This window comes from Sander vitreus, chromosome 8 (assembly GCF_031162955.1).
Source record: "Sander vitreus isolate 19-12246 chromosome 8, sanVit1, whole genome shotgun sequence".
In the NCBI taxonomy this organism is placed as follows: Eukaryota; Metazoa; Chordata; class Actinopteri; order Perciformes; family Percidae; genus Sander; species Sander vitreus.
The window spans coordinates 5651110-5890664 of record NC_135862.1 but is presented as its reverse complement, the minus strand read 5'-3'; the positions used below and the strand labels follow the sequence as shown (position 1 = coordinate 5890664).

The 239555-nt window shown below is 41.4% G+C and overlaps 4 protein-coding genes and 1 long non-coding RNA gene across 6 annotated transcripts; 4 read left to right on the top strand and 1 right to left on the bottom strand.

The window, feature by feature from the left end:
* The first annotated feature begins 64868 nt into the window (after positions 1 to 64868).
* cav2 (caveolin 2) lies at positions 64869 to 71694 on the top strand. The gene is made up of 3 exons (XM_078256503.1): positions 64869 to 65178; positions 65512 to 65699; positions 68631 to 71694. Exons 1-3 carry the CDS (start codon positions 65029 to 65031, stop codon positions 68779 to 68781), a joined length of 489 nt encoding a protein of 162 aa, XP_078112629.1. The 5' UTR covers positions 64869 to 65028; the 3' UTR covers positions 68782 to 71694.
* Positions 71695 to 76607: 4913 nt separating this feature from the next.
* cav1 (caveolin 1) lies at positions 76608 to 89605 on the top strand. The gene is made up of 3 exons (XM_078256502.1): positions 76608 to 76964; positions 77925 to 78092; positions 87439 to 89605. Exons 1-3 carry the CDS (start codon positions 76929 to 76931, stop codon positions 87778 to 87780), a joined length of 546 nt encoding a protein of 181 aa, XP_078112628.1. The 5' UTR covers positions 76608 to 76928; the 3' UTR covers positions 87781 to 89605.
* A 16680-nt stretch (positions 89606 to 106285) lies between these two features.
* On the top strand, positions 106286 to 196536 carry met (MET proto-oncogene, receptor tyrosine kinase). 2 transcript variants are annotated; one of them, XM_078256499.1, is made up of 21 exons: positions 106286 to 106598; positions 108050 to 109250; positions 137752 to 137955; positions 144447 to 144575; positions 145405 to 145581; positions 149449 to 149606; positions 150421 to 150535; positions 150705 to 150841; positions 151842 to 152006; positions 153690 to 153789; positions 167825 to 168034; positions 172251 to 172400; positions 176911 to 177064; positions 178436 to 178570; positions 179753 to 180019; positions 184115 to 184195; positions 187445 to 187626; positions 187892 to 188001; positions 188270 to 188435; positions 189247 to 189383; positions 192167 to 196536. In XM_078256499.1, exons 2-21 carry the CDS (start codon positions 108051 to 108053, stop codon positions 192471 to 192473), a joined length of 4284 nt encoding a protein of 1427 aa, XP_078112625.1. In that variant the 5' UTR covers positions 106286 to 106598; position 108050; the 3' UTR covers positions 192474 to 196536. The 2 variants fall into 2 exon arrangements, with proteins under 2 accessions (XP_078112625.1, XP_078112626.1); XM_078256500.1 differs by lacking the exon at positions 178436 to 178570.
* On the bottom strand, positions 112445 to 121801 carry LOC144521864 (uncharacterized). The gene is made up of 2 exons (XR_013502363.1): positions 121310 to 121801; positions 112445 to 113174 (listed from the first exon to the last, which is right to left on the bottom strand). It is a non-coding gene; the product is annotated as an uncharacterized LOC144521864 (long non-coding RNA).
* Positions 196537 to 210793: 14257 nt separating the features above from the next.
* LOC144521861 (F-actin-capping protein subunit alpha-2) lies at positions 210794 to 238835 on the top strand. The gene is made up of 10 exons (XM_078256498.1): positions 210794 to 210902; positions 224428 to 224491; positions 226738 to 226789; positions 227246 to 227309; positions 228654 to 228860; positions 229925 to 230004; positions 232288 to 232366; positions 236113 to 236184; positions 236455 to 236517; positions 237682 to 238835. The coding sequence occupies exons 1-10, from the start codon at positions 210864 to 210866 to the stop codon at positions 237820 to 237822; spliced, it is 861 nt and encodes a 286-aa protein (XP_078112624.1). The 5' UTR covers positions 210794 to 210863; the 3' UTR covers positions 237823 to 238835.
* The last annotated feature ends 720 nt before the right edge of the window (positions 238836 to 239555 follow it).

Below are 239555 nucleotides of genomic sequence, written 5' to 3'. Positions count from 1 at the left end.
CAATCGATTAAAACAAGTATTCTAATTAATTACATACTCTGTGATTAATTAATCTAAATTAATCGCATAAATAATTTTTTCCCGGTGCCTTAACCGATACTTTTTAAGAAAGTTAAAAAGAAAAAAAAAGAAGGGTACTAAACAACAGTCGGCAACATTAAAGAAGGCTTGTTTATTGCTAAGGCCATATGGTCAAAATTAAATGATTTAATAATAATGTAATAACTATAAAAATAACTTATTTCACTAGTAAATTGCTGTTGAACGAGAAAAACAACTACCAGATGGGAAAAGGGCCTACTTTGAATGCACCAAGAGGCTGTAGGTTACCAGTTTCATTGAACGCACCGTCTGTGTTTTTCCAACAACGGCAGCTGCACATTACATACCGGTGTTGAATCCTCTACAGTAAAATACAGTCACACTTTACACCGTTTAGCGTTAGCTGTCAGCATTGTAACCGTGTTTAATCCAAGGGGGTAAGCTTCGCTTCAGAACTCTAACCTCCTACGGCGCCATTTTGATGCTACAAAACGATCACCTCCCGTTAGCATTCCATTGACTGCCATTCATTTTGACGTAACTTTGACAGCGAATAACTTTACATCTGAAGCGTCTAAAGACTCTTTATTTGTCCATTGTTTATTTCTAAAGAAATACGACAATGTATAAAAGGCTCCATTACCTTGTACCTCACGTTATGGCTCCGTAGTAGACGTTTTTGTAAAAATAGGCTAACGATTGTGTCATAACCACGCGACTTACTGTTGCATAGTAGAGGAATTACTGTATAGTACAGGAGAAGCTCGCAGGCAGTTTCGACTTACATTAGCTGTTTAAGTTTAATTACTAATGTTAACTAGCATTTTAGTTAGCAATAGTTAGCCTGTGCCTATGTTATCTCCTTACATATACCTACGCTCTCCGTCTCTGCAACATTGGGAATGATTGAGATTTCTCTTGGCACAGCTACCAGAAGACTTCCAACTTTCAGAAAGGTTGCTCACGTCACATTTACATCATCTCTCTCAGTTGGAGGCTGCGCAGTAACGCTCAGCCATCACCGGAAAAGTGCTTCTAATATCCTTCACTGGTCTCCGTCCAGAGCAACGGGAACTGTTCGTCCATTTTATATACAGTCTATGGTTTAATCCAGCTACTAGCTAGCGGTAGGCTAACGTTAGCTGCTGCGATGTTTCTGTTGCCTGTAACGTTTGTTTCAGAGCATCCAAGAGAAGCGCAGACATATCAGTGGCACCGGAATGAGGCGCCGAAATCCGCGTTGCTATTCGGTCTGGTAGATGCAGGTCATGAAGGCACCTGTGCCATATTAGCACCGGATTTCGGTACCCAACCCTATTCAGGACGAAGATTTTTGTAAGTAAATGTTCCAATTAATGATCCAGGCAGCACATTCTCGTCTCCCTCCTTCATTTTACAGTCGAATGGTGGCTGGAACGGCTCCGGGTCAAAGTTCAATATGGAATGGATTAATCTGCGTTATTTTTTTTTAACGCTTTATTTTTTCTCAGATTAATTAATCTAAATGAATGTGTTATTTTGACAGCCCTACTTTTAATTATCAGTACAGCTCAAGGTGAGCTCTCCCTGATGTATCAGCTGTTACACTCTGATGGGAACTAAAGTATGTAGCAGGCCGGCCATGACGGAAAAACCACCTCCGAGGGGCTCGCATTTTCATTCACTGTGTGGAAAAACTGCACAATTCAAGGAAGCTCCATCTCTGAGAAGCCCTATTGTCTTAAATGGCAGTCAGCCCAAAGCTGTGCTGCTATTTCCTTTCTGTCAACCACAACTCTACCAGACCTGATGTGGCCTAATCGCCTGGCCAGCTCCAGGATCACCCAATCGTTACCCCTCTCCAACATCCTCCGCTGTCCTTTCTCTAAATTCTTGCTTTTCCAGTTCTTCCGTCACAGGAAGTCAGGGCATTTTTTTGGCATTCGACTTGCAGTGTTAATCTAAGAATTAGAGCCTTTGTTTTCTGAAGACATATACTGTTCCCCTGTTATCTTACATGAGAAAATAGTTCAAAACACTGAAAACAGTGTAGAGAGGGGTGAGGTCTTCTTCCTGTAATGTTGTGCGCTTGTTGGAATTTGCATGTGATTTGCGCTGCAACTTAACACAGGACTTCGCATTGTGGTTTATTTCTCACAAATTTGCATTGTGTTAAAGTTTTACTTAAGTCCCGCCTTGACACCATCGCACATACCGCTGTCTCCTCGGTGGAGTGGATTTTGTTGTTGCTCTTCAGCTCCATGCTTGCTCGTGGAAAAATGGAGCTGAAGGATGTGGATGTGTCACAGAGATTTGATAGGCCTGGATTACAGACAAGAGCAGCTTTTTACTGCCTACCATGTAACTAATTGTATTAGACATGGGTAACTTCGGCGCCTGGGCAGCTCACCTGGTAGAGCAGGCAGCCATAATTAGAGGTCTACTCCTCAATGCAGAGGCCGCAGGTTCGACTCCGCAGGTTCGACTCCGCAGGTTCAACTCCGCCCTGCAGCCCTTTGCTACATGTCATTCCCCACTCCTGCTCCCCTTTCATGTCTTCAGCTGTCCTATATAAATTAAGCACTAAAAAATGCCCAAAAAAGAATCTTAATAAATAAATAAAAATAAAGACATGGGTAACTCCACTATTTAAGTTCTTGGAAAGAAAGTTAGAAGACAGTCAGGAGAGTTGGTGAGGTCAACAGCCCCGATGTAGTAAACTCCACCTACCTGGCACTGCTTGGGTAAAAGCAAATGCCAAGAATGATGATTTCAGTGGAATTTAAAAAGCTAGGCCATGTGTCAAAGAAGAACTGAACAGTGTTTGGTGCAGACAGTGCTGCCATGTGGCTATTTGAAGCACTTTAAAGGAAATGTTTTTAGCAAAAATGTCCTCGGATATGGACTATAACTTAGTGATTGTCAGTGTACTTTCTTCACATTTTGTACAAATCATTTGTATTACAAAATCCCAATGTTCCTGGATGGAACGGTATCATGATGTGTATGTTGATTCAAATCATCATCTAGTTTGGAAAAGCTTATGAACCCATTCCACTCTGCTTTCCACTTAGCTATTCTTGCAATAAGTTTCACAACACCTGTGCCATCGCAGTAGCATGATGACAGTTGTATGTTGTATGTTCCCTATATGTTCAAACTTTGTTCAACTCAGAGTAGTCGCCTAAGAAAAAGTCTACTTTTCAGACTGTCAGACTGTCAGACTCTCCCCAGTGGAGTCTGTACAAGGGCTGATCTTCATAAACCATACTCAGAGAATCCATGTCATTAATTCCCGTCATTGTCAAACTGTCAAATGTGTAAGTAGTGAGTCAGAGTCACACGAAGAGACATAAGAGGTTTCTACAGCCTTCAGCTATAGTAGGGCACAGTGAAGACACCACATCACACACAGACGTCTGTATTTAATGGTTGCATGCTTGGATAACAACACCATGTACTGTTGATCAGCACTTGGGGCACAAACAGGTTTTGGACTTTGAATCATAAGCCAATCTTTATATTATAGGATATTGTCTTAGTGCTGTAAGAAAGACCACTGAGGCTGCAGGGCGAGGATTATGTGAAATCATATCTGAATTTGCTCATCACGACAGTCTACGGCTGGCGTCAGAGTGTAAAGAGCAGCGGCGCTTCACTGAGCATTTCTGTGGGGAACCGTCCACGACAAGGTTCAAACACCTGAAGATCATCTCAACTCACATTCTTCAGTTCCTGCCTCGCATACTTAATTTAAGAAGATGCCCCAGCTACTTCAAGGAACAAAAAGGACAGAGACAAAGAGTCAGAGCACCCTGATGACATACCTAGAAACATAAGAGAGCAGTTCAGGCATGCAAAGAGAAAAGTGGTCTATGATAACAGACCAGATCAGAGAAGTTGAGGAAGATATGAAAGGATGCAGGAAAAAGAGACTGATATACAGTAAAACAGCTTTCAGTTGGGCTGTGATGCAAAATGTGAACTGTAACCCAGATTTCACAAATGTCAGGATCATGTGAGGGCTTCATTTCTAGGTTATAAGTACATGCAGTTCTGGCTCTTCAGGCTCCATCATCCCAGGTTAAAAACAGCCATACTGTACGATGGAATCCTAAAAGCTTTCCCAACCTAAAGACGAGAAGCAACATCAGCCGCGCCTGCCGCGACTTAACACAACTGGTATAAACAACAAGTCCCTCAACCAAACAGTCTCGGTATGAATGCCATCTCTCTGAAAATGCGATAACTCACCACCCACATTCCTGCAGAGAGGGAGTGAACAGTAGCAATTCATATTTATGGAATGACATTATGGAGAAGGCCTGGTATTAAAGTCTGTGATCCAGCCAACAGGAGCGATCATGTTCAATGGTGTGTGTGTGTGTGTGTGTGTGTGTGTGTGTGTGTGTGTGTGTGTGTCTGTGCGTGTGTGTGTGTGTGTGTGTGTTTGTATGTGTGTGGCATGCAAATTGAGTCTGACTCTTCATCTCAACCGGTTTTAAGTGCTCATATTATGCTTTTTGGCTTTTTCCCTTTCCTTTATTGTGTTATATATCTTTTTGTGCACGTTAAAGGTTTACAAAGTGAAAAAGCCCAAAGTCCACCCCAAAGAGACTTACCATCTCCAACAGAAAACACTGTTCACAAACTGCTCCAAACAGCTCTATTGTAGTTCAGCCTTTACTTCCTTGACGAACGTGCGTCACTTTGTAGCACACGTTATAATGGTCGCCTAGCTGCTAGCATGGCACGCCCTCATACTCTGCTTCTGACTGGCTAGTAGTCCTTACCTAGGTACTGTCAGGGCACGCCCTCATACTCTGCTTCTGACTGGCTAGTAGTCCTTACCTAGCTACTGCACATGTGTGACTCCCAACAAAGATGGAACAGAAGTGAGATGCCTCACTCTGAAGCTAAAACAGAGAGCTCAACACACAACAGAAATGTGGTGTTTTTTTTAAAATCAAATCACGTAAACCTATTCTGATATAACCTCTAAATACAATTATGAACCTGAAAATGAGCATAATATGAGCACTTTAACCATTGTACTTTTCCAGTACGGCGGCGGGCGACTGCCAGTCCTTTTAACGCATTAAAGAGTCAGCTCACCCAAAAAATGTCAAATAGTGTTGCTTACATCTAGTGGGATTTAGTCGTTTTGGTTTTAAGATGTTTTTTATGCAATGGTTAACGTGGATAACCAACAGACCTCACTGTCTTCATTGAAACTACTTTCCATTCAACAGAACTGCAGGAATCCTGGAAAGAAATGTTGCTGTTGATTTTTTTAGCAACACACACACACACACACCAAAAAATCTGTTCAATTCCTGTTTACCTCCATTATGGGTTGAGACAGAAACCTCAGAGACAAATATCTCAAATGAAGTGCTACTAAAACCAAAGCATAATTGCATCCCGTAGAGTTGGGAGACATGTAGAATCTCTCCTAATGCTGCAGCTGTTCTGAGGGCCTGTGGCTCTGGACCAGCACTTTGCCGAGACTTGACAAAAGAACTGCCAATCGAGCAAATTCAGTATCTTACTAAAGTGGCAAAATGTCCTCTCTCTTTTTAAAAGTGCAGCCACTGTACTTAATTTACATCAGGCATGACTCGAAGCAGGATGTTACTGTAAAGCGCAGCATTGTTCAACCGCAAGAACTGGTTTCAAAGAGCTGCTACATTTTAATTACTGAAATGCTGCGTTTGATCGTTACCTAGATGGTTTCAGACAGGAGTCAGTTCAGTTGACTGGGGAGGACTGCTGAGTCTGTTTTGTGGTTCATTTTAACTGCAGAACTTTGTGTAAAAAAACAGCAAAAATTGATGTAGTTCTATTATCGTCATTGTTACTAAGGCGCATCATGCCAACTGCTATAATTATTATGAATCATATTTCTGTATATCTGTATCAGTGTCTCTGTGTCCCAATCGGCAGATGGCCGCCCACCTAGAGCCTGGGTCTGTCTGAGGTTTCTGCCTGTAAAGAGGAAGTTGTTTCTCGCCACTGTCATACCAAATGCTTGCTCGTGGGAAATTGTTGGGTCTTTGTAAATTATAGAAATTATAGTGTGGTCTGGACTTACAGTCTGTAAAGTGTCCTGAGATAACTCCTGCTCCTCATCTTTCCTCTTCTTCTCTCTGGGTCATCTTCATCCAACCTCCAAATCTCCTTTAGCCCATTATCCTTCTCTCCATTTTCCTCCTCCCGTTCCCTACCATGGGTCTACTCTTCCTCCGACTGTCAGAGACGCACTTCTTTCATCTTTATCTGCTCTTCACTCTCCCCTTTGAGATCCTTGATCATCCTCCCCCTAGTCTATATCCTCCACGTTCCACTTCCGGGATTGCTCCGTTGCCGACGGAAATTCTGCCGGATTTCACTCATTTTGGCCAGATGTCTGTTGCCTTGGACTTCCTTTGTGTTGGCATTCTAAACTCTGGTGGATTTCTGAGGACTATGGTTAACTGCTCCTCAGATCTCTGCAGGGTAAATCCAGACAGCTAGCTAGACTATCTGTCCAATCTGAGTTTTCCTTTCCTGATGTTCCTTCCCGAGGCTATTTCGCAGCGCCACCGCTGCTTTTCCCGGTGCTTAGCGCCGCCCATTATGATTGTGATTGGTTTAAAGAAATGTCAATAAACCAGAGCACGTTTTTCTCCCATTCCGGAATGCTGTGTGGACTAGCCATCAGGACATTGTTATACCGGATTTTACATCATAATCCATACCTGTTTACCAGGCATGCAAAAGTGTGATACATAAATGCAATGCTAGATATAATGAGACTGCAGTTGCAATACTGCTTAAAACCTGAATGGGAAGCATATTTTCACATAGTTTGACTTAATATTATTGTGTCATTATTATCTTATTCTACAGGAATTTATATCCTATATATGTGTTGGCTGAGCACGTCCATGATTTCATGAAGGAGTAACTTTAACCCAAAATTCTTTAAAAGTAAGCTGTCATGAAGTAAGAAAATAATTGAAGACAAAAGGATAAAAGAACATGAAATAGAGAACGAAAAAGAAAAATAATTGAAGAAGTAAGGGAAACATAAAACAGGGAAGGAAACAAAGATGGGAATGAAGATAGGAAGGTGAAGAAAAAGGTAATAAATATAAGAAGAACCAGTACCTGTATAGGGAAATATTCTAAGGACAGAACTTACATACTTAATTTGATCGCATCTCTGCTCACCCATATCATGTGACCCTGCGTAGTGTTATATCTGAAATCAAACATCTCTGGGGCTTCTACATGCAATGTTTTAGTAAATAAGTTTGTGGAATCTACTTAAGGGTCCATAACATGAAAACTTTGGGCCTTTTTTTAATGTATCCAGTAGGAGTCACTCGTCCATGTGCTTCATGAATTAGAGCTTGGGTGTCAGACTAAATGGGCTTTTAAAAGTCTGCAGGAAGGTTTTGAGGATTTAAAAACGGCTGCCTCACAGTGTCGCCAAAAGCAGTTTCCTGTACTGACTGCAGGCTTTCATGGTGTCCATTTTGAGAATAAGATTTATTTTTTTCCATAGCTCACATTTCAAAAAGATGGCGTTTGAAACCTTACAAAATACAAGTTAGCACGCTCAGTTTTCCTTCCACTTTTTACTTTGTCAAACTGTTCATATAGTGATGTCTCACATGTTAACAATGTAGACTAGAACGTGACAGGCTCCAGTGTTTTTTCATATTTTTTGTAAACACGGGTCAGTATTTTGTTTGCATTCATCTGTTAGTCAGCACTCTTGATTGAGGTATCCAAATCGGTTGCCAAGAAGCTGATGTTGCCATAGCAGCCCAGACAGGCCCAGGCATCTTGATTGTGTTTACTTCTGGAAGGGCTGATTACTGGTTCGACAACAATCAGTCACTGAAGGATCTTGTTCGGTCCCTGCAGCAGCTAATGTCAAGTCTTGTTTGTCTATAACCCAATATCAAATACAATGTCTCTTTGGGCCTTAGGGATCATGTCAACAGTGACTCCCAGCACAGCCACAATCCTGCTCAATGCTCCAACGGTGCCTTCCAGGCAGCTAACCCTAACCTTAACCCTAAACATAACCTACAGCGGCCAGCGGGGCGAAGAGGCAGAGGGACCACAGCGTTCACTAACGTTAGCTTTTTTTCTCATCTGGGGTCTGATAAACAGTAAATTCATCAAAGTCAGTGTGCCCAACGCTATTTTCCGATAAACTGTAGCTGTCATATTTCACGGGACCCGCGTGAGTGCGGTTTTCATGTTCCAGTTTTTCAGCCTCAGAGGGGAGAGAGAGCAGCTGACTGTTCGCCTGAGATCAGTAGAGCAGACGGCTCTGCCTAGCCGTGTATAATTATGAGTTTATGACATTTCATAAACAGCAGATTGAGCGGCAGTGCGCCGCTGCTACATGCATATAGCGGAAACCCTGCATGTGTACGTGTGGTGCTGATGTTGCACGATGTAAGTCATGCAGCGCCCGAGTGAATTTGACCGGCATAAAATCGGCATATGTCACTGAACGGCAGGTCGTGAAATAAGTCTACTTGTGCTACATTGGGGGGTTAAAGAACACAACAGGACGTCACACAAATGGGCTGTTTCATTGATACTCCTCCCGCCGAATCGCCGGCTCGCTTTTTTTGGTGTGAATGCCCACTTAGTGTTGTGGTGGATGGGTCAAACAAACACAGGACTTTTACCCAGGAGACTGGGGTTCGTGTCCTGTTTGAAAATAAAAGTAAACAAAGCTTATTTTTTTTTACTTTACGGAACAAACGGAATTGCGTCACGTTCTGCTGTCACGTGCGTAACCAGAAGTAATACAAAGTAAAATAACAGATGTTCTTATTTTAACCCAAACCACAATCGTTTTCTAAACCTAATCAAGTACTTTTGTGCCTAAACGTAACCAAAATGCGGCCGTTTCGTTTCACAACGTTAACGACGCATTTAAAGGCATACTATATAACCTCAAAGTTACATAGTATGGAAAACACTCCTGTGTTGTATTTCCTGCCACCGCTAGGGGCGCTATTTTATGAAACGCTCCTATGGGTTGTATTAGAGGGTAGGAATAAACAACCTATATTGTTGTATAGTTTGGAGGACTTGTTACGTACACAGGGAGAGCGAGAGGGGCGGTAAATCTGGCACATGCTAAAGTTCTGGAGGAGCAAATATATCAACAATCGCAGACTCCACCTTTTCAAGTGAGTGACATCAACTCAATGTATTCTCTATATGACATGGCAAAGAGACATACAATGGGAACAACTTTTATTGGAATGAATGGAAACCGTCTTGCAGTCCAGAATACAGTTCTACATCTGCAGGTTAAACCCTTTTAATTTAGGTAACGCCATGGTTTGTCTTCTGACACCCTCAGGCCAATTCTGTTTTTTTTTATTGAAGAAAAGCAAAGTTGTCTTCAGTTTTCATCCATCCAGTAATTTTGTTTCAGGTGCAATGGGCATTGTAATAAGTATTTGCAGGGCCACAAATGTGGCAGTAGACTGTTTGTTTCTGAGCTTCATGGCACCCTTGAACTTTGAGCCAAAAGTAATGACTGATTCTTGTCTAGAACTATTTAAATAGAGCTTTATGTTGACAATAACAGATCCTCACTGAACCGTAGCAGTATTTTATTGCCCTAATCCTGCTTCATATTGACTTTGGGTCTCTTGGTTACTGTTTGCATTTCATGGTAAGTTCACCAGTAAATTACTCTGTCTTTCAGTTGGCAATGCTTGTTTCAGTTAAACATGCTGGCAGTGCTACAGGATGTGTTTAGAGTCATCATCTGAAACCTGAATGCAAACCTCTTTTGCATTGTTTTTACTACTTGTGTCTAGTGCTTAATTTGTAAAGTGGGAGGTCCTGGAGCGCAGAGGGGGGGGGTGGATCCAGCGACTCAAAACCATAGACAGTATATAAACTGGACCAACAGATCCCGTTGCTCTGGACGGAGACCAGTGAAGGATATTAGAAGCACTTTTCCGGTGAGGGCTGAGCGTTACTACACAGCCTCCAAATGAGAGAGACGACGTAGATGTGACGTGAGCAACCTGTCTGGAAGTTGGAAGTCTTCTGGTAGCTGTGCCAAGAGAAATCTCAATCATTTCCAATGTTGCAGAGACGGAGAGCGTAGGTATATGTAAGGAGATAACATGGACACAGGCTAATGATTGCTAACTAAAATGCTAGTTAACATTAGTAATTAAACTTAAACAGCTAATGTAAGTCGAAACTGCCTGCGAGCTTCTCCTGTACTATACAGTAATTCCTCTACTATGCGACAGAAAGTCGCGTGGTTATGACAAAATCGTTAGCCTATTTTTACAAAAACGTCTACTACGGAGCCATAACGTGAGATACAAGGTAATGGAGCCTTTTATACATTGTCGTGTTTCTTTAGATATAAACAATGGACAAATAAAGTCTTTAAACGCTTCAGGTGTAAAGTTATTCGCTGTCAAAGTGATGTCAAAATGAATGGCAGTCAATGGAATGCTAACTGCGGGTGAGTGCTTGTTAGCATCAAAATGGCACCATAGGAGGTATGGTTTGTTGACAGACGCTTACCCCCTTGCTCAAAACGAGGGTTGGAGGTAACGGAACAACAAAAAAAAAATTACACTGCCTACTGACTTCTCTGAAAAGCTAAACACCGCTGTGTGTACATCAGGGCAATGTTTATTTTAATTTCAGAACATACACTGCATGGGTACGAAATGTAATGTCTCCACATTGATCGGCGGAAACGGTTTTTGCTTGTTTGGGATCCGACTGCCAGCGTATTTGAACAAGTTAAACAAACTTTGTTGTCTTGTTGTTGTCTTTTTTCGTATTTATCAAGCTTCTCAAAGTGCTGAGAATTCATGACATTTACTCCTACTTTCAAAATTAAGTATAAAAGCAAGTTATCAAATGTCTTAAAACTAAGAACTAGTCTTACTCTCCCAGTTATTTAAGACAGCTCCGGAGGTCTCTCAGGTGGTTGAGAGTTGCCAGCAGGGGCTTGTGATGGCATTGAGGAGACCTGCGCAAATCTTTCAGGAGAGGAAGAATGTTTTTGAAATGTTTGATGACGAGCAGTTAATCAAACAGGCATAAAATATCCTAAAATCTAGGCTATATATAGGCAGGTAAGTTAACAGCACACTGGTTTCAAATTTGGAATTAAGACATGGTGGAAAGCGTGTTTATATTTCATTTCCAATGTGTATATCATAATGTATTCTCTTGAAAATTCTTTATTATCAAATGTGTGTTGACGGTTAACTCCTCTTAGGAATTATTTATCTGAGAATATTCTTAAATAAGGAAATCTATTCAGGGATTGGTCCATGCCTATGTCGTCATCCAAAATCCCGTTTGTGGCACAGCAAAGTGTCGTGAAATGTCTCTTAGACTGACACTTAAGATTTAGTCCTACACTTCACTTAAATTACGACTGAGATGCTTGATAACTAACTTTTGAGCGCAGCTTTTAGTCAAGAATTATTTTATTTAATTTTTTTTATTTTATCACCAGAACCATAGTACAAATTTAAAAAAAAGCTACAGTTACAGTATGTTTGGATCATATTCAAATGATTTATGTTGTCAAGAATGAGCTGCACTGTTTATATGTGCAAAAATGTGCAAATTATTTCCCTACTACCACTGAACTCTCCTCACCGCTAATGTCGTAGTTACAGCCAAACTTCCCTTTACAAGTTTCCCTTTCCTGCCATTGTCGACCACACTCTTCCTCTTTTCATTGCTGCAAGCTGGAAAAAGCTGCAGCCGGATTCTCACAGAGGTAATTAGTACTCCGCTCAAGGTTTAAGTATGAAATGATGATATGATGATGGTGATACTCTGCTGTGTCTGGATTAGAGGTTTAAAGGATTAAAGGTTTCACTTTAGAACATTATAATGTATAGAGTTTCCACAACAACAGTATAACAATGTATCCACGTGGGTTTGACTTGGGTTTGATCTACGCACCCATTTTGCCTGAGTAAATATTAAATATCATTGAGGAATTTTTTTATTTACTGTTGGATAACAACAGCAGTATTCTGAGAACAAAGGGGGTACTATCTGGCCATGAATGCATCATTACTTGATGTGCATGACTCATTCTAACCATTTACACATTCAGTGTCCTTTTTTCCACCGACACTGAATTCAGTTCAAAGTAGCAGTTTGCTTAAAATGAAAAGCAGTTGACGATAAAATCTGTGATGCTTATTAAAGCATTTCTTTTATGGGGTATTGCTTAAGTTTTAGTTTCGTAAGTATCTACTATTTACAAGTGCACATTTATTGTGGCACCTACCAATAAGTAAACTGAGTGATTGGAAGGAATCCATGAATATTACATTTCACAAGCAAGGACCAAAAACATCACTTATTAAGTCATGTATTGACTTCAAGCTTTAAGCATTGACAAAACGTACTTGTATTCACTACGATTCAACATTGAGGTTTTGTGAGCTTGTCTTTAACTTGTGCTCTGACTTGAGTAATTAAAGTAGCAGAACTTGAGATCAGAATCGCGACTTTTTCCACCTGTGCTTAGACGGCCCATAATTAACTGGAGTCACATATGCTTGACACATCAGAGTTGGACAGTTCAGTGCTTCTGTTAGTGATTCAAGAACACCATGTGATTATAATTCTGACTGGCAGAGGAAAAACTACGGTGTTTGGTGTTTTAAGACCCCAACGTCGTCTTCTGCCTGGAAGGCACTAGGATTAGGCAAGGGTTAGGGTTAGGGTTAGGGTTAAGGTTAGGGTTAGGCAAGGGGGTAAGCCTCTCTCCACAACGCATACCTCCTATGGCGCCTTTTTGATGCTACCTAGCTCTCACCCGCCGTTAGCATTCCATTGACTGCCATTCATTTTGACGTCACTTTGACAGCAAATAACTTTACATCTGAAGCGTTTAAAGACTTTATTTGTCCATTTTTTATTTCTAAAGAAACACGACAATGTATAAAAGGATCCATTACCTTGTATCTCACGTTATGGCTCCGTAGTAGACGTTTTTGTAAAAATAGGCTAACGATTGTGTCATAACCACGCGACTTTCTGTCGCGTAGTAGAGGAATTACCGTATAGTACAGGAGAAGCTCGCAGGCAGTTTCGACTTACATTAGCTGTTTAAGTTTAATTACTAATTTAATGTTAACTAGCATTTTAGTTAGCAATAATTAGCCTGTGCCTATGTTATCTCCTTACATACACCTCCGTCTCTGCAAGATTCAGAATGATTGAGATTTCTCTTGGCACAGCTACCAGAAGACTTCCAACTTCCAGACAGGTTGCTCACGTCACATTTACGTTTGCAAGCTCAGTTTGCAGTTGCACAGTAATGCTCAGCCATCACCGGAAAAGTGCTTCGAATATCCTTCACTGGTCTCCGTCCAGAGCAACGGGATCTGTTGGTCCATGTATTTAACTGTCTATTGGGTTAGGTGCCTTGAAGTCGACGCTGGGGGCTTAAAACACCATCGAGCAAAAACTACATATCCCCAAAAACTACATTTCTTTCTTCCTCTACCCAGATCACAGTGCCGCCAACGTGATACAAGTCATTGGAAGTTCATTAATTTCCCATAGAGCAGAATGATCATTGAGCTTGTCGGCTGAGAAAATCTGGCCATGGTTAAACATGATGTGGTCATCGGCCTTCCAACATCCAATCAGATATCCGTGCTTCCTTATTTCCTCTACGATGTGATTTCCCTTTTCCTGAACAATACTTTTGTTTCAGTCAAGGTTTTACCCATTTATTGCAACAGTAAAATGTCGGTGTTGTCTTCATAACTTATTTCTGCTGCCTGCAAGTGGCCAAAAAAAATCTATTATTGCAGGTTTAACAACATGTTGGCAAAGAATTGCCTATTCATACATCCAACAGACACAGAGCGACATTAGAGATTATTTGGAGTTGTGTTTCTGACCACTTGACCAATGGAAGTGCAATATTCACTGTCCTTTAAGGACTAGTTTTATCTCCCAACTCTTTAAAAAATATCTGACTCCTTAGCTGCTAGATTTTTCCTTTTCTTTACCGGCTAGTCACCAACTGTAATTCTGCTGTTTCTGTGTTGGGAAATAATATACACAAACAAAATATTGATTAAGTGTTGAGAGAAACACGTATTCTAGATACACCTAAATGCTTGTACAAGTATCTGGGGAAATGGAATCAGTCAAAATTTCCTGGGAAGCGGACAGTGGTGTAACATCAATGAATAAGCATTGATGTTTTTAGTTATTCTGGCTGATTAGATCTCTGGTCAAGTTGAAGTTGGGCAGACCTCGGCTGGCTATTACATAAGGTCACAGAACTCAACAAACTACAAAGAATGACAAAGATGTAAAGTGTATTCCCTTAACAGGTGCAACAGGAGAGTAAGAGAGATGTCAACCAAACACAGGCTGTACACACGCACACAATCCTGAGAAGAGGTCTAATCAGACATTTATGGTCAGCAGTAAGAACGTTTGTGACTGTGTGTGCTTGCATGGATACATGTGAGTGTGTGTGTTTCATCAAACTTACTGTAGGCGCATACTAGCTACATGCTCCACACGTAAATGCTTTTGTGTGTGTGTGTGTGTGTGTGTGTGTGTGTGTGTGTGTGTGTATAAACGCCTGTTGGATTTGTCTTTTTTTACATCTGGTTTTAACGAGGGGATTCCACTGCTGTGCCAGGCAGAGAAGAACAGTGGAAAATCAGCCCCCCCCACCCCTCACACACACACACACACACACACACACACACACAGAAGAGACTCTTAACTCATGACATGGAACAGCACTCTGATACTGAAGATGTGTATGTGAAGATGTGTATGTGAGTGTGTGTGTGGGAGTTTAAGCTGACATACCAATGTCTCTCTCTAAACTAACATGGATTAACCTACTGACCTGCATAAATGAAATCATGACCTTTTTGACATCGTTAAAAAAAGCCACAACTAACAAGTGTGTGAGCCCAGAAGAATTTGGAACCTGTACATTAAAAATATATATATATATATATATATATATATATATATATATATATATATATATATTCATGGGAAAGAATGAAAATAAGCATGCTGACTTTAAATATGGGAAATGAAGATGCTTTGATCGGGAAACATCTTAACCTAACTCCAGAAATCCAGTCTAAATCACTCTTTATGCCAAATTCCTCGGTGTGGATGCGTTGCCTATAGTTGTTCTGGGCAGACTGCAGACATATGAGGCAATCCTACTCCAAACCCAAATTCATCTACACATGAAGCATGTTTTCATCCTAATCAGTAGACCTTTAAGAGGAAACTTCTCATTCCAGACTTACACTCCCATACGTCTGTTTGACCTCATTTTCTCTCCACCGTTATTTGTTCCCATTAGCCTTTTACATTCACTCATCCCTCCACCACTCATCATGCTCCCATAACTCCCTCCTTAGAGTAAAAAAAAAAAGTATAATAAATGGCATAAATCAATGCCTCCTGTACTGTAGCTAGATAAGAATCCCTCCCCAGAGTTTTGGCAAGCACCAGGAACAGAGTTTAAGAGCCTGTAAATGTCCGAGGCAGGAATGTGAGGCTGCCTTGTATGGTCATAAGAATTGACTGCTGCTTCTTTTTTTATACTCACTCATGTCGTTTCCCCCCTGTGAGGATCTAGGCTGTTTTTGATACACTTTCACAGAGGAGTACAGAAGGAGGGTAGAGGCAGGGAGGTGGAGGAGGTGATCAAAACAAATTGGTAAATAATTCTTTGTGTGAATGATGTACAGCCAAATCCTTTTTTTTTCCTGTACTGTATAGACATGTGTACTCTTAGCGAAATATATTATCTGATTCAACTTTTTTTCTTTAAAAAAATAATAAAATGTAACTTACATTTTTCCTTTTTCATGTTTTATGCCATTATAACTGTGTTATACTGCTCAAAAGACATTTAGGAGCTACTTCTGGCCATGGTTCTGCTTGTTAATTTGAGATGCAAGACTTGCAGAAAGAGTGACAAATGAGCCCACGGTGAGTAATAAAAGCAGTGACGTGGGTAACCACAGTAAGCTTATCAATAAGGTTATGAATAATGTGCATGCTAGCACTAGCTGAGTCAGCAGTAGCTGTGCTAAGTTTGGAAGTAACGGCACAGGAGCTAAGCAATGTTACGCTAGTGGATGCCACGTTAGGCAGCGGTAACGTTAGACCAGCAACTCTCGTCTTATGCAAGGTGAAATGACGTTGGACGAAGGAATGTGGTGGATTTGAAAAAAGTGATATAATCGGCTCAGTTTCCTTTCCAAAAAAGGCTGTCTGATGGCAAGGTAATTCTGGGAAAATATTCTTAATATAGCGTAAATTTAAACTGATTTTGATTTTTTTAGGTGGTCTGTTTTGCTGGTATCCCCGTCCACAGCATTGCATATCGTTCTTTCCAAAGCCACCAGACACCTTTGACAAAAACAGTAATTTTACTTTGCAGAACATAGGAGATGCTTTCGCTGCCTCGATCAGTTCGTAGGGCCCTTTTATCATCAGTGTCACCCCAGCATTTATATCAGCAGAATTTCTAAACAACATTAAAGGTGCTCTAAGCGATGTTGGGTGACGTCACTTCTTGCTGACGTTCGAAGTATTGTCAAACAAAACGGAGGCTAGCTCGCCCCTCCCTCCTCCTCATCCCGTCCCCTCCCCCTCCCTTCCGCGCACTAACCCCGGCCCCCCCACCCCCAACCCCCACCCCCAAATCCTTGTCGGTTATTGGCTGGAACACTGTTTATGTTTCGTGGTGCAGGTTGTGGAGCCTGGGCTGTCTACAGAGACCGCTTTTTTTTACAGTGTGTTCAGGGGACAGGCAGCTAGCGGATAGTGAGGAGATGTTTGCTGTATGTGACAAAAAATGTTGTAGCCTAAAAAATGTGTGACATCACTCAGAGCACCTTTATTTAGCTTCAATGGAATCGTCGCATTCAGTGAATTTGATTGTTGGGACGAATCCACTACAATTGTGAGGAATAAACTTCCAGCATCTCTCAAACTCATTGAAACAATGATACATTTAAAGCAGGCTATGAGGAAATGGCTCACAAACAGTCTCTCAGAATATAGGGACCTTACAGAAATGAACTCAGTGTTGTCCTTTTATGTTGTTTAATTTTTTTATGTGATTAAATTAGTATTTACATTCGAAATTTGAACTTGCCAGACTTGGCATCTCACAATGGAAATAAGAATGTGGGCTTTATATTAATCCCTTAACAAGTCTGTAGGTGACAACTGTCTTCAGGTGAAGCAGTATTATGTTTATTTTATGATTGTCAAATAAATCCATCTTTCTGTCTGTTGCAGTTAACTGTGGAACTGTTTGTGTGCAGTCCGTACACATTCCAAACTCCCACAGGAATAAAGAACGCCATGTGTTCATGTCATGACAACATCATTAGTGGCATTCCGGCATTGTTCAAACGAGAGCTAAAATGCCTCACAGGTGTATGAGCAGAAAATAAAATGTAACTAGATTCAACAGGACATTTTTTTCCACTGATGGTAGTGGAAGAAGATAGCTTGTTGTGTACTTCTTTGCGGCCTGTACGGACAGCCCTTTCAGCTTCTTTCAATCTTACTCACCTGGCTCCACCCACGTGTATGGTTGTTTTGCCAATGCTTGAAAGAATGGGCGCCACCATCATTTCCAGGCAACAGTAGTAAACACTTATAAGTATGTTTATAAGTTTGATAAGGAAGCAAACGCACCACGAATGGAAACTGTAGTAAACACATGTGAAAGCAGACCAGAGTGGTTAGAGAGATGTCAATCTCTGGTTTGGACTCAAACAGACAAACTCAGTGTAGAGCTCGGCTATACACCATACTGTAGACAAATGCAGGAACACACACATACAGTATACACACATGCACTCTTTCTCTCTTGGTCTTTACATGCCTTGTCAAACCTCCCACAGATCTGTGTGTGTGTGTGTGTGTGTGTGTGTGCGTGCGTGCGTGCGTGCGTGCGTGCGTGTGTGTGTGTGTGTGTGTGTGTGCGTGGTTGCTAATATGTGTGTTTGTGTGTGTGCGTTTGTGCGTGTGTGTGCGTGTGTGTGTGTGTGTGTGTGTGTGTGTGTGTGTGTGTGTGTGTGTGTGTGTGTGTGTGTGTGTGTGTGTGTGTGTGTGTGTGTGTGTGTGTGTGTGTGTGCGAGCGCAGCAGCCCGAGTGGTAAGGAGAGTGCGATGTTTACAGATCTGTCCAAGATCATTGCTCTGTAACTCTCATCCTTCTCTGCTTTCTCTCTTTCTGTATCTCCTCACTGCACCACACACACAAACACACACAGTCGTCTTGCTGTCTTTATGGGGACATACATTATTTGACATACATTATATAAATACGAATGCAGTTAGGAAACACTTTGTACAGTATGAGAGTCCCATGTCGAAGTGTCCTTGGTCCCACTGAAGCTCAAATTGCTCCCGATGCTGCGCCATCGTTGTGAATGTGTGTGAATGTTTATCTGATGCACAGGTGCGCCTTGTATGGCAGCCTTGGCCACAGTGTGTGAATGGTGAATGGTGCCTGGTTCCTGTACTATGTAAAAACGCTTTGAGTAGTCGCTAAGACTAGAAAAGCGCTATATAAATGCAGTCCATTATTCTCTGCCAAGGAGGTTATGTTTTCGGCTCGGTTTATTTGTCAGCAGGATTACAGAAAAACTACCAGTCCGATTTTTAGTGGTGGAAGAAGTATTCAGATGCTTTACTTAAAGGAGAATTCCGGTCGATTTTAACACGTAGCTCTGTTGTTTGTAAATTTGGAGTGCTGTCAGTGGCGAGAAAAATGAAAACAATCGGTGCTGCCTACACCGTGTTATCCTCCTGCTAGCGTTAGCACCCAACAGGCTTAAACAGGGCAAGTTTAAACGTGTTTTTAGCCTCTAAACATGCTCGGAATGTCATTCCAAGTGCCTACCCATGTGACGGGATTCCTTCTGAGTGAACACAGTGAATCTGACTGCAGTAGATGTGAAAGAAATGCATAAATGTGCTAATTCATCTATGTTTAGTTCCGGTGTTGAGACAGCAAGAGTGCTTCGGGACCGTCTACAAACTACAACACTGAAAAGAGATGAATAGGCATATGCTTATTTATTTTTTAAAGTGCTGTAGTACAACTGGCAGGAGATAAGTTATAATTGAGGTAAGTTTGGAGACACTACCTTATTTAATCATTAAATTAATAAATGTTTTTGTATCTCTTTTCTGTGTTGTAGTTTGTAGACGGTCCCTAAGCATTCTTGCTGTCTCAACACCGGAACTGTGTTGACTGTGTTCACTCAGAAGGAATCCCTTGACATGGGTAGGCACTTGGAATGACATGTTGAACATGTTAAGAGGCTAAAAGCACGTTTCAAACTTGCCCTGTTTCAGCCTCCTGGGTGCTAACGCTAGCAGGAGGATAACACAGTGTAGGCAGCACCGATTGTTTTACTTTTTCTTGCTACTGACACTTTTTTTTTTCCTACAATAGCCTTAGAACGCTTAGAACTTGCATTTGCCAACATCAAGCTGACAAGAAACTCTGTGGCAGATGAAGTTTCTGATCTTTCTGGAGTGGTTTACTGGTCTGGCCCACTTGAGATCAAATTAGGGGTATGTGGCCCATGAACTAGAATGAGTTTGACACCCCTGCTCTTTTTGTTTAATTCATCTTCTGACAGCACAAAATGGAGCAAAAAACGGAAGAGAGGAAGATGAAAGACAAACTTTCTTTCATGCTTCCACACTCTCTCACAAATTCCATGAGCGAACACAAAGGTTTGGTGTCAGCCCTGGCCCGGCTCTCCCCTTGTGACCTTTGACCCTTGACCACACCCACCCTCATAGCCGCCGATCAGTGCCAAAATCCACACTTCTCCTGTTTAAGTGAGAGGCCATTTCAATGGACAGCCCTGCGTCGCTGCCTTTGATGCATAGCTGCAGGAAACTCACATACGCTTACACTGAGTCAAAGAAAACAAATGCACAATACCTCATTCATTTATCAATGATTTGTTAGCATATGGGGAGAAAGGTAGACACGGATCAGAAGACACAGAGTAAACTCTATCTCACTCAACCCTTGCAGGAAACTCTTAGCGCTGTAATTACTTCACACATCCCTGTGGGGCGGCTCGTTTTCCTGGCATGAGTTCAGGGTCTAAATTAACATCTGTGGAAGAGATTCATTTTTCCTAATTACATGACTGCTCGCTGAACATTTCGAGGATGTAATCCTGAGACATTATGCCATCAAAATGATTGACTTGTTACAACACTGCTTATCTTCGTGACTTCCTGCATACACCAGCGTCTGGGTCTGACTTGTTCTGTGTTCCTTGGTGTGCCGGTCGATACTTGTTGAGAGAATGTGATCATAGGGAATGTTGTTATTGCACACTCTGGCCTTTCCTTTCATAGAAAATATCAGGAAAACAAAAACCCGAAGCAAGAAAAAATGAATGATGAACGAGGATCCTTGAACTCTGACCTACAATAAGCACTGTAGAAGTGGGTGTCGTAGTTATCTTTTCATGACAGGAGTAAAAGTCAGTGAGGCTTTTAAATGGACGCTCTTATCTGCTGTACTGTATGTGATGTAAATTCAGGATGGTAAAGCAGTGGGAATGCAAACTAATGCGTCATATGTGGGCAAAACCTGACCCTTTGAGATGTAAACTGTAAATAAGCAGAGGGAAATCTTCTGGCATTAAGGTCACTCCAAAACATTTAAATTAGATTTCATATCTCCCTCGTCCATATCAACATGTTCACCATACTCACTTCACCAAAAGGAGAAAGAGGAGGATGACTGTGACACAAACAAGTGTGAAAAGGAGAATCAACCAAAGGATGCACAGCTTGTGGCTATTTTATACAAATCATTTTACTGAAGTCTTCTTTGAAAATATACACATTTCTTATATATATATATATACATATATATATATATATATATATATATATATATATATATAAATATATATAAAAATAAATATATATATTTTTTGTTACCCGAAAGCTGTTTGATCCACCCATGTCCGTCAGACCTTCCTCCACAGCGCTGCGGAGGAAGGTCTGGCTAGTCCACACAGAATCCCAGGATGGGAGGAAAACGGGCTCTGGTTTATTGGCATTTCTTTAAACCAATCACAATCGTCTTGGGCGGTGCTAAGCCCCGGAGACAATGATGGTGCCTCTGTAAAATAGCCTCAAGAAGGAACTTGTTTTGGTGGAACGTGTGTACGTTCAAAAGTTATTTTAGTCATGCAACAGGAAACTCAGATTGGACAGATAGTCTAGCTAGCTGTCTGGATTTACCCTGCAGAGATCTGAGGAGCAGTTAACCATAGTCCTCAGAAATCCACCAGAGTTTAGAATTCCAACACAAAGAAAGCGGAAGGTGACGGGCATTCGACCAAAATGAGGGTCAGTTTGAATTTCTGTATTTCAACATTGTTTTACTTTGCATAGTTACAATCAAACACCTTTACCTGAGGGAGACAATTCGTGCTCGAAACGTTGTCATGTCCATGTACAAGATGGAACGTAGAGCTTGCCCCCCCCCCTCTAACTTGCAATCAAAGAATACTTTAACAAAACAAAGAAGATTTCATTCTATCATTTTCGGCAGTGTGAACATGTTTCAAACTCTAAATCTTTGCTGAACGGCTCTAACGCTCCCATCGACTGCTTGACTGCATGTTTTCTGTGAAACTCATCAAAAATATGTACTGAAGTAAAAGTGGAAGTAGGAGAAAAAAATAACACTCCAGTAGAGTACAGATACAGCCTTTTAGTACTTAAGTACAGTAGTGAAGTAGTTCTACTTCGTTACTATACATCTCTGCTCGCAGTGTTGACTTGAAATATGCAAAGGTTTATTTGTACATATGCATAATCTGAAATGTACAGAGTCTTTGGAGATTAGACTCCATCGTTTATAAAAATAATTTTAAAGGGGTAGAGAATCCAAGGATCCCCCCCCCCCCCGATGGAGTCTAGACACTGATGGTGGTGAAGGAGCCCGAAGACCGGACCCAAGGAGTCGACGGGAGCGGTCTACCGGAGGAGGACCAAGGGTGCCGATGACTGGAGGTGGAAGGGGAGGAGGAGGGTTGCACACTTTGCCTGAAATGACAACTGACAGCCACAGAGAGAAGAACAGAATTAAAGCAGGGATGCCATGCTGTGATTGGCTCGTGGATTTCATGGCCAATTCTGGTCGGTTTAACTGAAAAGTTAACGTCTAGAAATAGCTGATCAGTTTTTGGAAGAGAGAGAGGTGATGAAGTTTAGAACTCTTCCTGAAAGAGCTTTATGCCTCTCATGTTTACAAGGCGTCTCATATGTGACGTGAAGAGCTCTGGCTGTCAGTAGTCCTGGACCAACCTGCTCTGCATCATCTGTCAGTGCTGGAATGCCAAACGCTTCCTCTTGCATAGCTCTCATAATCAAGAGGTGAAGAAGTGCGTTAGAGCTCTCTAGAGTGACAGCAGGGTTTTGAGTGCTGATGTAAAGCTGAGTTTAACCTCTGACTGTCCCATAAAAAGGCATTAAGACACATTAGGAAAAGTACATTTTAGTTTGAGTACATCAAAAACAAAAAAACAGTGATGTCAGGGTATAGTATCCCAGGCCAGAGCTCTGAGACAATAGAGGGTTATTCCTTGAGGCTCTGCTGAGACTTGACCAGCTGTAATCTTTCTCACAGTGTCTTGTTATTTTTCTGATAAAAGGTGAGCCGTATCAAAAGCTTTCTTTTGGCAGCGCTTTTTCTCCTACCTCCCGTTCTTTGTGAGTTAGGTAATCGTCTGGAAATTCAGGCTTGATGGGCAGAATTGAGCTTGTCTCTTCTTCTCTACAGTTTTCTCTGCTGCATAACTTCCTCAAGGCATCAGGAGTGCACGGACTATTCACAAATGTTGCTGTTGCAGAGACAAGGGGAACAGATCATACTTAAAGACCTCATATTATGCTCATTTTCAGGTTCATAATTGTACCTAGGTAAGGACTGCTAGCTAGTCAGTTGCAGAGTATGAGGGCGTGCCACGCTAGCAGCTAGGCGAGCATTATAACGTGCTACAAAGTGACGCACGATTGCCACGGAAGTAGAGGCTGGACTACAGTAGAGCTGTTTGGAGCAGTTTGTGAACAGTGTTTTCTGTTGGAGATGGTAAGTCCCTTTGGGGTGGACTTTGGGCTTTTTCACTTTGTAAACTTATAACGTGCACAAAAAGATATATAACACAATAAAGGAAAGGGGAAACGCCAAAAAGCATAATATGAACACTTTAAAGTCTACTTAGGTTTGGTGTAGTGCAATCTTCTCTTGTGAAATCCCCAAAATCTAAACCGATAATGCTTCCGGGCGGCGAGGCAGCAACCCAGGCAGCACTGGCCGCTGTCACGTTAGCCTGCGGAGCTCCTGAACTCCGACACACAGTCGGACAAAATTTGCAATTAGCCATAAATTTTCGTAAAACGGCCCATATTTGACCTCTACATAGTTGATTTCTCGCATAAAAAAGTCTCAGAAGTGCATTTAGTAATGAAATAGCAGAAGAACAATGTATAAAAGTTCTGTGCAGTGTGTGTGTGTGTGTGTGTGTGTGTGTGTGTGTGTGTGTGTGTGTGTGTGTAAATATTCATGCATACCATATAAGGCAGAAAACCATGTCATTTCAATCAGTGTTGCATTAGGGCCCATAGAACAGCACCCGGGCCATTTTCAGCCCAACCAATGTTACATACCCGATTAGGAGACCTTAAGGAACAGTGTGAAATACCGTATATAATCACTATATCACCCCTTTAAAAATGCTGTTTTTTTTAGTACTTTTGTTTTAGTAGTTTTGCACATTATTACAATCAGTTATGATAAATATGAACAGTCAGACAGGCAAAGTCCTCCAGTTTTAATGTCTAACCTGAAGCACTTAAACTATCTCCTATAGGCAAAAATGTAATTTAAGAACAACTTTATGAATAACTGTACCTGCTCTAGTTGTGTTCTCATGCAGTTTTATATCGCAATGGATGATTTTAATGGCCCATTTATGAACTCCCTGTGTTTTCACTTTCATGTGAGAGTGGTTAAGATAATTGGTTTCAACTGGAAATTTGTTTAAAAATGTAATGGCTAGGATTATAATTTGATATGAAATCAAAATAAAGTCCAGGACTACAAAAATAAGACCCAAGTTGTAAAAAAAAAAAAAAAACTTCTCCTTAATAATGTTTTTGCACTGCTTTAGTATTTATGTCCTTGATTGCTAAAGCACTTTTACAAAAATAAAAATATTTCCACTTTCTAAATAGATCTCAGTCAACTTGACAAATTGCTTCACATGTTGATCTGGATAAAGGAGAGCGACCCTGGCAGACTCCTGCACTGACTGGGTCATGTGTTTCCCAACCAGCCATCTAGACGGACAGACAGCTCTCTGAGGCCCCCCTGAAAACAGGCGTCTATTGAGCCAACCAACACACTTTCCACAATGTCATGGTCTAATTCATGTCGAAGTGGGGCTCTCCTTACATGATTGGACTCAATTAAAGCCACTGAGGCGTGAAAGCACAGCAGGAGAATGGGAATTGCACATGTACACCTATGGTAGAATGTGTTGAGCCATTACACACACACACACACACACACACACACACACACACACACACACACCTAAGCACAGACACATGCAGTCATTGTAGAATTCCCACCCTTTGCAGTATGCTTGGTGAATCACTGCCGTACTATGGCTCCATCCCCAAGAGATATTGTTTAGGAAATATCTTTTTTTTTTCTCCTCTGATTGTACAATACCCACATTGATCTTGCCAATTAGGCAGAGATAACTCGTGTTTTGGGCTGGAATGTGCTCAATTAGTTAAACACATATATCACTGGAAAAATCCTCTGTAATCCCTAAATCCTCTGTAGTCTTTTTTATAAAAGATATTCCCCAGATGTAGGCTACTCATGGATTTAAAACCATGCAAAACATAATCTATACACACAGAATATCATGGAATTTAACACCTCCACCCTGCTTTTGGGTTGCCCTTTCCCTCCTCCCGCTGTCTCCAGATGGTACTGTATGTTAACTTCCAGGTTCAGAGATGGTGTGGGCAGATTAGGAACGTACTAACATATCACTATCAGTAGGTGGACAGCTGTGGTAGTGAAAAGATGCAGCTGTTGTTTGACAGTGTGAACTATTGAGCAGATTGCTCTGGTACTTTTGTTATGAGTATATGCTATGCAGAGTTTGAATTACACTGTGCTGGGGGGGGTATCCCGCTGTACACGTGCACACCTATCTATATGTGCAAAAATGTATTATCAAGCCATTTCAATGCATCAGACATAGAAAACATATTCACTGTTGCATTGTTTTTTTTAATCGCCAGGAGACATTTACTCGAAAGACAACGTAAGGTGTGTTGAGTGCCTCCCTTCGCTGCTACAGCAGGAATAGACAGGATTGTGTTTACTAGACAACAATTATATATCAGGACCCTTAATATACAGGAAAATACAAATGTATACAGAAAAAAATCAGGGGCGCCAAAAAGTACGATATTTTAGAGCTCCACCTAGATTTTTCAATTGAGGCTTTCTGGGAAGCTTATGTCTCATTCAGGGGAAATGAGAAACTTGTAGCTCCCCCTTATTTTGAACACTGGTTACATGTGAAGGATGGATTTTAAAGTGCCCATATTATGAAATAAATCACTTTTTCTGGGATTTGGGGTGTTATTTTGTGTCTCTGGTGCTTCCACACACATACAAACTTTGAAAAAAAAACAAACATCCATGCTGTTTTGAGTGAGATACGGTTTCTGAATGTGTCCTGCCTTCAGTCTCCGGGTGAGCTGTTCAAAATCTGCACGGCTTTCTACGTCACTAGCCGAGACGAGGGGCCTAGGGGGCTAACCGTTAGCATGCTAGCTCATTCTCAATGGCAAAACACTGCTACAACACACACAAATTCACCCTAATCTACAAAATAAATTGTATAGAACTATTTGTTCCTGTTCTGCAGGTATTCCACGCAAAGTTGGAAGTGCGCCCTCGTTTAGAAGAAGTCTCCCGGCTAATCCTGCCTTGTACTGACTGAAGTTGGAGAAACAGCTAGCTAGCTCATGTAGTCCATTATATATATATATATATATATATATATATATATATATATATATATATAACTGTCTCAGTAAGGACATTCACATTTATTGTACAGTATTGTGTCCTGTTACGTGTTTTACATTTTAGATGTAAGTGTAGGTTGTGTGTTTCTCTTTGTCCTAACCATACAGGATACTGTAGAAAAACTCTGGCAGTATGGCAGTAGGCATCGCTAAACCTGAATTTGGGTTGATACGGCCATACCTGCGCCTTTTTGAAAGGTATCAATTTCCCCAAGAGTAGTATCAATGTTGCTTTCCACTTGATGGGACAAATTTGTTCAAACATATCAGAGATTATTGGTGAAAAAAGCATGTAGAGCTACAACTGCAATGTAGGTGTGTAGCAATCAAACAAACACACCAACATATCCTCATTTAAAGGCCCTGAAAACAGCAGAGTAACTGCAAACATGCACACAGGTGTTTTCATTTATTCTGCTTAACTAGACTTCGGCTCAAGATGGGCAAAGCTATGCTGGAAAATAAAAGAAGTAACCACCAAGAATTTTCCACTCAGGTGAAAAAAAAACAACAGGAGAGTGAAGGGCATGTTGAGCAAGCACAAGCTGCACATTCCCGCACAGTCGTGAGACGAGGTCTAATCAGGCAAAATAAGTGACACCTGTATGTGTGTGCACCATGGTTGTGTAGAGCCTGATATCAATCATCTTCAAAACCACCACACTTACTTAGAAGTAACATTCTGTGTTAAACAGTCTTCGTCTTTCTTTCTTCTTCTTGTTGAAAAAAAACATAGAGAGATGTTAGGGGTTTTAGCATTGACTTCAGTACAGCCAGAGCTAGTGTCTATAGTCGTTCATGAGGGCTGCCACTTTGTCTGATTAGCACCACCTGCAGAAACTTGTCAAACAGCAGACCAAAGGGGATGTTTGACTAATTGGACACACTGCTTGAAAGACAGATTAGTTTGACATATTTTTAGTGGGAAACTGATGAATAGTAATCATAATGTTAACCTGGACCTAACCTACCCTTACCCTGGCCGCTTATTAGCAACACCGGAGGATCTTTAATGGAAAAATGGACATAACTAGTTGCCACTCTTTGTGCTATGGTCCCTCTGACCCTGTTTTTTTCCCACGATGTACTGTGTGTGTGTGTGTGTGTGTGTGTGTGTGTGTGTAGGAGACGGGATAGTTATTATCTCCACTGTAAAGCTCCTACCATTTCTCTTCTAACAGGACACATGAACAGGAGCCTCACTGTTTCTGTGTGCCTGTTTGAGAATACACTCGGCCCCTCTCGCTGCAATAAATCGCATCTGCTCACAATGCGCAGCACCATGGAGCCGTGGAAGGAATTAACGCTCGGTGCTCTTCCAGCGATCGCTGAGGCCATGCATGCTTCTGACTGTGGTGCTCAGGCTGTGAACACTCTCAATCTGTGATTGTGTGTGTGTGTGTGTGTGTGTGTGGACCTGCATGCAAAGGTGGTGAATAGTGTTTGTATGGGTCTTTGTTCCTGTTTATGCATCCTGAAAGTGTGCATAAATGTGTGTATATGCTTGTACCCATTGTGTGTGTATGAATGAGTATTTGTGCCACACCCACCACGCCAACCTTTCCAGATGAGCCCAGCAGACTGAAGCTTGTACATGTCTTCCATAATATTATCGCCACTCTATTTTTTTTCAGCTGTTTATACTTCTGTCAGTTGAGACCATTCTCTGCATTCCACCGCACAAGGTTTGTGTCAGCTACATTTGCTCATTTAACATGGAAAGTGTCCACAGTCTCCACTGTCCCCCACCAATGAACCTACAGGGGACTCCTCCTGTGTTCAACAGTGTCATAACATATCATAGACTTGTATTATTGATATAAATGTTTTTATTTTACTATATTTTATTTCTGTATTGTCTTTAATTTGTACTCAAGTTAAATGTAGTTAGTACGATTGTAGTCTGAGTTTGGTAGCTAGGTATACTTTATGTTTAGTTGCAGTTCTTCTGTTAGTGGTTTTGGAAGGATTAAGGTTTGAATTTGTATATATTGTATATTGTATAAGATGTAGAAAAAAATCATTTATTTTTTCAGAGATAATCTGCCAGTCTGTCCCGGTGGTCCTGCTTCGCGCCCTGCTATGCCCTGTTACACCCCGCTACGCTTTGCAGTGCTCTGCAGTGCCCTGCTACGTCCTGCTATGCTCTGCTGTGCCCTGCTACGTCTTGTAATGCCTTGCAGTGCCCTGCTATGTCATGAACTACAACTACTATTTCTGGTCATTGTTCTAGTATCTTTATTATGACTATTATTGCCATTGTTCATCACACCCACAACCAGCACTGTCAGACACCGCCTACCAAGAGCCTGAGTTCTTCCTAAAAGGAGTTTTTCCTCGCCACTGTCGCACTAAATGCTTGCTCTTGGGGGAATTACTGGAATTGTTGGGTTTTTGTAAATTATAGAGTGTGGTCTAGACCTACTCTATCTGTAAAGTGTCCTGAGATAACTCTTGTTATGATTTGATACTATAAATAAAATTGAATTGAATTAATACAGAAATCCTTATTTAAGGGAATGTGAGTTTCTAGTCGGTCAAAATCATATTATGTTTGTCAGCTCATTATAACTCTAACTCAAGAAGTTCAATTCAACACTTTTATTGTCCAAATTGAGAGTGTGGGAGGAAACCGGAGTACCCGGAGTAAACCCACACTGACACAAGGAGAAACCACACACAGCAACAAGAGTCATTGTTGGTCTGTGAGATCCTGACCTTCGAGGCCAGTGTTGTGCCACTAGCTGTGTTTTCATTTACGTATTGTATTTGTATGCACATTTTAGAAGAAGAATAGAATAGAATGCCTTTTATTGTCACTATACACATGTACAATAAAATTAAAAGCAACTCCTTTTCCAGTGCCAATATGTACGTAAAATAAATATAACAACATAGAATAAAATAAATAATGCAAAAAAACGGGGGTGATCATATTCAATGAGTAATAGATTTTGGACAATGAGAGACAATTTTGAAGTATTGCATAAGAATAGCTGAATGAAAATGGCAAAATGTTCGGGGACAATGTCCCAAGGACTTCCTCAATTGGGCAAAGAAGTTTTTAAGTGCCTTTGAGGTGGTTTTTGCCTTTGTTGAACAAGACTTGATGCGCTAAATAGGATATGGAAACAAATTTGCTGAATAAGTTCTGACGTAGCAAACATTTAACTCACAGGACTGATCAGCTGTTTCTGCGGTCGCCGGTCGCACGTTTCTTCATCTCCAGACCACATGAAACATGGCCAATACTCGCTGACATGAAAGAACAATTAAGACTTGCAATTAAGACCTCTGTCCATTTTTCTCTCATAGATTGATTAGATGGCCAAGGCGACTTGCTTATTTTCCAGTTAGTAGTCCATAACCACGACGTTCCACTTCTGGGATTGCTCCAGTGCCGCCAGAAATTCCGCCAGATGTCCCTCTTTTCGGCAGGATGTCCTTTACCTTCCCCTTTCTTTGTGTTGGAATTTTAAACTCTGGTCGATTTATGAAGACTATGGTTAACTGCTCCTCAGATCTCAGTTGGGTAAATCCAGACAGCTGGCTAGACTTAGTTGAATCTGAGTTTTCTTTTGCACGACTAAAACAACTTTTGAACGTACACACGTTCCACCAAAACAAGTTCCTTCCCGAGGCTATTTTGCAGCGGCACCGTGGCTCTGTCCGGTGCTTAGCGGCGCCCAAGACGATTGTGATTGGTTTAAAGAAATGCCAATAAACCAGAGCATGTTTTTCTTTCATCCTGGAATGCTGTGTGGACTAGCCAGACCCTCCTCTGCAGCACTGATGGTTCTTCGGTTTACTGGCAGATTACAGCCATATGAAATGCACCTATTCCTATTTCTTTTTTGTAACATTTAAAAGTTTGCTTATAATTCCAATGACAGTTGAATGGAAACACTGCTACTGTGCAGCCCTACAAAACTCTTAGCTGTCTTAATTACATTGCTGCACACTTTCTCCATGCAGCTGCTGGTGTGCTGCTTTATGGGATGAGTGTGATTAAAAAAAATTAAAATGAAGCCAGTATACATGCAGAGAAACCCATGACCTGGAGCACGTCTTTCCACCAACAGCGGTGGGCAGCCTTCTTTGCTAGCCGATCAGACAGCTCTTTGACGTGGGCTTGCAAAGACTTTACGATGGTTGTGTCCACAACTTGATCCTCTAGCAACATTACAGTCTCCAGCAGGCGCCTGCTGCAAAATTTATTTTGCAGGTCTTTCAGCACAGCATCACACACTTTCTTGATGCTCTTCACATCCGGGCAGAAGCCTTTGGTGACAGTTAGCCCCTTCATCGTCTGGTTAATGAGTCTCTTAATGTGGGAGATCCAGTCCTCCTGGCTGCGGTCCTGGAGAGCATGACACTTGGTCATCACTCTTACTGTCAGCAGCGTAACAAACAACCTGAGCCGGTCCTCACTCTCCACCTCGGTTGTAGACTCACAACCTGCAGAGACAGAAGGATCAGCAGACTCTGTAGATGTTTGAGGTTGGTCCATTGTTGACGTCGGAGTTGTTCTCTCTCCCTTCCTTCTCGATTGTCTCTGATGTATGTTCAACCAGGTGCTGCACTTGTTTGCATTAGTATGCGTACTAATCTTCAGTAGGCCGGTAGTCTCTGGTGTGAGATCTAATCCTCAATCTGGGATACTTTGTTCCTTTGATGTGTCATAGATTCTAGAATCCCAATATGATGTCACAAAAACTCATGATGTCACACTAACACATTTTCTTCCAAACAAAATGGAGCTCAACAGTGTGGTTCCGGAACTAAGAATCCCATTCATTTTCTCCATAAAGATTTTGATTATTAGCCATAATGTCTAAACCATTCAAGATAGACTTACTACGTTTGATATCAACCTTGTTTTAAGAAAAACATGTTTTATTCGCGATCTTATGAAAACAGTACTACACTACACACAATCCAAAGCGTAACAGCGACATCTCTGATTGATGGAGCTGTTACCATGGTAATTGTGATGGTTGGGGTTGGCTGGCTGTGAGTTTCTGTTTTGTTTTCTATTTTCTATTTTGTTTTCCATTATGCTCTCCTGTCAGTTTCTCTGTTGGCCCTGCCTCTCTGTGTCTCCTTGTTTTCCTTCTTCCCCTCCTGCCTGCGCCAGCCAGCTGACTACGCACACCTGCTCATCATCCCACCATTCCTTCTCCCGCCGTACACACCTGCCAGTGATCAGCTATAACCAAGCCCAGTGCTTAAACCCCGGATCTGCTCACCATCTTCGCTTGATCGTTGTTTCAGCCACCCTGGTGACGCACGTTACAAGCTCTCAGAAACCTTTTGTACTCACCTGTGTCCTCCAGTGTTGTCTCACCCTTTTCTCTGTGTTTATTCCTTGCAGTCATCACCTTCACCGTTTCCCTGTCTCCAGTCAGCTGGCTTCACCATCCAGTCCCCTCCTCGCGGCTCCCTGCTCCATCCTGCCTCCGCTCCCGCTTCCAGCCTTCCCTCCTCATCGTCTCTGCCTCCCCGAACTCCAGTGCCTCCTCCTCGGACTTCTTGTCCCCAGTTTCCCCGCTCCCCCGGAGCTCCCTCTCCTTCCCTATCCCAGCCCTCGCTCCTGTCTCTGGCGTCCACCTCCCCACATCCCCGCTCCTGCTCCCCTGTGCATTATTCTGGTCCCCTGTGCATTATCCCAATAAACCTATTTTCCCTGAGCCTTGCATTTGGGTCCGTTCTGTCCTGTCTGTAACAGAAATGTGTACCGCACCCGTGAATGGCTATAGCGAGCTGCTACCACTGAAGTCTATGATCGTTTCTGTACAGTCTTGTGTCTTTGCCTTTTTTGCAGACCAGAAAATACACATCTTAACTTATGGTCTAACTATGGTAGCAGAAAGGCAAAGCATTTAATTTCCCTGCACATATGCAAAAGAAAAAAGCAGACATTATCCAGGATTGTAAACTATTGCAAATTATCTCCAGATTGTTAGCTGTGGAGGAACATTTGGTGAATGAGCAGGTCAACTGGGGACAATAGGCCACACTTTGATCATAAGCAGAACAGATTATCCCAGTAAGTGAATTAATTAGAAACCAAGACCAATCTGGGCCTGAGGCCAGCTACCCCACTAACAGGAGAGAGAGAGAGAGAGAGAGAGAGAGAGAGAGAGGACTGAGACCACATGTGGGTACACCCACATCTGATCCTGCTATATCACGGAGTGCCCAACTCCGTTTAACCTTTGTTTATCCAATTCACTGAGTAGGCCTACCATAAGCTCTTATAGCTACATCCTTCTTGATAGTCATACAATTTTAAAGTGTAACTCTCGCCAAAATGCAACCTAGGGTCTTTTTGTGAATATACCAGAGTCAAACTTTCATTTAAAGCATAATTAGGATGGAAACACCACTTTTAAGATTTACAGTATTTTCGTTTTCGGTCAAATGGCCTTTTGAATGGGAGTGCTAGCGGCATTACTATGATAGCATCAAAATTGCTATTTTTAAAACACTAAGAAGGCTCGACACAACATGAAACTTTGCTCGAAGTATCACCAGGGGCTCTACACATGAACTCGAGCATTGAGAACATTGTTTGTGTACACAGAGTTTACTAAAAAGAAAGGTTTTAACAACTCACTGTAGCTGTTGGTTTTTCCGGTTTGACTCGGGTACATTCACAAAAAGACTCTAGGTTGCATTTGGGCCGTGATACTGATAAGGGTCCAGCTATAGGTTTTAGCTGTAGATGTTAAAGAAAAGTTGGGGGTAATTCTCTTATTTGGGGTTTTGGTCATTATTCCAATCAATTATAAAAACATTTTACTCAATAACTTCATTGACGAGATCTGGGAAATGGTGACACTTTAAGAGACACGAGCAGACAGGTTGTACAAAAACTTTTTTATGAGAAGAAAACAATGGCAAACATTAAAAATCTTTTTTGCAGATTGACCTCCTGGTTCAACTTTCACCTACTTTACTTACTGCATTACAGTTTTTCCATGCAACGAGCAACCAAGATTTCAGTTGTGCTAACTTTCTGTTGCACTTCCAGATTGGTTAAGGTTAGGAGATAGCTACTCAGGAAGTAGGAGGAACCATAAGGTGTCAGTATACTTCAAAAGAGGTTGAAACAACTTCCACCACACCTTTCTGTCGCAAATGGGAGCACTCTCCGAAACCGACATTTTAACAAGCACGGCCACTTCAATCAGCGATTGGCCAGGTGTGTGAGAAAGCATTTTAGACTTCACACCAATTTTCTGTGCTTACGGGCTTCTTAAGGTTTTTGAATCCTGATTATTTTCCTTTTTTTGGGAAATCAACAAAAACTAAAAATTATTAACCTTACCGCAGGTATGGAGCCCAAACCAAAAGGTCCATCTAACTGTCTACAGAAGCATTCAGAAGAAAACCCTGGAAGGCTATGTCATTAGGACACAGATTGTTCTGTGATGACTGTTTTCAAGCACAAGGAAAGCCTGTCCAATCACATCAAACCTTTTTTTCATAATCCATGACACAGCTTCCCCTGTCAGCTCAAAGGAAAACGTACACAGTGTAGTTTACGCCCTCTGGGATCATTTCCCCTACCATGTTTTTATATTTTCCCTCCTGATAAAGTCGTTGAAGAGAATCCACTGGGCGAGTCAATGCCAAGCCTCTCTTCTGTACCCCCCAAAACCCACCCCCCCCCCCCACGCCGTGACAATACACGGAAGCAGCCAGCTGAGGCCTATTTGGGTAACAAGAGAACACTCTGGGGTATCATTTTCACATCCAGAGCTCCAAAACATGCCGTCATATCCTCTCGGCTACCAGGCAGCATACAATACTCTGACACGGGACAATGTGAGCCAGAGGATGAGGGTGTGTTCCTGCATAACCGGGCTCATGGACAGATTTACACACATCAACTGAAGCCCCATTAGCACAGTAGGTTTCCACGAACAGGCTGAGGAAATCCCTGCCACCAACCCATATGTGTCCAGCCACACACAACACTCCATCACGCAGCTCACTCGCCCATCTGGACTGCACCACGTGGCCATAGGGGTGTCCTCAGACATGCAGGGATCATGACGTTCCCATTCGCTAATCGCTAAATGTTTTCCATGGGTGGTTTTCCCTCCTTCTATTGTGTGTACGTGTGAGTGCGTGAGTATGTGAGAGTGTATGCGTGCAAGGCCTCCTGAATGCAAATGTTTGTACATTTCAGTGTGTGTGTGTGTGTGTGTGTGTGTGTGTGTGTGTGTGTGTGTGTGTGTGTGTGGTGAGAGGCTTTGGAAGGAATTTCATGGGATGATAGGGTTTCCCTGTCAGGCTTTTGACAAACTCTCCTACATCCTACGGAATTCCCACACATGTGGCAGACGACATCGCTAGTCTTTCATGCCTCTTGCCTTTTTCCTGTTGAGTTCTTGATATACAAGCCTCCTGAATTCTTTCCTTAAGTGTCCTTCAGAGGACCTGATCTGATCACTTGTGGACAAAATATTTCTTCCATGAAAACTAATTAATAATAAAAATATTCTCATGCCAAATTCTTTTAGCCTTTTAGTTCCGTTTAAATCTTAATAGCTGGTCTGATTATTTTTCAGACCAAGATTCCAAGATTTTAGAGTTGTGAGGCCCTTAATTAAGTTGAAATTGAAGTTGTTGTCCAGCTGCTGATTCTCAATGGAGTTTTTATCTCATCATATAATGTCAGAGATGGCAAAATTTAGACTTTATCTGCAAAGCAAACATGAAGCTGTATTAACTTAAACTGTGTACAAAACCAGTCCCTCATTCACCCATTCACTTCTCCCTATAGCATAGACACTATAACTTAGTGAGCAGTTAATTGAGATTTCTGACACTTATCATTTTTGCGTAATCCCTGACAGCTGTTGAGTCAGTGTTTCTCACTTCTAGAAAATGCAGAGCATTGCATTGTGGTATTGGCAGAACGTATTGTCCATACCATGGGCTGTTTTACTTGTTTAGTTCCATTGTTGAATCTTTGAAGCCACTATATTATGGCTACATGTTACTACAGAATAGAGAGCCTCTAAAATCCACTCCAGAACCCCTGGAAGTATCTTTTTGGTTTACAACTGTCACACCATTTTTCCATCCAGCTCATAACGACCGTCAATTATGTTTTGCGAGAGCATACGAGGAAGTAAGGTGACAAAGTATGAGAGCGCTAAATTCCACATATAGAGGTAGGTTGGGGCAAGGTACGAGTCAAACAATCACAGGGCATTCACTCAGGGGATCAGGGTTTGTGTTCCGTGTGAAGTCCACTATCATTTTGAAATTAACAGAAGTTTTATGGACTTTAGTCTATGACACAATGGCGTCCGTTAAGAAAACGTGCCGCATAATGAAGGATTTTTGCCCGCAACAATCACAAAAAAACTCTGCATTGTTCTGGAAGGACTGACTAGTCGTGTTACCAACAACATTAATTACTTGTTTAAAACTGCACCCGTTATGTTAAATACAACAGTCACATGACTAATCTGCCACCATGCAGCAGTATTGGTCTTATGTGTCGTTTTCTTTGGAAATCCAATTATAATGTTGTTTAGGTATGAGGATGTGTTGATCAAACATATTTCTCAATTTTGAATCATTCTCTGTTAGGAAATACCATTCAGGCCTGTAAACTATAAAGAAGCTTGTCATTTACTCTCTCTGTGGAACCTTTTTTTCCTCTGATGTCTTATTTTGGGTTAGAACTCGCCCCGTCTGGCGTGAGTCAGCCATGTTGTCCCAGTGCCCAGTACAGTATCCAAAGCCACAGAACCTGGAGGAGGTGGTGGGGGAGTCATCCCTAAGTTATGCAACTTCCTTACCACGGTTTCCTTGGTAACCTAATGTTGTCATAGCAACTTGCTGCCAACAACTTACAACTGAAGGAAAAAGGGGAGATGCCAGTGTTGACAGAAAAGGAGCTCGGAGGTGTATTTGTGGCAGGGCAAAACGCACGTCATCTGCAGAGTATTCTGGCTCGCTGCATTGTGATTTTACAGTGATTGTGTCAGAGTGTGTGTGTGTGTGTGTGTGTGTGTGAGGCAAGTGTGTACTGGCTTCACACACACACACACACACACACACACACACACACACACACACACACACACACAAGTGAATTAGCAAACTTTTTTTGTGTCAGTATACATGTTTGTGTGTGTTGTGGCTATAGTTTAGTGTGTATATCAGAGAGAAGTACAGTACATGCTCATACAGACTTGCTTCACATTGGTTGTCCTTGTGTCTGCATGTGTGTAAGAGTTTTTAGAGGCGGAGTGTGGACCAAGGCCTTGTGGTTTCCTGGCATGGGGAGTGAGGAAGCCCAGTTGGCATCAAAGAGACGAGAGATGAGGACCAAGAGCTAAAGATGGACGCTGCTGGATGCCTGGTTGACGGACACTTACAGTAACAGCCTCACCAAAGCCCTCTGTGTTCATACAAAAATAATAGTAATTCTGTGTTTCTACCTCTTGCTCCAGCATTTTAATTCCGTTCAGTATGCCAGTATTTCTTTTTGCCTTGGTTTGAGTCTATGGGATATTTGCTGTCATGGTTTGAAGTAGTAGCACCTGCTAGAGAACCAAAGTGGAAGAAATTATTTTCAGATATCAAGGGTTCCAGAAAGCAAAAAGTTCATTTAGATGAGAGATTGTAAGTATTTGATTGATTTGGAGTTTGGGTGCGCATGAAACTCTCTAAGATCAAATCATTAGTACAAAGATGAGCATTGACAAGAATAAGGTTTATTTGATCAAATGACCAAGTTGCAATTCCTAAAAAAACATTATGGAAAAGAACATCCAATCATAAATCTATATACATTGCAGAACACTGTTTTTTAGACAGTTTAAAGTAAAGACTTTGTCACAAACTGGCCTTTGTGTTTCTCTCTTTGTTGAAGGGATCTGGGGTTAGTGTGTGCAAACACTAAGAAAACACATATTTTTCTCACATATAAGAAGGGAATTCTGTTGTTCGAAGGCAAGACTGAGTCACCGGAACTGAGGAACACCAGAGAGGAAAATAATTAGTGGTGAAAAGAAGTAATTCTTCTTTCACCACTGAGGACCACAGGATGTTGAAGGAAATGTTAGGGAGAGAGGGGAGAGGAGAGACAGAGAAACTATTAACAAAGAGAGACATGAGAGCAAAGTGACATGACAAGCAGGTGTGAGTAGAAGAGGAAGAAGGGAGAGAGGGATGGAAGCATCACATTAATGATATGTGAGAGGACTGCGACCACTCCCGTTGACTCCTGATATTGTTGCTTTCTAACTAACCCCTGTACTCCAACAGTGCTACTGTTCCCTCTCACGCACCAGGTACCAAATATTGCATTAGCATTGTATACGGCTGTATATCCGTAGCTTTCCAGTCAGTTTGAATGGAGCCGTTGTGGAACATTTACGTCTATGTTGTAATGCCAAAAAGCCATTTCTATAACAGGAAGCTGAGCAACAACATTACAGAATTCATGTCTGAAAAGGGCTAGTGAGGAGTGTGATAAAGGGAAGAAGAGCAACATTTAGAGAAGCAAGTAAGAATAGGGCAACGCAGAGTAAAGAAGACAGAAAAAGAGAGAAACAGCTCCAAAATGTTGCCTCTCCTTTCCTTGTTCATTTGAGCATCTTCATTTTCCCACACTATGTCCTGATAAAAAAGACATCCAGACACTTTGCCTAATTACAAAGACAGACAGTGTGTACATCCTCTTTCTCTCTCGTAATGTGTGTGTGTGTGTGTGTGTGTGTGTGTGTGTGTGTGTGTGTGTGTGTGTGTGTGTGTGTGTGTGTTTTATTATTGTATCCAAGGCGAAGCAGCCGTCTCTAAGTTTCCATCCTCCTCCTTCTTTGGAGCGGCAATTTCCTGAACCAAGGCCAGGAAACTCTGTGTCGGTCGGGTGGGCTGAGAGGCACAGAGGATTGTGGGAAGAAAGGGAGGAGGGGGTTGAGGGAGACTTTATATAGACACTTCTATGCAACGACACTGCGGTGTGCTTATGTTACTGGCTAAGGGTTAATGGGGCATGTAATGACAAAGAGAGCGATATTTTTAAAAACAGGAGGGGGAAAAAAGGGAAAAGAAGACGAACAAAAGACGAATGTGCAAGAGAGAGTGTGTGACAAGAAACAAGTGAGTGAGAAATGGTGTGAAAGGGCGATGGAGAGATAGACATGGAGAGGTGAGAGGTGAGGTGAGAAAAGCAACGAGGCTTAAAAATGACAGAAGAACAAAAAAACTTCAGGCTGCACAAAGATAAACATGGAGGGCCATTACTGTCCTTATGCCACTCATGGGTGAATGTGACCATCTGACCCACCAGCACCCACGGCCACAGCGCAGTGAGGAGGGGTGCTTGATTTGACCACCCACGCCATTGTAGAACCACATTGTTTTTAAGGGATATTTTGCACTGATATTATATTTTTCAAAAACATTTGCATTTGTGTTGTCATTAAAAGCAGTCCCTCCAGAAAAAAACGTGATTATGCGATCGCATAATTCAATGCATAATCAGCCAAAGTCAAATTTTCAAATATATGCCGCATATATGCAGGGCTTGCATGATTTCATAATCCCCGCATTTTCTTTCCCGCCACATATATCTTAGCAGAAAGTTGAAAAATGTTGTGTTTACTTCACACAAGAGCAGCCATTTTCCCTTGTTGCCATGGGAACGTTATGAAGTGACGTAATTACGCGACGTGAACATCATCGAAAAGCTGCAAACACCGCGATGAAGCATTTTTTAAGAAAACATGCCGCATAATCAATCACAAAAAAACTCTTGCATTACACTGTAATAAGGATGGACATTTCTAATACAATTTTCTGTAAAATATGAATATAGGAAAATGTATTATTTAAATCTGCATTAATAAATTTTTGCCACTTCAGGGCAAACAAATGTTAAAGGTCCCATATTATGCTAATTTTCAGGTTTATACTTTTACATCTGTCTGTCTGATATATACTGTAATATACTCATAATATACCTGTATTCACCCTCTGTCTGAAACGATCTGTTTTTGCGGTTTTGCTCTTATTGGTTAGCGTTTTCGGGTCTTCCGCATCTGCACTCTCAACGTCTCTTTATTGCAGTCATTGCAGCCGGGAATGTAACGTCACTTTCTACCCATATAATGTATAGTTGTGACATCACAACCATACGGCTATTTAGCTGCTAGGAGTTCCACTTCCTTTACCAGCTAGTCACTAACTTTGTCTGAGCTGCTAAGAATTGTTGCTATTCAGCCTTTCAAAGTCAACCTTAAAAAACCTGTACAGCTTTATCATTCTTCACTGTGGTTGTCACAATTTTTGTGGCCATTTTCGGTAGGACTTCTTCATGGATGTGGCTAGGTAGCTAGCTAGCTAGCTAGCTAAGTAGGAAGATGACATCCCCATTCTCCTGCCTACAAAGCTGTAATTGGTCTGACCTCATTGAATTGCTGAACAAATCTGAGGTTGTGGGCAGCGACTCATCCAACGGCAAAACAACACTCCTCTACCCTACTGAAGTGGCCTTCATCAAAACCTCTGACAGCTCCACAGCTGTTGTTTCCATAGCCTGACCTGTGGCCTGACTTTTTCAACAGGGATCAATTCAAAAATGGCAACCGGAGGCCTGAGGGCCGAGATAACGGCTCTAATTTCATGTTCAGCTGCACAAAGAAAACAAACCTCACGCTTCCTGGTCGCTCTTAATTAGCCTTAGCCACTTGTGTTGCTTATTCAAGATTTTATGGCTGATGTGCACAAAGACACAAATACATGCACACTCAACTACACACTGCCCCTCCCCCTCTCCCCTTCCCATTTGCTTCTTATCTTCCTTACACCACTTCCTGAGTGGAATGTTGAGGAAGGCTTGTCTCACTCTGGCATCCCTGGCACAGTGAGATTCTGTGCTGTCTGTGTGTGTGTGTGTGTGTGTGTGTGTGTGTGTGTGTGTGTGTGTGTGTGTGTGTGTGTGTGAGGTGAGATTCCTTAAGAGTGAGCTCATCGAAGGCTCAGCATGTTTTAAACTGAACTACCTAACTGAAGTGTAGCAAATGGACTGTGTGCTATTCATTGTGTAGTGGTGATGCTGATTTGCAGCTGTTACTGAGCCCCAAACTGACATTGGTTTAACATGATATCAGAATGAACCTATGAGAAAGAACTTCAAAAGTCTCTTTATGTTTTGTGACCACCGGGTGTTTGTTTTAAACTTCAACTGTGGATGGTCATGTTATACTTAATTTAGTTACATAATATCCACGGAAAATATTTCCTTCCGATTGGATGACAACTGAATGTTACAAATGCAACTAATGCAAACCTGTTTTACAGTTTTAACCTCAGACAAAGCTGTAACTAACCCTAGCAACAGTGCTTCTGCTTAATGCTGACTTGCGTGATACAATTTACAAGCTGCAACGATGGAAGTTGAATGTTCAGTAGAATAGTGAAACATACAACTTAGAGGGCATTATCTGCAATGATCTTATATCTGCAATGCGATTTAGCAAATAGGCTTCATGTAATCAAATTTAAAATGTCGTTCATTTACTAAAATGGAAGGAGTCTGTACGTATAATGTTCATCCAGGCTGCTTTACACTTGGCGGGTGTATTACTGAGGACCCAAGAAAGTGCAGTGTTGAGTGTGAGCTCTTGAGGCAGCAGGGTAGTCTTGTGTTGAAAGAGTATATCTTGTAACTAAAATGTCTAATGTTCAATCCCTACAATCACAAACAGTTCTGCCTGTGATTTCATAACTAACACAGCTCTATAATCTGTCTGTTGGGATCAATTAAGTCCAAAGCTCCATGAGAAAACCTGAAAAAATTTGATATTTTCCAAAAGTTTTAAAGTTGCAGAGTTTAAATTGCAGGAGAAACATTCACATTTAGACAAAAACCTGGCTAACAAATAAATGCAGAATAGGTCTTCATTAATGTTACGTGTCAAGTCTGTGGATACTTACAACAGATAAAAAGCTCAAAATGTACAGCGAAATACTTATAGAAAACACTCCCAGCGGTGGTTATCATTTGGTCTGAAATGCCTGAACTGTGGAGGAAAATCATCAATTTACATGATGAATTCAGGTTGGACGGTCTTCTAAATGTATTAGAGGTCTCTGGATGTGAACCAGTGGGTTTGTTTCTCGTCTGCCCAGAAAATGACAGATTATGTTTCAACTCCCAGCTCCGCCTGATCCCATGAGGAGCCCAGATTTCTTTTCTCGCTCTCTTTTAATTTGAGGCAAGTGCAGACATTTGCTCTAAAAATAGCTGACACTCAAAATAAACTCTCTCACACACAATTTAAAGTAGAATGTCAGTGTCCATGTGTAACCTGTCTGCTGGAGTTCATTTTCGTTATGACAAATGCATAAAGAATGTATTCTATAAAAAGGAGCTGAGTGTTTGAGTTTGCTGCCATTTGACATCTGCTCCTTAGAATGCGCTGATCCTTTTGAATCATGACTCACCAACTGTTGTCTTAGAAGTGGATAGATAATGTGCTTACGATGGGTGTTTATGTAGATGCATGATAAAATGCAAGTATAGCTTTTCATTGTGTCACGTTGCCATTTTTGGAAAAATGTAATTTGGCTCATGCACTTTTATTCCACTATTAACAAAGTTTTGAAGAAAATCTGAGGAGATTGTCTCAATAAAAGCTGAACGATTGGCTTCTGGTTTGGATGCGCAGAAATTCACACATGTAAGCTTGCACTATCGCTTGCATGTACAAACAGCAGCAAGGTGCTACTCATGTCAAGACAAATAGCTGCATCTAATCAGCTTGGCAGTCTCCAGGCGTCAGCGACGTTACACAGTGGGGGGCTGGTGTTTTTTTGATCATGCAAAACAAAACATGCAAGAATTAAAGCTTTAGTGGGTAACTTTTTGATATTAATGAACGTCCGTTACATTCAAGCCATTGCCAAATGAGTTGCTACAAAGCTAATTAAAACTATCAGCTCCACACAACTCTCTGTATTTCTCAGTATGGCTGTGTTCAGAAGATTGTGGCGTCCGGCGACTTTCGCCCGCAGAAAGTCAAATGAAGATAATTACCTCTTCTGAAGAGTCTGTCATGTTTTTTTTAATCCTCTGTGTCTTCTTTGGCTACTAGCCACTGCGTGAAGGAGGGGTGGGGGCTGTGTGCAATCACAGAAGGCTTGCATCAAACACTGACAGTGTTGTCGTCATTATTTAGAATTCTTCATGGGGGGGGGGGGGGCGCGACAGAAACTACGCACTATAGCTTTAAATCCCCCTTTTAATACCATGGATGAGTGCCACTTGGCCAGCCATGCCAAAACACCTATTTATGCACTTCAATACTCAATGGAAAATAATCTCAAAATGAAATAGCCAAACGCGGTGTCAACATAAAACACACTCGATGGTGTTTTTTGCCTCCAACGGCGCCTTCCAGGCAGTTAACCCTAACCTTAACCCTAAACCATTGCCGCGCTGCCTGGGAGGAGACGTTGGGGGCAAAAAAACACCAAAGACCATAAAACACAGCGCTTTCAAGCCAGAGAGCAGAGTTTACTTTTGTCACGGAGGAAAATAGCGAGGCTTGGACCCAAATAAGGATAGAAGGAATTTATTAAAGGTAGGCAAAAACCTACTCGGAAAAGTATCCACACGGCAAGAAAACCAGGAAGCAAGACAACTGGAGCATGACACGGAAGACAAGCCACGGCACGAAAGTACACGGCAGGGAACACACAGAGAAACTAACAAACCACAATCCAAGACAGCACAGAACAGAACAACGATCCGACAAGACATAAAGAAAACAGAAACTAAATACACAGGATAACGAGGTAAAACAAGGGACAGGTGACACAAGGGATGGGAACAGGTGTAACAAATCAGGGCGGGGCAGACAATAACAAAGGCGGGAATACACAAGGCAGGATGTAAAAGAAAACAAGGAAGAAGAAAACAGTGTTTCTCAGGAGATGTTTTAACTCAACCCACAATCTTTTTTGCCTTGCTGCCCACTACAGCATAAAGTTCGGCGAGATAGTCTTTTTCCTAAACTTAACTAGTCGTTTTGTTGCCTGTCATCGCCGCATGACGTTCACTTTTTCTGGCTAAACTCCACTACCTTGGCCCATGAATGGACCAGTATCTGGCAGTGCCTGTAGCCGGCTCACAGTCACCTATTGGCGGCTAAACTACTGCCGCTGGTAGCCGGCGTCCCGGAGCTCTGTAGCGGCTAAATACAACCAGCAACTGTTGCTCGGATTGTATCGTTCTATCGCACTATATACTGTTCACGTGACAGCGCTTTACTTAGTTTAAAATACTTTTAGGTATATATATATATATCTCCCGGCAAATCGCACCCTGGATGTATTATAACAACTGGAAATGCAACGTAATGTCATGTTCTAAACATGTATTTAGAAAGATTACTATGAACAAACTTTAGGAGATGTTATTGAGTGTGACTGGTTGAACACAGTAGTGCTGCTAGCTGGAGGCCTACTTGACAGTATATATTTAAATAACAAACCCACCAAGGTGCTAATAATAATTATATAAAGTAACTGATGGATGTTTGTCATTATTTTAAACATTTCAGGTAGTGCTTCAACATATTTAAACATATTTTTTATGAAATTCCCGGAACTGCAATTATCCACATATTCTGTTGACAAGCATTAAACAATATCAGCCTGTTGTTGTGCTCTTTGAAAAGGCTCTATGTAAATGACCCCACCCTGTCTGCCATACCCAAATATAGTTCCCTCCCTTCCTTGAGTTTGTCAGCACTTCTCTTCCGACTTGTCAGCACAGCTGTGCAAAATTGCCCATGTCCTTAGGCAGTGATTTCTCCACTTCTAAAGCTCAACCACTGTGTCATTCCTTCATTCAAAACCTATGAAACGTGCCGACACGACAAAGCGGTGTGCCACAGCTTCCAGCCTGGCTTTTGTGAGACAGAAACACAGGAAAAAAATATAAACATTACTCTTACCTGACTATACCAGGAGTTACTGTCTGCCATGACCACTTACTGGTTTCAATGTTGATGATCTACAAGATGAAGCCTATTCTTAAGTTCCTCTGCTATCTGACTATTCCAGAAATATAACCAAATGCATACGGCATGTTCCTAAAAAATATTTTTGATTTGAAGATTGGTAACTTACTAAAAACAGACCACAAAGATTGAGCGGTTTACTGTGGAATGAGGTCAAGTCTGAAAACTCTTTGGGTAATTTGATTTGAAGAAAATATCAACTCTCGAAAGGGTGTGATCATCAAACCAGAACCTCTCACCAATGGGACATGCTTCAAAAGAGCCAGAAATTGTTATTTCTGGCTCTTTTGGAGAAAAGGAAAAAATGATGGGGTAACAATAGGTCAAATTTATTAAATAAGTCAAAATATTGACATAAATATCTCATCAATTTCACTTGGGACTTTTCTGACTTCTGTCATTTTTAACATTTGAACACTTCTTATTTTTCTTCCACACTTTGTGAGAGGTAGATGTGTCATTTTGGAGCAACTCCTAGTCTGTCTTGTCCTTGTCTTTGTCTTTGTCATTTCCTTATCTCCAGCTTCTGCCTCCAGACACCTTGCACACCCCTGACCGGCCGCTCCTCCACAGCAACGGCTCCCTCTCCTCCCTCTCCTCCCCCTTATTTTCCTCCTGCGAGGAGTCACCAGATTTGGCCTGTGAACTCTGGGCCGAGCCCATCCTCCCACCAGCGCTGCAGGTTGCGTTTCAGAACAGAGGAAATGTGTGGTCCGATATCTGCTGCTCTCTCTCTCTTACTGTACACTCCTTTTTTTCCCCAAGAATGTTCCTTGTCTACATACACGAAACAATGAGACACGCCCTCAAACACAAAGGTTGGATGAGGTGGAGCAGTGTGCAAAGTAGTTTAACCCAGCTATGCTGTGTGTGAATTGTAGGCAATGTGGCCTGTGCATTGCAGGCAACTCTAAAGTTTTTACCGGGGCAACACAGTTGAAGCTTTAGCACAGCGACAGTAAGAAACACAAAACCTGCAGGGGCCGATGCATGAACTGAAACATTGAGCTCCTCCTGATTTTTTTTTTCTCTTAGATCTCTTAGATGAGAGAAATATTTAGTTGAAATTCAGATTCTAATATTTTGCAAATATTAAGTCTCAAGGCACAGTCACTTTACATCAATGCAGAACTAGGCTGCATGCATGCAAGTAGCATGCACGGTCCTTGATTAATACCATGCTGTACCAAAGAAAGTGTGCATGCGACCAAATCATGTGCTGGTGCAACCACCTGAGAAATTTGGTAGCACCAAAGTGTTAAGTGTCTATATGTAAGTGTGGTAAAGTGTCTATTCTGTTAAAATCTCCTATCAAGACATTGCAGGTTGACCTTTGCACTTCTCATGTCTTGTTGTGTAAATTCATGCTTTATCCCATTCTTTACTGACTCTCAAGTCACTCTCAGAAAGAGCATCATCCTAAAGGTTAGATGCAAATTCAGTCCAAATGGCAGCGGATTCTCTTTAAACATGGCGCCACGCTGCTCTGATCTGGTCTTCACCTTGCCGTCTGTTGACTGAGAAGGCAAAACAAACAGCCGCACTTGGTCAGCGGGCTGAACTATGCATGCCAGATGAGGCCGTAATGAGGGAGCGAATTGAGTTTTCCTCCTCCAGAAAAGGAGTGTTTGTGGAAAAAGGTGGGAAGAAAAATAGGAGGGGGCGGGCGACCCCTAAAAATATCGTCCAGGAGCTGTTTTGTCAAAACCTGCCTGAAAGTGCATGAGTGAAGGGAACTGGAAAAGGCCGAGAGAAGAAAGTAACAGAGTGGGCAGTGTCTGGGCTTGGATGGTGTGGTTGAAGAGAGAGTGAGAGAAAAGTAGAGAGAGAAGGATAAGAGGGGAACTGAAAGTGAGCGAGTGAGAAATCAGGCATGATTACAGACTTGTCAAACGGCAAGTCAGGACGATTTTAGTGAGGGAATTCCGTGGACTGGCGAGAGGAGGAGGGGGAGGGAGGGGCGAGGCAGCCCGTGACTCAGAGAAGGGATGTTTGTTTGACTGGCCCTGTGGCTGCTTCCCAACATGGCAACCGCCTGTTCGCAGCATAGCAACCACTCCTTCCACTTGTACACCACTGGGAGATTCCTCAGCACAACGTATCATTTAGATTAAATGGGAACCAGATACTTTACCTTAGCAAGAGCGTATCCAGGGCAACTGGCCGGGCCTCCCAGGCCATTCAAATGTACAACACGTAGAAGATCTACTCATACACGATTATAACCAAAGTATAACCTGTAGAGTCAAATTTCTATTTGTATGAAGGAAAGTCAGAGGTGAAATAAACCCTGGTGATAAAGTTTGTTTCTAAAGTTTCAAGCACCCTCATTCATTTTTATTTTTGTAATTTTTCCACACATCCACAAACTGTACAAAACCGGAAAGATATGTAAAAGACCAGATTATAGAACAAGCAGTATAACATGCAAATCGTGTTCACACTACAGGGGTGTACATAGTGTCACAAACATTTGAGTTGCCAAAAAATTTTGGCAACTCAAATATAGCATATTTTGACACAACAACATATTTAAAGTGGCTTAATGTAACTTTCATTTTGTGTTGATTCTAGTAGCTGCTTTTTACAAAAGCAGTAGTGTTTTTACCACACCTGCTGTCGTAAAGGTCTTTCTTTCTCTGTATTTTCCACTGTATATTACCAAGTTAGCGTTACCGGGAGGTCATATAGTCGCGATGAATGTTTTGCTCAGACAGAAAATCATTCATTTACAATAAAAGAATACGTTACAGATGCATTGTTGCATTTCAAGTGTTGCATACGGTAACTTAGCCTACTTTGGATGTCTCGTGAGCTAAACCGGGTACCACTGTCACTGTGTCACCAGCCAAAGCATTAAGAGATTGTTGAAGCAACCAACCTAGTAATAACTTAGATTAATATAGCGTATTTCATGAAACCCACAGACGCTTTACACAAGTAACGTTACAGGGGGACAAGGGGAAAGAAAATAGTAAGCTAACACAAACACGGACTAAAAGGAATTAAACGTCCTCGCTAAATGGAAGGGGGACCTAATTTAATGTCGGCTACTGACGTACAACCACATTGCGCATTGTAAAGTTACTTTATGAATAAAAATAGACATTTTACATACCTGAGGGCCAATTCGAGGTGGGTTTTGAATCATTTACAATACCATAATTGTCTCCATCTGTTGATAGCTCGATCGAGTGTGACTCACGTTATCGTTGTCTTTCACTTTCTTTTTCCCTTTTATCTTTTTGTTGTTCTTTGTTTAATTTCCTTCTTTCTTGTGATTGTCCTGCCCCAGTATCAGCCATAACTATTACAGACAACTTCTAAAATAATAATAAAATACAATTAGGCCTATACAGTATAAAGACATCTCCTGCTTCTTTTTTCCTGGCTCCGCTGACATACGCTAACACCGGCTTTTCCGAAGAAATCTGTGACCCATCAGAATGTGTTACTGTAGCGCCGTCTACCTGCCGCAAATCATTCTGTGACTTCGCGGGAAAAATCGGACCCGGGCAGATGCCTTACGAAAATCTATATGAAAGCGTTATTTTCACTGTTCACTGTCTCATTTGCTGTTACAGGTCATTTAAGATCATTGCATGAAAAATGACAGAGCTTCAGAAACATTAAAAAGTTACACAGTTTCTTTAACGCAATCTCATTAACGGGTTTGTATGATACCGTATGAAAACTTATGCACAACAATTCGAATAATATCCTACGAAATGTTTTTAGGTTTTCCCCTTAACTTCTTCCAGAATGTTTTAGGACTCTACCATCCACCCTGACCTCTTTGCGCTCTTATACAGTGGCAGTGAATGTGGGACATAGAGTAATAAATACATGGAATACTTACGAATTACAGTACATTACTTTTTTCGTAGCTTTACGTACGAATGGTTCATTAGAACGGCCTAAAATATTTCCCCCCATGAAATCTTAATGAATGCTTTATTTTCAAACTGCTGCTGTATCAACTCAAACCTGCTTCAGAGTGTTTTTCTCAGGATATGAAGTGTGGTAGTTGAATGAAGAGAAGTCATGAGTGAGGCGTATGATATAAATCTGGGTGCTGAAGTAATTGAAAGTAATCACAGATTCAAGGCAAAGAGTTTTTTTTCTCCCACATCCACAAACTGTTCAGACTTTTCAAGGTATGTAGGAACACTCAGCATACCATTCATGTATTGAAAGCTCTGTGAAGTGTGTCTTTGGATCAATGCCGCCAAGACAAACTCCTGCACATGGATTGACTGGATGAGTATCAAAACAAACGTCTCCGAATTGATCTACCAGTAAAAGACAGAGAGAATGTGTGCAGACAGCTGCAGACAATGCAGTGCTGTATTTGTGAAAGTGGACTGGTCCGCATGCTCTGTCTTGAGGGGGAAACCCTGCTACAAAGTAGCATCGTTAAAATAGGACGATTTCCCCAGCCGTGTTAAAAGAAAGCTTTGTGGTGTGTTGAAAGCCGTCCAGCGGTGGCCATTTTGTGTGAAAGCATCATTCACGTCCCAGGCTTAGATTTCTGTGGAAAACTACCGGCGAGGCACTGTGTGTGTGTGTGTGTGTGTGTGTTTGTCAGCAAACCAACGTATCTATTGGCTCGTGGCTCCTCAGTTCGCCACACCCTCCATGTGTGTGTCAGGTGTGGAAGTACCTCAGGGATGAGAATACCTCAGCACACTGAGAGCAGGGAAACTTACACACTCAATAAAGAATGTGTTTTGAAAGGTTTTATCTGCAGCATTACTGACCCAGTAAGACACTCCATTTCTTCATTTGCCTGGTTGTTATCAGCAGCATTAGGCACAGAAAAAACTCTAAAAATATACATTTGTTGAATTTATATCTTCTTTACGTTGCACAAGAGTAATGTTGCTTACAAAGACCGCACGGTCAGCATTTGTAATAGTTTATCTGCAAATGTATTGACCCAGTGAGGCACTCGTTTCTGTGCTTTATTATCACCATGGCAACAATGTTTGTCACATTGGCAACACAGACAATTAGTAACTAAAAACATTTGTCACATTTAGGGTACTTAAAGGCAACAGAGAACCGTATTCAGTCGGTCAAACTACTAGCCCGGGAGACAGTTCTGTAGCTCAAAAGAAAACGTCATAAGGACTCCACTACATATTGACAATTCATTCTTAAATTTGGCCAGCAAATTTTCTCCAGTTTTCTGCTTATTTTATTTCAGAGTAATCATTTAAGTTTTTTAGCGCAGCTTTCAAATGGGAGAATAAAAATGGGATCTTTATTTCACATTGAACTTTTAGCAAGCCAGTCCAGTACCCCGAGGAATTATGTCCATAATAGGCAATAGTTCACCTTACGATTTACATTTAATGCCAATGTTCAGATCCAACAGAGGAAGGAGCGTGGCTCGTATGTAGCAAGATATAGCAAGGTAAGGTGTGGATGTGTAACATGTAGTGTGACAGCCCCTGCTAGCTGTGTGTGTCTGCTTGCTCTAATAGTGTGTTCCATTTGTACTCGGAAGTCGGATTTTCCGAGTTCAAAGTCGTGCACATGCCCCCTGACCTCGGATTTCTGACATCGGAACTCGGACAACCACCGAGTACCCCGAGCTTTAAATCCAACATGGCTGCTCCGTGCAGCGACAGTTGTGAAAGCTGTAGTAACATGCAGTTATTAGCACTTCTGTCTTATTTGTGTCTCACTAAATCAGTCGAACACACAGTGCTGTCCACTTTCTATCTGTGGACATGTTGTTATGCTGTTTGTATGCACAAAAAACTGCATACTGTCTTGTTATAAACTGGTATTGCTAACAATGGCTAACCTGGCTAGAGCTAATGAAAACAATGAAAATCTGACTTGTAAATGGAATGCATTCAACTCGGGTGTGACGTCATTTCCAGCTTTGGCTTCCGAATTCCGAGGTAAATGGAATGCACTATCACAATAAACATAACTGTTTCCAAGGTGTCAGCTGATGCAGCCTGATTTGGAGCACCTGGGCCCGGTGATTCCAGGCACCAGCCTTCCATGACCCTTAACAGGAGAACCATCAAGGGAGAGATGTTGTGTTCAGTTGTATTAAAAACAATTCTAGTCTTTGCTCTTCTTTTCTGCCCTACTATCATATTATGTTACGGCTATTGCATCCAAAGTAAACAACCACATGCCTCACATAAATGAGCAGAATGACAACACATCTGTCAGGAAAATATCCGTCAGTTGCATAGTTTCAAAAATCTTGTTTTTGCCAAGTACAAGCCAAGCCCTCACATTCCGCTGCCTGGTGGAGGGTGATGGAGCATACAGGGCTAAAAAAGAAAGAAAGAAAAAAGCAGACATCTTTAAACAGTTATTCAGAGCTTCCAGTCAGAGCTGCTGTGGTTTGGGGTGTGTGTGTGTGTGTGTGTGTGTGTGTGTGTGTGTGTGTGTGTGTGTGTGTGTGTGTACGTCTTGCAGAGGATGTGCTGATTCTCATGGAGGAACTGGGTGTGTCAAACCCAGCCCATATTTGTGTCAGCGTTAAAAGCTTGAGTAAGGCTTTATAGTTAGCAGGAACCTCCTGAGCGACGGCGCGCATATAATCCTTATTCCTGGAAAATCTACACCGTGACACATTATGTATTATAAATGTTATAGATTTAATGTGATGTGATTTCTTTTCCTTTTTATTCAAGCTGGATATGTCTGTGCCCGGATGGTTCATGCATTATTTCAGCCCTGTTAATACATGAGATAGGTACTTCAGTAGCTTGAGTGTGCTCCAAGTGTCCCTCTGGTCAGCCCATGTGTCATTGCTACAGTCAGACTATAATGTGCCCTAAAGTCACAACAATAATCCTAAAGCCATGCTCAATCACACACAAACAAACAACCCAAGTCAATGTTAGATTATTTTGTTTATTATAACACAGTTTAGGCCTTTAATCAGATCTTTGGATCCTTGCTTATCACCCCTGATAAGCAACATTTGTGTTTGTTTTTGACTCATCTTAGTTACCTAATTTAAAGGAAACAGCAGATCAAGTAGCTAAATGACTGATGATGAACTGCTTACCTTGAAAACTTACAGTATATATGTTTTTTCAGTATCAATATTATGTTGCAGTTGGGAACAACTTGGTTAGACCATGTCCAACAATACCAGCTCTGCTGTAGGTGCAGTGGAAATGGCTTTACCTGACTTATTTTTCCCAAAGAAATAGGAACACCTGAACAAACACCAAATAAGCCAAGAAAGATAGATAGAACATGAGTGAGGTTTTAACTGTGATAAATGGTGCCTTCCAGTTAAACTAGGAAGTCGGAATGTCCAAGTTCCCAGTTGGAAGTGTAAAATGGAACGCCCCGTGAAGTCACATTTCCGACTCGGAAAGTCAGAAGGGCCTCACCAACCCCAACATCACAGTCCAACATGGCTGCTCCATGCAACAACAGCAGTGAAAGCTGTATGAACATTCTGTTTATTAGCACTTCTGTTTTATTTGTGTCTCATTAAATCACACACAGCACTTTCCGTCTTCTATCTGTGGACATGTTGCTACGACGTTTGTATGCGCAAAATACTGCATAATGCGTTGTTACCAACTGGTATTGCTCACAATGGTTGACCTGACTAGAGTCGTCCCCCCCCCGCCCTTCCCTTGAATTAACATACCCTCCAAATCGCATATTATTGTTTTGTTAAGGACATACTAGGGGCACGAGACCTTGTGCAGTGTATCATTTGGCAACAGTGGAGTAAATAAGTGATATGGAACAAGAGTGAAGAAACTTGGCACCATTTAAGTCCCTGGCATTGTGAAAATCTGCAGCTGCAACATTGAATGATTTCAAAAACAGTTTCACCTTTGGCTCCTTTTTGCAAAAAGGTTTGACTGTGCTGTTGATGTCTGGAGATGAAGTCTGACATCTACACGTAACCGGCCTTTTATTTATTAGAAAACAAGTTAGATCAGAGTAGGAAGCATGATGAGATTATCTGATAACACTTGATTTGATAAATATGAGCAACACTGTCTGACAGAGCTGGACCTCTGTGGGTAAAGAATTGGGAAAAAGCGTGTATCATTGCTCATAAGTTCAATGTAATTGTGTTGTTAGCCTTTCACAATTTACAGAAAAACGGTTACATTTTAATTACATTATGCTTACAATACCTTTACTTACCTTAAATACAATTTTGAATGAGCGTTGTTTACTTTTACATTATGGTACTTTTTACTTAAATAGGCCATTTTAATTTAGATTATACCTCTATTTTTTATTTTTTAGTACTTCTTGGTTATCTGATAACACCAAACGATCTATATCTCAGGTTTGCTGGAATGAAAGATGACAGGCTTTCCTATAACTATAATGTTTTTGTATTCATGCCTAAATGTTTTTCTCCATAACAGCAAAGAAAAGAAAAAAAGGTTGCCAGTGGTTCAGTGACTCAACACTAGAAACATTGTACCAGTGGGCTATACTGTGCATGATCCAGCAGCTGCTCTGCATATTTTCCAGTGCTGTCATCCTTCACGTTCATGTGATCCAATATCACTTTCAAGGAGGGAGAAAAGCATCAGTGTCTCCCACCTGGTTGGAGCCAACACTCATCACTTAAGAGAGTAATTCTTTGTCTGCCATCCGTGAGTGGAAATTACAACCCCTTGGCATAAGGCGTGAAATCTCTATCAGTCCTGGGATGACAGGGTGTTACCAAAAGATTAGAGGGGGGTGCAGCACAATTTATGTTGTTGCTATTTTCCCTTTGAGATAAGTGCTGCATTAGTGACTTTGTAGTTTCACTAAATCCATAATAACCCGTAAAACCAAAGACATTAGTGATAATTCTTCCCCTTGGGTCTCTATATTCTGGGTGTTTATATTTCAGCAAAGGAGACAAAGCACTTACAGGTGCACACAGTTCTCCTGCTTAGCTTGAGGTCATATTTTCCATTTTTATGTTCTGAACGCAACACATGAGGCAGTTTTATGGGTGATGCTCCCAACAAAAGGGTGGCATGTTGAAAGGGGATCAAAAAGCTTCCTGGAAACAATAGTTTTCTATGTGATCAAAGCTACAATAGCTGACTTTTCTATAGTGCTGTTTGGTAGATGGTTTCATTCACAGCTCCACACAATACTCAATACAACAATGTATAAGTTGTCAGTGTGGATGCCGTAAGAGAAAAGTTAACCCTTAATCATCACATGTTGAACTACAGTTCTACAACTGCATTTCATAAATTTCTTTCTAATACAAGTCCAATTCTTTCCATTCCACAATTCATATCTTCTTACTTTTCTGTGTCGGCCTCTGCTCCTTAACATTATCAGTGACATGGTTCAAGAAGAACTTTAAAAGACTGTGTATGTTGCTTTAAACAATGGGCAAAGTTTGTTCCCGTGGCTCAAACTTGCTGAGAAGAAATGGATCAGGTGTGGCGACTACATCCCATTCATAAAACACATCACTTTTAAAGTGGAAGACACTCACCTATGGTCATGAAGGCTGGGTCATGACCGAAAGAACGAGATCCAGGGTACAAGCGGCCAAAATGGGTTTCCTCAGGAGGGTGGCTGGCGTCTCCCTTAGAGATAGGGTGAGAAGCACACTCATCCGTGAGGAACTCGGAGTAGAGCCGCTGCTCCTTTGCGTCGAAAGGAGCCAGTTGAGGTGGTTCGGGCATCTGGTAAGGAAGCCCCCTGGGCGCCTCCCTAGGGAGGTGTTCCAGGCACGTCCAGCTGGGAGGAGGCCTCGGGGAAGACCCAGGACTAGGTGGAGGGATTATATATCCACCCTGGCCTGGGAATGCCTCGGGATCCCCCAGTCGGAGCTGGTTAATGTGGCTCGGGAAAGGGAAGTTTGGGGTCCCCTGCTGGAGCTGCTGCCACCGCGACCCAACCTCGGATAAGCGGACGAAGATGGATGGATGGATGGATGGAGACACTCATTATGTTATTGCTCTTACTGTGATCTTGGTACCGTAGAAAATGAAATGAAAAGCATTGACACCTGGTTTTGTGACATGTCATCATGTAGCAGCATCTTTAAATGAGGTGCACTTCTGACAAAGCTCTCATCAGACATTTCTGCTGTCATCTCAGTGCAGCATTCACACTGTAAAATGACAATAATTAGTCTTATCAAAGCATGTTTTGATTATGATCATTATATTTTAATATGAATACATTCTGTATTCGTAATATACAAATTGACAGATGACACCAATATTTCAAATTCAACTAGCTGACTCCAGGTAACCGTTGTGTCGAGTTGGACCAGAGGGGTTTTCTGGGCTGCATCCAAGTTCTCCAACAGCTTCAACAAACATATGAAACTCTCAGGGACAAAAGCCTTGGGTTTGGATTAAAAAAAAACTCTACAATCAGTCAAAGTGTGAATATGTCACAGTCTCTGGCTCAGGAGAAAGTGTCTTCTCTACAAACAAAATGCACTTGAACAAACTCGGAGACACATGATCGAGGCCTGAGGTTGACGGCTTGTCAACATGTGGCACACTGATGGTTATACATGAATCAGCTCTGGTTTACTTGGGCTACCTGCACTACAACTATTAACAAACCACTCGCTCTGAGGGCAGAGCAATTTCAGCAGCTTCACACTTACTTCCTGTGTGACAGACAGGCACACACATGCAGGTTTATCAAAATATAATGCAACCGAAAACTGCACCCATCACCTTTTATGATGTTTGTTTTGTACTCGTCATGGCAGCAGATGGTGCCTTCCCACTTCCCACAAAACAACAGGAAATGATGTCACTGAGAGAGCGGATGGGCACCGAGGCGACCTGTGTGGAAGCAGCTGACAGTAGGGTAACTGATACGTGGTCGTTTACATGGTCGATACAGGAATACCTTTATTTTATAGAATCTCTTACTGACAGCAGGTCAGGTTTAAGAGTGAACTTTCAACAATATTTGATTTTCAGTTTTTTATATTGTCTAGAAAAGTCTAATCATTATTGGTATATGAATTAAGTCTCTCCCAAGTCTCTGTTTTAACTTAATTTCCATAATATCTGTAAATGAAAATGTGAATTAATAAACATTTCCATCTGTTTCTGTTATGGAAACGATTTTTCATCTCTCCACTGACTGAGTGACATTTAAAGATATATTATGTAACTTTCCTGCATTAAAATGTCCAAAAATCAACGATACCTATGCTAGGCCTATATGTTTTGTTGAGTTGTCTACTAACATTATCCCAAATGTTTCCAACAATGTTCAAGAGAAATCCCAGAGAAATCATTCATTATTCAAGGTTACGGTACGTTACATTTGGTCGCCTGTCAATATATATATGCACTTTTAAGCCGCAGGCATTTACTTTGTAAAATATGTTATTTTCTATAATTGGACACCTCAGACTCTTGGAAGCAAACATCGCTTCATGTTGTGGCTTTCTTGGTCTCCCCTTCGCCCAATATCTTTTGCATTAGGACACCTCAGACTGTGTTTAAGTCATAATCCATTTTATAACGTTTGTTTGTATCGCAAATGTGAAAAAATAATTATTTGGGTTTAAATGAGTCAAAGAAGCCAGACCAATCTTTTATTGGCCGGCAGATTGACAGCAGGTGACAGTTTACAGATGGCGTCCAACATATTGCGAGACAGATCTGGGCTATTTTGGAAAATGGTTTGAGGGGCTTTCAAGCGTGTTGATTTTTTTCCACTGCCTAGAACAAATGTGACAGTCAGTGCCTCAGTATGTCGGGGCCTGTCAGGACATTCCTTCCTCCAAAACCGACATCCTCCTTCTCCCCCTCTCATCTCTCCATCCATCCACCACATCTGAAGGCTGAGCAGGAAGAGATGTGCAGAGACAACGGGTATAAATACTACATGTACTGTACGTGTTTGAGTCTGGGGAGCTCTGTGTGTACTTTTACCACTGAAGGATGTGCATTCACTTTTATTTAAGTATGTTATTTCTTAAAGCATCAATGACAGGGTACAATGCTGTGTGTGAATGTGATGTTGACAAGCAGTTATAGCTTTTGTTCATGAGAGATTAGTCTCGACATTCCTCCACAGCGCTGCGGAGGAGGGTCTGGCTAGTCCACACAGTATTCTGAGATGAGAGAAAAATGTGTTCTGGTTTTTTGGTATTTCTTTAAACCAATCACAATCGTCATGGGTGGCACTAAGCGCCAGACGGAGCCACGGTGCTGCTGCAAAATAGCCTCAGGAAGGAACGTGTTTTGGTGGAACATGTATGTTCAAAAGTTGTTTTAGTCGTGTGAGAGAAAACTCAGATTGGACAGACACCGGAGCAATCCCGGAAGTGGAACATCGTGGATAAAGACTAATGAGAGATCTATTTAACGTGAACCAAAAACCTGCTTTCCATTTCTTAGGCTGTGGTTCAGTTCATTTGTCATCTAGCTAATATCTGACTGCTGCTGAGTAGTCAAACACATTACTGAGCTAATGATGTTCGAGTTTAATTAATTGTTTTGGTAACCTCAGACTAAATAATGTCAAGATCACAAACCCAAATCTTTCAAACTTTCTTTGTAGTTTAGAAAACTTGGTCAAAATATTCTTGTTCTTGCTGTGTTGTATGGAAAAATCAGTGTCTGCATCTTATTTTATTGAGCAACTCAGTCACATTTCAACATGCACACACAGCAGTGTTGCATATCTGTTGAAATATCGTGCAAATTTTGATTTACAGTGCACCTCTTATGCTACATGAGTTTGTGTACGTGCCAAAAAAACAGCACTTTGGTTACAATTATCAGATTCTAAAACAGAATTTGACCCAGAAAGTAAGATTTTAAAAGCAAGAAATGTCAGCAAGAAGTCCCTGTTGCTGATCAATAATCTTATCATGTTGTGCTTTTCTGTCAAAATGACAAAATATCAGCGAAGTGAACATTTTAAAAGGGTATATCCACAATGATGTTTTTCTGCACATTCAGTATTTACTCTATCTGCCTGATGAAAGATGAGTGTCCTCTTTTCTCAGGTTACCTTGCCCGGGGTGATGAAGGGTGTTGTCTCGCTGCATTACTGACTGAGAACAGCCATGTGAGATATAGATATAGACAAATAGATTAAATAAATAGGTTTACAGTTTTAGCTATTGCTTGTTAACTTGCCAGGAAAAACAGGAGACGCAAGTAAAGATGATACTAAATGCATCTGTCTATTTCTTCAACAGTAGGAAACTGACCTCATATCCAATGCATGCCATTAGAGATATAACAGGCCTGTGCATGTTATGTCTTTTGCATAAGTCTGTGCTTTTGAGACTATCCTCTTCCGAAAAACGCCCACATAAGTTGTATATTCAAGCAGCAATTACGACTTATAGAGGCCGCTTTCTCTAGTGGCCATAGTAATTATGACAGGAGCAAAGCAGGAAGTAAGCTGAGGAAGTATAAGAGCGCCAATTTCTGCGTAAAGAGGGAGGGATGGTAGCCTGGTTGACACCAGACCCTTCTCAGTTGTAACCATAGACTGTTACAGTCAATGGTTGTAACTGAAAGTGGGTCTGGGGAAGGTTCATTCACAGCCCATTTCCAAAGGGGCATCACCAACGGACGCCGCTCAAATGCCTCTGGGCACAATTGGATAGACCGAAAACCAATCAGAGCGACGAAGGAGATCACGTATGCAGAGCGACGGAAAAACATCTCAACCAGCGAGCATGTTGCATCGTGTAAAGCCCGCCTCAATGGTTGTGATTGGTGCCTCGATTTGGAAAAATTGGAAATGGGCTTAAATGGGCTCTTGGCCAGACGGACTTGCAGAGCAAATCTCAAATTTCGTCAGGAAGTTCGTCGGGGTTTTCCCAGGCTAGAGGGATGGGTCAAACAAACACACTTTCACCCAGGAGACTGAGGTTCGTGTCCTGTTAATAATAAAGGCTTTTTAAGTTTTTTTTTTACTTTACAGAACAAACGAAGCTACGTCACGTTTTGTGTCACGTTCGAACATCTGACTTTAACCCAAAACACAATATTTTTCTAAACCTAACCAAGTAATTTCAGTGCCCAAACATAAACAAACTGCGACGGTTTCACAACATTTACGACGTGTTTAAAACTGCGACCGTTACGTTTTCTGTTTTAGATATGACGGAAAACACTCTTGTGAGTCGTATTTCCTACTGCCGCTAGGAGTGCTAATTAAGGAATAAGGAACTTGTTGGTGCTTTTATTCCCTTTTATTTATCACAGCTGTATTGATTCTTCTGTATATTTCCCAGCTATTTAAATAACATTTATAAGTCAGGGGTGCTTGATTCCATTTTAATGTTACCTCTCGCTGTGGCAGACTGACACATACAAAACCTTGGTTTGATGTAGCTAGGGTCATTTTCTTTGTTTACCAGGCCCAATTCTTTACCAGCTGCTCTGTGCCAGAAAGCAATATTCATTGTTACTGGAAAGAATTTGCATGAGTCACTCGCAGAGACGGCAGCATCAGAGAGAAAATGGCCAGTATGGCCTGGTATGCTAGGCGGCAAGTCTGGTTCATACCGCCTCTTCTGCCCTAAACCCCAAAACATTTTAGATAATAATCTGATGCACTTAACCAAAAGATTATGACTTCAGGTGGGATCAAACTTGTGATCCACAGGGTACAGGACAGTCAGCAACTTCTGGCTTTCCATAACAGACGCTTGTGTCCATGTGTAAGCCCAGAAGAGCCGGCACAAGCCTGAAGCAACAGAAATAAATACATACAGAACACATGCGGGTGTTCATAAACAGAATCATGGCAGAATGTAAACAGATAACCTCACACAAGCACTACATGGATAAAGATAAATATACCACAGAACATCACACAAGCGCTGCTTTTACAGTATACTGTATGTTTGTATCTGTATTGCTCCTCTGTAAGACTAACTTGCTCCATTAGATAAAGCTTCCCATAAATAAATTTGAACTGACATACATTCATTTTTTCACAGTGGTGGAAATTCAGAGTCTAAGCCAGTCTGGGTCTCATTTATCACATCTTTCACACATTTATGTTTCTGGTTTGGCTCAAATCTGAGCCAAATCCATGATTTATTGCCCACCAAATTATCATGATGCAAATTTCTAAATGATTTACGTTGATTTTCTACAATAAATTAAAAAAAAGAAGAAGCTAGAAGTCATTTCCTTCATTATCTGGGGAATACATTCTTTATATTAAACGTGTCCTAGCTTAGCAAGTTTCGAAGACGTGATCTACGGTTTTCTGTGACAGATTTGCTTCTATTCTGCGTTGCACAGTTCTTTTCTGTCTTTGTCTTGATTCCTTTGAAACTATTGTATGATGAAATCTGAGATTAAGTCAGAACATTTTTAATTCATTTGAGTGTTGGAATGCAAAAACATGTCCTGAGATGAAGAGTGAAGGAAAGTTTGGGTGTTTCCTTTGAACTCACGTACAGTGAGTACAAACACCTGCACACATACATCTTCACACACCTGCACACACATAAATACATGTTTGAATGCAAGCACACGCAGTGTTTACACAAGGAAAGACACAAACACGACCTTAAGGAGATGTGTGTTTCAGACCTTAGAGATGAGGATCCTTTGGGTGTAACGCACGCACAGGAAATCCCTGTGCACTGTGGGTGCGCTGATATCATTGTTCCCCCTGGAAACTTTTGGACAAATATGCATTTGTTCCCCATGAAATAAGGAAACGTTCCACGCCGCTCCTCAAGGGAATGCTGGCCGGGATGTCCTGGAATGTGACTGTTTGGTGAATTCATTACCTGCAGGATCGAGAGGGCTCGCAGGCCAGAAGAAGGTCAGCCGGTGATGCCTGTACTGTAGTCGAGCTGTAGCAACACTCAACACCTGTTGACAAATACAAATACTGCACTTTAAACTGAAACTTAAGCTAAATTGGGAACAAAATAAAGTTAGCAGTCTATTTATTGTATACAAGAATGTGTCTTTTTTGACATATTTGAATCCCTGATTTCACCTTTTGTTCTTTGTGAACAATGAATATGAACTGAATATGTAATTCGCATTTGTGTTTTGTGTAGTTTTGCATGCCAGACCCTCCTCCACAGCGCTGCGGAGGAGGGTCTGGCTAGTCCACACAGCATTCCGGGATGAGAGAAAAAAGTGATCTGGTTTATCGGCATTTCTTTAAACCAATCACAATCGTCATGGGTGGCACTAAGCGCCAGAAGGAGCCAAGGTGTTGCTGCAAAATAGCCTCTGGAAGGAACTTGTTTTGGTGGAACGTGTGTACGTTCAAAGATTGTTTTAGTCGTGCAACAGAAAACTCAGATTGGACAGATAGTCTAGTTAGCTGTCTGGATTTACCCTGCAGAGATCTGAGGAGCAGTTAACCATAGTCCTTATCAATTCACCTGAGTTTAGAATGCCAACACAAAAAAGGCGGACGGTGACGGACATCCGGCCGAAAAGAGGGACATCCTGCAGAATTTTCGGCGGCACCGGAGCAATCTCGGAAGTGGCACGTCGTGGATATAGACTAGAGGAAAGTTAAATGTGCTCTAAGCGATGTCACGCGTTTTTTTAGGCTACAACATTTTTTTGTCACATACAGCAAACATCTCCTCACTGCGGAAGCACAGAAGGGAGGGGGAGGGGATGGGATGAGGAGGAGGGAGGGGCGAGCTAGCCTTGTTTTGTTTGACAATACTTTGAACGTCAACAAGAAGTGCCGTCACCCAACATCACTTAGAGCACCTTTAAGTGAATGGCTAAATTGCTATTGTTATAATTCATGGCAATCTGCATATTTTATTATAATATTTCTTGAGTCTAGATGGTCATTTTGTTCTGATTACAGAAGATCAGAGGCCCACCAAAACTTAAGAAAACATCCTCTGGGGACCATAACTATGGGCCAAAGAGAAATTTTGACTTGTGGGGACTTCTACTTCCAAATTTCTAGTCATCATTATTTGTTGAAATATGCCCAACCTTTTGGGCAGACTGAGTGACCAATATCTGCATCCTTATTAGGCCCTGCCACTGGCTGAGCAAACATCTTGTTAAAATCCCATCACACCATTGGTGTCCAAACTGTAACACAAACCAAAGGCAATAACTTCCTCTGCCGCTCTCTCGTTTACACACTCACATACTCTCATCCCCTCTCGTCTCTCCCCCACCTCACCCTCAGGCCAGCCAGCCAGGTCTACCCCCCTCACTGAATGCTTGTCTGTCAGAATCATTCTCTGTGTATTAATCCAGGAGTTTTGTGGCGTTGTATTGCCGCTGTGCTCGGAGCCAGGGATCACCTCGATCACTCTGAATGCCCAGCATGCCTCTGTTCCGCCTGCTGTGTTTCTGCTTTGCTGTCACTCACCATCCTGGCCTACTTTTTTTTTGCCTCTGTGCGTAATGTCCAGGCCCTGGTGTTTAAACAAAAGAGGGTGTTGTTTACAGATTGCTCATCAATAGGCAGGATGCTGGACCTGCCGCATCAACAAATGAGATGCAAAGTGCAGAGGACTGCAGCAGGGTTGGCCTTTTAGTGAGACAAACAACAGACCTTCCTCCATAGCGCTGCAGAGGAGGGTCTGGCTAATCCACACATACATTCCAGGATGGGAGAAAAATGTGCTCTGGTTTATTGGCATTTCTTTAAGCCAATCACAATCGTCTTGGGCCGCGATAAGCGCCGGACAAAGCAACGGTGCCTCTGCAAAATAGCCTCGGGAAGGACCTTGTTTTGGTGGAAACATTGTCGATATAGACTAATCACATAAGACAGGTGCGTAAAAGAGGGACAAAGAAAAACTCCTGCACACTGTCTAACTTGCAGAGATAAATTTAATGGCAACCTTTCAGTACTAAACCTTCATCACGCAAGAGCTGCACTGACATTTTTTTTACTGGACGTGAATAAATAAAACTTTTATTAATTATTGAAATTCTTTTTTTACAAGAATTTTTGTCATTGAAGCTTAGCAGCTACTACTTCATATATGAATGTAGTGGGGGTCTTCTCTGTAGACAAAACATCCTGGCCCACCACTTCATCACTTTGTCTTTAGCTAATCGTTTTAGAGGTGAACACCCTGCTCACTGTCATTGGCTGGGGTTACAAACCCACGTGGGGCCCAAAGGCTTTTGTTACCGCCCAGAAGCGTCACGCACACATGAAAATAAAAATAAATGAGACAATACAGGCAGAGGGCACGTTCTCTGCAGATACAGACACCAAAACACACTTCTAGTGGGTCATAAGTGATGATTAAGAGGGATTACTTTTGTATTAGTCTATACATTGTTTTTAGAGGAAATCTCTATATCTTTAAAATGTTCAACTATCCACTTCTCTCTTTTCTTGCGATTGCGACTTGTCAATATCACGTCCCACTCTCTGTGCCCCCTAATGGTTGAAGAGCGATTTACCTACATCCAACAGAAAATGAATAGGTGTGGTCTTCTCTGTTCCTTAAAGGTGCAGTAGATAAGACTTATAAAACTAACTTTCTGTCATATTTGCTGAAACTGACCCTATGTTCCAGTAGAACTACATGAAGCAGGTCATTTAAAAAGAAAATCCAGCTCCTCTGGTACCACCTACAGCCTGTAGTGAGATTTGCAAAAATCCACAGCTCCCTGTTCAGATGCACCAATCAGGGCCAGGGGGGGTGTCTAACTGCGTGTCAATCACTGCTCATGCACACGCATTTATTCTCCCTTGTGGGGGGAGGGGCTTAGGAGACCGTTTGGGGCTTTAGCGGAAAGGAGGGAGGGACTGAGAAGTTGAAGATGTTCACATTTTTTGGTTAAGTCCTGGATCTTCACAATCCTACCTACAGCACCTTTAAGTACAGTACTTCCTGTAAATACAAATCTTAGCTTACAGGTACTTGAGTAATTTCCTTTTGGAAGACTTTAGTCTCACCAAGTATTCATTTCAGAGGGAAATGTTGCACTTTTTACTCCAGTAAGTTTACCTGACAGCCTCAGGTATGAGTCATCTTGTTTTTTCAACATAAGATACACTCAAAATTGGTTGTAGAGTAAAAATTCCAAAATATTATCTTTTCAGGAACTCTGAAAACGCAGTTTGATGTCACAGCGACATTTTGCGGAATACCAACGGCAAGCACAAACACGAAAACAAAAATCTTAGTATCATGACTCTATAAGCTAACACAGTCTCAACCCTCGTATTGTCTTTACGTCGACCGTGCACTTAGTCTGGTTTGCCTGTTTATAACGCATAAAGTTTAAATGATCACCCAGAAACCGCAACAGGAAGACATTTTCCTCAGGAAGCCGATGTTTCACATGGAGCTCAACTGTCTGAGGACAGAGGTCCAATCTGCTAAGATTTGTATTTACAGGAAGTACTGTACTTAAAGGTGCTGTAGGTAGGGTTGTGAAGATCCAGGACTTAACCAAAAAATGTGAACATCGACAACTTCTCAGTTCCTCCCCCCCTTTCTGCTAAAGCCCCAATTCTGTGTTACATCTTCCTAGCCAAACTTTTTAATTAATGGTCAATAAACCTCATTTATGTGAAATTATACCTATGTTTTTTAGTTAGAAAAGCAGAAATGATGAATTATTTTGACTAATTGTTAAGATTAGAGGATCACATTTGATGGATGATCACACATGGGTATATGTCAAAGTTTAGTCAGGATACTGTTTTGAAACCATTTAAAACAAATGTAAGGGCAGCACATAATCACAATTGTCATACAATTGAATAAACCACCAAAACTTCTATGAACGTAATCATTAATTGTACTTGCGAAGAGCATTGTATGGAACCATCCATGTTATTTTTGGGCAATTTGGTTGAAAGAAACCCATGTTTCTGATATAGAAACTTTACAAAATGGGTCAAATTGGATCCGAGGACAACGGGAGGGTTAATTAATACAACATGACCATACATGTCGACAAACATCATAAGGATATGTTGCTGAGGGGTCATGGGGTCAGATTGGACCTCTGTCCTCAGACAGTTGAGCTCCATGTGAAACACCGGCTGCCTGAGGAAAATGTCTTCCTGTCACGGTTTCTGTTTAGGCATCTGAGGACCTGCAGTTATTCTAACAATGTTGGCCGGCCTGTTCAGAGCACAAAACAGCCATCCACGCAGACTAAAACAGAACATTTGTGGTAAATTTACTCAACGGGTAGAACAGTGTGTTCAGCTATACGGCAACAATAACAACCAGGCTTTTATGGCTATAAGATGTTGTGAGGGTGTTTCTTTCCAAAAGGAAAGGAATGCAGGGGGGAAATCTGATGTTTTCTGCAACACAATCACAATCACAAAAGTGCAGGTTTGTTACATTTTCCAAAACATCACTATTTACTGTAGCCTATGTAAAAGAAAAAAAAGAAATGTCTCCACTTAGCTAACCACTTCTTTAAAATATTAGTCCTTTAGTTTTAAAAAGAGAAAAATGCCTGCAGGTTCTGCTGCTGTTTAATCACATGAAGAGGGTTGGTGTGTTCAGCTGAGGTCTCCATGGCTCATGACTGTCTGGAGGCCAGTACAATGAACAGTAGTGTCAGTCATCACTGAGCTCTTGAAACGACCCCGGGGATGTGACTTTGAGCTTGTTGTGTCTCCTCGGCCCCACGCTGCGTTGCTTTCCATACGGGGCGGGGTGGCGCTCAGTCCGGCTCACAGTGCACAGCGCACCGTCACCAGCGGCTCTCCCTGCACCGTCTGTCCTCTGACTCGACAACATGGGTCTAGAAAAGGAAAAATCGGACTGCAGTATAATTATGGACGAAGATGAGTTTAACAGATCGATAGAACCCATTCTGTCGAAGAAGGGGAAAGTTTATACAGCGGAGCCGGACCGAGATCCAAACGATATCAACGCGCATTTGAAGGTAAAGTCTGTAGCCTACATCGTGCGGAATCTCTCTTTGAAAGTGAAACCATAAAGAAGCGGTTGTCAAGTTGAATTATCTACAGTTACGAAGTATCGTGACCTTATTGTTTCCATGTAATAAACTATGAGATTGGTAATCTGCATTTTGAATACCTGGAAGTCGCTGCCTGCGCGTCAATCCATCATCTCCAAAATCCGAAATACTTTCTGCCAGTGTTGAATGTTTATATATATATATATATATATATATATATATATATATATATATATATATATATATATATAACGCTCACTGTGTGTGTGTGTGCCACTGACTTGTGTGATCTGACAGGTTGGTTTTGGAGATGTCATCGCAGAGCCAATCTCTACACACAGCTTCGACAAAGTGTGGATTGGAAGCCACGCTGCGTTTGAGCTGGTCAAATTCATCTTTTACCGCCTGCTGACCACACTGCTGGCCGTGCCCATGGCTTTCATCCTCGGACTGGTCTTCGGGGTGCTCAGCTGCATCCACATCTGGTAGGGAGAAGTTCCTCTCAACTTTCATGTCTCTGTTTGGTGCTGTGTTTAGCCTGGCTCATCTGGCACAGTGCCATAAATTGCCATCACAAGAAACTATTATATGGTTTTCGACAGACAGTAGTACACAAAAATATCATAGCGATGCCATGACACATAGAATACTCAGCAAGGAAATCTATAATAGGTACTCCAAAGAGATTAAAAGTTCCAATAAACATATTATATGATAGTGATATGAAAGATTTAAGAAAGAATATACAAAAGGTCGTCATACAACTTGTACTGAGTGACGCAAAACTCCCAATATAAAGAGGATATGAATATTATAGTTATACATTCATGTGTAAAATACAATTAAAGTATGATAATATCACTTATAACCTTGTTTTGAGCACCAAAAATGCAGTTTAAATGTCTGTGGAAACATTATGTGACTTTCCCTCAGGGGCCACATTGCTACTTTCCAGCATACTTGTTCTGGCTCTTTAGGCAAACATTGAGAGAAGTTATTTTTTTAACCTCACATGGAGTATGACGATGAAACATTTTCTCAGCGTTTTGTTTTTGATACTTTTATTTGGATAATGATGTCATGCTTATGTCGGCTATATGTGTCTGCATCAAGTTAAACCAGATGCCTTCAGGTTTCCGAACAAATCATGCAACACACGCATACGTTCCCAACCACAACCCAAAGAGTCCATTTATTAACACTTGATGAAACAACATGCCCAAGAGCTCCCATTATGTACTATGGAAAGTTGGGAGGAATGTTGAGGTCCACTGGCAGTGCTGGGGAAAAAAACGCCCCATGCCCTTTGCTGGGATAGCTGGCATTCTAGCAGCAATACACACAGGCCTATTTGCTGACCAGAGTGGGACATGCAGTTACTTTCACATAACCTTTCACCTGAGGTAGGTCACAAGCTCAGGATGATGCCTTCAAATGCTGTGTTTGAAGGAGGAATCCACCGCAGGTATTCATCAATGGAGGACTGAGTGGTGACGCTGAGCTGGTCAATACTGTATGCGTGGAATGTCAAGAAGGGACGTCACACAGAGGGCTGCTGCTTCAATCAATCAATCAATCAATCAAACAAACTTTATTTAGAGCACTTTAAAACAACCAAAGTTGACCAAAGTGCTGTATAAGGCCCAAACGCCCTGAAAGCGATAACTGACGCGCCTCAATTGATTCTTCTATGGCGCACTGCAGGCATCAGATTTGAAGCTCCAACACCACAGAACCAGCAGTATTTTAGAGACGGTCGCTATTTAGCCAAAGGTTTTGTATGTTGCAGATCCCCGTATCGGTGCTGGATTTGATTTTCTCTCTTGACGGACAGGCTGGTAAAACTTCCGTAGGGACTTCACACAGGGGGCTGCTGCTTCAAGAGAGAACACAGCTTCAATCAATCAATCAAACTTTATTTATTTATACTTTATATATTACTTTAGTAATAACCAGGGGCACACAGAATCTACAGCCGCACAGTCCCGTAGAATTTTAAACAAATTAATCCTACAGTGGTGTAGTATATTTTATACGCAGGTATACGCAGTATACCCACTAAGAAAGCTCCAGGATTTCCATATACCCACTTAAAAATGCCCACTGACACGCAACAACATACTTTCCATTATATTTTTGATATATTTTGAATTGTCATCAGTGTTTTTCTTCTTCACATAGGCTAAATAAAGGTATTTCCACCGTAAATTGGTGCATAAAAGTGTATCCGAATACAGGAAATGAAGTCATTGATGCTTAAAACTTCCCTGGGGGAGGACACCCAGACCCCCCACTATGATATGCCCCCCCTCCCCCTCCCCCAAAGGCAGATTCTGGCCAATATACAGTACAGTACACCCACTACAATACGTTAGACTACACCACTGATATCCTAAGAAATTACATCCATGTTAAGTTTAGCGGTCTTTACAGTTAAATATAAATTTAAGTTTAAGTCAGTTTATATATAATATATAGCTGAGAAAAGGTGACTGTAAGCCGGGTGCAGGTGTCGGCCATTTCAGAGGCTGTTGCAGTTGAGTTTAGCCGACAAATGGAGACTGTGAGCTGGGTACAGCAATAAATACGTGGCATACATACGAATTACAATGCATAACTTTTCGTAGCTATATGTACAAATGTAACAGCCTGCCCTAGAATGATAATGGAGGAAAGAAAAGATCTACTCTTAAATAAATTGTAGCGTCATAGATCGTACAAACATTCAAATGGCACTGGAAGAGTAAAAATAAATCGCTATTTTATACCACTAACAAGGCTCAAAATATCACCACACTTCAACGGTAGCTTAATGAGGGTCCTTACACGAAGCATTGAGAACTTTGTAAGTGTACAGACAGTTTATTAAAAAGATAGTTTATAAAGACATTACCTCCGGGTTTACAGGCAATCACCATCTTGGGAAAACAGACACGATCAGTCGAACGACGAACGCCCTGCCTGAGCTATGTTACTGGTTACTGGTTGCACGGCGTTCGGGGTTCGACTGGTCGAGACTGTTTTCTTAAGATGGTGATTGCCTGTATACCCGAAGTGTGGTGCTATTTTGAGCCTTGTTAGTGGTATTTATTTTTACTCTACCAGTGCCCCAAATGCCTAGCTTTAAGCTAATCAGCGATTCGCGCTAGCTTGTTTCAAGCTACAGAAACATTTGATTTGGTACGACTCGGTACACGTGTTAATAACCCCTAGGTTCATTTTGCACCGGAATTGTCCTTTAATAAAAACCTGAAAATCTGCAATCCTCCTCCAAGAGACATAATTAGGAGTGACAATGTTATTTAGGCAAACATAAGCAAGATAAAATAAAATAGTAGCCTCATTTATGGCACTTTCGGAAAGCATCGTTTCTCAGCATCTGTTCTGAGTTGACCTTTTTGATCTCGTCCTTCCAGGTTGGTGATGCCGGTGATCCAGAGCCTCATGATGCTCCTACCATCAGTCCAAGTAGTGTGGAGGAGTCTGACAGACATGTTCATAACACCGCTCTTCCACAGTATGGGAAAGAGCCTGTCCTCCATTCAAATGAAATCCACAGAGTACTGATGCTGCAGACACCTCCCTGTTCCCCGCAGAGACAGAAATGTAGGACAGATTGCAGTCAAAGAGAGTGAATGATGCTTGTAGTGTAATACATGAGCTCTTTATAAAGTTAAATGTGAAATCCTGAAGAGTCCTGCATAAAGTACTATAAATTACCAAAACAACAAATCAAAACAATTGGGCTTAGTAATGGATCATTTGCAGGGAAAAGACCTCTTCAAAGCTGGGCTTAATCTACTGTATGTTACATATAATTAAATAAATATGTTCAGTGTTTAGTAAGAACTTAATACATATTGAATATAGTCATTGAAGGCTGTTAAAACAACAGTTATCTATCTAGAAATCTTTAAAGAAAAAGGACTTTTTCATCAAATGTACCCCAGTTTTAGCTTACCTGCTGTGATGTCATTTAACCTGCAAATCAACAAAACCATGCACTTGGTCCTTTAGGGTTTACTAGTCACCTCACTTGAGGGAAGTATATGACCGTGATACTTTTGGGGATTTTATGAAAAGCTCATGTGTTCCACCCAAAATGGAGTTGTTTTGCTGATTGTGACCAAAAAAAAAAAGATTCTTGTCATTCCATTACTTTGTGGCTGAGAGAGCCGTGGAATCAGTTGGAGGAGTGTAACATTGTTGTTAAGTCAAACATACTTGCTGAGAGATGTAATATTTCTGCTTTTTCATATATTGTATATATTGCAAGTAATTCAGCTAGAAGTTGAATATAATAACGTTAATTAGAGTCGCAGAGGAGTTCACATGAATATTAAATGCTAAGATGCAGCTTGTTTTCAGGCTTATTGTACTGTCTGCTGTGTTGATTTCACAGTGCATTGGCAATAATATTGGGCATTTGCTTTTTTATGGATGAAAGCTATACATAATAGAGTTGTTTTAACATGTTATTTTAACTGTCAAAAAACAGGATTGGATATCTTTGAAAGGGTGGCTTTCTAATTTATTATTTATGCGACGACCAATTCTCAACATTTGGCGGTATCTGACATAAGAGGACTTCAGTTGAGTAGCTGTAGTGTGTTGAAGGCGTCCCACATGTCGTACTGTGTTTGGTTGAGCTGAGAGTCCTGTACATGCATATTTAATTTAGAGGTTGTTGTTTGCTTCGGCACTGGGAGTTAGTATCTGGGTTTTGGAATATTTCTACAGCCAGAAAGGATCAACCATTATTTTTACCTCTTTGCAGGGGACTTGATAAAGTTGAGTTTCAGGTACAAGCCTGTGCAGTTCCCACTTGCTATGAGCTGTACAATCTAAACATTAGGGTTAGGTTGGGGTTAGTCTATATCCTTGACGTACCACTTCCGGGATTGCTCCAGTGCAGCTGGAAATTCCGCCAGATGCGTGTATTTTCGCCAATGTCCGTTTCCTTCCTCTTTCTTTGTGTTGTAATTTTAAACTCTGGTGGCTTTATGAGGACTATGGTTAACTGCTCCTCAGATCTCTGCAGGGTAAATTGAGACAGCTAGCTAGACTATCTGTCCAATCTGAGTTTTCTCTTGCACGACTATTTTACAGCGGCTCGGTGCAGAGCTTAGCGCCGCCCATGACGATTGTGGTTGGTTTAAAGAAATGCCAATAAACCAGAGCAGGTTTTTCTCCCATCCAGGAATGCTATGTGGACTAGCCAGACCACTCAGACTCATCCACTTAAAATGCAGGGTTGGGGTTTAGGGTTAGGGTTGGGGTTAGAAGTTGACATAGAGAGAATCAGTGTATGGAGCTGAGTGTCAGGTATATATTTATACTTATTTGTCATAAGTGCAAACCAACGTCAGATAAACAGACACATACAACACAGTGTTTTTGTGATCCTTTTTTCTCTTGAGAAACATCTGGTTGTTCAGATTCTAGATGTGCCACTTTCATTAGTAGCTCGTTGCTAACTTTGTCTGCCATTTGGTGCTGGACAGGCAGTGTCAAAACAGCTGCCTGCTGCTTCTTGAAACAGGGTTGCTGAGGTCACAGAGAGTGAATCATTCAGCAAAAGTGCTGTTAAAACCAAATTAATGAACTAAAAGCAGCTATAAAGTTCAGTAGCGCTGCAGGCTTGGCTGATAAATCTCTGTGGGTTCCTCACTGCAAGCGACAGCTTTTACATTACAGTATATGAACCCATAGTAAGGCATGACTGGTCATGGCTAAATGTATTGTTCCAGACAATCTTCCCAGAAAACAGAATAAGCTGCCATGGTAAAGTGCTATTCCAACATACGATTTCAGGAAATAAAGGTGAATTATCATTGTACTGAAATACAGATTGTCACAAAGTGAGCATATGAACCAATAATCCTGTTACAGTTACAGTAAAGTATGCAGTTTGTGGTGATCATGCAGATTTTCCAGGAAAAAGGGAGACACATTTACATTTGCCTTTTCAACCAATCCAACTTGTTAGTCAACATTGCAGTGCGAGGTCCGAGCTAACCTCCTGAACTTCTAAACTAAAACACTGACAGATTTGCCTTCTGACACAATGAAAGATAGACACTGTATGACGAGATGTTTTGTTTCCAGCTGACAACTGAAGGTAGCAGTTCTGTCAGAGCTTTTTAATCTTTTCACAGATGTTAGACTGCTGACAAGCTGCATGCCAATTAGCTGTGTTTAGTTTTTCAACTCTGAGAGGAGATTCAAGGTACGGTTGTGCAATAGTGGAAGATGCAGGTGTGTAGCTAAAGCCTTTTCTCTCCTCTGGAACACCATGCAGCACTAATCAACCCCACATAAATAAATCATAATGTGACATGCATCTGCCAGTAAAAAACAATACTTTTATTTTCTCAATCTTTTTTATCTGTTGCTTCGTAATACTCGTTTTGGAGCTTTTGCTTTAACATGCTCAAATGTGTACTTCACGACCAAAATAAAGACATTTATTTTCCTCAAGATGCATTTTTCTGTGTGTGGTTTCTTATTTTGTGACAGGAGATGAGTGTGGTTGGGCTTTGCAGCTGAGTGCCAGAATGGTCTCGTAAATCACTTTGCTGGGATTGCATAAGACACTTTCCTATACAAAGATGAGCTGTGGGTCGATGGAACATGACCTGAGGCTTCGCTGTTAGACCTGCAGGCCTGCACAGCATCTCTGCCTGTTACCCTCACTTTTCTTCACAGAATAGTCATTCATCAACAGTAGGGTTTTATACATTTGAGTGTAATTGTGATGTTCTGTACCCCTGCTGTGATGCTACTACCACTTATACTACTATTTACTACAACTATTTCCCTTCTGCAATGTCCTTAGTACTAAAAACCTACTATTATCTTAAGTGGTGTTCAGTTCTGAAGTCATGGAAGTCTTTTGTTATCTGACTTGAGCATCTCAGGCACACATCCTTTTTATCCTTTTTTTTTAAATAAACAGACGTAGCAACAGTTCTCACCTCAACTTTGACTTCATCTACAGCTATAAACTACGCTGGCTGGTAGGATGTGCTGCCTGAGAGGGTCAACTGTCTTTCCTGAATATGAACTTCTGCCATCAGGGAGAAGATTCCGAGTGCCAAGATGTAAAACAAATGAACTTAAGTCATTGTTTATCCAAACGTCTATCAAGCTGCTGACCTCCAGTAGTAAATCTTAGCAAAGATCAACAGAGCAAAGTGCAGTAAATGCACCAGCAGCACATAGCACTTTAATTCTTACAGTCACTTTTTAAAAGGTAGTATTGTCTGTACAGTCATGTGTCCTTCCTTCACGTTCTTAGATGTCTTATGTTGATCTCATGTTGACTTTATGTTGATTTCATGTCGATTTTAGAATGGTTTCTCTGTTACATGTTTGTTCACTATGCCCAAGACAAATTTCCCTCATGGAACAATAAAGTGTATTCTATTCTATTCTATTCAACTGACCCCAATCTATGTCAAAACTGCATAGACACTTTAGTGTTAAACTAAAAAATTCTTGTGTTTATCTTTTCCCTGTGAAACTCAGTTGCTTTGACTTGCATTGCTGCTGGCGACTGGTATATCAGATTCAGCAATACAACAAGCCAATCACCATGACATAAAGCTGTGTGATGTTTTAAAATACAAGCGTTATAATGCTGTCTTCTGGTGTGTTGCTGCCACAAATGTCTGGCTAAAGCATTTGGAAGGGAACCCTGACCTTTGGCCTTTAGCCATAGACTGATAACGCACACCATTCACACACATTCATACACTGGTAGCCGTTCGTACAAGCTGCCACCTGCTCATCAGATAATAACACTGAAACACATTCACACACCGATGGCACAGCATCGTTCAGTGTCTCGATCAAAGGACACTTCGACATGGGACTGCAGGGCCTGGGATCGAACCTCAGACCTTCCAATTGGCAGAGGCTGTTCGTGCTTTGATGTCAAGGGGTGCAAACAGACTGTGATATACATCCATCCATATATTTAAGAATAACAGCTTCTTCTTGTTTGCTATCACTACTACTCCAAAATGACTTCTATTGCTGCCACTCCTGCTATTGCACTGCACTGCTATACTTTACTCACTGTTGCCTTTGTTGCTATATAACTGCTGTGAATGCAGACACTCCCTCTGTGATAGTCAGGGGTTCCTATCAGTCTCATGTCCACTGAGCTAAACAGAGCACGTGTGATAGTTCTATCATTCTACTGTGAGTTTGGTATGTAGGCATCTGACAAGAAACCGCAGGCCTTCTACTGTGTGCAACTTATCGGCTCTTGCTTTGTTTCTGTTTTGTTTGATGTAGTCAGTGAATTATCTACATTTACCTTTAGTTAACCACCTTAATAAAACCTGTGATGAATCCAGTCCAAGCTTTCATCATGCTGACTCATTGTTAGCGTGTTAAAGCGTATTAGCAGTTTATTTCCCTTTAGAGCTACGGAGTTGTTTTTTTTAAACAGGAGTTTATTTCACTCATTAAATTGCTCTAAACCAGTGGTTCCCAACCTTTTTTCCTTGGCGCCCCCCCTATTTATGTCTAAGAAAAGCTGAGCCCCCCCTCCGAAACCGAAGTGGAGGTAACTCTCGAGATAGAGCCTTACTTTCTTTTTTGATACAGAGGAGTTATCAGCACTTTTACGTTTCTCCGCCATGTTTCATTCATAAATTAGTGATGCCGTGGCGGCAGGGAAAACGAGGATGATAGCAGCCAGCAGCTGACCTGATGACAGCAAGGGTCCCAGGTTAAGAGGTCCCGGAGGTTTGGCCTACTAAGTAGCCTGACTACAATTTTAAGCGAGAACAAAAATATTTAGTTTTTATACAGACTTTTGTATACATTATATATTCTAGTGTATTATCATAATTTGTTTAACATGTGCAAATCTTTTTTTTTTACCTCAACCTCAAACCAGATAAAGACTTGTGCACCCCCTGTGATCTTTTCCGCCCCCCTGAGGTTGGGAACCACTGCTCTAAACGATGTTGAGTGACGTCACTTCTTGTTGATGTTCGAAGTATTGTCAAACAAAACGGAGGCTAGCTCGCCCCTCCCTCCTCCTCATCCCGTCCCCTCCCCCTCCCTTCCGCGCACACCCCCACCCCCAAATCCTTCTTGTCGGTTATTGGCTGGAACACTGTTTATGTTTGGTGGTGCAGGTCGGCGCAGTTTGTTTTGTTGCCGTTTGTGGAGCCTGGGCTGTCTACAGAGACCGCGTTTTTTTTTTCATTGTGTTCAGGGGACAGGCAGCTAACGGATAGTGAGGAGGTGTTTGCTATATGTGACAAAACACACGTTCCACCAAAACAAGTTGCTTCCTGAGGCTATTTTGCAGCAGCACCACGGCTTTTCTCCGGTGCTTAGCACCGCCCATGACAATTGTGATTGGTTCAAAGAAATGTCAATAAACCACAACACGTTTTCCTCCCATCCCCGAATGCTATGTGGAGTAGACAGACTTTCCTCCAGCGCACTTTGGAGGAGGGTCTGGCAAAGCGAGACTAACAGCAACATAACGTCTCTCTTTGAAACAGGTTTTCATTTAGTTATTATGATCTGTGTTCAGTGTCTCACCTGATAAAGTAAAGAATAGTGACTAAGGATGTTTATGTATATAGCACCTTTCCAGGAAAGATGTTCCAAAGTGCTGCACAATAAAAGACAACAACAAAAATGAAGATTCACTGCAGCTCTTTCTTCTTTAATTGCTGCAACAACAACAACAAAACAGCAGAATGAGTGATGTCACAACAGAGTCAAACTGGCTCACAAAGAAAAATAAGTTGAATGCCAATAATAACATATTTCAAAAGTTGAAGGGTTCTCAGTTTCTGTGTGTTGACTTATAGACAGGAGAAGAATAACAAGCACAAATGTTTAGGGTAATGTCTTCCTTTACGTGTTCAGGTTCAGTGGCTGATTACAGTTCAACCTCTTTATAGAATGTTGACAATTTAAAACAAAAACTGTCGTAGCAATGGGAAAGGTAACACATATTTCCAAAAAGAAGTAGTAACACACAGACTCAAAGATATAGCAGGTCAGTATCACCACATGTCAGAAATATGAATTCTAGTTATAAAAAAGGCCTACGGTTTAAAAAAAATCTTTTTAGCGGATGTTCAGCATTACACTTCTTTTTTTTTGCCACAATCAGTTTAACTACCAATGTATTGACATTAACAGCTTCCAGGCTTCTTTTTGTGTCTTTTTAAATGGCTTACAGAATTACCATTTGTGACTGCTTATTAGAAATTGAAAACCCCATGAACGACCAAATTACCTTCCAGTAATGGCTTATAGTTAGTTAGTTAGTTAGTTAGTTAGTTAGTTAGTTAGTTAGTTAGTTAGTTAGTTAATTAGTTATGTTTTATTTCTTTGTCATGCCAAACATTTTGGCCCATCCCACATGGGATTACAAGACACCACAAATTTACTTATTTAACAAACATCTTCCTACATACATGAATACAAATATATACATATACACACACATACATATATGTATATACACGAACACACATACACATACACACACACACACACACAAACAACAAATTCTCATCTACAATTCATCTCGATAAAGAGCTTTTTTCCTCTTCTCCCAAGCTTTATCTAGATAATTGGCTAATTTATATGTTTCATATGTGACTATATAAGCCATCTTATAACTGATATATAAAGCATTAGTAAAGTATTAATCAATCATTCATAAAAACCATAACTTACTTTTTGTAAACTTAATATCAAGACAGCCTTATTGGAAAGTGGAGTAGCCTACTGTAGTCTTTTAGCTATCACAGGACACCTAAAGTTAACAAAAAAAATGTTCCACAAAAAATGAAAAATCACTACCTCTGAGCATGTGTCCTTAACAAAAAGTGTATGGAACTCCAAAACTAATGCGAAAACAACCTATTATTTCAGTGCCACTCCTTTCAGACACACCCAAAAGAAGCGCTTGTATCATATCAACTGCTGGCTGAAAACAGCTGAGTGTGCCAGCTGGTGTACAAGAATGTAAACAAACCCGAGTGACCAGCATGGTTCCCAACTTTGTAAAGCTGAGAACAACAGCTGGATTGTCAGTTCACCAAATTTGGGTTCATCAAAGCTGTAAATAATTAGTATAAACTCATTTTGAGGGATGAAGCAAGTGATGAAAGATTAGGTTTTATAGTTGGTGAAATAGATAAATAAATGTTTTAACTTTTCTATTTTTGATTTAAAGTATATATTTCTTGCTCTCTTCCATCCATTCCTGTATAAACAAACTAAGGTATGGCAAATATCCACACCTTGCCATAGCCAATTAACGCCCACATTTCACTGAACAAAAAGGTTAGTATACTCTTCCTTGATCCTCAAATAAAGTAATTCCACGCCAGTCACAACACCACTTTAGTTTGAGATCACGTCAGTCTCTCCTCCAGTCTGGCAGATTGCAGGGTGGCTCTTCTGTCTCTGCTCACAGGTGACTCCCCGGGCTCCGAGGACGCGCTCTGCGGGATCCGAAGAAACGCCGGAGGTTTCCCCTCATAGCTCTGGCATTCAATTCTAGTCACGTTCAGCGAAAAGGGCAGGAATTACATGACTATACAGGTCCCTGAGAAGAGCCCCATTCCTCTCAGTTTGCCTTTACGCCTCCCACTCGGCTTCCTATATTGTCTTCTTGTCTGTTTCACCGCGCTAATCTGTGCGAAGTTGAGGGAAGCATGACAGGAGGACTGAAGGACGGCGAAAAAGAAGAGGTACAGTATGGTTCTCATGCAGCTGGCACATTTTTTGTTGAAAGTTTTTAGCTGACATGGATTTTTCTGCATCGAGGAGCTGATTATTCTCGCTCATAATTTGCATTTATAAAGAAAAATTTGGATGTGTGTTTGTTTTTTATACTTCAGAGCACGTCTCAGTCTTATCTTCTTTTTTTGGCACCTAGTCATGAACGCTTCTCCCACACACGCTGGGGGAATGTGAAGAATCATTGAGTGTACATTAGCACGTGTGTGTGAGATTTGTACCTGCTAAAACCTTTATTAACCCTCAGAACAACCGATGGTTGTTTTTACGCATCAACCATGAATGTTTAGATGTTCGTGCGTAAAAGCACCAAGGAGAGTAACACCTTGTTCTAAATCAGGAACATGCTTAAACACTAAATAATGAAGCAATACGGTTGTGGGTATAAATGAGAATGTGCTTCAAAGATTCACGAAGGACAGAGTAGTACTGTGGGCACCAATGACGTCTTTACGCACTCCGTTTTTGAGGCAATGGACACGGAAACCCAACCTGTTTTCAAACATTTTCCTCAAATCTGTCCATATTTTCACAAGTAAGATAATTGATATTCCCTATTTGTTGAATAACATTTTCAAAATAATTTCAAAAAACCCTAATCAAGAGAGAATTATTTAATATTTGGAATATGCGCTTTTACGCATTTCTTTAAAAAGTTTGCTATGCTCCCATGTACATGTTGAATCAACTGTATGTCAGTTCAGGATATTAGATTTCTCTCCGGGTGGCGAGGACACCTTGTGGCTGGATCGAGGGGTGTGGTGCTTCACTTTCTATTCATTTAAACCCATCCCTGTTTGTGGGGCAGGCTGGTTACTCACAGCTCCAGTCTCTCTCCCTCTCAGCGCACTCCACACTATCCCTCCTCCTGTTCACTCTCTTCTTTTTCTGCCTCCTCCGGATCCTGACAGGAGTTTCTGCATTCTCCGTTCATCCGAAAACAAGGGAACATATACAAACCTAACAACAAAGACATGGACAACGACAGTCTGAACGAGAAGACGATGGAGGATGTCCACACCAAAGAGATCGACCTGGTCAACCGGGACCCGAAGCGCATAAACGACGATGTTGTCAAGGTGAGTCAAAACTGGAGGGCTGTTAACTTCTGAGCTTTGTATTTGGGGTTAAACGTGCAGCTGCTGTGTACTTTTCTCTATTATCGTGGCAACTGAAACCATAACGTCACCAGAATACCTGTTGCAGAGTTTGCACCTAACTTCTGCTCAATGGAACCGCCTGACAATCACTGTAAACTGAGCCGAAATGTAGGAGCTGTCAAACTGGCGTTATATGCGGGTGTGCGCGTCAGAGGCGCACGGCAGTTCTTTTGCGCACTGTATTGGGCGCTGTGGATCCTGCAGTGTTCCCCCTCAGTGACTTTCCCCTATTAGGAAAAAAGGCTTTGGAAAGGTATTACAGCCCATTGAGGCGATACAATAGCAAGCTATGCGCGTGTAAATATCTGCGCGTCTGCACAAGCAGCAGACTTCCTAACTTGAACATCCTCGCTCCAACAAAGGAAACATTGCCAATTTCCTGTTGTTGGAACACACATTTCCCACAGTCCTTGTTGCACACGGCTTGCTGTTGGGAAAGTAGAATTCTTTCCATAAGAGAGAGCAGCCTGCTCGCATAAATACGGAGTGTTTATTTTGTTTAAAGGAGTTAGCAGAGGGAGAGAGGTTGTCAGGAGCAGAGGAGTGGTGCGCTGGAAGCCACCTGACGCGTCTGCATGGTGGCGGGGAGCAGCAGCTGTATGTGCCCGGCCGCCCCTTCTCTCCAGCTGGGGCAGTCTTTTTCATAAGAGTGGGGTCAAACAGCTCGCTGCATGGAACATGAGGGGTCAGCTCTTTGAAATGCCTGAACTCTGCCTTGTTAAAACAGGGAAACACCCAAGTAGCCGAGTAGTAGTCTGATGGGATATCCCTCACCACTCCCATCTCTCCTCCCTTTTTTCCTCCCATTCTACTCCTCTCCTCCCTCTCTCCCTTCTTCCATACATGCCTGTAGTTCAGATGAGCAAATGTCCATGTGTTGATCTTTATTGGCTGCTGCTAGCTTCCAAATGATTAGCACAGTCTGACATTATTGACTAAGTTATTTGGAAAGATGATCCTTAGTAGATAACCCTTTACTGTTGGGGGACTGTCATTGAAATGTCATTTGATCTAGCTACTGATGACGCTGAAATATTCAGAGTGAGTAGAAAAGCACATGTGAGATTCATTGTGTGAAATGATGACATGTGTCTAAATGTGACTTCCCCACATGTGAAATGCTGATTCACATGAGATGTCTTTCATTTCACATGTGAATGTGATTTTTTTTTTGTCTGAAAACCACATGTGCCAACAAGTACATTTTCCTCATGTGACAAATATGTGAAATGTATGGAAATGTGTTTCATATGGGATGAATTCCCATTTGCAAGGGGAAAGAAGACACATTTAGTGCATTGGAGTATGAACAAAGGAGATACAGTGCTACACAGTCTTGCTTATGATCAGCAGCTATACAGTATATCCTTCTTCCAGTTCTGCCACATGAACAGCTTCAAGCGACTTTGCCTGTTTCCCTGCGTCTGTCTCCACTTCTTCCACCAGTCTCTGCTTTCTCTCCCTCCCAATTCTCCTCCATTGTGACAGTGAGTCAGACTCTCCTTCCAGTCTCAGAATAGAATGCAGCTCTATGATTTATCCCGCCCCTCTCTAATCAACTCAACAGACCGCTGGTAAAATTATCTGAAATCACATGTGTGCATACACTGTAAAAATTAAAACTGCTGTAGGGAACTGTTGAGAGCCTGAGACTTCAAGTAAGTCCATTTACTCAAGTACTGAACTTACAGTTCTGATGTACCTTTAGTTTATTTAAGTATTCTGATGTTATGTTATACATCTTCAGTCCAAGGATTTACAGCTTCAGTAACTAGCTACAGATTACTTTTTTTTTTAAGTATAATGAGCACGTGAAATACAACACATTCTTATACTCAAAGTTAAACCACCCAACAGAATGTTAAACTGCACCTTGGCCAACTACAATTTTGAATGCAGGACTTTTACTTTTAACAGAGTATTTTTACATTGCGCTATTGTTACTTTTACTTAAGTAAGACTCTTAATACTTCATCCACCATTGCTCTGAACTATTTCGAAAAACGGAATTTCCTTCATACAGACTTAACAAACTCAAACATTATTTCGAAAAAACCTCTGACACATGTAGAGAAATAACTTGCTACCGCGAGGAACCCAAAGGTGCTCACTGCCTCCGTCTGGATTTCAGAATGAAACTCTGATCAGCCTGTAGGTCTTACAGTGTGCTGTACACAGCTTCACTGAGGTGCTTTGAGGTCAATGAAACAGTCCTGCCAAGTGGAAGCGTGTGTTCGGTGTGCCCCAATGAAAAGCACAAGCAGGGAATCCCTTCCAGCAACCCTCATTCTGCAATCCGCCGTGAACCCCCGTCCCCCACCCCCATCCCTAACCACACACAGCACTCACACGTAAATGTGTGTACTGTGCATGCAGACGTGCTGTATGTGGTGTGCGCACGCACACACACACTGCATTCTTGTAAAAAAAGGAATATAAGCCAGCCTCCTGTAGCTGCTGCAGCTGGCCTCAATCACCTGGCCACATCAAACAAGTTCCATTACTAACATGCATGTGGAGTTTGCCTTTTCGAAGAGAGCCTTTTTCCCCTCGAGAATTTGTGGGTCTTTATATAGCAGAGAGGAGGGGTCAGTGGAGTGAAAATGTCCCCACTGGAGACATTATTTTAGAGGGCATTGTGAGAAGTTTGATCCAAAGTCCTGATGGTCAATTTGAAAAGTGTAACACCACTCCCTCTGGGACTGCAAAGTCCATGATTGGTTGACTCTTGATCATATTTTTACTTGACCACCTCATTCTGGGATGTTTATCTAATTATAAGTTTATAGTCATCATTGTGTGATAATCTGTTACCTCCAGTTTTAACGATGTCTGGGCTTTTGTCACAACTACGCGACTACACACTCCTCTGTGGGTTGAGACACTTCATGCTTATGAAACTCTTTTCAGACCCAGTGCAGGGGGATTTGTTTCCAGCCAAATGTCATGCAAATCTAACAGAATTATGAATACATCACAAAAATATACGCAAAAGAGGGGTTGCGTCGCACAAATAAACTTCCAAAAAATGTTTTTCACAGATTGATTGAAATCGATTAGGTATTTTTGCAAGTGGTTATTGCTAAAAGTTTGGATTGGGATACATTTTTATGGAGGGATTAAAAAAAAGTGGTTTTGTTATTGCGGAAGAATTTGCAAAACGCAGAAAAAACCTTTTATTGTCAGAGCTTTAATATGAGATACATAAACTTGTGTTCACTTTCTAATTTTTGGTAGATGCTTTCTGAATCAAAAGTACACTGTAATGAAACAATTTAAAATGCAAGTCATTGGTGAAATGAGCCGGCTGTCTGTCTGTCCGTTGGTCGCATACTGTGTCTCTCCGCTGCCAATCATCCTAATCTCTCTCCTGAAGCAAATCAAACATTTCCTCTGACTACTAAAGCCCTCAAACCAACAAAAGAGTCCATTAATGTGCTACAGTCTGACCTTCTCCTCCAGCGACCCACTGTCTATTCAAGCATAGTTGACAGCCTGAAGATAGAGCTCTGGAAATAGCACATCGCCTTATTTACTCAATAATACAGTCGCCTTGCCAACTGGTCACATGCTGACCCTGAGACTCTGTCATATCAAACTCTGATTGGACCACAGAGGCCCATGCTTTGACCCAGCATAACTGGACTGCTGCAGTAAAAGTAGACAACGTTTTGGTGTTTTTAATGCTGTTTATACTGTAGATGTTTACATTATTGCATTTCTTCATTCAATAACTGCTAAATGTTGAGGACTCCAGGAAACTGTGGACTTTTGGGATCTTCAAAAACATCCTTACTTTGATCAAAAAGTAGTGGATTCCAGTTTCCTTTGGACAAAACTCTTCATATACCATTAGAGTAAATGGACATTTCTCGATGATATTAGTCACATTGTAGACAAAATCCAAACCTCATATTTGAATACAACAAAATAAAACGCAACAAGCCCTCTTTAGAGCCAGTGATTGGTTTGTCCGTTCTGGGCTACTGTAGAAACATGGCGGGCTCCGTGGAGGTATATGCTGCAATGTAGTTACTGAGCATACTGCTCAAGCGTCAACACACTATGAAAACATATACATATAACGCGACATTATAGTGAATAAATATTAGGTTAAATGCAGCAATACTTAAAATTCATCATACATGAAGACGTGACTCACCTTATAAGCAACGAGATGTAACCCTAACCTTAACCTTAACCCTTCACAGCTACCTAGCTGCTAGCTGCTTAAGTGTTGTTGCTTGCACGGTATGCCAGTTACATTCAGTAACCACAGGACATTCCAGCATTTACCCTCCGTGGAAGAGGACCGCTCCTTTTGTACTGTTGATATGAAGGGCTCACTTTAAGCTAACAAAAAAAAATTCTTAGTTTTGTGTGACAAATGAAAACATAGTTATTATTCTATTCTAGGGCTGGGTATCGCCAATGAGTTTCCAAATCGGTTCGAATCCGATTCACAAGGTCCCGATTCTATTACATGTTCAATTTGACTCAATATCAATTATGTTAGGGAAATTGAAGTTATTATACCAATCTTGCTTGGATATAAAAGAAACTCTAAGAGAACTCATGTCGTAATTTGTACAAGCAAGAAGCAACTCCTTAATTTAAAGTCAATTGAACATAGTGGCCAAACAGTGGAATTGCAACTCCTGGCCCTCCTGGCCCGTCACGGAATGCCCTACTACATACAGTACATGATGGAAAATGGCACATATTGAAAGATCGAGTTCGAGATTTTATTAATCGATATAAGATCACACGAAGATCTATTTTAATTGGAGAATCAATTATTTTAACCCAACCATATTCTATTTCTGCCAATAGATCCCCCTAAATCCTACACACTGGTCCTTTACGTAGCAAAAAAACCTCACATCTAACCAATTCTGAAACTGTTGAACCTAAAGGGGATTTGTTTATAGACATTAAAGTGCCAAACTTAAGGTAATGATGATAATTTTCCTCATGATGTTACAAAGAGAACAGTATTTAGAAAACTAAAAGCATGGAAAGAAAAATGCACCAAACAGCTTGACTTTATGAAGTCAAACCTCTCCACCATCCTGCTGTGGTTGTGTTTGTGCCTCTCTGCAGAAGGCCCTCATTTAGTCTCAATCAAAGTTCTGGAAACTGGAGTAGAGTGGGTCCACTTTAAAATTTGTAGCTGTGGAAAAATTAAATGGACGGCGCGCTGGTTTTGTGGCTGCAGTCAGATTTATATTATAAGGCTTTCGTGAGCTCTGCTGTGAGAAACGTTTTATGCTGCTGCTGAGTAAAATAATTGGACTTCTCTCTATGTTCTTACTGCCCTGGCAGATTCTTTTCACGTAGTTAAAGGAATTGTTTGTTTTTGGGGAAATGCAGTTATTTTGCCAAGTTAGGTCAGAAGATCGATGTTGCTCTCATATCCATCAGATATTAAAGGGACAGTCAGACAGTTCTATATGTATTCTATATATTTGAGAAAAGACAGACATATCTATGGTCAATATCTACAACACTGGGCAACTCACATCAAAACAATCTAAATTGATAATTAGCACTACAAGGTAGGAGAAAATATGTGCATTTTGTTTTGGGAACTGTCCCCTTAAGCTGGAACAGAAACGGGGGTGTGTTGAACACCCTTTTGTGTGCGCAAGCGCTCTGCCTTTTTATTACCACAAGTTTACAGACACGTCTCTGCTGATTGGGTATCACCTGTGACACAACCAATAAACGAGAGACGCACCCACCAAACGAGAGAAAACGTATCTGAAAGCCCGTTGCACAACGTTGCACACCGTTTCACACAGTTCCGAGGAAACATGCCGTTAAACCAGGAAACCGTAGCAACACGGTGCACACTGTTTCGAGGTTGAACGTGCCCCTGGAAACAGTGGAAACAGGAAGCAAGAAGAATTGGTCTACCAGCGCCTCTAAAGATCACTTATTAATTTGTTTAATCTAAAGTGTGGTTTTATGGCTGGAAATGTGCCGTAGTAGTAGTACGTAGTAGCTTTGATTCGCATAACCCCTTTGACGTACAAGTTGTACGCACAACTTGGTGTTTCTACACTCTGGTTTGCCCGCTTTAACCATTACAATGAGTAAGTTAATTAGTGAGCTTCAGAGGTGCTGGTTACCTTTGGACTGAACCAAGCTAGCTGTATCCAAGGGGGTAAGCCTACGGCGCCATTTTGATGCTACCAAGCCATCACCTCCCGTTAGCATTCCATTGACTGCCATTCATTTTGACGTCACTTTGACAGAGAATAACTTTACATCTGAAGCGTTTCAAGACTCTATTTGTCCATTGTTTATTTCTAAAGAAACACAACAATGTATAAAAGGCTCCATTACCTTGTACCTCACGTTATGATGATTTTTGTAAAAATAGGCTAACGATTGTGTCATAACCGAGACTTACCGTATAGTACAGGAGAAGCTCACAGGCAGTTACGACTTACATTCGCTGTTTAATTACTAATGTTAACTAGCATTTTAGTTAGCAATAATTAGCCTGTGTCCATGTTATCTCCTAACATATACCTACGCTCTCCGTCTCTGCAAGATACAGAATGATTGAGATTTCTCTTGGCACAGCTACCAGAAGACTTCCAACTTTCAGAAAGGTTGCTCACGTCACATTTACGTCGTCTCTCTCAGTTGGAGGCTGCGCAGTAACGCTCAGCCCTCACCGGAAAAGTGCTTCTAATATCCTTCACTGGTCTCCAGCCAGAGCAACGGAATCTGTTGGTCCATTTTATATACAGTCTATGGCTGTATCTCCTTGCTTACGGTTGTTAAGCTAAGCTAACTGGCTGCTGGAGCCTGCTTAACATTTTATATTAGCAGACAGATATGAGAGTGGTATCGGTCTTCTCTTCTAATTTTGGACAATAAAGCAAATAAGCGCACTTCCCAGAATGTCTAACTAGAATTTGATTCCATTTTTAAAATAGTAAAAGTAAACCATAATGTGCTTTTAACAGTCAGCTTGTGTAAGTATCATTCTGTTTGAATGATGTTGATAGTACCTCACTTGGGAATGAAACACTTTTCCATTTCACTGTCAGTTTGACACTGTATAATATCTGTGTGACTTATTGATATTACAGCCATTAGCCCTCAGTAGCCCAACTCTAGTCTGTTAGACGAGACACAGTTTCCAGGTAACTGTAAAATAAATATTGACATTGACGTGGAGAGGATGAGAGAGAGAGGGAGAGTCTGTATTGTGTTTACAGTGTGCGAGTTGCCACTTTTCCGTCCGTTCCTTAAATAGTTGCACTGGTGGGGTCACGGACACTTGCAGAAATTGTTACATTTAAAGGCCTGAGAGCACTATGTTTTTGTTCATCTTAATGGGAGGTAGACGAGGGGCCCAACAGATCAGTGTTTGAGAATCAAGGCCATGTCTTCGTCTTTGGATTTTCTGCAGAGGAACTTTGAGTTTCTGTGAGGTTGCATTGTGTCTGTCGTTTGACCATCACTGGTCACACTAACTGTGCAGTTATCCATCTGTGTATTCCACACAAAAAACAGAAATGTGAAACCCACCACATCCTGTGCACTACAGAATTTATCCTAACAAAGACAAACCACACGCTGAATGTTTACGACGGCAGCTTCTCAATTTAGCCTGATAATTATTTGGATATCAAACAGTGACATGGTGTCTTTAAACCGCCAAGCAGACAAAGTCCTGACACTGTTTATTGGCTGCATCTGGTCCATCTGTGGCCATCATTTAACATAAGAATAGCTGAAAATGTAACTTCTCGGGCGCCCGGATAGCTCAGTTGGTAGAGCACGCACCCATAGAGGTTTACTCCTCAATGCAGTGGGCCCGGGTTTGACTCCGACCTGCGACCCTTTGCTGCATGGCATACCCCCTTTGCTCTCTCCCCCTTTCATGTCTTCAGCTGTCCTATCAAAATAAAAGCTGAAAAATGGCCCCCCAAAACATAATTACTTTAAAAAGAAAATGTAACTGCTTACTTTGTTCAAATTTAGCCTCAGAATGATATTTGTTTTAGTCATTACGGTCATCTATCAATCTATCTATCTATCTATTTATCTATCTATCTACATATCTATCTATCCATCTATCTATCTACATATCTATCTATCTATCTATCTATCTATCTAACTATCTATCTATCTAACTATCTATCTATCTACATATCTATCTATCTATCTATCTATCTATCTATCTATCTATCTAACTATCTATCTATCTATCTATGCGATGATGATCAAGATGGAGACAAAAATCCTTTGCAGAAAGCAAAGCAGATGCCAGAGATAGTGTGTAGAAATCAGTATTTTGGGTGGGGCAGTGTGTTGGTGAGTGGTGTGCCAGTCACCACGAGGAGAGATGTGAATCCTGCCAGGAATCCTACCCTCCATCTCAACAAACTGACATAGACACAGGGAGTGAAGCAGCTGATTTATGAGGAAATAATGAAGGATTATAAAGTATATGTGATAGTTTAATTTGCACCATATTAGGGCTCTTGTGAAATACTGTTGGCGGTGGATGAAGGTATTTGCCAAATCATAGCGATGAGTCTACTGTGAGTGAAGGTCTCTGTATACAGGACAGTACACGTTAGTGTGTGATGGTTACTTGTATTTTCTTTTCACTTTACAATACTGAAAACATATGTGGTACGTACCTCTAGTGTTATAAACCTATGGCAGTTTCAGTTTTATTTACCAAGGTGTTAAGATAACCATTGATGAGATTCCTGCTGCCAAAACAAGACATTTCAAAACATCCTCTTGGTCTTTGAGAAATTGGGATAAACACTTTTCACTATTTTCTGACACATTTCATAACGTTTAATCGAGAACATAATCAGCAGATTAATTGATAATGAAATGAATCGTTAGTTGCAGGCCTAGTGGAGGCATTTGATAATGAAACTATATCTTTTAATATGGATCACAGGAAGAGTAGTTGCTGCCAACGTAACAGCCAAAGGGATCCAACTTGACAAGAAACTAGAAGTGCACGCGGAGAGCTTCGATCTCCGCCAAGGCCATGCCCTATCTCGCAATGTCAACAAAAGTGAAAAAGAATGTGTGTATCTGCCCCGTGATTGGGATCCGCTCTAAAATTCAATGGCTTCTTCCTTGTCCATGCTACACCCTTCCACCAAGCTTCATGAAAATCTGGCCAGTCGTTGTTATGTAGATAACAATGATTTTAGATGCCAGAAGTGTTTTTGCCAACAGTGTCTTACTCTTCCACTTCTTCCTTTTTTAGGTAGACTTTGAGGACGTGATCGCCGAGCCTGCAGGGACCTACAGCTTTGACGGCGTGTGGAAAGCTAGCTTCACCACCTTCACTGTCACCAAGTACTGGTGCTACCGGCTGCTGACGGCGCTGGTCGGAATCCCCTTGGCGCTGATCTGGGGTATCTTCTTCGCCATCCTGTCCTTCATTCACATCTGGGCCGTGGTGCCGTGCGTCAAGAGCTACCTGATCGAGATCCACTGCGTCAGCCGCGTCTACTCCATCTGCGTGCACACCTTCTGCGACCCGCTGTTCGAGGCCATGGGCAAATGCTTCAGCAGCATCCGAATCCGCACAACCAAGGAGGTGTAGCATCCACAAAGACGAGGAGGAGGATTAACGGAAAGAGGGGAGGGAAGATGGGAGGGCTAGAGCAACACAGATGGAGGGAAAAGTCAGAGCAGTAAAGAAGAAGAAGAAAAACAGACCTCTGGAAAACGAGAGGTGAGACTTTTCCAGAGCTGGGCGGGGTTGTATGGAAGGGAAGGGGCGTGGTCACATGGCATCTGACCCCGCCTTTTTTCCACCAGCTGTTTTTTCTCTCCAGTGTTGGTGTTACCAAACGGGTGGGCACAGGAAATCAAAGGGTCGATCTCCGGGGTTTTTGTTTGTTGTTATGTTTGTGTTTTAGTTTTTTTTTTTAATATTCCTCACTATTAACTTTGTCAAGAAAGCAACCAAGCTCCGTATCTGTTTTCTGTTAGTTTTGCCACATGATGTAAATTCTTCCATTCTTACCGTTTCAGTGGATTGCTTATCACTTCGATTGATTCATGTGAAGAGGGGATGTCAGGGTGTATCACCATCTTCTCTCGCGATTATCGTGTTTGTTTTATGGAGCCATTGTGCAGGGCAGGATGGGTTGGTGTCGGGGTCAGGAAGGTCAAAGCAGAGAGAAAATGAGCGATGCCAAACTCAGCAAAAACAAAACAACCCCACAAGCCAAACAGCACAGCAACACCCCTCCCTCTGCCCCCCATGACCTCCATAACCACACACCCACCCCCTCCCTCCCTGCGCCCGGCCTCCCAGCAGTCTGACACACTGAACCTGCCCTCGTTCCTGCATGCACCTGCGTCGCCTTAGCCAGCAACTCGCCGTCCGCCACCGCCCCGCCACACAGCCTTACAATGCAGAAAAGATCTGCAGCTCAGCTCACTCGCTCTGTGCCTCAGCTTCTTACTTCTCCTCCAACCTCAAACAAAAACAAAATTCCAGTGTGACAGAGAATGTTAGCATTTGAATTTAGCAAAAACTATTCTTTCTGACCAATTTAGCCTTTCATCTTTCAGTGAAGCTAAATGCTTTTAAATGCACATCACCATAGTTCCATAGTGAATGTTTTTTGTTTCTACAGTATGAATATGAAGAACTTTGAGGGTTTACCTTCATTATCATTGTTTTAATACCCTGTATGTACTGTATAAGTGTTGATGCAGAAAATGAGACTTTACAAGCTATGGCCTCATTCCAGTGCACTAATCTATGGGAAATTATTGTTAGTGAATAGCACTAATGAAGATCGCCTGTCTTTATTTGCAAAGGTAGTAGAGTACTAGCAGTTACTGTTGCACACACTGCACTTAAGATGTGCAGTTACAAGCTTGTGTGGAGTTTTATTTTTTACGCGCTGTGGTACTTACACAGGTTAATGCATTGGAATTAAGATAATGTGAGATGGAACGTGTGATTTTGAATGCATTTTAATGTGTTATTTGGTCATAAGTTTGCTCCATCCCCCTTTTTTGTCTTCCTAATTGTTCTTGTTGTTGTTCTTTTTAATTCCCCCTACTTGTTGGTTCTGCTGCCCTGCTTCTTGACTGTGGACACGATGCTGAAAAGCATCAAACTGATGCCTCCCAACCCAGAGATGGGTAAAGAGAGGGACGGTTGGGTGGGGTTTATCCAATGGGGTGGGTGGGGTTATGTTTTATTGAGACACTAAGCTCGCTTTGACTCCGTCACCTTCAGTCTACCTGCTGTCTTCTCACAGAGATGGTAATATCATAGCACCTGTTCCTTGAATTGAGTGTTTTTAAGCTCCAAAGGTGATATTTTTATAAGAAAATATGTTTTTCCTTCCTTGCTTTTAATGTACATTATCACGCTGTGCACATTAAAATTTAATATAATCCAGTGTGCATTTGTTGTTGTTTTTTATAATTTGTTTTACCAAGATGGATAAAGTGATTAACAGCATGTGACTCTTATTAATGGCAGATATTCACAGTAGATTTTTAGTTCTTTTTTACTTGTGATATTGAGTCATAGCAAATCTAATTGTGTAACGATTCACAGTAGATACTTGGTGACTGGTTTCATTCATCTGTACTGCAGGAACCAGCCAGTTAAAGCTGCTCGTGGAAAAAAAATACATAAGAAGTTAAAGCAAGAGCAGCTGAACAAAAAATTCCAGCAGCAGCCCCCTCCAAACCCTCCGTAGTATTTGTATCTGAGTCTGTGTAAGTAAAGCCTTTAGCGTTGCTCATGGGCTTCTTTTTTTTCCATAGCCTGGCACAACATTTCCATGGTTACTCGATAAACAAATGAAAGTGTTGGGCAATGATCATGAGACTGGAGTCAAGTCTCTTGGCTGCATTCAAGTTCATTTCTAGCAAAGGCAGGCACATAATTATGCCGCCTGAGGCAAGCCTGGACTCTCGCTGAAAACTGTTGTTCAATGGTAACATGTTCAAGGATGATGTCAAGTCGACATAACAGTGGTTCATTGTTTGAACCTTTCAAGGCTGATTTAAGGATACAATAGAAAAGAGGAACAACGTGAGCTGTTAAATGCCGCCTCTAGGTTGTTGTTTTTAGGCCTTCATTGACAGGACACCTGAAGAAATGAAGGGGGAGAGAAATGACATGCAGTGGAGGGCTGCAGGTCGGAGTTGAACACTGGCCCTGTGCGTTGAGAAGTAAACCTCTACACGTGGGTGCCTGCTCTACCAACTGAGCTATCCGGGCACCCATGCCTCCTGGTTTTTGTTTCAGTTCATGGATACATTAGTAGTAGCTAGTCCTCTCACATTTGAGTCACAGAGCTACATTAACTAGCCAAAAGTAAGTGAGCAGACAAACATCACAATCATGTGTGCAGGGTTCAAAATTAGCACCATCTACCAGCCAACGCTGGTAAAATTTGAACGTTAACTCACTAGCCATTTAGCTGGTGGACAAAAAAGTTCATTTTGAACCCTGCATGTGTGACTGTTGAACATTTTCAAACCATTTATTCAACCATTAAGCTGCTGCTGCTACAACATCATCATCCACTCTTCTGCGAAAACTTTCCACAAGATTTTGCAACTAGTCAGGTACCAGTGTTGACTGACCGGTGATTAGTCCTGGAGCGTCCACATACTTTGGTTCTCAAAGACTCTTTGGATGAAAACTAAAATTCCATTAGCTGCACAATAAAAACATGTTTTTAACCGGTCTCCTAAACTGTGACTGTTAATTCAAGCAAAGATGGTAGTCCAAAGTGCTCAGTTTGCATCAACAAAATGAAAAAGTTGATCATCATCATCATCATCATCATCATGTATGTTGATATGTTGATGAAGTTGATGTAATAACACGTTTGTATTTTTCTTGCATCGTCTAAAACGAGAGATACAACACTTATACTCATTATAATCTTTCACAACTAAGGAAACAGGGTATAAATCTGTTTTATTGTGCAGCTGACGAAATAGTTTCTTTAAGAAATACCTTCAGAACTGCAATAAACAACCTTTTTTTAAATATCAAGTATCTTCAAGAAAACCTGATGGTTAGCTGTATGATGCACAGTACATGAGAAGCACAAACTGGGGCTAGAGGTTGAATTTAAGTCACTAATAAGCCGATAAAAAAAGGAAAGCATGCAAAAGGAAGATATTGAAAATAGAAGAAATAAACTGTGTAAAAAAAACTAAACGACTAAACGAGACATTTGCATGGACAGAAACAGTCTCAGTGGACTCGGACACTCAAGCATCATTGCAGTAACACATCCAAGCTGTGTCACAACAGAAAACTCCTGAGCAGGGTGCAAAAGGTCTTGGTTAGAGTAAAACCTGCACGGAAATTTACAGTGATTCGCAGTGCTGGACCAAAGCAGACATGACAGGAGGATGAGAGAACACAGAGACTCTGTTACCTCCATGCAGACGACAGGATTGGACAGTGGCACTTATGAGCTAATGGCAATGACCTGATACAACCAGGGTGAGAAGTTACCACCAGCTGCTCAATGCTCCTCTGTGTGGTGGAGCTACTTTAACATTGCCTGTTCTAGGGGTCCCTAATCTTTACTATAAACCTACCTGTCTGGTGAAATAGTGAAGAATGAAAGGACTATAGGGCTTTTGTATGTTTTTACCAATTTATCTACAAGTCATGTCAAATGTATGTAATTTTCCTAGCCTTTCAGGCGGCTATTGGCTTCCATTCATTTATATACATTGGTGAAAAGACTTTACACACAGTTTGATAAATAAAAAAAATAAAAACACGTTTCAAGAGTGCAAATTGATTTTCAAACTGTACAGAATTTAAGGCAAATTCCTGGAATCAGAGACAAAAAAAACACCCAAAGCCCTATTTGCACGGGATTATTATTACCTGGTGACCTCTAGTTATTTGTAATAATTACGGAGGTTGTCTGTGATCTTCATCCCGTGCAATTCGGCCATGTCTGTAATTTGTGAAGTAAAAATTCCCTTGAAAATGACCTACCATATTGTAGTTAGGGAGCAAAAGTTTGCAGAAACACTAATATTGTGTTTTTACTAGATATTGTGGCTCGTTGGTGGTTCAGCTGTCTGTACTGTCCCCTCCTAAAAAAGAAATCTCTCGGCCTGATCCTGTTCTCTACTATGTGTGCATGTTCTCTCCAGCGGTTAAGGTGGATTAAAGACTCTAAACTACCAATAAATAAGAATATGAGTGTGTGGATATCTGTGCTGAGCCTGAGCCTGGGGTGGAAACCTATCCTGGGTGTTATTTCTCCAAATGCATGCTGGGAAAGGCTCCATCATCATGTGACTATGAATACAAATGATAAGGTTGACAAAATAAATGCATGATCCCTGTGAATCAAAGTATAAAATCATTTTTGGGGTATTTTGTTATGTCTCTTGACTCTCCTCAGCTTTTACAATGCAACAGTTCCCTCTAGTGGGATAAATTGAAAAATGCAACTATATAATATATGGCCAAAAGTATGTGGACACCCATACTTTACGTGCATGTGTGATTGTTGAATATATCATTCCAAAACCATTATAGCCTTTAATACAATTTTAGCTAGTTAGCTAGACTATCTGTCCAATCTGAGTTTCTGTTGAATATATCAATTTTTTCATGCTTCTTATATTACACGCTTTTCACGCGTTTGTACTTATATAACCGGTGTGACAATAAACATCTTGAATCTTGTTTCTTGCCAGAAGGTTGGAAGCACACTGTTGTCTAAAATATAAATGTGTGCTGTGGCATTTAGGTTTCCCTTCATTAAAACTGAGGAGCTCTGCCCAAACCATGAAAAACAGCCTCTGATCAAAAGTACACAGTGTAAAAGTAGACAGTGGTGTCTATAATCATCTATGATTAATTATTTAATTTTCATGCTTCTATTTTAATATTTTGATGCCAACATGTCTTTCCACTTTAATCAGTCATGGAAGGGACAAGAAGTCCTAATAATATTGTCAACACCACTAAACAAAGTAGTAAAATTATGCAAAGTAATTATTTGAATTGCTCTGGTTGTTCCGTGTTGTATCACATAATGCTGTGAGTGGCGGGAGGTTTGCATATTTAACATAAATAAATCAACACTGATTTTTTCTATGAGAGAAGTGTTGAATGCTTTATCTGCCCTCTTCAGATGATTTATTACATGTTTGGCATAAAACTCCTCTCCAAAGTGTGGCCGCAGTAGATTACGCCTAAATTCTGTGGTTGTCAACTGAACAAGCATCCTGTGTTTAAAAAGTGAGATACTGTAGCAGCCAGATAACAGATGTAACAAACGTAAGGTAGACATGATGTTCGGTCTCTTCTGTCGATGACTGAAAGGTGACACACACATGGGAGGACCAGCAGCTGTTTCCTCTCCCTGCAGACACAGCAGTGATTAGAGAGAGTTCTCGGTGATTCTGTGTGATTTGTTGCTGTCAAAATACATCAAGTCGAGACATTCACCTTCCCTGAAGATGGTGATTAAGAGTAGGGGCGGGGCTAGAAGGGGGACACGGGGACCCCCCCTCATACCATGGAACCAACACTGGAATTGTTTTGTTTAAAAAGTGGCAGACTGAGCCAATAGAAAATATGATATGCAACGTGTTTAAAATAAAAACGAGTGAAACTAATAATGAATGTGATGTTTTATTTAGCAGAATTACATTGTGTTGTTCTATCCTATCCAATATTTCCTATATTTCTAAGCAGATTTCCTATGCCTCTGCCCCCCTCACTAATTATAGTGCGCAGTTTCTGTCGCCGAGAGTTGTGTGGAGCTGATAGTCCTAATTAGCTTTGTCAATGGCTTGAATGTAACGGACGTTCAATAATATCAAAAAGTTATGCACTAAAGCTTTCCACACTAGATGTGTGATTCAGAGAAACCTCTTGTGTGTTGCATCCTCCTGGTGGGCAGCATGGAACGAGACAATATGTCATTTTACTGTATGTGACAATATCAATATATACTGTACCGTGATATACAACATGTTCTGGAAAATCATTATGGATAATAATAACCATACAGAAATGATGTAAATACCTGACAAATGAAGGTACTTTAGATTGTTGAAAAAAAATAATATAAAAATCCAATATTGCTATGAAGCAGCTCATTGATTTGCAACATTAGTTGTGTTAGCCTTTATCTTTATTTACTGAAGTTTCTTTTAGAGTTTAGTGGTTAGACTATTGTGCTGGTTTTACGAAAACCTTTTATATATATATATATATATATATATATATATATATATATATATATATATATATATATATGCGCCAACAAACAATGTGGGGGAAAAAGTTATACTTTCAGATTGGGAATCCTGAAATTGTTTTTGAAAAATGATTAAACGAGATCTGTTTTATCATTTAAATGAGGCAGCTACACTCCGTTAATTCTGAAACGCAGACTTTTTTTTTGGTATTTTGTTCTTTTTTTCATACTTTGATAGAAAAAAAGACAGTGTCACAATCCACTGCAATCCACTTTACAGACTTTGGTTTTGACCCAGATGTTCTTCTTTTCCCCCCTTCTCTTGATTGGTGAAATGGGAAGACTGAAAATATGATTTATATTGTACAACTTGTTCAATACCTTCACATTTTCTCTGGATTACACAAGCTTTCTTTTTTTTTTTGCAGAAGTGGATTCTTTTGCAGCCAGTTGCTGGTGACTCACAACCATCAGTGGGCGCTGATTGCACATTCATCAGCAGTGCAGAGGAGCTGCAGCCTTCCTGATCTGTTAACAGACATCTGCGGCTAAAACACATTTCTGACAGTTTTTACAAAGCCAGCTTCTCGGGTCAAATCGCACACACTGCCCTCTGTGTTCTCCAGCATGTCCTCTTTATTTGGTTTCAACAAACAAACCCTCAGGGAAGCTGCTGCCCTGGTTTTCATTCACTCTCACTCTCTCTCTCACACACACACACACACACACACACACACACACACACACACACACACACACACACACATCTGGACATTGAGTCTGAACTCACACAGAAATCAATATAATTCATAATCTTCTGTTTTATCTTGTGTTTGTTGAATTTATTTTTGTTAAATTTGATTTTTCAGGTTCTAAAAAGGGGAAAAATGGGTGAAATGTATCCTTACTGATTGAACATGTATTGTGTCTTGATAACCCAATAAAGATATGTATGAAAAAAAAAAAAATTAGATTTTTCAGGTATACCAACGGCAATTCCATCTGCATTTCTAATTTTTTTTGGAACTTCTTAGAAATTAACCTTAAGCCAAATATAATATACTGTAAGTACACATGAATACATAAAAAGGCCGCAAAAAAAAAACAGGAGTCATATACTGACAAATATGAACCATAACTTTATACAAAGGCATCTTTGATGATTTTTTTTTTTGCACACACATTTTACTTTGTATTGGCTTGTACCAAAGTCTCTTTTCTCTCCAGTCTCTTAAATTTGCTCCTGTCATGATTTGATATATTTACAGAAGCTCCTAATGAAAACATGACTTGACGCATGACACACACGCACACACACACACACACACACACACACACACACACACACACACACACACACACACGGAAATTCCCACATGCAATATTTTCAGAGAAACAATCTAAATCATTTTCACGCTCTGCCAGCTGTTACGGCAGTGAATGTTGAAAAATGATGAAGCGTGCTATGACATCAAGTAAGAGGAAGGCTGGCGCAGATCCATCCCATCAGGCTCAGCGTTCCCCCCCCCCCAGCACACCTGGTTCTCTCTAAGTCAGTGCACTCTTTGATATCATAGGTCACTTTTACCACATCTGTTTGAGGACGTAATATCTTCCTTTGTTGATTCTGTCTCGAGTTTTGTTTCTGCACTGCATTTCCCAGAGATCACCCGTCAATCAACCAAGGTTATTATAGTTTTGCATTTTTCATTAGTTTTTATTTTTATTTCGTTTTGAATTCAGTTTAGTTTTAATTAGTTTTTAAAGCGGGTTTGCTAGTTTAGTTTAGTTTTTATTTTTTTTAAATTTTGTAATATGGGTTATTTGTCGGGGGATTCAGAAAGATCAGAAAAAGTATTGTGTAATAATAACTCAACAAAAACATACATACAATTTTAGAAATATGTATTCACAATGTATTCAACAATAACACTAGTACATACAATGTAGCCTACATATGGTCATAAATATGTAAACAGTTTACACAAGATGCTGCATTATGTGCAAAATGTGTAAGTGACGTGTTCCAGGAAAAAACCTAAATTGCCAACAGACTAAAGAAGACATACATGAACAGGTGTTTTCAACTTTGGTTCGAGAAAAGTGGTGAACTTTTTGAAGTCAATCGACTCACACAGTTGTGTAGACATCCCAGTATCAATCCACATATTAACCCACGCTTCCTCCCGCTTTTGGTGTTCCTGCGTATGTACTAACCAGCAGCTGGCACATACGGTGAAAGCTCACCTGTAGTGTTCTCTGTCCTGCGGTTGTCTCCGTCATGCTGCCTGGCCCTTTATCCATACATCCCTGCCCTGTATCCATACATCCATGCCCTGTACCGGGGTTAGCTTCTGTTTCAGGGAAATTGTATAGATAGAAGAATTCCGGCCAATTTTTACGTTAATCTTGATCGCTATAGCTACGCGAGTACTTTCGATAGAAAAAACCCCGACCCGAATCAGTGCAGGTAACACGGAGAAGCTGCAGCTACATGTACAAGCGTCCCCTGAGCTAAAACAGCAGTGGTCGGGGCAAGTTTTAGAGTGCCTTTGTGCCTCTTAACAGACACAAAATACAATTAATATGTCTGTGCCACATGAACAGGGCCCTTACGTGTCAACAAGATGCGTTTTCAACTCAGACAGTGTTTGAGTGTTTGTTTCAATTCACCTACCCTGGTCCCTGTCTCGATCCTGCCGGTAGCTAGCTTGCCCTGCTAGCTGATAGCCGTTAGCCGTTAGCTGCCAGCTGCCGTCCGGTGAGTGTATTCAGACAGGCTTCTGTGATAATCATCCCAATAACAATACTTGGGATGTAGCTGTTAGCTGCTGGCTGCCCTCCAGTGAGTGTGTACAGCCAGATAGCCGTTAGCTGCTAGCTGCCGTCCGGTGAGTGTATTCAGCCAGGCTTCTGTGATAATCATCCCAATAACAATCCATGGAGCGGCGGTGGTCTGGTGGATGTCCTGCATAGGACAGGTCATGCCTTCGCAGCGAAAAGTTTAGATTATTTCCCCCTCAAAATAGGTAATTTAGCACTGTAGTGGTTATGACCATATCAGTGACTATGTAACTACATGGAAACGGGATAAACGTTGTCTGTGGCTTGCACAGTAATAGCATTACTGAAGCTTAGCTGTAGCATTGTGCTGTCTCCTGGGAATTCAGTTGTAGCAGGAAAAGGTAAACAGTAGTGTGAGAAGAGGGAAGAGTGAAGAGCAGAGTTGTTCACAATGGAAGAAGCTTGGAGTAACGTAACTATGGAGAACATAGCAGATATACAACACACAGAAGAGCCTTTTGAGTTTGATGGTTGTCCTTATTTATTCGAACCCGAGTATACAGACGAAGAACTAGCCTCACAAGAGTTGGAAAGAACGAGACAGACAGAGGGACAACAGGCAGATGAACTTGCTGCTCCAAGCGCAAGCTAAAGCTAGCCTTCAGTAACTGGAGGACATAGCAACACCATCGCCGCTCTGTGGATTGTTATTGGGATGATTATCACAGAAGCCTGGCTGAATACACTCACCGGACGGCAACTAGCAGCTAACGGCTATTTGGCTGTACACACTCACTGGAGGGCAGCTAGCAGCTAACAGCTAACGGCTATCTGGCTGTACACACTCACCGGAGGGCAGCTAGCAGCTAACAGCTACTACCGCACTACTGTTTTTTTTAGGGGGGAATAAACTTCAAGACGTGACATGACCTGTCCTCTGTCCTCTGGAGGACACATCTTTGTTGACACGTAAGGATTGTTATTGGGATGATTATCACAGAAGCCTGTCTGAATACACTCACCGGACGGCAGCTAGCAGCTAACGGCTAACGGCTATCAGCTAGCAGGGTAAGCTAGCTACCGGCAGGATCGAGACAGGGACCAGGGTAGGTGAATTTAAACAATGTCTGAGTTGAAAACGCATTATTGACACGTAAGGGCAAAGTTTATGTGGCACAGACATATTAGTTGCATTTTGTGTGTGTTAAGAGGCACAAAGGCACTCTAAAACTGCCGTTTTAGCTCAGGGGATGCTTGTACATGTAGCTGCAGCTTCTCCGTGTTATCTGCACTGATTCGGGTCGGGGTTTTTTCTATCGTAAGTACTCGCGTAGCTATAGCGATCAAGATTAACGTAAAAATTGGCCGGAATTCTCCTTTAAGGTAAGCTAGGTTAGCCTCCTATCTTGTGTGCGCTTCTCAAATGTACTTTCAAATTCGTGGGATTTTCCCCTGTAATAAATTGACCACATATTTGACCACCTTCCACTGCAAGGCACTTTATCTGACACAGTCATCAAATAGGACTTCCGCTTTCTTCCGACTTTCGGTACCGCTATGATGCCAGGCGAGAGGCACGGAGCCACGGACATGTTGTGTTCAATTTGACGTGGAATGTCGGAATTTCTGGGTTCCCAGTCGGAAATTATACATGTCTACGGGAAATGTCATGGTCGGAGAGATATAACGTTATTTGCTCTATGAAAGATCGACAAAGACGAAAACTAAGGAAATTTACTCGATAATTTTATTTTATTTGAGTTAGTTTTGCAAACAGACATTACAGTTTTAGTTGAGTTATCGTTTTTTTTGTAATGCCTCGTTTTTATTTTTATTTCAGTTAACGAAAATGTTTTTTCCCACCTAGTTTTCGTTATTTCGTTCGTTTTCGTTAACGATTATAACCTTGCAATTAACCTTTGTGACGACGTCTTTTCCTCGGATAATGTCTTTATGACTTTTGCTTTTCTCCATCACTGCTCCTCTGTTTATTCAAAACAAACACACCACATCACTTTCATCACACAGGAGATTTTTTTTCCCAGTGACAAAAAGCCCATTGTGTGCTGAACCGCTCAAAACAGCTTGTGTTGTAATTTTTAGTCTAATTGCCCTTTAATAGTTTCTATTTTTGTTTTTGTTATTATTTGTTCTAATTATTTTGTTATTGTGTTTCAAAGTCAACAGAAACAAAATAAATAACAAAAAAAATAACTATGAAAAGCTGTTTTGGGTTGAAATAGACATAGTTTACCAATTTACATGTGAAAATATGTTGGCTCTAACACGCTAAAAGTATTGCTTTTTTAAATGGAGTCTGGTGGGTTTATCGCTAGCTGTTTCTGGTTAAACAGAAAGGTCTCAAAGAGGTTGTAAAGTTCTATCTCTGAAGGGATCCTTTCCATAATGTTGTCAGACACTTAGACTATTAATCTGAGCCTGTCAGCGGCAAAACAAACACTTTTGTGAAGGTAAATAACAAGCTGGACAATTGCCCGATTAACCTACATTAATAGCTTGATTCACCGCTGCTGACAGCAGCGATCTCGCTTAATACTGGACCAATGTCAAAGATTGTCTGTGTGTGTGTGTGTGTGTGTGTGTGTGTGTGTGTGTGTGTGTGTGTGTGTGTGTGTGTGTTTGCGGGTGTACTGCATTTGTATGTATGTATGTGGGAGTGGATAAGTGTATTGCATATTGTGATGTGATTTTTACACATATTCTTGTAATGGAATGTCTGTGATGTAATGGGTATGTATTGTGTATCTAATGTGGACGAGTAGCTGACTGCTACGGTATCAGCTAATGGCAATCCTTTTAATAAACAACAACAATAACAGTATGTGTCCACAACTGCCACGTCAAATAAATAATTTCATACTTACAGCAGATTACTATTTGCATTTAATCCTTGTGTTGTCCTCACGGGTCAAAATTGGTCCAGTCTGTTTTGCCTGTTAAAGGCGTTTTCAGTTACCCTGGCTGATTAGACCTCTTCCCAGGACTGTGTGGGTGTGTCGAGACTGATTGATTGACATCTTCTCTTTTAGCTTTGTTGCTCCTGTTAGGACAGGACAAATGACAGCTTTATATTTGTTATTGGTAGAAAATATTTGTGATCTAATAAATTCCCATCCAAGCTTCAGCCCACTTTTAACCTGTGCAGAGCCTAATCAGCCAGATCAACTGAAATAACATGTGTGGGTGTTCAGAGCCTTTAATAAAGCATAACGTATAAATTATCATTGTCATTACAATTTTGTGTTACATCCTCTAAGCCAACTTCATTCCAACTTATCACCTCTCAGGTCGTCTGGGACAGTTCTGCTTGTTGTCCCCAGAGTCAGAACTAAACATGGAGAAGCAGCGTTTAGTTTTTCTGCTCCACATATCTGGAACAACCTCCCAGAAAACTCTCAGTTCTTTCAAATCAAGGCTGAAGACCTATCTTTTTGATGCTGCCTTTCTTTAAATAATTGTTCATTTCTTATACTGCACTATAACCTTTTATCTGTTTTTTATGGTTATTTTTAACAGCTCTTTGGTGTTTCATGTAAAGCACTTTGAATTGCCCTGTTGCTGAAATATGCAATAGAAATAAAGCTGCCTTGCATTGCCTTGCCTTATTACCATTAGTTTTACACTTATTTTTAGATTTCATGGTCAATAAATCAAATTCATATTAAATTATACCTAATTTTTTAGTTAAAAAAGGTTTTTTGACTAATAGTTAAATAAGAGGAACGTATGTTGATTGATTATCACAGCCTGTACTATACTTTTGGGCAATTTGGTTAAAAGAAACCCATATTTTTTATATAGAAACTTGGAAAACGGGTCAAATTTGACCCGAGGACAACATGAGGGTTAATTAAGGAGAATGAGAAAGAAGAGGAAAATCAGTATACAGTATATACAGTATGGCGGGTAAGGGCAAATGAATAAGCAGGATACAGCCCAGACTGTGATTACAGTGGTACTTAACTGTGGTTTATTTCAGTCAAAGCTTCCACAGATAAACAACCAGGACGGGAGAGTTTAAGAGCTCTTAAAGGCTTCCTATAAACTGAAAAAGACGAGGCAACATAGCCGCGGGAAGTGGAAATAAAGCAATCTGGCACACTGAATAAGGTCAAGACTTGAATCCATTTGTATCATATTGAATTTGCGTACATTACAGAAACAGAGACTGATTTCACAGTAACTAATGTCAAAGAGCAAGTAAATTTGGAGTTTCTTGACAAAACTTATTACAGCACATCAAAGTTGATCTGCTTTGCACAGATGTTTTTTAAATTGATTTTGAAACAAATGTCTACCAGTTTCTGAAATCCATGTTGTCATTCTCAGTCACTTTGAGACTCGTGTAAATGTGTATCATGTCTTAAGGGCTGTCTAATAAACTGAAACATATCCACATTAATTCCACTGAGCTATATAATAATAATAATTATTAATTAATAATACCTTTTAGTTATATCACACCTTTCATCAAACCCAAGGACACTTTACAGAATGACTGTGGCTAAACTAAAGGAGGTTGTAGGCTGTGGTAAGCAGGTGGTGTTTCAGGAGTTTTTTAAATATGTCCAGGGATGTAGCATTTCGGATATTTACAGGGAGGGTGTTCCAGAGGGATGGGGCTGCAACACTAAAGGCCCTGTCTCTGAAGGTACAGTCTGGTGTGGGGAATGGAGAGCAGGCCATTGTCTGAGGACTGCAGGTTTCGGGGTGGGGTGTATGGATGGAGGAGGTTGGAGAGGTACAGTGGGGCCAGGGCATGGAGGGATTTGTAGGTGAGGAGGAGGATTTTATATGTGATGCGGGACTTAATTGGGAGCCAGTGAAGGTGGATGAGGGTTTATATCTCTTGTAAAACACCGCAGGGATACAGGGATATGAATGGACTATGTGATCTAAAAACTATGAGTGAGCTTTTCTGAACTGATGCTGCTGCTATATCATATTTGTGCATATACTGATGGCTTTCGCTGAGTGTTGATACGCAACGTGACTCCATCCATCCCTGGACAGATTGGCAGATACAGACGCAACTTATTGACTGACAGTTTTTTTGCCTGTCTGCTGCAGTAACCATTTCCTGTAATGTATGAGATTGTAATCTTTTGATTTCCTTTTTCATTCGGAGGGACTTTATCTGACACACAGGGAGTGGAAGAGGGGAGCACAATCTTTTTCTCCAGACGTAAAAATATGGAGGCTAGCCTTCCATCGTGGTGCTCTGATGGCTGCATGGCAAGCAGTAACCAAAAGGTGACAAAAGGTTCAATCTACAATATGAACATCAGTGAGCATGGCATGCGTCAAAAAATAACAATGTTAAAAAGCAACATAGCACAAAATCTTCTATTTCTAATAAAAAATAAAATTCTTGGTCATTTTTGGCTGATATTCAACTTTCAATTTTGTCAACAAAACATGCAGAGATGCCAGTTTCTACTCCCACCGTAGAAGAAAATCAACCATAATGCAATGCAGCTGCAGGGCAGGTAAAAATGTAATAAACAGGTGCAACTTTTCCACAACAAGAAAATATCATTGTGGTATTATTTAGCTATCTTAGACACACTGCAGAGCCCAGACATGAAGTGAAATAGCCATGTACACTTACTATTTGTCAGCAGTCTTCTTTAACAGCCTCGACTCCTTGATAGTAGATACTAAACTGCCATCTCGTTGAGAGTTACTGCAGTATAGACAAGTGCATCAGCAAAAAAAAAACTCCATTGACCTATGTTTCATGTAACCTTTTATGAAGCGCTCTGTCGTTATCTCCCATGAACCGTAGTGATCCCGCTGAAGAAGCCTGTCTATGGAGATACACAGCTGAGTGATGAAGGCAGCGCACACTTAATCACCACGCCGCCCATGAGCTAAAAGAAGGTAAAGAGTCCATCCACAGAATGAACTCTTGATGGGTCATGAGCATCAATCAGAGTTTACTGTTCCGGTCAGCAGTTAACCAGGGTTTATATTGACCCTGCAGGTGATAAATAACCTCTGTTGGACTAGTTTTAGGGTTGACAGAAATGGGAAAATCAAGACTGAGTGCAGCCCTGCTCCTCGCTGATAATACCTGGAAATTAGCCTGACCTGAAGCTCCCCTCATGTCTCCATAGACCAAAGAAATGCCTGTTCGCCTAGTGCACCAGCAGATGGTGCCACAATGAGTCAGATTCCTATTGTTGTGGTAGGATTTAAAGGGTCAGTTCAGCCAAATTATGAAAAAGACATTGGTATTTAGTAATGCAGATAGTTTCGGTTTTACTTGCCCAGGTTTGGAGATACACTACATGGCCAAAAGTATGTGGACACTGAACCTTACCAACCCCTATGCGATTGTTGTATATCTCATTCCAAAGCCATAGACACCTCTGCTATCCGCTCTTCTTATTTCAGGCTTTCCAGCAGATTTTGGAACATGGCTGCAGGGATTTGGATGTCGGCGACAGATAACTCCCGGCTCGCAGTCATTGTTCCAGTTCATTCATTTAAAAAATAAAATAAAATCAACAAGAACATTCATTTCCAGTAACAGTGTCCCTGATTGTAATTTGGGTGCACTGACAATTTAATGCCACTTCACACTCACACAAATTACTTCTTGATGTTTTTTATGTCAGCTTTGTGCAAAACATGCACAGGAAATAGACATATTTACTTATTGTACTGCAGGTGTTGTGGTTGCAGGATGCAGATCATTCCTGCAGCGCATGTCATAATTTTAGGGTTGAGTGAGGTTCACAACCCAACCAACCTTTTCCTTTTTTCTTCTTCTTCTTCTTCTTCTTCTTCTTCTTCTTCTTCTTCTTCTTCTTCTTCTTCTTCTTCTCCTCCCTGCCAAGACATGGGGCCTGAGCCAAAATTGAGTTTACCACAACAGGAGCCACACAGACACACCCGTCGGGTATACAGTTAGACACACACACACACACACACACACACACACACACCCTGTGTCAGACACACCCCTTGGCAACTGCGTCAGAACTGCCCCGAGGTAAGGCAAAACACAGTTCCTCTGGAAAAAAACTGAGACGAGTGAAGGAGTGTGTTGTGTTGCTTCTTGCTCATCTCTAAGAAGTAAAAGAAGATTGAGCTTCAGGTGAAAGAGAAATACAGCAGAGGTTTTGTGTTATTTTTAGACAAAGTGGTGGCATAAAACAGCATCTACAATTTCTGAGCTTCTGTTTGATCATAATTATTAGCTTAGTTAGTCCGTGAACCTAAAGGAATTATTCAACATTTTGGGAACATATGCGTATGCCTGGAGTCTCCACTGATTGCCTGGCAAACATCACGTTAACAACAAGACTCTACAACGTCACTGCATCGTGGAAACACATTTGTCCTGCACGTAGCCCCCTAGAAAACCATGAGTTGTTGTTTGACACTTCAGTTTTTGTGCAGATTAAACATACAAGATACAGCTATGTTAAAAGGTGCTGGTGGGTTGTTTTGACCTGTTTTCAGTCTTTACACTAAGCTTAACTAATCTAACTTTTAAGAAAGTGAATAAATGTCCAACTATTTCTTCTGTAAGAACTTATTTACAGTCTTTCTGGTTTATTTATTCAAAGTTTTACCGTCATCGTATTTTTTTTATTGCTCACCACCGTTGTCAATAAATGGAGCTTCTTCTCCAATGGTGCTTTGAGATGAAGAAAAAAAAGGTTGATGACGTACAGTGACAGTTTGAGGGCTCTCTGGTGTTTTGTCAGAGGTTACAGTGTTTTCCTCTGGGAAATCAGGGAGTTGACAGTAGAACAGGTTGATGAATTTGGGGGGGGGGGGTTGTTCATCTCTATGTTTCAATTCTATGAATGAATGTGACAGACATGTAAAACCAGTTGAGCTGTTCTATCATTAAAAACAGGGAAAAAAAGGGAAGAAGAGAGGAAACTGCCACTCTGTAATGACATTTTAGCTCGCTGAAACACTTATTTCATCCACATACAGAGTGATCTGTCTAGTTTTACAAAGAAGATGTGACCGATTCCATCACATCACTCATTACCCCACTTGAACACTCTCGTCCCCTGACTGTCTGTCTCATTAAACCCTCACATGTCACCGCGTCTGTCAGAAAGTGGGTGCAAACAGCCGTTGTGCTGCTCCTCGGCTGCTCTCTACCTATTAATTCTCCGTCCACACTCTGTTATCAGAGTTTCCAGTCTTCATTCCTATTGCCCTCCTTTTCAGGAAGTGGGACAAAGGAATTTTTTGTGCCGGCCACTGTTGATTCATGAGCTGAGACACACACACACACACACAACCACACACACACACACACACACACAGTTTCACACACACACACACACACACACACACACACACACACACACACACACACACACACACGCACACACACACTGAGTTGGTTAAGTCTTTATAACTTAGCTCATTATATATGGCTGAGTGAGCCGTTTTAACATGACAACCAGTAGTCTGACTCATAGGGCTGCTGGAAGAGAGTCAGGTGGAAGTTGGAGAAGAAAGAAAGTCCTTCCTTTGTGTAGCCTATGCAACTGATTATGGGGATTTTTGAACATTTATGAAGTTTAAATGGTCAGCCAGGGCGTGTTGTGCTGTAAAAGATGCTTTATTAATGGTTTAAAGCCCCTTCTTCAGAGTCTAGTTCAGGAATATTCAGATCTTGTGAATAACTCCCTCCAAACCAAGTTGTTTTTTGAGGTAATTAGGAATTTACACCTAAAATATAGTACTTTAGTACATAGCATGTGATATCAAACTACAGAAAAGAGATACATCAAAGTCATTTGAGTTCTTTGAGGGCGTTATACACAAACTTTTTGGCATTAAGTGATACATTAAAAAGCAGTACCTGGGACGTCTTTGAAAAACTGGTTTTGTTGTAATTGGTGTTTCTGTGCCACATGATTACTACTAACTAGAGCTCATAATTTACTGTTTGCTCTGTGTGGGTCTGTTTGGTCTCACCTGAACTCCACAGAGCGAGGAGCCGCAGCAGCACCTGGACGCGTCACAGAGTTTTGGAGAGAAAGAGGCGGAGCTTTTACGCGCCACGAGAGGAGCTGATGTGAGAGCGGCAGCAGCAGCAGCAGCAGCAGCGTGTTTCTGCTGGATGCAGTCAGTCAGTGTTGAGACTCGCAGGTTTCAGCTGGCGATCAACGAACTAGAGTTGAACTACTTGGAAAACGGCCAAGGTCAGATTGAGGGAGTTAAAAAGCATCGGACTATTTTTGGTAGTTTTATTTACGGAGAAGCGAAGGAAGATTCCACAGCGATCAGTTTGGACTTGATGAGAAAGTCAAAAGAAGTCCCACTCTTGAATTCACCAGCGGAAATGATTTAAATCAAGGGAACGTACAACACTGTTGCTCGCTAACAGGTGAGTTTATTATCTGCAAATAATAATAATCTCTTTTTTCATTTCACTCAAACTGTAGTTCCATGCGTAAAAACGCAGAGACCCTGAAACTCCCAACCCTATCCTTCAACCTCCTCTCCGTCTTTGAAATGTTTTTTTCTGGCTCCTAACACAATTTCACCAGCTTCCCATTTGTGTTTTCTGAGACCTTTCGCCATGAGTCACTTTCCTCTCGAACTGAAAACATTTTCACTGTTTCCCACCGCCTTTTGTCTTTTGAAAACATGTATTGTGTTTGGTGCAGGTGCGCAATAATATGCCCACTATTACTTATAATTTTAGACCAAAACAAGGAGATACTCACCTCACCATATCCTTCATAATAAAAAACGGACTTATTTTCGTCTATATCCCCTTTGTCCTCCTACCGTGTTGCCTCAGTCTCTTATATTATGTCTTTGGCACTTGTCAGTAATGGTATTTGCTTTAGACTTCCATAGGAGTTTGCCTATAAGCACCTGTTAGGCGTGTCTGTCTCTACATAACACAGTGAGAATATATAACTGAGCCTTCTCCCTCAGACTCGCTCTAAATACAAATGAGTTGCTAACAGTGAGACATCAGTCATAAATCAGTCCAAAATGTGCACACAGGCGATCTCAGTGAGTTTATGCAACACTGCAGATATACTTGCAAAAGCCAAACCCACTGTGCTGGAAGTTGTTTTGGTTTACATCTGTTAAAACCACATGCAGATGTAGGGAGCATGCAAATTCTCTGGAGTTGCTCACCTACCCTACTCCCTCCCTCCCTCCCTCCCTCCACTAAAAGCATCTCCCAGTGGATTACCATTTAGTTGCTGGGGTTATTTATCATTTTGCAGGATTGGTCCCCCTTTGCCTTCTCCCTCCAGCCTCTTTTGTTTTAATTGAGTTTATGTCCACTCCCTCGGGCCCTTGCTGTCTAAACTTAGGCCCGTGGTTGCGTCGCCCTGCAGAGCGGGCTGCTCTCAGGGTGATTCACTGCTTTGCCTCTCGCTGTGGTCACTTGGGAACGGAGCTGAGCACCGCAGAAGTGCTCACCCAGGTCCCGCTGCTGATTTGCCTAGGGTCAGTGGAGTCAGACGTAGAAGCACCGAGGATTAGGAGGCTGGTATTGAAGCATTGTGTCACCATAAAGCCTTCAGTCACTTCAGTATGAATGGTTTCACTGCTTGTGGTGAAGTGAGTAAACCCTGGTTTTATACCCTGACACAGTTCCATTTATGAGTCTCAAAAGGGATTTCGATGTCCCTCTATATTCTCCTCAGCGGTCCCTATTCAGCACAGACTGCGCCCTTTTTCCACACATTCACACTCCGGACAATTGAGGCCACCTATTCAGAGATATTTATGATTGATGTTTTGAGTTCTCTGTTTTCCAGCAGGGATGTTTCACCAACTCATTTCTCATGTCTCTTATTTCTGGAACAGGATGAATCTCCGCTCGCTTCATGCTGTCATGCTGCTGTGGGCCTTGTGCCCCAGTGTGCAGTTCCAGTGTGATAAATCACCCGAGACCAACAAACTGAACCTCTCTGTCAACTACGAGCTCCCAACGTTCACTGCAGACTTCCCCATCCAGAACATGGTGATGCTTGATGGGATCATCTATGTCGGAGCTGTAAACAGAATCTACGCCCTGTCTCCGAACCTCACAAAGTTGTCAGAGTACCGCACGGGGCCACTGCTTGCCAACGAGACCTGCGGTCAGAAATTGTCCAGCGCAAGCAGCGGCGGCAGGGTGGACAACCACAACATTGCTTTGGTGGTGGAGAACATTTACGACAAGGGGTTGTACAGCTGCGGCTCGGCAGACAATGGTGTTTGCCGCCGCCACGTCTTGGATGACGACACTAGCCCGAAAACCGTAGACGAACAGGTCTACTGCTTTGCTGACAGGGTGAGACAACACAAGGGTCAACCCAGCGACTCGGATGTTGTGGTCAGCCCTTCTGGCTCTCAGGTGCTCAATGTGGAAAGCAACGTCATCAAGTTTTTTGTTGGGAACTCTGAGATCCCAGGCATAGGAAACATATCGGGCAGTGCGACACAGCCTCATACCATTTCCCTGCGGAAGATGAAGACGAGCCAGAACGGCTTTACTTTCTTCTCCAACCGCTCGTACATGGACTTAATTCCGTCTCTACGTGGAAACTACTACCTGCGATACGTTTACTCCTTCCACAGTGGACCTTTCACTTACTTCCTCACAGTGCAGCGGGTGAACAGGGACTCCCAAGCCTACCACACCCGCATAGTCCGTATGTGCTCCTCGGACCTCATGATCCGTCGTTACGTGGAGATGCCCCTTGAATGCATCAGCACCGATAAAAGGCGACGCCGCTCTGCGGAAGATGTGAAGGTATTCAACATCCTCCAGGCTGCCCACGTCACCAAAGTGGGCAATGACGTTGAGCTGCAGAAGCAGCTGAAAGTGGAGGAAGGTGATGACGTCCTGTTCGCCGCTTTTGCCCGGGGGAAGCCGAACTCTCCGGAGCCGACCCCTAACTCAGCCGTCTGCGTCATATCCCTGAAACACATCAACAACATGTTTAAGATGTACATGCAGAAATGCAACACAGTAGACCCGTATCACTTCACTGGATCAGAGAAGAAGTCCTGCTACAATGTGGTAAGAACCGGGAAGGGGCGGGGCTTACTGTGCATGGGTAGCAATTGTAGAACTCCTACTTTGCATTTGTATTTTCTGAAAGGGAAAATGGAAATGTTGGTCTTTCCTCAACTGTCAGAAAAACACAATGAATATTTAAATCCAAAGCAAGATGGAAAGAAGACATTTGTCTTGTTTCCTCAAGTTTTAGAAGAAATTGGAGCGGCTGCAGTTATGTGTTATGGCAACCTCAACAATGGCTACTTCTATATAAATATGCATATATATGTGTGTATGTATATGTGTATATATATATATATATATATATATATATATATATATATATATATATATATATATATATATAATATAGTAACACTTTTTATGACTGATTTCTCCTTACGTTAGTTATAAGTTTGCAGACTGCACAAACTTGGTAGGTTACATTTTGTTTTATTTGTTAGTTAGTTATAGTGCATTTGGTACGGTCTATCTCGAGGTCCAAGTCCTTGCTGTACATTGCTAAATGCTTTGCTCAACAACTGTATATCAGACATTTACGTCGTTGCCTTTGCAGGTGAGCAGAGCATCATGAGGATGCGGTTTTACGATGTCTTTCAGACACATAAAATAAGCCTCTATCAGTCATCTGTTGTAAATGCATGGCTTGGTTTTTATCTTTGAGAGTTATAGGCCCTGGCTGTTTATTCCCTGCAGGCAGGTTGTCCTGCTGGCTGGAGAGAGTGTCTCAGTAACTGGGTGGTCTCAGGTTCAGGCAGCCAGTTTACTGAAGTCTACTGGACCTCTGTCCTTGTGTTCAAGTGTCCTTAAGCAAGACACTGAAGCATGACCTACTCCTGACTTGTCCCCTGACCTCTGACCCCTCTGGTTAAGAGCATACATGCAGGTCTGCATAAAAGCGACATGTGGAGAAAGAAATCTCTGACAATAGTGTGTTGAATCTGTTTTAAAAATCCTTATATGCCTGTTGATTGATTACCAGAAAGTGGAAAATGTTTTGAAGTTTTGGCTCTGTACAGCAGCACATTGGATTTTAAATGAATGATGATGGGGTTAAAGGGCAGACTCTCTGTTTTAATTTGAGGCTTTTTACAACCATATTTGAAGAACAGTGTAGGACTCTTAGCCAGGTATCAGGACAATGATCCCAAACGTACAGAAAAGACCAGTGGAAACATCATGACTGATAACTGGTTGGGTCAAAAGCCAGTTAAACGTGCAAAAAGACGATTAATTCCAGGTCTGGCAGAGCATCACAAGGGGAGATACCAAGTGTCTGCTGATGTATTTGGGTTGGAGACTTCAGACAATTATTTTAAAAGGATTTGAAAATCTGATGATGAAATATGATGGTTTCATTTAAAGCGCCCATATTATCATTTTCAGGTTCATAATTGTATTTTAAGGTTGTACCAGAATAGGTTTACATGGTTTAATTTTCAAAAAACACCATATTTTTGTTGTACTGCACAGCTCTCTCTCACTGCTGCAGATCCTCTTTTCACCTGGTCTCTGTTTTAGCTACAGAGTGAGACCTCTTTTCTTCTTCTTCTTCTTCTTCTGTACTATCTTTGATTGAACTCCCACATGCACAGTAGCTCAGATGTAGATCATGTCAGCTAGCTAGCTCCATAGACGGTAAAAGAGAGGCTGTTTCTACAACTTCAGTCAGTTACAAGGCAGGATTAGCTGGGAGACTTCTAAATGAGGGCGCACATGTAAGTAGTTCTTTTGTAGATTATGGTGAACTTGTGTGTGTTGTAGCAGTGCTTTGCTATTGAGAACGAGGTAGCATGCTAGCGTTAGCATTAGCATGCTACGAGCTAATGGTTGCGGTTAGCCAGCTCGTTTCGGCTTGTGACGTCACAAGCTGTGCCGATTTTGAACAGCTCACCCGGAGACTGAAGGCAGGACACATTCAGAAACCGTATCTCACTCAAAACAGCATGGATGGATTTTTTTCAAAGTTTTTATGCGTGTGGAAGCACCAGAGACACGAAAGAACACCCCAAATCCCAGAAAAAGTGTTTTTTTTTTTTCATAATATGGGCACTTTAAGTTTATTTAAATTTGTCCCATACATTTTGGCCTGTAAAACTGGATAACTATGTATAAATATGGCAACAGTTCCTTAACTTGTCATCTGATGTGGATGTTATCACCATCAAATTAAAGCTGAAAGTCAGCACTTTACCTCCTGGTCAATGCTTCAATTCATGTGCATTTTAATGAAGTAGAGCTGCAAAGGTTAATCGATTTAGTTGTCAACCATTGAAATTATTTGATCGATTAATCAGTTTGAGAAATTCTTTTACGGAAAAAGGTCTACGTTTTCTGATTATAGCTTCTTAAATGTGAATATTTTCTAGTTTTTGTACCTCTCTATAACAGTAAACTGGATATCTTTGAGTTGTGGACAAAAACAGACCTCATCTTCTGGGCTGAATCGAGAAAATAATCAACACATTAATCAACAATGAAAATAATCTTGAGTTGTAGCCCTACACTGAAGGAAACGTCCCCCCTTCCTGTGCTGCTGCAAGCCAGTTTTTACCTTGCCTGTAGTCACTCAGCTCCAATCCATCAACATTGACTCAATCAATCGGTTGAATCACCTGATCAATAATGACATGAAGTTAACTGCTGACCACCCGGCCAAAGACTCAATTGTCAATGTCAATATGTTTACCGGAGCTGAAACCCTCTCTGACTTCGTCTTTACTGAACCTCAGCATCAGTCAGGCAGTGGATTACCTTAGTCTCCTGGATATGTTTTATGATATATATATATATCTCCTATGTTGTCAAAGGGCAAGCACATACAAGAGTTGCCAGTGTTTTGTTTTTCATGTTTTATACTTTTTATTAAAAATGACATACACTTTACATCACAGCTTATCATTTTGAAAACAAGGCTTCTTTGTGTTTATGTTCATTTTGTATGATATGAAAATCAACAGACTATTGGAACTTTAAGTTGCATGATGAACAGCAAGACTACATTAAATGTATCCTATGTTTTCTTTTGTAACACACTTGTGTTTACATTCAGTCCTAATCCCCATTGTGTGTATCCTTGAAGCCTAACAAATGGTGAATGCATTTCTGCACTCATGAAACATTTGCAGAGCCATTTTTTAAAACCCTTATTGTTTATATACCTGTCTATATTGGCTAGTTGTCTTCTTCTTCCCTTCTTTTTTCCTGGTGCATTGCTTCATTTCTTGGCGATTTACCTCCACTACATGTCCATAAGTGGAATGGCATGACCGGTCTTCTAATGTAGGCACTGGTGCATCTACCTGGATGTACTACTAGAGCGCCACACACACAAAATAAACTGAATGGATTATACAACTCAAGTAAATTTGAAGATCCCACAAATTGATTTTCATACTACACAAAACAAAATGGAAACCAATGGCTATGTGGAAAGATAATATAAATCTAAAACTTTTGCATTGCAATTTGGTTGGCAAAAGTGTAAAGTATACATGATTTGTAGCTAGGGAGCTATACCTTGCAACACACACTCCTTTTAAGTTCAGCGCTGTATGTAGTGATCTGAAAGACACAGGCTGCAGTGAAGAGATCAGACAGACAGACATGACTAGTGACATGTTCTTAAAACGGATTCAAACCAGCTTTGCAAATACATGGTGGGTGGGTGTTTGGGTACATCAGTACAGTCCGTGACAGCTATCAGTGGCGGAGATCCACAGGGGAAAGTGAGGAATGCTGGGAGCAGGGGGGGGGGGTTCGGGGGCAGCGCATATCTGACTCTCGGCGATCCGTGATGAATGGCTCGGGGATAACAGGGCATCAGCAGCTGGGCGGAAGATGATCCCCTGACCCGCTGGGGCAGCCGGCCACACTGGCGAAGCCTCTTCCCCGCTCCCCTCGACCCCCACCTGTTACCAGCACCTGTGGGAAAGTGGAAGTCTCATCAGAAACACCAAAGAGCCTTTTTATCTGGGTTGATGTTTTCATGGGCAATCATGTCCTATGATCTTTCATTGACTTTCTAAGGCATCGCATCTTGTGAGTATTCACTCAGTGACACAGCTCAAGAGAAACCTTTTTTAACTCAACATATTTCAATTAGAGATGTCCTGATCAACTTTTTTTGGCCCCAGATCCCGATCCCTTTTTTTTATTTTTATTTTTTAAATATTGAATATCTGCAGATACCGAGTCCCAAGCATGCTTTATGCTTATTGGCTTACTGACGCTGATGAGATTTACTCCTTTAGGTATTGAAATTTGGTATTGAATGACGAGGCGTTTTTAGATACTGGATACTAAGGAGGAAAAGCAGTTGGTGCCTAAAAAGTATTGAATTGGGCACCCAGCCCTAATGGTGGGGCAGCTGGAGTGCTGCAATTTGGGCACTTTTGTCAGGTAGCATGATTTGGAAAACAAGTTGGAAATAGTTCAACATTTTGACAACTTCCAGGCAGATTGTCTGTCTCCTGGCGTCTTTGGTGAACAGATGTGAAAGGTTTTGTGTGATGTAATGCTGAACAGCGAATGTCCAAAAGTCAGAAACAGCTTTCGGCTGTGAACTGATTACTCACAGAGCCTGTTGTTGGGCTCCTGTTCACAGGATCAAAGCAAAAAAAATCCTGTTACAAATCAAACGACTAACACTTTGTGGCCGGGTTGGTTCAGTGGGTAGAGCAGGCGCACATGTACTGAGAGATTTATGCCTAGACGCAGAGGTCCAGGGGTCGAATCCGACCTGTGACGATTTCCTGCATGTCTCCCCCCCCCCCTCCCCTTTCTCACCTAGCTGTCCTGTAAAAAAATTAATGGTGGAAAAGCCCAAAAAAACTTCTTTAAAAAACTAACACTTCAAACTGCTCCAGCTTCAAACTATTTAACAAGAGTTGTACACAGTGACAAATGCTGGGAAAATCTGAAAACCCCTGAAAACCCCAAACAGTGATTGTCTGCTGCCACCTCTTTGACAGTGACTGGCGGTATGAAAACTGTTGTTTTGATCACTCAGAGAGAGATTGTGCTATTCCATTATTAGACATTCTTTCCTCTTGACTCACTTGATTACTGGGTTGGCGTGAGGTATGACATAAGTTTTGCAAGAGAGCATCTCTGTGCTGTATAATTATCAGAGAATCCTTCCGTTTCTAATTCTGACTCTGCGTAGCTTTAATATGTCTGCAAAAAACTTTAATTTAAACTATGCTGACATTATTTGTTTTTGCAGCTGTGCTGTCCTGTACCAATGATACATTTTACAATGATACATACCCCCAAACCAAAAACTAGAACAGTCATGTTTTTTTTTTTTTTCTCTGCAGGACTCATCAGAGACAAATGGCAAAAAAATCTGCTTTTTCAAATTTTGTTTGAGTGCAGACTTCCAAAAGCGCAGACGCAGCAGGTCAAGTGCTGAATCGTGAAGCCAAAAGAGCTTTTATCTTAGTGCTAAGCCGTTTTCCAAGTTCTCTTTTATTGCTGAAAGTCTTACGTGTATCCTCTTGTCTTCAGCTGCCAGGTTAAGAAACAAGCTGTAATGACAAAAGCCCATTGAACAACTGCCCATTTGATGCTCGTGTTGTAAGCCTGAAGTGAAATGATCTAATCATAGCACTGCATAATAGATTTATGACTTGTGTATATAGTGGCATATGGTAGGTAGACTTTCTGTTATCATGAGGATTGGGAGAGATGCGCGCGGCCATAAATTCATAAAAGGTGTAAACGCTTGGAGGAGGCATACTTATAGTAAGCACACAGGAGGTTATTTTTGTCGTTTGCTCCACCAAACTGTGTATTTGTGGTGGAAATCTCCCAATAAGGATCTGGATGAGGACGAAAGCCCAGCGTAAGAGCATGTTTGAAGTTTTTAAGTGGTGGTTGTCAGCTAAGACGTGCCTCTTAACTCCAGTTTAGGCAGCAAGATATGATAAATGTTGTCATGATGAGTGGCTCTCTATGGCTGTCTCGTGATGGATCAAATCTGCTGTTCTTATTGTTTCTGCTGGGCCATTTCTGTCTTCACTTTCATGAAGAAACTGGAGACTCAATTGCTATTCTTAGCATGAGACGTTAAGTATGACTACTGATTCCTGTGCTTTAGTACAAAGGTCTTCAAAAGGGGGTCCAGGACTCCTAGGGGGTCCTCAGAGTCATGCAGGGGGGCCACCAAAGTATTGTTCATATTTTGAAAGTAAAAAAAATAAAGGAAAATGTCTTAACATGAATCCAACATATTATTAGCAAATATAAATCAGCCAATTTGTGAAAAAAACACATTAATGATAGGCTTACTAGCCTATAGGTAAGGTAGTCACTAAGATCCAGATACAGGTCATTCTATTCACTGTGCCACATGTATGTTTAACATTAAAACATGATTCATAAAATCATGGCAACAATTATTTAATAACTTAGTATTCTGTACACTATAAAGGTACGGCATGTATAAAGGCTTTAGGCCGCCATACACATTATTGTAGGCCCAGTCTAATATGAAACTCAGTTTTATACAACATATGTAGTAGGGGGTCCCTAAAAAACGTTGAAGACCCCTGCTTTAGTAAAAATGTAATTATGCTACATTTCTAGGTGCAGTTTATTTTTCAAATCTTCTCAATTATATCTATTTGTAGAGGCAGAGGCACATACTCAAGAGTTCCTATCAAAAAGGCCTCAGTTGTTAGACTTAGAGTCCATTCTATTATTAACAAAGGCCACATGGAAATGAATAATCACTAATCTTGGTAAACACACTAACAAATTTGAGTACTTAATGAGGCAGTTTGATACTTTTAACTTATTATTTCCCAAGCATGAATGCCAAAACTTGAGTCAAGTAACAATTTAATGTGATTCACCGATTTATTCTTGAACAAATATTCTTATTTTTTAGTAGCTTTCCACCTCTCATGCCAAAAGCACTCTTTAAACTATTGATCCGACCCCCAGAATGAGCTGTTGCCTGACAGTATCGAGTGTAAGATACTTTTTGCTGGGTAATGTAGTGTGCAGAGCCATGGCAGGGATCTGGAGTGTCCCCAACACGCGTCGCCTGGCACCCGTTCCCATAAGTCTATTGAGGGAGCAGGAACATTTGAGACTAAAAATAAAGATCAGCCACGGGTCAAAATTATCATCGGATTACCATTGATTCCAGAAAAACCCACCAAATGCTGATTGCTTTTAAATTGAATCTTCGGCCTGATTGATTATAGTGTGTGTAATATAATTCCAGCTGGGAGACGCTTTTGACCGACAGTCATTTTAATTAGCCCGCCTGTTTTAATGAACAAGCTTTAGACAAGCAGCCACAGATGCCCATTGATTTTATGTTATTCTGTTAAGGAATATACTAATAATTTCTGATTATGAAATACAATAAAGATGCAGTTATGGGACTTCCAAGATATATTTGGCTTTGCCAGTCAGTTGTTTGGTCACTAGATAAGATGGGATTTCATTTTATTTGCACATAAGAAATTAGCACTTAGCACTGAGTAACAGAATGTAGGAGGAGCATGCAGCAGAGTTTTTGCCTGTTGCTTTATACAGCATTAATGACAAGATGCACTGCATGCATATGCAACTCTTAATCAGCTTATGGAGTTTAGTTGTGTTAAACATCTGTAAAAGCCACAGCTGGGATCTTGATGGAGGTCTAGTGGAGTATTAAGTATGTGCAAATACTGTCTACTTTTGACTTTGATTTGTTCTTATGTGTCTTCATCCTGTGTGATGTGGCCACTGTCCACTCTGTATGTATGGTACACATTGTGTTTTCCTGAGGTTGCTCCAGTTTTCCCACAATTGATGCTTTTGTGGAGTTGACATTATTCAAATTAAGGGTCTTAAAGATAGTGGGTATCTTATGTATATAGGGCAATGTTAATACAATTGACTTGACTAGAAAAACAGAAATGGAGAAATTATTGACTTGAGAGTTAAACATTTAAAAAAATTAAAAAAAAGAAATCTCTCAAGTCAGAGTTAAGTCACAAAATGGCAGTCTATATCCACGTAGTTCCACTTCCGGGATTGTTCAGGTGCCGCCGGAAATTCTGCCGGATGTGCCTCTTTTCGGCTGGATGTCCCTCACCTCTGCTTTTCTTTGTGTTGTAATTTTAAACTGTGGTGGATTTGTGAGGACTATGGTTAACTGCTCCTCAGATCTCTGCAGGGTAAATCCAGACAGATAGCTAGACTATCTGTCCAATCTGAGTTTTCTCAAGACGATTGTGATTGGTTTGAAGAAATGCCAATAAACCAGAGCACGTTTTTCTCCCATCCCGGGATGCTGTGTGGACTAGCCAGACCCTCCTCTACAGCGCTGTGGAGGAAGGTCTGGCAATGCTAGACTACAAAAATGGTGACTTGAGAGACATGAAAGAAAGGGAAAAAGGCTCCAGTTTTGACTCGGTTAAATCCCAAACAATAATAGATAAATAAGACAGTACCAGGTAGGCCTTGCATAACTATCGACTGTACAGGATGCATTGAAAGGACGTGCAGCTTTTTTAAAAGCTATTAACACAGATGCTGTCTTCTTTTAATGGTCTGCATATTTCAGGTGCGTGCAAGACATGCATCCTGACTTGCAATTTGACTTGACTTCTCTTAAAACTTGACTTGGACTTGCCCTAAAAAGCATCAAAAGCACCTGTGAAAATAGTTGCTTTTGTTTCCAAATTTCTATTTCTGTGACATACTGGGTAAGTAAACAAAAGTTACAGTTGCCTTTCAGCTAAGACACTGCAAACTGCATATATCAAAGCCTTAAACATCTACATGTTATAGGAGACGTGCCGTAATAACTGAATTTACGGATTAATCAATCATCCGTTTAAGTGGCCCTAATATTTCATGCATTCGTTGTAGTTTTCCAGTGACAGATGATGAGACCTGCAGCAGCCTGACAATAGATAGACTTAATACGGTGAATCTCTCAGTAATGCTGCTGATTCAATGGGTTCTGCTGTGGATTTTGGCCCCACATGCCCGAGCCTGCTCATGCCATCACTAAACTGGTATTTGTTCGCTTGAACTCTCCCTCTGCATGAAACACAAGTTCAACAGTAGACTCTCATGGGGCTGGTACACATAACATCAACATTACCGCCATCTAGAAGTAATATTCTGAAGTAATGAAGTAAGTAATATTCTTTTTTAGATGCTGCACAGCAGATATTACACCCCAGAAAACATAAGTAGAAAAAAGATAAGTTGAATAATCATTTTTTATGTTGGTGTAGTCCTATGATTTTTGACATTTTGTCCTAAAAGACTGTACTACAAGACAAGACAGTTGGAACTTGCATGATAAAATACAGAATAAACATGTTCTACTGTTGGCAGCCAGAAAATGCATTTCTGGAAAGCTTCTGTTTTTTATAAGTCACCACAGTGGATTAAGATCTCAAACTGTTTTTCATTTCACTTCCAGGACATAAAGACATGCAGGCGGTGCTCCATGTACAGAGACGTAGATTTACAGTATGGAGAAACATGATTACAAAATGCAGTAATTAAAGTAGATAATTTAACAAAGTGTGAATCAGAGAGAAAACTCCAAGATTTCTACAAAATTTGTCCCGTAACTTTTCAAAAACATTTAGAAACCCAGAAAATATGAATCATGTTTTTCAGTTGTGTGTTCAGGGCTGCCCCCTCTTAGCCGATTAGTTGATTAATCGGGCATTGTGGTCTTAAGCTTTCTTATTAGTGATCTGATTAGTCATTTTTTGTAATGCTTTTTAATGCAGTATGACTTATTTCCAAGAAACCTATGAGCAAATCTTTGGTAAATGCGAGATTTAAAGCTATAGTGTGTTTCTGTCGCCCCCATGAGGAATTCTAAGTAATGACAACAACACTGTCGCCGCGTCCACATGATGCAAGCCTTCTGTGACCGCGCACAGCCCCCACCCCTCCTCCAAGCTGTTGCTAGTAGCCGAGGAGGACACGGAGGATTAAAAAAACATGATGGACTCTTCAGAAGAGGTCATTATCAACCCTTGTTGGGTTTTTTTTTCTAACATTTGTGACGCCTTTTTTTCACAATTTGTCTTTGCTTTTTCCAACGTTTTACATTTTAAAATGTTTCTTCTACACATTTTCAGTGCTTATTTCTACGTCCAATATTTTCTAAACAAAAATTTAAAACGGGCCAATGTGACCCGAAGTCAACACAAGGGTTAATTTTCTGCGTGCAAAAGTCAACGGAGGACACCATGTTCTGAACATAGCCATGCTGCGAAATCCAGAGAGAGTTATGTGGAGCTGATAGTCTTAATTAGCTTTGTAGCAACTCATTTGGCAATGGCTTGAATGGAAAGGAAAGCTTTAAATGGGGTGTTTTCGCATGATTCTTTGTGCAGTTTTACAGATCTGTCAATTAAATCAACTAATCGATTAGTCGACAAAATCATGCGTTAGTCGACTTAGAGTTTCTTTAGGCGAAGACAGCCCTATTGGACAGTAAGAGTTGCTGATTTCCTGATTTGGAATCTACCAGGCACAGTTGTTGATGGATGCAAAATGTATTCTTTCTTATGTTTTATATCTGATTGCGCATAATAAGAGAAAATTATCTCTCAGATTTGATGTCTGTGGTATGCCACACCAGAAGCTAATTCTTCCAGGATGAGCACAAACATAAAAACGATGAAAATTAGCACTGAGGCATCACTGTCCATCCCGAGGTTTTTCACCCCAGTTGCTCCAGAGATTGTGTCCCACATGCCCGAGCCTGTCCATTCCATCACTAAGCCGGGTGCAGAACCCATCGGTGCTCTCAGTAGGTGGTGGTGGGGGGGTGGGGGTGGGGGGGATACGGGAACCAACAAAAGAATGAAAATACTACGTTCCTGTCCTGTCCTGTCTTTTTTACTCCTCGTAAGCCTTCATTTTGATAAAGAAGACCAATATGTGTGTGTAATGAGATTGGATCGTCTGGGTTTCAGTAGCTTGCTTCTATCTCATAACACACACTTTTACAAAGATCTATGTACACAAACACAGCAGAGTTAGACAATTTGTGGATGGATCAAGCTATATTTTTGGTGCTTTTATTTCTATACCACTTTTCTTAACAAGTTTACAAAGTACTTTCCATAAAACGGCATATAAAAACCAAGAACACAACCAACAACAATGAAGTAAAATACAAAAAACAGAGGTATCATAAACTATAAAACTCCTAAGAAAATAAGAAATATATATTGTATGTATACATACTGTACATACATGCATCTGTACATACATACCTACTGTACATACATACATCCACACATACATATAGACCTACATGAACATATACATATACACAGATATATTAAGTCAAAAATATATATTAAGTGTCAGATTAGCTGACATTAAATCTGTAAAAGCAGCAAATAATAGTAAATGTAATGCTTGGATAGTTTTTAAATATTTTAGAGCTGAAACAATTAGAAAATTAATGTATAAGTCCATCGACTGACTGAAAATGATATCGTAAAATTCCAGCTCAAATGTGAATATTTGCTGACTTTCTTAATCTTCCATTTATTTAGCTAAACATATTTATTTTTCTTAACCCCTAACCCTTTCAATCTTTATTGATCTGACAATTGACAGAACAAGTGATTAATCAATTATTAGAGAAAATAATCAACCAATAATGAAACTAATCGTTAGTTGCAGCCCTAAAATATAAATTTCTGTGTTGATTTCAGGTTTCAGTAAAGACTTTTAGCAACAAAAGGAGTAAATAAAATAAGTCAGGAATACAAATACAGTAGTTGGCAGCTTCAGTGCAACAATTAGCCGTATCAGAACACAGTTCAGTCTGTTGTGAGATCCGGTTTATTTGTAATAGCCTCATGGAAAACAGCCTTTGACCCGGCACACTCTCATTGGTCATATGGTGATATGTTTTCAGTGAAAGCTGGCAGCTGTGTGCCCTCTGTCCCTCCACCCTCTTGTGGGTGGCTGCGTCACCTTGCAGCCGTGTCTAGACAGGTACCTGTGCGTGAGCACCCACATCCAGCTGCACAGCACATCAGGAAAAAAACACTTACTTTATTCAGTAGGGGTGTTGAAATAATTCATTGTTTCGATGCATGGCGATGCAGTGACGGACCATAGTCGATGATTGCTTAGTCTATATCCTTCGCGTTCCACTTCTGGGATTGCTGCGGTGCTGCAGGAAATTCCGCCGGATGCATGTATTTTCTGTTTCCTTCTGCTTTCTTTGTGTTATGCTCCTCATATCTGTGCATTGTAAATTGAGACAGCTAGCTGGACTATCTGTCCAATCTGAGTTTTCTCTCGCACGACTATTTTACAGCAGCTCTGTGCGGAGTTTAGCGCCGCCTTTGACGATTGTGATTGGTTTAAAGAAATGCCATTAACCAGAGCACGTTTTCCTCCCATCCCGGAATGCTTTGTGGAGTAGCCAGACCCTCCTTCAGCGCTCTTTGGAGGAGGGTTTGGCAAAGCGAGACTAATGATTGCCTAATGATGGTACTTGTTGATCATGCCTGCTTCAGTGTTCAGACTCCGCTACATTCAGGAAGTGTCTTTTTTTTTTTTTTTTTTTAAGAGCAAATACAGTAAAAAGGGAAGTTCCTATATATCTGACTGCTTGAATTTGTTGATGAAAACCATGTATAGCAATATATGACAATACTGAGGAGGTGACCCATTGTGATGCATCGTGATATATTGAATCGATTCGAATCGTTGACAGGACAATCGTAATCGAACAGTGAGACCAGTGAAGATTCACTCCCTCCACATTATTCAGTTTAAGGCTGTGTTCCGTGCTGCAGGGGGGGGGACACTCAAAAAAACGCCGTGTGCATTCCGCGGTGGCCAATCATGTAACCGGCGATCAGACTTGTCAGTGTGTTTTGAGCTATATGGTTAGAGGCGGTGTGAGATTCCCATACAGTAAACAGGAAACATCACTGGCTCTATCGCTGCCGCGAGAAGGTTTTACAACACTATGAGGGTAAAAAAACGAAACGCAAGCCCTGATCTGCCCGGGAGTTTGTGTAATAGCTGAATGTTTCCTGCAACAACAAAACACTCACTGTGTCTCACTCGTCTCTTTTTTTCCCCTCTCCCCCTGTGAAATAAGCTGCCTTCAAGTGCGGTCGGAAACGTTGAAATATGAAGTCTAATTGTGCTTTGTTAGTGAGGTTTAAGAACACAACAGGATGTCGCCGCAACATCCTGCGGAAAATCGGCGGATCGCTTTTCTTGGTGTGAATGCTAGAGCTGGGCGATATGGAGAAAATCAAATATCACGATATTTTCCACAAAACACCTCGATATCGATACTGTAGGGTTGACTATTGGTGCTTTCACAAAATATTTTCACAATGATATTTTTTAGCTAGAATAGTCTGGTAAATTCAGAAAATGACATCACTTTACTGTAATGCAGCCTTTAAAAACAGGAAAAGACAACACTTATACCATATTACGATATCCAAATTCTAAGACGATATCTAGTCTTGTATCACAATATCGATATAATATCGATATATTGCCCAGACCCAGTGAATGCCCACTAATGGTGTGATGCTAAAGGTCACCGTTGAAAAGCTGTGCCAACCGTGACAAACCAGTTTGATTTGTGCTTTAACGGATCATTAATCTTTCTATCAAGGTTTTACCAATGATCACCATTCAGAGTAACAGATTTCACAATGCTTTCGTACAAGATAAAAACTGTCACACATGGATTGCAGCAACTTTATTACAACATTCTGTCCTCCTCAGTAGGATCGCGTCAATGTGAGCTTGTTCATGTCTGCAGGCATTTTCCTGGATGGTTTTCTACATGATTTCACAGCCACTCAATGTGGATGTTTAGTTTCGAATCCACAGAGTTAATGATTAGCCCAGGAGTTCGTTTTTTTTGTTTTGCTGGAAAGCTGAACGTGTGTGTAAATCCTTTTGCACAGGCTTTTGTATGCACATCTTATCTGTGTTCCCTAGATAAAGACTAGAGTAGTAAATGTGCAAACCGCCAGTGCCCGCAAGATGTCTTCCAATAAACAGAGTGGGAAACTACCACCAGCCGACATCAGCCAACTACTGTTCAATTTAGGCCACAGCTGATAAGATGTTTAGTGCTAACTACCACTCTTTTTGGATAAACACCTATCACTTGTGGGTTTTTCTTCTCATTTGTCACTTTTCAAATGGGTGATTTTGCTGCTTTTCTCTGTTTCATATAAGTGTTTATTGAATATTGTGGGGGGTTTTGAGTGTTAATGCAACAACACTAGCAGTTAAACAATGTCAATTTGGCCTCTTGGAAGTTATTTTCCATATTTATTTCCCATTTTTTCGCTATTTTGTTACAATTTTATAGACAAAAGGATTAATCCTTCGTCAAAAACATCATCAGTTGCAACTCGAAACTTTCAAACATCTTTCGCTGTGGTTGGCTGATGGATAAAATACTTTGTGTCCGGCCAATTACATGAATTGCCTTGGTGATTATTGTTGCCTAGTCATCTTTCTGTTTTGAAACAAATGCAAGGTAAATGAGATATCTATCTCAAATTCCATCGTGCTGACATACTCATCTCTGACTTGATGTTTGAAATGCTTTCCTTAGCAGCACGGAGGCGTTTGCCAGCAGTGCGAGAAGACATTCATGATGCACTGTTTAGTGTCAAATATGGAGGAGCTTTGCTCTGCTGAGCATATGAGTCAAGGCCTCCGAGCTATTTCCTAATCAGCGGCATGCCTCCTTCTCTTCTATTTCACCACATGGTGATATCCTGCTCTGTATTGAAATGAGGCGTGTGGATGCTTATCTGTCATCCCCCGCGCTCTAAATGACGGACCAAAAGCAATCTCCTTTTCTCCTGCTGCTGTCCCGAGCAGCGGCCTCACCTCGACCCCGGATCGCTCTCATTTCCTTGGCTCTGGATCCTTCATCTTTTGTCGTAAGTTCTCAGTCTGGCCCTGTGAAACGCTCATAATCACAAAGTTCACTAGAGCAGCAAATGGTCCCGGCAGGACTGCGGCTACAGGGGAGACAGAAATGAAATCTTACCTCATCTCCATTTTTTTCAATCTTTAGTTTATGCAGTAAGGAGTACATAAAAAAAAAAAGGCGAGGTGTAGATTGTTTATGTGTATAGTCTGGTTGATGACTTGGTCGATACCACAAAAGAAACATGGACAGAAACTTTTGGCCAGTTCATCCTGTAGAACTCAGTGTAACCCTTGTGTTGTCTTCCTGTCGACCATGAAAGCAGAAATCAGGAATTATTATTGACTAACAGTTAAGATCAGATAATGTTGAGTGGATCACAGACTGGTATGTCAAAGTTTAGTCAATATACGATAGACAATTTTTTCCTATTGCTATGCAATTGAATAAAACACCCAAAATGCAATGAAAGTAATCCTTCATTTTACCTGTGAAGAATGTTGTATGGGTTCTATACAAAGCACATGTTATTTTTGGGCAATTTGGTTTGAAATAAACCCATTTTTCTGATATAAAAACTTTGAAAAACACAAGGGTTAAGCAGAAGTCTCAGAGATGGATACCTCAAATAAAGCACAAATAAAACCAAAACCACCTATCATGTCTAGGTAGCATCGAGTAAAAAAAAACAGTGACCACCTACATTTTCCTAACCAAATGGAAGTGGACAATGATGTCATTCCAGAGGAAGGTCTCACCTCAGATCTGGACTAATCCACCCTATTCCATTTAACCAGTAATCCCCACACAATGCCAGCAAAGGATTATGTGGGAATGTGTTCTTAAGTAATGGAGGCAAAGAGAGAATAAACCCGCCTCCTCATCTCTCTATACGCACACTTGTATGACTTTATCAGTCTGCTGCGCTCCCAAACAATGCACCACAAGCTATCTAGTCAATCCCTAGCACACTAATGTCTCTCCAGGCTTTGATCTTATCCTCTTCATCGGCTTGAATCATATTACAGGAGGAAGGCAAGCTCACACCTGAGAGGGCTGAGTAACTTTTCTGGGAACTGGATGCTGGATTTTACGGTTAAAACCCTAATTTGTCAGCAGCTGGACTCTGCCTAGATTATATTGGTTTAACAAGTGAGAAGAAAGTCTTAAAAAATAACTCAAAAGTTGCTTTCGCAAAACAGCTATTGGCTATTTTTAGTTTTATGGGAATACAGAATCAGTTTTTGTTAGGTTTGCAAACCTGACTAAATTGCTGTTTTTGTTGTTTTGGAGGATACATGACTACCAGTTTGCTTTCAGGTCAAGAAACCATTGTTATAGTTAGGTTGGTTGCATCACACACCTTCAAGTCTGCACATTTTTCAAAGTTAAACATGGAACCGTGCCCTCATCATGAAGTCAGTGTACTGACCTTCTCTAGTCCTGCGCATTAGATATTCTGGCTACAGGCCTGGTGGCTCAGTAAGTGAGCGCAAGCAGATGCAGCAAAATTATTCCTAACCCGATCCCTGAAGATCTCAGATATACAGTATGTGTACGAGAGTGTTAGAAGGAGGTTGAGCAACACTGCAAAGCCAGATGCCTACTTCCAGGGGTTTTACAAGTGTGAAAAAGTAAAACAATGATGCATTGTTGCACTCCTGGTCAGCTCTCTGAGGACAGTGGCAATGCCAATTTGTTTGCTTAGTCAGGCAGTATGGAGACTCTGAAACACATGACAGGCTGCTACCTGCAAGCTGTCACGACATGCAGTGAAATATTGACAATGACTTCATAAAGATCTGCATCTTTTAAAACCCTGTTTGTTTTCTGTTTTGTTGTGTTTTGATGATGTTTGGGCTGTTTGTGTGTCCATGGGATTTCACTGTTATATTTAGCTCTGTTGGTTTCCGTGCAAAGCTGCTGGAATATTACATTTACTTTTCTGTGTCACTTGGTGAAAAGGGGTCAAATATGAAAGGCCGTGACACTGAGCAATAAAAAACATTCCCTCTAAAGGACATATATCTATATTTTAGATTCCCCACTCTTGCGCTGTCGCTCTGCAGTCATTTGTTTTGCTTTCTTCATCTGGTTCTGAGATCTACGAGTACGAACACAGTTTTTTTGCCAGAGCGCCTGCCAGAGATCTCATCTCATCCAGTACTGTGCTGAGATGAGGAGGCCCGGGTGTCCAGACCTTATGCTGACCCTGGCTTGATAAGCTGTCTTGCTCCTGAAGCGCAGGCCAGTGCTGTTTACAACCTGAGGTTATCTGGCTGTTCCTCAACGGCTGCTGTTGGGCTGCGGCTCTCCAGCTGCTGTTTCCCTGCCTTACCTCATGTATGAACAAGGCCCCCGCAGTTTAAGCAGTCTCCAAGACAGAAAATTGCCCCTCAGATCTGACATAAAACAAGAAGCAGAGAGAGACACTTATAGTCATGAAGGCTGTATGCTTTAAATGGTAGTGATAAGGCCAGAGGAGCTGTTTTTGGCAATTTCTGCTCACAGTGAAATCTTCAATGTGCAGTGAAATCTTCACCGTGTAGACTCTGCCAAGTGTCTGCACCGGTGGGTGGATTTGATTATTCCAGACTGCTAGGAAGCAGGAATTCTGGAACAAAAAGAGATTTGGCTGAATAACATTGAAAAATGCCAGTTTTGTGCATATCACTGCTTCAAATTGAATGTAGCATAAAGGGACCATTATTTTGAGATTTTCCGTGAAGCTGTTATGGCTGTGCACGGCAGAGCAGCTGTACGTTTAAACTCCACTCTGAATGTAGCAATCAATGGGGGTAACGCTAATGCTAATAAAGTCATGCGTATACAGTAGATGATTGGTGCTAAATGTCCGAAGCAGCCTCAACATTAAATCACTCCCCACCCCTTTACGTTCATGTCTTTCTATAATAAAGAGCACATGTAGGAAAGGCAGCTGCTTTAGTAAATACGACTGATCGCTCTGCTTAGCTGCCAGATTGTTGATTGATCTGACCTCAGAAAGACATTAATGCTCTAAAATAATATCCTGAGTGAGTAATATCCAGGCTGAAAAAGCAAAGCAAGACATGCCGCTCATTTGCACCCTAAAATTACCCAGCTTCATAGCTCATTTAGTTACAGAGCAGTCTGAAAGCATTAAGACAGGGTGGTTGGGGCTGTTTGCATCCATATTCATCCACAATATGCTTGTCGACCTTTTTACCCTCGGGAGCTATATATAAAAAGCACTGCAATACCTACACCATTTATCTGATGTGAAGTGTTTCCCTAATTTATTGTGGTGAAGGCAGAGATATCAGAGACAGATATCTGAAAACCTGTACAAATTAAAGCCAAACTATCTGCATGGCTAGATACCACTATCATAGCTTTTCTGGGTGTACTGACCATTCAAAAGCTGAAAGCCAGCACCTAAACCTCAAAGTCATTGTTTCATGTCAAAAGTTAGAGCAGTGGTTCCCAATCCCCGATAATTCAAAATAACAATACATTTTGGAACTTTATGAACAATTTTAGACTGTATTTATGCCGTAATTAACTACAACTTGGAGCAGTCTTTGTGCTGCATCTTTCATCATCTCTCTCTGTCACTCCCACAACAACATGATACTGATTTTATTTTAAACTACGAGTCAAGTCAGTGGTCCACACACACACACACACACACACACACACACACACACACACACACACACACACGTTTCGAGGCAGATATCTGCCTATGAGATCTGCCTCAATACAGGTAAACAACATTGAAGAAATAGAAGGTGCATAGCGAACATTAATACTAAATGTAATCCAAAACAACTGACATGATAAAACCAAAGTCAAAGTAATGAAATATGAAGTTAAGAGAAAAGGAATAAGATCAATAATAGTTTAAAAAGCAGTGGGAGAGAGGTCATTACTGCACAAGGTTAGTGTGATTAGCCAATCATCACTGTGTGCTCATTCTTTTAGACAACAAGGGGGAGGGGGGGAGTTGAAGAAGAAAATAAATCCTGACAGAATATAGAGTCTAATAATACAAATACAAAGATTTCAATTGGTGCTGGTACATATTTGTTCTCTTACAGTTTGTACCCTTTGGGAGCAAATGTGTACCCCATTGGACAATATTGGACATGAATGCTCTTGGGCTAAAATGTATCCTTCGAAATGGTACAGGTTTGGCCTTCAGAGCCGGGGTTCTCAAACCTATCCCTTAAAGCTGCGCATCTGAATTTCTTTTAAGGTTAGTGGTCCGGAACGATGGGCAATAAATAATAAAAAAAAACTGTTACATGGAATTTACCTTTTTTCCAACTTCTAGCAGTAAAAGTAAGGGCGTTTTTTTTGTTGATTTAACATTTCTTTCTGCTCACTTTGAACGGGATTTTTTTTTTTTTACTTTTTTCAGCTTTTTTTCACCTTTTTTCAACGTTTTTTTTTTTTATTTTACTTTTTCGGGATGTTTATATTTCCTTCCTGTACATTCAACGTCCCTAATAATTTATTGATCAATAGAAAATGTATTTCAAAATGGAAAACACTTCATAATGTCGAGGGCTGGGTCCGGATTGACTTGCCGTTTGGTCCGGATGCAGACCTTGGTCCGGACTTTGAGAACCCCTGCTTTACAGGCTACTGCCCCAGTGACAAGCACGTTGTACCCTGTGATGGCAAATTTGTACTCAGTACAACGTGAGAAGCAGTCAAAAATAAAGGTTCATTAACCTTTTTTTTTTTTCTGTAGTAGAATACGCTTCCTGCCTCACTTAGCCAGTAATAACCATCATGAGGGCTCCTGCCACAGCATCCTCACAGCAGATGTCACAACTGTCGATGTGACCTCTGTATTTAAACAAATAAATGTCTTGGAGAAACGTGCAAGTCCGGTGGGAATGTTTTACTGTATGTCTGATGCGGAAAATGCAAGCCAAGCATGACAAGCCTGGGTTTATATGGTGTAATGTATCTCATATGTCAGGAGCTTTTATGAAACACCTAGGATAAGAGCTGCATGGATGTAACCTAATATCAGTCGTCAACGGAAAAAATCTGTTTTGTAAATACCATGGAAATTGGCCTTATTGATTTCATTTCTAGAAACTCATAGAGAAATATCTCATCTTTATCTGAAGGTAAGAATGTATTAAGGAGTTGACCTGGTCTAATTCTCTTTGATCAGCGGACTGTAACTTTAGCTACTGTGTCAGTCTGACCGAAATGATTTGCAAGGCAACTCTGGAAAGCTCATCTGAAGAATGTCCTGTTGCCGTTAAGTAGAAGACGTGGAATCAAAGAAGTTCCCAGACAGAGCAGAAATAGTGTCTTCTGCCCCCCCCACATCAGCCAACTCAGCAGTTCATCATTCTTCCCCTTTGAATCATATAAATCCCAGATCTCCGTGAAGAAGAGGAGGAAAATATGTTGACACATGCAGGAAAAGAAGTCGCTGTGTCAAGCAGCGATGAAAAATCCTCCCTAACTGTGTTCTCAGAGATGATATTTTAGTCTCAGAGGCAGAGGAGACAGAGGATGCAGAATCATCATTCACTCAGCCAGGTTTCATACAGTTGGTGATTTAGTGGCACATTGTTCCTGTGTGGGAGAAGCCTGGAGAACACACAACTAGATTATTTAGCTGTTATAATGGGCTGTGCATTGATGTGTGTGCAAAGAGGTAAAGGAAATAGAAAAAAAGAGAGGAAGGTGGTCAGTCAAGAGAAGAATTGACGTGGGGGTTGGGAGGTTAGGTGGGCGAAAGGGCAAAATTGAACTCAGGACCGGCCCGGAGGAAAGGGGGAGAAACACAGAGAGGCTGTTTAGACAACATTTTCATGAAGAAACAAGATCTTATTTTCAGTATCTGGGCTGAACAACGGAATATCTTTCTGTCAGTGATGTTTGAGGATTCTTGCTTTGGCGAGGGAGAGATTTTGCACAGTAAGTGATTTTGTTTTAAAAGAAATAAAGAGTTACGCAAAGATCTGTGAGCTATTTTGGATGGTTGCAGTTCGTGGGCAGTGCATCATCGTGGGCAACAAATAAAACGCAATTAGGCAATTATCCTTTGTGTGAAAAGGTCAGCTAATGGGTTAAAGCTATGGTGCGTAGTTTCTGAACTACGCACCACTACGCTGTCTCTAACAGCACTGTCGGCACGTCCACATGATGCAAGCCTTCCGTGATCGCGCAAGCTTTAAGGATCGGCAACTTGAAGATCTTTGGTTCAGTTCAGTCACTTTATTATCCCAAATGGGACACTTGATATGCAGTCAGGAGTGAAAGATAAAAAGAAACGCATTCAGACAACATACAAATAGACAGGACAACAATACAAAGACATGAGTACAAAAAAGGTTTCCTGTATGTAATACACACAACACCATTTATCACCACTGGAGCAATCTCTAAAAACATAAAAAAAAAAAAAAAGCAAAAAAAAAAAGCACTACATTACATATGCAAATTAAGCCGAGTTATTGCACATGGAACAAAGGAGTTTTTACTCCTATTGCTCTTGCACCGAGATACTCTAAATCTGTGACCTGAGGGGAGTGTTTCGAACTCAGAGTGAAGGGGGTGGTTTGTTCAGTCTAATATAGACCGGGCCTTGCGAAGTACTTGCTCGTCTGGTTGGTTTAAGGAAGACTCAAGGCAAGGCAGCTTTATTTGTATAGCACATTTCAGCAGCAAGGCAATTCAAAGTGCTTTACATAAAACATTAAAGAGCAGTCAAAAACAATTAAAACATTTTGCGAAATAGAATATAAAAACAGCTGAAATAGAATAAGTCAGCTATGAAATACAAGAAGGGCAGCACGGTGGCTCGGTGGTTAGCACTTCTGCCTCACAGCAAGAGCCACTGCAGAGTTTGACCCCCGGTCCGGGCAGGGACCCGGTGTGTTCTGTGTGGAGTTTGCATGTTCTCCCGTGTTTGTGTAGGGTTTTCTCCGGGTGCTCCGGTTTCCTCCTACCGTAAAGACATGCATGCTAGGCAACTACAGTTGAAAATTAGCCATGGTGGGGCATTTACAGAAATGTTGATTAATGTGCATTGTCCTAATCAAATAAATAAATCTTACAATAATAAAAGTTACAGTGCAGTGTAAGAAATGAAAAATGACTTTAAAAAGGCAGCATCAAACAGAAAAGTCTTCAGCCTTGATTGAGAGTTGATTCAAGCAATGTAGTATCGCACTTTATAAAGTTGGGGGACTCAGATGGATGTAGCAGAGGCTGACTGGTTTTTACTTTTAGTCCTGGTATGGTCGATAATCCAAAAACACTGGATCTGGAAAGTGAACAGTGTGAAAATCAGCATACAAAGCATGTGAAGGAAAAAGCCATTTCTTCACATGGGTGTTTATCTGACGATGACCTTGTTGGTTAAAGTGTCCCATCATTACATTTAGGATTGGGCATCGAGAACCGATTCCTACTTGGAGTCGTTTCAAAAAGTACGATTCCAGTAGAATCATTTCTTTATTGGAATCGTTTGGAGGATTTGGTTTCAAATCCGATCAGCGCTTCCAAATTTAACATGCGCAAGTTTTGGTTTCCGAAGCGGCCAGGCGCTTGTTGTGTTGCAGCCTTGGAGCACAGTAAGCAGCGCTCTAGTGTGGTTTATTTTACATTGAAAAAGCCCTGTAAAACTGCAAACCACCACTGAATCAAACTAAAACTAGGCTTGACCCGTTTCAACTCCACCCCTCAAAGAATCGGAATCGAGAATCGATGAGAACCGGAAGTGAAAGGAAGAATCGGAATTGGAATCAGAATCATTAAAATCCAAACAATGCCCAACCCTAATTACATTTCGGGTTGCTTGCAAAACTGCTATCACATTGCTTTACATGTGTTTATCTCAACATTCATACATTCAGAGCTAAAAGACCTTTCAGTAGTTGCTACTCGCAGCCTCAAATGCTGGAAAATGAGAGTGGTGGAATTTTACATGAAGGATGTTTTTTGGAAACCAGTGATTTTAGAAACCTCCAGCTTACTGCCCCGCTGCATCAAGACGGCCACAGTGAGTGACACTATGAAGACTGTCATTTCTAAAACTGTGTCTGTTTTGGAAAATATTCATACATGCTAAATTAATCCAAGATCCCAGCAAAAGCTGTCCAGTTCGGAATCAGATGTGTCAAAGGGGTTTAAAATTGTGTCTGTGGAAAGTTCCCACTGCAATCTTTAGCTATTAGACTAAACACTGCACAATGATTACAACATACCGGTTATATATTAGTAATATTATCAGTACTACATCACCACTGTTTCTTCAAAACAGCAAAGTCCAGATGTCATGAAATGATAATATGTCCCTACAGTTGTGTTTTCACATTTCTGAAAAACTGGTGAAGTCTAATTTTACTATAATCTCCACATATTATTCTCCCTGTCTTCTGTTGGACCTGTTTATGTACGAGGCCCCATTATAAACAAAGCTGCAGTCCTGCCTGGCGTCTGGGGGGCCACTCGAGGGCGAGGCCAGCTGCACTGTGAGCGCCAGAGTCTGTCCTCACCCTATTGTCAGCTTCTCTCTCTCCCTTAACTGTCCCTAACACCCTCACAGTCCCCTGCAGCAACACACACACACACACACACATAAACACACATTAACACATGACTCCATGCACATGGTGCGACCAGCCACCTGCGTACTTAAACACACACACACACACACACACACTTCACGGTAATTACAGCAACTGAGAATCAGGTTGCAGAGTAACGTGCACCGTAAGTCCAGGTGGTGTACTGTAATGCGTGCCCCAACATTACAACAATGCACATACACGCACACAGACCTATTTGTGCACTCAACATTCCTTTGCATTTCACTTTCTCTAAAAAATGCATTTCCACACACCCCAACGATAACCAAACCTCTCCGCTGTCTGGAGTGCACAATTGCACATGCACTCCGTCGGTCAAAGGTCTGTTATTCCAGTGAGAGAGCCAGCTGAGCGTCAGACAGACTTTGTCCATGTGTGCAAGTCTGCTCACTCGGGCTAAGCCTTCGCAACACGATGTGTATTTTTGTACATTAGCAGGAGAGCCTTTACCCTATTTTCGCACAGCAGTGACAGTGTTTGTATGAAACCCTCTCCTTCCATTAACCCAGCTCATGGTTTACAATTCAGGCATTAGTGTGTCTATTCACATGAGACCCAGGGGCCACAGTAAGAGCATGAAAACGACATTAGGCCACGCAGATCACCTTTCACCCCCTTCTTGACTCTTCTGAGCAGTGCCGCAGGGTTAAGGAGCCCCACGACACCGAAACCCTATCGCCATGCCGTTGTTTTGGGGACAATGGCTGCTGGTTAAGTATGGGGCAAAAGGTGTACAATATTTCACGGATCTGCCCGAAGGTGCCTGTTCTACGGCAAGAAGACACATTCGCAAAATGGCCTGAGAGATGTACAACATCAGGAGCACTTGCCAACACCGTAAATCTTCCAAAAGATGAATGTAAGAGAAAGGTGAAAAATGTGTTTTAAACTTAACTTCAAATGGAATCAGTTCCCCCCCATTAGGGCCGGGTAATAAACCTTAATACTGTCCTGATACGAACCAAAATGTTTCTGTAGCACCGACAGTGCCCTTACACTGTGTTCCTTTATTTTTTAATAAAGCATCCAATGCCAGCAAAGCCTAGTGCATGTTGTTTTAGTTACCTGCAGGTTAAAAGATATCTTGCTAGCTGTCAAAACTGGACTGCATTTTGTTAAAGTTGACAAGATTCTAACCTCTATTTCAATGGCATTTTGATGACTATGTAACAGGTTCTACAGGATCTCCTATCTTTTTAAAGCTCTTAAAATGTGGCTTGTTTGCTTGCAATTCGTAGCCCTGAACCTCCCTGTAAGACCAGCATGCCCATGGGCGCGTTTGCTTTTTAAAACGACGTGGGCGCTGGACGGGAAATTGACAACTGCGCGTCGGTCTTAAACTAGCAAAGACACTTGCGTCGGTCTTTGATAGGGCCCTAACTTGTTTTTGTTTTAAAGTTCGTCTGTAGTCATCATTCTTTTCTTTCTTTGTTTGGCCGTAGTAACCATTTACCAGCAACCAGGGTGGGATTTTCCGTTGCTGGTTGTATTTAGGCGCTACAGAGCTCTGTGACTCCGGCTACAGAGCTCAGACGTATAAGCGGCAGCTGGTAGATGTGTTTAGCCGCCAACAGATGACTGTGAGCCTTTCAGGAGCAATGGCAGTGGAGTTTAGCCAGAAAAGGTGAGCGTCATGCCGTGACAACAGTTAAAGGTCCCATGGCATGAAAATTTCACTTTATGAAGTTTTTTTAACATTAATATGCGTTCCCCCAGCCTGCCTATGGTCCCCCAGTGGCTAGAAATGGTGATAGGTGTAAACCGAGCCCTGGGTATCCTGCTCTGCCTTTGAGAAAATGAAAGCTCAGATGGGCCGATCTGGAATCTTCTCTTTATGACATCATAAGGGGAAAGGTTACCTCCCCTTTCTCTGATTTGCCCGCCCAGAGAATTTGGCCCACCCATGAGAAAGAGAGAGACATCCTGGCTTTCAAACGAGCAAAGTGGCAGTTGGTCAAGGCCACACCCCCACTCTCCACCTTGAGTTTAGGAAAAAGATTGTGGTTTGGATTAAGACATTCCCGAGGAACGAACCGAGTTTCCTGGGTGAAAGTCTTTTGTTTTCGCCGGGAAGTGAACTCTGCTCCCCGCGTTGTTTTATGTTGACACCACGTTGTGCTATTTAATTTTTTGATTATTTTCCATTGAATATTGAAGTTCATAAATAAGTCTTTCGGCATGGCTGGCCTGGTGGCACTTATCCATGGTATTGGAAGGGGGATTTAATTCTTGTACATTTTGTTTTGTTGTGCATGATCAAAAAACATCACCCTGCTCGCAACGCTAGAAGAGACCGTAAAAAACAATATGCCTCTTCACACACAAGTAAAGTGAAGAGTAAGTCTGTAGCGTTAGCTCCGCCTACCCTCTCTTGTGGACCAACCACTGCTGGGTGATAAAATCCATCAGGAACTTTGCGCCGCTTGGGATTTTTCCCGGTAATGTCACCACAGACACCCAGGGCTTTCATCAGTGGGCTATAGAATCAATCACCATTGTGTTACCTCAATAGATAGCGACTTAACAGACATTTATTATACATGTAAATCTTTGAGATTATTCCTTGAAATTCTCTTTTGAACTTTGTGTAAGACTTTATTTATGGAGGAACCTGTTTGCCTCTGTTTAACGCCCTCTAAAGGTCTCTCTCCGTGCCAAGAATAAGCCATGGACAACAGCAGCGGAGCTTCAAACGAAGATTGTCTAAACAGCCTTTCCACTGTCCAATTTCATTTGCCTTGATCCTCAGGAATACCTTAGCAGAGGCAGAGGAATGCCTCCAAGACCTTTCCAGTTCTCCCTCCCATCGTCCTGCTCCACTTCAACAAACAACCCAAAGTCCTGTTTGTTTGCTCTGAAAATAATCAGCCCAGGGGACTGTTTTTTGAGCCGCGTGGCATAATCTCCACAGTGATGACGTCTCTATCTGTTGTAGTTTTGAGAAGTGGGAAGAGTTTTGGCCGATTCCCGTATTTTTCTTATGTGCTCAGTGCTAGTCTGTTCTGAAAGTGCAATTGAATCATATTTTACACTAAATGTCTGGGTGAAAGTAGACACGCACAGATCCACAGATCAAAGGCAACCTGTTCATCATGTTTGAAGAAGAGATATTTATTCTGCTTTTATCAACCTCTCGTCCATGTCTTTATCCAATTTCAAATCAATTTCCGTCACAAACTGTCATTTCTTATACGGTTTGCGCTCCTTCAGTAATTCAGTGCAGATCAGCTGGCTGCACCACCTCACAGCTGTGCGTTTGGCATAAAAACATTCAACCTTTCAGCCAGCTTTCAATTTCATCCACATTTTCCCTGGGTTTGACTTCACCATTGTCTCTCTAACTGCTGCCATTGGCCTTGAGGACATTTCATTTGACCAAGGTTTGCTCTGCTGCGCGCTTGTCAGTTAGCCAGCTTTCTCTGTTTTCCTCGGCTTCCCTCTTCATGTGGCCCCGTTCGTCTCGGCTATGCAATGTCACCAAGAAAGAAACTTTCCTGATTTATTTCTCCCACCATTGTTCTCTTCATCTTCAAAGCTCGCCTTTGAGATCTACACTAAACAAATGATGTTGCATGTTTCACACAAACCACAAATAACGGCCTAATGACCCAGACAGTGCTTTAGGTAGAGGCAGAAAGAGATAATGAGTCTGTTTGTGATTAAAACTCACTTCTTCTGATGCAACAAGATCAGTTTTTACACTTTAAGTCCAAAAAAAACAAAACGGTAGAAACCAAGGTCACAACATCTCTGTGAGGAGAGCAAATCAGTCAGGAGTTTCCTGCTAAAACTGAATGCATTACTGGCTCTGTGAGGCACTTTGAAAGAAGCCGTCCACAGGTCCTCATAATCATTCTACCTGTGCTCCCTCCCCCCCCCCACTTGTGATTCCAGTGAAGAGGTCATGATCCACTGAAGCTGAGAAAACAACAGAAAGCTGCGGACTGGTCAGGCAGTCAGGTCAAGGACCTTAAGAGCCATAAGAGGCCCGCCACCCTCTGGGTCATTAATAATTAATGAAACCTGAGGCTGGGACAGGACGCCATGACTAAACACAAAAAGAGCCGGAGCAATGAGAGAGCAGTAAGGGGAGAGGGGGGGGGGGGGGGGGGGTGTACTGATAGAGAAAAGGCCCAGAATCCAGCTCTGTCTACAGTCTGTCCTTTCACTGTATGCTCCAAAGGGTCCAGACACAACAATCTGCACAACCCAGCGACATTTAAAAACCAAAAAGTGGAGCGGGAGGGACAGATTTTGGTTATACACTCAAGTGGGGAAAGAGAAGAGAAAGAAGGGGACGAGAAAGAGAGAAAATAAAGTGTTTTTTTTTTTTTTTTTTATGGAATGAAAAACAGCATGAAAGTCTTCTTGCTGTTTCCCATGAAATCCTGCCATCCTTAAACTTCTATTCAACAAAGCGTGTACTTGCCCTAGAGGTACTATCGCGCCGAGACCTCCATTACGAGCACGGCCTGATGAAAGAGTAGCTAAGGGGGGCTTAGGAGGTTTGGTTCTTAACCCTCCCCCATCGGGCCAGATATGAAAGAAGATAGTTTGACATGATATTATATAACCAGTAGTTTTTAGGAGGGCCTATGTGTTTGGATAAGGCCATCTAACCTTGCTGACGATTCACAGAATATATGGTTTACAGTGCATTATCTTATATTTGTGGCAATCGGCTTCAGTCTTTACTGCTTGCTCCAGCTTTTCATTCTTATGCAAGTTTACTACTTAGAAGTGGATGTTTGTTTAATGTTAAACATGACCACACTGATGTTGCCAACATTTCTTCATTCTTGGCTGCACCTAATGTCATATCAATATCATGCCTGTGCCTGTACAATAAGAAACACTCTCTCCACTGTTATTATTACTGTATATCTTGTTATTCTTAGAGCACACCACGGGGAAAAATGATGCATTTTATTTTTTATTTTTTTTGCAGAGTTCATCGGACGACTGCGACCCACATGAGGGAATCCATGAAGGGAAAGAGGGCAAGTACCGCCTGCAGGTGACCCAGTTTGTCCAAAGGCTGGAGTACTGGCACAAAGATCTGACCAACACCTTGGTTACCTCTATCACTGTGATGCTGGTCCATGGCCGTGCAGTGGCATACCTGGGTACCGCCGACGGACGCCACATACAGGTAAAGAAATCACGTTGTTTGTTTCTTTAGTGATTTTTTTTTTTTAGACTGGCAGGGACCTCATTTGCATGTAATATACCAGCAGTTAGGCGTAAACAGAGAGCCTGATGCTACAGCAGCCAGTGTGGTTTCCACCTCTCGTTGTTCATGTAAATTCGGCAGGATGTTGGTACATGAGGAGTGTAAGCGCCCTGCTGGAGACACAACACACATCAGCTCCTGGTGCCTCTGCTCGAGGCATGTTGGGGGAAACTATGACCAAGCACCCAGGACCTTTTCGTTTGCACAATTTGCTTACCTTTGACCTGTGGTCAGTGAGCCTCCAAAAAAGCCCACGTTCCAGTTTACCATCTGAGCAAACAGTCCCATTTTGCCTGTCGTTGTACAAACCAACAGTGGATTACAACCTCCATACATGACCTGTCAATACTGCTTTAGGGGATTTAAGTCATGGGACATGGTTTTAATCATGGGATAACTTAAATTAAGGCGGGAAAGTCCATATGTTATGTGTCTTGTTTAAGGACAGAGAGAATACATACAATCATTTTTTACTTTAACAGCACAGATAACATGGGCTGACACAGTTCAACTGCTCAAAGGAGGGGTTTAGTTTTGTGAGTTTGACTCATGTGGAGCAATAATTTAGATTCCGTTTTGAGCAATTTTTCTCTTGGATTTGCATGTCAACCTATCATAAAGACTCAGACTCCCCTCTACCATAATTAATATGCCGTCGTTTGTCTTGGTGACACTGGTGGAGTGAAAGCGCTGGTACACAGGGTCAAGGCCTCACATAATGGACAAAATAATGGAAACTCCTAAAAAGGTCTGACTATTAAATACCACATACACCGAAGTGGCCTTAGCCCTCTTGCTTTCCTCCACTTCTCTTCCTTTTTTGTTAAAGGTTACTGCATGTGCTCTTTACATCAATATATGGATCCTTGAGCCCTGGCCTTGATTGCAAGTTATCTCTTAACTGCAGCACTGACATTTAAACACACTTTCAGAAGCTTTAATTAGCAGTTTTTGCTGAGACTGTCGGAGAGATTTAAAGTGTCTATATAGTCTTGTCAGAGACGGAGATCACTCTTCCATTTAGCAGGTATTTGGCTTCAAAGTTAGCACTGATTTTGTAATTTGCAGGTCGAAAGATGTTGAGGTTAAAATAAGGTTTTCTTAGACTATTTATATACAACTGTCTCTTCAAATATAGTCATTCAAATACATTTGTAACAGTGGCTGTATGTAACTTAGATGTCTAAAAAAAAACTTTCCCTTCTCAAACAAAGCCCTGTTTTAGGCACAACAAATCACTCAATCAGTGTTAAGTGAGAATATGTTTTCATGACTGTCCAGACTAATACCTGGCAGTAATAGATTTGTAGCTGTTAGTGCCCGTTCAAATGTGGATTTGGCTTGTTGGAGGTCTGCTAGTTGCATTGTTTTGTTTTGAAGAGTCCTACAAACTGCTGATCATCAGGGTAAAATATAGCATTTTAGCATCTAGCATTAATTAAGTCAATATGACTAGCCTGTGTAGCTGCATGCCAGACTGTGACTCACTGTACTCACTTTCCCTTCCTTTTCATGTGGTCACTTATTTTGCCCATCCACTCTAACTGTACACTGCATGCATGCAATGGTTACAGCTGCAAAGTACAGCGAGTGACGTATTTGTGCATCGGTCCCGTGCTGGACCAAAAAACAACAAGGAATGGAATAACGTGCATGAAGTGAAAGCTGAATTACCTCACGTGTTTTTGAAACACAAGAATGAAAAGACATGCATGGAGAAGAGAAAAAAAACAGGCGAGAGAGCCGTGGAAAAAAGGGGCCGACAGCTGCACGGAATGGGATGGAGGGGTAGAGGCGGTGGTAGCGGGGCGCGAGGGGGCTTACAAGCCGAACGGCACGTTAATGCTGAACGACGGGCTTCGCTGACACGTTCCCTCGCACGGCATTTTCTGCTCACTGAGCTTCCCGTGCAGCTGTTGCTGTGTTTCTCTACCGTCGACCCCCCTCCCAGACCCTCCTTACGTTTTCTGTGATAGGCTGAATTGGCTGAAGTTCATTGTTTTAGCTGAAGGGGTTTAGAAGGTCTGAAGAGGAGAGCAGCTGCCCTGCACTGCAAAACTTTCCATTTTATCAAATGTGTTCTGCCTCATCATCTGAGACACAAAGGGAGGGAGACAAAAAGTTGTGACAGAATGAACCCAACACTGATATTTCTTAACTCTTCTAGCTATTAGTCCTACATAAACGTTGGTAAAATTATCGCTAACGGTGATAACATTGATTGATTGAGCAATACAGATTTATGTCTGATCGTGCAGGTGAAACAGACTACAAACTGAATAGATTTGATTCGAGGTGAGTTATAAGATATAGAGGGAGAAAGACCAAGGAAAGAAGGTGGAGGCAGAAAAAGAGACCTCAAAAGCGAAAAGTTGGGGAGAAAGAGACAGTAGGAAAGAAACCTAAGATAAAAAAAAAGGGATGGAGGATGGATTACAAGGGATGATGAAATGGTAGAAGGCCTACAGAACCTGAAGAGGAAAATAACTGAGGGAGAAACAGAACAGTGATTTTTGTTTTTAATCTTCCGGCTCATTTTCGCTGACATCCTCCATCTCATTCATATATTTACATTTTCAAACTGCCCCAGTCTTATTTTCATGGCTTTTCATGGCTTTTTTTCTGGTAATTTGGCGAAATCGGAAGACGATAGTACAGGTTTTAAACATACCCACAGGTTGGCCAAACTTGTTCCAAGATAAAAGGAAGACAAACAGTAAGATTGTTACCCAAACATCCATCACAGACCGACTTCCTGTTTTAACTCTCACCTACAGTACTGTACTGTACAATAGCCGAAGATGTGTGAGCACAGTTTTCCTCTGAAATGAGGGATTATTACCCATATGTCTGTCTCATCACACTTTTGGTTAGTGGCTTAGCTATTCTGGCTAAACTTATGGAGTCTGAACATTTGTGGGGTTTTTTGCCCTGTACAGTACTTCCATGTCGCCTTGTTCCCAGATAGCAGCACTTACTTTGTTGAGTAAAATGTTTTTTTATAACATGGTAGAAATGATAACAATGATAACGGAAATGATAGATAGAAATGATAACAAAAGACCCAAAGTTGTAATTACCTAGGCTTATTACATCAAGCCAAACCTAGTTGCTCAAAGGTGTCCGGGTGTGACTGCAGTGTCTAATTCACTTTCCCTGTTGCTGATTTTCCAAGGCTTGCATTTAAACTGACGACCCTGCGGCCATAAGCTACAGTAAGAATCTGTGAGAGGACGTCATTTCATTGTTTGTACGATAAAAAGAACCTGTCAACTTTGCACGTATTTCAGTTTCCTGGTCGCTCCCAGCGGACTAGACAAGAGGGAATATGGAGTTGAGGCAGTGAAAGAAAAAGAGTGTTGTCCCCCCCCAATGAACTCCATTCTGGCTCAGGAAGTGTTTCCCTCGGCTCTAGTTGGGCCACTGTGGGAATAACACAGTGGCCGTGTTTAGATGCCAAACCCCCCCCCCCCCCCCCCTCCCTCTCCCTTGCTTAATACAATAAGCTGTAATTTACACCGCTATTACCTCCAGAGAGATGCCTGTTGTATGGCTTCGTCCCCAGCGGAAAACCACCCATTATACTCACTGTTGCAAAGCTAACGTTGATCATGAGGCTCAAACAGTGGAAGGAATGACTCTGGAAAACAAGGCATTTCTGAGGGTGAGGCGAGGGCCAGCGGTGTATCAGCCTACCAACAAAAATCACATTTAAAGTTTACAATGCAGAGTGTTATTAGTATTTACTGGAATCACACACACATTCCACTACTCCCATCCCTGCAGTTTCTCATCAGTGCTTTGTTTTTGGAGGATATATGGCATTGCTGCTCCATCCTGACAGGACAGAAAGATGATGTGTGCCCATGCACTGTATCTATTTGTGTGTGTATAAATATTTGCGTGTGCATTGGGGGGAATGGTTAATTTATAGGGCATCATGTAACTGGAGCAACCACACACCCCATTAGAGATCCTGTTCTGTTCTGTTTGCTCCCAGGCCTGTAATTGCAGCGTAACCGCAAATGATAAATGCTGTTCCAGGTGTGTGTGTGTGTGTGTGTGTGTGTGTGTGTGTGTGTGTGTGTGTGTGTGATACTTCCCAACATGTCTCAGAGGACACAATGTTTCCGCCGGTTGCTGCATCCTCTTCGTTCTGTGCCCCCAAACCAGTTGTCTCACATCTCTTTCAACCCCCTCAACTATGGTAGAAGTTACCAGCTAGATTTAGAGCCTCTTTTACAAGTTATTTCTTTAAATTTAAAGAAGACTGAACTCCGTATTACTGCTTATCAGGAAACAGACAGTGATGTTTTCTTGTAAAGGCTGAAGCTGACTGATATTGTTCTTTCCATCCAACTCTCAAAAAGATAACAAAACTGGAATTTCCCCAAATATCAAGTGTAAAGGTGTTTACTTTGTTATACTTTACTATTCAGAACGTTTTCACACCTAGAGTTCGTTTTGGTCTGGTCCAAATCAGTTGATGAGTTTGTAAACTTGGAGTGATTTCCTTTAGGTTCAGTTTCATTTCACACCTGGAAAAATCCAACTGTACCAAAATGCGTCGCTACAAACCACGCAAGAACATTCGCTCTGCTTTTTGGTCAGATGTGTCACTTGGTCTGGGGGGAGCAAGAAAGTAAATACAGGAAGAAGGTCCTGTGTTCTGGACTTGTGCATATTCCTTGCATGGTCCATGGTCAAACCAGCTCATTTCATTGAAATAGTCAGACATTGTCACCGAGACTTCGCGCTGCTCCAACTTTAGCGGCGACTGGTTTGACCACGGAAATGCTGCTCGGCCGCGTCGCAGATTGCAAAGCACACCTGACTCCAGGAACCATTTAGCTCTGACTTGTGGAGTACACATACAGTAGTTGGTGCGGTTTGAGGTCGGATCACTCTAGTGCGATTGAACCGAACTAAATGAAGCAGGTGTGAAAGCCCCCTTAAAATAATTTAATGGTAATTGCTTTGGCGACATACGATATATGATGAAAAGTTTTACTTTTCCAAGCTGCTGTAAAGTGTGACCAAAACTTCCTGTCAAATGGCGTATAATCAGGGTTGTTTCTTAACCAACCCCACACCTTTGACAGGGTGGACATTTTTACTTGCCAAACATATTTAACTAATTGATTCATCAATCCATAATGGCTGCATTCCAATTCGGTGAACTAGGGCAAGGGCCCTGATATTGTACAGTGTATGCAGTCTGACTGACACACCTTAATGGAACAGACAGATCATTAGTTACGCCTGTGCTTTTTCTGCTGTAAGGAGAGAAAGGTAAGACATTTCTTTTCTCGACCATGACACTGGACTAAGAGGAAATATCGTAATGAAATGACTTCAATGCAACTCTGCTTAAAGCCAAACTCCAGTGAAGGTAATGCCCAGGAAAAGATGACACAGTGTGGATCGTACTCCTTCAACCAACTCCCTGTCAAGGTGTGCTGGCGCAGCACCAAAAAACTTGTTGATGTCTTCTACTTTTTCATCCCCGAGCCTTGATTTGTCCTCAGGAGATTCTGTGGATCTATTGTTGTGTATGCCAGACTCCGTATAATCTTTCCTTCTTCTTTAATTCATGGTGTGTATCAGTGTACAGCGTTGTGAAGCGTTTAAAATAAACACAGCAACGTTGGAAAAACAGCGGTGACGACACTGATGAGTGAACAAAATCACACATCCTAACCAGGTGTCCTCAGCTGACCTGTGATGATGTTGGCTGTTTTTAAAAAAAGACTCCTTCATTGGCAACAAACACCAAATATCTTGCAAACCTCTTGGCTTACAGTACTTCTCTTTGACTTGATTTGATTATACTCCATCTTTAGTAACAGATGTAGCCAGTGTATAAGCCCTGCATGTTATGCCTTTTGGCAAAGTACTAGCTGGTGGAGAGAAAAATATTGGTTATTTGTTGAGAAATATAAAGGACTGACTGCAGCAGGCCACACAAGCCACCAATAATTTGTTCATCGGTGAGTTAAGTGTCTTAGAAGGTTCTTACTAAAGCTGTGCCAGAGTCATGACAGTGTTGTTGACTGCTCCTCAGATCTCTGCAGGGTAAATCCAGACAGCTAGCTAGACTATCTGTCCAATCTGAGTTTTCTGTTGCACGACTAAAACAATTTTTAAACGTACACGTTCCACCAAAACAAGTTCCTTCCTGAGGCTGTTTTGCAGCGGCACCGTGGCTCTGTCCGCCCATGACGATTGCGATTAGTTTAAATAAATGCCAATAAACCAGAGCACGTTTTTCTCCCATCCCAGAATGCTGTGTGGACTAGCCAGACCCTCCTCCGCAGCGCTGTGGAGGAAGGTCTGGCAAAGCGAGACTACCGTTACATTTACAAATGCCCCTTTGAGATGATTGCAATGACGCGTCCTCTTTCTTTCAGGTGCTGTTCTCCCGATTTGCCTCTCCTCACGTCAACATCCGCCTGGACTCGAGACCCGTCTCCGCCAGTGTAGCGCTGCTGGACGCTGACGGCTCAAACGGAACCCTGCTAATGGCCACAGGGAACAAGGTGCAGTGTTGTAATGTAACAAAGTACAAATACTTCACTTCTGTACTTTACTTCGTTATTCCTATTTCTGAAAACTTTTACTTTTACTCCACTACATTTCCTAAATAAAAGCTATACTCCTCTACATTTCCCCTAAGCATCTTAGTTACTCGTTACTACAAAATAAAATCGGAAGAAATGTGTTACACTGGACTACATAAAGTTCATAATCAAAGTTTTTGTTTTTTTTACTTCTTAATATCAGAACATTACTTTTGATACTTAAGGACAGTAAATATCAGATACTTGTAAGACTTTTACTCAAGTACTATTCTAAAAGGAGACTTTAACTTCTACCAAAGTCATTTTCTGGTGAGATACTTGTACTTTATTTAAGTATTGCTTTCAAGTACTTTATAGAAGACTGACAAAGTGGGATTAGAACTACAAAGATTAAAAATAATTTGCCCTTTGGTGCTTTCCTCAGCGAAATGGGGAGAGGTTTGAGAACGACGTTGTGCCTTGTAGAGACATATTCGCTATCCTACACATTCGGGAGTTTAAGACAGTCCTGTGTTCATCTCTGAACCATAACAAGAACACAATAAAAACGTACAAATTTCATACATTATTGAGAAAAAAAACACTCCTTCACCGAAAGCAAAAACAACTGTGAACACGGAGTAGAGACACCAGATAAAAGAGAATAATGTTCCTAGGGGCTTACCGCAAGGGTTCTGCTACCAAACACTTCTTGTAATCCATTTGTGGCTGAGGGGAAATACTTTTGTTTGTGTGTTGGGACAGAAATGAAGACACACAACTGACTCTTACATCTTCCTCTTCCTAGATCACTATGGTCCCTCTGATTGGCCCCGGCTGTGGTCAGCTGACCACCTGTACCTCCTGTTTGTTGTCGTCGCGGGTGACAGAATGTGGCTGGTGTGATGGACGCTGCACCAGAGCTAACCAGTGTCCCTCCTCCTCCCTCTGGACCCAGGACTACTGCGCACCCGTCATCACTAAGGTAACCATGGCGACTTGTCAACGTGGTGATAATCGGGGCAGGAGACTCACTTTTGTACTAATTCATCACTGGCCGCTTTCACTATTTTGTCAGCAAACTATATTTTTGGAATACAAAACATGTATTTGAACACTGACCGTCCCACTTTTAAACGCCTTTTTGAGTGTATAAACTTATCATCGTTCACTTCACGGCTGTTTCCAAAACCTGAACCTAAAAGTAAACCTGAGTAACTTTGGTTTGCCGGGACACACACACACTCTCTCTCTCTCTCTCTCTCTCTCTCCTCTCCCTCTCCTCTCCTCTCCTCTCCTCTCCTCTCCTTCCAAAAACCGCTCATATAACTGAGTCTGTTGAAGCTGAGCTCTGTATGTTTGCACTGTATTTGTCTCTACAGTGTTGTGTTTGTGAAGGCCACGGTGATTCCTGAAATACCAGCCCTTTTACAGCACCACTGTCCTATTGTATTTAACACTGTTCTGACATTGTGAGGCTTTACTGAGCTTAGTGTGGATGGTGTTCATTCCCTAGTGAGTCTCCATGTCAAACAAAAACAACACCAAGATACCTCCGCTGCCCTAAACGCAACAAAATGTTTAATGGGACGAGAACCTGTAAAAAACACCTCTTTCTCTGGGACTATTTTAACAGATCTGTAACTGACTGCAGAAAGGTCGCTTGGATGTTTCTTATACAACGCTACTAAATGTTATTTCCCAGGTGTCCTAGTTTACTTTTCTTAAATCTCAAGTCAGGATACTCATCTGTATCACTTACTTGCAGAGTTGTTGACACTAATGTGAAATAAAACCCCTTAATTTAAGTAGATATTGGAAATAAATAGGATGACAGTGGTTCAACACACAATGATTAACGAACTGCACAACACTGCTTTACTTTCTAGGTCTCAGAACATCATTTTATAAGGAGACAGGCCTTTTTTAGAAACAAAATCCAACTCCACCCAAAAGCTGATCGATCAAATACTGTATATTGATTATATCAGCTGTCAATGCACTCTAAGGAAATCATTTAGCTTTAAGGGAAGACATTCTATCAGACTCTGCAATGTAATTATGAAAATGTGTGAATAATATGATTACATTTGGTCATTTTAGGTTGATTTACACAGGGTTTCCGCGGGGTCTTATGAAAAGTCTAAAATATCCAAATCAAAATGTAAAGGTCCAATGTGTGGGAATTTCTCCCATCTAGCGTTGAGTTCATATATCGCAATCAACTCTCTCGCACCACGCAGTTCAGAGTACGTATTACAGCTACGGTAGCCTTCACGCTTCCATATCCTTTTTCTTTTTCTGGGCGAAGAAGAAGACTCTTGTCCCTGAAATTTGGATTTTGAATACGTGTGGTTCTCAATGTTTCCTTCTTCAAACTTTCCGGGGCCGGGAAGCTACGATACCCATTAGCAGCATTAGCAGCAGCTGTGAGTTTATCATGTGACAGAGAAAACATGAAAGGCGGAGCAGTATGTCCTGTATGTCCCTTACCGGCTAACATATTTCAAGATGGCGCATGAATATGGAGCATCTACCCCAGTTCATGTGCATGTGAATGTAAATGTAACATTTCAAGCCAATAGGAATACTTGGAATTGATGGTGGTGGTAAATAGTCATGAAAAAGTTTGTGAACAGGCAACACAGATTTTGATAATGAACAACTAAACACGTAACACACTGGACCTTTAACCCTCATGTTGTCCTCGGGTCAACTTTGACCCATTTTCATAAAGTTTCTATATCAGAAATGTTGGGTTTGTTTCAACCAAATTGTCAAAAGAAATAACATGGATGGTTCCATACAACGCTCTTCACAAGTAAAATAAATGATCAGTTCACTACTTTCATTGAATTTGGGTGTTTTATTCAATGTTGTAGCATTTGAAAATAAATTCATAAAAGAATGTTGAAAAAGGTGACAAAAATGTCAGAAAAAGCTTCAAAAACGTGGGAAAAAAACAACGAAAACATAAAAAATAAACGCCTAAAGTATCGACAAAAAACATCGAGAAAAGTGACAAAAACATTAAGAAAAGTGACAAAAGTGTCGTAAAGTCGACCAAAACGTTAAAAATAAGTTTTAATTAAAAATTTTGACCCAGAAAAACAAACCGTTGCATGGTCGACGGGAAGACAACACAAGGGTTAAGGCCTTTAAAAAGTCTTACATTTGCAAAAGTATTGTGTTCTAGGTCTTAAATCATTTTAAATGTCCCTACATCCATGTAACACTACCTCTAATGCTCACTGAAAGGTTGTTTTTTTTCCGCTCGTAAAATAATTTGCTGTAAATGTACAGATCAATATTACGCCGTGTGGCTTTTATTACATTTTAATAATTTTATTTACTTTGCAAGTACTTGGTGACCCTGCATTTCGTTGCACTTTTATGTCATTATATACGTCTTAAATTTCATTCATAAAGGTCTTAAAAAGTCTTAAATTTGACTCGTTAAAACCTGCAGAAACCCTGCTTTACAGCAAAGATACATTGGTTAACAGCACAGAACAGACGGAGAGCACTGTAGTTTCAGATCAAACAGGTTCAAAGATCCTTGTGATGGTAGAAGTGGAAAACTAAAGGGATGAAGTCACATTTGTAATGTCTAACACATGACAAATACACTTGGAACAACACCAGGGTGCAGAGGGGGCAGCAACAACATCCTCTTTGAAACAGGAAGCAAATAATGTATTCCAAAAGTCATATTCATTTGGAGAAACATTAGTTCTACTCCACGCTATGTGTCCTTTTCTCGATTCATTGATTAATTTGGTCTATATGTCCAGATGTCAGAAAATGATGAAAAATGTCGATGAGTGTTTTCCAAAGCCCAGAATGACGTCCTCAAATGCTTTATTTTGTCCAAGGTATTCAGTTTACTGTCACAGAAGAGTGAAGAAACCAGAAAATATTCACATTTAAGAAGCTGGAATCAGATCATTTTTACTCCTTTTTTTTTTTTTAAAGAAATGACTCCAACCTAGGATCAGACCTTTAGGGGGGGCTCAGCCCCTAATGAGACTGTGACACGGATACAGTCCCTTGCAAAAAAAAAAAAAAACTGCTAAATCAGTAATTTCATTAGCCGATAATCTCTGAGCTAGCTACTGAACAACAACTTCAGCTAACATTTTTTGACACTATTAACACTATGATGGAACTAAACCTGACACGTCACAGTGATAACGACCAATTTGACACAATGTTCTAACATTCAGCAATTTTAGTTGCTTACGTTTCAATTTGGGTTCTAATCTGCACCATGAAATGACCAACTTCTTCTCTGAGGACTACCAACGTTAAACTTCACAACCGTCTCCTGCTCTCCCTCTGACAGATCAGATAGAGACTCAGCCAAAGGCGGTAGTCTGGCACAACCACCTCCGATTGGCCAACACTATGTTTCTGTTAACCCTTTCCTTGACTGGGTTACAGGTGCATAGCATCGGTGACAGACACACAGGATATTAAACCAGTTTCAAGCCCTTTTAACCTCTAATTGTTTGTCATATGTCACTAACAGACAAGTTCACAAACTCTCACTTGAAGCACCAAAATTGATAAAAAAAAAAAAAAAACGTTTAGTTTTTTATTATTATAATTTTTAGGGGGGCTGAGATGAAATTTAGGGCCCTAAAAAGGGTCTAAAATCGCCAATGACTCCAACCGATTAATCGATTATGAAAATAGTTGGCGATTAATGTAATAGTTGACAACTAATCGATTCGTCTTTGCAGCTCTACATATAATAATTGTTCTATGGTACTGAGGAGCATTTTATTATGATGATCTCAAACTGATGAGTAAATGTTTAAAATGCAAATGTTCCTTGTGTGTGCATTAGATTTTTCCGACCTCTGGACCAATACGAGGCTCTACAGCGGTGACAATGTGCGGCAGCAACTTCGGCTTCGACAAGACGGAGAGCTTCAAGGCTTCTCTGGTAACAGTGGAGGTGGCAGGAGCTCCCTGCAAACTGCCCAGACAAGACAACATCAACAGGTGTGTGTGTGTGTGTGTGTGTGTGTGTGTGTGTGTGTGTGTGTGTGTGTGTGTGAAGTGAACCTTTTAGATATAATATTTAGATCTCATTCACAGTTAACTGGTATCAGTGCAGCATATTCGTCATCATTCTTTCATCTTTATTAGGATCCTCCATAGCTTCCACTAAGTTGTTGCTAGTCTTTCAGAGTTACACATAAAAAATGAAAAATAAAACTGGACCGCAATTTAAAATTCACATGAATTGGACAAGTGTGTGTGTGTTTTTGCAAAGTTATTGATTATTGCACTAGTTTTTGTATGCCATTGTGCATACTTTGTCTTTGCATTTTGAAATGAGCACTGCGCAGTATCTGAAAAGCCACCTTAGAGAGGCAGGTAGAGACAGAGTGTGGGTGTTTACCAGATAAAGGGACCCATACACTGGTGTCTTATAGGGGCAGAGCAGGAGTTTAATAGCAGTTATTGTGTTGAAGGAAGAATGTTAAGAACCCCCTCTCTCTCCCGCAGTCTGCCGCATTCAACACATGACTCCCCTAACTGAAAAATTGCTGGGAAAAATCGCTGCATCCAGACTTTCCACTCACCCAAATCCACTGGGACCATGTCCCATTCAAAAGCCCCTTTTGCTACAAACAATCTCATTACAAATTGGGGGGAAAAAAACACCACCAACCCAATCCCAAGATGAAGATCGCCTCTTTGTGCATTACTGCTGGGCAGTAGATCATCATTGAATTAGGATAAATGCTTGGTGGCTGCAGCAGGGTATAATGCCTGGTCTGTGTGTTGTCTGTGGGGGGGTTGTGTTTAGGTGGACTGAGATGCAGTGTTCCCCGATGTTCAGTGGGAACTTCACCCCATCAGGACACACAGTGAGGGTCACCAGTGGCCACAAGGTAGCCACCATGGAGGGCTTCACCTTCGTGGTAAGTATGCCATTTTTACTTCTATTGTGTGAAGTGGTTTATGAATTGATTTGTCTGACAAGATTTACAGTGAGTCAGCATTTACACTTTATGAGAAGTGAAAGCAAAGTGCTAGGATCTAAACATTAGACAGAGTTATTTAAAAGGGTCTGGTGGTCTCTGCGTCCAGGACCCTGTGATCCACGAAATCTTCCCGACATTCGGGCCGAAGTCCGGAAACACCATGCTGACTATCAGGGGAGCCTTCCTGGATACTGGGAACAAGCGAGAGGTGACAGTAGGGAAAGTAGCCTGTAAGATCCAGAGGTCAGTTCACGGTCCCTTTTTATTTATTTTTTTTTTATTTTATTTTATTATCATTTCTTTTCTTTTTCTTTTTCTTTCTGTTTCTCATTCTCTTTGCCTCCCGCACCGAATAACAGCAACAGCTCTTTAAAATCAAGTTTGCATGTCAAATGGCTGTTCTATTTTCTCTGCCTTTTCTCTTTCTTTCTTAGAAAGGATTTAGGGAGGTTGTACAGTTCAGTACATATGTACTGCAGAGGGATTGTGTTTGTTACACATACTGAAATGTGTCTTGACATTGCTGTAAGTTTACTGGGAACATTTTGCCTGTGAACTGGAGGACCGGTCAAAGGTCTTTCTGTCTTTCTGTTTCTCTTGCTTTTCCTGCTCTTGTCCTCATTCTGTCTCCTGTCCTGCTCAATCAGCAATTATCTGCAGGACTAATGCAAGATAAATGCATGAATGGGATCCCTGTACACTAAACAGCTACAGCGGATAACCGATTCCATGTTAAATGACAGCTTGCACCCTTTGCACAATGAGTTTCAGCTTCTCCCTTCTGGAAAAAGGGTTTTTTAGTTTAAAAAAAAAAAGTGTGTATAAAACCAAACAACCTAAAAAAAAGCTTTGTTCCAGCGGCAATCACACCGATAAACAAGCTGTAAGAAAAATTGCACAATTTGCACAGCCTGTATTTGTGTAGGCCTATATGTTGTTTATTTATGCATTCATTGGTTTTTAGATGTTATGGTGGTCAGCTTTAAGTCATTTCATTGGTATTTATAAGATGTTCTTGATTAGCACTGGATCATTTTAATCGTTTTATTTATTTTCCCATTATATGTTGTCTGTGGTGTCTAATACTGTGTGTTATTTTCACTGCGCAACAAATTTACCTACCAATACAAATAAATTAACCTGAACCTGAGTAGTGGACAATGGCTATACCACTGTTACATACTACCACCACAATATATCCTGTGTGTTTACTCATTCCCCTCATCCTAACCTCCACCATCAGCTTGTCGTCCACCATGCTTACCTGTAAGACGCCTCCACACGCAGTTCCCTCCAAGCTACCCGTGAAGCTGACGGTGGATTCGGTGGAGCTCCACGCGCCCGTGCAGTTCACCTACAACCAGGACCCCATCATCAACAGCATCCAGCCCTCGCGCTCCTTCATCAGGTCAGAGTTCTAGTCATTCAGTGGGGGGTTTTCTTATTGTTGTGTTCTCCATTTCTTACAGGGTTTTCCCCAGAAAAGTTGTTAGGCCCGTTGGCAAGTGTCTTTTTTTTTTTTTGACGAGAGCCCTGCTGGGACCAGTCGCAGATTGATGGCAGCGTTACTGTAGGGCTAAATAGTTTCTGTGATAACAGAATCATGGACGGAATCGCGAAATTGAGAATTTAAAAAAGCTATAAGACAGATTCTATAGAGCTCTACATTAAGTCAATGCTACCAGCTAACTGGAAAATTTGAAAATATGACTACGTCTAAGTTTCCAACCGAGCCGCCCCACTGTAACTAGTATTAAACTTTTTTTCCCCAGTGGCTAAGGCCTGATGGGGGGAAACTTAGGCCCGGTGGGCCACCAGACTTGCAATACACTTGGGGAAAACCCTGCCTTAGTCTGTATCGACGACGATTAATTTAGGGCACACGTGTCAAACTCAAGGCCCGCGGGCCAAATCCGGCTCCTTGCTAATTTTGATCCGGCCCCTATATACATTTAGGTTCACAATACATTTTGGCCCACCTACTTTTTGTCACTTTTCACAAAGTTTTTTTTTTTTCTTAATATTTGATGCTTTTTCCAAACGTTTTTGGCATTTTCTTCGACATTTTTGTCGACCAAACTGTAAGTGAGAAGCCAATATGAGACATGCAATAATACAGTCAAAGATATTTGACTTTTCCCATGACATAAAAGCAATAAACTCTATGTCTGGCCCTTGATGTGATTCTCATTTTCTAGTGTGGCCCTTAGGGAAGCTGAGTTTGACACCCCTGATTTAGGGGATTGCTCCGGTGCTGCCGGAAGATCCGCCGTATGTTCCTTCCTCTTTCTGCAGGGTAAATCCAAACAGCTAGCTAGACTGCTATTTGTCCAATCAAAATTTTCTGTTGCATGACTAAAACAACTTTTGAACACACATGTTCCGCCAAAACAAGTTCCTTCCCCAGGCTTTTTTGCAGAGGTACCGTCATTGCGTCTGGCGCTGAGCTCCGTCCAAGACGATTGTGGCAATGCGAGACTATGTCCTCCACATCTGTGTGGTGGCCAGCACTGACCTGCTGACACTTTGGGATTGTCAGAAATGGTTTGGATATCAGTATTTGTCATCGTCAATTGGATACATTTCCTCCAAAATTTGAGCTCTTGCATGTTTCTTTACCTCAGGGAGTAACAGAGAGAAAGCGAGGGCGAATGTGACTGAGAACGTCTGCGGAGGAGGCAACGTGAAACCGATTGATGCTTTAGTTTTACAGCAGGAGGAAACTGTTTTCAGTCTTAGCGTTGTGTCCTCCACATCTGTGTGACACTTTGGGATTGTCAGAAATGGTTTGGATATCAGTATTTGTCAATGTCAACTTGATTCATTTCCTCCAAATGTAAGCTCTTGCTCTTTCTTCACTTAACACCAAAAGGAGGCACAAGAGGGAAAAAGCGAGGGCGAAATGTGACTGAGAATGTCTGCAGATGAGACGAGACAGATTACTGCTTTTAGTTTTACAGCAGGAGGAAACGAGTGGGAGGTGACGAGTGGCTAAACTGCTAACGCTAACAGCAGGTCCCTCCCAGTGGGGATCTACTGTGTCTCTGTCTGATGCTCATGCTAACTTGAGCATCCCCCCATCTCACTGTAGCGGAGGCTGCACGGTGTCGGCTCACGGCTTCTTCCTCCAGTCCGGCCTCCAGCCCCAGATGGTCCTCACCACCGGTCAGGATGCTGAGGTCTTCCATGTGGTGAGTACAAATAAAAAGGTATCATATCCTAAAATGAGATATCTATCATTTGGATTACAAAGTTTGCACAATCTGAGTTCAGGTTAAGCCTTGGTGGAGCAAAGAAAGACCAATCTACAGTGTAGATCCTCGCTGAGAAACATTTCCCTCGTGGCTATTTTGAGAAAAAAGGACCTTTTCCTGGAATTCAAGAATATGTATTTTTTTTATTCAACCAGGAATTTCCTTGAGATTAAAATCTCTTTTTCAAGAGAGACCAGGTTTTAGCTCCTGCCTCCCAAAAAGTCCCTGCTCTTGAGGTAATACTTCTTAGGGTGGCAACCGATCTTGCAGTACAGTGCAAGGCTAATATGTCAACCATTAGCCTCAATAACTAGTCATTAACCCTTTGAGGACAAAAGACGCACTGGTGAGTCCAAGCGATGTTTGACAAAAAAAAAAAGCGATATTACACAATTTAATTTTAGACATTTATTTACTATTTTATTCATATATTATGCTACTTTGTGAACCCACGACGTTTGTAAACTCATTTCAAGCACCAAGACAAGTAAGTGTAGCTTTATACATTGCTCTCGAACAATTTTGTACAGAAAGCTGAGTTTGGTCTGAACATTTTGAAATGAAACACATGGGGATGAGGTTATATGCAAATGCCCTTAAAAGGAGAATTCAAGAAGATAACTAAAAATGCCCAAGACCTCAGAGGGTTAATATCCAAATTAGCAATTGCAATGGGATTTTCTTTTAATGCTACCAACATTTAAACTATATTTGTGTGCATAGAGAAATAAGAGCTAGAGAAATGAACAAGCAGGAGATCATTGCTGCTTTGGAGACAGGCTTCTTTGCTTTCTGGCGTGGCAATCTCCCAGTTTGCATCTCTCAACGTCTCCTATACAGCACGTTCAACCATCACATCAACATCATGCGCTTTTCTGGAGATGAAGTGGAAACGCAAACGTGAATAAATGACTTAGTTCCTGAGTTCAGTTCCTCTGGCTCCTTGTATGGTTTTATGAGATCCTTTAGAAATATAAAATGAAACAACAGGCAAAATGGGAAAATAAACATTTCGAATACCTTGCTGCCGCACGCATGGTATTGTGATTATACATACTAACGCCCCCGAAAACCATCTAGAAGAAGAAAAAAAAAATAGTTCTTGACAATGGAAAAGAGCTCGGCAAACACGAGAAGAAGGGAAATGGAAAATCCACAGTCTGATCTGTAGGATCCAGCTGTCACCTCTGACTCACGCACAGTAGCAGAGCGAGGCCTTTAGGATGCTCTGGCTCTCCTTGCCTCCGTCAGACGCTATTCTACTTATCGCAGGAAAATGATATTGCATGCTTGAAGCACGTCATTGCTCTCTTAGACTGGCTGGCCTTTACAGCGACCAGGCCTAGAGGTGTTTTAAATTATCCGACCCTGACACTCGCCAGGCTTTCACTGTGCTGTCTGCAGGCTGTTAAAAAGGTCTGGAATTGATGTAGCTTAATTATTAGAGCCTTAAAATGTGTAAAATGTATATAAAATGTCATCCAGGCCATAAGTCAAAGGAAACATTTTGGACATTTTAAGGTTTCATCAGTGCCAAGTGACCTACAGCTTATATATTGTATCATAGGATCATAGATGGACAGGGGGGGATGCACATTGTCATCTTTTAGGTTAAATGTACTTGTTCCCACCTGTCCACGTCAAAAAATCTCCCTCCTATCAACTCATTTTGGCTTTATTGAAGTTTTAAAGACAGATTTTTACTGCAAAATGACATGTTTCAAGTAGTATTTCAGTAGTAGTATTTACTTTTAAGTAGTAGTATTAAGTTCCATTTTTACTTGATTCTAGTGCAGAGATCTCCCGTATTCTTTCATGTTTCAAGATACTGCTTTCAGCATCCTGACTCTTTATTTTTGTATTTTGTTGTTCACACAAGTAGAGCTGCAAAGATGAATTGAATAATTGATTAGTTGTCAACTATTCGCTAATCGCTAACTATTTTTTGATAAGCGATTAACAGTTTGAGTTATTTTTTACGAATTAAAAGTCAAACTTCTCTGATTCCAGCTTCTTAAAGGTCAATTCCGGCGCAAAATGAACCTAGGGGTTAATAACACTTGTTTACCGAGTCAGCCGTTCTCTGGGATATGTTTTCATGCTAATCGAATGTGACCAGTTTTAGCAGCAAACCGCTAATTAGCTTATAACGCTAGTTGTCGGGGCACTGGTAAAGTAAAAAGAAAAAGAGAAAAAGAAATCTCTATTCGCACGATCAGTCGAATGACGAACGCCGTGCTTGAGCTATGTTACTGGTTACACGGCATTTGGCGTTCGACTGATCGTGCGATTAGCATGAAAACAGATCCCAGAGAACGGTCGACTCGGTACACGTGTTTAACCCCTAGGTTTATTTTGCGCTGGAATTGTCCTTTAAATGTAAATATTTTCTAGTTTATTTACTCCTCTATGACAGTACATTGAATATCTTTGAGTGGACAAAACAAGACATTTTTAGACGTCATTTTGGGCTTTTGGAAAACGCTGATCCAACATTTTTCACAATTTTCGGACATTTTATAGATTAAATAGCTAATCGATTTATCATGAAACTAATCGTGGGCTATACGTGACACTTAAGCATGATTTATGGTTCTGCGTAGGCTCCACGTAGAGCTTTCACCGTAGCCTACTTAAGTGGCCTGATGTTTATACTTGTGCGTTGGTGTGTGCGTCGAGCCGGCGTGTGTGTGTGTGTGTGTGCGCGGAGTGTGTGGTAGAGCGAGGGATCAGTGAGAGAGTGACGGCGATTAGCTTCGGCGCGAGTAGCGACTCTAGAGTCATAGTGAGAGAAACAAAGTGTCTCCTCTGTGTTTTCTGACCACGGTGGGAAATCTGGAGCAGGAGAAGTTAACCCTCTCCTTGATTTTATGTTATGGAGAAGGAGAACCAGGAAATGAGTCGGGGGGAATGCAACGCTACCAAGCCACGGCCGAGCAACGTGCGTCGCTGCGACGTGTAGTTACATTTTCCGAGAAGTGCACGTCAGGCTACAGCGTAGGGTCCGGCGTAGGTTTGTGTCTCCATGTACCTACTGTACGTACGTAGCAACGGCGTCGATTTTACGCAGAAGTATAAATCACGCTTTACGCGCCTGGTGTGTTTTCGCTGTTACAGTGCGCTTGGAAAACAGTCTCTCAGCTTGGGTGTCATTGCAGTTGCTATTGAAATGATACCACATCCTTTGAAAGAAAAGCGAGAAATGGAGCACCTTTTTTTATGGATTGAACTGTACAAAATTCTCCATGTAAAGAAGTAATTTAACCTTTTATCAATTCCTACTTTACATTAACTAATTAACTAATTCATTGATTAATTGAAGTGAAACAGAAAATACTGTATCTGGCTACAGGCAAAGTTGGACCTTGTTTTGAAGCAACTCGAGAATGTTTTTCTCTATCAACGTGGTCAAATTTCAGAAGTTGTTCCTCCAATTTCAAGACACTGAAAAACATCTTGAGGACTTTGAACAACTTGTAACCAGAGGTGGAAAGTAACAAATTACAATTACTCACGTTACTGTAATTGAGTAGTATTTTTGTGTACAGTAGTTTTTAAAATCTGGAATTTTACTTTTACTTAAGTATGTTTTGTTTTAAAGTGTGGTACTTTGCTACATTTTAAAGCACATCCTTTACGGAGTAAAAAAAAAAAAGTAAATAAAAAAAGGTCTCCAACGTTGTTTTGCGCCATTGCTCTGGCATGTAGTATCTGTCAACAAACTAAAACCGAAAGCAGCTTTGTGCCCTTATCAAAATGCAAAAGACTGTGATTTAATTCAATAAGTATAATAACTATAGAAAAGATAGTAAATAAGTATAAATATAAAAAGTATACCTCCCCCAGCTGTTAAAAAGTTACTTAAAGCTTACTTAAAGATTTTTATACCGGTAATTTTAGTTGTAAAGTAACAGTACTTTTACTTAAGTAGAATTTTTTTTTTGGTACTCTTTCCGCTTCTGCTTGTAGCTTATTAGAAGCTTCGTAAGAGTATATATATTCTTTCAGAGTGACGGTGACTTATTTTTTTATTGAGTCATAACAAACAAGCAGCTTTTTTTCAGAGCGGAGGTGTGTTGTTCTCTGAGGCGGTGTGTGATGTTTGCCTTAGGGAGGCGGTTTGAGGACAAGCAGTGCTTTGTAATGATGTTATCTGTCATCCTGAAGCACACGCTGCTGCAGGCTCAGTCAGGAGATAATAATACGCTCAGTATACACACACACAAACACACACACACACACTGACACAGAACACGTTCTCTTATGGAATTATGAAATGAGACTTCCATCTTAAATCTTAGCGTCACAATATCCCTTTATCTCCAATCTGTCTTACTTCTCTTGTTGCCTCTCTCTTTTTTCTCACACACACACATACATACACACACACACACACACACCCACACACTCCCAGCAGTGTCTCATCTTTCAGTTTCCCTTGCCCTGGTCATTGACCTGTGTTCAGGTCAGCGGTTGATGGGTCTCTGGAGAGCTCGGGCTTCGTTACACACAAACAGCGTGAAAAAACTAAAATCATGTTTATGATGCTGAAATTGCTGCTTTGAATCCCTGATTCACCTGGTACGTATCTGGACTTGCATCTGCCCCTTCCCTCAAAAGTTGCTATCAATGATCTTTGAGCTCCAGTGGACATGCTCTGAGGGTCGACAGTAGACCATTGTTGTTGCGCGTGTGATCTTGTGCATCTGTGTGAGGCGAAGCAGTTTGTTTGGTCACCTCTCTGGATGAATAAAGGTTAAAAAAACAAAGTTGACAGGTCAAAAAACAGGTCAGGCAAACTGGACATTTTAAGGCTGTACATAATTGTTTACATTACATACAGTATGTAAGTGATAGTATGCAACAAAGTGTGTTGAAATAGAAAAAATATATATATTCTTTTTATATATTTCTCAACACTGGCAGAAGGTGAAGCTGAGAGACTATTTTTTTTATACTTTGTTTTAAAGAGCTTTGAAAATGGACCATTGCTTGTATATCTATTTATGTTTCATGTGGATGTATTAACAATGCATTTTGAAAGGAGAAAAAGGTTAAAAGGATGAAATAGTGCAAGAAAAAACAAGTTTGTTTGCAGTTTGTTTGACTCATAGTTAGGTCTGTTTGGCCAGTGAGTAACATAGGACAAAGCAGAACCTGCAGTTTATCATACCTTGCTCACTGATTTAGAACACAAGTTGACTAACTGGAACAGTGTTCAGGTGCCAGCCAGTCACGTAGTTTCTGTTACCAGGGTCTAAACAGACACTTGTTTTTAGGATACATTGAAAGGGGGTAAGTGAGCGTCTAAAAAGCATACCTCCTATGGAGAGGTTCATAGGCTAACAAGCCATCACCTGGCGTTAGCATCCCATTGACTGCCATTCATTTTGGCGCAACTTTGACTTTTGCGAATAACTTTACATCTGAAGCATTTAAAGACTCTTATTTGTCCATTGTTTATTTCTAAAGAAACACGACAATGTATATAAGGCTCCATTACCTTGTATCTCACGTTACGGCCCCGTAGCAGACGTTTTTGTAAAAATACGCTAACGATTGTGTCATAACTAGAGATGGTCCGATACCATTTTTTGCTTCCCGATACTGATTCTGATACCCTGAACTTGCGTATCGGCCGATACCGAGTACCGATCCGATACCAGTGTGTCATATATTTTATTATGTTTTAACAACTGTATTCTACTATCCCTGTATGGATGTGATATTATTTCTATCTTTGTTGTCGGTCTGGCTCAGGTTAAACTATTTGTGAAACATGAATGCCACAGAACGTTCTTTTATTATGCAGTTTGACAGTCAGTTCTAACGGAAAAAGAACATAAATAAACTACTTAACGTAGATTTTCTTTAGGGCTTTATTACATGGGATCGGATCGGTGCATAAACTCCAGTACTTCCCGATACCAATACCAGCGTTTTACGCAGTATTGGAGCTGATACCGATACTGGTATCGGTATCGGAACATCTCTAGTCATAACCACGGGACTTACTGTCGCATAGTAGAGGAATTACCGTATAGTACAGGAGAAGCTCGCAGGCAGTTTCGACTTACATTAGCTGTTTAAGTTTAATTACTAATGTTAACTAGCATTTTAGTGATCAATAATTAGCCTGTGTCCATGTTATCTCCTTACATATACCTACGCTCTCCGTCTCTGTAAGATTGGGAATGATTGAGATTTCTCTTGGCACAGCTACCAGAAGACTTCCAACTTTCAGACAGGTTGCTCACGTCACATTTACGTCGTCTCTCTCAGTTGGAGGCTGCGCAGTAACGCTCGGCCATCACCAGAAAAGTGCTTCTAATAGACTTCACTCGTCTACGTGGAAGTCTACGCCGTGGCTTTGTCCATTTCTTTAACTGTCTATGGAAAGTTCCAGCCAAGTTTCCTGATTGTAATTTCAGCTGTAATCTTAGATGAGTAGGGTCATTCACTGTGTTCAAATGTTCTTTATGTGTCACCTGGTGAAGCTGCGTTGCAAGTTTACACCGGGGTAGTCAGAGTTCAGTTCACTTTCAAGTCAAAACGTGCTGTGACTCTTTAAAACCATGCAAACTACCAAACTTTGAAAATGCTTTTTAAATCCCCTCTGTTAAGATGTGAATGACAAACGGCTCTCGGATGACTGACAGGTGGTGTGTTGAAGCGAACCCTCTCCCCAATAGTTTATTGTTCATTTTGAGCTGGAAAAACAAACCAGAGAGGAATAGCAAAAACAAATTTCTAGCTTCCTAGAGAGAAAGAGAGTGAGAGCATGCAAGCGAGCAGCCTGTATAAAATAAGGCTATCATTACTAATGATTTAGGATGGGATCATGCCCCGTAGGGCCACAGCTGTCGCCTGTTAAATTCCTTCCAGTAAACGGGATGAGTTCAGGCTCAGCCTGGGAAGGGACAGTATAAGTGTCTTATTGTCTTAACCCCTCAAAATAGAGGCAAGGATCTTTCACAAACTGACATCCCAGAGGTTTCTATCGCCAGCGGAACGGCACCATGGGTAATGTGAGCCAGCCTCTCATGCCTCCAGAGCTGCGTACGTAAACCTAAACGACGGCCCGTGCGACCACAGCAGCAGAATGATGTTCAGTTCTGTTGGCGAAATCTGTTCTCCAGTTGGACACCAAAGCAGATTGGAGAGAGGAAGAAACCAAGACTTGCTTAAAGCCCACAGCAGAGTTCCAGGGGTCTAAGTTGTAGTATGAAAAAATAAAACCACCCAGTGTTGACTTGATATCTGCCTCTCAGATCTCCAGTAAAGCCTGGTCTCAGCCAATCTCGGATTTCCCACAAACATGAAAGAGTTTTTACAATCGTAAAGATCGTCGTGAAAAGCTGGCATGGTCACAAAGCCAAAGGGGGCTGCACATACACAAAAAAACAGCAAAAGAAAAGTGATCTCTGAATTTCCATAGATCACTCACAAAGCTGAGGGAGTGGAGTTTTTCATACCAGCTTTGCTTTGCACCATCACAGATAGTTTTGGTTTAACTAGAGGCTTCACTGTAGCCAGACACCTGTCGCCTGCATTCACAAACTGACTTGTTTCGTGTCAGATGCCTCTTCCTATCTCATCCCAGCAGGCTCAACCCTTCCAGCTGACACCTGAATGCCTCATGGAGCCTCCCTTTCTTTCAGTTGATGGATTACTCATCGCTCTGTTGTTTAAGACGTTTCTACCAGGTTTTTAACCCCGTTAAATAGATATTGAATAGTGGCATTAACATGGAAAACAAGTTGTATTTAACAGCGTTCTTTAAGCTTGTTACACACAACAGTTACAGCAAAACAAAGGGCATTAATTTAGTTCTTGTGTGGGACAAAATGTATTCATTTACGTCTACTGCAACAGCACACATTTTATATAGGGACATTCCATTAAAAATGCTGCTCAAGGGTGCCGAGATAGCTCAGTTGGTAGAGCGGGCGCCCATATATAGAGGTTTACTCCTCAACGCAGAGGGCCCGGGTTCGACTCTGAGCTGCGGCCCTTTGCTGCATGTCATTCCCCCTCTCTCTCGCCTTTCATTTCTTCAGCTGTCCTGTCAAATAAAGGCCTAAAAATGGCCAAAAAATAATCCCAAAAAAGAAAATACTACTCAAAACTAACTCATTTAACCCTTGTGTTGTCTTCCCATCAACCATGCAACTTTGTGTTTTTTCTGGGTCGAAATTTCAACATTTTGTCGATTTTATTCAAATTATTTTTGTCACTTTTTTGACATTTTTTTCGATGTTTTTTTTTTCCCGTTTTTTGTCACTTTTGTAACAAGTTTTTGTCACCTTTGGCGATGTTTTTTTTTTTTTGGTCACTTTTTCAGATTTTTTTTTTTTTTGTCACTTTTTTCAGCGTTTTTAAAACAAATGTTTTTGTCTATTTTTTTCCTGAGTTTTTGATATATAGTATATAGTATAGTATAGTTCTGATATAGAAAGTTTTTGTAAACAGGACAACAGGAGGGTTAATCTGGAAACCTTTTAGGTGTATTAGTAGTTATATAACTTTATACTGGGCCCAATAGGGCCCGTCTATGTGTGTTGCGAAACATCCTTGGAATCCAGTACTGGCAGAAATCAATCCTAGTAACTGATTTGCAATGTTGCTTGCTAAGGCAAAATGGCAAAGAAAGAGAGCCACCTCGGTATAAACATCATAGCAAAACTAACAGTTGACGACCGTCATGTACCATGTGGTTTCTTGTGCATAGCATGAGAAGTCCTAATAGGACATTATTCTGTATATAACGTTTGGTTTTGGAACAATTAGGCACTGCACAGAGAGTGTATGTGGGCTTTCCAACTTACTTAAATGAGTTTAAAAAAGGCTAAATAATTTACATCTTGAAGATTTTGGATTAACACCTGTCAATATGTAACTCAGAAAGTATCAATAAGTCATTTAATGATTGTAGTTTTAGTGTTAGTCATTTGCACAATGGTAAAACATTAGAGAGAGTAAGGTCTAGAAAACTAACAGAGATAGCACTAAAGACCATCTTGCAATGGGATCACACTAGCCGCGACGCCAACATTGGGCCAAGGACGGAAAGTTGGGGGGCCTTTCCCTACTTCCACTGCCCTTGCTTGGACCACACCCATTATCGAACTCTGCCTTTATTTTGATCTCAACTACACCCTGGTAAAGTTTAATGACAAAATCTGGGCACAGACAGAGAGACAGTGACTGACTGACTGACTGACTGACTGACTGACTCAAAACCGCCTCTGTGGTAGTTCCCGCAACAGTAGGTGTCTCCATGCCCACATCACACACAGACTCGCAAGGTGAAAACAATACCAGCGTCGCTGTCTCGGCTTGTAATAAAGTTACAAGATGCAGAACACATTATGTGCAGTTACAAAAATATCTGCTGCAGAAGAAGGGAGAGTGAAATTTACACTTACAAATCAAGATAATGAAGCTGAACTGGAGACCTTAAATCCAAAATAAATGAAAACACAGCACAGTAGGAAAGAGCGGAAAACTGCACTGGTATAAATCACTCTAGATTTGACAGGCACTTTTGTACGTGGGAGCTCCGTTATGACTTTGCTTTTTCGCAGGCTGTTACGCTAATGATCCTTCAGGGACGGCGGAGGTTTTGGGATCGCTGGTTCTCTCATCACCCCCACAGTAAAGCTCTCGGCCCGCTCTCTGAGCGATTGTATTTACAGCTGCTGCCGACCTACAGCCCTTCACCTCCTCTCCTTTAAATAAGAGGAGACATCAACTGAACAATGGAACTGACTGAGGTTTCCACTAATTCACAGGATATTTTTCCTTTCGCCGCACCCCTGGGAGGAGGGGTGGAATGGGGGGGGGGGGTTTACCCTAGAGTCCTGCTCTACTCGCTCTTTATTGGTGTGTGGAGGTTAATTGGATTGCTTTTGTTAGGCGACCCCAGTGCTCCCCTCACACACACATGGACGCATTCAATATGTATGGGTGTGTTTTCAATGCGTGGGTCTTTCAATTATAGTGTGGTCTAGACACACAGTAAAGTGTCCTGAGATAACTTCTGCTATGATTTGACACTATGAATAAAATTGTATTGATTTTGTTGAATGCTTGTGTTCAAGCGCTTGCGGATGCACGTAACTTCCAGTGTGTGTTTGTGTGCATCCACCTGGGATTGAGAAGTGCATAGGGACATTTTAGCAATACCTCCACATAGCTGCTGCAGTCAAAGTGACTTTCTATGGAGTCAGATAGCAATCAGAGTGTTGGAAGTCAGATTTGAATCATCAGTTTGTTGAGCTTTTTTTAAGTATTACAAACGTTACAGATCACAGTTCATAGGCTTCTAGGTTCCCAACTGGTCTAGCCTTGGGGTCCACATAGGCTGCCATTGTGTCTGTTTTGTTTCACAAAATGAAGCTATAGTGCTGTTGTCAGTATCAGTATTGCAACGAGAAAGTGCAACCAGCCATTATTAAACCACTGAGCCTCCATGCCCCATGTCCTCATGTAATGTCAATTCAAGGACACATCTACCTTTGTAGCCCAAAAGATAAACACACACTATCATTGGCCACCACAGCGCAAATATCAGCATCGATCTGTTGGTGCTAAGCCAAACAAGTCTGGTTTGTTCTGAGTGCACCTGTGTAGAGGAATAACATGCCATATTGATATTTGCTTTGCATAACTAATAAACCACTACTAACGAACGTGTCTGCTGTGATCCTGAAGAGTGAAACAGCATATTGACAGGCGCTAAATGGGATAAAAGATCATTTTATAAACACTTTTGGCCTCTTAAATGCTCCTTTTACTGATGCTTGTCAAGTCCTATCAACAACAGCTTTCAGATAAGTGTACCCATTTTTTTTATTTATAGTCTGTCTATTGATTTCTTGTTTCTGGGAAAGTTGCCCAAGATCCGGATCCCAGTAATACCCCCATTTGGATGCTGTTCCCTTCCACGACAAGACTCCCTCCCCAAATTCTCTCCCAATTTCCGTTTGTAAAACTGTGACAGCTCAGTGACTCTCCTATTTACTACATTTTGTAAGAGTGTGAGATAACGCTGATGATGAAAATGAGTTGCACTAAAGTCAACTAGATTCACCGTAGTAATAAACTATGAGGAGACTAAACATTTCAAGCTATAGTACGTAGTTTCTGTCGCCCCCATGAGGAATTCTAAGTAATGACAACAAAACTGTTGTGGTGCGTCCACATACAAGCCTTCCATGTTCGCACACAGCCCCCCACCCCTCCACCACGCAGTTACTAGTAGCCAAGGAGGACACGGAAGATTAAAAAAACAAATGGACTTGGGAATCTTCACTTGAGTTTCTGCGCGGGAATGTCGCCGGATGCCACAATCTTCCAAACGTAGCCATACTGAGAAATACAGACAGAGTTGTGTGGAGCTGATAGTCTTAATTAGCTTTGTAGCAACTCATTTGGCAACAGCTTGAACGTTCGTTAATATCAAAAAATTATGCACTAAAGCTTTAAAGGGTAATATTGGTATTTTTCAACCTGGAACCCATTTCCCCTTATGCATTGATGTCTAAGAGCGCTATAACCAGCAGCCGCGAACCGCGCTGCAATGTAATCCTATAGGGCAAATGTGCATCAATTTCCGTCAGTGCTGTTTTTGCCACTGACACAGGGTCCAAAATTACCTTTTTTGTCCACTAGCCAAATGGCTAGTTAATGTTCAAATTTTACCAGCCACAAAATAGACTCATTGTGTTTTTTGGGTGGTAAGTGAAGCAAATCTACCAGCCACTTGCATATTTATTTGGCTAGTAAATGGTGCTAATTTTGGACCCTGCACTGGCATGCTCAGATTGTTATTCTAAGTGTCTGACAACATCCTGAAACCAGAAACGGCTCCGACATCACCATCGCCAAACTCACCAGACTCCATTGCCCAATAACGTAACATTGCAGCGGTCTTGCTTAATACTGGACCAATTTCTAAGATTGTTGTTCCCATCAGTCTCTTACACCTACAGTGTTGTATATTTCACCTATATCATACTTTCTTCTGCACAACTTCATTTACCTCATGTGAGCTTCTTGCTTTGTGTCATACATACATACATACATACAGTGAATGCTGTAATTCAACAATGTTACACAGACATGAAGTCCAGCTCTCAAGTACATTTTCCTCTTGAACAACTGATACAAGGCCAATTCAAACCTTAGAGCAGTCACTGAAGGTTTAGATTGTTGCCATGTAAACGCAAGGGACGTCCGACCTCAGAGTCTTTTTTTTCCCGTTCGATACCTGTGTTCTCTTGAGACAAACATGAAACATCTCAATAAAAAATGACTAAGGTTGTTTCTGTCTCTCACTGGGGGGTTCTTAATGAGCACAAAAGCTGGTAATTCTATGTGGGCTGAATCCAACACGGGATAGAAACTCTATTGTGCCCTCGGGCCATGCGTGTAAACACTGCAGTAGCTGAAACAGGCAGTGCCTCATTTAGTTTGTATTGAGTATAAAAGAAGCTGCCAAACTGAGGATTACTGCATGGTTGTTCTACTGTGTGACTGAGTGAAGACCTGGAGGGAGCGTTCTTTAGTCTGAGTATTCTGAGTACTCTTTATGCATGTATATACAGTGTATGGTACAGTTTTGGTCTTCACTTCTTCCAGGGACTATTTTAGCTGTTGGATCAGGTTAATATAAGACTTCAGTTGACTGTGACAGAGGAGCTAAAAAACTAGAAAATATGAAATTATATTAAATTAATATAATTTAAGAAGCTGGAATCAGAGAATTTTTCATAGTTGCAGATTTATTTAATAGTTGACAACTAATCGATTAATCTTTGCAGTGCTAGTGTTTTCAGATGCAGACCAAGAAGTAAAATCCACCTAAAAAAATGTGGTCTGAGATCAGTTGTATACGGTTTGTAATAAAAAAAAACATACTCCATCAAGAAGAAAATGTGTGTACATATACTATAACATTATAAGTGGTATTTCTGTTTTGTTAGCAAGAAAACAAGGAAGATACAATGCCCTTAATGAGGTGCAACTTCCCTGCATACATTAAAACGTCTGGCAACATTGTTTCCTAAAAAGGGCTGTAAACTCGCCGTAAGATTCCCAACTAAAGCCAACAAAAGTGTGCATATGCATTCCTTTTGTCAGATTTATAAAGCTGCCCGTACACCTGGTTCTGTTCTGGTCGCGCAAGCCTTATTTCTTCTCCAACAGTTCGCAATAAATGGATGTTTGCATATCGACACCACTCCTCAGACACACAGACATGAACAATACCAAACAAGTGTGACAGTAGACCAGTGGACAATTATACAAACAAATCCAGCAACATTTACTCAACCCTAATGCAGGTCTCATTTTTTAAAGTGGAACTATTATGCTTTTGTGTATTTCCTGTCATGTGATTTTCATGTTAAACATGGCCAAAACGTCAGCGTATTTTAGAGAAATCCCCTTGAGCTAATCTCTTTAGATTTCCCACTGTTCTGAACGCGCCGTTTTCAACAGTTTTTTCTTCTCTCGACTAAGTGTTACGCAACTCCAAGCCCGCTTTCTATGATTGGTCATCTGCTCCAGCCGGAAGTAAAAGATGTGATCTTGGCTGCCGATGTTTTTAAATTATCCCCAATTTCAAGTCATATAACTCCTGAAACATTTGCAGTTATGTAGTATTTGGTTCAGAAGCTACTACTTTATTGGTGATTTTTCACAGTAGAAAGTCAGGCAGTCTTAAAGAGACAGGCGCTCCAACAGGGCGTCTCACACAGGTGCAACAGCCATGGGCAGTATGAGAAAAATGTGTTTTTTCAACATTAAAGCATGTAGACATGTTCCAGTAAAATCACAAAATACAAGTATGAACCTGAAAATGCTATATAATAGGTCCACTTTAAAACCTTCATTTGTACATTACAGTTTTTCTAACATGCGTGTTTTTGTCTGTCTGTGTTTCCCGACTGCCTGCCTCCTCTAGAGCTGTGTGTACGCTGAGAACCGGACGTCCATCCAGTGCACCACGCCCTCTCTGGCCAAACTGGCTCTGCAGCCGCCCGTGGTCACCAAGGTGGCGTTCGTCCTGGACGGCTACTCCACAGATCAGTGGGACCTGATCTACGTGGAGGACCCCCACTTCCAAGACCCCAAGCTCACATCCAAGGACAACAAGAGCATCGTGGAACTCAAGGTAAGACACCATCCCCAGTCTACAGCTCCATTATAACGATAAAAAAGGCTCAGTTGTCAATTGTACCAAGATCGGTTGTTTTTAAAAAAGAAGACTTTGACTTGTTTACTTTCAATGTCTTTCATTTACTCTATATTGACAACGTTTATTTCTGGGACCCTAAATTCCGCCGGATGTACCTCATTTTGGCCGGATGTCCATAACCTTCTGCTTTCTTTGTGTTGGAATTTTTAACTCGGGTCGATTTCTGAAGACTATGGTTAACTGCTCCTCAGATCTCTGCAGGGTAAATCCAGACAGCTAGCTAGACTATCTGTCCAATCTGAGTTTCCTGTTGCACGACTAAAATAACTTTTAAACGTACACGTTCCACCAAAACAAGTTCCTTCCCGAGGCTATTTTGCAGCGGCACCGTGGCTCCGTCCAGCGCATAGTGCCACCCAAGACGATTGTGATTGGTTTAAAGAAATGCCGATAAACCAGATCACTTTTTTCTCCCATCCCGGAATGCTGTGTGGACTAGCCAGACCCTCCTCCGCAGCTCTGTGGAGGAAAGTCTGGCAGTGTGAGACTACTCTAATGTTAGAAAAAATATCACGAGGGTTAGATGCAGAACTGCATCCTTTGGTAAAAGATTAAAGGTCTTGCTCATGAGATCTCCAGCAGGCCAGACACTTCCAGAAACAGGTGCAGAAACTCAAGACACATAAAGAAACTCTAATCTCTGACTTTAAGGTTGTTAAGTAAGAAAGTCTCCATGTGTTAAAAGCTTAAGAAGTGCTTCACAGAATAGCAAGAGCAAGACACCTCTGCACCACTCTGCCAACCCTGATAAATATACAACACTGCTTCAGGGCCGCAGAGTTGTGCTTATGGTGTTTAATCAACTCCACAGATTTGTTAGATTTTAACTTTCATTTTCATTCAGAGTTCTAGTTTATACAACTTTACTGAATGAGATGAATTCACAATTTGGAACCAGGTTGATTTTCATTCTGCCACTTTGCTTCCCAATCCACACGGTAACGCGTACAGTTGGGTACGTACCGGGTCAAGTTGGGAAGGAAACAATACTAAAAGAAAAACAGGAAGTAGAGTCTGTTTCCCATCGTCTACTCCCCCCTATCCCTTCCCCACTGCTACACCTCTCTATGTATTCTCTCTGTTGACTTGCATTGTTCTGCCTGCCGAGGTCAAAGCTCTTGACATATAAATGCTGCTTTTCAAACAAGCCACCACGTTCCCCAGAGCCTGTTTTAGGAACACAATGAAATACATATTTCTCCTCTTTTCTTTCTTTCATTTTTGCTGCTCGACAGTTTGTGGCAGCTGTGCTGAACCTCTCGCAGGGGATCCTGGCTGCATTTTTTTCCCCTTCTTTCTCTCTTTTCCCAGACATGACCTTGGCCCCGATGCTAAATCCACCACCAACCCAACCTATTTCCCCCCTTCATCCCTCCCTCCAACCCAGACAAACCCAGAGTTTTTACCCGGGGGGGGATGGTACCACTGAAAAACAGCCACATTTAACCATCTGATAACACTGCCCTGCAGTGGCCTCCAGTATAGGGCCAATGCTGGGCTCATTTAGCGCCATTTGATAACTCTAGCCCCAAAAAAGGCTGACAATAAAAGAGAAATAAAGAAATATTTAGCTCTGACTGACAGCTCTGCACCCGTATGGCTGCACATGAAGGAACCAGGCTGTTGATTTTGGCATGTGGCCAGGCTGTTATCACTGCCGATCACTTCACGGGAGACTGAGATCTCACTTCCAATTAACATAGTAACAAATCATTCAGAGTGACTTGTATTACTGTGACAGTTTTTTAATAACTTTATTAACTTTTTTCTGTCTACTGCGTAGAAACACGCTGAAGAAGGATTGTATTGGATGATCTTGTTACCAAGTGTTGTCTTTGTGTGTGTCCTGTGTGTGTCCTGTGTGTGTCCTGTGTGTGTGTGTGTGTCCTGTGTGTGTGTGTGTGTGTGTGTGTGTGTGTGAGAGAACAGGTGCAAGCCTCCACTCTGTGTCAAATTGGATAATCCCAAACTGTCACGCAAGGAATGTGATCATTCCCTTTATTGCCTTCTGCTGCACTCAAACAAGTGTGTTTATGTGTGAGAGAGAGAGACAGAGAGAGAGAGAGAGCGAGAGATGGAATCAGAGGAACAAAAAGTGAACGAGAAGAGAAAACACGGGAACAAGAACAAGTCTAAGAGGGGAGAAAAAGAACAAATTAGGCTGTGTTGTTCTCTCGCCGCTTCCCGTCAAACGACACACACTCACTGGGTCAGTTACACACACTCACGTGGGCAATTGCTGTGTGTGCTTCCAGTCAGATCTCAGAGGGGGTGTTTGCTGTCGTCCCACTAGGGGTCACACGACTAGAATAAGTTGCTCGGTCTTACTTAAATCCGAAGCAGCAAGCTCAGTTCATACTCAGTCCTTTTTGATCTCTATGAATCATGAGGAACTCTGCCAGAAAGAGAGACCTGCACGTAAGCCAGTATTACTTCACCTCGCTAACTATTTTCTACACTCTTTTCCAACAGATTTGAAGCCTTCTGCTTCCAAATCCCAATATATCCTAAACAAGCCATGGTGTTATTACTAAAAAATGACTTCAGACTATTAAATGTATATCATTTTGTCAATCCCGCACCCATGTCACTTACTGGCCTTTTTAAAAGTCCTATAAATAGTTTGAAGACTGCACAAGTCAACTTTAAAGAGTGTGAATGTTTCGGACTCCAATACAGAGGTCTGTAAATTGCAAAGAACACACTTATGTGGCCTGTGATTGATTTATACCAGAGTAAACTTTACCAAACAGCCCCCACCTTGCCATCCTCGACAGCAGTCTGCATCTTCCACTCTAAACTTTATGCAACTTGACTGTATGTCCGTATAAAATTAAATAGTGTGCCTTAGGGCCCAAAAAAAACTAAGAAAGTGCCCCACACAGGCACAGTATACATATAATGCAGACCTTACAACTTATTATTAAATTACATGTCATTTAGCTGACGCTTTTATCCAAAGCGACTTCCAATGAAGTGCTTTCAACCTTGAAGGTACAAACTCCAGACAACAAGTAGTAAGTGCAAGTACATTAGCTTCAAATAAATAAGCCAAACTACAAAGAGCCATATGAAATCATCATCCAAGGTGCAGTTGGAAGAGATATGTTTTTAGGCTTCGGCAAAAGAAGATGTGTAGGCTTTCGGCCATCCTGATGTCAATGCGGAGCTCATTCCACCATTTAGGAGCCAGGACAGCAAACAGTCGGGATTTCGTTGAGTGTTGAGTTGTCCCTCATTGTGAGGGGGCAGCAAGCAGGTTGGCTGATGCAGAGCGGAGTGGGGGGGTTGGGGTATAGGGTTTGACCATGTCCTGGATGTAAGCTGGGGCTGATGCAAGTACTAGTGTCTTGATGCGGGCAGCAAGTGGTAACCAGTGAAGAGAGCGGAGGAGCGGTGTAGTGTGAGAGAACTTGGGGAGGTTGAAGACCAGTCGAGCTGCTGCGTTCTGAATGAGCTGCAGGGGCCGGACGGCACATGCAGGCAGGCCAGCCAGGAGGGAGTTGCAGTAGTCTAGACTTAATCTTAAAGAGGGTCAGTCTACATAACAGGGACTCTGCCGGCCAAAGAGCTCCACCTAAGGCTCTGTATTCTGTTCCTGTTATGTGTACCAGTATTCCCAAAATGCGTGAAATTCCATTTCTATCCACTGTTTTATGTTGGAGAGTGAGTGAGTTTGTCTCAACACTCCTTGCTCCTTGATTTTTTACTCATCCTTTCTTCCTGTCAGACCTCACCTGACAGCAGCATTTCATTTGCACCTTAGGTAGTATCTTTTCCAGGAAAATCGCAAGGGAGCTTTATTTTTGACATTTTATTTTGCACTTGTAATAGTTTGTCGCCATCTTATTTTGTAATTAACCATTTGGTTTGTTCCATCTACTGTCTGGATGCACTGACCTTAGTAGTAGCCTCTTGTCATGTTGCTGACCTCAACCCTTTTGCAACTGTTGACCTCATGTGTCTCAATCTTTTTTTTTTCTTAATCCCTTTCTCCTTCTTTAACTCCCTCCTTCCTTTTTCGCTGTCTTTCCTCCCCTTATTATTTCTATCTCACCTTCTCTCTCTTTCCTTCCCTTATTATTTCTATCTCACCTTCTCTCTCTTTCCTCCCCCTTTCCATCCACTGCAGGGTGACCACATGGACAGGGAGGCGATGAAGTGTCAGGTTCTGACTGTGTCCAACCACAGCTGTGAGACTCTGACTCTGATCGGAAACACTCTGGAGTGCCTCGTCCCCAACGAGCTGCAGGCTGCCACCGCTAAGGGGCTGCAGGTGGAGGTGAGACACACCTGCAGTTTACAGATACCAACGCACATGCAGTGTGCTTTTTAGTTTGCATTGAGAGCAGAAAAGATCTTGGATTTTTTTTCTTTTGTTCTTAGCAGCAGTCTGTTTGGAGGTATTTTTTTTTCTCTCCTTTTTAATGGTTTAACCTTTTATACCTTTTTTTAACCCTATTGCCTATATTATTTATTTTCCACTTTAGGTTAAGCTCTGCACATTGACACAAACACACAAACATTAACATATTCTCATCACTCATCTACACACTACAAAGCCATTGAAAGAGATTCATACACAGGTGCACACACCTATACATACACACCTCCTCTCCATAGCCTGTCTAACAGTTGGTCAACAAAGACACTTTCTTTAATTAACGCCTTTTTGTTTATAGAGAAACCCAGCGAACCACTAATACACAACCACACCCACTCTCACACCCACTCTCACACACACACACACACACACACACACTCTTCACTTAAATCAATAATCTTGTTCCAGCTTCCCTGCATGTTTACAGCAAAGAAAAGCTTGTGTGTGTGTGTGTGTGTGTGTGTGTGTGTGTGTGTGTGTGTGTGTGTGTGTGTGTGTGTGTGTGTGTGTGTGTGTGTGTGTGTGTTTGAAGTGGCAGTGAAGGGTGTGTGTGTGTGTGTGTGTGTGTGTGTGTGTGTGTGTGTGTGTTTGAAGTGGCAGTGAAGGGTGTGTGTGTGTGTGTGTGTGTGCGTGTGGGTGTGGGTGTGTCAGGGTGTGATAAACTGTTTGTTAATGTTCAGATTCATTTAATTTGCATGTTAGTGAATGAGCTCATCATTCATTTGAGGTGAAGAACACAAAGCGTATGCAAACATCAGTAATGAGAGTGTTGTAAAAATATACCTGTACCTTTTTATAAAAACAGTGAGTTAATTAATCAACTATAGAAATGTCCCCCTATTAAAATTGTAATTTTTTTTTTTTTTAAAACCTCCTTGAAAGAAAATCTACCAACATGGTGAGATGAGTTACACCTTTATACAATTCAAATGTGCTTGTTTCAAACAGTTAGTATACAGTGTTCATTTTCTTTAAAACCAGAAATTATCAAATGACTCTTTATGTTGGAGGATTTTTGCAGCAATGACACTATTTACATCTTGATAACCCTTGTTTCTATGTGCACAAATTTTCCTCTGAGCCAAGAATGATGGCGTCTGAAAAGAGGGGCTTTTGATGTCTAAACAAGATATTGTGTATCAAACATCTGCTCTGAGTCAAGTGGATGCAATACAACAGAGAGCCATAAAGCCACTTATAATGCACTCATATTGAAAGTCCCCCGCTGTTTCACAAAAGGAATTTTAGCAATAAAAGATATCCTATCATATCACAGCACCTGCTTCTGAGGAGGAGGAGGCTGACTCGCCACATAGCAACAACATAACACACAGTGCTGATAGATGGACAGAGAATGTGCATAGTTGTTTGTGATAGTCATGATGATTTCTAGAGTTTTTGATTGAATCTGACTGAGTTACAAATGAATAACATTCTACTATTTAAGGTTTTATCCAATTTGTTTCGTATTTGTTATTCATTTGAATCCAGGTTGGCATTAATCAAACAGGAAGTAAGGACTTTATGAGTTTTCAGTAACAAAACAGGAGCATTCTGCCATCGACCATATTGAGCTCTTCATTCTGCGCTCTGGGACGTTCAAGGGAAACGGCACATTCCTTCAGCGTTCCAGATCGTTTACAGGAGACTTCAATAACTCTCCTGTCCTAATGCAGTCCCTTATAAAAAGCAGCTCTGGGAGAGTTTATTACGCAGTGTGTTGAGTGAAAGGGCTCAGCATCCAGCTGTCTTGTCACTTGAATGTAAGTCAAGCATCGTCTGAGTCGTGAGAAGGAGACGTACAGTACAGAAATGCCCCCCTTTCCGCACACTGTCTTTTATTAATGAGGGGTTAAACAGGACAGACATTTATCATCTGTAGTCTTGCATTCCAATCTCCACAGCGCTATGGCGTAAGGGTTTGGCTACACCACACATACATTTTGGGATAGGAGGAAAACACTCTGGGTTGTTAGCATTTCTTTAAACCAATCCCAATCGTCTCGGGCGGCGCTAAGCTCCGGTCGCAGCGACGGTGGCTCTGCTAAATAGTCTCGGGAAGGAATGTGTTTCGGTGGAGCATTAGCACGCCGCAAAAGAAAACGCCACATATAATATTAAATGAAGCTAACTGTTCACACAATATAGTCATGTGAGCTATTTAAATTAGCTGATACATGGTTAAACGTAATTTGCTTTTACCAGTGTATCTCCGTGTGTATGTTGTCCATTGCAAATCGGTCCCAAAACCTCCCAGATAGATAATAGTAAATGCTGTAAGCAGATTCCTTGTAAATCTTTACAGTTACTCACCGAAAGAACCCTAGCCTTTTGCCTATTTGTTAGATAATGTGTAGTCTATATCCTTGACGTTCCACTTCTGGGATTGCTTTGTTGCCGACGGAAATTCCGCCGGATTTCACTCATTTCGGCCGGATGTCCCTCACCTTCCACTTTCTTTGTGTTGGCATTCTTAACTCCGGTGGATTTGTGAGGACTATGGTTAACTGCTCCTCAGATCTCTGCAGGGTAAATCCAGACAGCTAGCTAGACTATCTATCCAATCTGAGTTTTCTGTTGCACGACTAAAACAACTTTTGAATGTACACGTTCCACCAAAACAAGTTCCTTTCCGTGGCTTTTTTGCAGAGGCACCGTTGTTCTGTCCAGCGTTTAGCACCACCCAAGTCGATTGTGATTGGTTTAAAGAAATGTCAATAAACCAGAGCACGTTTTTCTCCCATCCAGGAATGCTGTGTGAACTAGCCAGACCCTCCTCCGCAGCGCTGTGGAGGAAGGTCTGGCAAAGCGAGACTATGTCCTCCATTTAGAGAGTTTAAAATCGAACAGAGCCATCCAACATATTTTAACCTTAATGACCTCCGACATCGCAGTGGGTTATAAGAGGTTTGATCAGAGATGTCCAACCTTTATGATAAAAACTAATATTAGATGCTGCGCTTAAGACGTCCTCATGTCATCCTTAAAGATAATATCCAGTGGTCGCCTTCTGGTGAACAGCGGCATGCTCCAGACTGGACCTTATCAGCCTCATTGCTGTTGACATCTCAGGGGATGGTCAGCCAATATCCCTTAGCTCCACAAACCAACACACAGACACACACACACACACACATATTTGTATGTCCCCAACCTCCAGACATGCCCAGACACACACACACACCGTCCCTTTTGTAGAGTCGAAACCTCATTTCCAATAAACCTAATAATGGCAGAAGCAATATCACTGATGTAATCTGTCTCCAGACTGTGTGTGTGTGTGTGTGTGTGTGTGTGTGTGTGTGTGTGTGTGTGTGTGTGTGTGTGTTTTATTTCATACCAAATGTCTGAATGCCAATTCCATGCCTTTTAAATGCCTTGTGTATATTCCATGCATGATATACTGCATGTGTCATGCATACATGTTTATCAAGCATCTGCCTACATATATAGTGCAGTGTGTAGGAGTCAAGACAGTTCTGTACCAGAGAGTGCCATCATTTTAGTAAAACCATAAACTTAACTTGAGTCATCATATTTAATATTTAGTGTCAGGTCCTGCCTGAGTTCTCTGACCCACTGACATCTACAGACACTTGGTCATGTTGCAGGCGTCATCACTCCTTGCACGTTTTCACGGTCCCATTCACTTCTTTTTGCCTTCTAGTCTGTTCTGTTCAAGAAGAAAAATGCACCTGCTTAGTTGCAAAGAGGTCAAGTGATTTACATGACAACTGAAAAACATCCACTGTTAAAAACTGAATAAAAGACTTATCAAAACATCTGGCTGCCTTTTAAAGATTTAAGAGAGATTAAATATTATTACACTGTGTGGCAGGTTAGCTCTTTTGGTAGAGCGGGCGCACATGTTCAGAGGTTTGTTCCTCGAGGCCAAGGTCCAGGGTTCGAATCTGACCTGTGATGGTTTTCCTGTATGTCTTCCCCCCCCTCTCTCCCCTTTCATATTTCAGCTTTCCTATCCAAAAAAGGCAGAAATGCCCAAAAAAAAAAAAAAATGATTACACTGTTCACCCAGTATGGATTTAATCAGAGTCAAACAGGTACAGCTAAAAGTGTGCACATTAGCTTTATAGTCAAATGTTTAATTTCAAACAATGAAAAACGTATCGCTGCCCAAACAGCATGTGTTTTATTGTCATTTTAATATTTAAAACAATACTTAATAGTAAGATTTAGGGTTAAGTCACATTTATATTTTTGGACCAAACTTCTCTAAGTCTGTGTCTAAGTCTTCTCTAAATGCATTACGCACATAAAGATTTGTCTAAACACGTATCAGTAACTGACCTCTGACCTTCCTGTATGGATGGTAGTTCAAAAGTAATTATCAGTGTTACATTTCACTTCCTTCACTCTATGACACCCCAAACCCCTTCACTTCTTACAGTGGCGCCAGGCGGACTCCATCAGGCATCTGGGCAAGGTGACGCTGGCACAGGAGCAGGACTACGCCGGTCTGATCGTGGGCTGCGTGTGTGTCAGCCTGCTGCTGCTGCTGCTGGGATCGCTGCTCATGTGGAGAAGGAACAAACACATTGACGGTAAGAGCGGAGATGTCAGGTTGTGGTAGGGGTCACTGGGTCAAAGGTCAGTTCACTTCTTGCGACTTCTGGCATTCTACACTCAGCCCTGATCTTAGACAGGGACCACTGATTTCACAGTCCTTTTGTAATGTTATCTTCTGGTCAAATGCAAATGTTTTCAGCAACTAGGTTTGGCAGGAATATTGACAAGCTGAGTGAATTTTAAAGTGCTCATATTATGCTCATTTTCAGGTTCATAATTGTATTTAGAGGTTGTACCAGAATAGGTTTATGTGGTTACATTTTCAGAAAACACCATATTTTTGTTGTACTGCACATTGCCGCAGCTCCTCTTTTCACCCTGTGTGTTGAGTTCTCTGTTTTAGCTACAGAGTGAGACATCTCACTTCTGTTCCATCTTTGTTGGGAGTCACACATGCGCAGTGCCTAGGTAAGCACTGCTAGCTAGTCAGTTGCAGAGTAGGAGGTCGTGCCACGCTAGCAGCTAGGCGAGCATTATAACGTGTGTTACAAAGTGACCACGTTTGTCTCTGAAGTAAAGGCTGGACTACAATAGAGCTGTTTGGAGCAGTTTGTGAACAGTGTTTTCTGTTGGAGATGGTAAGTCTCTTTGGGGTGGACTTTGGGCTTTTTCACTTTGTAAACCTATAACGTGCACAAAAAAGATATATAACACAATAAAGGAAAGGGAAAAAGCCAAAAAGCATAATATGAGCACTTTAAGTACTTACTACTGTAATACTACTTATATAAGTTAGAAGCAAGCAAATGTAATCAGAGGCAAATATTGAAATTGTAAAAAAAAAAAAAATCTACCAAAAACAATAGAGTATGTGAGTGAATCGAGATGAAATCAATCATAGTTTAAGTATTTCATATTTTAAATATTTTGAAGTCAAATTAAAAGGGAATTAACCCCAGCCCTGACATGTTAGTCTGTTAAATGAGTTAATGTGCGTCTTTGCGTGTGTGCGTGCGTGTCTGTGTGTGTTATTGTGCGTGTGTTCATATATTTGCATACATGCGGCTGGAGTTCAGTGTGTCTTCTCTAACCCGTGTGCATGTGTGTCTGCTGGGTTTTGTTTTGCCTGGTGGGTTCACAGTGAGTTTGTGTGTGGGGCGCACTGGTGAAACGCTTTGCCTTTCTTAGTAATTCTCTCATCTCTCCCCCTCCCCTTTATCTTCTACCTCTCCCTTTTATCTCTTGCTCTCTTTTCATCACTTGTTTCCCGTCCTCCTCTCTCATTCTCTCTCTCTCTCTGTCTCATCACGCTGTCTCTCCCTCTCACCTTTCTTTCTACGCGCTCCTTATCCCCCTATGTCTCTATCATTCCTTCTTCTTCTTCTCCCCCCTCCCTCTACTTCTAGATCTGTCTGAGGTGTGGTATGATGGGCGGGGTCACATCCAGCATCTGGACAGGCTGGCTAACGCGAGGAGCGTCAGCCCCACTAACGAAATGGTCTCCCACGAGTCAGTCGACTATAGAACAACCCTGCTGGAGGGTACGTCAACCAGATAAGCCCCTATCTCCCTCCCCCCCCACCCCCACCCCCCCCCCCCCATCTACCTGCTTCGCTCCCCGTGGGGCTGAAGGCTATGCTAGCGGTGCATGCCTTACATGTTCTGAACTAACACCTGCAGCCTTGAGGAAATGTAAGTTTCTGAAAGAATTTTGGTGCTTTTTTTGATCCACTGATCAAAATCATTCTTGTACCAGTGTAGATCATCATAACCCCCACTGGTACCGCTCCCTGCCAACTCTGGAACTCTGTAACACTGCCATAACTTACAGTGAATGAATTAACAATTTGATTGACGCAGTTTTTGTCTGTGTCTGTGTTATCGATTGGTTGATTTTATAAACGGATCTGTAAATCTGAGTTTCTTCACAAAGAATCATGCAAAAGCACCATTCAGCATGAAAAAGGCTAAACGACTAAAGAAATCTTATTTGTCAAACACTTTGACATTAAATATATTTACCTTCCTTCAGTTGATTTGTCCGCTGCAGAGGGATTTTAAGCTGAAGACAATCTTCTGTCACTCCACTTCCTGTGGAAAGGAAAAGCAATCCCTAATTGTTCAACTGTCATGTCATTGTGACAGTTATTATCGTCATGTTATTTTCAGCACAGAAAGATATCTGCCAGGGAGACATGGATAATTGTGGTGTCTGTGTTCTCTCTCCTCAAGTAAACAGGCCAGTGTTCCTCAACTTTCATGTAGTGTAAACGAGTCCCCTGTGGATCTGGTTTCCTAAGCTTAAATCCTGAGGGCATTAGGGGGGCTCTATGTATTATGATCCTGATTATGATGGGCAGAGCAATTTTCCTGCTGCTAAAAAGTGACTTGAAAGGCCTAAAACCTGAGTAGATACACTTACTAATGAACTCATGCTTGTCCACAGGTAGAGTTGGGGTGTAGGTTCGGTGGTTAAAAATTCATAGATAGTCCATATTTTGATATTTTTACATGCCATTTTTTAGCATTTCTTTTCCTTCCACTAACAGCAGCTGAGGAGAAATCAGAAACGTTGTTTTTCCAGCTCAGCTACCCTCCAACACCGTGTCAAGTTGCTCTCTGTTCTTTTTTCGATCCTGTAACACACCTTGACCTCTGGAGGCCCCGCTGATACACTCGGTGACTTTTGACCTCCGTCCATCCCCTCCTTTTTGCTTCCCCAGATCAGGGCACAGACAGGCCCGAGACATGCCGCGCGGCTCCTCCCATCTACGGGGGCAACGGGGAGCTGCTCTCTCCTAGACTGGGGACGCTGGGAGGTGGGATGAGGATGGGTCTGGGAATGGAGGGCGAGCTTGTCTCCCCCCTACTGATGGCCCCGGTCCACATCGACCCGTCCTGCCTCCACCCAGACCTGCTGACTGAGGTGCAGCACGTGGTGATCGCCCGGGAGCAGCTGCTGCTCCACCTCAACCAAGTCATCGGCAGAGGTCGGTCACAGAAACACTTTCTCTACTGTTAAAATAGATCATTTTTTTTTAAGTATTACATATCACTGGTTCTCTCTGATGGTTACTCTTTTTTTTTTTTTTCATTTTTGCTAAAGTAACTTTTTCATTTCTTGCTCAAACATGAATGAATGAATCATTTGTATTATTGTGTCATGCATTAGAAAAATTATGCCCAGGCCAAACCGCCCTACAAGACACCATTGTTTTACAGCATGGGATCCAGATACCAGAATAGCAACATTAATTACATATATCACACAAATGAACCTTCTTGTCTCTTTTGCCATGCTTTAGAGACAAAAGTCGCCAACTTATATACATTAAATTTAAACAACCACTCCATTTTGTAGTCATCAGTACACCAAAACATTTCTGGATTTTGAACAGACATTTCATTTAAGATGGGTGTTCCTAAAGCTTTAGTGAGTAACTTTTAGATATTAATGAACGTCCATTACAATTTAAGCCATTGCCAAATGAGTTGCTACAAAGCTAATCAAGACTATCAGCTCCACACAACTCTCTCTGGATTTCTCAGTATGGCTGTGTTCAGAAGATTGTGGTGTCCGTTGACTTTTGCCGCACAGAAACTCCAGTAAAGATAATTACCTCTTCTGAAGAGTCCATTGAGTTTTCTTTAATCCGCCTTGTCCTCCTTGGCTACTAGCAACTGTGTGGAGGACATGGGGGCTGTGCGTGAACATGGAAGGCTTGTATCATGTGGACGGGCCAACAGTTTTGTTGTCATTACTTAGAATTCCTCATGGGGGAGACAGAAACTACGCACTATAGCTTTAACTCATCATAATAAGGACAATACACAAGAAAATGTCAAACAATTTAATCAGTGCTGTGTTTTTCATTGTATTTTCTGTTAGTCTTTTTTTTTATTGTAGGTATGTTTTTATTGTCTGTTCATCCATACTATTGCTCATGCTAGCAACCCAGCTCTTCTTCTACTTACTCAAAACTAAGTAGCTCAGATGTTAGAGCAGTTGCCCACCAATCGGAAGGTTGGAGGTTCAATCCCTGGCCCTGCAGTCCCATGTCGAAGTGTCCTTCAGCAAACACTGAACTCCGAATTGCTCCCGATGCTGCGCCATGGGTGTGTGAATGTTTATCTGAAGAGCAGGTGTAGGGCTGTGCAATTAATCAATATTTTAATTACGATTTGGCTCCTAATGATCACAAAAACTGAATAATCAAGGAAAGCGATTAGTTTGCACATTATGTTTTGCAAGCAACTTATTTTGTCTTGTGTTCTGAATGAAAAGTATGAAGGCGAATTTCACACTTCAAGGTATTTTCACTGTTGATTTGTTTAACTTTTTCACTGTTTTTTAAGTTCAATAATTGCAACATCTTTCTAAAAGTCAATGAGTAATCATGTCAAATAATTGTGATTTCAGTATTGACCAAAATAATCGTGATTATTTTGTTTCCATAATCGAGCAGCCCTAAGCAGGTAGCACCTAGCATGGCAGCCTCAGCCACAGTGTATAAATGTGTGTGAATGGTTTCTGTGCTATGTAAAAGCGCTTTGAGTAGTCGTGAAGACTAGAAAAGCACAATATAAATACAGTGTCTTTACATTTAAACAAGGGGAAATGTAAAATCTATGATTTTCTTGTGCTTTTCCTGGCAATTTTCCTGGATTTTGTTTTCCAGGAAGGGGCTACTGGCTGCTAATGTGCAAAATAAAGTAGCAAAGCAGACATTTATATAGCTGAAAAAGTTATGTATAACCATCCAGTCAATACAAACTGCTGTGTCAAAGCTTTTAAAGCTTTGAAATAATACCAAAAACATTATTTCTTAGCAAACAATTCACGACGGGATTGTATCTGATGTGGTGTGATACTTTTATCCAGCGAACTCAGATTAAATGTGAGATTTATGTAAAGCTATGGCTAAAGTCGCCCACAAAGAGCTCAATTGCCTGCTTAATCAAACTGCAAGCTTGACATGCAGACACAAAATCACCTCACTTTGTGCCGCTTTAATAGCAGGGTCAGTCCCACAGATCAAATTCAACATCAAGAAAAGAAAGACCCCAAACCAACCCTCTGCCCCCTCAGCTCAATGATCCCCTGAAGAAAAGAGCCTGGATTTGGAGGCAGGGTTTTTAAAATGGCGTAGGATGATTTGTTCACAGCTAGTATTCCCAGGCTCCATTGTTGGGAGTCGTAATCCAACACCCTCAGCCATCTGCAAGGACGTGATAGGAGAACGGCGCGCTCATTTTATTCCTGCACCCCCTCCCAGTCTGGGGCAAGCCCTCATGTCTTAAGAGATATAATTCAATAAAATGCACAATAACTCAAGGGGGATTGGCATAGGCGTTTAGCTTTCGTGGCGTATAAATGAATAAAGCTTCATACTGGGTTACTTGAGGGGGCAGATTTAGTGTGAGGGTGATGGTAATTTAAGAGAATCAGAATTAGCTGTTAAAGGTGTGAAAACAGGCAAAACATGCAAGTCTCACACATAGGCAGAAATCAATATACTTCAAATAATTGTGTAAGTAGTCAAAAAATGTCAAAGTTCTAAGTTTAGAAACATTTTGAGTGCCCTCTCCCTTGCCTCACAGTGGTTTGGTCCACTGCTTGGTTTTCTTCTTACGTTAACGGTAACAGAAGTCCAGTGCGTGAGAAGGAATTGCGTCAGTAAGGAGGCTGGCAAGGCTGTTTTATTATTTTATAAAGTGATTCTTTTCTCTAGCCTTGCCAGCCTTACTGTAGTTCCACAACGACTGTACACATATCCTATACCTGCTAGATCCCACTTTAACTCCTGTATACAAGTATGTATTATTTGTGTCCCCATCAATAATTGCTCTTAAGAAAGTATGTATTTATTGTAATAAATACGCCCATGTTCTCACATACATGTTTTCCAACCAGACAGTCGTTTACCATCAACACATAAAAGGCTGCATGCACGATATGAAGTCATCTTGATTGTTGTGCTCTAATTTTTATGTGTGAGCACTGCACAGAAATATTTGTATCTGATTTCTGGAACTGCTGTGATCATGGAGCCAACATGACCTTAATCATAATGGCTCTGTCAAGAAAAAAGGCTTCAACAAGCCAAGATAGAAATGAAGGATGCTGTAATTTGCACTATATTCAAAAATGGCCTTTAATGGCTTTACTGTAAGCTACGTTGGTAATTTAGATGGTGCCATACAGCTTTTACCATTGATGGGAAAGATTTAGAAACTGTGGTTTACTTGCTCATCTATTAGTACATTAATCAACAAGCCATGACCAGAATCTAATTAGTTTTCGTTTTTTGCTTTAGATTATTTTTTGGGTATTTTCGGCCTTTATTTTGACAGGACAGCTGAAGACACGAAAGGTGAGAGAGAGGGGAGGAATGACATGCAGCAAAGGGCCGCAGGTCAGAGTCGAACCCGGGCTAGCTGCGTTGAGGACTAAACTTCTATTTATGGGCACCCGCTCTACCAATTGAGCTATCCGGGCGCCCAAATTAGTTTTAGTTTTAAACATTTATTGGCCAAGTATCTTAATATATGTAACGTGTATATCATTTGATCCTCAGTAGCTCTCAGTGTACTTCTGCGCAGTGCCAAAATAAATGTACATGCTCTACTGATGTTTCTTAGTCATGGTGAAATGCAGACGGTGCTGCTGCAGTGTCACCAGTGAAGCATCCAATTTTGATGTCTGCTGTCTATATGCTTGGGCCTCAGGGGTTCAAGTAACCCACCACCATTTAACAAACTCTTTAAAATGTTTTACAGCCAGGTTTGTGAAGAACTAGAAATAGCAAGTTTTCAAAAGAAGAAATCAATTCCTCTGGGAACAACAACAAAGTTGCTGGTTGACGTCCTGAGTTTCCCACTGATCCTGGCTGCCATTGTTCACCTGCTTCACAGCTGGACCTCATGGTCATTCAGACAGAAATTGGTGCATCTCTTTCAGAGTGGCTTATTTAGCGTGGGGTGAATAAAATGTTATATGAAAAAACGTTACAGGTTTGAACTCGAGCTACTGAATTTACTGATGCTGACTAATTCTGACTAACGTGTCATGTTGTAACCTGCAGGTCACTTCGGCTGTGTTTTCCACGGAACTTTGCTTGAGCTAGACGGGCAGAAGCAGCACTGTGCCGTCAAGTCTCTGAACCGTAAGTACAAACCCCCTTTACATGTACAGTAGAAAAGGGCGTACTCATAGGTACAGGGGGGATGGGGGGATTACAACCCCCCCAATAATCAAAACTGACCAGTGCAACCCACCCCAAAAAAAACTATTATAATTTTCTTTACTTAAATAAAGACATTTGCACCATAACTTGATGCAGAAAAGGCACAAATTGTTGCAGAAAAATGATGTGCTTGACATGATCCACAGTGGATATCTAAACCCAACCTATGTTGAACCCAAAGTTACGCCCTTGGGCGTACTCACACCTGGTCTAGTTAAACCGTGTCCAATCGTTAGTTGTGCTCTGGCACGGTTCAAGGCAACTGGTCCAAAGCTTTTAGAAATAAGGAAAGTGAAACGTTTTCCCCTCAAGTATAGTGTGTTAAGCATAAAAGCATGTTTTTGCAACGCCCTGCTTCACATTTATCATTTTTTACTCACATTCATCTGTACCTTCATCTTAGAACAAGAGCTTCAGCAGTTTTACTGGAGACGTTTGGGGGTGAAATACTCTGCAGGAAAGGGTTTTGTGATGGTGATTTTTCACATAGCATGGAGTGTTGCAGCTTCCATTTACAGTTGGAAGTTGAAAATGGGAATTACGTGATTTCTGATGTCATGAATACCTCCAGTCAGAGCCGAAATGGACAATTTAGATCCATGTTCACACTAGGCGTCTTTTTTGACAAGAAGTTGACTAGGGCGCTTTTTGTAGTTTTGGTTCCAAAAAGCAGCCGAGAACGTCTTCTGTTGCTACAACAAATGTGGAGCGGTGCTAACGTTAGATAAAACTAAGCGGTGGAGCGAGCTAGAGAAAGAACAGAGAGAGAGGGAGCGGTGCTACTTACGTCAGATAAAACAAAGCTAGTTCCAAATCCTACTTAAGGCCCCTAAAAGTCTAGGGCCGTTTTATTTTGCTCAAGAGTACCAGAAACATTTAACTACACATTTTTAATTTAGCCAACTATTGTTGCTGTGTCTGTGTTTTGATATTACATTTAAAAAAGGGTTTTCAGAAGCATGCAGTCTTGTAAAAAAAAAAATATATATATTTGTTAACCGAATGGGAAGCCATGTTTATGTACAGTAACGTCTTGTCATCAGCTAAGGTTTAACAAAATGCTCCTTACATCTGACTTAAAGTAATATTTTATGTTTTGTTTTATTTTGTTATGGTCACTGAGGAGTTCCTAGTTGAGACTCACAATCAAATGCAGCACTGTTTTTTTAGATTCCCCCTCAGAACACACACACACACACACACACACACTCTCTCTCTCTCTCACTCTCTCTCTCTCTCTCTCTCTCTCTCTCCCTCCTTGTCCAAACGTATTCACATCCAACCATAATTATTTCAACCTACATCTGCTTATATTGCATACTTATTGCATGATATCACAACGCTCCAATAGCATTAAGGATCTCATCTCATCAGTGCCCTGAATCCTTCTGGGCTGAGTTGATGGTGATGAATGAGCGTCCGATGGTGAGGACGGCATTAGGGTCCCCCCTAATCATGTAACCTGTCAGTTGGACCAGGGAGATTGATGCTGGAGTAATATGGGGGAAAGCCCAATGCAGTCACAAGGAGCCACCGACCATGGTGGGATGGGATGAGCTCGGCCTGCTGGGGCTTGGTCCTCTGGGATTTTGGACCTTTTTTATTAAGTTTAGTGATTTCTAAGGGGCACTATGTCATTGTTTTTTGCGTTCTTTTGTTATATTGGAGACCTTGAGTTGGTGCTTTTATCCCAATATAACTATTACTAAGACTAAGTTGTTGAAAGTAGAAGAGCCAGAGACGTGTACTGCATTTCCAGAAAGATTAGTGTATGATAGAGAAAGGAATATCCACACAGCGATGACGTCATTTTTGTCATTAACTTTCAAATTGAGGCTCTGAAATCAAATGTCATCTTTCTTAATTTACCGAATGATACTTAATGAGTCTTATGCACACCCCCTTCAAATAAATAATTTTTTGTGGCTCTGAAATCAAATGTCATCTCTTTGTATCTTTGGGGTCTAACCTCAGGTGAAGGCCACTCGGCTGGTTTGTCCAGCTCTAAAGAGCTTCCATCTCTAACCAGATTACAGCAGAGTCAGTGGGGCTAAAGTGTGGGAAGTCAGACGCAGAGATGCAATTGGCAAATGGGAATTTGGCGCGGGTCAGGTCTGGGTGAGGATATTCAGGGAGTTTGTTTTTTATTTATTTTTTATTACCATGAGCATCCTTTTTTCCTCCAAAGGTTTATAAGGAATGGCCGTCCTGCTAATGTCAGTACAGCAGAGTTGATCCATGTTGCAACTGTACTCTGAAAGATCTTTTCAATACCCAACATCGCCAACTCTCCCTGTGCTTTATTTTCTCTAGAACAGAGATCTTCAACAGGGGGTCCGCAACCCCTAGAGAGTCCTCAGAGTCACTGCAGGGGGCTGCCAAATTGTTGTTTAATGCTTTTTTGAAAGTCTAAAAAATATACATTAAAGGTGCTCAAAGCGATGTTGGGTGACGTCACTTCTTGTTGACGTTCCAAGTAGAGATGGTCCGATACCATTTTTTGCTTCCTGATTCCGATTCTGATACCTGAACTTGCGTATCGGCCGATCAATCGGAGGACCCGTCAGCATTCATTTGGGCCGATTTGACTTGTTGAATCGGCCAGTGGGCAGTCGGACTCGATGACCAATTACCAGAAATGACGAGCGGGATGAGCGTGACAAACGCCTCTCAAAATCTGACAAAAATCTTTTAAACTGACCTTTGTTGATCTGAAATGAAGACAGATTCAGCAACTGCACGGCCTATTTCTCACTTAAAATGTGTTCAGAAACATGTTTCGGTGAACTATTTTCATAAAATACAAGATCGTATTCCGAACGAAGCCGCCATTATGGTCTGGCTTTGAAATTCGGGAGAAGCCAGACCCACGTGACGCGTTCATCCACCAGTTTTCATTTTTTGGGCGACAATACAGATTAGCGCCGCCTGCTGTTATGGAGACGTATTACGCATCGCGCACACGCAGAACATACACTCAAGTCGGCGAGTTTTTTGACCAACTCGGGGAGACTGATCAGTCCGACTGCCTTTTCTGCCGACGGTCGGTCGTCGGGTTGGTGTGTCAGAGCCTTTAGGCGTCCCGACCCCCAGGTTGAGAACCACTGCTCTAGAACACAACTGTAAAAATGGTAATGTTTTTTTTGGTTGTTTTTTTTTCTGATAAAGGCATCACAGATCTGGAAGAGGTGTCCCAGTTCCTGAAGGAAGGGATCATCATGAAGGACTTCAGCCACCCGAACGTTCTCTCTCTGCTGGGAATCTGCCTGCCGCCAGAGGGCTCGCCGCTGGTGGTTCTGCCCTACATGAAGCACGGCGACCTGCGCAACTTCATCCGCGATGAAGGACATGTATGGGCACACTCCAGATTGCATGCATGCATGTTGCAATTTATTGACAACACATATATCGAGATATATATATATATATATATATATATATATATATATATATATATATATATATATGATGTGGAGAAAATGTAATGATTGCAACTGAGATGTACAGTACATCCTGCATAGATCAGTCAACACAGCACAAGTTGATTTAATAATAAGTTTAAACCCAGACAGTTATTTTGTCTCCCAGAACTTTGATGATTGTTTTTACCCACAGAACCCAACAGTGAAGGACCTGATGGGCTTCGGGCTGCAGGTGGCCAGAGGGATGGAGTATCTGGCCAGCAAGAAGTTTGTCCACAGAGACCTAGCTGCCAGGAACTGCATGTAAGTTCACATCTATTCATTCAATATCACACGAGTGTGTTTTATATATAGAGCAAGGTACAATAGATGAGACTAAAATAGAATTACATACAGCTGGGAAGGGAAGAGAACAGAAAAGATATAGTACTGCATAGGAGATGAGAAAGAATACAAGAGAAGGAGAACATTGGGAAGGGTTGATTAGTTGTAAGAGCAAAGAGAAGAGCAAAGTTAAAAAAACAAACAAAAAAAAACAGTACAATAAAAAGTCCTTTCTTTGCCCCGACAGGCTGGATGAGAGCTACACAGTGAAGGTGGCAGACTTCGGACTGGCTAGAGACGTTTATGATAAAGAATATTACAGCGTCCACAACAAGAGTGGAGTCAAGCTGCCCGTCAAGTGGATGGCTCTGGAGAGTCTGCAGACACACAAGTTCACACCTAAGTCAGACGTGGTGAGGACTGTTGAAACCTTTTTTATTTTTTTTATTTTTTTAACATAACAACTACAAATGTCATGTAAATAACTTCATAAAAGTCTAGATTAGCGGAAGTACATTTTCCAGCATAAAATCTGACATCCGGCGCAATGTCAGGCTTTGCCCCGTCCGCTTCTTATCATTGTGTGTTGCCCTTCTCAAAATCCCTTAGCTACGGGAAACAAAAACACAACCTTCGATCTAGCAAGCCATACGCTGAAAATGGCAACTTTGGAAGACATTTTGGATCGTGCAACAAGGCAGGGCTGCTCGGTTCTTTCGGTGAATGCTTGTAAACATTTACAAAGACTATGTTTACAGCTTTTACTCTCTAACTGTGGCGTTTTGGGACAGATTGGTGGGGATTGCTGTAGACAGAGTAGCGTTACACGCGGCGATACACTGGTAAGAGGAAATTATGTTTAACACGTATCGAGCTAATTTAAATAGCTGACGTTACTGTATTGTGTGAACAGTTAACTTCATTTAATATTGTATGTGGCATTTTCTTTTTGCGGGGTGCAAATGTTCCACCAAAACAAGTTCCCGAGACTATTTAGCAGAGCCACCGTCGCTGCGTCCAGAGCTTAGCGCCGCCCGAGACGATTGGGATTGGTTTAAAGAAATGCAAACCACCCAGAGCGTTTTTTTTTTCCCCCTATCCTGAAATGTATGTGTGGTGTAATGTTAGCCAGACTTTACTCCACAGTGCTGTGGTGATTGGTCTGGCAATGCAAGACTGGTAAAAGGACAACAGTGAGAGTTCATTTTCTTGTCTGTACTATAGTGGTCATTTGGCGTGTTGCTATGGGAACTGATGACCCGTGGAGCCCCACCATATTCGGATGTGAACTCCTTCGACATCACCGTGTTCCTCCTGCAGGGGAGGAGGCTGCTGCAGCCCGAGTTCTGCCCTGACGCCCTGTAAGTACATACACACACACACCTACACTCATATATATATATATATATACACACACACACACATGCTTATACTCACCTGTCATTCACCTCCTCTAGCAAAGTGCCACGGCTCAGTTAATGTGAGTGATAAACTGTAGAGCTGCACTTAAATACATCATGAGGAGAGAGCGAGAGTCTTAAAATCAGGAGAGAGCAGCGGGGGAGAAAGGTGGAGGTGAAAGAGCTGTATAAGCAATGGAAGTCATAAATAAAAACCCCTCAAGTTTCGATCATCCATCATCTACCTCAGCAGCAGTCTGAAACACACTCACAGTCGAGCGTTACATCTCATCACAGCTGTGGGTCAAATGAAAGTCACTTTTCTTGCTTCACCGCTAAAACACAAAGAAAGTTTGAAATAGAAATCCAATGCCAGTGTAGTATTTTTTTATTTGTCTCTTTTTGTTGCTGTGGTAGTTAAGCGCTGCCACTATTTTCTTGAACTTTCCGTCAACAGTTTGAGTCTTATTTGGATCTGTTCACAGCAGAGTTTGCCAGGCAAAAAAACAGACTATCAATCTTGAGAAAAACTTATCTTTTCTGCTGATAAAATTCTGCCAAACCTGACGTGGCTAAAAGAAAAAGAGCAACCTCTTTGAGTAATGAGCGATAGAAAGAAACAAAACATACAGTTATTTATATAAAATGTCACATCAAATCACAGGAAAGTATTTCAGTGTCAGTACAGCTCACACATCCACTCACTTACTTACTGATTTGTCCTTATCCATTTAACTCCGACCCACCAGTGAGTGAAGTGAAACAAACGCCAAGTGTGATCTCATACGGTGCAGATAACACCATGAGTATTCACTGCATGTCTATATAGTGTGTGTGTGTGTGTGTGTGTGTGTGTGTGTGTGTGTGTGTGTGTGTGTGTGGAAATTAGAAGCAAGTGGGAGTGTTCAGGTGAGGGAGGTAGAGGCCCAAAAGTTCCCAAGCTGTAAATTAAATGGAGACATCAGGGGGTGATGCACATCTGCAAACATTCCCACAATTCTTCACTCCCGATCGTTCACAGGGTGTTTTGGTGATAGGAGTCGCTGGCAGATACCTTGGACCTGTCGTAATGGGGGGCCATTTTTCTTCATTTTTAACAATGATAGGGTGGCAAGTCAGGAAAAGAACAACAATAATGGCAATAAGAGAGACGTCAACTTCTGACAGGGTGAAGAGTTTTGATAAAACATGATTGATTGTTGGTGTGAAAGTTATCTTTGCGACACGTTGAAATAATGATCAGTTGTGAGACCATTTCACACCTGTGAGGGAGGAATAACTTCACTGAATGTTTGACTGCTGAGTGATGGAATGAACTATTAGTTTCTATTGTAGAATTTTAAGAATGAAGCCCCTCTGATAGAGTTAAAAACATAAAGTTTCCTTTTAGGCCTCCTGCACACTGCCTGCGCGGCGTGAGCGTGGCGTTTCTGTTGCGTGTCAGTTGCGTGGCGGCTGCGTGGCGTTTTCTATGTCTTTGCGCCCCAGAAACGTGTCTGATGCGGCGCTGCTGCTGCTAGCCTTGTCTGCACACATGTATGTTTCCCATAAACATAAACACAAATATAGACTGATTTGATTACAGCGAAGACAACGTTGGCAGTATTGACGGCAAAATAGGCTACAGAATATTGTATTGACAGGTGCAATATTTGAAAATCGATATTAAATTACATTTATATCTGCTTTTATGTCAAAACCTAGAGACTTTCAGACATCAACATGTCATGTATTAAATGTATTTGTGTCAAAATGACATAAACATCTCTTCCTATTCTATTTTGCCTGGAAACGCTTCCAACACGCTTCCGTGTCGCTTGAAAAATAGGCGTCGGTCCTATTTCTAGCATGCACGCGTTTTTTTTTTAGACATACGTGTCACGCAGGCAGTGTGCAAGCTCTAACCTGTTAACATGGGAGCCGAAATAAAAACGGACACGCCACGCAGCTGACACGCTCACGCCACGCAGCCAGTGTGCAGGAGGCCTTAAGTTTACAGGTTCAAATAGTGGCTAATAGATGATTTATTGTTTCATGGGGGAAAAAAAACTCTAAGGGGAGAGGAGAAGCACAACTTTATGCTGCTTCAGGAGTCTAAAAAATAGAACTGAAAAACTAAATGTCAAAACATATCACAAGTGAAAAGCCATATGAAAATAAAAGAAAGTAGAAGGGCACTCGGAAAGCGCGGATTTCCCCTGTGGCCCTATCTCACAATGTTAATGCAGTGTGAATTTTCCTAGTCGGGAACTCATTTTTCCGATTATTCCGACACCACGTGAATGCAGCACAATCTGCCCCATCTAGCACCTGTCTGACAATGTTAACGAAAGAGAAAAATAGTTTGTGTATCTGCCCGTGATTTGGATCTGCTCCTAAATGAAATAGCTTCTTCCTTGGCTCATGCTACACCCTTCAAGTTTCATGAACATCTGGCCAGTAGTGTTTTCTGTAATCCTGCTGACAAACAAACAGACAAACAAACAGACAATATAATCTCCTATAGAACATAACGGCGAAACTCGTCAAGAACTGTGCACCATCCCCCCCTTTTTTGCACTACTTATTTTATTCCATGTTGTTATATTTATCACATGTTGGCGCTGGAAAAGGAGTTGCTTTTAATCTCATTGTACATGTGTATAGTGACAGTAAAAGGCATTCTATTCTAAAAGATATTCAGTCATATTAAACAGAGAAAAGAAAAAAAAAAAAAAGACTCCTCTTTTTCCCTCTCCCTGCAGCTACACGCTGATGATCGAGTGCTGGCATCCGAAGCCCGAGCGGCGGCCCTCCTTCCACGAGCTGGTGTCCCGCATCTCCACCATCTTCTCCAGCTTCAGCGGGGAGCACTACGTCCTGCTCAACACCACCTACGTCAACATCGAAAAGATGAGCCCTTACCCCTCGCTGCTCGCCTACTCCACCGACACCACCACCACCACCGTCGCTTCCTCCTTTATGTCTTCCTCATCCGACCCCTCAACCTCCACGTCCCTGCCAACCATGTCCCCCCTCTTTTGCCACGTGGAGCGAGACTGCTGCACCTGAGAGAGAGAGAGAGAGAGAGAGAGAGAGAGAGAAATGGAGGGAAGGTGGAAAAAGACTCAGACATTGAGAAACAAAAAGGAGCAAGGAAGAAAGCAGTGAGGCGATGAAGAACTACTGTATGTACTTGCCAAACACTGGACGCTGTATGCTGAGGGAAAAAAAAAAAAACAGTTTCGAGAGCTTTGACTGTTCACTCAATGTACATAGATCGTCTGACCTTTGACCCTTTCGAAGCATCGCCAGACAACAGGGTTCTCCATGAACTATAGGGCTGACCTTATGGACTTTTCTGGCCTTTTATTGACCCCCGAGGAGCAGGAGATCAGTCTTCCTGCGTCCTCTACATGACAATTACAACACAGGAACTCCTCCTCAAAGAGTCCCAGCGGACAAAGCCACTGTCAAGCAAGCACAGCGCTGTTCATCAAACACCCAAAAAAAAAGATCTCATTGACTGCTGTACCCACACAGGGAGAGGATAGATCTTCTGCGTCTGCTCCTCTCTGGGTGGCATGTGCTCCGATACGCGGATGTGGCTCAGACCTTTTTCGCTCTCTGTAATGTGAATGTTTGACAAATGGCCATGTATTGTGTCGTATAGAAAATGTCACACCTCCAGCGCCCGCGCTCAAGAGAGAACGCCGGCTGCTTTGATAGATTGTGGCGCCTCGGGTTAAGTAAACCAAGGCACTGTGGAGGTTGTTAATGGTTGGAAGGCAACAGGGGAACATCAGTGTAGGTAGGTGTAAGGTGGGATGTGGGAAAGAAAACCCCCTGCTGCCTGCGTGCAGTTCACTGGATGCTTTTATTTGTGTAATTACATTTGGACAATTAGCTTTTGATGTGCTTGGAGGAAAAAAAAACATCTGGCAGTCTCATTGTGACTCACCTGTGTGAAATCCCCAGATGTTTCCGAGTACAAAGGGTCAGAAGCACCCTTGATTTTCTCCTCTTTTTTTTTTTTAAAAAAAACCCTGAAACGTCACATCATGTCAAAACAGTACAACTCTGACAACATGCACACGCCTGAAAGCTTTGAGGTTTTTTTCGTAAAGAAGGAGAACAAATAAGAACTATGTCCTGGGGTTTTTCGCTAACTGCATGTCAGATTTTGTCTCTGTTTCGTATATCTTACATTTTATTGGCAGAGAACATGCTGTACCTGATACAATGATACCTAGACAAAGGACACGAGGGTTCCCAGAGACCTAAAAGTTCATCTTTAACATTTTATTAACTAAATAGCTTGTAGTCAAAATTCCAACAAAGAGCTTGTTGTCCCATAAAGATTTCACTGAGAGCTTCAAGTAAAACGTTTTTTACCTCAAAGGGTCCTTGTGTTCATCTGACTTTGTGTTCTAACCGGGAGTGTGTTGTTATGTGACTAAGTGACAGCTGTATACCACTGTAAGTCATTATGAAGAAATATTTCAATCTTTACAAGGCCGTACCAGTGTGTTTGCAAGTTTCAGCTTCTTAAACACGACTCATGTACAATTTGCACTTTTGTTGACCATTTCTCAAAGCATGCTAATACAGTTTTTATTCCGTTCCAGGCAGCCGCTGGCTCCCATTCATTACTGCACAGTAGGAAATTCAGATTCTCGCTTGAGTTGTGTAATCCATCACAGTCAACATCAAGTCAACGTTAAGTTTTGTCACTGATATACATAGGCGTCGATTTCGGTGGGTACGCGTACCTATCAGATCGTCATCATGAGTCATTTTGCACCCACCACTTTTTTTTTTGAAAACCTCGAGCTCAATTTAGTTAAAAAAAAAATAATGTTCATAAGACATATAATTCTTGAGCGACAGATGCCAACAAATCCACAAAAAATGTCTATCCCCACAGGGCAGGCACAGACATTGCCGTTGTGCTGCTGCGCTGGCTGCACGCTTCTCTGTTCACAACCCTGCAGCAACTGTAACATTGGGATACGTTCTAGGTTGGGGAAGGGGTGGGTGGCACGTGTTTGTTACTTTGTCAAAGCTTTCTTCTTCATAAAACGTGTCGGACATCATGTATACATTTTTGTATACATTTTTATTCATTTACATTAGTAAGCTACAGGACAGCATCTTTCAAACCATGAAATGCGTCATTGTACCCAGCACTTCTAAAAATGCACTTCCGAATGCGTCTCTGTCCCCAGCACATTTCAAACCAAACTGACGCCCGTGCTGATATATTACTGTTCTGTGGCAAATGTAGTTAAAGTGCAAATAGATGTATTTTTTTATATAAGTGTGTACAATGTGTCTTACTGTAAGGTAGAGATTAGGGATTCTTTTCATTGTCGTAAAATGTCAGAAAAATGTGAACGATGTGGATGAGTGTTTCCCAAAGCCCAAGATGACGTCCTCAAATGTCTTGTTTTCAAAGATATTCAGTTTACTGTCATAGAAGAGTGAAGGAACCTAGAAAATATTCACATTTAAGAAGCTGGAGTGAGAGAAATTTTACTTTTTTCCAGAAAAAATGACTCCAATCGATTTAATTGATTATTAAAATAGTTGGCGATTCATTTAATAGTTGACAACTAATTGATTGATCTTTGCAGCTCTAGTAGAGATGTGCCAATTGATGATCATAACGACGATTGACAATTGGCCCCTTGTACTGTGTATTGCTGAGGCCCCTGAGGATTTATTTTTTGGACCATGTATTCATAAAATGTATAAACATCCTTATCAGTTTGCTGTAGTAATATAGGCATACAACTTATTTCCTAAATATGAGTTTTAACAGAACTTCTTAATTCCACGCATTCTTTTTCTCATCAAAAATTGGCACCTACATTACCCACAATGCAACGTGACCGTCCACAGTTCAGTCGGACATTCATGTGTTTCAGACATTATGCTAGCCTCGATCCACTAGCAACAGCCGCCTCTAGTGACATCACTTGAGGCCTTTCGTCAGGGCCACGTTCAGCCCCGACAAAACGTAGCAACACGTTTGTTTTTTTTTAAACAGGCTGCGTTGAACACCCTGTCGTGTGCGCAAGCGCTCTGCCTTTTTATTACCACGAGTTTACAGACACGTCTCTGCTGATTGGGTATCACCTGGGACACAACCAATAAACGAGAGACGCACCCACCAAACGAGAGAAAACAGATCTCAAAGCAGCTGCATGCTGCGTCACACCGTTCTGAAGAAACATGTCGTTCAACCAGGAAACCGTAGCAACACGGTGCACACCATTTTGAGATGCCCCTGGTAACATTTATGACTAAAATATAAAACGTCTGCTTCCTTCAGGGCATTTCCTATGTGATATACTTCGATGAATTACACAACTCAAGCAACTTTCTAGAGTTCTCATGTTGTACAGAAATGAATGGAAACTAATGGCTGCTTTCAACAATAGAAAAAAACATTTTCTTTTAACACATGCGCATGATTTACAAAGTGGTTAGCTTTGATGCAAATTACACAATATTGGTTTCAAATGTGTTAAAACTTGCCAACCACTGCTGATGTTTATGCCCCCCTTTTTATGTTTGCTTTGTGTAGCAGATTATGTTTTATCATTTTATCTGAATGGCTGCTGATGTGACTGGGCCATTGACGGACAGGTATGAATGTTTGCTATGACAAGAAAATTGCTGTACTATATTTTTGTATTGATGATGAGCCTCTTCTTTAAGACCGGTGGTGAGTGAATAGTGCCACGAACAATTGAACAAAGCCACCTAATCAATCTTTTTGTTTTCTAGACGAAACCACTGCCATTTTGTAAATAAAGAGAAGGGATCGTTGGGGGATCCGTGTGGGTTAGCAGCATGCGTCTGATGATAAACACGTGGTCGCGGATTCTCATTCAGCTCGACAGCTAGATCACCGTGCAAACGTAGAACAAACCGGAGCCACCTCACACCCCACGATACCTAAAGACTGCTGTCACTTTGATCGTGTGATTCTCCACCACTTTGTGCTTAACACTGTCTGTTCTGTATGTAAGATTTTGTTGTACATAAGAAAAAAAATCCTGAAGGTACATGTTCCTATGTAATGTCAAATCAACTTTTGTCAGTCTAATAAAGCTATACTATTCGAGCTATAACTTTCTTTCTGTCTTTTGTTTTACAAGACAAGCAGCTCAAACCTGCCCTGGAGGCAAATGTAAAGCACGGCTGTACAGCGTATACCTTTAATTACAAGTACCCATTGTGTAAATTACTATCTGCTCACATAGTTTGTTCCTGCATCATACTTTCCATACGGTTGCAGCAGCCACTTAGTCAAAAATGCCTCCGTTTTACAATGAGCAATGAGACTGTATGACGCTGATGTAGGTTTTGGGCAGTGGTGGAATGTAACTGAGTACATTTACTCAAGTACTGTACTTGAGTACAAATTTGAGGTACTTGTACTTTACTTGAGTCTTTACTTTTTGTGCCACTTTTTACTTCTACTCCGCTACATTTCAGAGAGAAATATTGCACTTTTTACTCCACTACATTCATCTGACAGCTTTAGTTACTTTACAAGTTAAGATTTTTGCAAACAAAACACATGCAGTTTATAAAATGTGATGTATTATATATTAAACTACCCAACAATATAACAGCCTACAAGTCCAGCTGAAATGATTAGACCATTAAACACACAACTGTTTGGATCGTTTCTAAAAATGTGAGGATTGTTCTGCATTGAGTACTTTAAGTACATTTCTCTGATGACACTACGTTAATTTGAAGGTGCTGTAGGTAGGATTGTGAAGATCCAGGACGTAGCCAAAGAATTTGAACATTGAAACTTCTCAGTCCCTCCCCCCTTTTCTGCTGAAGCCCAAACGGTCTCCTAAGCCCCTCCCCCCACAAGGGAGAATGAATGCGTGTGCATGAGCAGTGATTGACACGCAGTTAGACACCGCCCCCCCCTGGCCCTGATTGGTGCATCTGAACAGGGAGCTGTGGATTTTTGCAAATCTCACTACAGGCTGTAGGTGGTACCAGAGGAGCTGGATTTTTTTTTTTTAAATGACCTGCTTCATGTAGTTCTACTGGAACATAGGGTCAGTTTCAGCAAATATGACAGAAAGTTAGTTTTATAAGTCTTACCTACTGCACCTTAAAGTAACATCTTCAATGCAGGACTTTTACTTGTAACAGAGTATTTTTACATTGTGGTATTAGTACTTTTACTTAAGTAAAGGTTCTGAATCCGTGTTCCACTGGTTGACCTTTTAAACCTTCAAACTCCATGCTTGTGCAACATTTTGAGCACACAGTCCTTGCATTTTGTTTCTACCTTTTGTTGACAGAAGGTCACCCTTTTTTTTTGTTCCCACTAGTTGGTGGCGACCTCTGACCCTTCACCTAGCCCCCCTCATTTCTTCTGATCCCTGTAAGTACTGCGGTCTAGACCTTCCCCCTCCCTCTGGTGAACTGAGCCGTGACCGTGGCTTTCAGGACAGGTTGTCCTTTTGCAGTTGCTGGGCAACCCGAAAGATTTGTAAAGAACCTTGTCTGTATAAAAATGAGAGAACACAGGCTTTTAGGGTGATATTTGAATACATTTCTACTCTTGAAAGACTGGACCCTGATGCCTTTGTGTGACGGTTGAGAAAAACTGATTTTAAAGGTGCTACATTTAGCATGTTAGCGTCAATAAATCACGACAGCTTAAAAAGGAGAAGATAAAAGACAAAATTAGACAGCTTTAAAATCAATTTTTCACATTGTGCCAGCAGGATGCATGGGTCCATTATGGCACAAATCAGAATTCTATTGTTCTGAAAAAAGGTTGATAATGATTGATTGGATATTGGTGTTTTAAGTATGTCTATAAAAATGAGAGAACAGGCTTTTGAGCTATATTTGAATACATTTCTACTCTTGAGAGACTGGACTCTGAGGTCTCTGTGGCGCCACTGATCCTCCTAAACAATAAGCATCAATAAATAAACATAAAAAGGAGAAGATAAAAGGTCAAATTAGATGCATTTACAATACATTTTTCACATTGTGTGCCAACAAGGTCTATGGCTCGTTTATGGCACAAGCATGCCATTATTATTAGCATGCTTTTAGCTCAAGTTTGTATCTCAAAGAGCAATAATTGAACAATATAATGAAAATACAACGTAACCAAAACATTGCAATTGACCAAAATTTAAGAGGGCAAATCATAGGATCTCAATGTTTTACAATACATCCCATGACTGGAATAAGCACTCAGAAAGTGCTAGGAAAATGAATTTAATGCTGCAGAAGATATAATGTGTTTTATGAAACATTATTACTGTATATTTCTAGACAAACAGAACAAGAAGATAAGAAAGGGGGAAGCACTTCATGTTAAATGTCATGACCCCGGGGGGCTTTCAAATCCTCCACAGTACACAATCCAAACTATGTGGTTATGACTGAGAGGATATTAATTCATTTCTTAATTCCAGAGAAACATACATGTCTTATACTGCCTGCAGCAATACACAGTAGAAGGTGTGGCCCACAGTGTCTCCTTTGATAAGGTGAGTTGAAGAGAATCTCCTGTTGTAATGTAGTCTATATCCTTGACGTTCCACTTCCGGGATTGCTCCGGTGTAGCAGGAAATGTCTTTCCGCTTTCTTTCTTTGTATTGGCATTTTAAACTCTGGTGGATTTGTGAGGACTATGGTTAACTGCTCCTCAGATCTCTGCAGGGTAAATCCAGACAGCTAGCTAGACTATCTGTCCAATCTGAGTTTTCTGTTGCACGACTAAAACAACTTTTGAACCTTCCTTCCCGAGGCTATTTTACAGAGGCACCGGGGCTCCGTCCGGCACTCCTGTTTTCCTTGGGTCAAATTTGACCCATTTTCCAAAAGTTTCTATTTCGGAAATTCAGGTTTCTTTCAATCAAGTCACACACAAGTAGAATAAATGATCAGTTCACTACTTTCATTGAATTTGGGTGTTTTATTCAATAGTATGGCATTTGAAGAAAATAACTGACAAAAGAAATTCGGAATAAGTGACATTGAGAAAAAAAGTGACAGAAATGTCGGAGAGAGCTTCAAAAACGTGGTTAGAAACAACGACAAAAATGTCTTAAAAAAAGAACGCAGGAAAAAATTAATTAATTTTAATATTCTAACCCAAAGAAAACAAAAGTTGCATCTTGCATGGTCGACGGGATGACAGCACAAGGTTTAAAGAACCCTCCTCCGCATCGCTGTGGTGGAAGGTCTGACAAAGCGAGACTAGGCTGAGAGAAACAGACGTAGTTAAGAAGGCTGTGGTGGAATTTTCCAGACCATCAGGACAACGCAGATCGTCAGATTAGTAGTTATCTTCCACCTTGCTAAAGTATCTTTGCCCCCAGGCTTAAATTATCCCAGTAAAAGCCATGTTAAGCCCCGGCTAACACAAGCATGAGGCATGTCTGTCTTTGCATCTTACTCTAAGCATCCATCTCGCCTGCCACACCAGGCTTGTTTTGTCTTTCATCCCCCTTCACTCTCAGTCCTTCACTCAGCCGCCCCCAGTGCTACTGGTGTCCTCTGATCAGGAGTTTAAGAGTGTGTTTTGACACAGTACAGCCTTTTGTATGCATGTGTGACACAAAAGGCATTTATACTTCTTGACAAAGTCAGTGACATTTAGTAACTTTATTAAATAAAATATTTTTTCTACCAGTTTTACACAGTCTATGGTTTCTACCTGTATCAACAATGCTTCTGTGTTAAATATGCACTGCAAGACTGACTTCTTCAGTGTTTTTAGTGGGTCACTTTTCTATCAGAATTGTTCGAAAACACATGATACGACATGAACGACAATGAGCTTTTGTATGCGTTACATAATGACACATTAACAGTCTCACGTCAGCCTCTCCACTCCCTGTTTCTAATCTTCTCTAAAGTCAACACCAGCAGCCTTTAATTCTTCCCCCCCTGTGTCAGTTTGTTTTTGGGTGTCCATCTGTGTTTGCCTGTCTCCCTGGTATAAGTGATACATGCTAAAAACATGGCCACACAAGTGTTCAAAGAGAGGACAGGTGCGGCTGTTGATAGGCTCAGTTAAACGGGATGCAGGTTTTTGTACGAGTCATCAGGTGATTCAGCAGCATTGGTATGTGTCAGAGGGGCTGCTGAACCCGAACACACACACTGACTACACACTTGCATGTACAGTATGCACACACACATATCATATTAAAGTGATTGTCCACAAAAAAAAAATGTTTCTGAATATCAAAACACTGACCTGTAGGTTTGAAAGGTGGCTGTTAAACCTTTCTAGTTTCTTCATGATGAAGAACAGATTGAATTCAGTCAGTTACCAACAGATTTCAACAAAGGTTTTCACAACTGCTTTATACTTCTTCTCCACTGCATTTCAGAGGGAAATATGTATTTCATTACTTTCATCTGACAGCTGAAGTAACTAGTTACTTTGGATATTGTAATCTGTTGAAAAGGGAATTTAGGAAACAGCAAGAGACACAAAGGACAAAATCGATGCAGCAGAGATAGAAATTTCCTGACTTTTAGTCTCTATGGATCAAGCTCCGAAAACATTGGGTCCTTCATTTCCCATAATCCAACTCAAAACATCTGTCAAGATAATTTAAACTCCACAATTTCGGTTTGTAACGAAGGCTTTCTGTCTTAAATAAGTTTAAATTAGTAATTAGTCTGCGAGCCCAAATTGAGATAACCGTGATGATGAACATTGTGCAAAGCCACAGAAGATATCATGCAGCTGTTTTCACAGGCTGCGTATCTACTCCTCATGATGACTAAACTGAACTCAATGCGAAAAAATGGTGGCGTTCCCCTTTAATTGGTTAAAATGGGCTTTACCTCGACCAGCTACAACAACAATAAAAAGCTGCTTACGCATTCATTGATCATTAATAATCCAGTGTCACAATCCAATATACGTTTGATACTTTAAGTACATGTTGCTGATTATATTTCTGTACTTTTATATTGTTTAGTTTACATTTAAAAAAGAAAAAATCTGCCAATAAAACTTGCCATCATCAGAATTAGTTGTAACTGACATGAATTCATGTTGATACTTTTCAATGTTGTGTGTTGGAGGAAACTGCAAACTTACAGCCTCATTTCGAGCAAGAAAGGGGAGGGGGGGTTGATACTTGAAATAGCTTGGGTGAGTATCATTGTAGAATACAAACACACACACACACACACACACACACAACCTTATCATCTGATAAAACAGCCAGTCAGTACCATTCTGACCTGCTGAGTCAACTCACATTCTCATTAAACTGTTAATGAGTTTTGGCCAATGAGAGACCAGGGAGGTAGATGGCACCGAGTGGTAAAGTATGCCTATCACCCCCCACACACACACACACACACACACACACACACACACACACACACACACACACACCTCAGATACCTCGGCCGCCTTCGTTAAGGATTCCCATCAGATATTTCATGGTTTAGTTACTATTGAATCTATCAGGATCAAACTTTAATGCCACAGCAGATGGGCTTGTTTTTGGATTGTTGGCGCCCCCTATTGATTCTGCATTGTTTCTGCACCTTCATGGACACTTCATCCAGCATATCTGTGCTGGACAAAACAATACAAAACAATGGGAACACACCACATGAAAGAGAAGTACTGTAACTTTGAAGTATTGTTGCACTGCAGCTGCTACAGTGAGTCATAGATTGGCTGCATTTATCAGTTATAAAAGATTACAATTAGTACTTGACGTGATGTGTGAGTTCATAAAACATCAAGGGTTGAATTATAGAGTTCCAAAGAGGCAAACGTCAGTGTCCGCAAGCCAGGAAGAAAATCTTTTTTCCTCTCTTGTACATTTTGTCCATTTCAGGAGCACCTGCTTTATTTTGCGTATTATTTTCCAAGTACCGTAGAACTTTTTCTCTTTTAAATTGGCCAAAGTAAGTCTGAATTGCTCTCACTACAATCCTGGTTGGATCAAAATGTCAAAATCTGACAGTGGTTTTCTAGGAGTGGAAAAGCCATGTCTATCTCCAGGTGCATTAGTCACATAAACTGCAAAATGATTAAATATACAAGTCAACCGTTCTCTAAATCAGGATAGAATAAGTCACATAAACTGCATCAGCAAAAAAAACTGTAGTTGCAAATCAAAGCTCACTGACAGATATGATAGACAGCTAGCAAGGGTATTTCTAAATGTCACAGAAGCCTCACTAATCATGACAGAATGGAATCAGCTCCTCTGTGACCGATAAAAACGTAGCATCGTGAACTTCACGGAGCCTGAATTTATGGCGGGCTGCCATTTGAAAACCACTTCTGTGCAACTAAAGCACATAGAGACACATAACCTGGGGTAAAGAGAACAAAACGCGGAGCCTTGAGCACTGGAGAAAAGTAATTGAGTATGATGATTCATCCTTCACCCTACTTCTAAACAGGTTGACACTGGGATGTCATTTAAAAATCTCATTTGTTTGTACTATTTCACACTGACAATATATTGACAGCTTTTTCCATAATAGTGCAGTGATGTTCAAATTGGATGATTGAAAGCATTTGATTCAAACCTTATAATGTATCAAATGCTTTTAATTATCAGATTTGAACCTCACTGAACTATTGGGTGTGTATTTTTTACTCTTTGCATGCATTAGCCGCATCAACAAAGGCTTTTTAACTTTTTCTTCAACAAGAGTGCCTTGGTTTTCCCGCTGTTCTGATCACTGGACTATTATGGAAAGACCTGGAGCAAGAAGTGTAGCTTCCTACCTCCCGTGTCCCCACAAAAACTGGAAGAAATGTCCTCTTGAAGATCTGTGCAGCACCTAAAGCCACCCATTTCATAAAATATATAACAATTTAAGGAAAAATAATGTATGCTTTTCTGAAGTTTAGAAGAAGAAAGGGAAGAGATCCTGGTTGTGACCCTTGCCCCTTTGTCTCCCATGTGATCTGGTACATGCATTTTGTGTTAAGACACATGGAGTTCTACTTTTATGAATCTGTTTAAAAATATTATGTTTATGTCGATTTTTCTAAAGTAAGAAACATCAAGGTGATTCAAGCGCTACAACCAAAGGCTTGAGTCGGCCGTTCTGTTAAAACATAACATGATTTCTGTGTTTTCCTTCACAATGAATCATCACAACGTGTGTTTCCAGTTGATGAACACCTCACTTTGGTGTAGATTTCTTCTTTCCTCCGTAGACACTATTTATCAAACACAGACCTGTTTCTACTTTCAACAAATCAAATGTGAGCTATTTCTCACATTTTTCACCTTCAGCTGCAAAGTGTGTGTGTGTGTGTGTGTGTGTGTGTGTGTGTGTGTGTGTGTGTGTGTGTGTGTGTGTGTGTGTGTGTGTGTGTGTGTGTGTGTGTGTGTGTGTGTGAGTGTGAGTGAAGCCAAAATCCACAATTCAACATTTGGTCCAAGTACTTTATGGCAAGCACCTCTTAAATTCAGACTTCCAGTACAGGCTTGTTGGCTGAGGATGTTCATTCCAGCATCCAATCTGGTCCAAAGAGAGCAGATCTTTACTGTATGGCCCTGGAGATGAGTTGAGAAAAGTTTTTTCTATTACATTTTTTTTTCACCTGCTGAGACTGTCTGTTGCTCTCCGGTCTTTACAGACTTTTGCTTCTTATAGATGAGAGGAGAAACCTAACACATACAGTATTTGACACAGGAGGAATTTAGCATTAAACATCATTTCATTCATTCATTCATTCATTCGTCATTTCATTGTGGCGCAAGTGTCTGAGAACTTAATCTAGAAATGCAAACTTGAATTCTCATCGACTAACCAGTCTGGAATCACTCAGACAACAATGTAATCACTGTGAAAGGGCCGATAATCAGGACTGGGAGTGCTGGTGTACCGAAGAATTCCAGGGGAGTGTGATCACAGCTAGACTGGCGTTGAAAGCCCATATCTGTGGCTTAGCAGGGCACCAAAGTCCCACAAGGCCATTTGGAGGGTTGGAGATGGATGTGGTATTTCTGTAAACCAGTGGGTCTCAATATTTTCAGCCAGAAAGAAGTTCAAGCCCTTTTGTTTAAACACATAGCCGGTGACAAAAGCATCATCAAAAGCAAGCCAATAACATGCAACGAAATCAGCAAATTAATCAAAAAGAAAAATGAAAGGAAAGGAAAGATACACATTTAACACGTCTTAAAGTCATACAGCCATATTTGTAGTTCTTTGAGGCTTGGACCCAGCAGTGCTTCGAGCTAAAGGCTAATGCTAACATGGCAATTATGCTCACAAAGACAATGCATTTTAGTTTACCGTTTTAGCATGCTAACATCTGCCAATTAACGTTAAACACAAAGTGTAGCCCAGGCTGATGGGAAAGTCATTAGCTTTGCAGGTATTTTAGACACAAACCAAACTATTGGACAAAAATCCAATTTTGATGCGAATATGGCATGAGGGGAAAAGATAAGGGATCACCAAAGTTATTATGATTCATCCTGAAGGGGGCTGCAGAACGCACAGTGCTTGAATATGAACCAAATTCATTATTAAGCCATACAATTACTGTCAAGATGTCATTAACAGCAACAGATTTCAACTTTGTGATGGCGCTAGAGGAAAGGTCAGGGCACCGCCAAAGTCAGTAGGATTCATTATCTGGGAACCATGAATGCCTGTGCAAAACTTTGTGCCAATCCATCCAGTAGATGTTGAGATATTCTCGCATTGCCAGACCTTCCTCCACAGCGCTGCGGAAGAGAGTCTGGCTAGTCCACACAGCATTCCAGGATAGGAGAAAAACATGCTCTGGTTTATTGGCATTTCTTTAAACCAATCACAATCATCATGGGCGAAGCTGAGCGCTGCATAGAGCCCTGGTGCCTCTGCAAAATAGTCTCGGGAAGGAACTTGTTTTGGTGGAACGTGTACGTTCAAAAGTTGTTGTAGTCGTGCAACAGAAAACTCAGATTGGACAGATAGTCTAGCTAGCTGTCTGGATTTACCCTGCAGAGATCTGAGGAGCAGTTAACCGTAGTCCTCAGAAATCCACCGGAGTTTAGAACGCCAACACAAAGAAAGCAGAAGGTGACGGCCATCCTGCCGAAAAGAGTGACATCTGGCGAAACCGGAGCAATCATGGAAGTGGAACGTCGTGGATATAGACTAATGTTGAGATATTTCTCAGGATAAGGGAAACATCTGACCTGCTGGTGGTCCATCCATACAGAAAAAGTCAGGAATTCACCAAAGTCAGTTGGACTCATCCTCTGGGGATCATGAATGTATGCATAAAACTCCATGACAATTAATAGTTGTTTATATATTTTTAGTCTGGTCCAAAGTGGTGGACCGAGTGACCAACAGACCGATGCCTGCAGAGCAACACCGTGGCTTCCAAAAACAGCTTGCATATATCATCTAACCAAAAACCACACCCTGACCTCACCCTGATGTTCCTACCTGCAGGTTTAACCCTTGTGTTGTCTTACCGTCCACCATAAACTTGTTGTCCTTCCGGGTCAAAATGGAAAATGAACTTTTTCTGGCACTTTTTCTGACGTTTCATTCGCTTCTTCTGATGCTTTTATTATTCATGGTCAATAAACCTATTTTAAATGACATTATACCTAACTTTTGAGTTAAAAAAAAAGCAGAAATGATATAATATTTTGACTAATAGTTAAGATCAGACGATGTTGAGTGAATCACAGACTGGTTTATGTCAAAGTGTGGTCAGGATACTGTTTTAAAACTTTTTTTTTTAAATGCTATAAAATTGAATAAAAACACCCAAAATTCAATGAAAGTAATTCATTTTACCTGAGAAAAATGTTGTATGGGTTCCTACAACATACATGCATGCATCCAAGTTATTTTGGGGCAATGTGGTTGAAAGAAACCCATATTTCTAAAATCGAAAACTTTGAAAACGGGTCAGATTTGACCCCAGGACAGCGCTTTAGCTCAACTGTGCAAACCCTCATCCATCTGCGTTGCTGCTGTCCGCATTTCAACACAGCAGCTATTGAACTGGCACAAAGCAGACTACACCAGATACTGTCAGGAGGTGTGGAGATACCGTCTCACTCGTCCCCATCGTGCCGCCTCCTTCCACTTTCATGCACTGCCAAGAAGACATTTCTCACACTGATACTCGGATATCTGGAGAACTGAGAGGGACACAATCACTCAGCGTGGTATAACCAAAATGATACTCGCACACAAAGGTTGTGCTGCTTTTTTTTTTTTTTTATCTTAACACTTCATCATTCTGCATCTTTAATACCTCAACCTTTTTAGTGTCTTTTGAGTCTGCTGGTTGATTATTGTCCAAGTGGGAACCGTGTAATGAGTATCCGAGGTGACTAACCAGTGGCTGGGGGTGAGTCACAGAGCGGCCCCCTTTTCAGAAGCAGAGAAACTGAATTCTCAATGCCCTCTTTGGTCCCCAGAGGTGATGAGTGGCTCCAGTGTTGACACAATGGCGGGACTGCAGGCCATTCAAGTTCGAAGGCAGATTACAGGGCATTTAAAACCTCTTGGTTTGATCCCCCCAGCGTGCCTCATCCTCCCAAATCTGAAACAGCACAATTATACAGCCACTGGTGCCGTCGGAGGGGCCTCACTAAGAAGGGACCTGAAAACCCTGTGATCATTTTGGGCTTCATCAATCATAATTTAAGTTTCTGTGTGAAAAGCACAGGATATGTTTAGCATAGTGAGAAGCAAGTGAGAAACAAATACTATGATCTCCTTTAAGTCCCTTCTTAAAACATACTTTTATCGAAGAGCCTTTCCTGATTTTTTTTTTTGTAGCTTGAACCTCCTTTGAACTGTCTTTTGAAATGTTTTTCCTTTTCATACCTACATTGTACATGTTTTTACACACCAAATACTGTGTATGTGAAAATCCTGATGTCGCTGGTCTGTTTTTATTTTTGCAGTTTTGTGAAGCACTTTGTAACGTGGATTTTGAAAAAGGCTCTATAGATAAAGATGTATTATTATTATTATTATTATTATTATTATTATAAATAAAGGCACTGAAAAGATTGGACATTTTTCAGATCTGTAATGATAGATAAGGTAATAGCACATGGATTAAAGAGAAGGTGAAGGATGGACAGAGTCAGGCTTGTTGTAAGACACTGTATAGTACCAAAGTGACCCACCTAAACAAACACAGGGATACAGTGTTGGTATCACATGAAGACTGATTCTTATAAAGGAGGTATGAATTACAGTCTTGGAGGGAGAGGGGAAGGCCGCAGCATTGGGGAAGTACGTAGCCGTCAGGAAGCAATTTAGTTTGAAGGGTTCATTTTGTAGCTCAATGAGGGTGTAACTTAACATTACCTCACAAAGCTAGCTGTGAATAACAACCTCGTTGAAAAACACAAAGAAAAAGGTTGCTGTGATGTACCTGTAGGCATTTTAGTAATGTTAAAGTAGAGATGGAAGGTCTAATGAGGTATTACAGAACTGCCTTGTTTTCAGCGTTATAGTCTCTACTCCTGTGGTAGATGTAAGTACATTACTCAATTTCTATTTTAAATGTTTCCATTTTATGCAACTTCATGATTCTATGCATTGCTTTTACTAAGTAAGCAAAGTATGCAGGTGTTGTAAAATGGAGAATTGTATTCCCATTGGTATTACTGCTGTACTTTTACCCGAGTAAATGATCTGAAAGGTATGGAGCCCCTAAGGGGACATGACATGACTTTTTTTCTTTTCTTGTGCTTACAAGAAACTTTCTGGTGCGCACGAGATACTTTCTAGTGTTCACCAGATACTTTCTGATGCGCATGAGAAACTTTCTGGAGCTCACGCAAAAGTATCTTGTGCGCACCAGAAACCAATCTAAGGCTAGCAAAATGATGCTAACAAAGTACTGCTAACGTTATGTGGCTAAAGTTAATATTTCACATTCACAGCATGAAATCAGTTAACAGTTGCCTTATCATCTTTACTTTGTTGATGACGCTATCAGGTACATTTGGTTGCATTTTCAGGAAGATGAATACCTCCTCCTCGACAGCCATTCTGACTGCTACTCAGATTGGTTCATATGTCCCTTTAGGGGCTCCGTATAAAGGTCCCTCCACAACTGAAGGCAACAAATACTGATGTTGACGTCCAGATTAGAATTAGGTTTTTGTGTTTCTGCACCTAGAAGTGTCATACTGCATGGATCAGGAAGATACAACGAACAAGACTTCTAGAACAGTTTTTTTAACCTACCAGACTTCCTCAAAATGAATTATTTGAACGTCCTAAAGCTGACAGTCATTTTACCATCTGTGATAATATTTAACAACACTCTCTTTCTGTCTCAGTGTGGCTAAGGTCTTGTTGTATTGAGTATTAAGTTACATGTTGTCTTTTTTTGCTGGCAGCGTGAAAGGGAATGAGATCAGTTTCACTGTGACTGATCTCATTCCTCTTACAAGCACAAAAAGTATTTTTTTTCCTTTTTCTTTTTTAAACAAAAAGTCTTAGCTCGCCATCTAGTGGTGAAAAACGCGGCATACACACTGTGACAGCATCTCCGGGTAATCACAGGGGCTTCCCCAGATTTTTGTGATGACAAGAAGACATACCCTAGGGCATAATTTCCACTGGGGACAGGGGGGACATGCCCCCCCAAACACACACTTTTCAAAATCCCGTTTGTGTCCCCCCCCACACTTTCAAATTAGTTTGATGTTATTTTATTTCTAAGTCTCAGTGATTGGCCCCTATTTTTAGCAATAAAGAAATTAAGACATCTTTTTCTTATACATAGTTTAGTACTTTTCGTTCAGGCACAATTTATCATTATGGTCAACTTAATTATTTCCTGGATTTTGTATCACCATAGTCCCCTATAAATGTATGTAGAAATGCAGGAAATGGGATTCAAATCGAATAAAAAATTCTGTTACACTCTTGCTTATATAGGAAATCTAAAGATGGTCAGAAGTTTAGAAGGTTTTAAGCAGGCACTGAAAAAATGGCTCAAATGCCAATCTTAGTATGTTTTTTTTATTACTGTATTGTCTTGATGGATCTATTTAATGTATGTGTGGATGTGATGATTGATGCTTGATCTGCTGCCACTTGCCTCCCCCCCCCCCCAAGGGACCACAATGGACATCCTTGACATGACTTTTTTTTTATTTATTTATTTTTTTTTATTTTCTTTATGGTGCAAAGCTGTATCGTATCTTATAACGCAAGGGTCAAATAAAATCAATCAATCAGTATACCTTAATACATTTTCTTCATGGATGGAAGAGGAATGCTTTCTCTCAATAACTCTTGTCTATTGCATCTAATGCCGAGGTGCACTTGAGCAAAGCACCAAAGCTCAGGTGTAAATGTGAAGGATTACATTAACATAAAAAGATATTGCTGTAAAAAACATGCACGCTTAGTCAGGTTGAATTTGACAAAAAAAGAAGCTTAATACAGATATGTTTAATATTAAATGAAAAGCACTTCAATGTGCTTATTTGTGCCGACAGGTGCTGGCATATAGAGTAAGAAGGCTTTTCTGACTTGACACACATTAACATTAAAGATGATTTTCACAATTTACAACACTAGATAACACCAAGTTTCAAGTTTATTTCATTTATATAGAACTTTAAAGCCAAACAAGTGTTGCACCAAAGACACAAACAAAAGTTAAAAACCATGCAATCAGATACCAACAGAAATAAAAACAATTATGAAATCATGAAAGATTGGAGCCCTGTATGCTCTGTGACTCGATTAGAATAACAAATGACTAAATGCTACAAATGAGAAGCCAACCGAAGAAAGTGTTCCTTGTTGTTTTCATATTTTATCATTGTTTTCAATTGTATTCATGTTCCTTGACTGCTGCTGTATGCGCTTTTATCTTTCAGTTTTTTTTATTGTTATGCACCAAAACACCAAGGCAAATTCCTTGTATGTGAAAACTTGGCAATAAACTTGATTCTGATTTATTTATTGATCCCCAGGAGCAAGGTTTTGCATTACTGTACACCAGCACAAGAAAAAGACCAGAATGATAGATAAGAGAAAACATTTAGGAATAACAAATAAATGGAGTTAGAAAGCTGTACAGTACACACTACCTTAGACCAGTGTAGGCCTACATAAATCAAATGTCGGTGCAAAACCAATAGTGCAGTTATTAACTTTGCAATATTATACACATCATTTGATTAATTACTGAATCATGCGAATGCATGATCTTTATTTGAAGGCTCTATCCAGAGCTACCTACCACCACTACTACTGCAGCTGCAGTCACTAAAAACACACACACACACACACACACACACACACACACACACACACACACACACACACACAGGGCATCAATCAAAACCATGCTGAGCTGCTGAACCAAGCTGGGAATCCACCCATGCGGTGACGTCACTGGGCTCTGACAAGCTGGTGGTGCCGGAAGAAAAGATGGCGGATCATGAGGAGCAGCTATCCGACGAGGAAAAGGTAAGAAGCCAATTTAATCACTAGATAAACTGATGCGGGGGGACGTTAACGCTCGAAATTTCGAGTTGCATTTTGAGTCTGTCTCTCCGTCCATCCTGGCGTCGACCGGCTTGATTAAATGCGGAGAAAACCCAGGCCTCAGCAGAACCGCTGCTGCTTCTGCTCTTATTATTTTTAGCTCAACTTCCGCTCATTTGCAAATTCTGAAACGGAGGCTCCTTGTACGGTCCTGACTCAAAATAGGAACCGTGTACATATTATAAATCCACCTAGTATTACCTCCCACACCTTTCTCGTTCGGTGGACATGTCGTTTCCCCCCCAGTGTCTCTGGTTGCTTGTGTTATGGAAGTTTTCACACACCTTAGATCGCTAGCTTGTTAGTTTAGCATAGCCACAGCCTGCTAGCTAGACTTACTAACACGCCCTTTTCGCTGTTTGATACCGATTTTCTGTCGTTACACAAAAAAAATATTGGAAGTGCTGGATTGTCAGATTATATTATGCAGAGCAGGATTTCATTCGCCGTGTGACAGCTACCATAGGTATTCTACACGCTAGCTTGCTAGCCACTGTACCTCTGATAAGTAACGTTAGCGTTTCACAGACAGTAAAAAGATGTGGGAACTATGAGCTCCAGTTGATCAACGACATGATGAAAACGACCCAACAATTAACGTTACAGTTTACAGTCTGTATTCATATGTGCTCTTCCCACTTAAAAGTGTGTGTGTGTGTGTGTGTGTGTGTGTGTGTACACACACACAGCTATAAAGGTCTCACGCCAACATTTATTCATTTTAAAAACGGTGTAACCGAAAACTGTTATGCAAACTCGGTAGTCAAGCTCGTACTGTTAGCAGGGTTTGTACCCCATTACACCACAGCTAGTGTCTGGCAGTACTAGCACTGTTCATTTCCTTAAAAGAGCACAGACACAGCCAATATCCTGAGACAACACGAGTGCTCAGCAGCTTGTGTCTGCAGGAATCCTACTTGCATTTCATTTTGATGTCCTGCTAAATGGGTTGATTTTATTTTTTCAATCTCTATTCACTGCACACTTTAGTCTCTCTGTTAAGCTTGGTTTGCCTTTTGGTTATGTACATTGGAAGTAGCTTTGAGAGAGGCGAATCAGTGTGTTAACTGCTGCTTGGATTTGTCACTGTTGGTCTGACTTTGTAGGCCTACTTTAGACATCTCCATGAGCTGGGATTGCCTGTGATGTGTATTTAACATTTTTGAAAAAGGTTTTGTTAATTAAATGAGTCAACGATTACATACAAAAATAGTCAGTAACTGGATAAATAGTAAAAAAACAAGTCATGGTTGCGGGCTTCTTGTCATTCTTAATGGGTTTACGTTTAAACATGTGTACCTGATACCCTTTATCGTGTCTTTTCTCACCTTAAAGCCAACATTCCTATCAAGCTTGTTGATATCACAGTAAACCATTATGTGCGTTCTTCTTGATAACTGGTTATGCTGGTTATGTAATACACCATTCAGAGTAGTTACAAGGCCTGGCTTTATTTCCTTCTATTCCACAGCAGCCTGAGTCACAAGTTTGTTAAAGGTTCAGGCAGCTCATTGACCCGCGGGTGTGACAGCGTCATGTTCATCAACACACAGGCATCAGCTGTTAGCTAAGCATTTCATTACAGGGCTAGGGTGTGTAGGCGAGCGACTGTGGCCACCTTGTGATTTTGTTATGTACTAGCTTCACCATAAATACAGTTTTCAGGTATGTGCTTCATTTTTGTGTTAAACTATTACCAACTTTAGATGTTGGTGCTGTGAAAACGGTGGGAGCTCTTTTCATCTCCCCACCACATTGTTTTCCACATTTGTCAAGCCACTACTTTCACTTTTTGACCAGACAGTCTGATTTTGTTGAGCTGAAAGAATAAAAGTTGGCGACCTGGCAGGCTGACTGGTAGAGAAACAGGCACAGCCAATACGCAGTATTTAGCTGGTGGAAGCTGTTTATTTCCGTTTCTGAATATGATTGGTGCCGGACCAAGTGGGCTACATTATGCGTCCATCCACTGTGTGTTCTGTTGTTAAAAGCAGAGTATTTCCATGCACACCGCAGTTAGGTTTTGTACTTTTGAAGGCCGTCCCTACAGTGCACTAGCTCTGAGCAATCAACCATCTGCTCTGGCCCCCTCAGCCTTTATTGAGAAGCTCAGAGGGAGGAAATGAGCGTTTTCATCTGCCAGTCGGTAATAGTTTGCAAAGTTCACTACTAGTCGATTTTTAAATAACTATTTCACTGGCTAGTCCTGATTTGTAGAATAAAAGGAAAAACTCCAAATAATGTCTACTAGTGACTAGTAGAGTGGCTAAAACCACCAGCCACAGCCAGCATCTCCTGGCACTCAGCTGTTGGTACTTTCTCACATTGAATGACAAATCTGCAAACTTTTTTTTTTTTTTTAAAGATTATTTATTGGGCCTTTTATGGCCTTTACTTGACAGGATAGCTTTAAAGACAGGAAAGGGGCGAGGCGGGGGGGATGTGGTGACAGTGACATCATTTTGAGGAAAAAAATCAGCTTAGAGACACTGTTTTGATGGGTAGACTTTGATTTGGTAGTCGAATACAATAAACGTCTTTTGAGTTTGTCTCTGAACGACTTCCTAAAGGCGTCCCAGGGGAGTGAGACATTTCTGCCCTGTTGCTGCTGTGGCTGTCAGTGTCACTTTGCTATTCCAGAAAAAGACCTGAAAGCTCCCTGATGGGGGAATTGCCAAAAAGTCTCTTCCATTTGTAAATGATTAAACATCTGTGAGTCACAGATACCAAGTACTGCTCACAGTCTTTTTGAGTCATTTGGGCACTGGCCTGCCAGCTTCCTGATTACAGCAACGAAACCACACGTGGGTTTTTACAGGAAACTGCCATGTGAAACAATAATCTGGTACATGGCAAAGTGACTGACAGTAGACAAACCCCACTACCCACAACCTAATTTTATAAACAAGTCAGCTGCCAACCTGGTTTCACTGTAGCCTTCACCCGCATTGAGTAGTCTACACTATAGATAGTTTAGACCATAGATATAAATATCTTCACACAGGAGGTACATTTTTGCTAGCCTTTTTTGAAGTTGCTATGTATTAGGAAAACCGAGGTGTCTGCTGTGGTTCCTGTTTTTACAGAAAAGGAGCTGACCTTTCTGTTAGCAAAAAGTGGTTTGGTCAGAATCCATATTGTCTTGAAAATGCAATTATTTGAGAGGGGACGATAGTATATTTCTACTCTTAAGTTCTCCCCAAGCGTTATCGATGTGATGCCGCTAATCGTTTCGTACTCGTGCTGATGTGATCCGTCTTAAGCGTAACTCTCGCCAAAATGCAACCTAGGGTCTGTTTGTGAATGTACCCGAGTCAAACTTTTGTTTAAAAGCATATTTAGGACGGAATTGCCACTTTTAAGATTTACCGTATTTTCGTTTTTCGGTCAAATTACCTTTTGAATGGGAGTGCTAGGGGCACTTTTATGCTAGCCTCAAAATAGCTATTTTTAAAACACTAAGAAGGCTCAACACAACATGAGACTTTGCTCCAAGTATGACCAGGGTCTCTACACCTTAACGAAAGCATTGACAGCATTGTTTGTGTACACAGAGTTTACTAAAAAGAAAGGTTTTGAGCAACTCACTGTAGCTGTTGTTCTTCCGGTCGCCGTCTATCGAGCCAGTCAAAAATAGTCGAGGGAGGAGAGTAAAGATGAAAAGCTCCAAAATAGTTCCTTATAGTTCCATATAAATGCACGGATAATTCGTTGTTTTGTCGTTAGTGAAACACAATATTGACCTTTGCATTCGGACAGCGTAAACAACAACTGCTAACGTGAGTTGCTCAAAACCTTTCTTTTTAGTAAGCACAAAAGTCAGCTTAAAGGGGTGGTTCAGAATTTTGGACATAGGACCTCATTTCCAAGTTAGCCAGTGTGTTATTTATCAGTGGAGACCGTTTTCAACACTTTTCATCCAGTCCTTCCAGTTGTTCGCTGGTGCTAGGCTAGCTCAAGTCAACAGTAACTGCTAGCCTGCCGTTAAATACAGGCTTACCCACTCCACAGTACACCCGAGGCAAATAAATGATAACGCCAGACTATCGATGTAAATGTCTGTTGATAGAATAATGTTAGAAATAAAACTACCCCTGCATCTCAATGATCGCATTACATTTTGAGGGACTTGTTTCTCAGCAGCGGCGGAATTTTACTTTGCTCCGGTTAGTAGTACTGCGCCGAAAAGTAAACTGAGAAGCGCACTCCAGTCGGGACACCTTGTAGTAGTCCACCCATGCTGTGCTGTGCCACATTACACCCTGTAACGCCCTGCTGTGCCCTACTATGACTACTACGACTACCATTGTAATCACTGTTCCATTATCTTTATTGTGACTATTACTACCACTGTTTATCACACCCCCAACCGGCACCGTCAGACACCGCCTACCAAGAGTCTGGGTCTGCCGAGGTTTCTTCCCGAAAGGGAGTTTTTCCTCGCCACTGTCGCAATAGCTACCGCTAATGCTTGCTCTTGAGGGAATTATTGTAATTGTTGGGGCTTTGGAAATTATAGAGTGTGGTCTAGTCCTACTCTATCTGTAAAGTGTCTCGAGATAACTCTTGTTATGATTTGATACTATAAATAAAATGGAATTGAATAGTCTAGTACATTGGTTTTGAAGCATTGGATTGGAAACTAAGGACTAGGCAACATGGATCACTTGTTGATCACCAGCACTGTCTGGGAGGGAGCAAGAATTAGCATATGTGAGTGTTTCTGTGATTCAGACTGTTTATTTTATTGAGGTGTGTTGACGGTAATGCTGAAATACCTGTGATAAAGGCAGTTGCTGAGGAGAGAGTTTAAAAAAAAAAAAAAAAGAGATTTGCAGCACGCAAACTCAGTAAAGCATTTGAAAGTGTCCTGCAAACGTTAAAGAGCAGAGTTGGTTGTTTTCACTGGAAACTCTGAATAGCACTGCGGCAGGTGAAGTTTGCATAACAAGTCAGTTCACCTATTTAACTGTCAGAGAGGAAGGTAACTTGACACAGTGAGCATAGTGACACCAGGGAAATTGGCTTGATTCTTACCGGGGCACCACTGTAAATAATGCATGTCGTCACGATACAGTAAGGCATTATAGATGAAAGCATCCACTAAATCCCATGTATAGAATAAAGCCTGTCTAGATATTTAAGCTATGCATCTGATCTGTACAAAGATTAGGATGGCAGAAACAAACTGGTCTAATACTACAACCTATAGAGATATATCACCTTTCATGCAAAATTACAATACAGAGTGGTTAACGTAACACAATAAAGTAAAGAAATAAAAATCTAATACATCCTTTTTGTGATGGGAGATTCAAAATTCAAGATTCAAGAGGTGTATTGTCATATGCACAGTCAAGACAACTTACACTATGCAGTGAAAAGAGGAGAGTCATACAATGAAGCTAAAAACAAAAGTTGTAATAAAAAGTTTGAAAAGAGATTTAAACAGGATACAGTGCACTGTGCCTAGAAAATATGTTCTAGTATACACCAACTTCTTAATGACTCAGACAGTAACACTTGAGACCACAGCAGCCTCATTTGATTAGGGGGTTTTCTCAGTTTTTCCAGTTTTTAAAGGTTTTATTGCTGTCTGGGCAAGAAGGGTAATAAAAAAAAAAAAATAAAAAAAAAACCTCAGACAGTAGTATAAAAGTATAATACTTTTTTAAAAATGAAATAATGGTGCAATCCCTCATTTAAGTCGAGAGCCGTCAGAAACTCTCAACAGCCCTTTATGCGTACCTGAGCTTGGCTTGTGTACAGCTGCGTTAGACCATAGGGATATAGCACAGGTAAATGCTGAAAACTCTGTGGCATCTTCCTTTAACTGAAGAATGCATAGACAAAGCAGAGGAGCGCTGTCTGTACGTGCCTGCAGAAGTGCAAGAGATCTGGAGACAAGGAAAAAAAAAAAAAAAAAATGTTTTTCTGTGTAAACACTCAGGTAGAGAACAGAGTCCCGAGGACCCAATCTGGTGCCCTGTTTAAGTGCCCTATACAATGATAAATGTTGATGTGTAAAGCCCAGTGGCTTTACACTGGAGTGTCTGCATACTGGAGGTGGTAATGCAAGCCAGTGATATTCCTTATATTGCATAGCTGGCTGCTTGGGGTAAAATGACACTACTTTTTTTCCAGCACAGTGTTAGGATAAGTCGTTAGGGTTTAGGCTGAAGGTGACAAATGTGCACATCTAAAGTAGACATGGAAGCTTTATGCAGGATCGGTAATTTATGCAGCCCAGTGGGAGTCCGTCCAGTATCTGTAAGGTCACAAGTTGTATCCCAGCTGAAGTATCCAGCATGTGTGTTTCTTTTGAAACAGAGAGATTTCTTTTTTTTTTGTGGTGCTTATAACTTGTTATTGGCATCTGTCAGATTTTTGACAGATTTTTTTGACTATCCAAAGGATTTGAAAATTTCTGACCTTTGCAACTAATATAAAAAAAAAAGACCGTAGCAGACAGCAATGCAGAGTTTTTTCACTGGCGCAGCTCCATACCTAAAAACTTTCGCATACGTTCGACAGGAAGAAAAGATGATTAAATGATCTCTATCGCGTATTACCAAGAAAATCTGAAGTCTCCACAAGTTAACATTAATGCTTGACCGAGAGAGACTAAAACTGGAAGGAAAGAAATCTAGGCCTAACTGAAAATCACGTGCGATTTGCAGTCTACGTGATTTGTAGTTAATCATGTGCTGTAACTTGCTAAATCACTGGTATGATATGTGAACCTGCAGCTAAGGCAGTAGAGCAGGCACCATTGTATGGGTGAAAATGAAGCACGGTGCTGGTATAAAAAGTGCCCCAGAAAGTCATTACGCTGTATAACATGGTGTCACAATTATTATAAAAATCATGATCTTTACTTTTAGGACCACCCCCCTTTCAATAAAACTTCTGCTTCTGACATTATTAATGCCCAACATCACAGCCCTTATTTATTCAATATAATCTTGAGCCGACCAGCTGCCACCTCCTCATTTTGATTAGCAGAGGAATATTTCTAGTTAGCCTACGGCTGCCTAGACGGTTCTCCTCCTCTCTCTGCTATCCCGCTGTGGTTTTATTCATAAATGATTGCACCCACACCCCAGCCCATCACCCAACCTCCCTCCCCTTATATCCAGGCATCAGACAGTTTTTCCTCTAAACTTGGCCCTGATTCTGCTGTAGCATTTCAAGGATCCAGAACCCTCTTGTTCCTTTCTATCTAGGACATTGAAATGGATGCATGGCAGGGAAGGGGATCAAACCCAGGGAGATGATGAAGCTTAAAACGCCCGCGGGGCAAAAATATTACTTCAGTTTACTCCTGCTGTGTTTTTTGTTACTATTATTATTTTCACGGCTCTGGATTGGCATGATAAGGCGATTTTGATGCCAGGATTAGTTTAAGTGTGGTTTCGGTGCCAGTGGGTGTCATTTTGGGATTAAAAAAGGGTGCTCCCTAAGAGGTGGGATTATGAGGTTGGTGTTGGGGTGGTGCAGTGGGGGTGTCTGTCTTCTGGGTAATATGAGCATGAATATACAGTGAGCAAGTTGAAAGAAAAGAGACCAGCTGGTGTCTAGGCCAAGAGAGCACAAAGACGTGTGTGTGTGTGTGTGTGTGTGTGTGTGTGTGTGTGTGTCCCCCCTCCAGTATTATTGTTCCAGCTCCTTGATGACTGCATGCCAGCTCTTTAGAATCCACCCTCTCTTAGAAAGATAACTGAATTGACTATGGGAGCAAAGAAAGACCTTATTTCCAGCTAAAAGACTTTGTCCAAGATCATGATGACTATAAGTGAGTCAAATTTAGATAACACACACAGAAGCAATTGTTGGCCTCGCTTGCTGTCTCTCTGTTCCTGTGAAATGACTGAACTACAGTCAGCCCTTCCGTTTCCCTCACCTGCACAAACTTAAGCCCACTTCAGACCAAAGAGTCACGACGAGACAAGTTGAAACTTACAACTTCTAAAACCTGCCAGTTCACACCAATGAGACGAGACGGTGTTTCATCTCCATAACAAATGCCTATTTTTTTTTACTTCCATTCTAACTTCGACTTTTTGGCTTAAATGTAGCTGGATAAATCATTTGTTTCCTCTAAATATGAATATGGATAACGTTTGTGATATTGAGATTCTTGCTACAGTTACATTTCAAGTGATGAATCGGCGAAAACACGTTTTTATTTCTCCCGATTCACTGCTTTGTTCTAACGCCGCTGGGCGCTCCCTCTCTTCAGTCGCGCTCTATCTTGCTTATATATCATATAACCGTTATATGGTCAAGTTATATTATAACGTTACCGTGCAATCGGGCGGTTCGTCGAGGCGCCGTCTAAAACGCTGCCATTTCGACCAGCTGTTAGTGACATAGAAATAAAATGGATTATGGATCATGTTATTTCTATAGTTTATAGCTGACTTTACCAGCTGACTTCTCTATTGGCTGTTGAAACAGGAGACGTCTCTTACGTTCTAAAACCAGCCTCTGCAACTTGAACTGCTGAGTCGCAGTGAAACCATCAGCTGGCTTGAGTTGAGCTGAGACGGACCGGTTCAGACCGCTGCAACTTTTCCCTGCGACGTTCTAAAACGGTTTTGTCTCGTCGCGACTCTTTGGTCTGAACTGGGCTTTAAGGCTTTGCTTATGCAGCAACCTAACGGTGCAATTTTCCAAAGCTGCAGCCTGCACCCTCCATAAAATATGGTTCATGATTTCTCTTCAGGGACTGATTTTCTGTGAAAATTGCAAAACTCATCAGTTCACTTGAAAGTCCCAGGTATTGATATTTGACTTTAACTACTAGCACTAAAACAACACAATGGCTTTGGCTTAAAAAAAGAGAGCCCATCGCAAGTTACATCCTCAAAAAGCTTATTTTGTCTGACCAACAGTGAATAACTCAAAGCCAGGGGTGTAACGGTACACAACAATCACGGTTCAGTACGTACCTCAGGTTTTGAAGTCGCGGTTGGGTTCATTTTTCGGTACAGTAAGGGGGGGTTATGACTTTCTGGCTATAATGTGGACGAGAAGGAATTTCATACCATATGTGTTTTAAAACCTGCTTAAAAATTAGAGATGGCCTGATACCATTTTTTGCTTCCCGATACCGATTCTGATACCTGAACTTGCGTATCGGCCGATACCAGTGTGTCATATATTTTATTATGTTTTAACAACTGTATTCTACTATCCCTGTATGGATGTGATTTCTATCTTTGTTGTCAGTCTGGCTCAGGTTAAACTCTTTGTGAAACATGAACGAACACAAACAATGAACGCCCCAGAACTTTCTTTTTTTATCCAGTTTGACAGTCCGTTATAACGGAAAAATAACAAACTACTTAACGTAGATTTTCTTTAGGACTTTATACTGGTATCGGTATCGGAACATCTCTATTAAAAATGTTTTGGCGCTCAATACATTGATTGGCATTTGCTTAGTCGGGCTACTTGGGGAAGTTTGTCTGACAGGGTTGAAGCACCAAGAACTTTGAGTTTAGTTAATAAAATTCCCCACAGAGACTCTTTGCCTTGAAGTCGACCCTTCATGTAGCACGTTAGCAGTCAGTGCTCAAGGCTAAAACTAGGTCTCAGAGCTCCAAGTGTCCCAGTAGCCCGTGTTCCAGCGTAGCAGACTGCCACTGGAAGGAATCCTTAACCTCGCAGCTCAGTGTTCAAATTGCTGCTCTACAGTAATTATCTCTGCAAAGGAGACCATGACTTTGGTTTCATTTGTCCGCAAGCTAAGATTCACATATAACACTTTGATTTACGTTTGCTCTAAATTAGTTTGGGGTTTCTCAGAAACTGCCCAAGTACAACATGTATTCATCTATTTCCTTTGTCTCTGGGAAGGGAAGTAGTGCATGAAGCAGATATCATCTTCCTGTCTGCACAATAGGTTTGTGGTTTCACCACTCGCTGTACCATCTTGCTGTCCGGCAATATCTTACAATCACTAGAGCACTAGAGTTATATTTATTCCATCGATCCATAACAGTACAGAAGAAAAATGGTCAGAGGCAAACTTCTCAAACCGGGTTTGTGTCTAGCTTCAGTGTAAACAAACGGGGATAATGTCTAACGTGTATCACCTGCAAAAGGAAAAAAGGTAGAGAAGTGAATGTACTTGTTTTTTATTTGTTTCATTCTTCCAATCTGCTATAGGAGGATGTAGGCTGTCTCAGTGCATTAGTAGGACTGGTTTGATGTAGCCTACTTAGAAGAAGAGGAAGTATTAACTAGCTTTCAACAGTCAATGCTTTACTCATAAGCCTCTAATGGAGTATCCGTCTCGTCCTCCTCCTGTCAGGGATTCATTTTGAACCACATCGCACTCCCTTGGCTTCATCTCATCGCCTCTCCATGCACCCTAAAACAGTTAGCTGTCAGAGATGTGATTGTAAAACCATCCCTGTCTTTACTGCTCTCTCCATAGCTATCGACCCTACACAATTAATTCTGCAAGCTCACAAAGTGGTTCACAGTAGGATGGAAATATCTGTGGTCAGCACTCTTTAAGCCTAAGCCAATGTTTTAAGTTCAAGTCAATGTCTCAATCTGTTTTTATCCCAAACACTCAAACTGTTTTTTTTTTTTTTGCCATTCATTTTAGTTAGTGCTGTCAAACGATTCAAATATTTAATCGCATTAATGTCATAGTTAACTCACAATTAATCGCACCTTTTTAGCTATTCTAAATGTCCCTAGATTTTTTTTGTCCAATTACTTTTTTCTCATTTTAATGCTCTTATCAACATGGAAAAGTGGATCGTCTTGCTTTGTGCTTTTGTCGCCTGGCTTTGACGAGGGGGCGGAGAATTGGCCATCAGCTGTGTGCTCGGCCATCAAGTGGTATCTCAGACTGGACCTACTGCGATGATAGCTCAGTTCACAACGACAAAACACGCAGATCACTTTGGTCTTGTCAATGGAACCATTTGGCAACTTTTTAAAAGATTCAGAATCTTAGAATTCAGAATCTTATTGGCATCCATTTCGGCGTCTCGCACTCGCCATCCATTCAAAACGTAACGTTAGCCTACTACTCTTTGGCCGGCTCGCAAAGCCCAAACAAGTGTGTGTGGCGTGCCTGTTGTTTTGTTTCCGGTCTAGCTAGATCCGGTGTGTTGTTGTAGTTTTTCTAACGTTACTAGTTGTTGCAACAGCATGTGGGGGAAAAAAACAAAAAAAACGACATTTGCTAGGCCAAAAAGAACGTTAATCTGGCGATAAAAAAAATTTGACGCTGTTAAAATGGCTTTTAGTGGTTTACCCAGACATTTGTTCTTGTCAGGGTGGAAATAAATATCTAAAATGTCACAGTAGCCTGCTCAGATTTCCTCCACGACCTTCCGTGTCTTGACTCAGGTGAATTGGAAACTGGATTTCCCGTAGGTGTGACTGCGTGTGTGTGTGTGTGTGTGTGCGCACGTGCACCGTAATACGCTGGCTACCTGTAAAGGGTGTAGCCTCCTTCCCGCGACCCTGAATATAATAATAGATGGAATAAGAGGTTCAGAAATGGGATTTGTGGACAGCATTACAGTATTACATTACATTGAAACAGCCAGACAAGACACAGAAAAAGCACAAGGGTAATGTTGTTATTTCTGACTATCGGACCCAATGTCTACCAGTAGTTACAGTCGTCCTGATGAACGTACGCTCTATTGATAGACTTTATTGAAACCAGATCTGGCCATAGAGAGGGTTCAAACTTGTCAGATATTTGAACTAGTTATGGTACTCTCAGTTTATCTTGTCATTTACACACCCTTATAAATGGCAGTTCTAATAGTTATTAACTGTTCCATATGTCTATTACCACGCTATACTTTTATTACCGGATACATTTTTTTATTTTTTTTATTATTATCTGTGGTGTTTACTGCTCAAGCTGGACTATTGACATGTATAGACAGGTTGATGGAGATCAAGATGTATTTATTGTTTGAATCAGTTCAGTTCAGAGCGTGAGAAAGCCGGCATTCCTACTGGGATTAAGACGACAACCAGACCTCAACAGATGACAGTTTTTAAATTGGTTTTCTGGATTAAAAATAGCAAGGGCTTACTGCACATCTTACATATTTTGCATGTTGTTTTTCAGTTACAACCTCAGTCATCAGGGCCTGTTCCAGGAAGCAGCTGAATAAAACCCAGAACAGAACTTTTTACATTTAAACTGATAACAGATAACTTTGGTTCACAAATGTGTGAACCTGCTTCCTGGAACGGGTCCCTGGAGGGCCTGGGAGACGCGCTCTCCGTACGGAAAGTCTGTTTACACTGCCTTCAAGTGTAATGAGGGAGACCCAATGCAAATTAGTCTTCCCGCGGGGATGTCAAGTCACAAACACACTAACGCAATTTTCCACCAGCTGTGGAAAATTGTTCGTATGTGTCGCGCGCACTCGCACGAACGCACACACCTCCCGTGTTCTGCGAATGTTAGATTGTTCAACATAAGTGTGTCATGATGATCTCATGACAGAGGATTAGACAAATGCAGAGACTTTGATCTCAACAACACACACACACACACACACACACACACACACACACACACACACACACACACACACACACACACACACACACACACACACACACACACGTTCCTCCCTGAGTGCCTTCCTTTCTCTCAGCATCGCTCATTAGCAAGAATCAATCTGCAGCTCTGCACGAGAGCCAGAGCACTTGTATACACACACTGCTAATAAGGGCCCAAGGGACACACACACACACACACACACACACACACACACACACACACACACACACACACACGCATTCATATGAACACCTTCCCTGATGCACCACCTTGTAAGACGGGGGGGCTGAGTCACCGTACCCTGCCAGTGATAGAGAGGGGTAGAGACATATAGACGAAGGGTGAGAGAAAGCGTGTACTAGAGTCCTCAGCACATTTTTGTGTCCTTATATGGTTGTAAACCATGCGGGGAAGGGAGGGGCCGTTTCGCTGTCAGTTTGACATGTGACCTGGAAACAGGAAGTGTTGTAGTGCAGCAGCAGAAGAGAAGTGAGAAAGAGGAAAAGTTACTGCTGCTCAGACGCGCTTCATACTGAAAGAGACATTAAAACCGCCCCACTCCCCCCTCCAAACCAGTGACACAGTAACATTACTCCCTCTGTTGGCCGCAGCGTATATACATATATTCAGTGTTCACAATGTGTTTTGGGCACCACATTATTGTCCTTACAGTGAGCTACATCTCCAGCAGACTTTAAAAGGAATCAAAATTTATTTCATGATTGAAAACATCAGTGGAAACAGAAATAGTGGTAAATTGTATTGCAAACTGTCAAAAAAGAAGAAAAATAATACATGGTGTCTCAGATTTTGGACAATGTGCAATAGAGATTGATTACAGAGATAGAGACCTTAACCTGGACCTTGTTTCTTTGTCTGCAGGTACGCATAGCAGCTAACTTTGTCATCCACGCCCCGCCAGGAGAGTTCAACGAAGTTTTCAATGGTGAGTTTCTCTTCCTCTATATAATGTACAAGTTAAATAAACGCTTGTAAAAAGAAATACTGGCAATGCAAAATGTGATGTCGGGCTACGTTCAGACTGCAGGCAAAAGTGGCCCAAATCCGATTTTGTGTGAACAACCAAGGCGGATTTGATGCGACTGTTACCTCAATAACCCTCGCTGCGCCCTCTCTCCCCGCGGAGAGGGGCGGGGCCCCCTGCTCCCGGTGCAGCTGTCAACCGGGGCGGACTGTCTTCAGTGCGCCCCAACCGCGTCGTGTCGCCAGGACGGGGATCGGCTCCCGTTAAAAAAAAAAAAAAAAATGTCGGCAACCCACTCGAGCCGTCTTGAAACACGGACCAAAGAGTTTAACGCGTGCGCGAGTCAGAGGGTCGCCCAGGAGGGCGCAATGAAAGTGAGGGCCGGCGCGCGCCGGCTGAGGTGGGATCCCGGTCCCTCGGGGTCGGGCGCTCCATCGGCCCGTCTCGCCCGCACCGTCGGGGAGGTGGAGCGTGAGCGCGTGCGAGGGCGAAGCCAGAGGAAACTCTGGTGGAGGCCCGTAGCGGTCCTGACCTACTACAGACCTTTGTAGTGAATCTGCAGCCATAACCCCACAAAAGGCCAAAATAGCCAATTTGGCTCTCTTTCTGTTCATTCTTCTCCTCCTCAGCACCTGCTCATTAATGTTATGGCTGCCATTACACAAACATTTTGAAATAAAAGGGAAAATGCTTACTTCCTCCATAACCTCCCTAACTTTAGTGCAACAGCGTGCTGCCTCTGATGTCATTTCACACTGGAATCTGATATAGGCCACATTTTAAAAGGTCATGTGAACAGCCAAACAAAAAATTGGATCTGAGCAAAAAAAAAATCAGAATTGGGCATTAAGACTTTCGGTGTGAACGTAGCCTTATTGCTCAGAACTGGCTCTGTTTAGATGTCCTGGTTGTCCCCCTAGGCCAGGGGAAAACAAAGGTCCAGCTGGGGACCTTCATCACTCCTCTTCTTCCCCTCATTACCTGTCACCTCTCCACTGTCCATCATCTGATTACAGGCAAAAATGGCCAAAGTATACACATAAAAGAACTGGCTCTGCTTGAATATATTGTATGATTCATTGATTTTAGCAAGATATATTAAAATGTATTGGCCAGGAAAGCACTGACTTATATACAATACAGTATTACAGCATGCATTGATCTCATTTGAAACTAAAGTCTCGAGTCTGTTCGGTGTGTTCCGTGCCGTCGGCCGTCGGAGGAGCCGTCGGCTTTCATTTTGCCCGACCCGACGTGCTCAGCCGGAGACGGGGCAGTCAGGACTCACCCGGAAAGGGCGAGCGGAATGAGCCTCTCAAAATCTGACAAATCTTTTAAACTGACCTTTGTCGATCTGAAATGAAGACGGATTCAGCAACTGCACGGCCTATTTCTCGCTTAAAATGTTTTCAGAAACGCATTTCGGTGAACTATTTTAGTACAATATGAGATTCTGAACAAGCCGCCATGACAGTCTGGCTGTGAATTTCCGGAGAATAAAGACCCACGTGACGCGTTCGTCCCATCGGCTGCCGGTTTTCATTTTCTGGGAAACGATACAGAGAAGCGCCGCCTGCTGCTATGGAGACGTGTTACGTTTCGCGCACGTGCAGAGCGTACGCTCAAGTCGGCGTCGCGTCAGTGTGTTTTGAGGCATTTTTTTGGACGTCGGGGACCCGACTGATCAGTCCGACTGCCTTTTCTGCCGACGGTCGGCCATCTGGTTGGTGTGTAACAGCTCTAAGATGTTTTGGCCAAATTGTAGCTCACCCTGCAGCGCCAATGGTGACACCACACTGTCAAAGTAGTGCCCCCTTGAGAGAGAGAGAGTGTGTGTATGTGTTTGGCATCGTTAAAGCCTCGTACTGCCTCAATGAATGTCGTCACCTCGGAGGAGCGCCGGCGGGCTGTCTGTCTGCTTTTTATCACAGCCTGACAGCCACACACTTACACAAACACTCTAAAATACAGGCCCCTCTTGCCACTTTGTCCCCTTTCATCTCTGTGTGCTTTTACAGCCTTTTCCACGGAGCTAATTTACCATGTCTGCTTCACTCCCCAGGCATAAATGTTGCAATGACTGACTGCAGGCAGCTTTGTCTTTTGTGTTGGTGTGTGTGTCATGGGGTTAATCTGCTGTACCTGTCTTCTTTCTCTCCTCTCCGTCTTCCTTTCCTCTCATAATCTCACCCTTTTTTTCTCTTCAGATGTGCGATTGCTGCTCAACAATGACAATCTTCTCAGGGAAGGTGCAGCGCAGTAAGTCTCCCGTCGTGCACTATTTCCAGCTTTTGAAAAGTGTCTTTACAATTTGCAAAAAAGACGTACAACTCTGAAGGGAAACATGGGTCACAGTTCAACAAACAGACCCCATAACATTCTGCGTATGGCTTTTTTTCCCTTCCCAATTAATAGTGCAATATTTCATCTCTAAACACAGCTGGTTGTCAGTTGTACATAATGTTTGTGCCAGCTTTGTTTACTTTTAAAAATTTGATCTGGCAGTCAATGAAAATTCAAGAAAACAATTCTCACAGTCTTCAGATGTCGACTTATCATGGCTTCAGTCTACATCCATATTGCCCAAACACCGTCAGCATATACAAGTGTCCTATAGACAAACATCTTTAAATCGAGAGTAGTAAGTATGTTTACATGAGGTACTAACTTTGGAGTGTATGAAGTAATATTCTCTCTCTCTCTCTCTCTCTGCAGTGCATTTGCACAGTACAACCTGGACCAGTTTACCCCGGTGAAAATCGAGGGCTACGAAGAACAGGTGACTTTATAGTTCAGTTTCGAGGCTAAATGAAATGGGATGACGTCATAGGATATCTATAAAGTGTGATTATTCATTTAAATAATTATTATTATAACTCCAAACACATCATTTCAGTCATGGTTGTTTATTGCCATAGTTGATGCACAGTACAGAAAAGTGGAACTCCAGCTGAGATAAATGTGCAGTTTATAAACTATATCCATATGGGTTTACCGCTCACGTGTGTAGCAGTACAAAACCATTACGGCTATAGGGTTTCTTTGTACTCATTCAGCAATAGTGCAGTACCACAACATGGGGGAAAAAAAACTATAGAAAAGTACAACTAAGTCAGTTTTAGACCATTGCAGTTAATTTGAAATTCAACAGAAGTAAGGTATTTTTCCTCACAGAGCAGTATAGAATAAAATTGCTATACAGTCGTGGCCGGGTTGGCTCAGTGGGTAGAGCAGGCACACATGTAATGAGAAGTTTATGCCTCGACGCAGAGGTCCAGGGTTCGAATCCGACCTGTGATGTCTTCCCCCTCTCTCTCTCTCTCCCCTTTCTCACCTAGCTGTCCTGTCAAATAAAGGCGGAAAAGCCCAAAAAATAAAATTGCTATACGGTATATAACACATTTCATATAATAGTGCTTTGCAAATGTTAAAATGGTGGATAAAAGAGCCAATAGCATCATAAAGGGACACAGAAACAGGAAAAGCAACACGATAATTCAGTCTTCATTATTATTATTATTGCACTAATATTTTGGTCCCGTGGGCATTAAAGCAGACATGGTGGAGATTGGATTAAAGGATCACGTCCCAGTGGGCTTCCCCTTGCTTCCACGGGAAACAAGACCACAAACACGTCTGCGAGTGTCTGCGCAGGTTGAACATGGTGGTGAACGAGTGCGTCTGTGTTAGCTTCAGTAATGATTGCAGTGTCTTATGTAAAGATGTCATCATGTCCCTCTGCTCCCGCATGACGGGTTGAAATTCCCGAAAGTCTGATAAACACAGCAGGCTGAGCCTAGTGTGGAGGTGAAAGATGGTAGATGGAAAGTTCTGGCTGACCTCTGTGTTTCTGTCTTCCTTTCGTCTTCATATCCCCCCCTTTTGTTACTTCTCTTCTCCCTGTTGTTCATTGTCCTTTGTCTATTTGTTTACTTTTTCTTCCTGCCTGCCTCCCTGCCTGTCTGTCTTTCTTTCTGGCGTCGGCCTTTCTTTCTGGATTGCTCTATTCCATTTATCCATTCCCGTTTTTCTTCTGATACCTCCTCTCTTGCTCTTCCACTCACTCTCCTTTTTCTTTCTCATTTCTTTGACTTCTTTCTCACTCTCTCTTCATTCCTCCCAGGTCTTAATCACAGAGCATGGCGACCTCGGGAACGGCCGGGTCCTGGACCCCAAGAACAAGATCTCATTCAAGTTTGACCACCTGAGGAAGGAGGCCAGCGACCCGCGGCCCCATGACGTCGACGGCTCCCTGGAAGGCTGGAGGAGTGCTGTGGACTCGGCCGTCAGGGCCTACGTCAAGGAGCACTATCCCAGCGGAGTCTGCACCGTACGTCCCAGCCTGCCCCATAACCACAGTGATGCACCCACAGTCACTTAAAGTGCTCATATTATGCTTCTTGGCTTTTTCACTTTCCTTTATTGTGTTCTATATCTTTTTTTTGTGCACGTTATAGGTTTTCACACCTATAGTGCGGTGGTGCAATTGTGTGTGTGTGTGGGTGGGGGAAGTTGCAACCTTGTTACATTTTTCATTTGGTTCGGTTTGCTTTCACACTGCACTTGTTCAAACACTGTAACACACGTCGCGCGATCGAGACAGTTGCTGGTCTATTGGACAGAATATCCAAAACTCGCCGACGCCTCTGGTCTCAAATATACCAAATTTATAACGTCTTGGATTTTCTGGTTTTGCTTTACTGTTTCTAATATTTTAGAAGAAGGCGGACAATGAGTAGCTGACAAAGAGCACAGTTGCTAGTAGCCAAGGAGGACACGGAGGATTAAAAAACATGACGGGCTCTTCAGAAGAGGTCATTATCTTCACTAGAGTTTCTGCGCAGGAAAGTCACCGGACGACACAATCTTCTGAACACAGTCATACTGAGAAATCCAGAGAAAGTTGTGTGGAGCTGATAGTCTTAATTAGCTTTGTAGCAACTCATTTGGCAACGACTTGAATGTAACGTTCATTAATATCAAAAAGTTACGCACTAAAGCTTTAATTTATCTCCTGGTCGTTCACAGTGAGCAAAGACAAAAAGTCACCAAGTACTTATTTCAACCTGCCTAGTACAGCACAGGAAGTAAAGTTAGGCCAGTATTTTGAAATAGTTGCAGTCTGCTCTATAAAGCTTCTTTTGTGCTACTAATTTATTCATGCAAAGTGAGCAGTACAGTTCTGCTGCAGACTGCTGAATTTGTTGTGTGTGGTTTGTCAAATGTCTATTATAGTCTCTCTACTGCAGGTCAGCATGAGCTTAATTTTGTAGCTGTTAAACACAAACCACTGATGCATTGCTTCCGTGCCGGTGTGAAGTGGAACTTAAAAATGCTTTGAGGAGGAAAGCTCCTTGCATGTGAAATCACAATATGTGTTTCTTCTCCCTTCAGATTTACGGGAAAACCATCGACGGACATCAAACCATCATCGTCTGCATCGAGTGCCATCAGTTTCAACCAAAAAACTTCTGGTATGTTTCAGACAGTTGCTTAATATTCAATTTCATTTTACATTTTGCACGACTGGGATTTGTGACATCTGATTTATAATTAGTTTTGTTCTATGGGGAAACTCATTATTCACACAAAGTAGTACACTGTTTGATTCCAGAAGAGCCTCTCCAGTTCTAGGATGGAGTAAAGATGATGAGATTGTCGCTTTTACTTAAAAGCAAGATTTTCGGGTGCCCGGGTAGCTCGGTTGGTAGAGCGCGCCCACGCTCATATATAGAGGTTTACTCCTCGACGCAGCGGCCGCGGGTTTGACTCCGACCTGCGGCCCTTTGCCGCATGTCGTTCCCCCCCCCCCTCTCTCTCTCCCCTTTCATGTCTTCAGCTGTCCTGTCAAGATAAAGATTTTCATCTTTTTTTCAGAAATACCAACAGAGCTTGTAGAATTCCCAGCGATGGTTTCTGTATCAAAACTTCAATTTAAAAAGATGTTGAAATACTAAATAAGCTTAAAAAGCCTGAAATGCTGTTTGATATGTACAAGATGTTTTAAAGACATTACTTTTAATCGCCACTTAACTCTAGAGCGTTAGACTGTCGGCATCTCATAAGCGTTGCTGAGCTGTTTCTGATCGGGCTAATCTAATTGGATGGGAATGCACCAATCCTCTTTGCTGCTGGGTTTTACTGGGTTTATGGGTTGTTGGCTGTAATGATCCCACAGCTTGTGTGTGTGTGTGTGTGTTTACTGCCATGAGGAACCTGTTGGGGCAGATCTGTTTTAAGATGAGAAATTAAAGTGCTCATAATATATTTTTTGGCTTCTTTCCCTTTCCTTTATTGTGTTGTATATCTTTTTTTGTGCATGTAATAGGTTTACAAAGTGAAAAAGCCCAAAGTCCACTCTATTGTAGTCCAGTCTTTACTTCCATGATGCATCACTTTGTACAAACACGCGTTATAATGCTCGCCTAGCTGCTAGCGTGGCACGCCCTTAGACCAAGCTAGTTAGAGCGGAGGCCCCAAGAGTTCAGATAGATTCAGCAACTGCATGGCGGAAGCAGCAGCCAGATCCATGTGACGCGTTCGTCCAATCAGTTGCCGTTTTTTCATTTTTTGGGCGACAATACAGCTGCCTGCCGTTATGGAGACGTATTACGTCTCGTCGCTTTGGTGTGTTCCGAGGCACTTTTTTGACCAACTCGGGGAGACTGATCAGTCCAACTGCCTTTTCTGCCAACGGTCGGCCGTCTGGTCGGTGTGTAACAGCCTTAAGTCTTCGACAAACCCAGGGAAAACACATTGTGCACATAAAAAACAAGAATATCTAACAGCTGGAATTAAAATATGAAATCAAAAATGTGTTACTTGAATTCAACCATTTTATGGGATCAGATTTGGTGTCATACAATGACATTATGAAACAAAACAAAACAAACAGCTATTCTTGAAACATTAATACATGATAAAAAAAGTCTCTTTTATATCAGATGATGCTAGCTGCAAGCGGGCATTTAATAATAGTCAAATGATGCTAATGTATTAGTTACAGGACAGGGATATTCTCTAGGTTAACTTAAGGGGGAATGAATGAGTTCACCATGAGAAGCGCTTTAGAAATGTCTGAATTGATGCTAATACTGCCTTTGTGTTATGTGATGATGATGACTATGGATTAGTGACAAATTAAAGGAAGGTGGATGAGTAAGGTGTTGGGCCAAAATGTAATCGATGCTCTAATTGTCTGGAACTCTGGAGGATTGAAACACATTTATTCCAAAAGATATTCCTTCATTTGGGGTTTTGCTGATGGTGGTAGAGACTATGTTTGTCCATGTAGTTAGTGTGAAGGCCAGACATTATGATTCATACCATTTTCATGCTCTTCAAACCATTCAGTGAACCCCTTATGTCTTCTATGGATGCATCTGGTTTGGTTTCTCTACTCATTTATTCAGGTTTTTTCTTTTAATTTGTCATCTGTCTGTATATTACAATAGATACGTTTAAGAAAATCTAAGTAGCATCAACTTAACTGATAATGTTGACTATACCATGATATATGAGAACACCCTGTTTCTTATCTCTCTTTGGATCTTTACAAAACTCAAGATAACGTCTCACTTCTAGATCTTCTCAACTGACAAAAGCGTGGTAAATATGGGTTTCCTGTAGCAGACATGTAGCTTATCAGCACAGTTGCAGGTTCAGTTGGGTTAGTTTTTGTCACATTGTCATACGTTATGGTATTACAAGATGCAAAGAGTGGTTAAAGTCTGGTTGTCCTCCTCCTCTTTGCACAGGAACGGACGCTGGAGGTCCGAATGGAAATTTACCATCTCCCCCTCCTCCACTCAAGTGGCAGGAATCATGAAAATCCAGGTATTTTGGTTCAATTCTTCCACTCTTTAAAGGGGTGTGTGTGTGTGTGTGTGTGTGTGTGTGTGGCTGTGGTTCGAAACCGTTCCCTATCACGGAAATAATGCACTATATAGCGTGTTCACCATTTTGTAGTGGTGTTCGAATTCTCCGGGTTCATTTCATTCACTATATAGTCCACTATAAAAACCCACAATGCACAGCTAAGTTGAGTGTACATACGATGTGCCCTTCATTTTACTCCCGTATACCACAATGCAACGCGGCCGTGTTTTCCCGGAGGAGGAGAAGAAGAAGCAGACGCACCCTGCGAAAACTGAAAGGGAAAAATGGAGCATGCTTTAATTTCTAAACAGTGGACATGTAACATGCAGCATGCATACAACCTTTTTACTATCCTCGGTTAGGATGCTCGGTTTGTTTCAGGAACGTATAAGAGGTATTTTTGTTTACATGATAATGGGCGCGCACGCTTCCGTCACACAAATATATAGTTCACTATTTAATAAACACTCTATGGAGTAGTGAATGAGGGAATGGTTTCGAACTCTGTGTGTGTGTGTTCAGATTCCATACGTGCTTTTTAGTATCAAGTGTTTTCAACACATCGTCAGTCCACACCTACAGTAACTCACAAAAATGAGTACACCCCCTCACCTTTCTGTAAATATTTCATTATATCTTTTCATGGGACAACACTGAAGAAATGACACGTTGCTACAATGTAAAGTAGTGAGTGTACAGCTTGTATAACAGTGTCAATGTGCTGTCCCCTCAAAATAACTCAACACACAGCCATTAATGTCTAAACTGCCGGCAACAAAAGTGAGTACACCCCTAAGTGAAAATGTCCAAATTGGGGCCCAATGAGCCATTTTCCCTCCCTGATGTCATGTGAGTCGTTAGTGTTACAAGGTCTCAGGTGTGAAGAATGGGGAGCAGGTGTGTTAAATTTGGTGTTATCGCTCTCATACTGGTCACTGGAAGTTCAACATGGCACCTCATGGCAAAGAGCTCTCTGAGGATCTGAAAAAAACAAACAATTGTTGCTCTACATAAAGATGGCCTAGGCTATAAGAAGATTGCCAACACGTTGAAACTGAGCTGCAGCACGGTGGCCAAGACCATATGGCGGTTTAACTCAGAACAGGCCTCGCCATGGTCGACCAAAGAAGTTGAGTGCACGTGCTCAGCGTCATCAAGAGGTCGTCTTTGGGAAATAGACGTACCATTGCTGCCGAGGTTGAAGGGGTGGGTGGGTGGGGGGTCAGCCTGTCAGTGCTCAGACCATACGCCGCACACTGCATCACATTGGTCTACATGGCTGTTGTCCCAGAAGGAAGCCTCTTCTAAAGATGATGCACAAGAAAGCCCGCAAACAGTTTGCTGAAGACAAGCAGACTAAGGACATGGATTACTGGAACCATGTCCTGTGGTCTGATGAGACCAAGATAAACTTATTTGGTTCAGATGGTGTCAAGCGTGTGTAGCGGCAACCAGGTGAGGAGTACAAAGACAAGTGTCTCTTGCCTACAGTCAAGCATGGTGGTGGGAGTGTGATGGTCTGGGGCTGCACGAGTGCTGCCGGCACTGGGGAGCAACAGTTCACTGAGGGAACCATGAACGCCAACATGTACCGTGACATACTGAAACAGAGCGCGATCCCCTCCCTTCGGAGACTGGGCCGCAGGGCAGTATTCCAACATGATAACGACCCCAAACACACTTTCAAGGCGACCACTGCCTTGCTGATGGACTGATGGACTGGCCAAGCATGTCTCCAGACCTAAACCCCATTGAGCATCTGTGGGGCATCCTCAAACGGAAGGTGGAGGAGCGCAAGGTCTCTAACATCCACCAGCTCCGTGATGTCGTCATGGAGGAGTGGAAGAGGATTCCAGTGGCAACCTGTGAAGCTCTGGTGAACTCCATGCCCAAGAGGGTTAAGGCAGTGCTGGAAAATAATGGTGGCCAAACACAATATTGACACTTGGGGCCCAATTTTTTGTTGCCGGCGGTTTAGACATTAATGGCTGTGTGTTGAGTTATTTTGAGGGGACAGCACATTGACACTGTTATACAAGCTGTACACTCACTACTTTACATTGTAGCAACGTGTCATTTCTTCAGTGTTGTCCCACGAAAAGATATAATGAAATTAGGGCTGTCAAACGATACATTTTTTTTAATCGCTGAATTTCTATAGTTAATCGCGATTAATCGCATATTTTATCACATGATTAAAATTGTATTATTTTGCATTTCAGAACAGTTTTTAAGTACATATTAACAATTGAAAGCAATTCTTACCAGTGGATCTTGATTGGGAATCAAATGAATGCAAAGAGTTACTTTATGAACTTGATTTTAAGATTTGTAATTATTTATTTACTGTAAACAAAAGAAATGTGTGAATGTCATTATTGCACAATTCCTCCAAGTACCTAACTAAAAAACCTAAAAATCCCTATCCTTACTAGAGTCAATATAGTGTTTAGTAACTCCTAAATAATGTTGATTACTCACTGACGTCCAGTGATCACCGGTTAATGAGCAGCTCATTTGTGCACAAGTCCATGTTAACACAGCCCATCTCCACTCTTACCCGGCGACAGAGAACCAGGCTGGATAGTCCGGTACACTGTTGTTTCCACAACAACAAAAACACAGCAGTCTCTGAACTCGCGTTGGGAGTTTCGTTGAAGTTGGATGTAGTCCCGTTTTTGTCTAATGAGCGGACACTTGCAAGCAGGATTGATGGAATAGGTGGCCGGCTAGCGTTAGCTTTCCACCTAGCTAGGTTATACTCCAGCCCCCATTCGCGTTTCACCGCTGAGGATGTGTCCCCGTGATCGCCCGCTCCGGCCGTTGCCCGCTGCAGCTGCCCACTCCGGCCACCGCTGCTGCCCACTCCGGCCACCGCTGCTGCCCACTCCGGCCACCGCTGCTGCCCACTCCGGCCACCGCTGCTGCCCGCTGGTCAAACTAACCTGTACGTCGGGCCACAGCAACCTCTTATTTCTGAACATTCATCTCTCCCTCGCCCCTCGAGTGCCGGTGGTCTAGCATCACGTTAACTGTACTATTATGCTCCGTAGGTGGTAGCTCAAGCTTGACGTGCTTCGGTGATATTTTAATTCGGCTTTACACAACGTGCATATGGCTTTCGACTTGTCTACGAGCCGTCCGGGAGTTTTGGAAAATAAAAAGTTCCATTCAGGATTTCATTGCTGCTGTCTTTCTCCATTATGCCTGCAGCCTGCAGTAGGAGGATGTGTTAGGAGGAAGTTGCAGCTTGATAAGTAACGGTGCTGCATAGGGTCAAAATAGTAGCCTGTTAGGCACGACTCAAAGCCGAGTGAAGTGTAAAATAAATTAATAAATGCCGGCATGCGATTAACGCGTTAACGCTGACAGCCCTAAATGAAATATTTACAAAAATGTGAGGGGTGCACTCACTTTTGTGAGATACTGTAGATAAAAAAAAAAAAAAAAAAGCTTGTTCATTTTGGTCACTCTTTTTACACATTTCCGGGGGTTACTGGTACCTGATTCGCCAGTCTGTTTGTCACCTTGATATTATTGCTCTAGTATCTTCTGGAGTGTTTTTTTTATAGCCCTCTTGGGATTTCATTGTCACCCACAACGCTTGTATTGCTCCTTTTCTACATTTCATTTTTATTGTTTTAGATTTGCAGAATGAATTTTATGTACCCAATAAAGAAAAACTAACACTTTAATTGTTCCAGGTCCATTACTATGAAGATGGCAACGTTCAGCTGGTGAGCCACAAAGAGGTCCAGGAGTCCATGTCAATTTCTGTGAGTATAACTGAACACGTTTTTTGTACAGATGAGGAAATATGACGTGCTGTGACCAGAGCTCAAACTACAGAGACCCTGACCTCAAATATAGGCTACAGCAGTCAGCAAATTCCATTTAAGTCATCTCAGATATTGAACATATTATTTTTACTATAGGTTTTGTTCATTCATGGTGATTGTACGTCTATAATCCAATCCATCCCAATTCTGGTTTTACTTCAAAATGCTGTTTTATTTGTATTAATTGTGTGTCTTATCATCTTTTAGAGTGAGGCTTCAGCTGCAAAGGATTTTGTTAAGATCATGGAGGCTGCAGAGAATGACTATCAGGTACGTAAAGATGAAAATCAGATGTTCTGTGAAATATGCGGATAACAGGCTGGTTGTTGCGGGAAAATACATCGATGTACATGAAAAGGATTAAAGGTTCCCACTCTTTCACACACTGAAACTTTGTTTTACTGATTCATTGATCGGAAGTTTTTGTACGACGTGCAATTGGCTAAAAATGAGACCTCGTGAAGAGCTCATGTTGTACTCTTCAACAAGTATCAAATAAAATCCTTTTATTTTCACACTGAAAACATCCATCACAGGATGTTCCTCATGATGTCAAGTTTTTAGGCTAAGACAAATCGAAAGCGGAGTCATACTAAGGAATTTGGATGTTCTATTTAAATAGAGGAATGTGCACGTTCATGGCCATCCATTCATTTGAAGGGAAAAAAAAGGATGCATAAATTGTGATATTTTTTTAATCTTATCTGAAAACCAAACCCAAAAAAAGTTATTAAAGTGCTCATATTATGCTCATTTTCAGGTTCATAATTGTATTTAGAGGTTAAATCAGAATAGGTTTACATGGTTTAATTTTTTTTTGAAACACCATATTTTTGTTGTACTGCACATTGCTGCAGCTCCTCTTTTCACCCTGTGTGTTGAGCTCTCTGTTTTAGCTACAGAGTGAGACATCTCACTTCTGTTCTATCTTTGTTGGGAGTCGCACATGTGCAGTAGCTAGGTAAGGACTACTAGCCAGTCAGAAGCAGAGTATGAGGGCGTGTCCTGACAGTACCTAGGTAAGGACTACTAGCCAGTCTGAAGCAGAGTATGAGGGCGTGCCATGCTAGCAGCTAGGCGAGCATTATAACGTGTGTTACAAAGTGACCACGTTTGTCTCTGAAGTAAAGGCTGGACTACAATAGAGCTGTTTGGAGCAGTGTGTGAACAGTGTTTTCTGTTGGAGATGGTAAGTCCCTTTGGGGTGGACTTTGGCCTTTTTCACAACAAAAAAAAGGGAAAAGGGAAAACACCAAAAAGCATAATATGAGCACTTTAATGTTTTAGTTCATCATGGTTTCCATGTTGATCACACAACAACCAGACTTTTCACTTGAAATTATAATTAAAATGCATTTAAATGATTTCTTAAATCTATTTTACTGATTATAATTCTCTACCTTCCTCTCTCCATCTTTGTGTGATTCCTTCCAGACGGCCATCAACGAGAATTACCAGACCATGTCGGACACTACCTTCAAAGCCTTACGCCGCCAGCTTCCTGTGACGCGCACCAAAATCGATTGGAACAAGATCCTGAGCTACAAGATTGGCAAGGAGATGCAGAATGCTTAAAAACCGCGAAGAACATAACAGACAACGCCCTCCCCCTCCCCCTCCCAAACAACGTTGCATGACTGGATAGTTGTATCGTCTTTGTACAGAAATTAGAGAAACTGGGACAAAGAAAGGTTTTTGGTCTCACAGCCAGATGTCACGTTACACATTGGATGTCTACTTTTATTGATGTTATTTTGTTTTTATACAGACACTGTTAACTCCTCTGTATATTGTATCTATGATATGACGATAATCGCATTTGGAGAGATAACTTGAGGAAATATTAACAAGACATAGGAAAAGGGGGCGAACACTTGTATGCAAAAACATCCTTATAAAATACAATATCACGTGTGCAATATTTATTGTGTTAGTGAGACCACGCCTTTTTATTTGACCTGCTGAAAAACGGTTTGAATTTGCGGTGATGATGGTGAAACAAATTAATTTTTGGGAGTATTTTGTCTGCGTTTACAAAAGAGCTCCGATATTTTGGCAGTGAAGAATGACTCCCTTCACGTCACGGTTAATGTCCCGATACGGTCAATGGAAGGGGAAAAAAAAATTCAAAAAAATTTGAATGGTATCTTTGGCACAAACAGTCACCACTGTCAGCCTCTCGATGTTCTTGTTCCCCTCATTTTGGTACTTCCCTCACAGTTTGTCCTGTATGTGAGAGATCTCAAGCTCGCAGCGCTCCCGGCTAAATTGCCTTTTTGACTTGATATCGTCTGAACTCGCACTCAACGCAGTGAGTTCTGTGACCACTTAACAAGCTTAATTAACAAGTCATCAGTCGCTAAGTAATGTGCATAATGTCCAATTTACAATAAAATCAAAACGTATCACATTCTCCTCCAGTGCTTATTTTTATTTTTTAAAAAACAGAACCTGACTGTATTATATAACAAGGCACATTGTAATATATACCTGTATGAAACATCCTGTCTGTCAGTTTGGTGATTTATTTCCATGAGATTAATTGTAATTCAGTCACAATTATGTTGCATTAAATGACAAATTTTCTATTTACTGACTCACTCATAATTTCCCTTATGATGCAGAAATGAAGAAAAAAAATTCTAACTCAAGGTGTAATATGAAACACTTTTAAGTTAGTCAACTTAAAAGTTGAAAAGTGTCAACTTAGTCATCAACAGTGAAATCAAAATATAGATATATGATATGATTGCAAAAGCATGTATCAGGAGTGCTCATAATTAGCAAGTAGAACCTTCTGAAAATACCTGGATGAAAAAATTGTAGAAAACAAGACTTCATCTGTGTGGTTTTATGTTTTCATTTATAGAATCACAGGATGATGAGAACACTACATGTAAGTTAGTGCTGATCCCTGTTTTTAAAGCTATGAACATGAACTGCAGATTTGGGGTTTTATTAAAGATTAAGACATTTTAAAGGCATTATAGTACCATTGCTTTTAAAATAAGTGATGGCATTAATTGTATCATGAATCCAACTGATGAAATACCAAAACAATTCATAACTGTAGTATGACATGTTTTGACACGACATGGCACTCTTTATCTGCAATAGCAAACATTTTTTTGATTCATCATTGAGGTTTATTAAAATATTTCCCCTGTGTGACGAAGAAGAGGGTCAGCAGGTGTTGGTCTGCTGTTTACTCTAAAGCAGAGTGATAGAGAAAGACTGTCTCTATGGCTCTGCTCTAAAGTACAGAAAAACAACGCATGCGCAGTAGGAGATGACAGTTACATATTGAC

What these genes read in the sequence shown, in the direction of transcription:
- cav2 (XM_078256503.1), top strand. Translation starts at nt 65,029, where the DNA reads ATGGGTCTAGAAAAGGAAAAATCGGACTGCAGTATAATTATGGACGAA. An exon ending in ATATCAACGCGCATTTGAAG is followed by an intron (nt 65,179 to 65,511) that starts GTAAAGTCTGTA and finishes GTGATCTGACAG; the next exon opens with GTTGGTTTTGGAGATGTCAT. An exon ending in CTCAGCTGCATCCACATCTG is followed by an intron (nt 65,700 to 68,630) that starts GTAGGGAGAAGT and finishes TCGTCCTTCCAG; the next exon opens with GTTGGTGATGCCGGTGATCC.
- cav1 (XM_078256502.1), top strand. Translation starts at nt 76,929, where the DNA reads ATGACAGGAGGACTGAAGGACGGCGAAAAAGAAGAG. An exon ending in AGGACGGCGAAAAAGAAGAG is followed by an intron (nt 76,965 to 77,924) that starts GTACAGTATGGT and finishes GGATCCTGACAG; the next exon opens with GAGTTTCTGCATTCTCCGTT. An exon ending in TAAACGACGATGTTGTCAAG is followed by an intron (nt 78,093 to 87,438) that starts GTGAGTCAAAAC and finishes TTCCTTTTTTAG; the next exon opens with GTAGACTTTGAGGACGTGAT.
- met (XM_078256499.1), top strand. Translation starts at nt 108,051, where the DNA reads ATGAATCTCCGCTCGCTTCATGCTGTCATGCTGCTGTGGGCCTTGTGC. An exon ending in AAGGAACAAACACATTGACG is followed by an intron (nt 177,065 to 178,435) that starts GTAAGAGCGGAG and finishes CTCTACTTCTAG; the next exon opens with ATCTGTCTGAGGTGTGGTAT. An exon ending in CTAGCTGCCAGGAACTGCAT is followed by an intron (nt 188,002 to 188,269) that starts GTAAGTTCACAT and finishes TTGCCCCGACAG; the next exon opens with GCTGGATGAGAGCTACACAG.
- LOC144521861 (XM_078256498.1), top strand. Translation starts at nt 210,864, where the DNA reads ATGGCGGATCATGAGGAGCAGCTATCCGACGAGGAAAAG. An exon ending in TCGAGGGCTACGAAGAACAG is followed by an intron (nt 227,310 to 228,653) that starts GTGACTTTATAG and finishes CATTCCTCCCAG; the next exon opens with GTCTTAATCACAGAGCATGG. An exon ending in TTTCAACCAAAAAACTTCTG is followed by an intron (nt 230,005 to 232,287) that starts GTATGTTTCAGA and finishes CTCTTTGCACAG; the next exon opens with GAACGGACGCTGGAGGTCCG.